Source organism: Colletes latitarsis, chromosome 14, assembly GCF_051014445.1.
Source record: "Colletes latitarsis isolate SP2378_abdomen chromosome 14, iyColLati1, whole genome shotgun sequence".
Lineage (NCBI taxonomy): Eukaryota > Metazoa > Arthropoda > Insecta > Hymenoptera > Colletidae > Colletes > Colletes latitarsis.
This window is the reverse complement of record NC_135147.1, coordinates 5,864,946-6,153,303: the sequence shown is the minus strand read 5'-3', so window position 1 is coordinate 6,153,303 and position 288,358 is coordinate 5,864,946.

Sequence of the window (288,358 nt, the reverse complement as noted above, 5' to 3'; positions counted from 1 at the left end):
GTGGTACTAGATTACTACGTGATACAAACCAGAAATATCCATCAATCTGGTCAACATGTTTGTTAAAAATGCCAAAGTATGAGCCAAATGAGGGCAAATCCCAGACCTAACCCAGACCTAGCATGCGTTATCGTCTACAATATTGATCGAAACCGGGTTTAATCGACTGTGCCAGTGTGGTACCACATTACTACATGTTCCAAACCAGAAAAAACCCAGGATCTGGCCAACAAGTGTGCGTAATATGCGAAAGTATGAGCCTGATGAGAGCAAATCCCTGACATAACCTAGACCTAACATGCGTCATCCGCTAAAATATTGATCGAAACCGGGTTTAAGCGACTGTTCCAGTGTGGGACCACATTACTACCTGATCCAAACCAGAAAAAACCCAGGATCTGGCCAAAAAGTGTGCGAAATATGCGAAAGTATGAGTCTGATGAGGGCAAATCCCAGACCTAACCCAGACCTAGCATGCGTTATCCTCTAAAATATTGATCGTGGCCAGGCTTAATTGACTGTTTCTGTGTGGTACCACAATACTACCTGATTCAAACCGGAAGAAGACCAGGATCTGGCCAACAAGGATTGCGAAATATGAGAAAGTATGAGCCAGATGAGTGCATATCCCAGACCTAACCTAGACCAAACATGCGTTATCCTCTAAAATATTGATCGAGACCAGGCTTAATTGACTGATTCTGTGTGGTACCACATTACTATGAGATCCAAACCAGAAAAAACCCATGATCTGGTCAACATGTTTGTCAAAAATGCGAAGGTATGAGCCAAATGGGGGCAAATCCCAGATCTAACCCAGACCTAGCATGCGTTATCCTCTAAAATATTGATCGAAACCGGGTTTAATCGACTGTTCCAGTGTGGTACCACATTACTGCCTGACCTAAACCAGAAAAAACCCAGGATCTGGCCAAAAAGTGTGCGAAATATGCGAAAGTATGAGCCTGTAGAGAGCAAATTCCAGACCTAACCTAGACCTAACATGCGTTATCCTATAAAATATTCATTGTGGCCAGGTTTTATTGTACTGTTTCAGTGTGGTACCACATTACTACGTGATTCAAACCAGAAGAAGGCCAGGATCTGTTTAACAAGTATGTGAAGAATGCGAAAGTATGATTCTGATGAGGGCAAATCCCAGACCTAACCTAGACCTAACATGCGTTATCCTCCAAGATATTGATCGGAACCATGTTTAATCGACTCTTTCAGTGTGGCACCACATTACTACGTGATACAATCCGGAGAAGGATCAGGATCTGGCCAACAAGAATGCGAAATATGCGATTGCATGAGCCTGATGAGGGCAAATCCCAGACCTAACCTAGACCTAGCATGCGTTATCCTCTTAAATATTGATCGAAACCAGGTTTAATCGACCCTTTCAGTGTGGTACCACAATACTACGTGATTCAAACCAGAAGAAGACCAGGATCTGGCCTACAAGAAAGTGAAATATGCGATTGTATGAGCCTGATGTGGGCAAATCCCAGATCTAACCTAGACCTAGCTTGCGTTATCCTCTAAAATATTGATCGAAACCAGGTTTAATCGACTCTTTCAGAGTGGTACCATATTACTACGTGATACAATCCAGAAAAGGACGAGGCCAACAAGTATGCGAAATATACGATTGCATGAGCCTGATGAGGGCAAATCCCAGACCTAGCCTAGACCTAACATGCGTTATCCTCTAAAATATTGATCGTGGCCAGGTTTAATTGACTGTCTCTGTGTGGTACCACAATACTACGTGGTTCAAACCAAAAGAAGACGAGGATCTGGCCAACAAGAATGCGAAATATGCGATTGTATGAGCCAGATGAGGGCAAATCCCAGAGCTAACCTAGACCTAACATGCGTTATCCTCTAAAATATTGAGCTAAACCAGGTTTAATCGTCTCTTTCAGTGTGGTACCACATTACTACGTGAACAATCCAGAAAGGGACCAGGATCTGGCCAACAAGTATGCGAAATATGCGATTGCATGAGCCTGATGAGGGCAAATCCCAGACCTAACCTAGACCTAACATGCGCTATCCTCTAAAATAATGATCGAAACCATGTTTAATCGCCTCTTTCAGTGTGGTACCACATTACTACGTGATACAATCCAGAAAAGGATCAGGATCTGGCCAACAAGAATGCGGAATATGCGATTGCATGAGCCAGGTGACGGCAAATCCCAGACCTAACCTAGGCCTAACATGCGGTATCCTCTAAAATATTGATCGTGGCCAGGCTTAATCGACTGTTACAGTGTGGTACCACATTACTGCGTGATCCAAACCATACAAAGCCCAGGATCTGGCCAACAAGTGTGCGAAATATACGAAAGTATGAGCCTGATGAGGGCAAGTCCCAGACCTAACCCAGACCTAGCATGCGTTATCCTCTAAAATATTGATCTTGGCCAGGTTTAATTGACTGTTTCTGTGTGGTACCACAATACTACGTGATTCAAACCAGAAGAACACCAGGGTCTGTTCAACAAGTATGTGAAGAATGCTAAAGTGTGAGTCTGATGTGGGCAAATCCCAGACCTAACCCGGACCAAGCATGCGTTATCCTCTAAAATATTGATCGTGGCCAGGTTTAATTGACAGTTTCTGTGTGGTACCACAATACTACGTGATTCAAACCAGAAGAAGACCAGGATCTGGTCAACAAGTGTGCGAAATATACGAAAGTATGAGCCTGATGAGAGCATATTCCAGACCTAACCTAGACCTCACATGCCGTATCCCCTAAAATATTGATCGAAACGGGATTTATCGACTGTTCCAGTGTGGTACCACATTACTACCTGATCCAAACCAGAAAACACCCAGGATCTGTTCAACAAGTATGTGAAGAATGCGAAAGTATGAGCCTGATGAGGGCAAGTCCCAGACCTAACCCAGACCTAGCATGCGTTATCCTCTAAAATATTGATCGTGGCCAGGTTTAATTGACTGTTTCTGTGTGGTACCACAATACTACGTGATTCAAACCAGATGAAGACCAGGATCTGGCCCACAAGAAAGTGAAATATGCGATTGTATGAGCCTGATGATGGCAAATCCCAGATCTAACCTAGACCTAGCTTGCGTTATCCTCTAAAATATTGATCGAAACCAGGTTTAATCGACTCTCTCAGACAGGCACCATATTACTACGTGATACAATCCAGAAAAGGACGAGGATCTGGCCAACAAGTATGCGAAATATACGATTGCATGAGCCTGATGAGGGCAAATCCCAGACCTAACCTAGACCTAACATGCCGTATCCCCTAAAATATTGATCGAAACCGGGTTTTATCGACTGTTGCAGTGTGGTTCCACATTACTACCTGATCCAAAGCAGAAAAAACCCAGGATCTGTTCAACGAGTATGTGAAGAATGCGAAAGTATGATCCTGATGAGGGCAAGACCCAGACCTAACCCGGGCCTAGCATGCGTTATCCTCTAAAATATTGATCGTGGCCAGGTTTAATTGACTGTTTCTGTGTGGTACCACAATACTACGTGAATCAAACCAGAAGAACACCAGGATCGGTTCAACAAGTATGTGAAGAATGCTAAAGTATGAGTCTGATGAGGGCAAATCCCAGACCTAACCCGGACCTAGAATGCGTTATCCTCTAAAATATTGATCGTGGCCAGGTTTAATTTACAGTTTCTGTGTGGTACCACAATACTACGTGATTCAAACCAGAGGAAGACCAGGATCTGGCCAACAAGAATCCGAAATATGCGATTGCATGAGCCAGATGACGGCAAATCCCAGACCTAACCTAGACCTAACATGCGGTATCCTCTAAAATAATGATCGTGGCCAGGCTTAATCGACTGTTTCAGTGTGGTACCACATTATTACGTGATTCAAACCAGAAGAACACCAGGATCGGTTCAACAAGTATGTGAAGAATGCTAAAGTATGAGTCTGATGAGGGCAAATCCCAGACCTAACCCGGACCTAGAATGCGTTATCCTCTAAAATATTGATCGTGGCCAGGTTTAATTGACTGTTTCAGTGTGGTACCACATTATTACGTGATTCAAACCAGAAGAACACCAGGATCGGTTCAACAAGTATGTGAAGAATGCTAAAGTATGAGTCTGATGAGGGCAAATCCCAGACCTAACCCGGACCTGGCATGCGTTATCCTCTAAAATATTGATCGTGGCCAGGTTTAATTGACTGTTTCTGTGTGGTACCACAATATTACGTGAATCAAACCAGAAGAACACCAGGATCGGTTCAACAAGTATGTGAAGAATGCTAAAGTATGAGTCTGATGAGGGCAAATCCCAGACCTAACCCGGACCTAGAATGCGTTATCCTCTAAAATATTGATCGTGGCCAGGTTTAATTGACTGTTTCTGTGTGGTACCACAATACTACGTGATTCAAACCAGAAGAACACCAGGATCGGTTCAACAAGTATGTGAAGAATGCTAAAGTATGAGTCTGATGAGGGCAAATCCCAGACCTAACCCGGACCTGGCATGCGTTATCCTCTAAAATATTGATCGTGGCCAGGTTTAATTTACAGTTTCTGTGTGGTACCACAATACTACGTGATACAAACCAGAGGAAGACCAGCATCTGGCCAACAAGAATGCGAAATATGCGATAGCATGAGCCAGATGACGGCAAATCCCAGACCTAACCTAGACCTAACATGCGGTATCCTCTAAAATATTGATCGTGGCCAGGCTTAATGGACTGTTTCAGTGTGGTACCACATTATTACGTGATACAATCCAGAAAAGGACCAGGATCTGGCCAACAAGTATGCGAAATATGCGATTGCATGAGCCTGATGATGGCAAATCCCAGACCTAACCTATACCTAACATGCGTTATCCTCTAAAATAATGATCGAAACCATGTTTAATCGCCTCTTTCAGTGTGGTACAACATTACTACGTGATACAATCCAGAAAAGGATCAGGATCTGGCCAACAAGAATGCGAAATATGCGATTGCATGAGCGAGATGACGGCAAATCCCAGACCTAACCTAGACCTAACATGCGGTATCCTCTAAAATATTGATCGTGGCCAGGCTTAATCGACTGTTTCTGTGTGGTACCACAATACTACGTGATTTAAACCAGAAGAAGACCAGGATCTGGCCAACAAGAATGTGAAATATGCGATTGTATGAGCCTGATGAGGGCAAATCCCAGAGCTAACCTAGACCTAACATGCGTTATCCTCTAAAATATTGAGCTAAACCAGGTTTAATCGTCTCTTTCAGTGTGGTACCACATTACTACGTGAACAATCCAGAAAGGGACCAGGATCTGGCCAACAAGTATGCGAAATATGCGATTGCATGAGCCTGATGAGGGCAAATCCCAGACCTAACCTAGACCTAACATGCGCTATCCTCTAAAATAATGATCGAAACCATGTTTAATCGCCTCTTTCAGTGTGGTACCACATTACTACGTGATACAATCCAGAAAAGGATCAGGATCTGGCCAACAAGAATGCGGAATATGCGATTGCATGAGCCAGGTGACGGCAAATCCCAGACCTAACCTAGACCTAACATGCGGTATCCTCTAAAATATTGATCGTGGCCAGGCTTAATCGACTGTTACAGTGTGGTACCACATTACTGCGTGATCCAAACCATACAAAGCCCAGGATCTGGCCAACAAGTATGCGAAATATGCGATTGCATGAGCCTGATGTGGGCAAATCCCAGACCTAACCTATACCTAACATGCGTTATCCTCTAAAATAATGATCGAAACCATGTTTAATCGCCTCTTTCAGTGTGGTACCACATTACTACGTGATACAATCCAGAAAAGGATCAGGATCTGGCCAACAAGAATGCGAAATATGCGATTGCATGAGCGAGATGACGGCAAATCCCAGACCTAACCTAGACCTAACATGCGGTATCCTCTAAAATATTGATCGTGGCCAGGCTTAATCGACTGTTTCTGTGTGGTACCACAATACTACGTGATTTAAACCAGAAGAAGACCAGGATCTGGCCAACAAGAATGTGAAATATGCGATTGTATGAGCCTGATGAGGGCAAGTCCCAGACCTAACCCAGACCTAGCATGCGTTATCCTCTAAAATATTGATCGTGGCCAGGTTTAATTGACTGTTTCTGTGTGGTACCACAATACTACGTGATTCAAACCAGAAGAACACCAGGGTCTGTTCAACAAGTATGTGAAGAATGCTAAAGTGTGAGTCTGATGTGGGCAAATCCCAGACCTAACCCGGACCTAGCATGCGTTATCCTCTAAAATATTGATCGTGGCCAGGTTTAATTGACAGTTTCTGTGTGGTACCACAATACTACGTGATTCAAACCAGAAAAGGACGAGGATCTGGCCAACAAGTATGCGAAATATGCGATTGCATGAGCCTGATGAGGGCAAATCCCAGACCTAACCTAGACCTAACATTCCCTATCCCCTAAAATATTGATCGAAACCGGGTTTTATCGACTGTTGCAGTGTGGTACCACATTACTACCTGATCCAAAGCAAAAAAAACCCAGGATCTGTTCAACAAGTATGTGGAGAATGCGAAAGTATGAGCCTGATGCGGGCAAGTCCCAGACCTAACCCGGACCTAGCATGCGTTATCCTCCAAAATATTGATCGTGGCCAGGTTTAATTGACTGTTTCTGTGTGGTACCACAATACTACGTGATTCAAACCAGAAGAAGACCAGGATCTGGTCAACAAGTGTGCGAAATATACGAAAGTATGAGCCTGATGAGAGCATATTCCAGACCTAACCTAGACCTCACATGCCGTATCCCCTAAAATATTGATCGAAACCGGGATTTATCGACTGTTCCAGTGTGGTACCACATTACTACCTGATCCAAACCAGAAAACACCCAGGATCTGTTCAACAAGTATGTGAAGAATGCGAAAGTATGAGCCTGATTAGGGCAAGTCCCAGACCTAACCCAGACCTAGCATGCGTTATCCTCTAAAATATTGATCGTGGCCAGGTTTAATTGACTGTTTCTGTGTGGTACCACAATACTACGTGATTTAAACCAGAAGAACACCAGGATCTGTTCAACAAGTATGTGAAGAATGCAAAAGTGTGAGTCTGATGTGGGCAAATCCCAGACCTAACCCGAACCTAGCAAGCGTTATCCTCTAAAATATTGATCGAAACCAGGTTTAATCGACTCTTTCAGTGTGGTACCACAATACTACGTGATTCAAACCAGATGAAGACCAGGATCTGGCCCACAAGAAAGTGAAATATGCGATTGTATGAGCCTGATGAGGGCAAATCCCAGATCTAACCTAGACCTAGCTTGCGTTATCCTCTAAAATATTGATCGAAACCAGGTTTAATCGACTCTCTCAGACAGGCACCATATTACTACGTGATACAATCCAGAAAAGGACGAGGATCTGGCCAACAAGTATGCGAAATATACGATTGCATGAGCCTGATGAGGGCAAATCCCAGACCTAACCCAGACCTAGCATGCGTTATCCTCTAAAATATTGATCGTGGCCAGGCTTAATTGACTGTTTCTGTGTGGTACCACAATACTACGTGATTTAAACCAGAAGAAGGCCAGGATCTGGCCAACAAGAATGTGAAATATGCGATTGTATGAGCCTGATGAGGGCAAATCCCAGAGCTAACCTAGACCTAACATGCGTTATCCTCTAAAATATTGAGCTAAACCAGGTTTAATCGTCTCTTTCAGTGTGGTACCACATTACTACGTGATACAATCCAGAAAAGGATCAGGATCTGGCCAACAAGAATGCGGAATATGCGATTGCATGAGCCAGGTGACGGCAAATCCCAGACCTAACCTAGACCTAACATGCGGTATCCTCTAAAATATTAATCGTGGCCAGGCTTAATCGACTGTTACAGTGTGGTACCACATTACTGCGTGATCCAAACCATACAAAACCCAGGATCTGTTCAACAAGTATGTGAAGAATGCGAAAGTATGATTCTGATGAGGGCAAATCCCAGACCTAACCTAGACCTAACATGCGTTATCCACTAAAATATTGATCGAAACCAGGTTTAATCGACTCTTTAGGTGTGGTACCACATCACTACAGGATACAATCCAGAAAAGGACCAGGAACTGGCCAACAAGAATGCGAAATATACGACTGCATGAGCCTGATGACGGCATATCCCAGACCTAACCTAGACCTAACATGCGTTATCCTCTAAAATATTGATCGTGGCCAGGTTTAATTGACTGTTTCTGTGTGGTACCACAATACTACGTGATTTAAACCAGACGAAGACCAGGATCTGGCCAACAAGAATGTGAAATATGCGATTGTATGAGCCTGATGAGGGCAAATCCCAGAGCTAACCTAGACCTAACATGCGTTATCCTCTAAGATATTGAGCTAAACCAGGTTTAATCGACTCTTTCAGTGTGGTACCACATTACTACGTAATAGAATCCGGAGAAGGATCAGGATCTGGCAAACAAGTATGCGAAATATGCGATTGCATGAGCCTGATGAGGGCAAATCCCAGACCTAACCTAGACCTAACATGCCGTATCCCCTAAAATATTGATCGAATCTGGGTTTTATCGACTGTTGCAGTGTGGTTCCACATTACTACCAGATCCATAGCAGAAAAAACCCAGGATCTGTTCAACAAGTGTGCGAAATATACAAAAGTATGAGCCTGATGAGAGCATATTCCAGACCTAACCTAGACTTAACATGCCGTATCCCCTAAAATATTGATCGAAACCGGGATTTATCGACTGTTCCAGTGTGGTTCCACATTACTACCAGATCCATAGCAGAAAAAACCCAGGATCTGTTCAACAAGTATGTGAAGAATGCGAAAGTATGAGCCTGATGAGTGCAAGTCCCAGACCTAACCCAGACCTAGCATGCGTTATCCTCTAAAATATTGATCGCGGCCAGGTTTAATTGACTGTTTCTGTGTGGTACCACAATACTACGTGATTCAAACCTGAAGAACACCAGGATCTGTTCAACAGGTATGTGAAGAATGCTAAAGTGTGAGTCTGATGAGGGCAAATCCCAGACCTAACCTAGACCTAACATGCGGTATCCTCTAAAATATTGATCGTGGCCAGGTTTTATGGACTGTTTCAGTGTGGTACCACATTACTACGTGATTCAAACCAGAAGAAGACCAGGATCTGTTTAACAAGTATGTGAAGTATGCGAAGGTATGATTCTGATGAGGGCAAATCCCAGACCTAACCTAGACCTAGCATGCGTTATCCTCTAAAATAATGATCGAAACCAGGTTTAATTGACTGTTTCTGTGTGGTACCACAATACTACGTGATTCAAACCAGAAGAACACCAGGATCGGTTCAACAAGTATGTGAAGAATGCTAAAGTATGAGTCTGATGAGGGCAAATCCCAGACCTAACCCGGACCTAGCATGCGTTATACTCTAAAATATTGATCGTGGCCAGGTTTAATTTACAGTTTCTGTGTGGTACCACAATACTACGTGATTCAAACCAGAGGAAGACCAGGATCTGGCCAACAAGAATGCGAAATATGCGATTGTATGAGCCTGATGAGGGCAAATCTCAGAGCTAACCTAGACCTAACATGCGTTATCCTCTAAAATATTGAGCTAAACCAGGTTTAATCGACTCTTTCAGTGTGGTACCACATTACTACGTAATAGAATCCGGAGAAGGATCAGGATCTGGCCAACAAGTATGCGAAATATGCGATTGCATGAGCCTGACGAGGGCAAATCCCAGAACTAACCTAGACCTAACATGCCGTATCCCCTAAAATATTGAACGAATCCGGGTTTTATCGACTGTTGCAGTGTGGTTCCACATTACTACCAGATCCATAGCAGAAAAAACCCAGGATCTGTTCAACAAGTATGTGAAGAATGCGAAAGTATGATCCTGATGAGGGCAAGTCCCAGACCTAACCCGGACCTAGCATGCGTTATCCTCTAAAATATTGATCGTGGCCCGGTTTAATTGACTGTTTCTGTGTGGTACCACAATACTACGTGATTCAAACCAGAAGAACACCAGGATCGGTTCAACAAGTATGTGAAGAATGCTAAAGTATGAGTCTGATGAGGGCAAATCCTAGACCTAACCCGGACCTAGCATGCGTTATCCTCTAAAATATTGATCGTGGCCAGGTTTAATTTACAGTTTCTGTGTGGTACCACAATACTACGTGATTCAAACCAGAGGAAGACCAGGATCTGGCCAACAAGAATGCGAAATATGCGATAGCATGAGCCAGATGACGGCAAATCCCAGACCTAACCTAGACCTAACATGCGGTATCCTCTAAAATATTGATCGTGGCCAGGCTTATTGGACTGTTTCAGTGTGGTACCTCATTATTACGTGATACAATCCAGAAAAGGACCAGGATCTGGCCAACAAGTATGCGAAATATGCGATTGCATGAGCCTGATGAGGGCAAATCCCAGACCTAACCTAGACCTAACATGCGGTATCCTCTAAAATATTGATCGTGGCCAGTCTTAATGGACTGTTTCAGTGTGGTACCTCATTATTACGTGATACAATCCAGAAAAGGATCAGGATCTGGCCAACAAGAATGCGAAATATGCGATTGCATGAGCGAGATGACGGCAAATCCCAGACCTAACCTAGACCTAACATGCGGTATCCTCAAAAATATTGATCGTGGCCAGGCTTAATCGACTGTTCCAGTGTGGTACCACATTACTACCTGCTCCAAACCAGAAAAAACCCAGGATCTGTTCAACAAGTATGTGAAGAATGCGAAAGTATGATTCTGATGAGGGCAAATCCCAGACCTAACCTAGACCTAACATGCGTTATCCACTAAAATATTGATCGAAACCAGGTTTAATCGACTCTTTAGGTGTGGTACCACATCACTACGTGATACAATCCAGAAAAGAACCAGGAACTGGCCAACAATAATGCGAAATATGCGATTGCATGAGCCTGATGGCGGCAAATCCCAGACCTAACATAGACCTAACATGCGTTATCCTCTAAAATATTGATCGTGGCCAGGTTTAATTGACTGTTTCTGTGTGGTACCACAATACTACGTGGTTCAAACCAGAAGAAGAGGAGGATCTGGCCAACAAGAATGCGAAATATGCGATTGTATGAGCCAGATGAGTGCAAGTCTCAGACCTAACCCAGACCTAGCATGCGTTATCCTCTAAAATATTGATCGTGGCCAGGCTTAATTGACTGTTTCTGTGTGGTACCACAATACTACGTGATTTAAACCAGACGAAGACCAGGATCTGGCCAACAAGAATGTGAAATATGCGATTGTATGAGCCTGATGAAGGCAAATCCCAGAGCTAACCTAGACCTAACATGCGTTATCCTCTAAAATATTGAGCTAAACCAGGTTTAATCGACTCTTTCAGTGTGGTACCACATTACTACGTGATACAATCCAGAAAAGGATCAGGATCTGGCCAACAAGAATGCGAAATATGCGATTGCATGAGTCAGATGACGGCAAATCCCAGACCTAACCTAGACCTAACATGCGGTATCCTCTAAAATATTGATCGCGGCCAGGTTTAATTGACTGTTTCTGTGTGGTACCACAATACTACGTGATTCAAACCAGAAGAACACCAGGATCTGTTCAACAAGTATGTGAAGAATACTAAAGTGTGAGTCTGATGAGGGCAAATCCCAGAGCTATCCCGGACCTAGCATGCGTTATCCTCTAAAATATTGATCGTGGCCAGGTCTAATTGACTGTTTTTGTGTGGTACCACAATACTACGTGATTCAAACCAGAAGAACACCAGGATCTGTTCAACAAGTATGTGAAGAATACTAAAGTGTGAGTCTGATGAGGGCAAATCCCAGACCTAACCCGTGCCTAACATGCGGTATCCTCTAAAATATTGATCGTGGCCAGGCTTAATCGACTGTTTCAGTGTGGTACCACATTACTACGTGAACAATCCAGAAAAGGACCAGGATCTGGCCAACAAGTATGCGAAATATGCGATTGCATGAGCCTGATGAGGGCAAATCCCAGACCTAACCTAGACCTAACATGCGTTATCCTATAATATATTGATCGTGGCCAGGTTTTATTGACTGTTTCAGTGTTGTACCACATTACTACGTGATCCAAACCAGAAAAAACCAACGTTCTGGTCAACAAGTGTGCGAAATATACAAAAGTATGAGCCTGATGAGAGCATATTCCAGACCTAACCTAGACTTAACATGCCGTATCCCCTAAAATATTGATCGAAACCGGGATTTATCGACTGTTCCAGTGTGGTACCACATTACTGCCTGATCCAAACCAGAAAAAACCCAGGATCTGGCCAACAAGCGTGCGAAATATGCGAAAGTATGAGCCTGATGAGGGCAAGTCCCAAACCTAACCCAGACCTAACATGCGCTATCCTCTAAAATATTGATCATGGCAAGGTTTAATTGACTGTTTTTGTGTGTTACCACAATACTACGTGACTCAATCCAGAAGAAGACCAGGATCTGGCCAACAAGAATGCGAAATATGCGATTATATGAACCTGATGAGGGCAAATCCCATACCTAAGCTAGACCTAACAGGCGTTGTCCCCTAAAATATTGATCCGAACCAGGTTTAATCGACTGTTTTAGTGTGGTACCCGATTACTACGCGATACAATCCAGAAAAAACCCAGGATCGGCTCAACAAGTATGTGAACATTGCGAAAGTATGAGTCAAATGCGGGCATAACCCAGACCTAACACAGACCAAACCGGTGTTATCCTCTAAAATATTGATCGAAACCAGGTTTAATTGACTGTTTCTGTGTGGTACCACATTACTACGTGATGCAATCCAGAAAAGGACCAGGATCTGGCCTACATGAATGCGAAATATGCGATTGCATGAGCCTGATGAGGGCAAATTCCGAACCTAACCTCGACCTAACATGCGCTATCCTCTAAAATATTGATCGCAACCAGGCTTAATCGACTGTTTCATTGTGGAACCGCATTACTACGTGATCCAAACCAGAAAAAACCCAGGATCTGGCCAACAAGTGTGCGAAATATGCGAAAGTATGAGCCTGATGAGGGCAAGTCCCAAACCTAACCCAGACCTAACATGCGTTATCCTCTAAAATATTGATCGAAAATAGGTTTAATTGACTGTTTCAGTGTGGTACCAGATTACTACGTGTTCCAAACCAGTTTAAACACACGATCTGGTCAAAATGTTTGTTAAAAATGCGAAAGTGTGAGCCAAATGAGGGCAAATCCCAGACCTAACCCAGACCTAGCATGCGTTATCCTCTAAAATATTGATCGAAGCCGGGTTTAATCGACTGTTCCAGTGTGGTACCATATAACTACCTGATCCAAACCAGAAAAAACTCAGGATCTGTTCAACAAGTATGTGAAGTATGCGAAAGTATGAGCCAAATGAGGGCAAATCCCAGACCTAACCCAGACCTAGCATGCGTTATCCTCTAAAATATGGATCGAAACCGGGTTTAATCGACTGTTCCAGTGTAGTACCCCATTACTGCCTGACACAAACCAGAAAAAACCCAGGATCTGGCCCACAAGTGTGCGAAATATGCGAAAGTATGAGCCTGATGAGGGCAAGTCCCAAACCTAACCCAGACCTAACATGCGTTATCCTCTAAAATATTGATCATGGCAAGGTTTAATTGACTGTTTCTGTGTGTTACCACAATACTACGTGACTCAATCCAGAAGAAGACCAGGATCTGGCCAACAAGAATGCGAAATATGCGATTATATGAGCCTGATGAGGGCAAATCCCAGACCTGACCTAGACCTAACATGCGTTATCCTCTAAAATATTCATCGAAACCAGGTTTAATCGAGTCTTTCATTCTGGTACCACATTACTACCTGATCCAAACCAGAAAAGAACCCAGGATCTGTTAAACAAGTATTTGAAGAAAGCGAAAGTATGAGTCGGATGAGGCCAAATCCCAGGCCTAACCCAGACCTAGCTCGCGTTATCCTCTAAAATATTGATCGTGGCCAGGTTTAATTGACAGTTTCTGTATGGTACCACAATACTACGTGATTCAAACCGGATAAGACCAGGATCTGGCCAACATGAATGCGAAATATGCGATTGTATGAGACTGGTGAGGGCAAATCCCAGACCTAACCTAGACCTAACATGCGTTATCCTGTAAAATATTGCTCGATACCGGGTTTAATCGACTCTTTCAGTGTGTTACCACATTACTCCGTGATCCAACCCAGGAAAAACCCAGGATCTGTTCAACAAGTATGTGAAGTATGCGAAAGTATGAGCCAAATGAGGGCAAATCCCAGACCTAACCCAGACCTAGCATGCGTTATCCTCTAAAATATGGATCGAAACCGGGTTTAATCGACTGTTCCAGTGTGGTACCCCATCACTGCCTGATCAAAACCAGAAAAAACCCGGGATCTGGCCTACAAGTGTGCGAAATATGCGAAAGTATGAGCCTGATGAGGGCAAGTCCCAAACCTAACCCAGACCTAACATGCGTTATCCTCTAAAATATTGATCATGGCAAGGTTTAATTGACTGTTTCAGTGTGGTACCACATTACTCCGTGATCCAACCCAGGAAAAACCCAGGATCTGTTCAACAAGTGTGTGAAGAATGCGAAAGTATGAATCTGATGAGGTCAAATCTCGGTCCTAACCCAGACCTAGCATGCGTTATCCTCAAAAAAATATGGATCGAAACCGGGTTTAATCGACTGTTCCAGTGTGGTACCCCATCACTGCCTGATCCAAACCAGAAAAAACCCGGGATCTGGCCTACAAGTGTGCGAAATATGCGAAAGTATGAGCCTGATGAGGGCAAGTCCCAAACCTAGAATGCGTTATCCTCTAAAATATTGATCGTGCCCAGGTTTAATTGACTGTTCCAGTGTGGTACCATATTACTACCTGGTCCAAACCAGAAAAAACCCAGGATATGACCAAAATGTGTGCGAAATATGCGAAAGTATGAGACTAATGAGTGCATATCCCAGACCTAACCTAGAACTAACATGCGTTATACTCTATAATATTGATCGAAACCAGGTTTAATTGACTGCTTCTGTGTGGTACCACATTACTACGTGATGCAATCCAGAAAAGGACCAGGATCTGGCCTACATGAATGCGAAATGTGCGATTGCATGAGCCTGATGAGGGCAAATCCCAAACCTAACCTCGACTTAACATGCGCTATCCTCTAAAATATTGATCGCAACCAGGCTTAATCGACTGTTTCATTGTGGTACCACATTACGACGTGATCCAAACCAGAAAAAACCCAGGATCTGGCCAACAAGTGTGCGAAATATGCGAAAGTATGAGCCTGATGAGGGCAAGTCCCAAACCTAACCCAGACCTAACATGCGTTATCCTCTAAAATATTGATCGAAAATAGGTTTAATTGACTGTTTCAGTGTGGTACCAGATTACTACGTGTTCCAAACCAGTTTAAACACACGATCTGGTCAAAATGTTTGTTAAAAATGCGAAAGTGTGAGCTAAATGGGGGCAAATCCCAGACCTAACCCAGACCTAGCATGCGTTATCCTCTAAAATATTGATCGAAACCGGGTTTAATCGACTGTTCCAGTGTGGGACCACATTACTACCTGATCCACAAGAGGAAAAACCCAGGATCTGTTCAACAAGTATGTGAAGAATGCGAAAGTATGAGGCTGATGTGGGCAAATCCCAGACCTAACCCAGACCTAGCATGCGTTATCATCTAAAATATTGATCGTGGCCAGGCTTAATTGACTGTTTCTGTGTGGTACCACAATACTACGTGATACAATCCCGAAAAAGACCAGGATCTGGCCAACAAGTGTGCGAAATATGCGAAAGTATGAGCCTGATGATAGTAAGTGCCAGACCTAACTTAGACCTAACAGGCGTTATCCTCTAAATTATTGATCGAAACCCGGTTTAATCGACTGTTCCAGTGTGGTACCATATTACTACCTGATCCAAACCGGAAAAAAACCCAGGATCTGTTAAACAAGTATTTTAAGAAAGCGAAAGTATGAGTCGGATGAGGCCAAATCCCAGGCCTAACCCAGACCTAGCACGCGTTATCTTCTAAAATATTGATCGTGGCCAGGCTTAATTGACTGTTTCTGTGTGGTACCACAATACTACGTGATTCAAACCAGAAGAAGGCCAGGATCTGGCCAACATGAATGCGAAATATGCGATTGTATGAGACTGGTGAGGGCAAATCCCAGACCTAACCTAGACCTAACATGCGTTATCCTCTAAAATATTCATCGAAACTAGGTTTAATTGACTGTTTCAGTGTGGTACCACATTACTACGTGATCCAACCCAGAAAAAACCCAGGATCTGTTCAACAAGTGTGTGAAGAATGCGAAAGTACGAATCTGATGAGGTCAGATCTCGGTCCTAACCCAGACCTAGCATGCGTTATCCTCCAAAATATGGACCGAAACCGGGTTTAATCGACTGTTCCAGTGTGGTACCCCATCACTGCCTGATCCAAACCAGAAAAAACCCGGGATCTGGCCTACAAGTGTGCGAAATATGCGAAAGTATGAGCCAGATGAGGTCATGTTCCAAACCTAGCATGCGTTATCCTCTAAAATATTGATCGAGCCCTGGTTTAATTGACTGTTGCAGTGTGGTACCATATTACTACTTGATGCAATCCAGAAAAGGACCAGGATCTGGCCTACATCAATGCGAAATATGCGATTGCATGAGCCTGATGAGGGCAAATCCCAAACCTAACCTCGACCTAACATGTGCTATCCTCTAAAATATTGATCGCAACCAGGCTTAATCGACTGTTTCATTGTGGTACCACATTACTACGTGATCCAAACCAGAAAAAACCCAGGATCTGGCCAGCAAGTGTGCGAAATATGCGAAAGTATGAGCCTGATGAGGGCAAGTCCCAAACCTAACCCAGACCTAACATGCGTTATCCTCTAAAATATTGATCGAAAATAGGTTTAATTGACTGTTTCAGTGTGGTACCAGATTACTACGTGTTCCAAACCAGTTTAAACACACGATCTGGTCAAAATGTTTGTTAAAAATGCGAAAGTGTGAGCCAAATGAGGGCAAATCCCAGACCTAACCCAGACCTAGCATGCGTTATCCCCTAAAATATTGATCGCAGCCGGGTTTAATCGACTGTTCCAGTGTGGTACCATATAACTACCTGATCCAAACCAGAAAAAACTCAGGATCTGTTCAACAAGTATGTGAAGTATGCGAAAGTATGAGCCAAATGAGGGCAAATCCCAGACCTAACCCAGACCTAGCATGCGTTATCCTCTAAAATATGGATCGAAACCGGGTTTAATCGACTGTTCCAGTGTGGTACCCCATTACTGCCTGATCCAAACCAGAAAAAACCCAGGATCTGGCCAGCAAGTGTGCGAAATATGCGAAAGTATGAGCCTGATGAGGGCAAGTCCCAAACCTAACCCAGACCTAACATGCGTTATCCTCTAAAATATTGATCGAAAATAGGTTTAATTGACTGTTTCAGTGTGGTACCAGATTACTACGTGTTCCAAACCAGTTTAAACACACGATCTGGTCAAAATGTTTGTTAAAAATGCGAAAGTGTGAGCCAAATGAGGGCAAATCCCAGACCTAACCCAGACCTAGCATGCGTTATCCCCTAAAATATTGATCGCAGCCGGGTTTAATCGACTGTTCCAGTGTGGTACCATATAACTACCTGATCCAAACCAGAAAAAACTCAGGATCTGTTCAACAAGTATGTGAAGTATGCGAAAGTATGAGCCAAATGAGGGCAAATCCCAGACCTAACCCAGACCTAGCATGCGTTATCCTCTAAAATATGGATCGAAACCGGGTTTAATCGACTGTTCCAGTGTGGTACCCCATTACTGCCTGATCCAAACCAGAAAAAACCCAGGATCTGGCCAACAAGTGTGCGAAATATGCGAAAGTATGAGCCTGATGAGGGCAAGTCCCAAACCTAAACCAGTCCTAACATGCGTTATCCTCTAATATATTGATCATGGCCAGGTTTAATTGACTGTTTCTGTGTGTTACCACAATACTACGTGACTCAATCCAGAAGAAGAGCAGGATCTGGCCAACAAGAATGCGAAATATGCGATTATATGAGCCTGATGAGGGCAAATCCCAGACGTGACCTAGACCTAACATGCGTTATCCTCTAAAATATTCATCGAAATCAGGTTTAATCGACTCTTTCATTCTGGTACCACATTACTACCTGATCCATACCAGACAAAAACCCAGGATCTGGCCAACAAGTGTGCGAAATATGCGAAAGTATGAGCCTGATGAGAGCAAATCCCAGACCTGACCTAGACCTAACATGCGTTATCCTGTAAAATATTGATCGCAAATAGGTTTAATTGACTGTTTCAGTGTGGTACCAGATTACTACGTGTTCCAAGCCAGTACAAACACACGATCTGGTCAACAGGAATGCGAAATATGCGAAAGTATGAGCCTGATGAGGGCAAATCCCAGACCTAACCCAGACCTAGCATGCGTTATCCTCTATAATATTCATCATGGCCAGGTTTAATTGACTGTTTCTGTGTGGTACCACAATACTACGTGACTCAATCCAGGAGAAGATCAGGATCTGGCCAACACGAATGCGAAATATGCGATTATATGAGCCTGATGAGGGCAAATCCCAGACCTGACCTAGACCTAACATGCGTTATCCTCTAAAATGTTCATCGAAACCAGGTTTAAACGACTCTTTCATTCTGGTACCACATTACTACCTGATCCAAACCAGAAAAAGCCCAGGATCTGGCCAACAAGTATGCGAATTATGCGAAAGTATGAGCCTGATGGGAGCAAATCCCATGCCTAACCCAGACCTAACATGCGTTATCCTCTGAAATATTGATCGAAAATAGGTTTAATTGACTGTTTCAATGTGGTACCAGATTACTACGTGTTCCGAACCAGCATAAACACACGATCTGGTCAACATGTGTGCGAAATATGCGAAAGTATGAGCCAAATGAGGGCAAATAACTGACCTAACCCAGACCTAGCATGGGTAATCCTCTAAAATATTGATCGAAACCGGGTTTAATCGACTGTTCCAGTGTGGTACCCCATTTCTGCCTGATCCAAACCAGAAAAAACCCACGATCTGGCCAACATGTGTCCGAAATATGCGAAAGTATGAGCCAAATGAGGGCAAATACCAGACCTAACCCAGACCTAGCATGGGTTATCCTCTAAAATATTGATCGAAACCGGGTTTAATCGACTGTTCCAGTGTGGTACCCCATTTCTGCCTGATCAAAACCAGAAAAAACCCACGATCTGGCCAACATGTGTGCGAAATATGCGAAAGTATGAGCCTGATGTGGGCAAGTCCCAAACCTAACCCAGACCTAGCATGCGTTATCCTCAAAAATATTGATCGTGGCCAGGTTTAGTTGACTGATTCTGTGTGGTACCATATTACAACGTGACACAATCCAGAAAAAACCCAGGATCTGTTCTTCAAGTATGCGAAGAATGCGAAAGTACGAATCTGATGAGGTCAAATCTCGGTCCTAACCCAAACCTAGCATGCGTTTGTTAAAAATGCGAAAGTATGAGCCAAATGATGGCAAATACCAGACCTAACCCAGACCTAGCGTGCATTATCCTCTAAAATATAGATCGAAGCAGGGTTTAATCGACTGTTCCAGTGTGGTACCACATTATAGCCCGATCCAAACCAGAAGAAACCCAGGATCTGGCCAAAAAGTGTGCGAAATATGCGAAAGTATGAGCCTGATGAGGGCAAGACCCAGACCTAACCTAGACCTAACATGCGCTATCCTCTAAAATATTGATCGCAACCGCGTTTAATCGACTGTTCCAGTGTGGTACCACATTACTGCCTGATCCAACCCAGAAAAAACCCAGGATCTGTTCAACAACTGTGTGAAGAATGCGAAGGTATGAGGCTGATATGGGCAAATCCTAGACCTAACCCAGACCTAGCAAGCATTATCATCTAAAATATTGATCGAAAATAGGTTTAATTGACTGGTTCAGTGTGGTACCACATTATTGCCTGATCCAAACCGGAAAAAACCCAGGATCTGGCCAACAAGTATGCGAAATATGCGAAAGTATGAGCCTGATGAGAGCAAATCCCAGACCTAACCTGGCCCTTACATGCGTTATCCTCTAAAATATTGATCGAAACCAGGTTTAATTGACTGTTTAAGTGTGGTACCACATTACTGCCTGATCGAAACCAGAAAAAAACCAGGATCTGACCAAAAAGTGTGCGAATTAGCGAAAGTATGAGCCTGCTGAGAGCAAACCCTAGACCTAACCTAGACCTAACATGCGTCATCCTCTAAAATATTGATCGAAACCGGGTTTAATCGACTGCTCCAGTGTGGTACTATATTATAGCCCGATCCAAACCAGAAGAAACCCAGGATCTGTTCAACAACTATGTGAAGAATGCGAAAGTATGAGGCTGATGTGGGCAAATCCTAGACCTGACCCAGACCTAGCATGCATTATCATCTAAAATATTGATCAAAACCGGGTTTAATCGACTGTTCCAGTGTGGTACCCCATTACTGCCTGATCCAAACCAGAAAAAACCCAGGATCTGTTCAACATGTTTGTTAAAAATGCGAAAGTATGAGCTAAATAAGGGCAAATCCCAGACCCAACCCAGACCTAGCATGCGTTATCCTCTATAATATTGATTGAAACCAGGTTTAATCGACTGTTTTATTGTGGTACCACATTACTACGTGATACAAACCAGAAAAAACCCAGGATCTGCTCAACAAGTATGTGAAGAATGCGAAAGTATGAGGCTGATGTGGGCAAATCCCAGACCTAACCTAGACCTAACATGCGTTGTCCTCTAAAATATTGATCGAAACCAAGTTTAATCGACTGTTTTATTGTGGTACCAGATTACTACGTGATACAAACCAGAAAGAGCCCAGGATCTGCTCATAAAGTATGTGAAGATTTCGAAAATACGAGTCTGATGCGGGCATAACCCAAGCCTAACCCAGACCTAGCATGCGTTATCCTCTAAAATATTGATCGTGGTCAGGCTTAATTGACTGTTACTGTGTGGTACCACATTACAACGTGGCACAATCCAGAAAGAGACCAGGATCTGGCCAACATGAATGCGAAATTTGCGATTGCATGAGCCTGATGAGGGCAAATCCCAGACCTAACCCAGACCTAGCATGGCTTATCCTCTAAAATATTGATCGAAACCGGGTTTAATCGACTGTTCCAGTGTGGTACCCCATTACTGCCTGATCCAAACCAGAAAAAACCCAGGATCTGAACAAAAAGTGTGCGAAATATGCGAAAGCATGAGCCTGCTGAGAGCAAACCCTAGACCTAACCTAGACCTAACATGCGTCATCCTCTAAAATATTGATCGAAACCGGGTTTAATCGACTGTTCCAGTGTGGGACCACATTACTACCTGATCCAAACCAGAAAAAACCCAGTATCTGTTCAACAAGTATCTGAAGAATGCGAAAGTATGAGTCTGATGCGGTTATAACCGAGAACTAACCCAGACCTAACCGGTGTTATCCTATAAAATATTGATCGAAACTAGGTTTCATTAACTGTTTCAGTGTGGTACCACATTACTACGTGATCCAAACCAGAAAAAACCCAAGATTTGGTCAACAAGTGTGCGAAATATGCGAAAGTATGAGCCTGATTAGGGCAAATCCCAGAGCTAACCTAGATCTAACATGCGTTATCCTCTAAAATATTGATCGAAACCGGGTTTAATCGATTGCTCCAGTGTGGGACCACATTACTACCTGATCCAAACCAGAAAAAACCCAGTATCTGATCAACAAGTATCTGAAGAATGCGAAAGTATGAGTCTGATGCGGTTATAACCGAGACCTAACCCAGACCGAACCGGTGTTATCCTATAAAATATTGATCGAAACTAGGTTTAATTAACTGTTTCAGTGTGGTACCACATTATTACGTGATCCAAACCAGAAAAGACCCATGATCTGGTCAACAAGTGTGCGAAATATGCGAAAGTATGAGCCTGATTAGGGCAAATCCCAGACCTAACCTAGATCTAACATGCGCTATCCTCTAAAATATTGATCGAAACCGGGTTTAATCGACTGCTCCAGTGTGGTACCATATTACTACCTGATCCAAACCAGAAGAGTCCCATGATCTGGTCAACAAGTGTGCGAAATATGCGAAAGTATGAGCCTGATGAGGGCAAATCCCAGACCTAACCTAGACCTAACATGCGCTATCCTTTAAAATATTGATCGCAACCGCGTTTAATCGACTGTTCCAGTGTGGTACCACATTACTGCCTGATCCAAACCAGAAAAAACCCAGGATCTGACCAAAAAGTGTGCGAATTAGCGAAAGTATGAGCCTGCTGAGAGCAAACCCTAGACCTAACCTAGACCTAACATGCGTCATCCTCTAAAATATTGATCGAAACCGGGTTTAATCGACTGCTCCAGTGTGGTACCATATTACTACCTGATCCAAACCAGAAAAAACCCAGGATCTGTTCAACAAGTATGTGAAGAATGCGAAAGTATGAGCCAAATGAGGGCAAATACCAGACCTAACCCAGACCTAGCATGGGTTATCCTCTAAGATATTGATCGAAACCGGGTTTAATCGACTGCTCCAGTGTGGTACCCCATTTCTGCCTGATCCAAACTAGAAAAAACCCACGATCTGGCCAACATGTGTGCGAAATATGCGAAAGTATGAGCCTGATGAGGGCAAGTCCCAAACCTAACCCAGACCTAACATGCGTTATCCTCTAAAATATTGTCCGAGACCAGGCTTAATCGACTGTTTCATTATGGTACCACATTACTACGTGATCCAACCCTGAAAAAACCTAGGATCTGTTCATCAAGTATGTGAAGAATGCGAATGTATGAATCTGATCAGGTCAAATCTCGGTCCTAACCCAGACCTAGCACGCGTTATCCTCAAAAATATTGATCGTGGCCAGGTTTAGTTGACTGATTCTGTGTGGTACCATATTACTACGTGACACAATCCAGAAAAAGACCAGGATCTGGCCAATATGAATGCGAAATATGCGATTGCATGAGCCTGATGATGGCAAATCCCAGACCTAACCCAGACATAACATGCGTTATCCTCAAAAATATTGATCGTGGCCAGGTTTAGTTGACTGATTCTGTGTGGTACCATATTACTACGTGACACAATCCAGAAAAAGACCAGGTTCTGGCCAACAAGAATGCGAAATATGCGAAGGTATGAGCCTGATGAGGGCAAATCCCAGACCTGACCTAGACCTAACATGCGTTATCCTCTAAAATATTCATCGAAACCAGGTTTAATCGACTCTATCAGTGCGGTACCACATTACTACCTGATCCAAACCAGAAAAAACCTAGGATCTGGCCAACAAGTATGCGAATTATGCGAAAGTATGAGCCTGATCGGTGAAAATCCCATGCCAAACCTTGACCTTACATGCGTTATCCTCTATAATATTGATCGAAACCAGGTTTAATCGACGGTTTTAGCGTGGTACCACATTGCTACGTCATCCAAACCTGAAAGATCTCCGGATCTGCTCAACAAGTATGTGAAGAATGCGAAAGTATGAGGCTGATGTGGGCAAATCCCAGCCCTAACCCAGACCTAGCATGCATTATCATCTAAAATATTGATCGTGGCCAGGCTTAATTGACTGTTTCTGCGTGGTACCGCATTACTACGTGATACAATCCAGAAAAAGACCAGGATTTGGCCAACAATAGTGCGAAAGATGCGATTGCATGAGCCTGTTGAGAGCAAATCCTAGACCTAACCTAGACATAACATGCGTCATCCTCTAAAATATTGATCGAAACCGGGTTTAATCGACGGTTTTATTGTGGTACCACATTGCTACGTGATCCAAACCAGAAAAAATCCAGGATCTGCTCAACAAGTATGTGAAGAATGCGAAAGTATGAGTCTGATGTGGGCAAACCCCAGTCCTAGCCCAGACCTAGCATGCATTATCATCTAAAATATTGATCGTGGCCAGGCTTAATTAACTGTTCCTGCGTGGTACCACATTACTACGTGATACAATCCAGAAAGAGACCAGGATCTGGGCAACAAGAATGCGAAATTTGCGATTGCATGAGCCTAATGAGGGCAAATCGTAGACCTAACAGAGACCTAACATGCGTTATCCTCAAAAATATTGATCGTGGCCAGGTTTAGTTGACTGATTCTGTGTGGTACCATATTACTACGTGACACAATCCAGAAAAAGACCAGGTTCTGGCCAACAAGAATGCGAAATATGCGAAGGTATGAGCCTGATGAGGGCAAATCCCAGACCTGACCTAGACCTAACATGCGTTATCCTCTAAAATATTCATCGAAACCAGGTTTAATCGACTCTTTCAGTGCGGTACCACATTACTACCTGATCCAAACCAGAAAAATCCCAGGATCTGGCCAACAAGTATGCGAATTATGCGAAAGTATGAGCCTGATCGGTGAAAATCCCATGCCAAACCTTGACCTTACATGCGTTATCCTCTATAATATTGATCGAAACCAGGTTTAATCGACGGTTTTAGCGTGGTACCACATTGCTACGTGATCCAAACCAGAAAGATCTCCGGATCTGCTCAACAAGTATGTGAAGAATGCGAAAGTATGAGGCTGATGTCGGCAAATCCCAGACCTAACCCAGACCTAGCATGCATTATCATCTAAAATATTGATCGTGGCCAGGCTTAATTGACTGTTTCTGCGTGGTACCACATTACTACGTGATACAATCCAGAAAAAGACCAGGATTTGGCCAACAATAGTGCGAAAGATGCGATTGCATGAGCCTGTTGGGAGCAAATCCTAGACCTAACCTATACATAACATGCGTCATCCTCTAAAATATTGATCGAAACCGGGTTTAATCGACGGTTTTATTGTGGTACCACATTGCTACGTGATCCAAACCAGAAAAAATCCAGGATCTGCTCAACAAGTATGTGAAGAATGCGAAAGTATGAGTCTGATGTGGGCAAATCCCAGACCTAGCCCAGACCTAGCATGCATTATCATCTAAAATATTGATCGTGGCCAGGCTTAATTAACTGTTCCTGCGTGGTACCACATTACTACGTGATACAATCCAGAAAGAGACCAGGATCTGGGGAACAAGAATGCGAAATTTGCGATTGCATGAGCCTAATGAGGGCAAATCGTAGACCTAACCGAGACCTAACATGCGTTGTCCTCTAAAATATTGATCGAAACGAGGTTTAATCGACTGTTTTATTGTGGTACCAGATTACTACGTGATACAAACCAGAAAAAACCCAGGATCTGCTCAAAGAGTATGTGAAGATTGCGAAAGTATGAGTCTGATGCGGGCATAACCCAGGCCTAACCCAGACCAAACCGGTGTTATCCTCTAAAATATTGATCGAAAATAAGTTTAATTGACTGTTTCTGTGTGGCACCACATTCGACGTGCTCCAAACCAGAAAAAACCCAAGATCTGGTCAACAAGTGTGCGAAATATGCGAAAGTATGAGCCTGATTAGGGCAAATCCCAGACCTAACCTAGATCTAACATGCGTTATCCCCTAAAATATTGATCGAAACCGGGTTTAATCGACTGTTCCAGTGTGGGACCACATTACTACCTGATACAAACCTGAAAAAACCCAGTATCTGTTCAACAAGTATGTGAGGAATGCGAAAGTATGAGCCAAATGAGGGCAAATACAAGACCTATCTCAGACCTAGCATGCGTTATCCTGTAAAATATTCATCGAAACCAGGTTTAATTGACTGTTTCTGTGTGGTACCAGATTACTACGTGACACAATCCAGAAAAAACCCAGGATCTGGCCAACAAGTGTGCGAAATATGCGAAAGTATGAGCCAAATGAGGGCAAATACCAGACCTAACCCAGACCTAACATGCGTTATCCTCTAAAATATTGATCGCAACCGAGTTTAATCGACTGTTCCAGTGTGGGACCACATTACTACTTGATCCAAAACAGAAAATACCCAGGATCTGTTCAACAAGTATGTGAGGAATGCGAAAGTATGAGCCAAATGAGGGCAAATACAAGACCTAACCCAGACCTAGCATGCGTTATCCTGTAAAATATTGATCGACACCAGGTTTAATTGACTGTTTCTGTGTGGTACCAGATTCCTACGTGATGCAATCCGGAAAAGGACCAGGATCTGGCCAACATGAATGCGAAATTTGCGATTGCATGAGCCTGATGAGGGCAAATCCCAGACCTAACCCAGACCTAGCATGGCTTATCCTCTAAAATATTGATCGAAACCGGGTTTAATCGACTGTTCCAGTGTGGTATCCCATTACTGCCTGATCCAAACCAGAAAAAACCCAGGATCTGTTCAACAAGTATGTGAAGAATGCGAAAGTATGAGCCAAATGAGGGCAAATACCAGACCTAACCCAGACCTAGCATGGGTTATCCTCTAAAATATTGATCGAAACCGGGTTTAATCGACTGTTCCAGTGTGGTACCCCATTACTGCCTGATCCAAACCAGAAAAAACCCAGGATCTGGCCAACAAGTGTGCGAAATATGCGAAAGTATGAGCCAAATGAGGGCAAATACCAGACCTAACCCAGACCTAACATGCGTTATCCTCTAAAATATTGATCGCAACCGAGTTTAATCGACTGTTCCAGTGTGGTACCCCATTACTGCCTGATCCAAACCAGAAAAAACCCAGGATCTGAACAAAAAGTTTGCGAAATATGCGAAAGTATGAGCCTGCTGAGAGCAAACCCTAGACCTAACCTAGACCTAACATGCGTCATCCTCTAAAATATTGATCGAAACCGGGTTTAATCGACTGTTCCAGTGTGGGACCACATTACTACCTGATCCAAACCAGAAAAAACCCAGTATCTGTCCAACAAGTATCTGAAGAATGCGAAAGTATGAGTCTGATGCGGTTATAACCGAGACCTAACCCAGACCAAACCGGTGTTATCCTATAAAATATTGATCGAAACTAGGTTTAATTAACTGTTTCAGTGTGGTACCACATTACTACGTGATCCAAACCAGAAAAAACCCAAGATTTGGTCAACAAGTGTGCGAAATATGCGAAAGTATGAGCCTGATTAGGGCAAATCCCAGACCTAACCTAGATCTAACATGCGTTATCCTCTAAAATATTGATCGAAACCGGGTTTAATCGACTGCTCCAGTGTGGGACCACATTACTACCTGATCCAAACCAGAAAAAACCCAGTATCTGATCAACAAGTATCTGAAGAATGCGAAAGTATGAGTCTGATGCGGTTATAACCGAGACCTAACCCAGACCGAACCGGTGTTATCCTATAAAATATTGATCGAAACTAGGTTTAACTAACTGTTTCAGTGTGGTACCACATTATTACGTGATCCAAACCAGAAAAGACCCATGATCTGGTCAACAAGTGTCCGAAATATGCGAAAGTATGAGCCTGATGAGGGCAAATCCCAGACCTAACCTAGACCTAACATGCGCTATCCTTTAAAATATTGATCGCAACCGCGTTTAATCGACTGTTCCAGTGTGGTACCACATTACTGCCTGATCCAAACCAGAAAAAACCCAGGATCTGACCAAAAAGTGTGCGAATTAGCGAAAGTATGAGCCTGCTGAGAGCAAACCCTAGACCTAACCTAGACCAAACATGCGTCATCCTCTAAAATATTGATCGAAACCGGGTTTAATCGACTGCTCCAGTGTGGTACCATATTACTACCTGATCCAAACCAGAAAAAACCCAGGATCTGTTCAACAAGTATGTGAAGAATGCGAAAGTATGAGCCAAATGAGGGCAAATACCAGACCTAACCCAGACCTAGCATGGGTTATCCTCTAAAATATTGATCGAAACCGGGTTTAATCGCCTGTTCCAGTGTGGTACCCCATTACTGCCTGATCCAAACCAGAAAAAACCCAGGATCTGTTCAACATGTTTGTTAAAAATGCGAAAGTATGAGCTAAATAAGGGCAAATCCCAGACCCAATCCAGACCTAGCATGCGTTATCCTCTATAATATTGATTGAAACCAGGTTTAATTGACTGTTTCTGTGTGGTACCACATTACTACGTGATCCAAACCAGAAAAAACCCATGATCTGGTCAACATGTTTGTTAAAAATGCGAAAGTATGAGCCAAATGAGGGCAAATACCAGACCTAACCCAGACCTAGCATGGGATATCCTCTAAGATATTGATCGAAACCGGGTTTAATCGACTGCTCCAGTGTGGTACCCCATTTCTGCCTGATCCAAACCAGAAAAAACCCACGATCTGGCCAACATGTGTGCGAAATATGCGAAAGTATGAGCCTGATGAGGGCAAGTCCCAAACCTAACCCAGACCTAACATGCGTTATCCTCCAAAATATTGTCCGAGACCAGGCTTAATCGACTGTTTCATTATGGTACCACATTACTACGTGATCCAACCCAGAAAAAACCTAGGATCTGTTCATCAAGTATGTGAAGAATGCGAATGTATGAATCTGATCAGGTCAAATCTCGGTCCTAACCCAGACCTAGCACGCGTTATCCTCAAAAATATTGATCGTGGCCAGGTTTAGTTGACTGATTCTGTGTGGTACCATATTACTACGTGACACAATTCAGAAAAAGACCAGGATCTGGCCAATATGAATGCGAAATATGCGATTGCATGAGCCTGATGATGGCAAATCCCAGACCTAACCCAGACATAACATGCGTTATCCTCAAAAATATTGATCGTGGCCAGGTTTAGTTGACTGATTCTGTGTGGTACCATATTACTACGTGACACAATCCAGAAAAAGGCCAGGTTCTGGCCAACAAAAATGCGAAATATGCGAAGGTATGAGCCTGATGAGGGCAAATCCCAGACCTGACCTAGACCTAACATGCGTTATCCTCTAAAATATTCATCGAAACCAGGTTTAATCGACTCTATCAGTGCGGTACCACATTACTACCTGATCCAAACCAGAAAAAACCTAGGATCTGGCCAACAAGTATGCGAATTATGCGAAAGTATGAGCCTGATCGGTGAAAATCCCATGCCAAACCTTGACCTTACATGCGTTATCCTCTATAATATTGATCGAAACCAGGTTTAATCGACGGTTTTAGCGTGGTACCACATTGCTACGTCATCCAAACCTGAAAGATCTCCGGATCTGCTCAACAAGTATGTGAAGAATGCGAAAGTATGAGGCTGATGTGGGCAAATCCCAGCCCTAACCCAGACCTAGCATGCATTATCATCTAAAATATTGATCGTGGCCAGGCTTAATTGACTGTTTCTGCGTGGTACCGCATTACTACGTGATACAATCCAGAAAAAGACCAGGATTTGGCCAACAATAGTGCGAAAGATGCGATTGCATGAGCCTGTTGAGAGCAAATCCTAGACCTAACCTAGACATAACATGCGTCATCCTCTAAAATATTGATCGAAACCGGGTTTAATCGACGGTTTTATTGTGGTACCACATTGCTACGTGTTCCAAACCAGAAAAAATCCAGGATCTGCTCAACAAGTATGTGAAGAATGCGAAAGTATGAGTCTGATGTGGGCAAACCCCAGTCCTAGCCCAGACCTAGCATGCATTATCATCTAAAATATTGATCGTGGCCAGGCTTAATTAACTGTTCCTGCGTGGTACCACATTACTACGTGATACAATCCAGAAAGAGACCAGGATCTGGGCAACAAGAATGCGAAATTTGCGATTGCATGAGCCTAATGAGGGCAAATCGTAGACCTAACCGAGACCTAACATGCGTTATCCTCAAAAATATTGATCGTGGCCAGGTTTAGTTGACTGATTCTGTGTGGTACCATATTACTACGTGACACAATCCAGAAAAAGACCAGGTTCTGGCCAACAAGAATGCGAAATATGCGAAGGTATGAGCCTGATGAGGGCAAATCCCAGACCTGACCTAGACCTAACATGCGTTATCCTCTAAAATATTCATCGAAACCAGGTTTAATCGACTGTTCCAGTGTGGGACCACATTACTACCTGATCCAAAACAGAAAAAACCCAGGATCTGTTCAACAAGTATGTGAGGAATGCGAAAGTATGAGCCAAATGAGGGCAAATACAAGACCTAACCCAGACCTAGCATGCGTTATCCTGTAAAATATTGATCGACACCAGGTTTAATTGACTGTTTCTGTGTGGTACCAGATTCCTACGTGATGCAATCCGGAAAAGGACCAGGATCTGGCCAACATGAATGCGAAATTTGCGATTGCATGAGCCTGATGAGGGCAAATCCCAGACCTAACCCAGACCTAGCATGGCTTATCATCTAAAATATTGATCGTGGCCGGGCTTAATTAACTGTTCCTGCGTGGTACCACATTACTACGTGATACAATCCAGAAAGAGACCAGGATCTGGGCAACAAGAATGCGAAATTTGCGATTGCATGAGCCTAATGAGGGCAAATCGTAGACCTAACCGAGACCTAACATGCGTTATCCTCAAAAATATTGATCGTGGCCAGGTTTAGTTGACTGATTCTGTGTGGTACCACATTACTACGTGATACAATCCAGAAAGAGACCAGGATCTGGGGAACAAGAATGCGAAATTTGCGATTGCATGAGCCTAATGAGGGCAAATCGTAGACCTAACCGAGACCTAACATGCGTTGTCCTCTAAAATATTGATCGAAACGAGGTTTAATCGACTGTTTTATTGTGGTACCAGATTACTACGTGATACAAACCAGAAAAAACCCAGGATCTGCTCAAAGAGTATGTGAAGATTGCGAAAGTATGAGTCTGATGCGGGCATAACCCAGGCCTAACCCAGACCAAACCGGTGTTATCCTCTAAAATATTGATCGAAAATAAGTTTAATTGACTGTTTCTGTGTGGCACCACATTCGACGTGCTCCAAACCAGAAAAAACCCAAGATCTGGTCAACAAGTGTGCGAAATATGCGAAAGTATGAGCCTGATTAGGGCAAATCCCAGACCTAACCTAGATCTAACATGCGTTATCCCCTAAAATATTGATCGAAACCGGGTTTAATCGACTGTTCCAGTGTGGTACCACATTACTACCTGATCCAAACCAGAAAAAGCCCAGGATATGGCCAAGAAGTATGCGATTTATGCGAAAGTATGAGGCTGATGTGGGCAAAACCCAGACCTAACCCAGGCCTAGCAAGCGTTATCATCTAAAATATTGATCGTGGCCAGGCTTAATTGACTGTTTCTGCGTGGTACCACATTACTACGTGATACAATCCTGAAAAAGACCAGGATCTGGTCAACATGTTTGTTAAAAATGCGAAAGTATGAGACAAATGAGGGCAAATACCAGACCTAACCCAGACCTAGCATGGGTTATCCTCTAAAATATTGATCGAAACCGGGTTTAATCGACTGTTCCAGTGTGGTACCCCATTACTGCCTGATCCAAACCAGAAAAAACCCAGGATCTGGCCAACAAGTGTGCGAAATATGCGAAAGTATGAGCCAAATGAGGGCAAATACCAGACCTAACCCAGACCTAACATGCGTTATCCTCTAAAATATTGATCGCAACCGAGTTTAATCGACTGTTCCAGTGTGGTACCCCATTACTGCCTGATCCAAACCAGAAAAAACCCAGGATCTGAACAAAAAGTGTGCGAAATATGCGAAAGTATGAGCCTGCTGAGAGCAAACCCTAGACCTAACCTAGACCTAACATGCGTCATCCTCTAAAATATTGATCGAAACCGGGTTTAATCGACTGTTCCAGTGTGGGACCACATTACTACCTGATCCAAACCAGAAAAAACCCAGTATCTGTCCAACAAGTATCTGAAGAATGCGAAAGTATGAGTCTGATGCGGTTATAACCGAGACCTAACCCAGACCAAACCGGTGTTATCCTATAAAATATTGATCGAAACTAGGTTTAATTAACTGTTTCAGTGTGGTACCACATTACTACGTGATCCAAACCAGAAAAAACCCAAGATTTGGTCAACAAGTGTGCGAATTAGCGAAAGTATGAGCCTGCTGAGAGCAAACCCTAGACCTAACCTAGACCAAACATGCGTCATCCTCTAAAATATTGATCGAAACCGGGTTTAATCGACTGCTCCAGTGTGGTACCATATTACTACCTGATCCAAACCAGAAAAAACCCAGGATCTGTTCAACAAGTATGTGAAGAATGCGAAAGTATGAGCCAAATGAGGGCAAATACCAGACCTAACCCAGACCTAGCATGGGTTATCCTCTAAAATATTGATCGAAACCGGGTTTAATCGACTGTTCCAGTGTGGTACCCCATTACTGCCTGATCCAAACCAGAAAAAACCCAGGATCTGTTCAACATGTTTGTTAAAAATGCGAAAGTATGAGCTAAATAAGGGCAAATCCCAGACCCAATCCAGACCTAGCATGCGTTATCCTCTATAATATTGATTGAAACCAGGTTTAATTGACTGTTTCTGTGTGGTACCACATTACTACGTGATCCAAACCAGAAAAAACCCATGATCTGGTCAACATGTTTGTTAAAAATGCGAAAGTATGAGCCAAATGAGGGCAAATACCAGACCTAACCCAGACCTAGCATGGGATATCCTCTAAGATATTGATCGAAACCGGGTTTAATCGACTGCTCCAGTGTGGTACCCCATTTCTGCCTGATCCAAACCAGAAAAAACCCACGATCTGGCCAACATGTGTGCGAAATATGCGAAAGTATGAGCCTGATGAGGGCAAGTCCCAAACCTAACCCAGACCTAACATGCGTTATCCTCTAAAATATTGTCCGAGACCAGGCTTAATCGACTGTTTCATTATGGTACCACATTACTACGTGATCCAACCCAGAAAAAACCTAGGATCTGTTCATCAAGTATGTGAAGAATGCGAATGTATGAATCTGATCAGGTCAAATCTCGGTCCTAACCCAGACCTAGCACGCGTTATCCTCAAAAATATTGATCGTGGCCAGGTTTAGTTGACTGATTCTGTGTGGTACCATATTACTACGTGACACAATTCAGAAAAAGACCAGGATCTGGCCAATATGAATGCGAAATATGCGATTGCATGAGCCTGATGATGGCAAATCCCAGACCTAACCCAGACATAACATGCGTTATCCTCAAAAATATTGATCGTGGCCAGGTTTAGTTGACTGATTCTGTGTGGTACCATATTACTACGTGACACAATCCAGAAAAAGACCAGGTTCTGGCCAACAAGAATGCGAAATATGCGAAGGTATGAGCCTGATGAGGGCAAATCCCAGACCTGACCTAGACCTAACATGCGTTATCCTCTAAAATATTCATCGAAACCAGGTTTAATCGACTCTATCAGTGCGGTACCACATTACTACCTGATCCAAACCAGAAAAAACCTAGGATCTGGCCAACAAGTATGCGAATTATGCGAAAGTATGAGCCTGATCGGTGAAAATCCCATGCCAAACCTTGACCTTACATGCGTTATCCTCTATAATATTGATCGAAACCAGGTTTAATCGACGGTTTTAGCGTGGTACCACATTGCTACGTCATCCAAACCTGAAAGATCTCCGGATCTGCTCAACAAGTATGTGAAGAATGCGAAAGTATGAGGCTGATGTGGGCAAATCCCAGCCCTAACCCAGACCTAGCATGCATTATCATCTAAAATATTGATCGTGGCCAGGCTTAATTGACTGTTTCTGCGTGGTACCACATTACTACGTGATACAATCCAGAAAAAGACCAGGATTTGGCCAACAATAGTGCGAAAGATGCGATTGCATGAGCCTGTTGGGAGCAAATCCTAGACCTAACCTAGACATAACATGCGTCATCCTCTAAAATATTGATCGAAACCGGGTTTAATCGACGGTTTTATTGTGGTACCACATTGCTACGTGTTCCAAACCAGAAAAAATCCAGGATCTGCTCAACAAGTATGTGAAGAATGCGAAAGTATGAGTCTGATGTGGGCAAACCCCAGTCCTAGCCCAGACCTAGCATGCATTATCATCTAAAATATTGATCGTGGCCAGGCTTAATTAACTGTTCCTGCGTGGTACCACATTACTACGTGATACAATCCAGAAAGAGACCAGGATCTGGGCAACAAGAATGCGAAATTTGCGATTGCATGAGCCTAATGAGGGCAAATCGTAGACCTAACCGAGACCTAACATGCGTTATCCTCAAAAATATTGATCGTGGCCAGGTTTAGTTGACTGATTCTGTGTGGTACCATATTACTACGTGACACAATCCAGAAAAAGACCAGGTTCTGGCCAACAAGAATGCGAAATATGCGAAGGTATGAGCCTGATGAGGGCAAATCCCAGACCTGACCTAGACCTAACATGCGTTATCCTCTAAAATATTCATCGAAACCAGGTTTAATCGACTCTTTCAGTGCGGTACCACATTACTACCTGATCCAAACCAGAAAAATCCCAGGATCTGGCCAACAAGTATGCGAATTATGCGAAAGTATGAGCCTGATCGGTGAAATTCCCATGCCAAACCTTGACCTTACATGCGTTATCCTCTATAATATTGATCGAAACCAGGTTTAATCGACGGTTTTAGCGTGGTACCACATTGCTACGTGATCCAAACCAGAAAGATCTCCGGATCTGCTCAACAAGTATGTGAAGAATGCGAAAGTATGAGGCTGATGTCGGCAAATCCCAGACCTAACCCAGACCTAGCATGCATTATCATCTAAAATATTGATCGTGGCCAGGCTTAATTGACTGTTTCTGCGTGGTACCACATTACTACGTGATACAATCCAGAAAAAGACCAGGATTTGGCCAACAATAGTGCGAAAGATGCGATTGCATGAGCCTGTTGGGAGCAAATCCTAGACCTAACCTAGATCTAACATGCGTTATCCCCTAAAATATTGATCGAAACCGGGTTTAATCGACTGTTCCAGTGTGGGACCACATTACTACCTGATACAAACCTGAAAAAACCCAGTATCTGTTCAACAAGTATGTGAGGAATGCGAAAGTATGAGCCAAATGAGGGCAAATACAAGACCTATCTCAGACCTAGCATGCGTTATCCTGTAAAATATTCATCGAAACCAGGTTTAATTGACTGTTTCTGTGTGGTACCAGATTACTACGTGACACAATCCAGAAAAAACCCAGGATCTGGGCAACAAGTGTGCGAAATATGCGAAAGTATGAGCCAAATGAGGGCAAATACCAGACCTAACCAAGACCTAACATGCGTTATCCTCTAAAATATTGATCGCAACCGAGTTTAATCGACTGTTCCAGTGTGGGACCACATTACTACCTGATCCAAAACAGAAAAAACCCAGGATCTGTTCAACAAGTATGTGAGGAATGCGAAAGTATGAGCCAAATGAGGGCAAATACAAGACCTAACCCAGACCTAGCATGCGTTATCCTGTAAAATATTGATCGACACCAGGTTTAATTGACTGTTTCTGTGTGGTACCAGATTCCTACGTGATGCAATCCGGAAAAGGACCAGGATCTGGCCAACATGAATGCGAAATTTGCGATTGCATGAGCCTGATGAGGGCAAATCCCAGACCTAACCCAGACCTAGCATGGCTTATCCTCTAAAATATTGATCGAAACCGGGTTTAATCGACTGTGCCAGTGTGGTATCCCATTACTGCCTGATCCAAACCAGAAAAAACCCAGGATCTGTTCAACAAGTATGTGAAGAATGCGAAAGTATGAGCCAAATGAGGGCAAATACCAGACCTAACCCAGACCTAGCATGGGTTATCCTCTAAAATATAGATCGAAACCGGGTTTAATCGACTGTTCCAGTGTGGTACCCCATTACTGCCTGATCCAAACCAGAAAAAACCCAGGATCTGAACAAAAAGTGTGCGAAATATGCGAAAGTATGAGCCTGCTGAGAGCAAACCCTAGACCTAACCTAGACCTAACATGCGTCATCCTCTAAAATATTGATCGAAACCGGGTTTAATCGACTGTTCCAGTGTGGGACCACATTACTACCTGATCCAAACCAGAAAAAACCCAGTATCTGTCCAACAAGAATCTGAAGAATGCGAAAGTATGAGTCTGATGCGGTTATAACCGAGACCTAACCCAGACCAAACCGGTGTTATCCTATAAAATATTGATCGAAACTAGGTTTAATTAACTGTTTCAGTGTGGTACCACATTACTACGTGATCCAAACCAGAAAAAACCCAAGATTTGGTCAACAAGTGTGCGAAATATGCGAAAGTATGAGCCTGATTAGGGCAAATCCCAGACCTAACCTAGATCTAACATGCGTTATCCTCTAAAATATTGATCGAAACCGGGTTTAATCGACTGCTCCAGTGTGGGACCACATTACTACCTGATCCAAACCAGAAAAAACCCAGTATCTGATCAACAAGTATCTGAAGAATGCGAAAGTATGAGTCTGATGCGGTTATAACCGAGACCTAACCCAGACCGAACCGGTGTTATCCTATAAAATATTGATCGAAACTAGGTTTAACTAACTGTTTCAGTGTGGTACCACATTATTACGTGATCCAAACCAGAAAAGACCCATGATCTGGTCAACAAGTGTCCGAAATATGCGAAAGTATGAGCCTGATGAGGGCAAATCCCAGACCTAACCTAGACCTAACATGCGCTATCCTTTAAAATATTGATCGCAACCGCGTTTAATCGACTGTTCCAGTGTGGTACCACATTACTGCCTGATCCAAACCAGAAAAAACCCAGGATCTGACCAAAAAGTGTGCGAATTAGCGAAAGTATGAGCCTGCTGAGAGCAAACCCTAGAACTAACCTAGACCAAACATGCGTCATCCTCTAAAATATTGATCGAAACCGGGTTTAATCGACTGCTCCAGTGTGGTACCATATTACTACCTGATCCAAACCAGAAAAAACCCAGGATCTGTTCAACAAGTATGTGAAGAATGCGAAAGTATGAGCCAAATGAGGGCAAATACCAGACCTAAGCCAGACCAAGCATGGGTTATCCTCTAAAATATTGATCGAAACCGGGTTTAATCGACTGTTCCAGTGTGGTACCCCATTACTGCCTGATCCAAACCAGAAAAAATCCAGGATCTGCTCAACAAGTATGTGAAGAATGCGAAAGTATGAGTCTGATGAGGGCAAGTCCCAAACCTAACCCAGACCTAACATGCGTTATCCTCTAAAATATTGACCGAGACCAGGCTTAATCGACTGTTTCATTGCGGTACCACATGACTACGTGATCCAACCCAGAAAAAACCCAGGATCTGTTCATCAAGTATGTGAAGAATGCGAAAGTATGAATCTCATGAGGTCAAATCTCGGTCCCAACCCAGACCTAGCATGCGTTATCCTCAAAAATATTGAACGTGGCCAGGTTTAGTTGACTGATTCTGTGTGGTACCCCATTACTACGTGACACTATCCAGAAAAAGACCAGGTTCTGGCCAACAAGAATGCGAAGTATGCGATTGCATGAGCTTGATGAGGGCAAATCCCAGACCTAACCTAGACCTAACATGCGTTATCCTGTAAAATATTGATCGAACCCAGGTTTAATTGACTGTTTCTGTGTGGTACCACATTACTACCTGATGCAATCGCGAAAAGGACCAGGATCTGGCCAACATGAATGCGAAATATGCGATTGCATCAGCCTGATGAGGGCGAATCCCAGACCTAACCAAGACCTAACATACGTTATCCTGTAAAATATGGATCGAAACCGGGTTTAATCGACTGTTCAAGTGTGGTACCACATTACTACCTGATCCAAACCAGAAAGAACCCAGGATCTGTTCAACAAGTATGTGAAGAATGCAAAAGTATGAGCCTGATGAGGTCAAGTCTCAGACCTAACCTAGACCTAACATGCGCTATCCTGTAAAATATTGATCGAAACCAGGTTTAATTGACTGTTTCTGTGTGGTACCACATTACTACGTGATCCAAACCAGAAAAAACGCAGGATCTGTTCAACAAGTATGTGAAGAATGCTAAAGTATGAGTCTGATGCGGTTATAACCTAGACCTAACCCAGACCTAACATGCGTTATCCTCAAAAATATTGATCGTGGCCAGGTTTAGTTGACTGATTCTGTGTGGTACCCCATTACTACGTGACACAATCCAGAAGAAGACCAGGATCTGGCCAACATGAATGCGAAATATGCGATTGCATGAGCCTGATGAGGGCAAATCCCAGACCTAACCCAGACCTAACATGCGTTATCCTCTAAAGTATTGATCGAGACCAGGCTTAATCGACACTTTCAGTGTGGTACCACATTACTACGTGATACAACACAGAAAAGGACCAGGATCTGGCCAACAGGAATGCGAAATATGCGATTGCATGAGCCTGATGAGGGCAAATCCCAGTCCTAACCCAGACCTAACATACGTTATCCTGTAAAATATGGATCGAAACCGGGTTTAATCGACTGTTCAAGTGTGGTACCACATTACTACCTGATCCAAACCAGAAAGAACCCAGGATCTGTTCAACAAGTATGTGAAGAATGCAAAAGTATGAGCCTGATGAGGTCAAGTCTCAGACCTAACCTAGACCTAACATGCGCTATCCTGTAAAATATTGATCGAAACCAGGTTTAATTGACTGTTTCTGAGTGGTACCACATTACTACGTGACACAATCCAGAAAAGGACCAGGTTCTGGTCAACAAGAATGCGAAATATGCGATTGCATGAGCCTGATGAGGGCGAATCCCAGACCTAACCAAGACCTAACATACGTTATCCTCTAAAATATGGATCGAAACCGGGTTTAATCGACTGTTCCAGTGTGGTACCACATTACTACCTGATCCAAACCAGAAAAAACCCAGGATCTGTTCAACAACTATGTGAATAATGCGAAAGTATGAGCCTGATGAGGGCCAGTCCCAGACCTAACCTAGACCTAACATGCGTTATCCTTTAAAATATCGATCGAACCCAGGTTTAATTGACTGTTTCTGTGTGGTACTACATTACTACGTGATGCTATCCCGAAAAGAACCAGGATCTGGCGAACATGAATGCGAAATATGCGATTGCATCAGCCTGATGAGGGCGAATCCCAGACCTATCCAAGACCTAACATACGTTATCCTGTAAAATATGGATCGAAACCGGGTTTAATCGACTGTTCAAGTGTGGTACCACATTACTACCTGATCCAAACCAGAAAGAACCCAGGATCTGTTCAACAAGTATGTGAAGAATGCAAAAGTATGAGCCTGATGAGGTCAAGTCTCAGACCTAACCTAGACCTAACATGCGCTATCCTGTAAAATATTGATCGAAACCAGGTTTAATTGACTGTTTCTGAGTGGTACCACATTACTACGTGATCCAAACCAGAAAAAACGCAGGATCTGTTCAACAAGTATGTGAAGAATGCTAAAGTATGAGTCTGATGCGGTTATAACCTAGACCTAACCCAGACCTAACATGCGTTATCCTCAAAAATATTGATCGTGGCCAGGTTTAGTTGACTGATTCTGTGTGGTACCCCATTACTACGTGACACAATCCAGAAAAAGACCAGGATCTGGCCAACATGAATGCGAAATATGCGATTGCATGAGCCTGATGAGGGCAAATCCCAGACCTAACCCAGACCTAACATGCGTTATCCTCTAAAGTATTGATCGAGACCAGGCTTAATCGACACTTTCAGTGTGGTACCACATTACTACGTGATACAACACAGAAAAGGACCAGGATCTGGCCAACAGGAATGCGAAATATGCGATTGCATGTGCCTGATGAGGGCAAATCCCAGTCCTAACCCAGACCTAGCATGCGTTATCCGCTAAAATATTGATTGAAGCCAGGTATAGTCGACTGTTTTGGTGTGGTACCATATTACTACCTGATCCAAACCAGAAAAAACCCAGGATCTGGCCAACAAGTGTGCGAAATATGCGAAAGTATAAGCCTGATGAGAGCAAATCCCAGACATTAACCTAGACCTGACATACGTCATCCTCTAAAATATTGACCGAGACCAGGCTTAATCGACAGTTTCATTGTGGTACCACATTACTACGTGATCTAACCCAGAAAAAACCCAGGATCTGTTCATCAAGTATGTGAAGAATGCGAAAGTATGAATCTGATGAGGTCAAATCGCGGTACTAACCCAGACCTAGCATGCGTTACCCTCAAAAATGTTAATCGCGGCCTGGTTTAGTTGATTGATTCTGTGTGGTACCATATTACTACGTGACACAATCCAGAAAAAGGCCAGGTTCTGGCCAACAAGAATGCTAAATATGCGATTGCATGAGCTTGACGAGGGCGAACTCCAGACCTAACCTAGACCTAACATGCGTTATCCTCTAAAATATGAATCGAAACCGGGTTTAATCGACTGTTCCAGTGTGGGACCCCATTACTACCTGATCCAAAACTGAAAAAACCCAGGATCTGGTCAACAAGTTTGTTAAAAATGCGAAAGTATGAGCCAAATGAGGGCAAATCCCAGACCTAACCCAGACCTAGCATGCGTTATCCTCTAAAATATTGACCGAGACCAGGCTTAATCGACTGTTTCATTGTGGTACCACATTTCTACGTGATCTAACCCAGGAAAAACCCAGGATCTGTACATCAAGTATCTGAAGAATGCGAAAGTATGAATCTGATGAGGACAAATCTCGGTCCTAACCCAGACCTAGCATGCGTTATCCTCAAAAATATTGATCGTGGCCAGATTTAGTTGACTGATTCTGTGTGGTACCATATTACTACGTGATACAATACAGAAAATACCAGGTTCTGGCCAACAAGTGTGCGAAATATGCGATTATATGAGCCTGCTGAGGGCAAATCCCAGACCTGACCTAGACCTAACATGCGTTATCCTCTAAAATATTCATCGAAACCAGGTTTAATCGACTGTTCCAGTGTGGTACCACATTACTATCTGATCCAAACCAGAAAAAGCCCAGGATCTGGCCAAGAAGTATGCGAATTATGCGATAGTATGAGCCAGATGGGAGCAAATCCCGTGCCTAACCTAGACCTTACATGCGTTATCCTCTATAATATTGATCGAAACCAGGTTTAATCGACTGTTTTAGTGTGGTACCACATTGCTACGTGATCCAAACCAGAAAAAACCCAGGATCTGCTCGAAAAGTATGTGATGATTGCGAAAGTATGAGCCAAATGAGGTCAAATCCCAGACCTAACCCAGACCTAGCATGCGTTATCCTCTAAAATATTGACCGAGACCAGGCTTAATCGACTGTTTCATTGTGGTACCACATTTCTACGTGATCTAACCCAGGAAAAACCCAGGATCTGCTCATCAAGTATCTGAAGAATGCGAAAGTATGAATCTGATGATGTCAAATCTCGGTCCTAACCCAGACCTAGCATGCGTTATCCTCAAAAATATTGATCGTGGCCAGATTTAGTTGACTGATTCTGTGTGGTACCATATTACTACGTGATACAATACAGAAAATACCAGGTTCTGGCCAACAAGTGTGCGAAATATGCGATTATATGAGCCTGCTGAGGGCAAATCCCAGACCTGACCTAGACCTAACATGCGTTATCCACTAAAATATTCATCGAAACCAGGTTTAATCGACTCTTTCAGTGTGGTACCACATTACTATCTGATCCAAACCAGAAAAAGCCCAGGATCTGGCCAAGAAGTATGCGAATTATGCGATAGTATGAGCCAGATGGGAGCAAATCCCGTGCCTAACCTAGACCTTACATGCGTTATCCTCTATAATATTAATCGAAACCAGGTTTAATCGACTGTTTTAGTGTGGTACCACATTGCTACGTGATCCAAACCAGAAAAAACCCAGGATCTGCTCGAAAAGTATGTGATGATTGCGAAAGTATGAGCGAAATGAGGGTAAATCCCAGGCCTAACCAAAACCTAGCATGCGTTATCCTCCAAAATATTGATCGAAACCGGGTTTAATCGACTGTTCCAGTGTGGTACCACATTACTACCTGATCCAAACCAGAAAAAGCCCAGGATATGGCCAAGAAGTATGCGATTTATGCGAAAGTATGAGGCTGATGTGGGCAAAACCCAGACCTAACCCAGGCCTAGCAAGCGTTATCATCTAAAATATTGATCGTGGCCAGGCTTAATTGACTGTTTCTGTGTGGCACCACATTACTACGTGATTCAAACCAGAAGAAGACCAGGATCTGGCCAACAAGAATGCCAAATATGCGATTGTATGAGCCAGATGAGGGCAAATTCCAGACCTAACCCAGACATAGCATGTGTTATCATCTAAAATATTGATCGTGGCCAGGCTTAATTGACTGTTTCTGCGTGGTACAACATTCCTACGTGATACAATCCAGAAAAAGACCAGGATCTGGCCAACAAGAAATCGAAATATGCGATTGCATGAGCCTGATGAGGGCAAATCCCAGACCTATCCCAAACCTAGCATGCGTCATCCTCTAAAATATTGATCGAAACCAGGTTTCAGTATGCTACCACATTACTACGTGATCCAAACCAGAAAAAGCCCAGGATCTGGCCAACAAGTGTGTGAAGAATGCGAAAGTATGAGCCTGATGAGGGCAAATACCAGACCTAACCCAGACCTAGCATGCGTTATCCTCTAAAATATTGATCGAGACCAGGCTTAATCGACTGTTTCAGTGTGGCACCACATTACTACGTGATTCAAACCAGAAGACCAGGATCTGGCCAACAAGAATGCGAAATATGCGATTGCATGAGCCTGATGAGGGCAAGTCCCAGACCTAACCCAGACCTAGCATGCGTTATCCTCTAAAATATTGATCGAGACCAGGCTTAATCTACTGTTTCAGTGTGGTGCAGATTACTACGTGATCCAAACCATACAATGCCCAAGATCTGGCCAACAAGTATACAAAAAATTCGAAATTATGAGCCAGAGGAGGGCAAATCCCAGAACTAACCCTGTCATAACCAGAATTAACCTCTAAAACATTGATCGAGACCAGGATTAATCCACTGTCTCAGTGTGGCACCACATTACCACGTGATCCAAACCGGAGAAAGCCCATGGATCTGGCCAACAAGTATGCGAAAACTGCGAATGTGTGAGCCAGAGGAGGGCAAATCCCAGGCCTAACCCAGACCTAGCCTGCGTTATCCTGTAAAATATTGATTGAAACCGGGTTTAATCGTCTGTGTCAATGTGCTACCAGATTACTACGTGATCCAAACCAGAAAAAGCGCAGGATCTGGCAAACAAGTATGCTAAAGGCGGAAGTGTGAGCCACATGAGGCCAAATCCCAGACCTAACCCAGACCTAGCCTGCGTTATCCTGTATAATATTGATCGAAACCAGGTTTAATCGTCTGTTTCAGTATGCTACCACATTACTACGTGATCCAAACCAGAAAAAGCCCAGGTTCTAGACAACAAGTATGCGAAAAATGCGGAAGTGTGAGCCAGATGAGGGCAAATCCCAGGCCTAACCCAGACCTAACCGGTGTTATCCTCTAAAATATTAATCGATGCCAGGTTTAATTGACTGTTCCTGTGCGGTACCACGTTACTACGTGGTCCACACCAGAAAAAACCCAGGATCTGGCCAACAAGCATGCTTAAAAACGCAAAAGCATGAGCCAGATGCGGTTATAACCCCGACCTAACCCCGACCAAACCGATGTTATCCTCTAAAATATTGATCGTGTCTAGGTTTAGTTGACTGTTCCAGTGTAGTACCACATTACCACGTGATCCATACCGGAGAAAGCCCATGGATCTGGCCAACAAGTTTGCGAAAACTGCGAAAGTGTGAGCCAGATGAGGGCAAATCCCAGACCTAACCCTGTCATAACCGGCATTATCCTCTAAAACATTGATCGAGACCAGGATTAATCCACTGTCTCAGTGTGGTACCACATTACCACGTGATCCAAACCGGAGAAAGCCCATGGATCTGGCCAACAAGTATGCGAAAACTGCGAAAGTGTGAGCCAGATGAGGGCAAATCCCAGACCTAACCCAGGCCTAGCCTGCGTTATCCTGCAAAATATTGACCGAAACCAGGTTTAATCGTCTGTGTCAATGTGCTACCAGATTACTACGTAATCCAAACCAGAAAAAGCCCAGGATATGGCCAAGAAGTATGCGATTTATGCGAAAGTATGAGGCTGATGTGGGCAAAACCCAGACCTAACCCAGGCCTAGCATGCGTTATCATCTAAAATATTGATCGTGGCCAGGCTTAATTGACTGTTTCTGCGTGGTACCACATTACTACGTGATACAATCCAGAAAAAGACCAGGATCTGGTCAACATGTTTGTTAAAAATGCGAAAGTATGAGACAAATGAGAGCAAATCCCAGACATAACCCGGACCTAGCATGCGTTATCCTCTAAAATATTGATCGTGGCCAGGCTTAATTGACTGTTTCTGGGTGGCACCACATTACTACGTGATTCAAACCAGAAGAAGACCAGGATCTGGCCAACAAGAATGCCAAATATGCGATTGTATGAGCCAGATGGGGGCAAATTCCAGACCTAACCCAGACCTAGCATGTGTTATCATCTAAAATATTGATCGTGGCCAGGCTTAATTGACTGTTTCTGCGTGGTACCACATTCCTACGTGATACAATCCAGAAAAAGACCAGGACCTGGCCAACAAGAAATCGAAATATGCGATTGCATGAGCCTGATGAAGGCAAATCGCAGACCTAACCTAGGCCTAGCATGCGTTGTCCTCTAAAATATTGATCGAAACCAGGTTTAATCGACTGTTTTAGTGTGTTACCACATTGCTACGTGATCCAAACCAGAAAAAACCCAGGATATGCTTAAAAAGGTATGTATTGATTGCCAAAGTATGGGCGAAATGAGGGTAAATCCCAGACCTATCCCAAACCTAGCATGCGTCATCCTCTAAAATATTGATCGAAACCAGGTTTCAGTATGCTACCACATTACTACGTGATCCAAACCAGAAAAAGCCCAGGATCTGGCCAACAAGTGTGTGAAGAATGCGAAAGTATGAGCCTGATGAGGGCAAATACCAGACCTAACCCAGACCTAACATGCGTTATCCTCTAAAATATTGATCGAGACCAGGCTTAATCGACTGTTTTAGTGAGGTACCACATTGCCACGTGATCCAAACCAGAAAAAACCCAGGATCTGCTCGAAAAGTATGTGATGATTGCGAAAGTATGAGCGAAATGAGGGTAAATCCCAGGCCTAACCCAAACCTAGCATGCGTTATCCTCTAAAATATTGATCGAAACCGGGTTTAATCGACTGTTCCAGTGTGGTACCACATTACTAGCTGATCCAAACCAGAAAAAGCCCAGGATATGGCCAAGAAGTATGCGATTTATGCGAAAGTATGAGGCTGATGTGGGCAAAACCCAGACCTAACCCAGGCCTAGCAAGCGTTATCATCTAAAATATTGATCGTGGCCAGGCTTAATTGACTGTTTCTGCGTGGTACCACATTCCTACGTGATACAATCCAGAAAAAGACCAGGACCTGGCCAACAAGAAATCGAAATATGCGATTGCATGAGCCTGATGAGGGCAAATCGCAGACCTAACCTAGGCCTAGCATGCGTTGTCCTCTAAAATATTGATCGAAACCAGGTTTAATCGACTGTTTTAGTGTGTTACCACATTGCTACGTGAACCAAACCAGAAAAAACCCAGGATATGCTTAAAAAGGTATGTATTGATTGCCAAAGTATGGGCGAAATGAGGGTAAATCCCAGACCTATCCCAAACCTAGCATGCGTCATCCTCTAAAATATTGATCGAAACCAGGTTTCAGTATGCTACCACATTACTACGTGATCCAAACCAGAAAAAGCCCAGGATCTGGCCAACAAGTGTGTGAAGAATGCGAAAGTATGAGACAAATGAGAGCAAATCCCAGACATAACCCGGACATAGCATGCGTTATCCTCTAAAATATTGATCGTGGCCAGGCTTAATTGACTGTTTCTGTGTGGCACCACATTACTACGTGATTCAAACCAGAAGAAGACCAGGATCTGGCCAACAAGAATGCCAAATATGCGATTGTATGAGCCAGATGAGGGCAAATTCCAGACCTAACCCAGACCTAGCATGTGTTATCATCTAAAATATTGATCGTGGCCAGGCCTAATTGACTGTTTCTGCGTGGTACCACATTCCTACGTGATACAATCCAGAAAAAGACCAGGATCTGGCCAACAAGAAATCGAAATATGCGATTGCATGAGCCTGATGAGGGCAAATCGCAGACCTAACCTAGGCCTAGCATGCGTTGTCCTCTAAAATATTGATCGAAACCAGGTATAATCGACTGTTTTAGTGTGTTACCACATTGCTACGTGATCCAAACCAGAAAAAACCCAGGATATGCTTAAAAAGGTATGTATTGATTGCGAAAGTATGGGCGAAATGAGGGTAAATCCCAGACCTATCCCAAACCTAGCATGCGTCATCCTCTAAAATATTGATCGAAACCAGGTTTCAGTATGCTACCACATTACTACGTGATCCAAACCAGAAAAAGCCCAGGATCTGGCCAACAAGTGTGAGAAGAATGCGAAAGTATGAGCCTGATGAGGGCAAATACCAGACCTAACCCAGACCTAGCATGCGTTATCCTCTAAAATATTGATCGAGACCAGGCTTAATCGACTGTTTCAGTGTGGCACCACATTACCACGTGGTCCAAACCGGAGAAAGCCCATGGATCTGGCCAACAAGTATGCGAAAACTGCGAATGTGTGAGCCAGAGGAGGGCAAATCCCAGACCGAACCCAGACCTAGCATGCGTTATCCTCTAAAATATTCATCGAAACCGGGTTTAATCGACTGTTCCAGTGTGGTACCACATTACTAGCTGATCCAAACCAGAAAAAGCCCAGGATATGGCCAAGAAGTATGCGATTTATGCGAAAGTATGAGGCTGATGTGGGCAAAACCCAGACCTAACCCAGGCCTAGCAAGCGTTATCATCTAAAATATTGATCGTGGCCAGGCTTAATTGACTGTTTCTGCGTGGTACCACATTACTACGTGATACAATCCAGAAAAAGACCAGGATCTGGTCAACATGTTTGTTAAAAATGCGAAAGTATGAGACAAATGAGAGCAAATCCCAGACATAACCCGGACCTAGCATGCGTTATCCTCTAAAATATTGATCGTGGCCAGGCTTAATTGACTGTTTCTGTGTGGCACCACATTACTACGTGATTCAAACCAGAAGAAGACCAGGATCTGGCCAACAAGAATGCCAAATAAGCGATTGTATGAGCCAGATGAGGGCAAATTCCAGACCTAACCCAGACCTAGCATGTGTTATCATCTAAAATATTGATCGTGGCCAGGCTTAATTGACTGTTTCTGCGTGGTACCACATTCCTACGTGATACAATCCAGAAAAAGACCAGGACCTGGCCAACAAGAAATCGAAATATGCGATTGCATGAGCCTGATGAGGGCAAATCGCAGACCTAACCTAGGCCTAGCCTGCGTTGTCCTCTAAAATATTGATCGAAACCAGGTTTAATCGACTGTTTTAGTGTGTTACCACATTGCTACGTGATCCAAACCAGAAAAAACCCAGGATATGCTTAAAAAGGTATGTATTGATTGCGAAAGTATGGGCGAAATGAGGGTAAATCCCAGACCTATCCCAAACCTAGCATGCGTCATCCTCTAAAATATTGATCGAAACCAGGTTTCAGTATGCTACCACATTACTACGTGATCCAAACCAGAAAAAGCCCAGGATCTGGCCAACAAGTGTGTGAAGAATGCGAAAGTATGAGCCTGATGAGGGCAAATACCAGACCTAACCCAGACCTAACATGCGTTATCCTCTAAAATATTGATCGAGACCAGGCTTAGTCGACTGTTTTAGTGTGGTACCACATTGCTACGTGATCCAAACCAGAAAAAACCCAGGATCTGCTCGAAAAGTATGTGATGATTGAGAAAGTATGAGCGAAATGAGGGTAAATCCCAGGCCTAACCCAAACCTAGCATGCGTTATCCTCTAAAATATTGATCGAAACCGGGTTTAATCGACTGTTCCAGTGTGGTACCACATTACTAGCTGATCCAAACCAGAAAAAGCCCAGGATATGGCCAAGAAGTATGCGATTTATGCGAATGTATGAGGCTGATGTGGGCAAAACCCAGACCTAACCCAGGCCTAGCAAGCGTTATCATCTAAAATATTGATCGTGGCCAGGCTTAATTGACTGTTTCTGCGTGGTACCACATTACTACGTGATACAATCCAGAAAAAGACCAGGATCTGGTCAACATGTTTGTTAAAAATGCGAAAGTATGAGACAAATGAGAGCAAATCCCAGACATAACCCGGACCTAGCATGCGTTATCCTCTAAAATATTGATCGTGGCCAGGCTTAATTGACTGTTTCTGTGTGGCACCACATTACTACGTGATTCAAACCAGAAGAAGACCAGGATCTGGCCAACAAGAATGCCAAATAAGCGATTGTATGAGCCAGATGAGGGCAAATTCCAGACCTAACCCAGACCTAGCATGTGTTATCATCTAAAATATTGATCGTGGCCAGGCTTAATTGACTGTTTCTGCGTGGTACCACATTCCTACGTGATACAATCCAGAAAAAGACCAGGACCTGGCCAACAAGAAATCGAAATATGCGATTGCATGAGCCTGATGAGGGCAAATCGCAGACCTAACCTAGGCCTAGCCTGCGTTGTCCTCTAAAATATTGATCGAAACCAGGTTTAATCGACTGTTTTAGTGTGTTACCACATTGCTACGTGATCCAAACCAGAAAAAACCCAGGATATGCTTAAAAAGGTATGTATTGATTGCGAAAGTATGGGCGAAATGAGGGTAAATCCCAGACCTATCCCAAACCTAGCATGCGTCATCCTCTAAAATATTGATCGAAACCAGGTTTCAGTATGCTACCACATTACTACGTGATCCAAACCAGAAAAAGCCCAGGATCTGGCCAACAAGTGTGTGAAGAATGCGAAAGTATGAGCCTGATGAGGGCAAATACCAGACCTAACCCAGACCTAACATGCGTTATCCTCTAAAATATTGATCGAGACCAGGCTTAATCGACTGTTTTAGTGTGGTACCACATTGCTACGTGATCCAAACCAGAAAAAACCCAGGATCTGCTCGAAAAGTATGTGATGATTGCGAAAGTATGAGCGAAATAAGGGTAAATCCCAGGCCTAACCCAAACCTAGCATGCGTTATCCTCTAAAATATTGATCGAAACCGGGTTTAATCGACTGTTCCAGTGTGGTACCACATTACTAGCTGATCCAAACCAGAAAAAGCCCAGGATATGGCCAAGAAGTATGCGATTTATGCGAAAGTATGAGGCTGATGTGGGCAAAACCCAGACCTAACCCAGGCCTAGCAAGCGTTATCATCTAAAATATTGATCGTGGCCAGGCTTAATTGACTGTTTCTGCGTGGTACCACATTACTACGTGATACAATCCAGAAAAAGACCAGGATCTGGTCAACATGTTTGTTAAAAATGCGAAAGTATGAGACAAATGAGAGCAAATCCCAGACATAACCCGGACCTAGCATGCGTTATCCTCTAAAATATTGATCGTGGCCAGGCTTAATTGACTGTTTCTGTGTGGCACCACATTACTACGTGATTCAAACCAGAAGAAGACCAGGATCTGGCCAACAAGAATGCCAAATATGCGATTGTATGAGCCAGATGAGGGCAAATTCCAGACCTAACCCAGACCTAGCATGTGTTATCATCTAAAATATTGATCGTGGCCAGGCTTAATTGACTGTTTCTGCGTGGTACCACATTCCTACGTGATACAATCCAGAAAAAGACCCGGATCTGGCCAACAAGAAATCGAAATATGTGATTGCATGAGCCTGATGAGGGCAAATCGCAGACCTAACCTAGGCCTAGCATGCGTTGTCCTCTAAAATATTGATCGAAACCAGGTTTAATCGACTGTTTTAGTGTGTTACCACATTGCTACGTGATCCAAACCAGAAAAAACCCAGGATATGCTTAAAAAGGTATGTATTGATTGCGAAAGTATGGGCGAAATGAGGGTAAATCCCAGACCTATCCCAAACCTAGCATGCGTCATCCTCTAAAATATTGATCGAAACCAGGTTTCAGTATGCTACCACATTACTACGTGATCCAAACCAGAAAAAGCCCAGGATCTGGCCAACAAGTGTGTGAAGAATGCGAAAGTATGAGCCTGATGAGGGCAAATACCAGACCTAACCCAGACCTAACATGCGTTATCCTCTAAAATATTGATCGAGACCAGGCTTAATCGACTGTTTTAGTGTGGTACCACATTGCTACGTGATCCAAACCAGAAAAAACCCAGGATCTGCTCGAAAAGTATGTGATGATTGCGAAAGTATGAGCGAAATGAGGGTAAATCCCAGGCCTAACCCAAACCTAGCATGCGTTATCCTCTAAAATATTCATCGAAACCGGGTTTAATCGACTGTTCCAGTGTGGTACCACATTACTAGCTGATCCAAACCAGAAAAAGCCCAGGATATGGCCAAGAAGTATGCGATTTATGCGAAAGTATGAGGCTGATGTGGGCAAAACCCAGACCTAACCCAGGCCTAGCAAGCGTTATCATCTAAAATATTGATCGTGGCCAGGCTTAATTGACTGTTTCTGCGTGGTACCACATTACTACGTGATACAATCCAGAAAAAGACCAGGATCTGGTCAACATGTTTGTTAAAAATGCGAAAGTATGAGACAAATGAGAGCAAATCCCAGACATAACCCGGACCTAGCATGCGTTATCCTCTAAAATATTGATCGTGGCCAGGCTTAATTGACTGTTTCTGTGTGGCACCACATTACTACGTGATTCAAACCAGAAGAAGACCAGGATCTGGCCAACAAGAATGCCAAATATGCGATTGTATGAGCCAGATGAGGGCAAATTCCAGACCTAACCCAGACCTAGCATGTGTTATCATCTAAAATATTGATCGTGGCCAGGCTTAATTGACTGTTTCTGCGTGGTACCACATTCCTACGTGATACAATCCAGAAAAAGACCAGGATCTGGCCAACAAGAAATCGAAATATGTGATTGCATGAGCCTGATGAGGGCAAATCGCAGACCTAACCTAGACCTAGCATGCGTTGTCCTCTAAAATATTGATCGAAACCAGGTTTAATCGACTGTTTTAGTGTGTTACCACATTGCTACGTGATCCAAACCAGAAAAAACCCAGGATATGCTTAAAAAGGTATGTATTGATTGCGAAAGTATGGGCGAAATGAGGGTAAATCCCAGACCTATCCCAAACCTAGCATGCGTCATCCTCTAAAATATTGATCGAAACCAGGTTTCAGTATGCTACCACATTACTACGTGATCCAAACCAGAAAAAGCCCAGGATCTGGCCAACAAGTGTGTGAAGAATGCGAAAGTATGAGCCTGATGAGGGCAAATACCAGACCTAACCCAGACCTAACATGCGTTATCCTCTAAAATATTGATCGAGACCAGGTTTAATCGACTGTTTTAGTGTGTTACCACATTGCTACGTGATCCAAACCAGAAAAAACCCAGGATATGCTTAAAAAGGTATGTATTGATTGCGAAAGTATGGGCGAAATGAGGGTAAATCCCAGACCTATCCCAAACCTAGCATGCGTCATCCTCTAAAATATTGATCGAAACCAGGTTTCAGTATGCTACCACATTACTACGTGATCCAAACCAGAAAAAGCCCAGGATCTGGCCAACAAGTGTGTGAAGAATGCGAAAGTATGAGCCTGATGAGGGCAAATACCAGACCTAACCCAGACCTAACATGCGTTATCCTCTAAAATATTGATCGAGACCAGGCTTAATCGACTGTTTTAGTGTGGTACCACATTGCTACGTGATCCAAACCAGAAAAAACCCAGGATCTGCTCGAAAAGTATGTGATGATTGCGAAAGTATGAGCGAAATGAGGGTAAATCCCAGGCCTAACCCAAACCTAGCATGCGTTATCCTCTAAAATATTCATCGAAACCGGGTTTAATCGACTGTTCCAGTGTGGTACCACATTACTAGCTGATCCAAACCAGAAAAAGCCCAGGATATGGCCAAGAAGTATGCGATTTATGCGAAAGTATGAGGCTGATGTGGGCAAAACCCAGACCTAACCCAGGCCTAGCAAGCGTTATCATCTAAAATATTGATCGTGGCCAGGCTTAATTGACTGTTTCTGCGTGGTACCACATTACTACGTGATACAATCCAGAAAAAGACCAGGATCTGGTCAACATGTTTGTTAAAAATGCGAAAGTATGAGACAAATGAGAGCAAATCCCAGACATAACCCGGACCTAGCATGCGTTATCCTCTAAAATATTGATCGTGGCCAGGCTTAATTGACTGTTTCTGTGTGGCACCACATTACTACGTGATTCAAACCAGAAGAAGACCAGGATCTGGCCAACAAGAATGCCAAATATGCGATTGTATGAGCCAGATGAGGGCAAATTCCAGACCTAACCCAGACCTAGCATGTGTTATCATCTAAAATATTGATCGTGGCCAGGCTTAATTGACTGTTTCTGCGTGGTACCACATTCCTACGTGATACAATCCAGAAAAAGACCAGGATCTGGCCAACAAGAAATCGAAATATGTGATTGCATGAGCCTGATGAGGGCAAATCGCAGACCTAACCTAGACCTAGCATGCGTTGTCCTCTAAAATATTGATCGAAACCAGGTTTAATCGACTGTTTTAGTGTGTTACCACATTGCTACGTGATCCAAACCAGAAAAAACCCAGGATATGCTTAAAAAGGTATGTATTGATTGCGAAAGTATGGGCGAAATGAGGGTAAATCCCAGACCTATCCCAAACCTAGCATGCGTCATCCTCTAAAATATTGATCGAAACCAGGTTTCAGTATGCTACCACATTACTACGTGATCCAAACCAGAAAAAGCCCAGGATCTGGCCAACAAGTGTGTGAAGAATGCGAAAGTATGAGCCTGATGAGGGCAAATACCAGACCTAACCCAGACCTAACATGCGTTATCCTCTAAAATATTGATCGAGACCAGGCTTAGTCGACTGTTTTAGTGTGGTACCACATTGCTACGTGATCCAAACCAGAAAAAACCCAGGATCTGCTCGAAAAGTATGTGATGATTGAGAAAGTATGAGCGAAATGAGGGTAAATCCCAGGCCTAACCCAAACCTAGCATGCGTTATCCTCTAAAATATTGATCGAAACCGGGTTTAATCGACTGTTCCAGTGTGGTACCACATTACTAGCTGATCCAAACCAGAAAAAGCCCAGGATATGGCCAAGAAGTATGCGATTTATGCGAATGTATGAGGCTGATGTGGGCAAAACCCAGACCTAACCCAGGCCTAGCAAGCGTTATCATCTAAAATATTGATCGTGGCCAGGCTTAATTGACTGTTTCTGCGTGGTACCACATTACTACGTGATACAATCCAGAGAAAGACCAGGATCTGGTCAACATGTTTGTTAAAAATGCGAAAGTATGAGACAAATGAGAGCAAATCCCAGACATAACCCGGACCTAGCATGCGTTATCCTCTAAAATATTGATCGTGGCCAGGCTTAATTGACTGTTTCTCTGTGGCACCACATTACTACGTGATTCAAACCAGAAGAAGACCAGGATCTGGCCAACAAGAATGCCAAATAAGCGATTGTATGAGCCAGATGAGGGCAAATTCCAGACCTAACCCAGACCTAGCATGTGTTATCATCTAAAATATTGATCGTGGCCAGGCTTAATTGACTGTTTCTGCGTGGTACCACATTCCTACGTGATACAATCCAGAAAAAGACCAGGACCTGGCCAACAAGAAATCGAAATATGCGATTGCATGAGCCTGATGAGGGCAAATCGCAGACCTAACCTAGGCCTAGCCTGCGTTGTCCTCTAAAATATTGATCGAAACCAGGTTTAATCGACTGTTTTAGTGTGTTACCACATTGCTACGTGATCCAAACCAGAAAAAACCCAGGATATGCTTAAAAAGGTATGTATTGATTGCGAAAGTATGGGCGAAATGAGGGTAAATCCCAGACCTATCCCAAACCTAGCATGCGTCATCCTCTAAAATATTGATCGAAACCAGGTTTCAGTATGCTACCACATTACTACGTGATCCAAACCAGAAAAAGCCCAGGATCTGGCCAACAAGAAATCGAAATATGTGATTGCATGAGCCTGATGAGGGCAAATACCAGACCTAACCCAGACCTAACATGCGTTATCCTCTAAAATATTGATCGAGACCAGGCTTAGTCGACTGTTTTAGTGTGGTACCACATTGCTACGTGATCCAAACCAGAAAAAACCCAGGATCTGCTCGAAAAGTATGTGATGATTGAGAAAGTATGAGCGAAATGAGGGTAAATCCCAGGCCTAACCCAAACCTAGCATGCGTTATCCTCTAAAATATTGATCGAAACCGGGTTTAATCGACTGTTCCAGTGTGGTACCACATTACTAGCTGATCCAAACCAGAAAAAGCCCAGGATATGGCCAAGAAGTATGCGATTTATGCGAAAGTATGAGGCTGATGTGGGCAAAACCCAGACCTAACCCAGGCCTAGCAAGCGTTATCATCTAAAATATTGATCGTGGCCAGGCTTAATTGACTGTTTCTGCGTGGTACCACATTACTACGTGGTACAATCCAGAGAAAGACCAGGATCTGGTCAACATGTTTGTTAAAAATGCGAAAGTATGAGACAAATGAGAGCAAATCCCAGACATAACCCGGACCTAGCATGCGTTATCCTCTAAAATATTGATCGTGGCCAGGCGTAATTGACTGTTTCTCTGTGGCATCACATTACTACGTGATTCAAACCAGAAGAAGACCAGGATCTGGCCAACAAGAATGCCAAATATGCGATTGTATGAGCCAGATGAGGGCAAATTCCAGACCTAACCCAGACCTAGCATGTGTTATCATCTAAAATATTGATCGTGGCCAGGCTTAATTGACTGTTTCTGCGTGGTACCACATTCCTACGTGATACAATCCAGAAAAAGACCAGGACCTGGCCAACAAGAAATCGAAATATGCGATTGCATGAGCCTGATGAGGGCAAATCGCAGACCTAACCTAGGCCTAGCCTGCGTTGTCCTCTAAAATATTGATCGAAACCAGGTTTAATCGACTGTTTTAGTGTGTTACCACATTGCTACGTGATCCAAACCAGAAAAAACCCAGGATATGCTTAAAAAGGTATGTATTGATTGCGAAAGTATGGGCGAAATGAGGGTAAATCCCAGACCTATCCCAAACCTAGCATGCGTCATCCTCTAAAATATTGATCGAAACCAGGTTTCAGTATGCTACCACATTACTACGTGATCCAAACCAGAAAAAGCCCAGGATCTGGCCAACAAGTGTGTGAAGAATGCGAAAGTATGAGCCTGATGAGTGCAGATCCCAGACCAAAGCTAGGCCTAACATGCGTTATCCTCTAAAATATTGATCGAAACCGGCATTAATCGACTGTTCCAGTGTGGTACCATATTACTACCTGATACCCACCAGGAAAAACCCAGGATCTGCTCAACAAGTATGTGAAGAATGCGAAAGTATGATCCCGATGAGGTCAAATCACAGACCTAGCACAGACCTAACATGCGTTATCCTCTAAAATATTGATCGTGGCCAGGATTAATTGACCATTTCTGTGTGGTACCACAACACTACATGATTCAAACCAGAAGAATACCAGGATCTGGCCAACAAGAATGCGAAATATGCGATTGTATGGGCCTGATGAGGGCAAATCCGAGACCTAACCTAGACCTAACATGCGTAATCTTCTAAAATATTAATCGAAACCAGGCTTAATCGACTCTTTCAGTGTGGTACCACATTACTACATGATACAAACCAGAGAAAACCTAGGATCTGCTCAACAAGTATGTGAAGAATGCGAAAGTATGAGTCTGATGTGGGCAAATCCCAGACCTAACCCAGACCTAGCATGCGTTATCCTCTAAAATATTGGTCGTGGCCAGGCTTAATCGACTGTTTCTCTGTGGTACCACATTACTATGTGATTCAAACCAGAACAATACCAGGATCTGTTCAACACGTATGTGAGGAATGCGATAGTATGAGCCAAATCAGGGCAAATCCCAGACCTAACCCAGACCTAGCATGCGTTATTCTCTAAAATATTGATCGAAGCCGGGTTTAATCGACTGTTTCAGTGTCGTACCACATTACTACGTGATCCAAACCAGAAAAAGCCCACGATCTGGCCAACAAGTATGTGAAGAATGCGAAAGTATGTGTCTGATGAGGGCAAATCCCAGACCTAACCCTCACCCAGCATGCGTTATCCTCTAAAATATTGATCATGGCCATGTTTAATTGACTGTTTCTGTGTGGTACCACAATTCTACGTTATCCAAACAAGAAAAAGCCCAGGCTCTGTTCAAGAAGTATGTGAAGAATGCTAAAGTATGAGTCTGATGAGGGCAAATCCCAGACCTAACCCAGACCTAGCATGCGTCAACCTCTAAAATATTGATCGAAGCCGGGTTTAATCGACTGTTTCAGTGTGGTACCGCATTACTGCGTGATCCAAACAAGAAAAAGCCCAGGATCTGTTCAACAAGTATCACAAGAATGCGAAAGTATGTGTCTGATGAGTGCAAATCCCAGACCTAACCTAGACCGATCATGCGTTATCCTCTAAAATATTGGTCGAAACCAGGTTTTTTCGACTGTTCCAGTGTGGTACCACATTACTACCTGATCCAAACGACAAAAAACCCAGGATCTGTTCAACAAGTATGTGAAGAATGCGAAAGTATGTGCCTGATGAGGGCATATCCCAGACCTAACCTAGACCGATCATGTCTTATCCTCTAAAATATTGGTCGAAACCAGGATTTTTCGACAGTTCCAGTGTGGTACCACATTACTACATGATCCAAACCACAAAAAACCCAGGATCTGTTCAACAAGTATGTGAAGAATGCGAAAGTATGAGCCCGATGAGGTCAAATCTAAGACCTAGCACAGACCTAACATGCGGTATCCTCTAAAATATTGATCGGGACCAGGTTTAAACGACTGTTTCAGTGTGGTACCGCATTACTACGTGATCCAAACCACAAAAAACCCAGGATCTGTTCAACAAGTATGTGAAGAATGCGAAAGTATGAGTCTGATGGGGGCAAATCCCAGACCTAATCCTGATCTAGCATGCGTTATCCTCTAAAATATTGATCGTGGCCAGGATTAATTGACTGTTTCTGTGTGGTACCACAATACTACGTGATTCAAACCAGAAGAAGACCAGGATCTGGCAAACAAGTATGTGAAGAATGCGAAAGTATCAGTCTGATGAGGGCACCTCCCAAACCTAACCCAGATCTAACATGCGTTATCCTCTAAAATATTGATCGAGACCAGGCTTAATCGACACTTTCAGTGTGGTACCACATTACTACGTGATACAACACAGAAATGGACCAGGATCTGGCCAACAGGAATGCGAAATATGCGATTGCATGAGCCTGATGAGGGCATATCCCAGACCTAACCCAGACTAGACCGGTGTTATCCTCTAAAATATTCATCGAAACTAGGTTTAATTGACTGTTTCAGTGTGGTGCCACATTACTACGTGATCCAAAGCAGGAAAATCCCACGATCTGATCAAAATGTTTGTTAAAAATGCAAAATGAGCCAAATGAGGGCAAATCCCAGACCTAACCCAGACCTAGCATGCGTAGTCCACTAAAATATTGATCGAAACCGGGGTTACTCGACTGCCCCAGTGTGGTACCACATTGCTGCCTGATCCAAACCAGAAAAAAACCAGGTTTTGGCCAACAAGTGCGAAATATGCGAAAGTATGAGCCTGATGAGAGCAAATCCCTGACCTATCCTAGACCTAACATGCGTTATCCCCTAAAATATTCATCGAAACCACGTTTAATCGACTCTTTCAGTGTGGTACCACATTACTACTTGATCCAAACCAGAAAAAACGCATGATCTGGTCAATATGTTTGTTAGAACTGCGAAAGTATGAGCCAAATGAGGGCAAATCCCATACCTAACCCAGACCTAGCATGCGTTGTCCTCTAAAATATTGATCGAAACCGGGTTTAATCGACGGTCCCAGTGTGGTACCACATTACTGCCTGATCCAAACCAGAAAAAAACCAGGATCTGGCCAACAAGTGTGCGAAATATGCGAAAGTATGTGCCTGATGAGAGCAAATCCCTGACCTAACCTAGACATAACATGCGTTATCCTCTAAAATATTGATCGAGACCAGGCTTCATCGACTGTTATAGTGTGGTACCACATTACTTCGTGATCTAAGCCATACAAAGCCCAGGATCTGGCCACCAGGTATGCGAGAAATGCGAAAGTATGAGCCTAATGAGGGCAAGTCCCAGACATATCCTAGCCCTTACATGCGTTATCCGCTAAAATATTAATCGTGGCCCGGTTTAATTGACTGTTTCTGTGTGGTACCACAATACTACGTGATCCAAAATAGACAAAACCCACCATCTGGTCAACATGTTTGTTAAAACTGCGAAAGTATGCGTCGAATGAGGGCAAATCCCAGACCTAACCCAGACCTTGCATGCGTAGTCCTCTAAAATATTGATCGAAACCGGGTTTAATCGACTGTCCCAGTGTGGTACCACATTACTGCCTGATCCAAACCAGAAAAAAACCAGGATCTGGCCAAGAAGTGTGCGAAATATGCGAAAGTATGAACCTGATGAGAGCAAATCCCAGACCAACCCTAGGCCTATCATGCGTTATCCTCTAAAATATTGATCGAAACCGGCTTTATTCGACTGTTCCAGTGTGGTACCATATTACTACCTGATCCAAACCACAAAAAACCCAGGATCTGTTCAACAAGTATGTGAAGAATGCGAAAGTATGAGCCTGATGAGGGCAAGTCCAAGACCTAACCCAGACAAGACCGGTGATATCCTCTAAAATATTGATCGAAACTAGGTTTAATTGACGTGACCCAAACCAGAAAAATCCCACGATCTGATCAAAATGTTTGTTAAAAATGCAAAAGTATGAGCCAAATGAGGGCAAATCCCAGACCTACCCCAGACCTAGCATGCGTAATCCTCTAAAATATTGATCGTGGCCAGGTTTAGTTGACTGTTTCAGTGTGGTACCACAATACTACGTGACCCAATCCAGAAGAAGACCAGGATCAGGCCAACAAGAATGCGAAATATGCGATTATATGAGCCTGATGAGGGCAAATCCCAGACCTGACCTAGACCTAACATGCGTTATCCCCTAAAATATTCATCGAAACCAGGTTTAATCGTCTGTTTTAGTGTGGTACCACATTACTACCTGCTCCAAGCCAGATAAACCCAGGATCTGTTCAACAAGCATGCAAAGAGTGCGAAAGTATGAGCCAAATGAGGTCAAATCCCAGACCTAACCCAGGCCTAGCATGCGTTATTCTCTAAAATATTGATCGAAACCGGGTTTAATCGACTGTTCCAGTGTGGGACCACATTACTACCTGATCCAAAACAGAAAAAACCCAGGATCTGTGCAACAGGTATGTGAAGAATGCGAAAGTATGACTCTGATGCGGTTATAACCCAGACCTAACCCAGACGAAACCGGTGTTATCCTCTAAAATATTGATCGAAACTAGGTTTAATCGCCTCTTTCAGTGTGGTACCACATTACTACGTGATGCATTCCCGAAAAGGGCCACGATCTGGTCAACAAGTGTGCGATATATGCGAAAGTATGAGACTGATTAGGGCAAATCCCAGACCTAGCATGCGTTATCCTCTAAAATATTGATCGAAACCGGGTTTAATCGACTGTTCCAGTGTGGGACCATATTACTACCTGGTCCAAACCAGAAAAAACCCAGGATCTGGCCAACAAGTGTGCGAAATATGCGAAAGTATGAGCCTGATGAGGGCAAGTCCCAAACCTAACCCAGACCTAACATGCGTTACCCTCTAAAATACTGTTCGAGACCAGGCTTAATCGACACTTTCAGTGTAGTACCACATTACTACGTGATACAACACAGAAAAGGAACAGGATCTGGCCAACAGGAATGCGAAATATGCGATTGCATGAGCCTGATGAGGGCAAATCCCAGAAATAACGCAGATCTAGCATGCGTTATCCTCTAAAATATTGATCATGGCCAGGTTTAGTTGACTGTTTCTGTGTGGTACCACAATACTACGTGACTCAATCCAGAAGAAGACCAGGATCTGGCCAACAAGAATGCGAAATATGCGATTATATGAGCCTGATGAGGGCAAATCCCAGACCTGACCTAGACCTAACATCCGTTATCCTCTAAAATATTCATCGAAACCAGGTTTAATCGACACTTTCATTCTGGTACCACATTACTACCTGATCCAAACCAGAAAAAAACCCAGGATCTGTTAAACAAGTATTTGAAGAAAGCGAAAGTATGAGTCGGATGAAGCCAAATCCCAGGCCTAACCCAGACCTAGCACGCGTTATCCTCTAAAATATTGATCGTGGCCAGGTTTAATTGACAGTTTCTGTGTGGTACCACAATACGACGTGATTCATACCAGAAGAAGACCAGGAACTGGCCAACATGAATGCGAAATATGCGATTGTATGAGACTGGTGAGGGCAATTCCCAGACCTAACCTGGACCTAACATGCGTTATCCTGTAAAATATTGCTCGAAACCGGGTTTAATCGACTCTTTCAGTGTGTTACCACATTACTACCTGATCCAAGCCAGAAAAACCCAGGATCTGTTGAACAAGTATGCGAAGAGTGCGAAAGTATGAGTCTGACGAGGTCAAATCTCGGTCCTAACCCAGAACTAGCATGCGTTATCCTCTAAAATATGGATCGAAACCGGGTTTAATCGACTGTTCCAGTGTGGTACCCCATCACTGCCTGATCCAAACCAGAAAAAACCCAGGATCTGGCCAACAGGTGTGCGAAATATGCGAAAGTATGAGCCTGATGAGGGCAAGTCCCAAACCTAACCCAGACCTAACGTGCGTTATCCTTTAAATATTGATCGAAAATAGGTTTAATTGACTGTTTCAGTGTGGTGCCAGATTACTACGTGTTCCAAACCAGTATAAACACACGATCTGGTCAACATGTTTGTTAAAAATGCGAAAGTGTGAGCCAAATGAGAGCAAACCCCAGACCTAACCCAGACCTTGCATACGTTATCCTCTAAAATATTGATCGTGGCCAGGTTTCATTGACTGATCCAGTGTGGTACCATATTACTACCTGGTCCAAACCAGAAAAAACCCAGGATCTGGCCAACAAGTGTGCGAAATATGCGAAAGTATGAGCCTGATGAGGGCAAGTCCCAAACCTAACCCAGACCTAACATGAGTTATCCTCTAAAATATTCATCGAAACCAGGTTTAATCGACTCTTTCATTCTCGTACCACATTACTACCTGATCCAAACCAGAAAAAACCCAGGATCTGTTAAACAAGTATTTGAAGAAAGCGAAAGTATGAGTCGGATGAGGCCAAATCCCAGGCCTAACCCAGACCTAGCACGCGTTATCCTCTAAAATATTGATCGTGGCCAGGTTTAATTGACAGCTTCTGTGTGGTACCACAATACTACGTGATTCAAACCAGAAGAAGACCAGGATCTGGCCAACATGAATGCGAAATATACGATTGTATGAGACTGGTGAGGACAAATCCCAGACCTAACCTAGACCTAACATGCGTTATCCTGTAAAATATTGCTCGAAACCGGGTTTAATCGACTCTTTCAGTGTGGTACCACAGTACTACCTGATCCAAGCCAGAAAAACCAAGGATCTGTTCAACAATTATGCGAAGAGTGCGAAAGTATGGGTCTGACGAGGTCAAATCCCAGACCTAACCCAGACCTAGCCTGCGTTATCCTGTAAAATATTGACCGTGGTCAGGCTTAATTGACTGTTACTGTGTGGTACCACATTACTACGTGACAGAATCCAGAAAAAGACCAGGATCTGTCCAACAAGAATGCGAAATATGCGATTGCATGAGCCTGATGAGGACAAATCCCAGACCTAACCTAGACCTATCAGGCGTTGTCCCCTAAAATATTGATCGCAACCAGGTTTAATCGACTGTTTTAGTGTGGTACCAGACTACTACGCGATACAAACCAGAAAAAAGCCAGAATCTGTTCAACAAGTATGTGAAGAATGCGAAAGTATGAGTCAGATGAGGGCATTACCCAGACCTAACACAGACCAAACCGGTGTTATCCTCTAAAATATTGATCGAAACTAGGCTTAATTGACTGTTTCAGTGTGGTACCACATTACTACGTGATCCAAACCAGACAAAAACCCAGGATCTGTTCAACAAGTATGCGAAGAATGCGAAAGTATGAGTCTGATGCGGTTATAACCCAGACCTAACCCAGACCAAACCGGTGTTATCCACTAAAATATTGATCGAAACTAGGTTTACTTGACTGTTTCAGTGTGGTACCACATTACTACGTGATGCAATCCTGAAAAGGACCACGATCTGGTCAACAAGTGTGTGATACATCCGAAAGTATGAGCCAGATTAGGGCAAATCCCAGACCTAACATGCGTTATCCCCTAAAATATTGATCGTGGCCAGGTTTAATTGACTGTTCCAGTGTGATACCATATTACTACCTGGTCCAAACCAGAAAAAAACCAGGATCTGGCCAACAAGTGTGCGAAATATGCGAAAGTATGAGCCTGATGAGGGCAAGTCCCAAACCTAACCCAGACCTAACATGCGTTATCCTCTAAAATATTGTTCGAGACCAGGCTTAATCGATACTTTCAGTGTAGTACCACATTAGTACGTGATACGACACAGAAAAGGAACAGGATCTGGCCAACAGGATTGCGAAATATGCGATTGCATGAGCCTGATGAGGGCAAATCCCAGACCTAACCCAGACCTAGCATGCGTTATCCTCTAATATATTGATCATGGCCAGGTTCTATTGACTGTTTCTGTGTGGTACCACAATACTACGTGATTCAAACCAGAAGAAGACCCGGATCTGGCCAACATGAATGCGAAATATGCGATTGTATGAGACTGGTGAGGGCAAATCCCAGACCTAACCTGGACCTAACATGCGTTACCCTCTAAAATATTGATCGAAACCGGTTTTAATCGACTGTTCCAGTGTGGGACCACATTACTACCTGATCCAAAAGAGAAAAAACCCAGGATCTGTTCAACAAGTATGCGAAGAGTGCGAAAGTATGAGTCTGGCAAGGTGAAATCCCAGACCTAACCCAGACATAGCCTGCGTTATCCTGTAAAATATTGACCGTGGTCAGGCTTAATTGACTGTTACTGTGTGGTACCACATTACTACGTGACAGAATCCAGTAAAAGACCAGGCTCTGTCCAACAAGAATGCGAAACATGCGATTGCATGAGCCTGATGAGGGCAAATCCCAGACCTAACCTAGACCTAACAGGCGTTGTCCCCTAAAATATTGATCGCAACCAGGTTTAATCGACTGTTTTAGTGTGGTACCAGATTACTACGCGATACAATCCAGAAAAAACCCAGGATCGGCTCAACAAGTATGTGAACATTGCGAAGGTATGAGTCAGATGCGGGCATAACCCAGACCTAACACAGACCAAACCGGTGTTATCCACTAAAATATTCATCGAAACTAGGTTTAATTGACTGTTTCAGTGTGGTACCACATTACTACGTGTTCCATACCATACAAAAACCCAGGATCTGGCCAACAAGTGTGCGAAATATGCGAAAGTATGAGCCTGATGAGAGCAAATCCCAGACCTAACCTAGACATCACGTGCATTACCCTCTAAAATATTGATCGAGACCAGGCTTAATCGACTGTTACATTGTGGTACCACATTACTACGCGATCCAACCCAGAAAATACCCAGGATCTGTTCAACAAGTATGTGAAGAATGCGAAAGTATGAATCTGATGAGGTCAAATTTCGGTCCTAACCCAGACCTAGCATGCGTTATCCTCTAAAATATTGATCGAAAATAGGTTTAATTGACTGTTCCAGTGTGGGACCACGTTACTACCTGATCCAAAACAGAAAAAACCCTGGATCTGTTCAACAAGTATGTGAAGAATGCGAAAGTATGAGTCTGATGTGGTTATAACCCAGACCTAACCCAGACCAAACCGGTGTTATCCTCTAAAATATTGATCGAAACTAGGTTTACTTGACTGTTTCAGTGTGGTACCACATTACTACGTGATGCAATCCCGAAAACGACCACGATCTGGTCAACAAGTGTGCGATATATGCGAAACTATGAGACTGATTAGGGCAAATCCCAGACCTAGCATGCGTTATCCTCTAAAATATTGATCGTGGCCAGGTTTAATTGACTGTTCCAGTGTGGTACCACATTACTACGTGATCCAACCCAGGAAAAACCCAGGATCTGTTCAACAAGTATGTGAAGAATGCGAAAGTATGAATCTGATGAGGTCAAATCTCGGTCCTAACCCAGACCTAGCATGCGTTGTCCTCTAAAATATGGATCGAAACCGGGTTTAATCGATTGTTCCAGTGTGGTACCCCATCAATGCCTGATCCAAACCAGAAAAAACCCGGGATCTGGCCAACAAGTGTGCGAAATATGCGAAAGTATGAGCCTGATGAGGGCAAATCCCAGACCTAACCTAGACCTAACATGCGTTATCCTGTAAAATATTGCTCGAAACCGGGTTTAATCGACTTTTTCAGTGTGTTACCACATTACTACCTGATCCAAGACAGAAAAACCCAGGATCTGTTCAACAAGTATGCGAAGAGTGCGAAAGTATGAGTCTGACAAGGTGAAATCCCAGACCTAACCCAGACATAGCCTGCGTTATCCTGTAAAATATTGACCGTGGTCAGGCTTAATTGACTGTTACTGTGTGGTACCACATTACTACGTGACAGAATCCAGTAAAAGACCAGGCTCTGTCCAACAAGAATGCGAAACATGCGATTGCATGAGCCTGATGAGGGCAAATCCCAGACCTAACCTAGACCTAACAGGCGTTGTCCCCTAAAATATTGATCGCAACCAGGTTTAATCGACTGTTTTAGTGTGGTACCAGATTACTACGCGATACAATCCAGAAAAAACCCAGGATCGGCTCAACAAGTATGTGAACATTGCGAAGGTATGAGTCAGATGCGGGCATAACCCAGACCTAACACAGACCAAACCGGTGTTATACTCTAAAACATTGATCGAGACCAGGCTAAATCGACTGTTTCATTGTGGTACCACATTACTACGTGATCCAACCCAGAAAATACCCAGGATCTATTCAACAAGTATGTGAAGAATGCGAAAGTATGAATCTGATGAGGTCAAATTTCGGTCCTAACCCAGACCTAGCATGCGTTATCCTCTAAAATATTGATCGTGGCCAGGTTTAATTGACTGTTCCAGTGTGGTACCATATTACTACCTGGTCCAAACCAGAAAAAACCCATGATATGGCCAAAATGTGTGCGAAATATGCGAAAGTATGAGCCTAATGAGTGCATATCCCAGACCTAACCTAGAACTAACATGCATTACCCTCTATAATATTGATCGAAACCAGGTTTAATTGACTGTTTCTGTGTGGTACCACATTATTACGTGATCCAATCCAGAAAAGGACCAGGATCTGGTCTACATGATTGCGAAATATACGTTTGCATGAGCCTGATGAGGGCAAATCCCAGACCTAACCTCGACCTAACATGCGCTATCCTCTAAAATATTGATCGCAACCGCGTTTAATCGACTGTTCCAGTGTGGTACCACATTACTGCCTGATCCAAACCAGAAAAAACCCAGGATCTGTTCAACAAGTATGTGAAGTATGCGTTAGTATGAGCCAAATGAGGGCAAATCCCAGACCTAACACAGACCTAGCATGCGTTATCCTCTAAAATATTGATCATGGCCAGGTTTAATTGACTGTTTCTATGTGGAACCGTAATACTACGTGACTCAATCCAGAAGAAGTCCAGGATCTGTCAAACAAGTATGTGAAGAATGCGAAAGTATCAGTCCGATGTGGGCAACTCCCAAACCTAACCCAGACCTAGCATGCGTTATCCTCGAAAATATTGATCGAAACCGGCTTTAATCGACAGTTCCAGTGCGGTACCATATTACTACGTGATCTAAACCAGAAAAAACACATGATCTGGTCAACATGTTTGTTAGAAATGCGAAAGTATGAGCCTGATGAGGGCAAATCCCAGACCTATCCCAGCCCTAGCATGCGTTATCCTCTAAAATATTGATCGTGGCCAGGCTTAATTGACTGTTTCTATGCGGTACCACAATACTACGCGATTCAAGCCAGAAGAAGACCAGGATCTGGCCAACAAGAATGCGAAATATGCGATTGCATGAGCCTGATGAGGGCATATCCCAGACCTAACCCAGACTAGACCGGTGTTATCCTCTAAAATATTGATCGAAACTAGGTTTAATTGACTGTTTCAGCGTGGTGCCACGTTACTACGTGATCCAAAGCAGAAAAATCCCACGATCTGATCAAAATGTTTGTTAAAAATGCAAAAGTATGAACCTGATGAGGGAAAATCCCAGACCTGACCTAGACCTAACATGCGTTATCCCCTATAATATTCATCGAAACCAGGTTTCATCGACTCTTTCAGTGTGGTACCACATTACTACCTGATCCAAACCAGAAAAAACCGAGGATATGCTAAAGAAGTATGTGATGATTGCGAAAGTATGAGCGAAATGAGGGTAAATCCCAAACCTAACCCAAACCTAGCATGCGTTATCCTCTAAAATATTGGTCGAGACAAGTATTCATCGACTGTTTTAGTGTGGTACCACATTACTACGTGATCCAAACCAGAAAAAACCTATGATCTGGTCAATATGTTTGTTATAACTGCGAAAGTATGAGCCAAATGAGGGCAAATCCCATACCTAACCCAGACCTAGCATGCGTTATCCTCTAAAATATTGATCGTGGCCAGGTTAAATTGACTGTTTCTGTGTGGTACCACATTACTACGTAATTCAAACCAGAAGAAGACCAGGATCTGTTCAACAAGTATGTGAAGAATCGGGGAGGATACCGGAAGAATGCTTCGAGCGATTCCCGGTATCCTCCCAAAGCGTGCCGAAGGGTCACCGTGGGGTTTTTAGTGGGTAGGTCCCGCGCCTGTCGTAGTACGGGCGCGGGGAATCCCACACACCCCTCCCACCTCTCCCCAAGGAGGTGGGAGGGAGTCTTTCGAAGATTTTCCCCACGACAAAAAAAAAAAAAAAAAAAAAAAAAAAAAAAAAAAAGTATGTGAAGAATGCGAAAGTATCAGTCTGATGAGGGCAAATCCCAGACCTAACTCAGACCTAGCATGCGTTATCCTCTAAAATATTGATCGTGGCCAGGTTAAATTGACTGTTTCTGTGTGGTACCACAATACTATGTGATTCAAACCAGAAGAAGACCAGGATCTGGCCAACAAGAATGCCAAATATGTGATTGTATGAGCCTGATGAGGGCAAATCCCAGACCTAACCCAGACCTAACATGCGTTATCCTCTAAAATATTGATCGAGACCAGGCTTCATCGACTGTTTTAGTGTGGTACCACATTACTACGTGATCTAAGCCATTCAAATACCAGGATCTGGCCACCAGGTATGCGAGAAAGGCGAAAGTATGAGCCTGATGAGGGCAAGTCCCAGACCTAACCTAGCCCTTACATGCGTTATCCGCTAAAATATTGATCGTGGCCCAGTTTAATTGACAGTTTCTGTGTGGTACCACATTACTGCCTGATCCAAACCAGAAAAAAACCAGGATCTGGCCATGAAGTGTGCGACATATGCGAAAGTATGAGCCTGATGAGAGCAAATCCCAGACCTAACCTAGACCTAACATGCGTTATCCTATAAAATATTGATCGAAACCAGGCTTAATCGACTGTTTGAGTATGGTACCACATTACCACGTGATACAAACCAGAAAAAACCCAGGATCTGCTCTACAAGTATGTGAAGAATGCGAAAGTATGAGTCTGATGTGGGCAAATCCCAGACCCAACCCAGCCATAGCATGCGTTATCCTCTAAAATATTGATCGTGGCCAGGCTTAATTAACTGTTTCTGTGCGGTACCACAATACTACGCCATTCATACCAGAAGAAGACCAGGATCTGTCCAACAAGAATGCGAAATATGCGATTGTATGAGCCTGATGAGGGCAAATCCGAGACCCAACCCAGACCAGGCATGCGTTATCCTCTAAAATATTGATCGCGGCCAGGTTTAATTGACTGTTTCTGTGTGGTACCACAATACTACGCGATTCAAACCAGAGAAAGACCAGGATCTGTCCAACAAGAATGCGAAATATGCGATTGCATGTGCCTGATGAGGGCAAATCCCAGACCTAACCCAGACCTAGCATGCGTTATCCTCGAAAATATTGATCGAAACCGGCTTTAATCGACTGTTCCAGTGTGGTACCATATTACTACCTGATCCAAAACAGAAAAAAGCCAGAATCTGTTCAACAGGTATGTGAAGAATGCGAAAGTTTGAGCCCGATGAGGTCAAATCTCAGACATAGCACAGACCTAACATGCGTTATCCTCTAAAATATTGGTCGAAACCAGGTTTTTCCGACTGTTCCAGAGTGGTACCACATTACTACCTGATTCAAACAACAAAAAACCCAGGATCTGTTCAACAAGTATGTGAAGAATGCGAAAGTATGAGCCTGATGAGGGCAAGTCCCAGACGTAACCCAGACTAGACCGGTGTCATCCTCTAAAATATTGATCGAAACTAGGTTTAATTGACTGTTTCAGTGTAGTGCCACATTACTACGTGACCCAAACCAGAAAATCCCACGATCTGATCAAAATGTTTGTTAAAAATGCAAAAGTATGAGCCAAATGAGGGCAAATCCCAGACCTACCCCAGACCTAGCATGCGTAATCCTCTAAGATATTGATCGTGGCCAGGTTTAATTGACTGTTTCTGTGTGGTACCACATTACTACGAGATGCAATCCCGAAAAGGACCAGGATCTGGCCAACATGAATGCGAAATATGCGATTGCATGAACCTGATGAGGGCAAATCACAGACCTAACCTAGGCCAAACATGCGTTGTCCTCTAATATATGGATCGAATTCGGGTTTAATCGACTGTTCCAGTGTGGGACCACATTACTACCTGATCCAAACCAGAAAAAAGCCAGGATCTCTTCAACAAGTATGTGAAGAATGCGAAAGTATGACTCTGATGAGGGCAAATCCCAGACCTACCCCAGACCTAGCATGCGTAATCCTCTAAAATATTGATCGTGGCCAGGTTTAGTTGACTGTTTCAGTGTGGTACCACAATACTACGTGACCCAATCCAGAAGAAGACCAGGATCAGGCCAACAAGAATGCGAAATATGCGATTATATGAGCCTGATGAGGGCAAATCCCAGACCTGACCTAGACCTAACATGCGTTATCCCCTAAAATATTCATCGAAACCAGGTTTAATCGTCTGTTTTAGTGTGGTACCACATTACTACCTGCTCCAAGCCAGATAAACCCAGGATCTGTTCAACAAGCATGCAAAGAGTGCGAAAGTATGAGCCAAATGAGGTCAAATCCCAGACCTAACCCAGGCCTAGCATGCGTTATTCTCTAAAATATTGATCGAAACCGGGTTTAATCGACTGTTCCAGTGTGGGACCACATTACTACCTGATCCAAAACAGAAAAAACCCAGGATCTGTGCAACAGGTATGTGAAGAATGCGAAAGTATGACTCTGATGCGGTTATAACCCAGACCTAACCCAGACGAAACCGGTGTTATCCTCTAAAATATTGATCGAAACTAGGTTTAATCGCCTCTTTCAGTGTGGTACCACATTACTACGTGATGCATTCCCGAAAAGGGCCACGATCTGGTCAACAAGTGTGCGATATATGCGAAAGTATGAGACTGATTAGGGCAAATCCCAGACCTAGCATGCGTTATCCTCTAAAATATTGATCGAAACCGGGTTTAATCGACTGTTCCAGTGTGGGACCATATTACTACCTGGTCCAAACCAGAAAAAACCCAGGATCTGGCCAACAAGTGTGCGAAATATGCGAAAGTATGAGCCTGATGAGGGCAAGTCCCAAACCTAACCCAGACCTAACATGCGTTACCCTCTAAAATACTGTTCGAGACCAGGCTTAATCGACACTTTCAGTGTAGTACCACATTACTACGTGATACAACACAGAAAAGGAACAGGATCTGGCCAACAGGAATGCGAAATATGCGATTGCATGAGCCTGATGAGGGCAAATCCCAGAAATAACGCAGATCTAGCATGCGTTATCCTCTAAAATATTGATCATGGCCAGGTTTAGTTGACTGTTTCTGTGTGGTACCACAATACTACGTGACTCAATCCAGAAGAAGACCAGGATCTGGCCAACAAGAATGCGAAATATGCGATTATATGAGCCTGATGAGGGCAAATCCCAGACCTGACCTAGACCTAACATCCGTTATCCTCTAAAATATTCATCGAAACCAGGTTTAATCGACACTTTCATTCTGGTACCACATTACTACCTGATCCAAACCAGAAAAAAACCCAGGATCTGTTAAACAAGTATTTGAAGAAAGCGAAAGTATGAGTCGGATGAAGCCAAATCCCAGGCCTAACCCAGACCTAGCACGCGTTATCCTCTAAAATATTGATCGTGGCCAGGTTTAATTGACAGTTTCTGTGTGGTACCACAATACGACGTGATTCATACCAGAAGAAGACCAGGAACTGGCCAACATGAATGCGAAATATGCGATTGTATGAGACTGGTGAGGGCAATTCCCAGACCTAACCTGGACCTAACATGCGTTATCCTGTAAAATATTGCTCGAAACCGGGTTTAATCGACTCTTTCAGTGTGTTACCACATTACTACCTGATCCAAGCCAGAAAAACCCAGGATCTGTTGAACAAGTATGCGAAGAGTGCGAAAGTATGAGTCTGACGAGGTCAAATCTCGGTCCTAACCCAGAACTAGCATGCGTTATCCTCTAAAATATGGATCGAAACCGGGTTTAATCGACTGTTCCAGTGTGGTACCCCATCACTGCCTGATCCAAACCAGAAAAAACCCAGGATCTGGCCAACAGGTGTGCGAAATATGCGAAAGTATGAGCCTGATGAGGGCAAGTCCCAAACCTAACCCAGACCTAACGTGCGTTATCCTTTAAATATTGATCGAAAATAGGTTTAATTGACTGTTTCAGTGTGGTGCCAGATTACTACGTGTTCCAAACCAGTATAAACACACGATCTGGTCAACATGTTTGTTAAAAATGCGAAAGTGTGAGCCAAATGAGAGCAAACCCCAGACCTAACCCAGACCTTGCATACGTTATCCTCTAAAATATTGATCGTGGCCAGGTTTCATTGACTGATCCAGTGTGGTACCATATTACTACCTGGTCCAAACCAGAAAAAACCCAGGATCTGGCCAACAAGTGTGCGAAATATGCGAAAGTATGAGCCTGATGAGGGCAAGTCCCAAACCTAACCCAGACCTAACATGAGTTATCCTCTAAAATATTCATCGAAACCAGGTTTAATCGACTCTTTCATTCTCGTACCACATTACTACCTGATCCAAACCAGAAAAACCAAGGATCTGTTCAACAATTATGCGAAGAGTGCGAAAGTATGGGTCTGACGAGGTCAAATCCCAGACCTAACCCAGACCTAGCCTGCGTTATCCTGTAAAATATTGACCGTGGTCAGGCTTAATTGACTGTTACTGTGTGGTACCACATTACTACGTGACAGAATCCAGAAAAAGACCAGGATCTGTCCAACAAGAATGCGAAATATGCGATTGCATGAGCCTGATGAGGACAAATCCCAGACCTAACCTAGACCTATCAGGCGTTGTCCCCTAAAATATTGATCGCAACCAGGTTTAATCGACTGTTTTAGTGTGGTACCAGACTACTACGCGATACAAACCAGAAAAAAGCCAGAATCTGTTCAACAAGTATGTGAAGAATGCGAAAGTATGAGTCAGATGAGGGCATTACCCAGACCTAACACAGACCAAACCGGTGTTATCCTCTAAAATATTGATCGAAACTAGGCTTAATTGACTGTTTCAGTGTGGTACCACATTACTACGTGATCCAAACCAGACAAAAACCCAGGATCTGTTCAACAAGTATGCGAAGAATGCGAAAGTATGAGTCTGATGCGGTTATAACCCAGACCTAACCCAGACCAAACCGGTGTTATCCACTAAAATATTGATCGAAACTAGGTTTACTTGACTGTTTCAGTGTGGTACCACATTACTACGTGATGCAATCCTGAAAAGGACCACGATCTGGTCAACAAGTGTGTGATACATCCGAAAGTATGAGCCAGATTAGGGCAAATCCCAGACCTAACATGCGTTATCCCCTAAAATATTGATCGTGGCCAGGTTTAATTGACTGTTCCAGTGTGATACCATATTACTACCTGGTCCAAACCAGAAAAAAACCAGGATCTGGCCAACAAGTGTGCGAAATATGCGAAAGTATGAGCCTGATGAGGGCAAGTCCCAAACCTAACCCAGACCTAACATGCGTTATCCTCTAAAATATTGTTCGAGACCAGGCTTAATCGATACTTTCAGTGTAGTACCACATTAGTACGTGATACGACACAGAAAAGGAACAGGATCTGGCCAACAGGATTGCGAAATATGCGATTGCATGAGCCTGATGAGGGCAAATCCCAGACCTAACCCAGACCTAGCATGCGTTATCCTCTAATATATTGATCATGGCCAGGTTCTATTGACTGTTTCTGTGTGGTACCACAATACTACGTGATTCAAACCAGAAGAAGACCCGGATCTGGCCAACATGAATGCGAAATATGCGATTGTATGAGACTGGTGAGGGCAAATCCCAGACCTAACCTGGACCTAACATGCGTTACCCTCTAAAATATTGATCGAAACCGGTTTTAATCGACTGTTCCAGTGTGGGACCACATTACTACCTGATCCAAAAGAGAAAAAACCCAGGATCTGTTCAACAAGTATGCGAAGAGTGCGAAAGTATGAGTCTGGCAAGGTGAAATCCCAGACCTAACCCAGACATAGCCTGCGTTATCCTGTAAAATATTGACCGTGGTCAGGCTTAATTGACTGTTACTGTGTGGTACCACATTACTACGTGACAGAATCCAGTAAAAGACCAGGCTCTGTCCAACAAGAATGCGAAACATGCGATTGCATGAGCCTGATGAGGGCAAATCCCAGACCTAACCTAGACCTAACAGGCGTTGTCCCCTAAAATATTGATCGCAACCAGGTTTAATCGACTGTTTTAGTGTGGTACCAGATTACTACGCGATACAATCCAGAAAAAACCCAGGATCGGCTCAACAAGTATGTGAACATTGCGAAGGTATGAGTCAGATGCGGGCATAACCCAGACCTAACACAGACCAAACCGGTGTTATCCACTAAAATATTCATCGAAACTAGGTTTAATTGACTGTTTCAGTGTGGTACCACATTACTACGTGTTCCATACCATACAAAAACCCAGGATCTGGCCAACAAGTGTGCGAAATATGCGAAAGTATGAGCCTGATGAGAGCAAATCCCAGACCTAACCTAGACATCACGTGCATTACCCTCTAAAATATTGATCGAGACCAGGCTTAATCGACTGTTACATTGTGGTACCACATTACTACGCGATCCAACCCAGAAAATACCCAGGATCTGTTCAACAAGTATGTGAAGAATGCGAAAGTATGAATCTGATGCGGGTATTTGCGACGCGGCGATGCCTCGGGTCGGGCGGGCTTCTCCTCGCCGGGCGGTGTACTGGTGGTCGGACGCGATCGCGGAGTTGCGAGTCGCGACTGTCCGCGCCCGACGCCAGTGCACCCGCGCGCGCCGTCGTCAACGTACAGGCGACGGCGTGGCGCGAGCGAGGGCAGCTGATGACCTGTATGGAGCATACCGCGTGGCGCGGGTTGCTCTGCAGGTCGCCATCAAACGGGCCAAGACCCAGGCATGGAAGGAGCTCCTCCAGACCCTTGATGACGATCCATGGGGGCGCCCATATAAGGTGGTGCTGAATAAGCTCCGCCCGTGGGCGCCCCCCGTCACCGAGGGTCTTGACCCCCGGCTGCTGGAGGACGTGGTCAATACACTCTTCCCAATTGGGGAGAGGGGACCGCGTCCTCCGGCGGCGGCGGCTGTCCCAGTGGAGTGGACGGCCGAGCTGGGGGTCACGCAGGAGGAGCTGGCAGCGGCCATCAGACGGCTCGGGGTTCGTAACACGGCCCCGGGTCCGGATGGTGTGCCCGGCCGGGTTTGGGTCTTGACCCAGGGCGTCCTTGGGGCCGACCTCAGGCGGTTGTTCGACCGCTGCCTGAGGGACGGGCGATTCCCCCCCAGTTGGAAGGTGGCGAGGATGGTCCTCCTCCGGAAGGAGGGTCGGCCCGCGGAGTCTCCCTCCGCATACCGGCCCATTTGTCTCCTCGACGAGGTGGGCAAGCTCTTCGAGCGTGTGATTGCTGCCCGCCTCGTCGGGCACCTGTCGCGGGGTGATCCCGGTCTGGCCGACTGCCAGTTCGGTTTCCGGGGGGGCCGATCGACTATCGACGCGATAGGTCGTGTGAGGGCCCTCTCGGAGGCGGCCGTCTCCCGGGGAGGGGTGGCATTGGCAATATCCTTGGATATTGCCAATGCCTTTAACACCCTCCCCTGGGAAGAGATAAGGAGGGGGCTCGAATATCATCGAGTCCCCCCTTGTCTCAGGGCGGTCGTCGGGGATTATCTCCGCGGCAGGTGGATCGAGTATCCGGGCCGGGATGGTGATATGCGGAGGGAGGTGTACTGCGGTGTTCCGCAGGGGTCGGTCCTCGGGCCACTCCTGTGGAACATCGCGTACGACTCGGTGTTGCGGGCCGGCCTCCCCGACGGCGTCAGCACGGTGTGTTATGCGGATGACACACTGGTGCTGGCCGTCGGGGCGCACTGGGGGAGGGCCATGCGTCGCGCGGAGGAGGGGTCGCAACGCGTCGTCGACCGGATCAGGGGGATGGGGATGACGGTGGCGGTCCATAAGACCGAGGTGATTGCGTTTCATTCACCTCGGCAGGATCCGCCACCCCCTCTGATTCGGGTGGGTGGGGCTGACATCGAGGTGAAGCCCCAGATCAGGTATCTGGGGCTGATCCTCGATAGCCACTGGCGTTTCGAGAAGCATTTCCGCTGCCTGGTCCCCCGGTTGGAAAGGATGGTTGCGGCTCTGGGCCGGATCCTGCCCAACCTGGGGGGCCCGGCGGGCCGAGTTCGTCGCCTCTATGTGGCAATGGTCCAGTCGGTGGCCCTATACGGGGCCCCCGTCTGGGCGGACGACCTGGCTGCCTCCCGGCGCAGCATGACTATGCTGCGTCGGGTGCAGAGGCGCATGGCGCTCAGGGTCGTCCGCGGGTATCGGACCATGTCACATGAGGCGGCGACGGTTCTAGCGGGGATGCCGCCCATGGACCTGCTCGCGCGGTCGCACGCGGTGATGTACCGGCACCGCGTCGACCGTCGCGCGGGGGTGGGGGCGGTCCCGGGCGGGCAGGAACCTGCTTGGGGCGATTTGAAGCGCCAGGCCCGGCAGTCCGTGTTGCTCGCGTGGCAGGAGCGGCTGGCTCTGCCAACCGCGGGGCACCGGACTGTCGGGGCTGTTCGGCCGCTCCTGAAGGAGTGGCTGGACAGAGGCCATGGCAGCCTCACCTACCGGCTGGCACAGGTATTTTCCGGGCATGGCAGCTTCGGAAGATACCTGTGCCGGATAGGGAAGGAGCCGACGGCGCGTTGCTGCCACTGCGACGCTGAGCAGGACACGGCGGATCATACCCTGGAGGTATGCCCCGCGTGGGAGGGGGAGCGCCGTGTCCTGGTCGGCGTTGTCGGGCGGGATGTCTCGCTGCCGGGCGTGGTGCGCGCCATGCTCGGCAGCGAGGAGAAGTGGAGGGCCGTGGCCTCCTTCTGCGAGAACGTAATGTTGCAGAAGGAGGCCGCGGGGAGGGAGCGCGAGCTTCAGCGGCGCGCTGAAGCTCGCGCTCGTGCGGTGGCCCGAGGTCGTCGCCCGGTCGCGAGGCGTCGCGGGCGGCCGCCTCGGCGTGGCGGATGACCTAGGCTGGGAGGGGGGTCCTGAGGGGACCCTCCTCCCGCCAGGCGGCGCCGGGTCGGACCGGTTGGGGGTAGGAGTGCCTCCCCCTACCGGTCCAACGCAAGGGGAGGCACCCTCGGCGGTCTGGTGCGGCGATGAACGCCCGGCCGCCGAGGGGTGGAAACGGGGTCGCGGGCGGTTGCGAGTTGGGGCTCGCAGCCGCCACTAAACGCGGCCCCGGGACGGATAGCGGCGGGATGGAGTGGCCCCGTCCCGCCGCTATGAGGCTGTGTGTCTACTGGGGGGACCGATTGTCCCCCCGGGGGATGGGCGCGAAAGCGCGGGCACGGGGAGGATACCGGAAGAATGCTTCGAGCGATTCCCGGTATCCTCCCAAAGCGTGCCGAAGGGTCACCGTGGGGTTTTTAGTGGGTAGGTCCCGCGCCTGTCGTTGTACGGGCGCGGGGAATCCCACACACCCCTCCCACCTCTCCCCAAGGAGGTGGGAGGGAGTCTTTCGAAGATTTTCCCCACGACAAAAAAAAAAAAAAAAAAAAAAAAAAGTATGAATCTGATGAGGTCAAATTTCGGTCCTAACCCAGACCTAGCATGCGTTATCCTCTAAAATATTGATCGAAAATAGGTTTAATTGACTGTTCCAGTGTGGGACCACGTTACTACCTGATCCAAAACAGAAAAAACCCTGGATCTGTTCAACAAGTATGTGAAGAATGCGAAAGTATGAGTCTGATGTGGTTATAACCCAGACCTAACCCAGACCAAACCGGTGTTATCCTCTAAAATATTGATCGAAACTAGGTTTACTTGACTGTTTCAGTGTGGTACCACATTACTACGTGATGCAATCCCGAAAACGACCACGATCTGGTCAACAAGTGTGCGATATATGCGAAACTATGAGACTGATTAGGGCAAATCCCAAACCTAGCATGCGTTATCCTCTAAAATATTGATCGTGGCCAGGTTTAATTGACTGTTCCAGTGTGGTACCACATTACTACGTGATCCAACCCAGGAAAAACCCAGGATCTGTTCAACAAGTATGTGAAGAATGCGAAAGTATGAATCTGATGAGGTCAAATCTCGGTCCTAACCCAGACCTAGCATGCGTTGTCCTCTAAAATATGGATCGAAACCGGGTTTAATCGATTGTTCCAGTGTGGTACCCCATCAATGCCTGATCCAAACCAGAAAAAACCCGGGATCTGGCCAACAAGTGTGCGAAATATGCGAAAGTATGAGCCTGATGAGGGCAAATCCCAGACCTAACCTAGACCTAACATGCGTTATCCTGTAAAATATTGCTCGAAACCGGGTTTAATCGACTTTTTCAGTGTGTTACCACATTACTACCTGATCCAAGACAGAAAAACCCAGGATCTGTTCAACAAGTATGCGAAGAGTGCGAAAGTATGAGTCTGACAAGGTGAAATCCCAGACCTAACCCAGACATAGCCTGCGTTATCCTGTAAAATATTGACCGTGGTCAGGCTTAATTGACTGTTACTGTGTGGTACCACATTACTACGTGACAGAATCCAGTAAAAGACCAGGCTCTGTCCAACAAGAATGCGAAACATGCGATTGCATGAGCCTGATGAGGGCAAATCCCAGACCTAACCTAGACCTAACAGGCGTTGTCCCCTAAAATATTGATCGCAACCAGGTTTAATCGACTGTTTTAGTGTGGTACCAGATTACTACGCGATACAATCCAGAAAAAACCCAGGATCGGCTCAACAAGTATGTGAACATTGCGAAGGTATGAGTCAGATGCGGGCATAACCCAGACCTAACACAGACCAAACCGGTGTTATACTCTAAAACATTGATCGAGACCAGGCTAAATCGACTGTTTCATTGTGGTACCACATTACTACGTGATCCAACCCAGAAAATACCCAGGATCTATTCAACAAGTATGTGAAGAATGCGAAAGTATGAATCTGATGAGGTCAAATTTCGGTCCTAACCCAGACCTAGCATGCGTTATCCTCTAAAATATTGATCGTGGCCAGGTTTAATTGACTGTTCCAGTGTGGTACCATATTACTACCTGGTCCAAACCAGAAAAAACCCATGATATGGCCAAAATGTGTGCGAAATATGCGAAAGTATGAGCCTAATGAGTGCATATCCCAGACCTAACCTAGAACTAACATGCATTACCCTCTATAATATTGATCGAAACCAGGTTTAATTGACTGTTTCTGTGTGGTACCACATTATTACGTGATCCAATCCAGAAAAGGACCAGGATCTGGTCTACATGATTGCGAAATATACGTTTGCATGAGCCTGATGAGGGCAAATCCCAGACCTAACCTCGACCTAACATGCGCTATCCTCTAAAATATTGATCGCAACCGCGTTTAATCGACTGTTCCAGTGTGGTACCACATTACTGCCTGATCCAAACCAGAAAAAACCCAGGATCTGTTCAACAAGTATGTGAAGTATGCGTTAGTATGAGCCAAATGAGGGCAAATCCCAGACCTAACACAGACCTAGCATGCGTTATCCTCTAAAATATTGATCATGGCCAGGTTTAATTGACTGTTTCTATGTGGAACCGTAATACTACGTGACTCAATCCAGAAGAAGTCCAGGATCTGTCAAACAAGTATGTGAAGAATGCGAAAGTATCAGTCCGATGTGGGCAACTCCCAAACCTAACCCAGACCTAGCATGCGTTATCCTCGAAAATATTGATCGAAACCGGCTTTAATCGACAGTTCCAGTGCGGTACCATATTACTACGTGATCTAAACCAGAAAAAACACATGATCTGGTCAACATGTTTGTTAGAAATGCGAAAGTATGAGCCTGATGAGGGCAAATCCCAGACCTATCCCAGCCCTAGCATGCGTTATCCTCTAAAATATTGATCGTGGCCAGGCTTAATTGACTGTTTCTATGCGGTACCACAATACTACGCGATTCAAGCCAGAAGAAGACCAGGATCTGGCCAACAAGAATGCGAAATATGCGATTGCATGAGCCTGATGAGGGCATATCCCAGACCTAACCCAGACTAGACCGGTGTTATCCTCTAAAATATTGATCGAAACTAGGTTTAATTGACTGTTTCAGCGTGGTGCCACGTTACTACGTGATCCAAAGCAGAAAAATCCCACGATCTGATCAAAATGTTTGTTAAAAATGCAAAAGTATGAACCTGATGAGGGAAAATCCCAGACCTGACCTAGACCTAACATGCGTTATCCCCTATAATATTCATCGAAACCAGGTTTCATCGACTCTTTCAGTGTGGTACCACATTACTACCTGATCCAAACCAGAAAAAACCGAGGATATGCTAAAGAAGTATGTGATGATTGCGAAAGTATGAGCGAAATGAGGGTAAATCCCAAACCTAACCCAAACCTAGCATGCGTTATCCTCTAAAATATTGGTCGAGACAAGTATTCATCGACTGTTTTAGTGTGGTACCACATTACTACGTGATCCAAACCAGAAAAAACCTATGATCTGGTCAATATGTTTGTTATAACTGCGAAAGTATGAGCCAAATGAGGGCAAATCCCATACCTAACCCAGACCTAGCATGCGTTATCCTCTAAAATATTGATCGTGGCCAGGTTAAATTGACTGTTTCTGTGTGGTACCACATTACTACGTAATTCAAACCAGAAGAAGACCAGGATCTGTTCAACAAGTATGTGAAGAATCGGGGAGGATACCGGAAGAATGCTTCGAGCGATTCCCGGTATCCTCCCAAAGCGTGCCGAAGGGTCACCGTGGGGTTTTTAGTGGGTAGGTCCCGCGCCTGTCGTAGTACGGGCGCGGGGAATCCCACACACCCCTCCCACCTCTCCCCAAGGAGGTGGGAGGGAGTCTTTCGAAGATTTTCCCCACGACAAAAAAAAAAAAAAAAAAAAAAAAAAAAAAAAAAAAGTATGTGAAGAATGCGAAAGTATCAGTCTGATGAGGGCAAATCCCAGACCTAACTCAGACCTAGCATGCGTTATCCTCTAAAATATTGATCGTGGCCAGGTTAAATTGACTGTTTCTGTGTGGTACCACAATACTATGTGATTCAAACCAGAAGAAGACCAGGATCTGGCCAACAAGAATGCCAAATATGTGATTGTATGAGCCTGATGAGGGCAAATCCCAGACCTAACCCAGACCTAACATGCGTTATCCTCTAAAATATTGATCGAGACCAGGCTTCATCGACTGTTTTAGTGTGGTACCACATTACTACGTGATCTAAGCCATTCAAATACCAGGATCTGGCCACCAGGTATGCGAGAAAGGCGAAAGTATGAGCCTGATGAGGGCAAGTCCCAGACCTAACCTAGCCCTTACATGCGTTATCCGCTAAAATATTGATCGTGGCCCAGTTTAATTGACAGTTTCTGTGTGGTACCACATTACTGCCTGATCCAAACCAGAAAAAAACCAGGATCTGGCCATGAAGTGTGCGACATATGCGAAAGTATGAGCCTGATGAGAGCAAATCCCAGACCTAACCTAGACCTAACATGCGTTATCCTATAAAATATTGATCGAAACCAGGCTTAATCGACTGTTTGAGTATGGTACCACATTACCACGTGATACAAACCAGAAAAAACCCAGGATCTGCTCTACAAGTATGTGAAGAATGCGAAAGTATGAGTCTGATGTGGGCAAATCCCAGACCCAACCCAGCCATAGCATGCGTTATCCTCTAAAATATTGATCGTGGCCAGGCTTAATTAACTGTTTCTGTGCGGTACCACAATACTACGCCATTCATACCAGAAGAAGACCAGGATCTGTCCAACAAGAATGCGAAATATGCGATTGTATGAGCCTGATGAGGGCAAATCCGAGACCCAACCCAGACCAGGCATGCGTTATCCTCTAAAATATTGATCGCGGCCAGGTTTAATTGACTGTTTCTGTGTGGTACCACAATACTACGCGATTCAAACCAGAGAAAGACCAGGATCTGTCCAACAAGAATGCGAAATATGCGATTGCATGTGCCTGATGAGGGCAAATCCCAGACCTAACCCAGACCTAGCATGCGTTATCCTCGAAAATATTGATCGAAACCGGCTTTAATCGACTGTTCCAGTGTGGTACCATATTACTACCTGATCCAAAACAGAAAAAAGCCAGAATCTGTTCAACAGGTATGTGAAGAATGCGAAAGTTTGAGCCCGATGAGGTCAAATCTCAGACATAGCACAGACCTAACATGCGTTATCCTCTAAAATATTGGTCGAAACCAGGTTTTTCCGACTGTTCCAGAGTGGTACCACATTACTACCTGATTCAAACAACAAAAAACCCAGGATCTGTTCAACAAGTATGTGAAGAATTGGAAAGTATGAGCCTGATGAGGGCAAGTCCCAGACGTAACCCAGACTAGACCGGTGTCATCCTCTAAAATATTGATCGAAACTAGGTTTAATTGACTGTTTCAGTGTAGTGCCACATTACTACGTGACCCAAACCAGAAAATCCCACGATCTGATCAAAATGTTTGTTAAAAATGCAAAAGTATGAGCCAAATGAGGGCAAATCCCAGACCTACCCCAGACCTAGCATGCGTAATCCTCTAAGATATTGATCGTGGCCAGGTTTAATTGACTGTTTCTGTGTGGTACCACATTACTACGAGATGCAATCCCGAAAAGGACCAGGATCTGGCCAACATGAATGCGAAATATGCGATTGCATGAACCTGATGAGGGCAAATCACAGACCTAACCTAGGCCAAACATGCGTTGTCCTCTAATATATGGATCGAATTCGGGTTTAATCGACTGTTCCAGTGTGGGACCACATTACTACCTGATCCAAACCAGAAAAAAGCCAGGATCTCTTCAACAAGTATGTGAAGAATGCGAAAGTATGACTCTGATGAGGGCAAATCCCAGACCTAACCCTGACCTAGCATACGTTATCCTCTAAAATATTGATCGTGGCCAGGTTTAATTGACTGTTTCTGTGTGGTACCACAATACTACGCGATTCAAACCAGAGGAAGACCAGGATCTGGCCAACAAGTATGCGAATTATGCGAAAGTATGAGCCTGATGGGAGCAAATCCCATACCTAACCTAGACCTTACATGCGTTATCCTCTATAATATTGATTGAAACCAGGTTTAATCGACTGTTTTAGTGTGGCACGACATTACTACGTGATACAAACCAGAAAAAACCCAGGATCTGCTCAACAAGTATGTGAAGAATGCGAAAGTATGAGTCTTATGTGGGCAAATCCCAGACCTAACCCAGACCTAGCATGCGTTATCCTCTAAAATATTGATCGTGGCCAGGCTTAATTGACTGTTTCTGTGTGGTACCACATTACTACGCGATACAATCCAGAAAAAGACGAGGATCTGGCCAACAAGAATGCGAAATATGCGATTGCATGTGCCTGATGAGGGCAAATCCCAGACCTAACCCAGACCTAGCATGCGTTATCCTCGAAAATATTGATCGAAACCGGCTTTAATGGACTGTTCCAGTGTGGTACCATATTACTACCTGATCCAAAACAGAAAAAAGCCAGAATCTGTTCAACAGGTATGTGAAGAATGCGAAAGTTTGAGCCCGATGAGGTCAAATCTCAGACGTAGCACAGACCTAACATGCGTTATCCTCTAAAATATTGGTCGAAGCCAGGTCCTTTCGACTGTTGCTGTGTGGTACCACATTACTACCTGATCCAAACGACAAAAAAGCCAGGATCTGTTCAACATGTATGTGAAGAATGCGAAAGTATGACCCTGATGAGGGCAAGTCCCAGACCTAACCCAGACTAGACCGGTGTTATCCTCTAAACTATTGATCGAAACAAGGTTTAATTGACTGTTTCAGTGTAGTGCCACATTACTACGTGACCCAAACCAGAAAATCCCACGATCTGATCAAAATGTTTGTTAAAAATGCAAAAGTATGAGCCAAATGAGGGCAAATCCCAGACCTACCCCAGACCTAGCATGCGTAATCCTCTAAAATATTGATCGTGGCCAGGTTTAATTGACTGTTTATGTGTGGTACCGCATTACTACGTGATGCAATCCCGAAAAGGACCAGGATCTGGCCAACATGAATGCGAAATATGCGATTGCATGAACCTGATGAGGGCAAATCACAGACCTAACCTAGGCCAAACATGCGTTGTCCTCTAAAATATGGATCGAATTCGGGTTTAATCGACTGTTCCAGTGTGGGACCACATTACTACCTGATCCAAACCAGAAAAAAGCCAGGCTCTGTCCAACAAGAATGCGAAACATGCGATTGCATGAGCCTGATGAGGGCAAATCCCAGACCTAACCTAGACCTAACAGGCGTTGTCCCCTAAAATATTGATCGCAACCAGGTTTAATCGACTGTTTTAGTGTGGTACCAGATTACTACGCGATACAATCCAGAAAAAACCCAGGATCGGCTCAACAAGTATGTGAACATTGCGAAGGTATGAGTCAGATGCGGGCATAACCCAGACCTAACACAGACCAAACCGGTGTTATACTCTAAAACATTGATCGAGACCAGGCTAAATCGACTGTTTCATTGTGGTACCACATTACTACGTGATCCAACCCAGAAAATACCCAGGATCTATTCAACAAGTATGTGAAGAATGCGAAAGTATGAATCTGATGAGGTCAAATTTCGGTCCTAACCCAGACCTAGCATGCGTTATCCTCTAAAATATTGATCGTGGCCAGGTTTAATTGACTGTTCCAGTGTGGTACCATATTACTACCTGGTCCAAACCAGAAAAAACCCATGATATGGCCAAAATGTGTGCGAAATATGCGAAAGTATGAGCCTAATGAGTGCATATCCCAGACCTAACCTAGAACTAACATGCATTACCCTCTATAATATTGATCGAAACCAGGTTTAATTGACTGTTTCTGTGTGGTACCACATTATTACGTGATCCAATCCAGAAAAGGACCAGGATCTGGTCTACATGATTGCGAAATATACGTTTGCATGAGCCTGATGAGGGCAAATCCCAGACCTAACCTCGACCTAACATGCGCTATCCTCTAAAATATTGATCGCAACCGCGTTTAATCGACTGTTCCAGTGTGGTACCACATTACTGCCTGATCCAAACCAGAAAAAACCCAGGATCTGTTCAACAAGTATGTGAAGTATGCGTTAGTATGAGCCAAATGAGGGCAAATCCCAGACCTAACACAGACCTAGCATGCGTTATCCTCTAAAATATTGATCATGGCCAGGTTTAATTGACTGTTTCTATGTGGAACCGTAATACTACGTGACTCAATCCAGAAGAAGTCCAGGATCTGTCAAACAAGTATGTGAAGAATGCGAAAGTATCAGTCCGATGTGGGCAACTCCCAAACCTAACCCAGACCTAGCATGCGTTATCCTCGAAAATATTGATCGAAACCGGCTTTAATCGACAGTTCCAGTGCGGTACCATATTACTACGTGATCTAAACCAGAAAAAACACATGATCTGGTCAACATGTTTGTTAGAAATGCGAAAGTATGAGCCTGATGAGGGCAAATCCCAGACCTATCCCAGCCCTAGCATGCGTTATCCTCTAAAATATTGATCGTGGCCAGGCTTAATTGACTGTTTCTATGCGGTACCACAATACTACGCGATTCAAGCCAGAAGAAGACCAGGATCTGGCCAACAAGAATGCGAAATATGCGATTGCATGAGCCTGATGAGGGCATATCCCAGACCTAACCCAGACTAGACCGGTGTTATCCTCTAAAATATTGATCGAAACTAGGTTTAATTGACTGTTTCAGCGTGGTGCCACGTTACTACGTGATCCAAAGCAGAAAAATCCCACGATCTGATCAAAATGTTTGTTAAAAATGCAAAAGTATGAACCTGATGAGGGAAAATCCCAGACCTGACCTAGACCTAACATGCGTTATCCCCTATAATATTCATCGAAACCAGGTTTCATCGACTCTTTCAGTGTGGTACCACATTACTACCTGATCCAAACCAGAAAAAACCGAGGATATGCTAAAGAAGTATGTGATGATTGCGAAAGTATGAGCGAAATGAGGGTAAATCCCAAACCTAACCCAAACCTAGCATGCGTTATCCTCTAAAATATTGGTCGAGACAAGTATTCATCGACTGTTTTAGTGTGGTACCACATTACTACGTGATCCAAACCAGAAAAAACCTATGATCTGGTCAATATGTTTGTTATAACTGCGAAAGTATGAGCCAAATGAGGGCAAATCCCATACCTAACCCAGACCTAGCATGCGTTATCCTCTAAAATATTGATCGTGGCCAGGTTAAATTGACTGTTTCTGTGTGGTACCACATTACTACGTAATTCAAACCAGAAGAAGACCAGGATCTGTTCAACAAGTATGTGAAGAATCGGGGAGGATACCGGAAGAATGCTTCGAGCGATTCCCGGTATCCTCCCAAAGCGTGCCGAAGGGTCACCGTGGGGTTTTTAGTGGGTAGGTCCCGCGCCTGTCGTAGTACGGGCGCGGGGAATCCCACACACCCCTCCCACCTCTCCCCAAGGAGGTGGGAGGGAGTCTTTCGAAGATTTTCCCCACGACAAAAAAAAAAAAAAAAAAAAAAAAAAAAAAAAAAAAGTATGTGAAGAATGCGAAAGTATCAGTCTGATGAGGGCAAATCCCAGACCTAACTCAGACCTAGCATGCGTTATCCTCTAAAATATTGATCGTGGCCAGGTTAAATTGACTGTTTCTGTGTGGTACCACAATACTATGTGATTCAAACCAGAAGAAGACCAGGATCTGGCCAACAAGAATGCCAAATATGTGATTGTATGAGCCTGATGAGGGCAAATCCCAGACCTAACCCAGACCTAACATGCGTTATCCTCTAAAATATTGATCGAGACCAGGCTTCATCGACTGTTTTAGTGTGGTACCACATTACTACGTGATCTAAGCCATTCAAATACCAGGATCTGGCCACCAGGTATGCGAGAAAGGCGAAAGTATGAGCCTGATGAGGGCAAGTCCCAGACCTAACCTAGCCCTTACATGCGTTATCCGCTAAAATATTGATCGTGGCCCAGTTTAATTGACAGTTTCTGTGTGGTACCACATTACTGCCTGATCCAAACCAGAAAAAAACCAGGATCTGGCCATGAAGTGTGCGACATATGCGAAAGTATGAGCCTGATGAGAGCAAATCCCAGACCTAACCTAGACCTAACATGCGTTATCCTATAAAATATTGATCGAAACCAGGCTTAATCGACTGTTTGAGTATGGTACCACATTACCACGTGATACAAACCAGAAAAAACCCAGGATCTGCTCTACAAGTATGTGAAGAATGCGAAAGTATGAGTCTGATGTGGGCAAATCCCAGACCCAACCCAGCCATAGCATGCGTTATCCTCTAAAATATTGATCGTGGCCAGGCTTAATTAACTGTTTCTGTGCGGTACCACAATACTACGCCATTCATACCAGAAGAAGACCAGGATCTGTCCAACAAGAATGCGAAATATGCGATTGTATGAGCCTGATGAGGGCAAATCCGAGACCCAACCCAGACCAGGCATGCGTTATCCTCTAAAATATTGATCGCGGCCAGGTTTAATTGACTGTTTCTGTGTGGTACCACAATACTACGCGATTCAAACCAGAGAAAGACCAGGATCTGTCCAACAAGAATGCGAAATATGCGATTGCATGTGCCTGATGAGGGCAAATCCCAGACCTAACCCAGACCTAGCATGCGTTATCCTCGAAAATATTGATCGAAACCGGCTTTAATCGACTGTTCCAGTGTGGTACCATATTACTACCTGATCCAAAACAGAAAAAAGCCAGAATCTGTTCAACAGGTATGTGAAGAATGCGAAAGTTTGAGCCCGATGAGGTCAAATCTCAGACATAGCACAGACCTAACATGCGTTATCCTCTAAAATATTGGTCGAAACCAGGTTTTTCCGACTGTTCCAGAGTGGTACCACATTACTACCTGATTCAAACAACAAAAAACCCAGGATCTGTTCAACAAGTATGTGAAGAATTGGAAAGTATGAGCCTGATGAGGGCAAGTCCCAGACGTAACCCAGACTAGACCGGTGTCATCCTCTAAAATATTGATCGAAACTAGGTTTAATTGACTGTTTCAGTGTAGTGCCACATTACTACGTGACCCAAACCAGAAAATCCCACGATCTGATCAAAATGTTTGTTAAAAATGCAAAAGTATGAGCCAAATGAGGGCAAATCCCAGACCTACCCCAGACCTAGCATGCGTAATCCTCTAAGATATTGATCGTGGCCAGGTTTAATTGACTGTTTCTGTGTGGTACCACATTACTACGAGATGCAATCCCGAAAAGGACCAGGATCTGGCCAACATGAATGCGAAATATGCGATTGCATGAACCTGATGAGGGCAAATCACAGACCTAACCTAGGCCAAACATGCGTTGTCCTCTAATATATGGATCGAATTCGGGTTTAATCGACTGTTCCAGTGTGGGACCACATTACTACCTGATCCAAACCAGAAAAAAGCCAGGATCTCTTCAACAAGTATGTGAAGAATGCGAAAGTATGACTCTGATGAGGGCAAATCCCAGACCTAACCCTGACCTAGCATACGTTATCCTCTAAAATATTGATCGTGGCCAGGTTTAATTGACTGTTTCTGTGTGGTACCACAATACTACGCGATTCAAACCAGAGGAAGACCAGGATCTGGCCAACAAGTATGCGAATTATGCGAAAGTATGAGCCTGATGGGAGCAAATCCCATACCTAACCTAGACCTTACATGCGTTATCCTCTATAATATTGATTGAAACCAGGTTTAATCGACTGTTTTAGTGTGGCACGACATTACTACGTGATACAAACCAGAAAAAACCCAGGATCTGCTCAACAAGTATGTGAAGAATGCGAAAGTATGAGTCTTATGTGGGCAAATCCCAGACCTAACCCAGACCTAGCATGCGTTATCCTCTAAAATATTGATCGTGGCCAGGCTTAATTGACTGTTTCTGTGTGGTACCACATTACTACGCGATACAATCCAGAAAAAGACGAGGATCTGGCCAACAAGAATGCGAAATATGCGATTGCATGTGCCTGATGAGGGCAAATCCCAGACCTAACCCAGACCTAGCATGCGTTATCCTCGAAAATATTGATCGAAACCGGCTTTAATGGACTGTTCCAGTGTGGTACCATATTACTACCTGATCCAAAACAGAAAAAAGCCAGAATCTGTTCAACAGGTATGTGAAGAATGCGAAAGTTTGAGCCCGATGAGGTCAAATCTCAGACGTAGCACAGACCTAACATGCGTTATCCTCTAAAATATTGGTCGAAGCCAGGTCCTTTCGACTGTTGCTGTGTGGTACCACATTACTACCTGATCCAAACGACAAAAAAGCCAGGATCTGTTCAACATGTATGTGAAGAATGCGAAAGTATGACCCTGATGAGGGCAAGTCCCAGACCTAACCCAGACTAGACCGGTGTTATCCTCTAAACTATTGATCGAAACAAGGTTTAATTGACTGTTTCAGTGTAGTGCCACATTACTACGTGACCCAAACCAGAAAATCCCACGATCTGATCAAAATGTTTGTTAAAAATGCAAAAGTATGAGCCAAATGAGGGCAAATCCCAGACCTACCCCAGACCTAGCATGCGTAATCCTCTAAAATATTGATCGTGGCCAGGTTTAATTGACTGTTTATGTGTGGTACCGCATTACTACGTGATGCAATCCCGAAAAGGACCAGGATCTGGCCAACATGAATGCGAAATATGCGATTGCATGAACCTGATGAGGGCAAATCACAGACCTAACCTAGGCCAAACATGCGTTGTCCTCTAAAATATGGATCGAATTCGGGTTTAATCGACTGTTCCAGTGTGGGACCACATTACTACCTGATCCAAACCAGAAAAAAGCCAGGATCTGTTCAACAAGTATGTGAAGAATGCGAAAGTATGACTCTGATGAGGGCAAATCCCAGACCTAACCCTGACCTAGCATGCGATATCCTCTAAAATATTGATCGCGGCCAAGCTTAATTGACTGTTTCTCTGTAGTACCACATTACTATGTGATTCAAACCAGAAGAAGACCAGGATCTGTTCAACAAGTATGTGAAGAATGCGAACGTATCAGTCTGATGAGTGCAAATCCCAGACCTAACCCAGACCTAGCATGCGTAATCCTCTAAAATATTGATCGCAACCAGGTTTAATCGACTGTTTTAGTGTGGTACCACATTACTACGTGATCCAACCCAGGAAAAACCCAGGATCTGTTCAACAAGTATGTGAAGAATGCGAAAGTATGAGTCAGATGCGGGCATAACCCAGACCTAACACAGACCAAACCGGTGTTATCCTCTAAAATATTGATCGAAACTAGGTTTAATTGACTGTTTCAGTGTGGTACCACGTTATTACGTGATCCAAACCAGAAAAAGCCCAGAATCTAGCCAACAAGTATGCGAATTATGCGAAAATGAGCCTGATGGGAGCAAATCCCATACCTAACCTAGACCTTACATGCGTTATCCTCTATAACATTGATCGAAACCAGGTTTAATCGACTATTTTAGTGTGGTACCACATTACAACGTGTTACAAACCAGAAAAAACCCATGGTCTGGTCAACATGTAAGTTAAAAATGCGAAAATATGAGCCAAATGAGGGCAAATCTCAGACCTAGCACAGACCTAGCATGCGTTATCCTCTAAAATATTGATCGTCGCCACGTTTAATTGACTGTTACTGTGTGGTAGCACAATACTACGCGATTCAAACCAGAAGAAGACCAGGATCTGGCCAACATGAATACGAAATATGCGATTGTATGAGGCTGATGAGGGTAAATCCTAGACCTAACCTAGACCTAACATGCGTTGTCCTCTAAAATATTGATCGAAACCAGGTTTAATCGACTTTTTCAGTGTGGTACCACATTACTACGTGATCCAAACCAGAAAAAGCCCACGATCTGGCCAACAAGTATGCGAATTATGCGAATGTATGAGCCTGATGGTAGCAAATCCCATACCTAACTTAGACCTTACATGCGTTATTCTCTATAATATTGATTGATACCAGGTTTAATCGACTGTTTTAGTGTGGTACGACATTACTACGTGATACAAACCAGAGAAAACCCAGGATCTGCTAAACAAGTATGTGAAGAATGCGAAAGTATGAGTCTGATGTGGGCAAATCCCAGACCTAACCCAGTCCTAGCATGCGTTATCCTCTAAAATATTGGTCGTGGCCAGGCTTAATCGACTGTTCCAGTGTGGTACCACATTACTACCTGATCCAAACCAGAAAAAAGCCAGAAACTGTTCAACAAGTATGTGAAGAATGCGAAAGTATGAGTCTGATGAGGGCAAATCCCAGACCTAACCTAGTCCTATCATGCGTTACCCTCTAAGTTATTGATAGTGGCCAGGTTTAATTGACTGTTTCTGTGTGGTACCACAATACTACGTGATTCAAACCAGAAGAAGACCAGGATGTGGCCAACAAGTGTGCGAAATATGCGAAAGTAAGAGCCTGAGGAGAGCAAATCCCTGACCTATCCTAGACCTTACATGCGTTATCTTCTAAAATATTAATCGAAACCAGGTTTAATCGACTCTTTCAGTGTGGTACCACATTACTACCTGATCCAAACCAGAAAAAACCCAGGATATGCTTAAAAAGTATGTGATGATTGCGAAAGTATGAGCGAAATGAGGGTAAATCCCAAACCTAACCCAAACCTAGTATGCGTTACCCTCTAATATATTGATGGAGACCAGGCTTAATCGGCTGTTTCATTGTGGTACCATATTACTACGTGATGCAACCCAGGAAATACCCAGGATCTGTTCAACAAGTATGTGAAGAATGCGAAAGTATGAATCTGGTGAGGTCAAATCTCGGTCCTAACCCAGACCTAGCATGCGTTATCCTCTAAAATATTGATCGCAACCAGGCTTAATCGACTCTTTCATTCTGGTACCACATTACTACCTGATCCAAACCAGAAAAGAACCCAGGATCTGTTAAACAAGTATTTGAAGAAAGCGAAAGTATGTGTCGGATGAGGCCAAATCCCAGGCCTAACCCAGACCTAGCACGCGTTATCCTCTAAAATATTGATCGTGGCCAGGTCTAATCGACTCTTTCAGTGTGTTACCACATTACTACCTGATCCAAGGCAGAAAAACCCAGGATCGGCTCAACAAGTATGTGAACATTGCGAAGGTATGAGTCAGATGCGGGCATAACCCAGACCTAACACAGACCAAACCGGTGTTATCCTCTAAAATATTCATCGAAACTAGGTTTAATTGACTGTTTCAGTGTGGTACCCCATTACTACGTCATCCATACCAGACAAAAACCCAGGATCTGGCCAACAAGTGTGCGAAATATGCGAAAGTATGAGCCTGATGAGAGCAAATCCCAGACCTAACCTAGACATAACATGCATTACCCTCTAAAATATTGATCGAGACCAGGCTTAATCGACTGTTTCATTGTGGTACCACATTACTACGTGATCCAACCCAGAAAAAACCCAGGATCTGTTCAACAAGTATGAGAAGAATGCGAAAGTATCAATCTGATGTGGTCGAATCTCGGTCCTAACCCAGACCTAGCATTCGTTATCCTCTAAAATATGGATCGAAACCGGGTTTAATCGACTGTTCCAGTGTGGTACCCCATCACTGCCTGATCCAAACCAGAAAAAACCCAGGATCTGGCCAACAAGTGTGCGAAATATGCGAAAGTATGAGCCTGATGCGGGCAAGTCCCAAACCTAACCCAGCCATGGCATGCGTTATCCTCTAAAACATTGATCGTGGCCAGGCTTAATTAACTGTTTCTGTGCGGTACCACAATACTACGCCATTCAAATCAGAAGAAGACCAGGATCTGTCCAACAAGAATGCGAAATATGCGATTGTATGAGCCTGATGAGGGCAAATCCGAGACCCAACCCAGACCTAGCATGCGTTATCCTCTAAAATATTGATCGTGGCCAGGTTTAATTGACTGTTTCTGTATGGTACCACAATACTACGCGATTCAAACCAGAGGAAGACCAGGATCTGGCCAACAAGTATGCGAATTATGCGAAAGTATGACCCTGATGGGAGCAAATCCCATGCCTAACCTAGACCTAACATGCGTTATCCCCTAAAATATTGATCTAAACCGGGTTTAATCGACTGTTCCCGTGTGGTACCATATTACTACCTGATCCAAACCAGGAAAAAACCCAGGATCTGTTAAACAAGTATTTGAAGAAAGCGAAAGAATGAGTCGGATTAGGCCAAATCCCAGGCCTAACCCAGACCTAGCACGCGTTATCCTCTAAAATATTGATCGTGGCCAGGTTTAATTGACTGTTTCTGTGTGGTACCAGAACACTACGTGATTCAAACCAGAAGAAGACCAGGATCTGTTAAACAAGTATGTGAAGAATGCGAAAGTATCAGTCCGATGTGGGCAACTCCCAAACCTAACCCAGACCTAGCATGCGTTATCCTCGAAAATATTGATCGAAACCGGCTTTAATCGACAGTTCCAGTGCGGTACCATATTACTACGTGATCTAAACCAGAAAAAACCCATGACCTGGTCAACATGTTTGTTAGAAATGCGAAAGTATGACCCTGATGAGGGCAAATCCCAGACCTAACCCAGACCTAGCATGCGTTATCCTCTAAAATATGGATCGAAACCGGGTTTAATCGACTGTTCCAGTGTGGTACCCCATTTCTGCCTGATCCAAACCAGAAAATACCCAGGATCTGGCCAACAAGTGTGCGAAATATGCGAAAGTATGAGCCTGATGAGGGCAAGTCCCAAACCTAACCCAGACCTAACATGCGTTATCCTCTAAAATATTGTTCGAGACCAGGCTTAATCGACACTTTCAGTGTAGTACCACATTACCACGTGGTACAACACAGAAAAGGAACAGGATCTGGCCAACAAGTATGCGAAATATGCGATTATATGAGCCTCATGAGGGCAAATCCCAGACCTGACCTAGACCTAACATGCGTTATCCTCTAAAATATTCATCGAAACCAGATTTAATCGACTCTTTCATTCTGGTACCACATTACTACCTGATACAAACCAGAAAAAGCCCAGGATCTGGCCAACAAGTATGCGAATTATGCGAAAGTATGAGCCTGATGGGAGCAAATCCCATGCCTAACCTAGACCTAACATGCGTTATCCCCTAAAATATTGATCGAAACCGGGTTTAATCGACTGTTTCCGTGTGGTACCATATTACTACCTGATCCAAAACAGAAAAAAACCCAGGATCTGTTAAACAAGTATTTGAAGAAAGCGAAAGAATGAGTCGGATGAGGCCAAATCCCAGGCCTAACCGAGACCTAGCACTCGTTATCCTCTAAAATATTGATCGTGGCCAGGTTTAGTTGACTGTTTCTGTGTGGTACCACAATACTACGTGATTCAAACCAGAAGAAGACCAGGATCTGTCAAACAGGTATGTGAAGAATGCGAAAGTATCAGTCCGATGTGGGCAACTCTCAAACCTAACCCAGACCTAGCATGCGTTATCCTCGAAAATATTGATCGAAACCGGCTTTAATCGACAGTTCCAGTGCGGTACCATATTACTACGTGATCTAAACCAGAAAAAACCCATGATCTGGTCAACATGTTTGTTAGAAATGCGAAAGTATGAGCCTGATGAGGGCAAATCCCGGACCTAACCCAGACCTAACATGCGTTATCCTCTAAAATATTGATCGAGACCAGGCTTCATCGACTGTTTCTGTGTGGTACCACAATACTACGTGATTCAAACCAGAAGAAGACCAGGATCTGGCCAACAAGAATGCCAAATATGTGATTGTATGAGCCTGATGAGGGCAAATCCCAGACCTAACCCAGACCTAACATGCGTTATCCTCTAAAATATTGATCGAGACCAGGCTTCATCGACTGTTTTAGTGTGGTACCACATTACTACGTGATCTAAGCCATACAAAGCCCAGGATCTGGCCACCAGGTATGCGAGAAATGCGAAAGTATGAGCCTGATGAGAGCGAATCCCTGACCTAACCTAGACATAACATGCGTTGTCCTCTAAGTTATTGATCGAAACCGGATTTAAACAACTGTTCCAGTGTGGTACCACATTACTACGTGATCCAAACCAGAAAAAACCCATGATCTGGTCAACATGTTTGATAGAAATGCGAAAGTATGAGCCAAATGGGGGCAAATCCCAGACCTAACCCAGACCTAGCATGCGTAGTCCTCTAAAATATTGATCGAAACCGGGTTTAATCGACTGTCCCAGTGCCCTGGATCTGAAAGTATGAGCCTGATGGGAGCAAATCCCATACCTAACCTTGACCTAACATGCGTTATCCTATAAAATATTGATCGAAACCAGGCTTAATCGACTGTTTGGGTATGGTACCACATTACTACGTCTTACAAACCAGAAAAAACCCAGGATCTGCTCTACAAGTATGTGAAGAATGCGAAAGTATGAGTCTGATGTGGGCAAATCCCAGACCTAACCCAGCCATAGCATGCGTTATCCTCTAAAACATTGATCGTGGCCAGGCTTAATTAACTGTTTCTGTGCGGTACCACAATACTACGCCATTCAAACCAGAAGAAGACCAGGATCTGGCCAACAAGTATGCGAATTATGCGAAAGTATGAGCCTGATGGGAGCAAATCCCATGCCTAACCTAGACCTAACATTCGTTATCCCCTAAAATATTGATCGAAACCGGGTTTAATCGACTGTTCCCGTGTGGTACCATATTACTACCTGATCCAAACCAGAAAATCCCCAGGACCTGGCCAACAAGTATGCGAAAAAAGCGGAAGTGTGAGCCAGATGAGGGCAAATCCCAAACCTAACGCAGACCTAACCGGTGATATCACCTAAAATATTGATCGAGGCCAGGTTTAATTGACTGCTCCTGTGTGGTTCCACGTTACTACGTGGTCCACACCCGAAAAAACCCAGGATCTGGCCAACAAGTATGCGAAAAATGCGAGAGTATGAGCCAGATGAGGGCAAATCCCAGACCTAACCCAGACCTAACATGCGTTATCCTCTAAAATATTGATCGAGACCAGGCTTCATCGACTGTTTTAGTGTGGTACCACATTACTACCTGATCCAAACCAGAAAAAACCCAGGATCTGCTCAACAAGTATGTGAAGAATGCGAAAGTATGAGTCTTATGTGGGCAAATCCCAGACCTAACCTAGACCTTACATGCGTTATCCTCTATAATATTGATTGAAACCAGGTTTAATCGACTGTTTTGTGTGGTACTACATTACTACGTGATACAAACCAGAAAAAACCCAGGATCTGCTCAACAAGTATGTGAAGAATGCGAAAGTATGAGGCTGATGTGGGCTAATCCCAGACCTATCCCAGACCTAGCATGCATTATCATCTAGAATATTGATCGTGACCAGGCTTAATTGACTGTTTCTGCGTGGTACCACATTACTACGTGATACAATCCAGAAAAAGACCAGGATCTGGCCAACAAGAATACGAAATATGCGATAGCATGAGCCTGATGAGGGCAAATCGCAGACCTGACCTAGACCTAACATGCGTTGTCCTCTAAAATATTGATCGAAACCAGGTTTAATCGACTGTTTTATTGTGGTACCAGATTACTACGTGATACAAACCAGAGAAAACCCAGGTTCTGCTCAAAAAGTACGTGAAGATTGAGAAAGTATGAGTCTGATGCGGGCATAACCCAGGCTTAACCCAGACCAAACCGGTGTTATCCTGTAAAATATTCATCGAAAATAGGTTCAATTGACTGTTTCTGTGTGGTACCACAATACTACGTGACTCAATTCAGAAGAAGACCAGGATCTGGCCAACAAGTATACGAAATATGCGATAGCATGAGCCTGATGAGGGCAAATCTCAGACCAGACCTAGACCTAACATGCGCTATCATCTAAAATATTCATCGAAACCAGGTTTAATCGACTCTTTCAGTGTGGTACCACATTACTACCTGATCCAAACCAGAAAATGCCCAGGATCTGGCCAAGAAGTATGCGAAATATGCGAAAGTATGAGCCTGATGAGGGCAAATCCCAGACCTAACCTCGACCTAACATGCGTTATCCTCTAAAATATTGATCGAAACCGGGTTTAATCGACTGTTCCAGTGTGGGACCACATTACTACCTGATCCAAACCAGAAAAAACCCAGTATCTGTTCAACGAGTATGTGAAGAATGCGAAAGTATGAGTCTGATGCGGTTATAACCGAGACCTAACCCAGACCAAACCGGTGTTATCCCTTAAAATATTGATCGAAACTAGGTTTAATTGACTGTATCAGTGTGGCACCACATTACTACGTGATCCAAACCAGAAAAAACCCATGATCTGGCCAACATGTTTGTTAAAAATGCGAAATTATGAGCCAAATGAGGGCAAATACCAGACCTAACCCAGAACTAGCATGGGTTATCCTCTAAAGTGTTGATCGAGACCAGGCTTAATTGACTGTATCAGTGTGGTACCACATTACTACGTGATCCAAACCAGAAAAAACCCATGATCTGGCCAACATGTTTGTTAAAAATGCGAAATTATGAGCCAAATGAGGGCAAATACCAGACCTAACCCAGACCTAGCATGGGTTATCCTCTAAAATATTGATCGAGACCAGGCTTAATCGACACTTTCAGTGTGGTACCACATTACTACGTGATACAACACAGAAAAGGACCAGGATCTGGCCAACAGGAATGCGAAATATGCGATTATATGAGCCTGATGAGGGCAAATCCCAGACCTGACCTAGACCTAACATGCGTTATCCTCTAAAATATTCATCGAAACCAGGTTTAATCGACTCTTTCATTCTGGTACCACATTACTACCTGATACAAACCAGAAAAAGCCCAGGATCTGGCCAACAAGTATGCGAATTATGCGAAAGTATGAGCCTGATGGGAGCAAATCCCATGCCTAACCTAGACCTAACATGCGTTATCCCCTAAAATATTGATCGAAACCGGGTTTAATCGACTGTTTCCGTGTGGTACCATATTACTACCTGATCCAAAACAGAAAAAAACCCAGGATCTGTTAAACAAGTATTTGAAGAAAGCGAAAGAATGAGTCGGATGAGGCCAAATCCCAGGCCTAACCGAGACCTAGCACTCGTTATCCTCTAAAATATTGATCGTGGCCAGGTTTAGTTGACTGTTTCTGTGTGGTACCACAATACTACGTGATTCAAACCAGAAGAAGACCAGGATCTGTCAAACAGGTATGTGAAGAATGCGAAAGTATCAGTCCGATGTGGGCAACTCACAAACCTAACCCAGACCTAGCATGCGTTATCCTCGAAAATATTGATCGAAACCGGCTTTAATCGACAGTTCCAGTGCGGTACCATATTACTACGTGATCTAAACCAGAAAAAACCCATGATCTGGACAACATGTTTGTTAGAAATGCGAAAGTATGAGCCTGATGAGGGCAAATCCCGGACCTAACCCAGACCTAACATGCGTTATCCTCTAAAATATTGATCGAGACCAGGCTTCATCGACTGTTTCTGTGTGGTACCACAATACTACGTGATTCAAACCAGAAGAAGACCAGGATCTGGCCAACAAGAATGCCAAATATGTGATTGTATGAGCCTGATGAGGGCAAATCCCAGACCTAACCCAGACCTAACATGCGTTATCCTCTAAAATATTGATCGAGACCAGGCTTCATCGACTGTTTTAGTGTGGTACCACATTACTACGTGATCTAAGCCATACAAAGCCCAGGATCTGGCCACCAGGTATGCGAGAAATGCGAAAGTATGAGCCTGATGAGAGCGAATCCCTGACCTAACCTAGACATAACATGCGTTGTCCTCTAAGTTATTGATCGAAACCGGATTTAAACAACTGTTCCAGTGTGGTACCACATTACTACGTGATCCAAACCAGAAAAAACCCATGATCTGGTCAACATGTTTGATAGAAATGCGAAAGTATGAGCCAAATGGGGGCAAATCCCAGACCTAACCCAGACCTAGCATGCGTAGTCCTCTAAAATATTGATCGAAACCGGGTTTAATCGACTGTCCCAGTGCCCTGGATCTGAAAGTATGAGCCTGATGGGAGCAAATCCCATACCTAACCTAGACCTAACATGCGTTATCCTATAAAATATTGATCGAAACCAGGCTTAATCGACTGTTTGGGTATGGTACCACATTACTACGTCTTACAAACCAGAAAAAACCCAGGATCTGCTCTACAAGTATGTGAAGAATGCGAAAGTATGAGTCTGATGTGGGCAAATCCCAGACCTAACCCAGCCATAGCATGCGTTATCCTCTAAAACATTGATCGTGGCCAGGCTTAATTAACTGTTTCTGTGCGGTACCACAATACTACGCCATTCAAACCAGAAGAAGACCAGGATCTGGCCAACAAGTATGCGAATTATGCGAAAGTATGAGCCTGATGGGAGCAAATCCCATGCCTAACCTAGACCTAACATTCGTTATCCCCTAAAATATTGATCGAAACCGGGTTTAATCGACTGTTCCCGTGTGGTACCATATTACTACCTGATCCAAACCAGAAAATCCCCAGGACCTGGCCAACAAGTATGCGAAAAAAGCGGAAGTGTGAGCCAGATGAGGGCAAATCCCAAACCTAACGCAGACCTAACCGGTGATATCACCTAAAATATTGATCGAGGCCAGGTTTAATTGACTGCTCCTGTGTGGTTCCACGTTACTACGTGGTCCACACCCGAAAAAACCCAGGATCTGGCCAACAAGTATGCGAAAAATGCGAGAGTATGAGCCAGATGAGGGCAAATCCCAGACCTAACCCAGACCTAACATGCGTTATCCTCTAAAATATTGATCGAGACCAGGCTTCATCGACTGTTTTAGTGTGGTACCACATTACTACCTGATCCAAACCAGAAAAAACCCAGGATCTGCTCAACAAGTATGTGAAGAATGCGAAAGTATGAGTCTTATGTGGGCAAATCCCAGACCTAACCTAGACCTTACATGCGTTATCCTCTATAATATTGATTGAAACCAGGTTTAATCGACTGTTTTGTGTGGTACTACATTACTACGTGATACAAACCAGAAAAAACCCAGGATCTGCTCAACAAGTATGTGAAGAATGCGAAAGTATGAGGCTGATGTGGGCTAATCCCAGACCTATCCCAGACCTAGCATGCATTATCATCTAGAATATTGATCGTGACCAGGCTTAATTGACTGTTTCTGCGTGGTACCACATTACTACGTGATACAATCCAGAAAAAGACCAGGATCTGGCCAACAAGAATACGAAATATGCGATAGCATGAGCCTGATGAGGGCAAATCGCAGACCTGACCTAGACCTAACATGCGTTGTCCTCTAAAATATTGATCGAAACCAGGTTTAATCGACTGTTTTATTGTGGTACCAGATTACTACGTGATACAAACCAGAGAAAACCCAGGTTCTGCTCAAAAAGTACGTGAAGATTGAGAAAGTATGAGTCTGATGCGGGCATAACCCAGGCTTAACCCAGACCAAACCGGTGTTATCCTGTAAAATATTCATCGAAAATAGGTTCAATTGACTGTTTCTGTGTGGTACCACAATACTACGTGACTCAATTCAGAAGAAGACCAGGATCTGGCCAACAAGTATACGAAATATGCGATAGCATGAGCCTGATGAGGGCAAATCTCAGACCAGACCTAGACCTAACATGCGCTATCCTCTAAAATATTCATCGAAACCAGGTTTAATCGACTCTTTCAGTGTGGTACCACATTACTACCTGATCCAAACCAGAAAATGCCCAGGATCTGGCCAACAAGTATGCGAAATATGCGAAAGTATGAGCCTGATGAGGGCAAATCCCAGACCTAACCTCGACCTAACATGCGTTATCCTCTAAAATATTGATCGAAACCGGGTTTAATCGACTGTTCCAGTGTGGGACCACATTACTACCTGATCCAAACCAGAAAAAACCCAGTATCTGTTCAACGAGTATGTGAAGAATGCGAAAGTATGAGTCTGATGCGGTTATAACCGAAACCTAACCCAGACCAAACCGGTGTTATCCTTTAAAATATTGATCGAAACTAGGTTTAATTGACTGTATCAGTGTGGCACCACATTACTACGTGATCCAAACCAGAAAAAACCCATGATCTGGCCAACATGTTTGTTAAAAATGCGAAATTATGAGCCAAATGAGGGCAAATACCAGACCTAACCCAGAACTAGCATGGGTTATCCTCTAAAGTGTTGATCGAGACCAGGCTTAATTGACTGTATCAGTGTGGTACCACATTACTACGTGATCCAAACCAGAAAAAACCCATGATCTGGCCAACATGTTTGTTAAAAATGCGAAATTATGAGCCAAATGAGGGCAAATACCAGACCTAACCCAGACCTAGCATGGGTTATCCTCTAAAATATTGATCGAGACCAGGCTTAATCGACACTTTCAGTGTGGTACCACATTACTACGTGATACAACACAGAAAAGGACCAGGATCTGGCCAACAGGAATGCGAAATATGCGATTATATGAGCCTGATGAGGGCAAATCCCAGACCTGACCTAGACCTAACATGCGTTATCCTCTAAAATATTCATCGAAACCAGGTTTAATCGACTCTTTCAGTGTGGTACCACATTACTACCTGATCCAAACCAGAAAATGCCCAGGATCTGGCCAACAAGTATGCGAATTATGCGAAAGTATGAGCCTGATGAGGGCAAATCCCAGACCTGACCTAGACCTAACATGCGTTATCCTCTAAAATATTAATCGAGACCAAGCTTAATCGACTGTTTCAGTGTGGTACCAGATTACTACGTGATCCAAACCAGAAATGGCCCAGGCTCAGGCCATCAAGTATGCAAGAAATACGGAAATATGAACCTGATGAGGGCAAATCCGAGAACTAACCAAGGCCTAACCGGCGTTATCCTCTAAACGATTGATCGTATCCAGGTTTAATTGACTGTTTCAGTGTGGTACCAGACTACTACGTGTTCCAAACCAGAAGAAACCCACGATCTGGTCAACAAGTATGTGAAAAATTCGAAAGTATGAGCCAGCTGGGTGCAAATCACAGACGAAACTCAGACCTAACCGGTGTTATCCTCTAAAATATTGATCGTATACAGGTTTAATTGACTGTTTCAATTTGGTACCACATTACTACGTGATGGATACCAGTAAAAGCCCAGGATCTGGCCATCAAGTATGCAAGAAATACGGAAATATGAACCTGATGAGGGCTAATCCCAGAACTAACCAAGGCCTAACCGGTGTTAACCTATAAAAGATTGATCGCATCCAAGTTTAATTGACTGTTTCAGTGTGCTACCACATTACTTCGTGATCCAAACCTTACAAAGCCCAGGATCTGGCCTACAAGTATGCGAAAAATGCGAAAGTGTGAGCCAGTTGAGGGCAAATCCCACACCTAACCCAGTCCAAACCGGCGTTATCCTCAAAAGAATTGATCGTATCCAGGGTTAATTGACTGTTTCAGTGTGGTACAAGATTACTACGTGATCCAAACCAGAAAATCCCCAGGACCTGGCCAACAAGTATGCGAAAAAAGCGGAAGTGTGAGCCAGATGAGGGCAAATCCCAAACCTAACGCAGACCTAACCGGTGATATCACCTAAAATATTGATCGAGGCCAGGTTTAATTGACTGCTCCTGTGTGGTTCCACGTTACTACGTGGTCCACACCAGAAAAAACCCAGGATCTGGCCAACAAGTATGCGAAAAATGCGAGAGTATGAGCCAGATGAGGGCAAATCCCAGACCTAGCGTAAACCTAGCATGCGTCATCCTCTAAAATACTGATCGTGGTCAGGGTTAATTGACTGTTCCTGTGTCGTACCACATTACTACGTAATTCAAACCAGAAGAAGACCAGGATCTGTTCAACAAGTATGTGAAGAATGCGAAAGTATCAGTCTGATGAGGGCAAATCCCAGACCTAACTCAGACCTAGCATGCGTTATCCTCTAAAATATTGATCGTGGCCAGGTTAAATTGACTGTTTCTGTGTGGTACCACAATACTATGTGATTCAAACCAGAAGAAGACCAGGATCTGGCCAACAAGAATGCCAAATATGTGATTGTAAGAGCCTGATGAGGGCAAATCCCAGACCTAACCCAGACCTAACATGCGTTATCCTCTAAAATATTGATCGAGACCAGGCTTCATCGACTGTTTTAGTGTGGTACCACATTACTACGTGATCTAAGCCATTCAAATACCAGGATCTGGCCACCAGGTATGCGAGAAAGGCGAAAGTATGAGCCTGATGAGGGCAAGTCCCAGACCTAACCTAGCCCTTACATGCGTTATCCGCTAAAATATTGATCGTGGCCCAGTTTAATTGACAGTTTCTGTGTGGTACCACATTACTGCCTGATCCAAACCAGAAAAAAACCAGGATCTGGCCATGAAGTGTGCGACATATGCGAAAGTATGAGCCTGATGAGAGCAAATCCCAGACCTAACCTAGACCTAACATGCGTTATCCTATAAAATATTGATCGAAACCAGGCTTAATCGACTGTTTGAGTATGGTACCACATTACCACGTGATACAAACCAGAAAAAACCCAGGATCTGCTCTACAAGTATGTGAAGAATGCGAAAGTATGAGTCTGATGTCGGCAAATCCCAGACCCAACCCAGCCATAGCATGCGTTATCCTCTAAAATATTGATCGTGGCCAGGCTTAATTAACTGTTTCTGTGCGGTACCACAATACTACGCCATTCATACCAGAAGAAGACCAGGATCTGTCCAACAAGAATGCGAAATATGCGATTGTATGAGCCTGATGAGGGCAAATCCGAGACCCAACCCAGACCAGGCATGCGTTATCCTCTAAAATATTGATCGTGGCCAGGTTTAATTGACTGTTTCTGTGTGGTACCACAATACTACGCGATTCAAACCAGAGAAAGACCAGGATCTGTCCAACAAGAATGCGAAATATGCGATTGCATGTGCCTGATGAGGGCAAATCCCAGACCTAACCCAGACCTAGCATGCGTTATCCTCGAAAATATTGATCGAAACCGGCTTTAATCGACTGTTCCAGTGTGGTACCATATTACTACCTGATCCAAAACAGAAAAAAGCCAGAATCTGTTCAACAGGTATGTGAAGAATGCGAAAGTTTGAGCCCGATGAGGTCAAATCTCAGACCTAGCACAGACCTAACATGCGTTATCCTCTAAAATATTGGTCGAAACCAGGTTTTTTCGACTGTTCCAGTGTGGTACCACATTACTACCTGATTCAAACAACAAAAAACCCAGGATCTGTTCAACAAGTATGTGAAGAATGCGAAAGTATGAGCCTGATGAGGGCAAGTCCCAGACGTAACCCAGACTAGACCGGTGTCATCCTCTAAAATATTGATCGAAACTAGGTTTAATTGACTGTTTCAGTGTAGTGCCACATTACTACGTGACCCAAACCAGAAAATCCCACGATCTGATCAAAATGTTTGTTAAAAATGCAAAAGTATGAGCCAAATGAGGGCAAATCCCAGACCTACCCCAGACCTAGCATGCGTAATCCTCTAAAATATTGATCGTGGCCAGGTTTAATTGACTGTTTCTGTGTGGTACCACATTACTACGAGATGCAATCCCGAAAAGGACCAGGATCTGGCCAACATGAATGCGAAATATGCGATTGCATGAACCTGATGAGGGCAAATCACAGACCTAACCTAGGCCAAACATGCGTTGTCCTCTAATATATGGATCGAATTCGGGTTTAATCGACTGTTCCAGTGTGGGACCACATTACTACCTGATCCAAACCAGAAAAAAGCCAGGATCTCTTCAACAAGTATGTGAAGAATGCGAAAGTATGACTCTGATGAGGGCAAATCCCAGACCTAACCCTGACCTAGCATACGTTATCCTCTAAAATATTGATCGTGGCCAGGTTTAATTGACTGTTTCTGTGTGGTACCACAATACTACGCGATTCAAACCAGAGGAAGACCAGGATCTGGCCAACAAGTATGCGAATTATGCGAAAGTATGAGCCTGATGGGAGCAAATCCCATACCTAACCTAGACCTTACATGCGTTATCCTCTATAATATTGATTGAAACCAGGTTTAATCGACTGTTTTAGTGTGGCACGACATTACTACGTGATACAAACCAGAAAAAACCCAGGATCTGCTCAACAAGTATGTGAAGAATGCGAAAGTATGAGTCTTATGTGGGCAAATCCCAGACCTAACCCAGACCTAGCATGCGTTATCCTCTAAAATATTGATCGTGGCCAGGCTTAATTGACTGTTTCTGTGTGGTACCACATTACTACGCGATACAATCCAGAAAAAGACGAGGATCTGGCCAACAAGAATGCGAAATATGCGATTGCATGTGCCTGATGAGGGCAAATCCCAGACCTAACCCAGACCTAGCATGCGTTATCCTCGAAAATATTGATCGAAACCGGCTTTAATGGACTGTTCCAGTGTGGTACCATATTACTACCTGATCCAAAACAGAAAAAAGCCAGAATCTGTTCAACAGGTATGTGAAGAATGCGAAAGTTTGAGCCCGATGAGGTCAAATCTCAGACGTAGCACAGACCTAACATGCGTTATCCTCTAAAATATTGGTCGAAGCCAGGTCCTTTCGACTGTTGCTGTGTGGTACCACATTACTACCTGATCCAAACGACAAAAAAGCCAGGATCTGTTCAACATGTATGTGAAGAATGCGAAAGTATGACCCTGATGAGGGCAAGTCCCAGACCTAACCCAGACTAGACCGGTGTTATCCTCTAAACTATTGATCGAAACAAGGTTTAATTGACTGTTTCAGTGTAGTGCCACATTACTACGTGACCCAAACCAGAAAATCCCACGATCTGATCAAAATGTTTGTTAAAAATGCAAAAGTATGAGCCAAATGAGGGCAAATCCCAGACCTACCCCAGACCTAGCATGCGTAATCCTCTAAAATATTGATCGTGGCCAGGTTTAATTGACTGTTTCTGTGTGGTACCGCATTACTACGTGATGCAATCCCGAAAAGGACCAGGATCTGGCCAACATGAATGCGAAATATGCGATTGCATGAACCTGATGAGGGCAAATCACAGACCTAACCTAGGCCAAACATGCGTTGTCCTCTAAAATATGGATCGAATTCGGGTTTAATCGACTGTTCCAGTGTGGGACCACATTACTACCTGATCCAAACCAGAAAAAAGCCAGGATCTGTTCAACAAGTATGTGAAGAATGCGAAAGTATGACTCTGATGAGGGCAAATCCCAGACCTAACCCTGACCTAGCATGCGTTATCCTCTAAAATATTGATCGCGGCCAAGCTTAATTGACTGTTTCTCTGTAGTACCACATTACTATGTGATTCAAACCAGAAGAAGACCAGGATCTGTTCAACAAGTATGTGAAGAATGCGAACGTATCAGTCTGATGAGTGCAAATCCCAGACCTAACCCAGACCTAGCATGCGTAATCCTCTAAAATATTGATCGCAACCAGGTTTAATCGACTGTTTTAGTGTGGTACCACATTACTACGTGATCCAACCCAGGAAAAACCCAGGATCTGTTCAACAAGTATGTGAAGAATGCGAAAGTATGAGTCAGATGCGGGCATAACCCAGACCTAACACAGACCAAACCGGTGTTATCCTCTAAAATATTGATCGAAACTAGGTTTAATTGACTGTTTCAGTGTGGTACCACGTTACTACGTGATCCAAACCAGAAAAAGCCCAGAATCTAGCCAACAAGTATGCGAATTATGCGAAAATGAGCCTGATGGGAGCAAATCCCATACCTAACCTAGACCTTACATGCGTTATCCTCTATAACATTGATCGAAACCAGGTTTAATCGACTATTTTAGTGTGGTACCACATTACAACGTGTTACAAACCAGAAAAAACCCATGGTCTGGTCAACATGTAAGTTAAAAATGCGAAAATATGAGCCAAATGAGGGCAAATCTCAGACCTAGCACAGACCTAGCATGCGTTATCCTCTAAAATATTGATCGTCGCCACGTTTAATTGACTGTTACTGTGTGGTAGCACAATACTACGCGATTCAAACCAGAAGAAGACCAGGATCTGGCCAACATGAATACGAAATATGCGATTGTATGAGGCTGATGAGGGTAAATCCTAGACCTAACCTAGACCTAACATGCGTTGTCCTCTAAAATATTGATCGAAACCAGGTTTAATCGACTTTTTCAGTGTGGTACCACATTACTACGTGATCCAAACCAGAAAAAGCCCACGATCTGGCCAACAAGTATGCGAATTATGCGAATGTATGAGCCTGATGATAGCAAATCCCATACCTAACTTAGACCTTACATGCGTTATTCTCTATAATATTGATTGATACCAGGTTTAATCGACTGTTTTAGTGTGGTACGACATTACTACGTGATACAAACCAGAGACAACCCAGGATCTGCTAAACAAGTATGTGAAGAATGCGAAAGTATGAGTCTGATGAGGGCAAATCCCAGACCTAACCTAGTCCTATCATGCGTTACCCTCTAAGTTATTGATAGTGGCCAGGTTTAATTGACTGTTTCTGTGTGGTACCACAATACTACGTGATTCAAACCAGAAGAAGACCAGGATGTGGCCAACAAGTGTGCGAAATATGCGAAAGTAAGAGCCTGAGGAGAGCAAATCCCTGACCTATCCTAGACCTTACATGCGTTATCTTCTAAAATATTAATCGAAACCAGGTTTAATCGACTCTTTCAGTGTGGTACCACATTACTACCTGATCCAAACCAGAAAAAACCCAGGATATGCTTAAAAAGTATGTGATGATTGCGAAAGTATGAGCGAAATGAGGGTAAATCCCAAACCTAACCCAAACCTAGTATGCGTTACCCTCTAATATATTGATGGAGACCAGGCTTAATCGGCTGTTTCATTGTGGTACCATATTACTACGTGATGCAACCCAGGAAATACCCAGGATCTGTTCAACAAGTATGTGAAGAATGCGAAAGTATGTGTCGGATGAGGCCAAATCCCAGGCCTAACCCAGACCTAGCACGCGTTATCCTCTAAAATATTGATCGTGGCCAGGTCTAATCGACTCTTTCAGTGTGTTACCACATTACTACCTGATCCAAGGCAGAAAAACCCAGGATCGGCTCAACAAGTATGTGAACATTGCGAAGGTATGAGTCAGATGCGGGCATAACCCAGACCTAACACAGACCAAACCGGTGTTATCCTCTAAAATATTCATCGAAACTAGGTTTAATTGACTGTTTCAGTGTGGTACCCCATTACTACGTCATCCATACCAGACAAAAACCCAGGATCTGGCCAACAAGTGTGCGAAATATGCGAAAGTATGAGCCTGATGAGAGCAAATCCCAGACCTAACCTAGACATAACATGCATTACCCTCTAAAATATTGATCGAGACCAGGCTTAATCGACTGTTTCATTGTGGTACCACATTACTACGTGATCCAACCCAGAAAAAACCCAGGATCTGTTCAACAAGTATGAGAAGAATGCGAAAGTATCAATCTCATGTGGTCGAATCTCGGTCCTAACCCAGACCTAGCATTCGTTATCCTCTAAAATATGGATCGAAACCGGGTTTAATCGACTGTTCCAGTGTGGTACCCCATCACTGCCTGATCCAAACCAGAAAAAACCCAGGATCTGGCCAACAAGTGTGCGAAATATGCGAAAGTATGAGCCTGATGCGGGCAAGTCCCAAACCTAACCCAGACCTAACATGCGTTATCCTCTAAAATATTGATCGAAAATAGGTTTAATTGACTGTTTCAGTGTGGTACCAGATTACTACGTGTTCCAAACCAGTATAAACACACGATCTGGTCAACATGTTTGTTAAAAATGCGAAAGTGTGGGCCAAACGAGGGCAAATCCCAGACCTAACCCAGACCTAACATGCGTTATCCTCTAAAATATTGATCGAGACCAAGCTTCATCGACTGTTTTAGTGTGGTACCACATTACTACGTGATCTAAGCCATACAAAGCCCAGGATCTGGCCACCAGGTATGCGAGAAATGCGAAAGTATGAGCCTGATGAGGGCAAGTCCCAGACCTAACCTAGCCCTTGCATGCGTTATCCGCTAAAATATTGATCGTGGCCCAGTTTAATTGACTGTTTCTGTGTGGTACCACATTACTGCCTGATCCAAACCAGAAAACAACCAGGATCTGGCCAAGAAGTGTGCGAAATATGCGAAAGTATGAGCCTGATGAGAGCGAATCCCAGACCTAACCTAGACATAACATGCGTTGTCCTCTAAGTTATTGATCGAAACCGGATTTAAACAACTGTTCCAGTGTGGTACCACATTACTACGTGATCCAAACCAGAAAAAACCCATGACCTGGTCAACATGTTTGTTAGAAATGCGAAGGTATGAGCCAAATGGGGGCAAATCCCAGACCTAACCCAGACCTAGCATGCGTAGTCCTCTAACATATTGATCGAAACCGGGTTTAATCGACTGTCCCAGTGCCCTGGATCTGAAAGTATGAGTCTGATGTGGGCAAATCCCAGACCTAACCCAGCCATGGCATGCGTTATCCTCTAAAACATTGATCGTGGCCAGGCTTAATTAACTGTTTCTGTGCGGTACCACAATACTACGCCATTCAAATCAGAAGAAGACCAGGATCTGTCCAACAAGAATGCGAAATATGCGATTGTATGAGCCTGATGAGGGCAAATCCGAGACCCAACCCAGACCTAGCATGCGTTATCCTCTAAAATATTGATCGTGGCCAGGTTTAATTGACTGTTTCTGTATGGTACCACAATACTACGCGATTCAAACCAGAGGAAGACCAGGATCTGGCCAACAAGTATGCGAATTATGCGAAAGTATGACCCTGATGGGAGCAAATCCCATGCCTAACCTAGACCTAACATGCGTTATCCCCTAAAATATTGATCGAAACCGGGTTTAATCGACTGTTCCCGTGTGGTACCATATTACTACCTGATCCAAACCAGGAAAAAACCCAGGATCTGTTAAACAAGTATTTGAAGAAAGCGAAAGAATGAGTCGGATTAGGCCAAATCCCAGGCCTAACCCAGACCTAGCACGCGTTATCCTCTAAAATATTGATCGTGGCCAGGTTTAATTGACTGTTTCTGTGTGGTACCAGAACACTACGTGATTCAAACCAGAAGAAGACCAGGATCTGTTAAACAAGTATGTGAAGAATGCGAAAGTATCAGTCCGATGTGGGCAACTCCCAAACCTAACCCAGACCTAGCATGCGTTATCCTCGAAAATATTGATCGAAACCGGCTTTAATCGACAGTTCCAGTGCGGTACCATATTACTACGTGATCTAAACCAGAAAAAACCCATGACCTGGTCAACATGTTTGTTAGAAATGCGAAAGTATGACCCTGATGAGGGCAAATCCCAGACCTAACCCAGACCTAGCATGCGTTATCCTCTAAAATATGGATCGAAACCGGGTTTAATCGACTGTTCCAGTGTGGTACCCCATTTCTGCCTGATCCAAACCAGAAAATACCCAGGATCTGGCCAACAAGTGTGCGAAATATGCGAAAGTATGAGCCTGATGAGGGCAAGTCCCAAACCTAACCCAGACCTAACATGCGTTATCCTCTAAAATATTGTTCGAGACCAGGCTTAATCGACACTTTCAGTGTAGTACCACATTACCACGTGGTACAACACAGAAAAGGAACAGGATCTGGCCAACAAGTATGCGAAATATGCGATTATATGAGCCTGATGAGGGCAAATCCCAGACCTGACCTAGACCTAACATGCGTTATCCTCTAAAATATTCATCGAAACCAGATTTAATCGACTCTTTCATTCTGGTACCACATTACTACCTGATACAAACCAGAAAAAGCCCAGGATCTGGCCAACAAGTATGCGAATTATGCGAAAGTATGAGCCTGATGGGAGCAAATCCCATGCCTAACCTAGACCTAACATGCGTTATCCCCTAAAATATTGATCGAAACCGGGTTTAATCGACTGTTTCCGTGTGGTACCATATTACTACCTGATCCAAAACAGAAAAAAACCCAGGATCTGTTAAACAAGTATTTGAAGAAAGCGAAAGAATGAGTCGGATGAGGCCAAATCCCAGGCCTAACCGAGACCTAGCACTCGTTATCCTCTAAAATATTGATCGTGGCCAGGTTTAGTTGACTGTTTCTGTGTGGTACCACAATACTACGTGATTCAAACCAGAAGAAGACCAGGATCTGTCAAACAGGTATGTGAAGAATGCGAAAGTATCAGTCCGATGTGGGCAACTCACAAACCTAACCCAGACCTAGCATGCGTTATCCTCGAAAATATTGATCGAAACCGGCTTTAATCGACAGTTCCAGTGCGGTACCATATTACTACGTGATCTAAACCAGAAAAAACCCATGATCTGGTCAACATGTTTGTTAGAAATGCGAAAGTATGAGCCTGATGAGGGCAAATCCCGGACCTAACCCAGACCTAACATGCGTTATCCTCTAAAATATTGATCGAGACCAGGCTTCATCGACTGTTTCTGTGTGGTACCACAATACTACGTGATTCAAACCAGAAGAAGACCAGGATCTGGCCAACAAGAATGCCAAATATGTGATTGTATGAGCCTGATGAGGGCAAATCCCAGACCTAACCCAGACCTAACATGCGTTATCCTCTAAAATATTGATCGAGTCCAGGCTTCATCGACTGTTTTAGTGTGGTACCACATTACTACGTGATCTAAGCCATACAAAGCCCAGGATCTGGCCACCAGGTATGCGAGAAATGCGAAAGTATGAGCCTGATGAGAGCGAATCCCTGACCTAACCTAGACATAACATGCGTTGTCTTTTAAGTTATTGATCGAAACCGGATTTAAACAACTGTTCCAGTGTGGTACCACATTACTACGTGATCCAAACCAGAAAAAACCCATGATCTGGTCAACATGTTTGATAGAAATGCGAAAGTATGAGCCAAATGGGGGCAAATCCCAGACCTAACCCAGACCTAGCATGCGTAGTCCTCTAAAATATTGATCGAAACCGGGTTTAATCGACTGTCCCAGTGCCCTGGATCTGAAAGTATGAGCCTGATGGGAGCAAATCCCATACCTAACCTAGACCTAACATGCGTTATCCTATAAAATATTGATCGAAACCAGGCTTAATCGACTGTTTGGGTATGGTACCACATTACTACGTCTTACAAACCAGAAAAAACCCAGGATCTGCTCTACAAGTATGTGAAGAATGCGAAAGTATGAGTCTGATGTGGGCAAATCCCAGACCTAACCCAGCCATAGCATGCGTTATCCTCTAAAACATTGATCGTGGCCAGGCTTAATTAACTGTTTCTGTGCGGTACCACAATACTACGCCATTCAAACCAGAAGAAGACCAGGATCTGGCCAACAAGTATGCGAATTATGCGAAAGTATGAGCCTGATGGGAGCAAATCCCATGTCTAACCTAGACCTAACATTCGTTATCCTCTAAAATATTGATCGAAACCGGGTTTAATCGACTGTTCCAGTGTGGGACCACATTACTACCTGATCCAAACCAGAAAAAACCCAGTATCTGTTCAACGAGTATGTGAAGAATGCGAAAGTATGAGTCTGATGCGGTTATAACCGAGACCTAACCCAGACCAAACCGGTGTTATCCTTTAAAATATTGATCGAAACTAGGTTTAATTGACTGTATCAGTGTGGCACCACATTACTACGTGATCCAAACCAGAAAAAACCCATGATCTGGCCAACATGTTTGTTAAAAATGCGAAATTATGAGCCAAATGAGGGCAAATACCAGACCTAACCCAGAACTAGCATGGGTTATCCTCTAAAGTGTTGATCGAGACCAGGCTTAATTGACTGTATCAGTGTGGTACCACATTACTACGTGATCCAAACCAGAAAAAACCCATGATCTGGCCAACATGTTTGTTAAAAATGCGAAATTATGAGCCAAATGAGGGCAAATACCAGACCTAACCCAGACCTAGCATGGGTTATCCTCTAAAATATTGATCGAGACCAGGCTTAATCGACACTTTCAGTGTGGTACCACATTACTACGTGATACAACACAGAAAAGGACCAGGATCTGGCCAACAGGAATGCGAAATATGCGATTATATGAGCCTGATGAGGGCAAATCCCAGACCTGACCTAGACCTAACATGCGTTATCCTCTAAAATATTCATCGAAACCAGGTTTAATCGACTCTTTCAGTGTGGTACCACATTACTACCTGATCCAAACCAGAAAATGCCCAGGATCTGGCCAACAAGTATGCGAATTATGCGAAAGTATGAGCCTGATGAGGGCAAATCCCAGACCTGACCTAGACCTAACATGCGTTATCCTCTAAAATATTAATCGAGACCAAGCTTAATCGACTGTTTCAGTGTGGTACCAGATTACTACGTGATCCAAACCAGAAATGGCCCAGGCTCAGGCCATCAAGTATGCAAGAAATACGGAAATATGAACCTGATGAGGGCAAATCCGAGAACTAACCAAGGCCTAACCGGCGTTATCCTCTAAACGATTGATCGTATCCAGGTTTAATTGACTGTTTCAGTGTGGTACCAGACTACTACGTGTTCCAAACCAGAAGAAACCCACGATCTGGTCAACAAGTATGTGAAAAATTCGAAAGTATGAGCCAGCTGGGTGCAAATCACAGACGAAACTCAGACCTAACCGGTGTTATCCTCTAAAATATTGATCGTATACAGGTTTAATTGACTGTTTCAATTTGGTACCACATTACTACGTGATGGATACCAGTAAAAGCCCAGGATCTGGCCATCAAGTATGCAAGAAATACGGAAATATGAACCTGATGAGGGCTAATCCCAGAACTAACCAAGGCCTAACCGGTGTTAACCTATAAAAGATTGATCGCATCCAAGTTTAATTGACTGTTTCAGTGTGCTACCACATTACTTCGTGATCCAAACCTTACAAAGCCCAGGATCTGGCCTACAAGTATGCGAAAAATGCGAAAGTGTGAGCCAGTTGAGGGCAAATCCCACACCTAACCCAGTCCAAACCGGCGTTATCCTCAAAAGAATTGATCGTATCCAGGGTTAATTGACTGTTTCAGTGTGGTACAAGATTACTACGTGATCCAAACCAGAAAATCCCCAGGACCTGGCCAACAAGTATGCGAAAAAAGCGGAAGTGTGAGCCAGATGAGGGCAAATCCCAAACCTAACGCAGACCTAACCGGTGATATCACCTAAAATATTGATCGAGGCCAGGTTTAATTGACTGCTCCTGTGTGGTTCCACGTTACTACGTGGTCCACACCAGAAAAAACCCAGGATCTGGCCAACAAGTATGCGAAAAATGCGAGAGTATGAGCCAGATGAGGGCAAATCCCAGACCAAGCCCAGTCCTAACCGGCGTTATCCTCTAAAATATAGATCGAGACCAGGATTCATCGACTGTTTTAGTGTGATACCACATTACTACGTGATCCAAACCAGAAGCAGACCAGGATCTGTTCAATAAGTATGTGAAGAATGCGAACGTATCAGTCTGATGAGGGCAATTCCCAGACCTAACTTAGACCTAACATGCGTTATCCTCTAAAATATTGATCGAAACCGGGTTTAATCGACTGTTCCAGTGTGGGACCACATTACTACCTGATCCAAACCAGAAAAAGCCCAGGATCTGGCCAACAAGTATGCGAATTATGCGGAAGTATGAGCCTGATGTGTGCAAATCCCATGCCTAACCTAGACCTTACATGCGTTATTCTCTATAATAGTGATCGAAACCAGGTTTAATCGACTGTTTTAGTGTGGTACCACATTGCTACGTGATCCAAACCAGAAAAAACCCAGGATCTGCTCAAAAAGTATGTGTAGAATGCGAAAGTATGAGTCTGATGCGGTTATAACCGAGACCTAACCCAGATCTACCTTGCGTTATCCTCTAAAATATTGATCATGGTCAGGTTTAATTGACTGTTTCTGTGTGGTACCACAATACTACGTGACTCAATCCAGGAAAAGCCCAGGATCTGGGGAACAAGTATGCGTATTATGCGAAAGTATGAGCCTGATGGGAGCAAATTCCATGCCTAACCTAGACCTTACATGCGTTGTCCTCTATAATATTGATCGAAACCAGGTTTAGTCGTCTGTTTTAGTGTGGTACCACATTGCTACGTGATCCAAACCAGAAAAAACCCAGGAAATGCTTAAAAAGTATGTGATGATTGCGAAAGTATGAGCGAAATGAGGGTAAATCCCCGACCTAACCCAAACCTAGCATGCGTTATCCTCTAAAATATTGGTCGAAACCAGGTTTAATCGACTGTTTCAGTGTGGTATCACATTACTACCTGATCCAAGCCAGAAAAAACCCAGGATCTGTTCAACAAGTATGTGAACAGTGCGAAAGTATGAGCCTGATGAGGGCAAGTCCCAGACCTAACCTAGACCTAACATGTGTAATCCTCTAATATATTGATCGTGGCCAGGTTTAATTGACTGTTTCAGTGTGGTACCACGCTACTACGTGTTCCAAACCAGAAAAAACCCACGATCTGGCCAACATGTTTGTTAGAAATGCGAAAGTATGAGACAAATGAGGGCAAATCCCAGACATAACCCGGCCCTAGCATGCGTTACCCTCTAAAATATTGATCGTGGCCAGGTTTAATTGACTGTTTCTGTGTGGTACCACAATACTACGTGATTCAAACCAGAGGAAGACCAGGATCTGGCCAACAAGAATGCGAAATATGCGATTATATGAGCCTGATGAGGGCAAATCTCTGACCTGACCTCGACCTAACATGCGTTATCCTCTAAAATATTGATCGAAACCGGGTTTAATCGACTGTTCCAGTGTGGGACCACATTACTACCTGATCCAAACCAGAAAAAACACAGTATCTGTTCAACAAGTATGTGAAGAATGCGAAAGTATGAGTGTGATGCGGTTATAACCGAGACCTAACCCAGACCAAACCGGTGTTATCCTCTAAAATATTGATCGAAACTAGGTTTAATTGACTGTATCAGTGTGGTACCACATTACTACGTGATCCAAACCAGAAAAAACCCATGATCTGGCCAACATGTTTGTTGAAAATGCGAAATTATGAGCCAAATGAGGGCAAATACCAGACCTAACCCAGACCTAGCATGGGTTATCCTCTAAAATATTGATCGAGACCAGGCTTAATCGACACTTTCAGTGTGGTACCACATTACTACGTGATACAACACAGAAAAGGACCAGGATCTGGCCAACAGGAATGCGAAATATGCGATTGCATGAGCCTGATGAAGGCAAATCCCATGCCTAACCTAGACCTTACATGCGTTATCCTCTATAATATTGATCGAAACCAGGTTTAATCGACTGTTTTAGTGTGGTACCACAATACTACGTGACTCAATCCAGAGGAAGACCAGGATCTGGCCAACAAGAATGCGAGATATGCGATTATATGAGCCTGATGGGGGCAAATCCCAGATCTGGCCTGGACCTAACATGCGTTATCCTCTAAAATATTCATCGAAACTAGGTTTAATCGACTGTTTCAGCGAGGTACCACATTACTACGTGATTCAAACCAGAAAAAGCCCAGGATCTGGCCAACAAGAATGCGAAATATGCGATTATATGAGCCTGGTGAGGGCAAATCCCAGACCTGACCTAGGTCTTAATCCACTGTCTCAGTGTGGAACCACATTACCACGTGATCCAAACTGGAGAAAGCCCATGGATCTGGCCAACCAGTATGCGAAAAATGCGAAAGTATGAGCCAGATGGGGGCAAATCACAGACCTAACTCAGACCTAACCGGTGTTATCCTCTAAAATATTGATCGTATATAGGATTAATTGACTTTTTCAGTGTGGTACCACATTACTACGTGATGGATACCAGTAAAAGCCCAGGATCTGGCCATCAAGTATGTGAAAAATGCAGAAGTATGAACCTGATGAGGGCAAATCCCTGAACTAACCAATGCCTAACCGGTGTTAACCTCTAAAAGATTGATCGAGACAAGGTTTAATCCACTGTCTCAGTGTGGAACCACATTACCACGTGATCCAAACCATACAAAGCCCAGGATCTGGCCTACAAGTATGCGAAAAATGCGAAAGTGTGAGCCAGATGAGGGCAAATCCCACACCTAACCCAGACCAAACCGACGTTATCCTCAAAAGTATTGATCGTATCCAGGTTTAATTGACTGTTTCAGTGTGGTACCAGACTACTACGTGATCCAAACCAGAAGAAACCCACGATCTGGTCAACAAGTATGTGAAAAATTGCCAGATGAGGGCAAATCCCAGAACTAACTAAGGCCTAACCGGCGTTATCCTCTAAACGATTGATCGTGTCCAGGTTTCATTGATTGTTTCAGTGTGGTACCTCGTTACTTCGTGATCCAAACCATACAAAACCCAGGATCTGGCCAACAAGTATGCGAAAAATGCGAAAGTATGAGCCAGATGAGGGCAAATCCCAGACGTAACCCAGACCTAACCAGCGTTATCCTTTAAAATATTGATCGACACCAGGTTTAGTCGTCTGTTTCAGTGTGGAACCACATTGCCACGTGATCCAAACCAGACAAAACCCATGGATCCGGCCAACAAGTATGCGAAAAAAGCGGAAGTGTGAACCAGATGAGGGAAAATCCCAGACCTAACTCAGACCTAACCGGTGTTATCCTCTAAAATATCGATCGAGACCAGGATTGATCGACAGTTTTAGTGTGGTACCACATTACTACGTGATCCAAACCAGAAATAGCCCAGGATCTGGCCAACAAGTATGCCAAAAATGCGAAAGTGTGAGACTGATGAGGGCAAATACCAGACGTAACCCAGACCTAACCGGTGTAATCCTCTAAAATATTGATCGCGTCCAGGTTTAACTGACTGTTTCAGTGTGATACCACATTACTACGTGATCCAAACCAGAAAAGGCACAGGCTCTGGCCATCAAGTATGCAAAAAATTCGAAAGTATGAGCCAGATGAGGGCAAATGCCAAACACAACCCAGATCTAACCGGCGTTATCCCCTAAAATATTGATCGTATCCAGGTTTAATTGACTGTTTCAGTGTGGTACCACATTACTACGTGATGGAAACCAGAAAAAGCCCAGGATCTGGCCATCAAGTATGCAAAAAATTCGAAAGTATGAGCCAGATGAGGGCAAATCCCAGACCTAACCCAGACCTAACCGGCATTATCCTCTAAAATATTGATCGAGACCAGGATTAATCCACTGTCTCAGTGTGGTACCACATTACCACGTGATCCAAACCGGAGAAAGCCCATAGATCTGGCCAACAAGTATGCGAAAAATGCGAAAGTATGAGCCAGATGGGGGCAAATCACAGACGTAACCCAGACCAAACCGGTGTTATCCTCTAAAATATTGATCGAAACTAGGTTTAATTGACTGTATCAGTGTGGTACCACATTACTACGTGATCCAAACCAGAAAAAACCCATGATCTGGCCAACATGTTTGTTGAAAATGCGAAATTATGAGCCAAATGAGGGCAAATACCAGACCTAACCCAGACCTAGCATGGGTTATCCTCTAAAATATTGATCGAGACCAGGCTTAATCGACACTTTCAGTGTGGTACCACATTACTACGTGATACAACACAGAAAAGGACCAGGATCTGGCCAACAGGAATGCGAAATATGCGATTGCATGAGCCTGATGAAGGCAAATCCCATGCCTAACCTAGACCTTACATGCGTTATCCTCTATAATATTGATCGAAACCAGGTTTAATCGACTGTTTTAGTGTGGTACCACAATACTACGTGACTCAATCCAGAGGAAGACCAGGATCTGGCCAACAAGAATGCGAGATATGCGATTATATGAGCCTGATGGGGGCAAATCCCAGATCTGGCCTGGACCTAACATGCGTTATCCTCTAAAATATTCATCGAAACTAGGTTTAATCGACTGTTTCAGCGAGGTACCACATTACTACGTGATTCAAACCAGAAAAAGCCCAGGATCTGGCCAACAAGAATGCGAAATATGCGATTATATGAGCCTGGTGAGGGCAAATCCCAGACCTGACCTAGGTCTTAATCCACTGTCTCAGTGTGGAACCACATTACCACGTGATCCAAACTGGAGAAAGCCCATGGATCTGGCCAACCAGTATGCGAAAAATGCGAAAGTATGAGCCAGATGGGGGCAAATCACAGACCTAACTCAGACCTAACCGGTGTTATCCTCTAAAATATTGATCGTATATAGGATTAATTGACTTTTTCAGTGTGGTACCACATTACTACGTGATGGATACCAGTAAAAGCCCAGGATCTGGCCATCAAGTATGTGAAAAATGCAGAAGTATGAACCTGATGAGGGCAAATCCCTGAACTAACCAATGCCTAACCGGTGTTAACCTCTAAAAGATTGATCGAGACAAGGTTTAATCCACTGTCTCAGTGTGGAACCACATTACCACGTGATCCAAACCATACAAAGCCCAGGATCTGGCCTACAAGTATGCGAAAAATGCGAAAGTGTGAGCCAGATGAGGGCAAATCCCACACCTAACCCAGACCAAACCGACGTTATCCTCAAAAGTATTGATCGTATCCAGGTTTAATTGACTGTTTCAGTGTGGTACCAGACTACTACGTGATCCAAACCAGAAGAAACCCACGATCTGGTCAACAAGTATGTGAAAAATTGCCAGATGAGGGCAAATCCCAGAACTAACTAAGGCCTAACCGGCGTTATCCTCTAAACGATTGATCGTGTCCAGGTTTCATTGATTGTTTCAGTGTGGTACCTCGTTACTTCGTGATCCAAACCATACAAAACCCAGGATCTGGCCAACAAGTATGCGAAAAATGCGAAAGTATGAGCCAGATGAGGGCAAATCCCAGACGTAACCCAGACCTAACCAGCGTTATCCTTTAAAATATTGATCGACACCAGGTTTAGTCGTCTGTTTCAGTGTGGAACCACATTGCCACGTGATCCAAACCAGACAAAACCCATGGATCCGGCCAACAAGTATGCGAAAAAAGCGGAAGTGTGAACCAGATGAGGGAAAATCCCAGACCTAACTCAGACCTAACCGGTGTTATCCTCTAAAATATCGATCGAGACCAGGATTGATCGACAGTTTTAGTGTGGTACCACATTACTACGTGATCCAAACCAGAAATAGCCCAGGATCTGGCCAACAAGTATGCCAAAAATGCGAAAGTGTGAGACTGATGAGGGCAAATACCAGACGTAACCCAGACCTAACCGGTGTAATCCTCTAAAATATTGATCGCGTCCAGGTTTAACTGACTGTTTCAGTGTGATACCACATTACTACGTGATCCAAACCAGAAAAGGCACAGGCTCTGGCCATCAAGTATGCAAAAAATTCGAAAGTATGAGCCAGATGAGGGCAAATGCCAAACACAACCCAGATCTAACCGGCGTTATCCCCTAAAATATTGATCGTATCCAGGTTTAATTGACTGTTTCAGTGTGGTACCACATTACTACGTGATGGAAACCAGAAAAAGCCCAGGATCTGGCCATCAAGTATGCAAAAAATTCGAAAGTATGAGCCAGATGAGGGCAAATCCCAGACCTAACCCAGACCTAACCGGCATTATCCTCTAAAATATTGATCGAGACCAGGATTAATCCACTGTCTCAGTGTGGTACCACATTACCACGTGATCCAAACCGGAGAAAGCCCATAGATCTGGCCAACAAGTATGCGAAAAATGCGAAAGTATGAGCCAGATGGGGGCAAATCACAGACGTAACCCAGACCTAACCGGTGTTATCCTCTAAAATATTGATCGTATCCAGGTTTAATTGACTGTTTCAGTGTGGTGCCACATTACATCGTGATCCAAACCATACAGAGCCAGGGATCTAGCCAAGAAGTATGCAAAAATTCGAAAGTATTAGCCAGATGAGTGCAAATCCCACACCTAACCCAGACCTAACAAGCGTTATCCTCTAAAATATTGATCGAAACTAGGTTTAATTGACTGTATCAGTGTGGTACCACATTACTACGTGATCCAAACCAGAAAAAACCCATGATCTGGCCAACATGTTTGTTAGAAATGCGAAATTGTGAGCCAAATGAGGGCAAATACCAGACCTAACGCAGACCTAGCATGGGTTATCCTCTAAAATATTGTTCGAGACCAGGCTTAATCAACACTTTCAGTGTGGTACCACATTACTACGTGATACAACACAGAAAAGGACCAGGATCTGGCCAACAGGAATGCGAAATATGCGATTGTATGAGCCTGATGAGGGCAAATCCCAGACCTAACCCAGACCTACCATGCGTTATCCTCTAAAATATTGATCATGGCCAGGTTTAATTGACTGTTTCTGTGTGGTACCACAATACTACGTGACTCAATCCAGAAGAAGACCAGGATCTGGCCAACAAGAATGCGAAATATGCGATTATATGAGCCTGATGGGGGGGGAAATCCCAGACCTGACCTAGACCTGACATGCGTTATCCCCTAAAAAATTCATCGAAACCAGGTTTAATCGACACTTTCAGTGTGGTACCACATTACTACCTGATCCAAACCAGAAAATGCCCAGGATCTGGCCGACAAGTATGCGAATTATGCGAAAGTATGAGCCTGATGGGTGCAAATCCCATGCCTAACCTAGACCTTACATGCGTTATCCTCTATAATATTGAACGAAACCAGGTTTAATCGACTGTTTTAGTGTGGTACCACAATACTACGTTACTCAATCCAGAAGAAAACCAGGATCTGGCCAACAAGAATGCGAAATATGCGATTATATGATCCTGATGAGGGCAAATCCCAGACCTGGCCTAGACCTAACATGCGTTATCCTCTAAAATATTCATCGAAACCAGGTTTAATCGACTCTTTCAGTGTGGTACCACATTACTACCAGATCCAAACCAGAAAAAGCCCAGGATCTGGCCAACAAGTATGCGAATTATGCGAAAGTATGAGCCTGATGGGTGAAAATCCCATGCCTAACATAAACCTTACATGCGTTATCCTCTATAATATTTATCGAAACCAGGTTTAATCGACTGTTTTAGTGTGGTAGCACATTGCTAAGTGATCCAATCCAGAAAAAACCCAGGATCTGCTCAAAAAGTATGTGATGATTGCGAAAGTATGAGCGAAATGAGGGTAAATCCCAGACCTAACCCAAACCTAGCATCCGTTATCCTCTAAAATATTGATCGAGACCAGGATTCATCGACTGTTTTAGGGTGGTACCAGATTACTACGTGATACAAACCAGAAAAAACCCAGGATCTGTGCAACAAGTATGCGAAGAATGCGAAAGTATGAGCCCGATGAGGTCAAATCTCAGACCTAGGTCAGACCTAACATGCGTTATCCTCTAAAATATTGATCGGGACCAGGTTTAAACGACTGTTTCATTGTGGTACCGCAATACTACGTGACTCAATCCAGAAGAAGACCAGGATCTGGCCAACAAGAATGCGAAATATGCGATTATATGAGCCTGATGAGGGCAAATCCCAGACCTGATCTAGACCTAACATGCGTTATCCTCTAAAATATTCATCGAAACCAGGTTTAATCGACTGTTTCAGCGAGATACCACATTACTACGTGATCCATACCAGAGAAAGACCAGAATCTGGCCAACAAGTATGCGAAATATGCGATTATATGAGCCTGATGAGGGCAAATCCCAGACCTGACCTAGACCTAGCATGCGTTATCCTCTAAAATATTGATCGTGGTCAGGCTTAATTGACTGTTTCTGTGTGGTACCACATTACTACGTGATCCAAACCAGAAAAAACCCATGATCTGGCCAACATGTTTGTTAAAAATGCGAAACTATGAGCCAAATGAGGGCAAATACCAGACCTAACGCAGACCTAGCATGGGTTATCCTCTAAAATATTGATCGAGACAAGGCTTAATCGACACTTTCAGTGTGGTACCACATTACTACGTGATACAACACAGAAAAGGACCAGGATCTGGCCAACAGGAATGCGAAATATGCGATTGCATGAGCCTGATGAGGGCAAATCCCAGACCTAACACAGACCTACCATGCGTTATCCTCTAAAATATTGATCATGGCCAGGTTTAATTGACTGTTTCTGTGTGGTACCACAATACTACGTGACTCAATCCAGAAGAAGACCAGGATCTGGCAAACAAGAATGCGGAATATGCGATTATATGAGCCTGATGAGGGCAAATCCCAGACCTGACCTAGACCTAACATGCGTTATCCTCTAAAATATTCATCGAAACCAGGTTTAATCGACTCTTTCAGTGTGGTACCACATTACTACCTGATCCAAACCAGAAAATGCCCAGGATCTGGCCGACAAGTATGCGAATTATGCGAAAGTATGAGCCTGATGGGTGCAAATCCCATGCCTAACCTAGACCTTACATGCGTTATCCGCTATAATATTGAACGAAACCAGGTTTAATCGACTGTTTTAGTGTGGTACCACAATAGTACGTGATCCAAACCAGAAAAAACCCATGATCTGGCCAACATGTTTATTAAAAATGCGAAATTATGAGCCAAATGAGGGCAAATACCAGACCTAACGCAGACCTAGCATGGGTTATCCTCTAAAATATTGATCGAGACCAGGCTTAATCGACACTTTCAGTGTGGTACCACATTACTACGTGATACAACACAGAAAAGGACCAGGATCTGGCCAACAGGAATGCGAAATATGCGATTGCATGAGCCTGATGAGGGCAAATCCCAGACCTAACACAGACCTACCATGCGTTATCCTCTAAAATATTGATCATGGCCAGGTTTAATTGACTGTTTCTGTGTGGTACCACAATACTACGTTACTCAATCCAGAAGAAGACCAGGATCTGGCCAACAAGAATGCGAAATATGCGATTATATGAGCCTGATGGGGGGGGAAATCCCAGACCTGACCTAGACCTGACATGCGTTATCCCCTAAAAAATTCATCGAAACCAGGTTTAATCGACACTTTCAGTGTGGTACCACATTACTACCTGATCCAAACCAGAAAATGCCCAGGATCTGGCCGACAAGTATGCGAATTATGCGAAAGTATGAGCCTGATGGGTGCAAATCCCATGCCTAACCTAGACCTTACATGCGTTATCCTCTAAAATATTCATCGAAACCAGGTTTAATTGACTGTGTCAGCGAGGTACCACATTACTACGTGATTCAAACCAGAAAAAGCCCAGGATCTGGCCAACAAGAATGCGAAATATGCGATTATATGAGTCTGATGAGGGCAAATCCCTGACCTGACCTAGACCTAACATGCGTTATCCTCTAAAATATTCACCGAAACCAGGTTTAATCGACGGTGTCAGCGAGGTACCACATTACTACGTGATTCAAACCAGAAAAAGCCCAGGATCTGGCCAACAAGAATGCGAAATATGCGATTATATGAGCCTGATGAGGGCAAATCCCTGACCTGACCTAGACCTAACATGCGTTATCCTCTAAAATATTCATCGAAACCAGGTTTAATCGACTCTTTCAGTGTGGTACCACATTACTACCTGATCCAAACCAGAAAATGCCCAGGATCTGGCCAACAAGTATGCGAATTATGCGAAAGTATGAGCCTGATGGGTGCAAATCCCATGCCTAACCTAGACCTTACATGCGGTATCCTCTATAATATTGATCGAAACCAGGTTTAATCGACAGTTTCTGTGTGGTACCACAATACTACGTGACTCAATCCAGAAGAAGACCAGGATCTGGCCAACAAGAATGCGAAATATGCGATTATATGAGCCTGATGAGGGCAAATCCCAGACCTGACCTAAACCTCACATGCGTTATCCTCTAAAAAATTGATCGAAACTAGGTTTAATTGACTGTATCAGTGTGGTACCACATTATTACGTGATCCAAACCAGAAAAAACCCATGATCTGGCCAACATGTTTGTTAAAAATGCGAAATTATGAGCCAAATGAGGGCAAATACCAGACCTAACCCAGACCTAGCATGGATTATCCTCTAAAATATTGATCGAGACCAGGCTTAATCGACGCTTTCAGTGTGGTACCACATTACTACGTTATACAACACAGAAAAGTACCAGGATCTGGCCAACAGGAATGCGAAAAATGCGATTGCATGAGCCTGATGAGGGCAAATCCCAGACCTAACCCAGACCTATCATGCGTTATCTTCTAGAATATTGATCATGGCCAGGTTTAATTGACTGTTTCTGTGTGGTACCACAATACTACGTGACTCAATCCAGAAGAAGACCAGGATCTGGCCAACAAGTATGCGAATTATGCGAAAGTATGAGCCTGATGGGTGAAAATCCCATGCCTAACCTAGACCTAACATGCGTTATCCTCTTAAATATTCATCGAAACCAGGTTTAATCGACTCTTTCAGTGTGGTACCACATTCCTACGTGATGCAAACCAGAAAAAACCCAGGATCTGCTCAAAAAGTATGTGATGATTTTTTTTTTTTTTTTTTTTTTTTTTTTTTGTCGTGGGGAAAATCTTCGAAAGACTCCCTCCCACCTCCTTGGGGAGAGGGGGGAGGGGTGTGTGGGATTCCCCGCGCCCGTACAACGACAGGCGCGGGACCTACCCACTAAAAACCCCACGGTGACCCTTCGGCACGCTTTGGGAGGATACCGGGAATCGCTCGAAGCATTCTTCCGTTATCCTCCCCGTGCCCGCGCTTTCGCGCCCATCCCCCGGGGGGACAATCGGTCCCCCCAGTAGACACACTGCCTCATAGCGGCGGGACGGGGCCACTCCATCCCGCCGCTATCCGTCCCGGGGCCGCGTTTAGTGGCGGCTGCGAGCCCCAACTCGCAACCGCCCGCGACCCCGTTTCCACCCCTCGGCGGCCGGGCGTTCATGGCCGCACCAGACCGCCGAGGGTGCCTCCCCTTGCGTCGGACCGGTAGGGGGAGGCACTTCTACCCCCAACCGGTCCGGCCCGGCGCCGCCTGGCGGGAGGAGGGTCCCCTCAGGACCCCCCTCCCAGCCTAGGTCATCCGCCACGCCGGGGCGGCCGCCCGCGACGCCTCGCGACCGGGCGACGACCTCGGGCCACCGCACGAGCGCGAGCTTCAGCGGCGCGCTGAAGCTCGCGCTCCCTCCCCGCGGCCTCCTTCTGCAACATTACGTTCTCGCAGAAGGAGGCCACGGCCCTCCACTTCTCCTCGCTGCAGAGCATGGCGCGCACCAGGCCCGGCAGCGAGACATCCCGCCCGACGACGCCGACCAGGACACGGCGCTCCCCCTCCCACGCGGGGCATACCTCCAGGGTATGATCCGCCGTGTCCTGCTCAGCGTCGCAGTGGCAGCAACGCGCCGTCGGCTCCTTCCCTATCCGGCACAGGTATCTTCCGAAGCTGCCATGCCCGGAAAATACCTGTGCCATCCGGTAGGTGAGGCTGCCATGGCCTCTGTCCAGCCACTCCTTCAGGAGTGGCCGAACCGCCCCGACAGTCCGGTGGCCCGCGGTTGGCAGAGCCAGCCGCTCCTGCCACGCGAGCAACACGGACTGCCGGGCCTGGCGCTTCAAATCGCCCCAAGCAGGTTCCTGCCCGCCCGGGACCGCCCCCACCCCCGCGCGACGGTCGACGCGGTGCCGGTACATCACCGCGTGCGACCGCGCGAGCAGGTCCATGGGCGGCATCCCCGCTAGAACCGTCGCCGCCTCATGTGACATGGTCCGATACCCGCGGACGACCCTGAGCGCCATGCGCCTCTGCACCCGACGCAGCATAGTCATGCTGCGCCGGGAGGCAGCCAGGTCGTCCGCCCAGACGGGGGCCCCGTATAGGGCCACCGACTGGACCATTGCCACATAGAGGCGACGAACTCGGCCCGCCGGGCCCCCCAGGTTGGGCAGGATCCGGCCCAGAGCCGCAACCATCCTTTCCAACCGGGGGACCAGGCAGCGGAAATGCTCCTCGAAACGCCAGTGGCTATCGAGGATCAGCCCTAGATACCTGATCTGGGGCTTCACCTCGATGTCAGCCCCACCCACCCGGATCAGAGGGGGTGGCGGATCCTGCCGATGTGAATGAAACGCAATCACCTCGGTCTTATGGACCGCTACCGTCATCCCCATCCCCCTGATCCGGTCGACGACGCGTTGCGACCCCTCCTCCGCGCGACGCATGGTCCTCCCCCAGTGCGCCCCGACGGCCAGCACCAGTGTGTCATCCGCATAACACACCGTGCTGACGGCGTCGGGGAGGCCGGCCCGCAACACCGAGTCGTACGCGATGTTCCACAGGAGTGGCCCGAGGACCGACCCCTGCGGAACACCGCAGTACACCTCCCTCCGCATATCACCATCCCGGCCCGGATACTCGATCCACCTGCCGCGGAGATAATCCCCGACGACCGCCCTGAGACAAGGGGGGACCCGATGATATTCGAGTCCCCTCCTTATCTCTTCCCAGGGGAGGGTGTTAAAGGCATTGGCAATATCCAAGGATATTGCCAATGCCACCCCTCCCCGGGAGACGGCCGCCCCCGAGAGGGCCCTCACACGACCTATCGCGTCGATAGTCGATCGGCCCCCCCCGGAAACCGAACTGGCAGTCGGCCAGACCGGGATCACCCCGCGACAGGTGCTCGACGAGGCGGGCAGCAATCACCCGCTCGAAGAGCTTGCCCACCTCGTCGAGGAGACAAATGGGCCGGTATGCGGAGGGAGACTCCGCGGGCCGACCCTCCTTCCGGAGGAGGACCATCCTCGCCACCTTCCAACTGGGGGGGAATCGCCCGTCCCTCAGGCAGCGGTCGAACAACCGCCTGAGGTCGGCCCCAAGGACGCCCTGGGTCAAGACCCAAACCCGGCCGGGCACACCATCCGGACCCGGGGCCGTGTTACGAACCCCGAGCCGTCTGATGGCCGCTGCCAGCTCCTCCTGCGTGACCCCCAGCTCGGCCGTCCACTCCACTGGGACAGCCGCCGCCGCCGGAGGACGCGGTCCCCTCTCCCCAATTGGGAAGAGTGTATTGACCACGTCCTCCAGCAGCCGGGGGTCAAGACCCTCGGTGACGGGGGGCGCCCACGGGCGGAGCTTATTCAGCACCACCTTATATGGGCGCCCCCATGGATCGTCATCAAGGGTCTGGAGGAGCTCCTTCCATGCCCGGGTCTTGGCCCGTTTGATGGCGACCTGCAGAGCAACCCGCGCCACGCGGTATGCTCCATACGGTTATCAGCTGCCCTCGCTCGCGCCACGCCGTCGCCTGTACGTTGACGACGGCGCGCGCGGGTGTACTGGCGTCGGGCGCGGACAGTCGCGACTCGCAACTTCGCGATCGCGTCCGACCACCAGTACACCGCCCGGCGAGGAGAAGCCCGCCCGACCCGAGGCACCGCCGCGTCGCAAATACCCGCGACCAATGCTCCGAGCCGGGCGACCTCCTCCTCTATGCTCGGCAACTCGGCCGCTCCCTGCGGCCAAGTTGCAGCGAGGGCAGCTGCCATCAGGGCGTCCTTGTCCAGGCGCCGAAGCGCCCAGCGGCGTGGTGGGGTGCCACGCAGGCGGCCGTGTCGGGATGCACCCGCGGCGGCAGAGACCTCCATCCGGATGTACCGGTGATCGGAGAGTGTCTCTGCCCCCGCGACCACGTGCCAACCCGACACCATGCGCACGGCGTTGGGGGTCGCGAATCCAACATCCACGATGGACCCCCCATATCGCCGCACGCATGTGTGCTCCGACCCCCGGTTCAATACCCGGAGGTCGAGCCCCGCCGCCCAATCGCCCAGGATCCCGCCGCGAACGGAGGTCCTGGGGGATCCCCAAGCCACCGACTTGGCATTAAAATCCCCCAGGACCAGCACCGGCCGGGCCGCGTAGCGCTGCACGCATGCCGCGACCTCGGCCAAGTACAGCTCGAACGCAGCGTGACCGCTACGGGGCGAAATGTAGCACCCCACCACAGCGACTCCCCCCCAGTCCACGGCGACGAATCCCCGACCGCGCTCCAACAAGAAGAACGGTGGGGACCCGTCGCCCCCTCCCCATACCGTCGCCACCAAGCCGTCCGCGTCGCCCACCCAATGAGGGTGATCAGGGACGCGGTACGGCTCGGCGGCGACCGCCAGGCCAACCCCCCACTCCGCGAGGACTTGGGACATCAAGTCCTGTGCCGCGCGGCAGTGGTTGAGGTTGGCCTGGAGGAGGAGGCGGGGCGGCATTAATTAATGGCCGCGCCAGCCTCCTCCCGGCCGTCCGTCCCCGTAGCACCGTCCACCTCCATGGAGGACGATGCCACCGCCCTCGGCACCGGAGCCGGTGCAGCCCGCCTCTTCCACTCCTTCCGGGAGGGGGGGGAGCACTTCTTGCTCCCCACCCTGTGATCGGCTGGCCTCCCCATGTCCGCACACAGCGGGCAGTGGGGGGCCGCCGAGCACTGGCTCGCACGGTGCTCTTTGGCACCGCAGCGGTAACACTGACCGCTGCGGTCCACCGGCGAGATGCACCACTGCCTCACGTGCCCCAATTCGAGGCAGCGGTGACACTGGAGCGGGCGCGGCGCGAGGATTTCCACTCGCGCCGAAACCCACCCCACCAACACCCTCCCGGATTCCGCCACCTTACGGGCGGCGGAGAGGGGGCACCGGGCCCACACCGACCCGAGGCCGGAGGGCGACCTGCGGATCTCTCCGATCCGCAGGTCCTCCACAGGACAGTCCCCCGCCCTCGCAAGGGCACGGGACACATCCTGTGCGCTGACCGAGTCGTCCAGCCCACAAACGCGCATCTCCGTGCGCTTCGTGGGCCGGGCGACCCGGACACCTCGCTCGCCCAGCTGCTCCCGGAGCCTCTGGGCGAGACGATCCGCCTTCGCGCCGCCTTCTGCACCGGGGATCTCCAGCAAGAGACCCCCGGTCTCGGCCCTCTTCGCCCTCACGGAGGCGATGCCCAGCTCTTCCAGGGAGATATTCTCCCTGGCGAGCCGCATCGCCTCCGCGAGGGTCAGGTCGCCCCCCTGCGCAACGGTCAGCGTCACCGCTGCCGTTTTTGGGGGACGACCTGGTCGTGCCTTCCCGACCTTCGCGGCCTTTACCTTGGCCGCCGGCGGCGGAGGCGGAGGCTGCGGTTGCGAGGCCTTCCTCGCCGCCCGCTTCGCCTTCCGCCCCACCACCTCACTCCACGCCACCCCCCCTTGGGAGGGTGCTGTGGAGGACGCGACCACCGCGACCACGGGTACACCACCCCCCTTGGGGGTCGCGACCCGGGGCCCTGGTGCCGCAACGCTGGGCGGAGCCTTCACTCCGCCCTTCTTTACCTTCCCCGACTGTACCGGAACAGGTCGGGGAGGCACCGCCTTCCTGCTGACCGCTCTTCCGGCGAGGAGCTCCTCCCGGAAGGCGGCCAGCTTGCCATCAATCATGTCCCCAATCCTCCTCAGAAGATCGTCTTCTGAGGAGGACGGGGACTTCTTCACGGGCGGAGTGCGGGTGGAGGGGCCCGCGGTGCCCCGCACCACTGCCGCCGCACTCCGCTTATTTACCTCCGCCGAGGGACGCGGCGGTGGAGGAGGAGGGAGGATGGGAGGGAGGGCCGCGCTGTTCCACAGCGCCTCTGCCCTCCTCCTCCCCTGTCGCTCCTCCTCCAACAGGAGCTGCAGACGGGCGTTCCGCCCTCTGAGCTCCCGCGCCGCCTCCCTCATTTCCTCCGCCGCGGCCTTCAGGGCCTCCGCGCCACCGCTTTTCTGCCCCTTAAAGGCGCAGGCAGCGGCGACTTTCTCCACCCGCCTCAGGAACGAGGAGATCCTCTCCGATATCTCCTCGGTCACCTCGTCCCTGAGGCAACTCAGCCTCACCGACGGGCTCATCGCCCCGCCCACCTCGACGACGGCCTGCCCCGCCCTCTTCCTCTTAGAGCCTATGAGGCTCCTGGTGGAGGAGAAGGACGAGACTGACGCAGTCTCGTCGTCCTCCTCCACCTTCCACGAAGCCGGGCCAGGCGCTGGAGGCGGCGCGAGCGCCGTCACTCCAGTCCCAACACCGCCTTCGTCCTCCCCCTCTGACTTACCCCGTCCCAACCCCGTTTTAATATTGAACTCCATAATATTCCCACGAGCAGGTCGGAAGAAAAGGTCCGCCCGGGCAGAGCCGCCTTACCCGGGTAAGCCTATATACTCCGGGGGTTCGGCAGGTTCCCCGGAGGTGGTCGCTTGGGATTGGGCCTTCTCCCCCAACCATGCATCCCATCGCCGCGCACCATAGCTTAGGATTGGAGGGCGATTTTATAGAGCCGCCATACTCGTGGCCCAGGCGGTTAAGCCAAGACACCCGTTCCTCCTGCCGTCACGTACCATTCACAAAACCAATAGGGAATTGTGAATGGGTCGTTGTGACGACCAACAGGAGGCTTACGGTGTGTGTATGACTCGGGTACCCCGGGTTCGTTAAGCCCGTACTGCAGCTGAAAGGCTGGCAGCCCCTGAGGGTAAGTATGTGATGATTGCGAAAGTATGAGCGAAATGAGGGTAAATCCCAGACCTAACCCACACCTAGCATGCGTTATCCTCTAAAATATTGATCGAGACCAGGATTCATCGACTGTTTTAGTGTTGTACCACATTACTACGTGATCCAAACCAGAAAAAGCCCAGGATCTGTTCAACAAGTATGTGAAGAGTGCGAAAGTATGAGTCTGATGAGGGCAAATCCCAGACCTAACCCAGACCTAGCATGCGTTATCCTCTAAAATATTGATCGTGGTCTGGCTTAATTGACTGTTACTGTGTGTTACCACATTACTACGTGACACAATCCAGAAAAAGACCAGGATCTGGCCAACAAGAATGCGAAATATGCGATTGCATGAGCCTGATGAGGGCAATTCACAGACCTAACCTAGACCTAACATGCGTTGTCCTCTAAAATATTGATCGAAACCGGGTTTGATCGACTGTTTCAGTGTGGTACCACATTACTATGTGATCCAAGCCAGAAAAAGCTCAGGATCTGTTCAGCAAGTATGTGAACATTGCGAAAGTATGAGCCAGATGAGGGAAAATCCCAGACCTAACGCAGACCTAACATGCGTTACCCTCTAAAATATTGATCGAAAATAGGTTTAATTGACTGTTTCTGTGTGGTACCACATTACTACGTGATGCAATCCAGAAAAGGACCAGGATCTGGCCAACATGAATGCGAAATATGCGATTGCATGAGCCTGATGAGGGCAAATGCCAGACCTAACCTAGACCTAACATGCGCTATCCTCTAAAATATTGATCGCAACCGCGTTTAATCGACTGTTCCAGTGTGGTACCACATTACTGCCTGATCCAAACCCGAAAAAACCCAGGATATGGCCAGAACGTGTGCGAAATATGCGAACGTATGAGCCTGTTGAAAACAAATCCTAGACCTAACCTAGACCTAACATGCGTCATCCTCTAAAATATTGATCGAAACCGCGTTTAATCGACTGTTCCAGTGTGGTACCACATTACTGCCTGATCCGAACCAGAAAAAACCCAGCATCTGGCCAAAAAGTGTGCGAAATATGCGAAAGTATGAACCTGTTGAGAACAAATCCTAGACCTAACCTAGACCTAACATGCGACATCCTCTAAAATATTGATCGAAACCAGGTTTAATCGACTGTTTCAGTGTGGTACCACATTACTACGTGATCCAAACCATACCAAGCTCAGGGTCTGGCCAACAAGTATGGGAGAAATGCGAAAGCATGGACCTGATGATGGCAAATACCAGACTTAACCCAGACCTAACATGCGTTATCCTCTAAAATATTGATCGAAACCAGGTTTAATCGACTCTTTCAGTGTGGTTCCACATTACTACGTGGTGGATACCAGTAAAAGCCCAGGATATGGCCATCAAGTATGCGAAAAATGCAGTAGTATGAACCTGATGAGGGCAAATCCCTGAACTAACCAAGGCCTAACCGGTGTTAACCTCTAAAAGATTGATCGAGACAAGGTTTAATCCACTGTCTCAGTGTGGAACCACATTACCACGTGATCCAAACCATACAAAGCCCAGGATCTGGCCTACAAGTATGCGAAAAATGCGAAAGTGTGAGCCAGATGAGGGCAAATCCCACACCTAACCCAGTCCAAACCGGCGTTATCCTCAACAGTATTGATCGTATCCAGGGTTAATTAACTGTTTCAGTGTGGTACCAGATTACTACGTGATCCAAACCAGAAAATGCCCAGGACCTGGCCAACAAGTATGCGAAAAAAGCGGAAGTGTGAGCCAGATGAGGGCAAATCCCAAACCTAACGCAGACCTAACCGGTGATATCACCTAAAATATTGATCGAGGCCAGGTTTAATTGACTGCTCCTGTGTGGTTCCACGTTACTACGTGGTCCACACCAGAAAAAAGCCAGGATCTTGCCAACAAGTATGCGAAAAATGCGAGAGTATGAGCCAGATGGGGGCAAATCCCAGACCAAACCCAGTCCTAACCGGCGTTATCCTCTGAAATATAGATCGAGACCAGGATTAATCCACTGTCTCAGTGTGGAACCACATTACCACGTGATCCAAACCGGAGAAAGCCCATTGATCTGGCGAACAAGTATGCGAAAAAAGCGAAAGTATGAGCCAGATGGGGGCAAATCACAGACGTAACTCAAACCTAACCGGCTTATCCTCTAAACAATTGATCGTGTCCAGGTTTAATTGACTGTTTCACTGTGGTACCAGATTACTGCGTGATCCAAACCATACAAAGCCCGGGATCTGGCCAACAAGTATGCGAAAAATGCGAAAGTATGAGCCAGATGAGGGCAAATCCCAGACGTAACCCAGACCTAACCAGCGTTATCCTTTAAAATATTGATCGCAACCAGGTTTAGTCGTCTGTTTCAGTGTGGAACCACATTGCCACGTGATCCAAACCAGACAAAACCCAGGATCTGGCCAACCAGTATGCGAAAAATGCGAAAGTATGAGCCTGAAGAGGGCAAATCCCAGACCTAACCCAGACCTAACATGCGTTATTCTCTAAAATATTGATTGAGATCAGAATTAATTGACTGTTTCAGTGTGGTACCACATTACTACGTGGTGGATACCAGTAAAAGCCCAGGATATGGCCATCAAGTATGCGAAAAATGCAGTAGCATGAACCTGATGAGGGCAAATCCCTGAACTAACCAAGGCCTAACCGGTGTTAACCTCTAAAAGATTGATCGAGACAAGGTTTAATCCACTGTCTCAGTGTGGAACCACATTACCACGTGACCCAAACTGGAGAAAGCCCATGGATCTGGCCAACCAGTATGCGAAAAATGCGAAAGTATGAGCCAGATGGGGGCAAATCACAGACCTAACTCAGACCTAACCGGTGTTATCCTCTAAAATATTGATCGTATATAGGATTAATTGACTTTTTCAGTGTGGTACCACATTACTACGTGATGGATACCAGTAAAAGCCCAGGATCTGGCCTACAAGTATGCGAAAAATGCGAAAGTATGAGCCAGATGAGGGCAGATCCCAGACGTAACCCAGACCTAACCAGCGTTATCCTTTAAAATATTGATCGAAACCAGGTTTAGTCGTCTGTTTCAGTGTGCTACCACATTACTACGTGATCCAAACCATACAAAGCCCAGGATCTGGCCAACAAGTATGCGAAAAATGCGAAAGTATGAGCCAGATGAGGGCAAGTCCCAGAGCTAACCCAGTCCTAACCAGCGTTGTCCTCTAAAATATTGATCGAAACCAGGTTTAGTCGTCTGTTTCAGTGTGCTACCACCTTACTACGTGATCCAAACCAGAAAAACCCTAGGACCTGGCCAACAAGTATGCGAAAAAATACGAAAGTATGAGCAAGATGAAGGCAAATACAAGACATAACCCAGACATAACCGGCGTTATCCCCTAAAATATTGAGCTTATCCAGGCTTAATTGACTGTCTCAGTGTGGTACCACATTACTACGTGATCCAAGCCATACAAAGCCCAGGATCTGGCCAACACGTATACGAAAAATGCAGAAGTATGAACCTGATGGCGGCAAATCCCTGAACTAACCAAGGCCTAACCGGCGTTATTCTCTAAAATATCGATCGAGACCAGGATTGATCGACTGTTTTAGTGTGGTACCACATGACTACGTGATCCAAACCAGAAATAGCCCAGGATCTGGCCAACAAGTATGCCAAAAATGCGAAAGTGTGAGCCTGATGAGGGCAAATACCAGACGTAACCCAGACCTAACCGGTGTAATCCTCTAAAATATTGATCGTGCCCAGGTTTAACTGACTGTTTCAGAATGATACCACATTACTACGTGATCCAAACCAGAAAAGGCACAGGCTCTGGCCATCAAGTATGCAAAAAATTCGAAAGTATGAGCCAGATGAGGGCAAATGCCAGACACAACCCAGATCTAACCGGCGTTATCCCCTAAAATATTCATCGTATCCAGGTTTAATTGACTGTTTCAGTGTGGTACCACATTACTACGTGATGGAAACCAGAAAAAGCCGAGGATCTGGCCAACAAGTATGCGAAAAATGCGAAAGTATGAGCCAGATGAGGGCAAATCCCAGACGTAACCCAGACCTAACCAGCGTTATCCTTTAAAATATTGATCGAAACCAGGTTTAGTCGTCTGTTTCAGTGTGCTACCACATTACTACGTGATCCAAACCATACAAAGCCCAGGATATGGCCAACAAGTATGCGAAAAATGCGAAAGTCTGAGCCAGATGAGGGCAAATCCCAGACGTAACCCAGACCTAACCAGCGTTATCCTTTAAAATATTGATCGCAACCAGGTTTAGTCGTCTGTTTCAGTGTGGAACCACATTGCCACGTGATCCAAACCAGACAAAACCCATGGATCTGGCCAACAAGTATGCGAAAAAAGCGGAAGTGTGAACCAGATGAGGGAAAATCCCAGACGTAACCCAGACCTAACCAGCGTTATCCTTTAAAATATTGATCGAAACCAGGTTTAGTCGTCTGTTTCAGTGTGCTACCACCTTACTACGTGATCCAAACCAGAAAAACCCCAGGACCTGGCCAACAAGTATGCGAAAAAATACGAAAGTGTGAGCCAGATGAAGGCAAATACAAGACATAACCCAGACATAACCGGCGTTATCCCTGTTACGAGCCAGGGCCGTGCAGCGCGCGTGGCCTGCGAGTGCGAGAGAGAGTATGGAATATGGTATCAATTTGTTAGTTAGGTACACGGACGAACCCGATGCGAAATCGGGGAGCCGCTAGGATAGTTGATAGCGAGGACGAACCTGATGCGAAATCAGGGAGCCTCTGGGATGGAGTCACGTACGGACGAACCTGGTGCGAAACCAGGGAGCCGTAGGAGGGTGAAACGTCGTGAACGAACCCGATGCGAAATCGGGGAGTCACTAGGATTGTTGATAACGACGCAGACGAACCCAATGCGAAATCGGGGAGCTGCTAGGAGGTTGGAAGAAACGCAGACGAACTCAATGCGAAATCGAGGAGCTGCTGGGAGGTTGGATAAATCACAGACGAACCTGATGCGAAATCAGGGAGCTGTAGGATGCGGACGAACCTGATGCGAAATCAGGGAGCCGCTAGGATGGTAATAGATTGCGTGGACGAACTCGATGCGTAATCGAGGAGCCACTAGGTTGTAAGAGGTTGTATTTGGATTTGGGGATGTGTTAATTGAACTCGTAACTGTGAATTATTAAATATAATATAACCCGAGCGGTAAGGTTATATTATTATGGGAACGTTTAACTAATAATAATCGCTTTATATAATTGTGGGTTAAAGAAGTTGGGTAACTCTGATTTGATAATAAAAGTAGATATATTCTTAAATCAACAAATAAAATACAATTGTTTCGTGTATCTTATGTCGCGATCAAAGAATGATTATATTTACCTAAAATGACCTTGCACGGTGTTGACGCACTGGCGATGCGGGGGTATGTCAGTTGGAAATAAAGGCCGCAATAGAATTTATGCCGGTTCACGGATTCTATATGGTTTGATACTAAAGGGTACGGTAGCCCGATCTCGCAAGATACAACTGACTATCAAATCGTATACGCGTGACAAGAGACGTGACGTTGACTCTAACGTGACGGTACGATTATGATCCCCCGAGTAATGAAATCACAGGGTTTATATACCAAAAAATCTGTGTGGGGCGGATTCAAAAGTACGTTAGAAATCACCGTGTGCACTATTCTCCGAATTGTATTAATTAACGGGCTGCTCTATTCTCCGAATTGTATTAATTAACGGGCTGCTGCATCGCGACGGAAGTGACCCCCATTTCAAAGGTTAGATAAGTAGCAGGGCGATTTCATAATGCACGCAAGTGACAAGAAAAATTTGAGGAACGAAACGTTCGACATACGTAACATCTCCCCCCCCAAGATGAAACATCGCGTTATGCGTGATGCTTTCATATTAGACGGAAAGCGCCCTGTTACTTATTTACAAAAGAAAATAATAAAAGTCGCGAAAAGTAGAATAATTGAAAGCTAAATGTGTCGGGGTGTGTAGTATCATGTTGTGGTGTGTACTTATCGATACTGGTGCGTTGTGTTCTGGATTTAAACCTTGGGCACGACGTAGCCCACCTCCAACCAGTGCTCGGCTACGTTCACAGGTGGCTGCCCCTGTAGTCGGTCCAGGTGGAGATCGGCAACGACTCCGTCTTCCGCGTTACCGATCCGGGATATTCGGCCTCTTCGATTGCTCAATGCGAGGACTGCAATCCTCGTCCTTGCGTTGAGCGGGGTTATGTTTCTGGGTTGGACCCCCCTCAGCTGGATCCTCACCGCCATCCATAGAGTTTTCCGGTAATGGGGCGGCAGGGATCTGATTTCTGTTGCCGGTACATCTACAGTTTGTCCGTAATCCCCAAGGAAGACTTCGCACCCATGCAAAGTGGTTTGTTTTAGTTGGCCCCTTCGCCACATGCCCTTGTGACGTACGGCCACCAGCCGCTCTGGCGTCAGGGCGTCTAGCGGCATTGCGTACATTTCTCCTTGGCATTGCATGCGGTGGTGAAGTTCATACCCCATGGTCCGGAGGTTCGGCAGGTCCCTTTCTAACACCACCCATACCGTCGTCATGCCTTCCACGTGGGTAGTCACGATTCTGGCCTCGGTTCCCAGGGTTCCGGTTGAGATGGTTTCCATTGTGTAGCGTTCTTCTTAATTGGTTCCCGGTGTAAAGAGGCGAATGTTCTTGTCCGTTATGATTTTAAGACCGGTCCAGTCTTTTGAAGGTTGCGGTGGTTGACGCCTTTTCCTGGTTTGAGTAGCGCGGCCTTTACACACTGGTCCGGCCGAACAGAGTTGGTATTTCCTGGCAGATAGGGGTGTTCCTTGTTCCGGGTAAGACGTTGTTTGTGTTCCAATGGTTTTCGATTGCATCTGTGACTGATACTGATTTCGATACGGTCCAGCATCTTGCTTTTAAAGGCCCCAAACCCCACTCCAACTTCCCTGCGTGTAGGTGGAGGGGAGTCGCTAAGGGTGCAGGCGTCTCTAGAAAATTGTTGCGCTCGGCCTTTCGATTTTTTTATCTGTTTCCAGGGTATTAGGTATATTTATTGTAATTTTATTCGGTTCCTTTGGAGGATTTGTATTTTTGGATAGTTTGTTGACCCAGATTTTTCCAATTATTATTATGCCTACCACAGTTAATGTTATGAATACGGTTCCGATGAACGTGAAATTAATGATATTCTGGTTGCGAGAACTGGTTCGATGATTTGATAGTTCTCTTGCTCGTTGTTCTATTTCGGTAAGTGTCACTGCTGCAGGTAGCTTATCCCAGGTAGAAGTAGTATGGTTTGCGTCAAAGGTGTCTCTCTCCAAAACTTCTAGGTGATGCGTTGCGGGTTCTGGTAATATTATTGACAAATTATACACGTTTGAAGGGTAGTAAATGATGTTCTCAGTTGTTTTCATTGTTTCTACGGCTTCGAATTGTATGGAATTAATCGTTGCACGGCATCCAGGTTTGAGTTCAAAAATTCCTGTGTTTGACATATTTTTGATTACTCCTTTGTCTCCCTGGCAGTAGATCCGCGCCTTTTGTTGTTCGGGCATGAAGTACAACCATGTAGACGGTCTGTTTAGAGTTTGCCAATATGGTTTTATAGAAGAGGTTATTCTTATGTCGCAGGTCGACCATTTTATTGCAGAAGGGTTCAGTAACGCCGTAGATTCGCAGATAGCGTGGCGGTCCGTTTGGTATATTGGTAGTGTTGATGGTCCCACAAATTGTCCGCGATGGAAATGACAGTGGTTCAGGTAGTCCTCAGTTGGAATAATATATTGTTGTTCGTCTGATGATACAGCAAGGAATTGAATTTTTGATTTGATGTATGAAACTACAGATTTTTTCCCAATTTTATGTATGGATGGGCAAGGATATATCTTATATAAACTGTAGGCTCTTGTTTCAAGTAAGGGTATCGAGAGTTCAAAAAGTATTCTTCCCCTTTTAAAAATGACGTTTAACTTCGTAATTCTTTCAATTTGCTCCGTAAGTAGTTCTTCCGGCGTCAGAGGAAATTCATGCTTCGATGTTTGTTTGATTCTCTGGGCAGATCGTAATAACTGCTGCAGTGAAAAAATTGCCGGATGCAGAATTCCCTGTTTTGCCAAAAGTATGGAATCTATTAATAATAACAGATTGGCATTGTAGTCATCCAGTCCTTTTTCAATCTCAAATACCGCGTCCCTTGCTGCTGCTTCGAAACGTAATTTACTTATGTTGGATTCTGTTTCACGGAACATTAACGAGTGTTCAGCCATAGTTTTCATTAATTGAGTAGTGAATTTTGTTAGGTTAACAATTCTGTCATGAGTGGAAGAAAATTCGGCTCTAATTATATGGGTTTGTTTTTCTATGATCTCTGTTATTTCATGTTGGTCATTATAAATTTTATTTAACTCTTGATTATAATATTCCGCATCTTCTTGTGTCAAGGTTCCAAATAATGTTTTGCTTAGGCTGCCGATGAATCCAAACGGTACACTGCGACGCGATGATTTAGTAATTGGAATATCACCCATTGCAGTTTTTATTAACTTGATGTACTGGAACGTGTTTTCTTCTTTCTTGATAAATCGGGGTCCCCATTCTTTGCTGATGCAATGAAGAGAATCGTGACGGTCACAGAGTTGATTGATAGCTTTGATAAATTCCTTTACAGGTGGAGCATGATTGAGGTATCGGTTAACGTCTAATGATGTGACTAAGCGCCATTGTGTGCGGAAAATCCTAATTTCTGGCAGTCTCTCGTAGAACAATCCGGCATCGTTCACCAGCGGCGTTATTGTTGAACCGTTCTTAGTTATTTCCTGGCCAGTGGTCAGTGGTATCAGAAGCATCCAGATGAACATCATGATCCACTGAGTGATTTGATTCCACTGAAGATGGGAAATAAGCAGGTTTTAATTTGTCTTGGTGCTTTGTAATTATTTTACTGTCGGTTTGAATGACAACGTTGTTTCGGTCTGTTACGTCTAGAATTTTGTATGGTCCAATGTAGTGTGGGTCGAATTTATTTATACGAGGTTCGAGGAGTACGTAAACAAAATCGCCTACGTTGAAATTTACTGGGTTTGACCGTCTATCGTAATAATCTTTTGAACGAATTTTCGCTTTATTTAAATTCTCTGAAGTAATGTTACGGATTTTAGTTATGTGTGAAATCAAGTCCTGTAAATAATCTCCATATGATTTTAATTTCTCTTTATCTGGGAAGGAACTGGGTTCTCGAGCTACTTTTCCAAAAATTAACTCGTATGGTGTGAAATTTGTTGCTTCGTGAACGGATGTGTTATATGAGAACATTGCAAAAGGAATTAATAAATCCCAATCTTCGTAATTATCCATGTAATGTTTGAGGTATTCAGTGAGCACGATGTGACTTCTTTCCAATGATCCATTAGTTTGTGGTCTGTATCCGGAAGTTGTTATTTGTTTGATTTTAAATATTTCTGCCAAATTCGTCATTAAATTTCCAATGAAACTAGTTCCTTTATCTGTTAATATTGCGCGAAGTGTACCGTAGATTGCGATAAAGTGTCGTGCGAAGGCATCTGCAATGGTCGCGGCTCGAATATTAGGTATTGCAACTGCCACGCAGTATTTCGTCAGATTGTCCTGTATGGTAAGAATATGTCTATTTCCATTAGGCGTGATTGGAAGAGGTCCCACGGTGTCCAATGATATTTTGTCAAATGCATCCAGCGGTGTGTCGGTGATCAACATGGGTTGGCGAGTCTTTGCTCGAACTAATTTTTGTTCTTGGCAACTTTGGCATGTCCTGATGTACTCTTGAATTTCGTTGCGCATTTTTGGCCAATGGAATTTTGATCGAATGCGTTTGTACGTTTTTGTTATCCCTTTATGCCCTCCAATTAAACTATCATGGGCTTCGCGAATTATATCCAATCTATCCGATTCAGACGGTGTGGTGATAGCACAGCTGCATAGAGTAATTTGTTGATCTGTTTCGGTAAAAACTTCTTCTAATATTTTGTAAAATTTGTTAGCTGGTAATTTGTGTAAATCTCCTGTTACAGATATTCGGAAGGAATTTATTTGATTTTGGTCCAGGGTATGTCTGAGAGTCTTTAACCCATGGGATACATCTTTTGCCGTAATATTGTCGTAAAAATTGTCAGAAATTACTATACTGAAGGTTTTAAACAATCCATTGTCTGAAGTCAATACGTGTCCCTTTTTCGGTTGCGCTGCCAAAAGATCCGGTTTATTAATTATTTCGGTGTCCAGTAATACTTTTCCTACGGTGGATATTAGGTTGCAATCTGCTGATATGAAGTGCGCGTAATGTCCGTTTTCCGCAGCGAGGGTGTTCGAAGAAACAGTTATTTTATAAGATTGTTTTGACGCAGTGTATCGGTGCTCGTTTTCGTCGGTTAAAACATCTGTGTCGAATGCGTATGGTAGGTAAGGGTCAGGCGTGTGGTCAAAGGCGTCAGGTAGCCGTTCTGCACTTGCTTCGGTTGCAACCCTTGCAGGTGGATGAATTATGGCTGGTTGTAAAATTTCGTCTGTAACATGCGGTGTTACCTGTGGAGTACTGAATACATTTTTACGAGGATTTTCCATAATTGTATTTTCATTATTGGTAATATCAAGTGGTTCTTCAAAGGACATTAGGTCATCGGGTAAATTGTTATCTTCCTCCGGTAGTGTGTTCCTTGTGGAGTTTGCTGCTGGCAGTAAGTTGTTTATGATTTCCTGAGATTCGTCTGGCAATGTTACTTCGTGCGATAAGCTGGGTAGAGTTCGGTGTCTAGCTATTATCGGCGAGTGTTGAATTTTTCCATAAGAGGGGCCTTGTTCTTCGTCCGAGCTACTACTAGCCTCCCGGTATTTGGGTCGGTTTTCCCTATCTCGACGTAACTGTTGTATACGGTGACCTATGAATTGCTTATCGGTAGTCGGTGGTACTTGAGCCCGGAAGTCGGGATCGTCCTTTGACTCCCGCGGAATGAGCGGTAGACAGACTGATGGAGGGTTGCGCGATAACGCGTCCGCGTTCATGTTCGTTTTTCCACACTTGTGGATAACCTGGTACTCGTATTCCGAAAGTCGTAATTTCCATTTTATTAGCCTGGAGGTCGGGTCCTTAACTGAATGTAGCCAGACTAAGGGACGGTGATCTGTGACAAGGGTGAATTTTGTTCCATAAATATAGGGTCGGAAATACTTTACTGCGTAAACCATTGCGAGACATTCCTTCTCTGTTGCCGAATAATTCTTTTCAGGTTTATTAAGGCTTCGAGATGCATATGCTATCGGTAAATCCTTTCCTATTTCCCCCTGGCTAAGTACAGCTCCTATGGCGTATTCGGATGCGTCTGTAGTCACGATGAAGGGTTTGGTGAAATCCGGATACTGCAATATAGGTTGTTGACAAAGTTCTTTACGTAATTGATTAAAACTTTGATCTTGTTCTTCTGTCCATTTAAATTTAATGCCCTTTCCTAGTAAATTGATCAATGGTTTTGACTTCACGGTGAAATCTGGTATAAATCTTCTGTAATATCCTGCTAAGCCCAAGAATTGTTGAATATTCTTCTGCGTTTTCGGTGTGGGAAAGTCTTGCACAGCTTTTAATTTTCTTGGATCCGGTCTTACCCCCTTTTCGGAAATTATATGTCCTAAATATGCAACTTCTTTGCGTAGAAATTCGCATTTGTCAGTTTGAAGGGTTAAGCCCTGTTCCCGAAGGCGGTTCAATAATTTTTTAACTTTGATATTATGTTCTTGCAATGATGAAGCGTAAACGACAATGTCGTCCAGGTAAACGAAGAGGTCTGTTCCTTGTAATCCGGTGAGAACTTGATCCATGAGGCGTTGAAATGTAGGTGGAGCGTTCTTTAAGCCAAAAGGCATTCTTGAAAATTCGTAATGTCCATGCGGTGTGGTGAATGCTGTTTTTTGCTTATCCCTTGGATTCATTTCTATCTGGTGAAATCCACTGGCGAGATCAAAAACGGAAAAATATTTTGCTCCTCCTAATCGGTCCAAAATTTCTGTGATTTGTGGTAATGGATATTTGTCGGAGATTGTCTTTTCGTTTAATGCGCGAAAGTCTATTACCATGCGCCAACGTTTGTTTCCCTGTGAGTCAGCTTTCTTCGGTACGATCCATAAAGGTGAGTTGTAGGGTGATTTTGACGGAGTAATTATGCCTTGTGATAATAATGCGCTAACCTGTTTTTGTATTTCGTCCTGATGCACAGGCGGATATCGATATTGTCTTGTGTTTACTGGTATTTCGTCTATGGTGTGAATCGAATGATTAAAATCGGCTGCTTTTCCTAATTTGTCTCCAAGCAGAAAAAATCGGTCTGGAAATTCTTTTATTAAATCAGTGACGGATGCTCGTTCTTCCCTGTTTAAATGATTGGTATTTAGTGTATTTACGAGTTTTTCTATCCTATCTTCGGTGGTCCTGAATTTTGTTGGCTGTTCTGCATATGAGCAAAGGTCTTCGTCCGATGTGCTTAGAAAATCGTACGGTTCTATTATCTGTGGTTCTATCTCTACGTCGAGGTCTTCGCTGCTGGTGTTCGTTGCTAAGACGTGACATTTTCCGTTGTTATTTGTTACAGCTGCTTCCCCTACGTACAGTTGATCGTGAGTTTTAATACGTGGTAAATATCCTTCCTTTACTGTCGGGTTTGCTATTTTTACCGCGATTTGTTGTATCGTACGAGCTTCGAGCCTGTGTTTAGTCGGAGTTTGCGAGTTTAAAGATGAAAACAAATCATTGCGGTTTGAAAAACGTAATGGTCTAATAGGTTTGTCCCTTAATACCATGGTCCCATGATAATAAGAAATTTCGGCACCCTCTTGCATTAAAAATGGGCTTCCTATGAGTCCATCAGCGTCTATTGCAAGAGTTCTTACTATATAGAAAAATGCGGGTGTATCGTGAATATGGAGAATTGTGGTTCCTAACGTGTAAATTGGAGTTGTGGTTAATCCTGTTATTTCTATTTCTTCGCGAGAATTTATTATTGCTTTTGTTCCTAAAACATCGAGACGTACTAAGTTGATGGCTGCACCGCAATCGATTAAAAATGTTCCCTTTCCTAATTCCAGTTCTGGGACTTTGGTTTCGAGACGTGGGGCAGGTGTTTCTTTGATAAGGAGTCGTTTTCGAAGTGTACTGTTCTTTGACGACGGGTTTCGTTGCCGCTCATCGTGTCGCCGGTACGGTGAGCGCGATTGAAGTTTAAAGACCCGTTCGATTCGGCTGACGAGTCCCGCGAGTCGCGTCGGTTTTTTGGATTACGCGGATTTTTTCTACAGGATTTATTGTCGTGTCCCGTAGTTTCACAATACCAACAATATAATTTCGGTTCGCGATATCTTTCGGAATTTTTTAATATGGAATAATGATTTCCTTCATCCTTAGGAAAATCGTAAGAACGCCTCGAAGGGGAAATCGAGGGGCTCCTTTGTCGCACGGGCCATGCCGACGCATGTGGTTGTTCCTCTCGATCCTCTTGACCTTCGTATGTTCTAGCATGCCGCCCTCGGTCATAACGACTCGGCGAGCCAGGGTACGACACTTGATTGTCGCGGTGGCGATAATCTTCGGTTCCACGATCCTTTCGTGACCACCGTGCAGGTGATTCGTTCCGGGGCATTTGTCTTCGATTCCTTAGTTTCCTGTCTATATGCAGCACGGCGTCGTAAGCATCTTCAAGAGTCCGTATGTCTCTAAATTGTGCCGACACCTTCCAAGAAATACGATCCGGTAAGCCTTCGATGAAATTTTCCAAAACATCTCGTTCCATCTCCTTGATGAAATCTTCGGCGTTGTCCCGGTATCTTTCTCGAATGGCTCCGCGCGCGCAATAAACCAGGTGACTAGTCCTGTCGACGTACTGTCGCAAACTTTCACCCTCGCGAATACGTAAACTCGCGATGTCTACTTGGAAATACGACAAACTTTTTCCCGGCGCGAATCTCTTTTTTAAATGTTTAATCAATTCGCTAACACTCACGAATTTATGCTCTAAGGTGCACCTTCGTGCGGGACCTATGAGTTTAGTCAGAACAATCGCCAGATAATCGGCTTCCGAACCCTCAGGTATCAATGTTAACCCATCCTCCACACTTTGTGCAAAACGCGATAAAGATGGAGTTTCTCCGTCGAAAGTCGGTATCGTCGATGTAACGTTTTGTATGCATGTCTTTTGTGTCAAAAGTGACATTGAATTTGCAAGCGATAATGTCAAGTTCATAATATCGTTCGACGAAATATTTGCTTGTGAACTTGTCATTTTTAATAATTTATTTTAATTCAACTAGAGAAAACTAGTATATTTAAATCCAATTAACAATGTGTATTAACTAGCGAAAACTAGTATATCGTCTAAATTCAAGAAGAGAAATTTCAACTTCTCAAGAAACCCAAAAATTACGTAGCGATTCTAAAATAGTTAAATCCCACCGCTGTCACCAGTTTCTGTTACGAGCCAGGGCCGTGCAGCGCGCGTGGCCTGCGAGTGCGAGAGAGAGTATGGAATATGGTATCAATTTGTTAGTTAGGTACACGGACGAACCCGATGCGAAATCGGGGAGCCGCTAGGATAGTTGATAGCGAGGACGAACCTGATGCGAAATCAGGGAGCCTCTGGGATGGAGTCACGTACGGACGAACCTGGTGCGAAACCAGGGAGCCGTAGGAGGGTGAAACGTCGTGAACGAACCCGATGCGAAATCGGGGAGTCACTAGGATTGTTGATAACGACGCAGACGAACCCAATGCGAAATCGGGGAGCTGCTAGGAGGTTGGAAGAAACGCAGACGAACTCAATGCGAAATCGAGGAGCTGCTGGGAGGTTGGATAAATCACAGACGAACCTGATGCGAAATCAGGGAGCTGTAGGATGCGGACGAACCTGATGCGAAATCAGGGAGCCGCTAGGATGGTAATAGATTGCGTGGACGAACTCGATGCGTAATCGAGGAGCCACTAGGTTGTAAGAGGTTGTATTTGGATTTGGGGATGTGTTAATTGAACTCGTAACTGTGAATTATTAAATATAATATAACCCGAGCGGTAAGGTTATATTATTATGGGAACGTTTAACTAATAATAATCGCTTTATATAATTGTGGGTTAAAGAAGTTGGGTAACTCTGATTTGATAATAAAAGTAGATATATTCTTAAATCAACAAATAAAATACAATTGTTTCGTGTATCTTATGTCGCGATCAAAGAATGATTATATTTACCTAAAATGACCTTGCACGGTGTTGACGCACTGGCGATGCGGGGGTATGTCAGTTGGAAATAAAGGCCGCAATAGAATTTATGCCGGTTCACGGATTCTATATGGTTTGATACTAAAGGGTACGGTAGCCCGATCTCGCAAGATACAACTGACTATCAAATCGTATACGCGTGACAAGAGACGTGACGTTGACTCTAACGTGACGGTACGATTATGATCCCCCGAGTAATGAAATCACAGGGTTTATATACCAAAAAATCTGTGTGGGGCGGATTCAAAAGTACGTTAGAAATCACCGTGTGCACTATTCTCCGAATTGTATTAATTAACGGGCTGCTCTATTCTCCGAATTGTATTAATTAACGGGCTGCTGCATCGCGACGGAAGTGACCCCCATTTCAAAGGTTAGATAAGTAGCAGGGCGATTTCATAATGCACGCAAGTGACAAGAAAAATTTGAGGAACGAAACGTTCGACATACGTAACATCCCCTAAAATATTGAGCTTATCCAGGCTTAATTGACTGTCTCAGTGTGGTACCACATTACTACGTGATCCAAGCCATACAAAGCCCAGGATCTGGCCAACACGTATACGAAAAATGCAGAAGTATGAACCTGATGGCGGCAAATCCCTGAACTAACCAAGGCCTAACCGGCGTTATTCTCTAAAATATCGATCGAGACCAGGATTGATCGACTGTTTTAGTGTGGTACCACATGACTACGTGATCCAAACCAGAAATAGCCCAGGATCTGGCCAACAAGTATGCCAAAAATGCGAAAGTGTGAGCCTGATGAGGGCAAATACCAGACGTAACCCAGACCTAACCGGTGTAATCCTCTAAAATATTGATCGTGCCCAGGTTTAACTGACTGTTTCAGAATGATACCACATTACTACGTGATCCAAACCAGAAAAGGCACAGGCTCTGGCCATCAAGAATGCAAAAAATTCGAAAGTATGAGCCAGATGAGGGCAAATGCCAGACACAACCCAGATCTAACCGGCGTTATCCCCTAAAATATTCAGCGTATCCAGGTTTAATTGACTGTTTCAGTGTGGTACCACATTACTACGTGATGGAAACCAGAAAAAGCCCAGGATCTGGCCAACAAGTATGCGAAAAATGCGAAAGTATGAGCCAGATGAGGGCAAATCCCAGACGTAACCCAGACCTAACCAGCGTTATCCTTTAAAATATTGATCGAAACCAGGTTTAGTCGTCTGTTTCAGTGTGCTACCACATTACTACGTGATCCAAACCATACAAAGCCCAGGATCTGGCCAACAAGTATGCGAAAAATGCGAAAGTATGAGCCAGATGAGGGCAAATCCCAGACGTAACCCAGACCTAACCAGCGTTATCCTTTAAAATATTGATCGCAACCAGGTTTAGTCGTCTGTTTCAGAGTGGAACCACATTGCCACGTGATCCAAACCAGACAAAACCCATGGATCTGGCCAACAAGTATGCGAAAAAAGCGGATGTGTGAACCAGATGAGGGAAAATCCCAGACCTAACTCAGGTCTAACCGGTGTTATCCTCTAAAATCTCGATCGAGTCCAGGATTAATCGATTGTTTTAGTGTGGCACCACATTACTACGTGATGCAAACCAGAAAAAACCCAGGATCTGGCCAACAAGTATGCGAAAAAAGCGGAAGTGTGAGCCAGATGAGGGCAAATCCCAAACCTAACGCAGACCTAACCGGTGATATCACCTAAAATATTGATCGAGGCCGGGTTTAATTGACTGCCCCTGTGCGGTTCCACGTTACTACGTGGTCCACACCAGAAAAAACCCAGGATCTGGCCAACAAGTATGCGAAAAATGCGAAAGTATGAGCCAGATGTGGGCAAATCGCAGACCTAACCCAGACCTAACCGGTGTTATTCTCTAAAATATTGATCGTGTCCAGATTTAATTGACTGTATCAGTGTGGTACCACATTACTACGTGATCCAAACCAGAAAAAACCCATGATCTGGCCAACATGTTTGTTAAAAATGCGAAATTATGAGCCAAATGAGGGCAAATACCAGACCTAACCCAGACCTAGCATGGGTTATCCTTTAAAATATTGATCGAAACCTGGTTTAGTCGTGTGTTTCAGTGTGCTACCACATTACTACGTGATCCAAACCATACAAAGCCCAGGATCTGGCCAACAAGTATGCGAAAAATGCGAAAGTATGAGCCAGATGAGGGCAAATCCCAGACGTAACCCAGACCTAACCAGCGTTATCCTTTAAAATATTGATCGAAACCAGGTTTAGTCGTCTGTTTCAGTGTGCTACCACATTACTACGTGATCCAAACCAGAAAAGGCACAGGCTCTGGCCATCAAGTATGCAAAAAATTCGAAAGTATGAGCCAGATGAAGGCAAATACAAGACATAACCCAGACATAACCGGCGTTATCCCCTAAAATATTGATCTTATCCAGGCTTAATTGACTGTCTCAGTGTGGTACCACATTACTACGTGATCCAAGCCATACAAAGCCCAGGATCTGGCCAACACGTATACGAAAAATGCTGAAGTATGAACCTGATGGCGGCAAATCCCTGAACTAACCAAGGCCTAACCGGCGTTATTCTCTAAAATATCGATCGAGACCAGGATTGATCGACTGTTTTAGTGTGGTACCACATGACTACGTGATCCAAACCAGAAATAGCCCAGGATCTGGCCAACAAGTATGCCAAAAATGCGAAAGTGTGAGCCTGATGAGGGCAAATACCAGACGTAACCCAGACCTAACCGGTGTAATCCTCTAAAATATTGATCGTGTCCAGGTTTAACTGACTGTTTCAGTGTGATACCACATTACTACGTGATCCAAACCAGAAAAGGCACAGGCTCTGGCCATCAAGTATGCAAAAAATTCGAAAGTATGAGCCAGATGAGGGCAAATGCCAGACACAACCCAGATCTAACCGGCGTTATCCCCTAACATATTCATCGTATCCAGGTTTAATTGACTGTTTCAGTGTGGTACCACATTACTACGTGATGGAAACCAGAAAAAGCCCAGGATCTGGCCAACAAGTATGCGAAAAATGCGAAAGTATGAGCCAGATGAGGGCAAATCCCAGACGTAACCCAGACCTAACCAGCGTTATCCTTTAAAATATTGATCGAAACCAGGTTTAGTCGTCTGTTTCAGTGTGCTACCACATTACTACGTGATCCAAACCATACAAAGCCCAGGATCTGGCCAACAAGTATGCGAAAAATGCGAAAGTATGAGCCAGATGAGGGCAAATCCCAGACGTAACCCAGACCTAACCAGCGTTATCCTTTAAAATATTGATCGCAACCAGGTTTAGTCGTCTGTTTCAGAGTGGAACCACATTGCCACGTGATCCAAACCAGACAAAACCCATGGATCTGGCCAACAAGTATGCGAAAAAAGCGGATGTGTGAACCAGATGAGGGAAAATCCCAGACCTAACTCAGGTCTAACCGGTGTTATCCTCTAAAATATCGATCGAGTCCAGGATTAATCGATTGTTTTAGTGTGGCACCACATTACTACGTGATGCAAACCAGAAAAAACCCAGGATCTGGCCAACAAGTATGCGAAAAAAGGGGAAGTGTGAGCCAGATGAGGGCAAATCCCAAACCTAACGCAGACCTAACCGGTGATATCACCTAAAATATTGATCGAGGCCGGGTTTAATTGACTGCCCCTGTGCGGTTCCACGTTACTACGTGGTCCACACCAGAAAAAACCCAGGATCTGGCCAACAAGTATGCGAAAAATGCGAATGTATGAGCCAGATGTGGGCAAATCGCAGACCTAACCCAGACCTAACCGGTGTTATTCTCTAAAATATTGATCGTGTCCAGATTTAATTGACTGTATCAGTGTGGTACCACATTACTACGTGATCCAAACCAGAAAAAACCCATGATCTGGCCAACATGTTTGTTAAAAATGCGAAATTATGAGCCAAATGAGGGCAAATACCAGACCTAACCCAGACCTAGCATGGGTTATCCTTTAAAATATTGATCGAAACCAGGTTTAGTCGTGTGTTTCAGTGTGCTACCACATTACTACGTGATCCAAATCATACAAAGCCCAGGATCTGGCCAACAAGTATGCGAAAAATGCGAAAGTATGAGCCAGATGAGGGCAAATCCCAGACGTAACCCAGACCTAACCAGCGTTATCCTTTAAAATATTGATCGAAACCAGGTTTAGTCGTCTGTTTCAGTGTGCTACCACATTACTACGTGATCCAAACCAGAAAAGGCACAGGCTCTGGCCATCAAGTATGCAAAAAATTCGAAAGTATGAGCCAGATGAAGGCAAATACAAGACATAACCCAGACATAACCGGCGTTATCCCCTAAAATATTGATCTTATCCAGGCTTAATTGACTGTCTCAGTGTGGTACCACATTACTACGTGATCCAAGCCATACAAAGCCCAGGATCTGGCCAACACGTATACGAAAAATGCTGAAGTATGAACCTGATGGCGGCAAATCCCTGAACTAACCAAGGCCTAACCGGCGTTATTCTCTAAAATATCGATCGAGACCAGGATTGATCGACTCTTTTAGTGTGGTACCACATGACTACGTGATCCAAACCAGAAATAGCCCAGGATCTGGCCAACAAGTATGCCAAAAATGCGAAAGTGTGAGCCTGATGAGGGCAAATACCAGACGTAACCCAGACCTAACCGGTGTAATCCTCTAAAATATTGATCGTGTCCAGGTTTAACTGACTGTTTCAGTGTGATACCACATTACTACGTGATCCAAACCAGAAAAGGCACAGGCTCTGGCCATCAAGTATGCAAAAAATTCGAAATTATGAGCCAGATGAGGGCAAATGCCAGACACAACCCAGATCTAACCGGCGTTATCCCCTAAAATATTCATCGTATCCAGGTTTAATTGACTGTTTCAGTGTGGTACCACATTACTACGTGATGGAAACCAGAAAAAGCCCAGGATCTGGCCAACAAGTATGCAAAAAATGCGAAAGTATGAGCCAGATGAGGGCAAATCCCAGACGTAACCCAGACCTAACCAGCCTTATCCTTTAAAATATTGATCGCAACCAGGTTTAGTCGTCTGTTTCAGTGTGGAACCACATTGCCACGTGATCCAAACCAGACAAAACCCATGGATCTGGCCAACAAGTATGCGAAAAAAGCGGAAGTGTGAACCAGATGAGGGAAAATCCCAGACGTAACCCAGACCTAACCAGCGTTATCCTTTAAAATATTGATCGAAACCAGGTTTAGTCGTCTGTTTCAGTGTGCTACCATATTACTACGTGATCCAAACCATACAAAGCCCAGGATCTGGCCAACAAGTATGCGAAAAATGCGAAAGTATGAGCCAGATGAGGGCAAGTCCCAGAGCTAACCCAGTCCTAACCAGCGTTATCCTCTAAAATATTGATCGAAACCAGGTTTAGTCGTCTGTTTCAGTGTGCTACCACCTTACTACGTGATCCAAACCAGAAAAACCCCAGGACCTGGCCAACAAGTATGCGAAAAAATACGAAAGTGTGAGCCAGATGAAGGCAAATACAAGACATAACCCAGACATAACCGGCGTTATCCCCTAAAATATTGAGCTTATCCAGGCTTAATTGACTGTCTCAGTGTGGTACCACATTACTACGTGATCCAAGCCATACAAAGCCCAGGATCTGGCCAACACGTATACGAAAAATGCAGAAGTATGAACCTGATGGCGGCAAATCCCTGAACTAACCAAGGCCTAACCGGCGTTATTCTCTAAAATATCGATCGAGACCAGGATTGATCGACTGTTTTAGTGTGGTACCACATTACTACGTGACACAATCCAGAAAAAGACCAGGATCTGGCCAACAAGAATGCGAAATATGCGAAAGTATGAGCCAGATGAGGGCAAATCCCAGACGTAACCCAGACCTAACCAGCGTTATCCTTTAAAATATTGATCGCAACCAGGTTTAGTCGTCTGTTTCAGTGTGGAACCACATTGCCACGTGATCCAAACCAGACAAAACCCATGGATCTGGCCAACAAGTATGCGAAAAAAGCGGAAGTGTGAACCACATGAGGGAAAATCCCAGACCTAACTCAGACCTAACCGGTGTTATCCTCTAAAATATCGATCGAGTCCAGGATTAATCGATTGTTTTAGTGTGGCACCACATTACTACGTGATGCAAACCAGAAAAAACCCAGGATCTGGCCAACAAGTATGCGAAAAATGCGGAAGTGTGAGCCAGATGAGGGCAAATCCCAAACCTAACGCAGACCTAACCGGTGATATCACCTAAAATATTGATCGAGGCCGGGTTTAATTGACTGCCCCTGTGCGGTTCCACGTTACTACGTGGTCCACACCAGAAAAAACCCAGGATCTGGCCAACAAGTATGCGAAAAATGCGAAAGTATGAGCCAGATTGGGGCAAATCGCAGACCTAACCCAGACCTAACCGGTGTTATTCTCTAAAATATTGATCGTGTCCAGATTTAATTGACTGTATCAGTGTGGTACCACATTACTACGTGATCCAAACCAGAAGAAACCCATGATCTGGCCAACATGTTTGTTAAAAATGCGAAATTATGAGCCAAATGAGGGCAAATACCAGACCTAACCCAGACCTAGCATGGGTTATCCTCTAAAATATTGATCGAGACCAGGCTTAATCGACACTTTCAGTGTGGTACCACATTACTACGTGATACAACACAGAAAAGGACCAGGATCTGGCCAACAGGAATGCGAAATATGCGATTGTATGAGCCTGATGAGGGCAATTCCCAGACCTATCCCAGACCTACCATGCGTTATCCTCTAAAATATTGATCATGGCCAGGTTTAGTTGACTGTTTCTGTGTGGTACCACAATACTACGTGACTCAATCCAGAAGAAGACCAGGATCTGGCCAGCAAGAATGCGAAATATGCGATTATATGAGCCTGATGAGGGGGGAAATCCCAGACCTGGCCTAGACCTAACATGCGTTATCCTCTAAAATATTCATCGAAACCAGGTTTAATCGACTGTTTTAGTGTGGTACCACATTGCTACGTGATCCAAACCAGAATAAACCCAGGATCTGCTCAAAAAGTATGTGATGATTGCGAAAGTATGAGCGAAATGAGGGTAAATCCCAGACCTAACCCAAGCCTAGCATGCGTTATCCTCTAAAATATTGATCGAGACCAGGATTCATCGACTGTTTTAGTGTGGTACCAGATTACTACGTGATACAAACCAGAAAAAACCCAGGATCTGTGCAACAAGTATGCGAAATATGCGATTGCATGAGCCTGATGAGGGCAAATCACACACCTAACCTAGACCTAACATGCGTTATCCTCTTAAATATTCATCGAAACCAGGTTTAATCGACTCTTTCAGTGTGGTACCACATTCCTACGTGATCCAAACCAGAATAAACCCAGGATCTGCTCAAAAAGTATGTGATGATTGCGAAAGTATGAGCGAAATGAGGGTAAATCCCAGACCTAACCCAAGCCTAGCATGCGTTATCCTCTAAAATATTGATCGAGACCAGGATTCATCGACTGTTTTAGTGTTGTACCACATTACTACGTGATCCAAACCAGAAAAAGCCCAGGATCTGTGCAACAAGTATGTGAAGAGTGCGAAAGTATGAGTCTGATGAGGGCAAATCCCAGACCTAACCCAGACCTAGCATGCGTTATCCTCTAAAATATTGATCGTGGTCAGGCTTAATTGACTGTTTCTGTGTGGAACCACATTACTACGTGACACAATCCAGAAAAAGACCAGGATCTGGCCAACAAGAATGCGAAATATGCGATTGCATGAGCCTGATGAGGGCAAATCACAGACCTGCCCTAGACCTAGCATGCGTTATCCTCTAAAATATTGATCGTGGTCAGGCTTAATTGACTGTTACTGTGTGGTACCACATTACTACGTGACACAATCCAGAAAAAGACCAGGATCTGGCCAACAAGATTGCGAAATATGCGATTATATGTGCCTGATGAGGGCAAATCCCAGACCTGCCCTAGGCCTAACATGCGTTGTCCTCTAAAATATTGATCGAAACCAGGTTTAATCGACTGTTTCAGTGTGGTACCACATTACTACCTGATCCAAGCCAGAAGAAACTCAGGATCTGTTCAGCAAGTATGTGAACATTGCGAAAGTATGAGCCTCATGAGGGCAAGTCCCAGACCTAACCTAGACCTAACATGCGTCATCCTCTAAAATATTGATCGATACCGGGTTTGATCGACTGTTTCAGTGTGGTACCACATTCCTACGTGATCCAAACCAGAAAAAACCCAGGCTCTGGCCAACAAGTATGCGAAAAATTCGAATGCATGGGCCAGATGAGGGAAAATCCCAGACCTAACGCAGACCTAACATGCGTTACCCTCTAAAGTATTGATCGAAAATAGGTTTAATTGTCTGTTTCTGTGTGGTGCCACGTTACTACGTGATGCAATCCAGAAAAGGACCAGGATCTGGCCAACATGAATGCGAAATATGCGATTGCATGAGCCTGATGAGGGCAAATGCCAGACCTAACCTAGACCTAACATGCGCTATCCTCTAAAATATTGATCGCAACCGCGTTTAATCGACTGTTCCAGTGTGGTACCACATTACTGCCTGATCCAAACCCGAAAAAACCCAGGATATGGCCAAAACGTGTGCGAAATATGCGAACGTATGAGCCTGTTGAGAACAAATCCTAGACCTAACCTAGACCTAACATGCGTCATCCTCTAAAATATTGATCGAAACCGCGTTTAATCGACTGTTCCAGTGTGGTACCACATTACTGCCTGATCCGAACCGGAAAAAACCCAGCATCTGGCCAAGAAGTGTGCGAAATATGCGAAAGTATGAACCTGTTGAGAACAAATCCTAGACCTAACCTAGACCTAACATGCGACATCCTCTAAAATATTGATCGAAACCAGGTTTAATCGTCTGTTTCAGTGTGGTACCACATTACTACGTGATGGAAACCAGAAAAAGCCCAGGATCTGGCCATCAAGTATGCAAAAAATTCGAAAGTATGAGCCAGATGAGGGCAAATCCCGGACCTAACCCAGACCTGACCGGCATTATCCTCTAAAATATTGATCGAGACCAGGATTAATCCACCGTCTCAGTGTGGTACCACATTACCACGTGATCCAAACCGGTGAAAGCCCATAGATCTGGCCAACAAGTATGCGAAAAATGCGAAAGTATGAGCCGGATGAGGGCAAATCCCAGACCTAACCCAGACCTAACCGGTGATATCCTCTAAAATATTGATGGAGGCCAGGTTTAATTGACTGTTCCTGTGCGGTTCCATGTTACTACGTGGTCCACACCAGAAAAAACCCAGGATCTGGCCAACAAGTATGCATAAAAACGCAAAAGTATGAGCCAGATGCGATTATAACCCTGACCGAACCCAGACCAAACCGGCGTTAACCTCTAAAAGATAGATCGTATCCAGGTTTAATTGACTGTCTCAGTGTGGTACCACATTACTACGTGATGGATACCGGTAAAAGCCCAGGATCTGGCCATCAAGTATGCAATAAATTCGAAAGTGTGAGCCAGATGAGGGCAAATCCCAGACCTAACCCAGATCTAACCGGCGTTATCCCGTAAAATATTGATCGTATCCAGGTTTAAATGACTGTTTCATTGTGGTACCACATTACTTCGTGAACCAAACCATACAAAGCCCAGGATCTGGCCAACACGTATACGAAAAATGCAGAAGTATGAACCTGATGGCGGCAAATACCTGACCTAACCCAGACCTAACCGGCATTATCCTCTAAAATATTGATCGAGACCAGGATTAATTGACTGTTCCAGTGTGGTACCACACTACTACGTGATCCAAACCAGAAGAATCCCACGATATGGTCAACAAGTATGTGAAATATGCGAAAGTATGAGCCTAAAGAGGGAAAATCCCAGACTTACCCCAGACCTACCTTACGTTATCCTCTAAAATATTGAACGAGACAAGGTTTAATCGACCATTTCAGTGTGGTACCACATTACTACGTGATCCAAACCAGAAAAGGCACAGGCTCTGGCCATCAAGTATGCAAAAAATTCGAAAGTATGAGCCAGATGAGGGCAAATCCCAGACCTAACCGGCGTTATCCTCTAAAATATTGATCGTATCCAGGTTCAGTTGACTGTTCCAGTGTGGTACCAGATTACTACGAGATCCAAACTATACAAAGCCCAGGATCTGGCCAACAAGTATGCGAAAAATTCGAAAGTATCAGCCAGGCACGGTTATAACCCAGACCTAACCAGTGCCATTCGCTAAAATATCATACGAGACCAGGTTAATTGACTGTCACAGTGTGGTACCACATTACTACGTGATCCAAACCAGAAAAGGCCCAGGATCTGGTACACAAGTATGAGAAAAATGCGAAAGTATGGGCCAGATGAGGGCAAATCCCAGACCTAACCCAGACCTAACCGGCGTTATCCCCTAAAATATTGATCGTATCCAGGTTTAATTGACTGTTTCAGTGTGGTACCACATTACTTCGTGATCCTAACCAGAAAAAACCCTGGGTCTGGTCAACTAGTATGCGAAAAATGCGTTAGTGTGAACCTGATGAGGGCAAATCCCAGAACTAACCATGGCCTAACCGGCGTTATCCTCTAAAGGATTGAACATGTCCAGGTTTAATTGACTGTTTCAGTGTGGTACCACATTACTACGTGATGGAAACCAGAATAACGCCAGGATTTGGCCATCAAGTATGCAAAAAATTCGAAAGTATGAGCCAGATGAGGGCAAATCGCAGACATAACCCAGACCTAACCGGCGTTATCCCCTAAAATATTGATCGTATCCTGGTTTAATTGACTGTTTCAGTGTGATACCAGATTACTACGTGATCCAAACCATACAAAGCCCAGGATCTGGCCAACAAGTATGCGAAAAGTGCGAAAGTATGAACCAGATGAGGGCAAATCCCAGACATAACCCACACCTAACCGGTGTTATCCTCTAAAATATTGATCGAAACCAGGTTTAATTGACTGTTTCGGTGTGATACCACATTCCTACGTCTTCCAAACCAGAAAAATCCCAGGATCTGGCAAACAAGTATGCGAAAAATGCGAAAGTGTGAGCCAGAAGGGGGCAAATCGCAGACCTAACCCAGACCTAACATGCGTTATTCTCTAAAATATTGATCGAGACCAGAATTAATCGACTGTTTTGGTGTGGTACCACATTACCACGTGATCCAAACCTGAGAAAGCCCATGGATCTGGCCAACAAGTATGCGAAAACTGCGAAAGTGTGAGCCAGATGGGGGCAAATCCCAGACATAACCCACACCTAACCTGCGTTATCCCCTAAAATATTGATCGTACCCAGGTTTAATTGACTGTTTCAGTGCGGTACCACATTACTTCGTGATCCAAACTGGAGCAAGCCTATGGATCTGGCCAAAAAGTATGCGAAAAATGCGAAAGTATGAGCCAGCTGAGGGCAAATCCCAGACCTAACCCAGACCTACCCGGCGTTATCCTCTAAAATATTGATCGAGACCAGAATTAATGGACTGTTTTAGTCTAGTACCACATTACCACGTGATCCAAACCATACAAAGCCCAGGATCTGGCCAACACGTATGCGAAAAATGCAAAAGTGTGAGCCATATGAGGGCAAATCCCAGACCTAACCCAGACCTAACATGCGTTATTCTCTAAAATATTGATCGAGACCAGAATTAATCGACTGTTTTAGTGTGGTACCACATTACTACGTGATCCAAACCAGAAAAATCCCAGGATCTGGTCCACAAGTATGTGAAAAATGCGAAAGTATGAGCCAGATGAGAGCGAATCCCAGACCTAACCCAGACCTAACCGGTGCTATCCTCTAAAATATTGATCGCATCCAGGTTTAATTGACTGCTCCAGTGTGGTACCAGATTACTACGTGATCCAAGCCATACAAAGACAGGATCTGGCCAACACGTATGCGAAAACTGCGAAATTATGAGCCAGATGGGGGCAAATCCCAGACATAACCCACACCTAACCTGCGTTATCCCCTAAAATATTCATCGTACCCAGGATTAATTGACTGTTTCAGTGCGGTACCACATTACTTCGTGATCCGAACTGGAGATAGCCTATGGATCTGGCCAACAAGTATGCGAAAAATGTGAAAGTATGAGCCAGATGAGGGCAAATCCCAGACCTAACCCAGACCTAACCGGCGTTATCCTCTAAAATATTGATCGAGACCAGGATTAATACACTGTCTCAGTGTGGTTCCCCATTACTACGTGATCCAAACCAGAAAAATCCCAGGATCTGGCAAACAAGTACGCGAAAAATGCGAAAGCATGTGCCAGATGAGGGCAAATCCCTGTCCTAACCGGCGTTATCCTCTAAAATATTGATCGCATCCATGTTTAATTGACTGTTCCAGTGTCGTACCAGATTACTACGTGATCCAAACCATACAAAGCCCAGTATCTGGCCAACATGTATGCTTAAAATGCGAAAGTATGAGCCATATGGGGGCAAATCACAGAACAAACCCAGTCCTAACCGGCGTTATCCTCTAAAATATTGATGGTATCCAGGTTTAATTGACTGTTCCAGTGTGGTACCACATTACTTCGTGATCCTAACCAGAAAAAACCCTGAGTCTGGTCAACTAGTATGCGAAAAATGCGGTAGTATGATCCTGATGGGGGCAAATCCCAGGACGAAGCATGGCCTAACCGGCGTTATCCTCTAAAAGATTGATCGTGTCCAGGTTTAATTGACTGTTTCAGTGTGGTACCACATTACTACGTGATGGAAGCCAGAAAAACGCCAGGATCTGGCCATCAAGTATGCAAAAAATTCGAAAGTATGTGCCAGATGAGGGCAAATCGCAGACATAACCCAGACCTAACCGGCGTTATCCTCTAAAATATTGATCGTATCCAGGTTTAATTGACTGTTTCAGAGTGGTACCACATTACTACGTGATCCAAACCAGAAAAAACCCTGTGTCTGGTCAACAAGTATGCGAAAAAAGCGAAAGTATGAGCCAGATGCGGCTATAACCCAGACTAACCCAGACCTAACCGGTGTTATCCTCTAAAAGATTGCTCGTGTCCAGGTTTAATTGACTGTTTCAGTGTGGTACCACATTACTACGTTATCCAAACCAGAAAAAATCCAGGATGTGGCCTACAAGAATGAGAAAACCGCGAAAGTATGAGCCAGATGAAGGCAAATCCCAGACACAACCCAGACCTAACCTGTGTTATCCGCTAAAATATTGATCCAGACCAGGATTAATACACTGTCTCAGTGTGGTTCCACATTACTACGTGATCCAAACCAGAAAAATCCCAGGATCTGGCAAACAAGTATGCGAAAAATGCGAAAGCATGAGCCAGATGTGGACAAATCCCTGTCCTAACCGGTGTTATCCTCTAAAATATTGATCGCATCCATGTTTAATTGACTGTTCCAGAGTCGTACCAGATTACTACGTGATCCAAACCATACAAAGCCCAGTATCTGGCCAACATGTATGCTTAAAATGCGAAAGTATGAGCCAGATGGGGGCAAATCACAGAACAAACACAGTCCTAACCGGCGTTATCCTATAAAATATTGATCGAGACCAGGATTGATCCACTGTATCAGTGTGGAACCACATTACCACGTGATCCAATCCTGAGAAAGCCCATGGATCTGGCCAACAAGTATGCGAAAACTGACTAAGTATGAGCCAGATGGGGGCAAATCACAGACCTAACCCAGACCTAACCGGTGTTATCCTCTAAAATATTGATGGTATCCAGGTTTAATTGACTGTTCCAGAGTCGTACCAGATTACTACGTGATCCAAACCATACAAAGCCCAGTATCTGGCCAACATGTATGCTTAAAATGCGAATGTATGAGCCAGATGGGGGCAAATCACAGAACAAACACAGTCCTAACCGGCGTTATCCTCTAAAATATTGATCGAGACCAGGATTAATCCACTGTCTCAGTGTGGAACCACATTACCACGTGATCCAATCCTGAGAAAGCCCATGGATCTGGCCAACAAGTATGCGAGAACCGCGAAAGTATGAGCCAGATGAAGGCAAATCCCAGACACAACCCAGACCTAACCTGTGTTATCCGCTAAAATATCAACCGAAACTAGGTTAAATTGACTGTCACTGTGTGGTACCACATTACTACGTTATCCAAACCAGAAAAAACCCAGGATGTGGCCTACAAGAATGAGAAAAACGCTAAAGCGTGAGCCAGATGAGGGCAAATCCCAAACCTAACCCAGACCTAACCGGCGTTATCCCCTAAAATATTGATCGTATCCAGGTTTAATTGACTGTTTCAGTGTGGTACCACATTAATTCGTGATCCAAACCAGAAAAAACCCTGGGTCTGCTCAACAAGTATGCGAAAAATGCGAAAGTATGAGCCAGATGAGGGCAAATCCCAGACATAACCCAGACCTAACCGGTGTTATCCTCTAAAACATTGATCGCTTCCAGGTTTAATTGACTGTACCAGTGTGGTACCAGATTACTACGTTATCCAAACCAGAAAAAACCCAGGATGTGGTCTACAAGAATGAGAAAAACGCTAAAGCGTGAGCCAGATGAGGGCAAATCCCAGACCTAACCCAGACCTAACCGGCGTTATCCTCTAAAATATTGATCGTATCCAGGTTTAATTGACTGTTTCAGTGTGGCACCACATTAATTCGTGATCCAAACCAGAAAAAACCCTGGGTCTGCTCAACAAGTATGCGAAAAATGCGAAAGTATGAGCCAGATGAGGGCAAATCCCAGACATAACCCAGACCTAACCGGCGTTATCCCCTAAAATATTGAGCCTATCCAGGTTTAATTGACTGTTTCAGTGTGGTACCACATATCTTCGTGATCCTAACCAGAAAAAACCCAGGGTTTGGTCAACTAGTATGCGAAAAATGCGAAAGTATGAGCCAGATGAGGGCAAATCCCAGACATAACCCAGACCTAACCGGTGTTATCCTCTAAAATATTGATCGCTTCCAGGTTTAATTGACTGTACCAGTGTGGTACCAGATTACTACGTGATTCAAAGCATACAAAGCCCAGTATCTGGCCAACGCGTATGCGAAAAACGCGAAAGTGTGAGCCAGATGACGGCAAATCCCAGACCTAACCCAGACCTAACCAGCGATATCCTCTAAAATACAGTTCGAGACCAGGATTAATCCACTGTATTAGTGAGGAACCACATTACCACGTGATCCAAACCGGTGAAAGCCCATGGATCTGGCCAACAAGTATGCGAAAAATGCGAAAGTATAAACCTGATGAGGGCAAATCCCAGACCAAACCCAGACCTACCCGGTGTTATCCTCTAAAATATTGATCGTGTCCAGGTCTGATTGACAGTTTCAGTGTGATACCAAATTACTACGTGTTCCAAACCATAAAAAGCCCAGGATCTGACCAACAAGTACGTGAAAAATGCGAAAGTGTGAGCCTGATGAGGACAAATCCCAGACAATACCCAGACCTAACCGGCGTTATCCCCTAAGATATTGATCCTATCCAGGTTTAGTTGACTGTTCCAGTGTGGTGCCAGATTACTACGTGATCCAAACCATACAAAGCCCAGGATCTCGCCAACAAATATGCGAAAAATGCGAAAGTGTGAGCCAGATGAGGGCAAGTCCCAGACCTAACCCAGACCTAACCGGCGGTATCCCCTAAAATATTGATCGTATCCAGGTTTAATTGACTGTTTCAGTGTGGTACCACATTAATACGTGATCCAAACCAGACAAAACCCTGGGTCTGTTCAACAAGTATGCGAAAAATGCGAAAGTATGAGCCAGATGAGGGCAAATCCCAGACATAACCCAGGCCTAACCGACGTTATCCCCTAAAATATTGATCGTATCCAGGTTTAGTTGACTCTTTCAGTGTGGTGCCAGATTACTACGTGATCCAAACCATACAAAGCCCAGGATCTCGCCAACAAGTATGCAAAAAATTCGAAAGTATGAGCCAGATGAGTGCAAATCCCAGACCTAACCCAGACCTAACCGGCGTTATCCTATAAAATATTGATCAAGACCTGGATTAATCCACTGTCTCAGTGTGGTACCACATTACCACGTGGACCAAACCGGAGTTTGCCGATGGATCTGGCCAACAAGTATGCGAAAAATGCGAAAGTATGAGCAGGATGCGGTTATAACCCTGACCTAACCCAGACCAAACCGGTGTTATCGTCTAAAATATTCATCGAAACCAGGTTTAATTGCCCGTTTCAGTGTGGTACCACATTAATTCGTGATCCAAACCAGAAAAAACCCTGGGTCTGTTCAACAAGTATGCGAAAAATGCGAAAGTATGAGCCAGATGAGGGCAAATCCCAGACATAACCCAGACCTAACCGGCGTTATCCCCTAGAATATTGATCGTATCCAGGTTTAATTGACTATTTCAGTGTTGTACCACATTACTACGTGATGGAAACCAGAAAAAGCCCATGGATCTGGCCAACAAGTACGCGAGAAATGCGAAAGTATGTGCCTGATGTGGGCAAATCCCAGACATAACCCAGGTCTAACCGACGTTATCCCCTAAAATATTGATCGTATCCAGGTTTAGTTGACTCTTTCAGTGTGGTACCACAATACTTCGTGATCCAAACCAGAGAAAACCCTGGGTCTGGTCCATAAGGATGAGAAAAATGCGAAAGTATGAGCCAGATGAGGGCAAATCCCAGGCATAACCCACACCTAACCGGCGTTATCCCCTAAGATATGGATCGTATCCAGGATTAATTGACTGTTTCAGTGTGGTACCACATTACTTCGTGATTTAAACCATACAAAGCCCAGGATCTCGCCAACAAATATGCGAAAAATGCGAAAGTGTGAGCCAGATGAGGGCAAGTCCCAGACCTAACCCAGACCTAACCGGCGGTATCCCCTAAAATATTGATCGTATCCAGGTTTAATTGACTGTTTCAGTGTGGTACCACATTAATACGTGATCCAAACCAGACAAAACCCTGGGTCTGCTCAACAAGTATGCGAAAAATGCTAAAGTATGAGCCAAATGAGGGCAAATCCCAGACATAACCCAGACCTAACCGATGTTATCCTCTCAAATATTGATCGCTTCCAGGTTTAATTGACTGTACCAGTGTGGTACCAGATTACTACGTGATCCAAACCATACAAAGCCCAGTATCTGGCCAACACGTATGCGAAAAACGCGAAAGTGTGAGCCAGATGATGGCAAATCCCAGACCTAACCGAGACCTAACCAGCGTAATCCTCTAAAATATAGTTCGAGACCAGGATTAATCCACTGTATCAGTGAGGAACCACATTACCACGTGATCCAAATCGGAGAAAGCCCATTGATCTGGCCAACAAGTGTGCGAAAAATGCGAAAGTATGAGCAAGATGGGTGCAAATCACAGGCCTGAACCAGACCTAACCGGTGTTATCCTCTAAAATATTGATCGTGTCCAGGTTTAATTGACTGTTTCAGTCTGGTACCACATTACTACGTGATGGAAACCAGAAGAAGCCCAGGATCGGGCCATCAAGTTTGCAAAAAATTCGAAAGTATGAACCTGATGAGGGCAAATCCCAGACCAAACCCAGACCTAACCGGGGTTATCCTCTAAAATATTGATCGTGTCCAGGTCTGATTGACAGTTTCAGTGTGATACCAAATTACTACGTGTTCCCAACCAGAAGAAACCCACGATCTGGCAAACAAGTAGGCGAAAAATGCGAAAGTATGAGCCAGATGCGGGTATAATCCAGACCTAACTCATACCTAACCGGTGTTATCCTCTAAAATATTGATCGCTTCCAGGTTTAATTGACTGTTCCAGTGTGGTACCAGATTACTACGTGATCCAAACCATACAAAGCCCAGCATCTGGCCAACACGTATGTGAAAAATGCGAAAGTATGAGCCTGATGAGGGCAAATCCCAGATCTAACCCAGACCTAACATGCGTTATTCTTTAAAATATCGATCGAGACCAAGTTAATCGTCTGTTTCAGTGTAGTACCACTTTACTTCGTGATCCAAACCAGAAAAAACCCTGGGTCTGGTCAACAAGTATGCGAAAAATGCGAAAGTATGAGCCAGATGCGGGTATAATCCAGACCTAACTCATACCTAACCGGTGTTATCCTCTAAAATATTGATCGCATCCAGGTTTAATTGACTGTTTCAGAGTGGTACCAGATTACTACGTGATCCAAACCATACAAAGCCGAGTATCTGACCAACACGTATGCGAAAAATTCGATAGTATCAGCCAGGCACGGATATAACCTAGACCTAAGCAGTGTTATTCGCTAAAATATCAACCGAAACCAGGTTAAATTGACTGTCACAGTGCTGTACTACATTTCTACGTGATCCAAACCAGAAAAAAACCCAGGATCTGGCCTACAAGAATGCGAAAAACGCGAAAGTATGAGCCTGATGAGGGCAAATCCCAGATCTAAACCAGACCTAACAAGCGTTATCCTCTATAATATCGATCGAGACCGGGATTGATCGGCTGTTTTAGTGTGGTACCACATTACTACGTGATCGAAACCAGAAAAAGCCCAGGATCTGGCCAACAAGTATGCGAAAATTGCGAAAGCGTGAGCCAGATGAGGGCAAATCCCAGACCTAACCCAGACATAACCTGCGTTATCCTCTAAAATATTGATCGAAACCAGGTTTAGTTGACTGTTTCCGTGTGGTACCGCATTACTTCGTGATCCAAACCATACAAATCCCATGATCTGGCCAACAAGTATGCGAAAAATGCGAAAGCATGAGCCACATGAGGGCAAATCCCAGGCCTAACAGGTGTTATCCTCTAAAATATTGATCGAGTCCAGGTTTAAATGAGTGTTCCTGTGCAGTACCACATTGCTACGTGATCCAAACCAGAAAAACCCTGGATCTGGCCAGCAAGTACGCGAAAAATGCGAAAGTGTGTGCCAGATGAGGGCAAATCCCAGACCTAACCCAGACCTAACCGGTGTTATCCTCTAAAATATTGATCGAGGCCAGCTTTAAATGAGTGTTCCTGTGCGGTACCACGTTACTACGTGGTCCACACCAGAAAAAACCCAGGATCTGGCCAACAAGTATGCATAAAAACGCAAAAATATGAGCCAGATGCGGTTATAACCCTGACCTAACCCAGACCAAACCGGTGTTATCCTCTAAAATATTGACCGAAACCAGGTTTAATTGACCGTCTCAGTGTGGTACCACGCTACTACGTGATCGACACCAGAAGAAACCGACGATCTGGTCAACAAGTATGTGAAAAATGCGAAAGTATGAGCTTGAAGAGGGCACATCCCAGACTTACCCCAGACCTAACTAACGTTATCCTCTAAGATATAGATCGAGACAAGGTTTAATCGTCTGTTTCAGTGTGGTACCACATTACTTCGTGATCCAAACCAGAAAAAACCCTGGGTCTGGTCAACAAGTATGCGAAAAATGCGAAAGTATGAGCCAGATGCGGGTATAACCCAGACCTAACCCATACCTAACCGGTGTTATCCTCTAAAATATTGATCGTATCCAGGTTTAATTGACTGTCTCAGAGTGGTACCACATTACTACGTGATCCAAACCATACAAAGCCCAGCATCTGGCCAACAAGTATGCAAAAAATTCGAAAGTATGAGGCAGATGAGGGCAAATCCCACACATAACCCAGACCTAACCGGCGTTATCCTCTAAGATATTGATCGTATCCAGGTTTAATTGACTGTTTCAGTGTGGTACCACATTACTACGTGATCCATACCAGATAAAACCCATGATGTGGTCAACATGCATGTTTTAAAATGCGAACCAACTTGGCCTTTTTCTGGATTGTGTCACGTAGTAATATGGTACCACACAGAATCAGTCAACTAAACCTTGCCACGATCAATATTTTAGAGGATAAGGCATGCTAGGTCTGGGTTAGGACCGAGATTTGGCCTCATCAGATTCATACTTTCGCATTCTTCACATACTTGTTGAACAGATCCTTGGTTTTCATCTGGTTTGGATCAGGCAGTAATATGGTACCACACTGGAACAGTCGATTAAACGCGGTTGCGATCAATATTTTAGAGGATAGTGCATGTTAGGTCTAGGTTAGGTCTGGGATTTGCCCTCATCAGGCCCATGCAATCGCATATTTCGCATTCATGTTGGCCAGATCCTGGTCCTTTTCGGGACTGCATCACGTAGTAATGTGGTACCACACAGAAACAGTCAATTAAACCTGGTTTCGATCAATATTTTAGATGATTACGCATGCTAGGTCTGGGTTAGGTCTGGGATTTGCCCACATCAGCCTCATACATTCGCTTTCTTCACACACTTTTTGAGCAGATCATGGTTTTTTTCTGGTTTGTATCACGTAGTAATCTGGTACCACACTAAAACAGTAGATTAAACCTGGCCACGATCAATATTTTAGAGGATAACTCATGTTAGGTCTAGGTTAGGTCTGGGATTTGCCCTCATCAGGCTCATGGAATCGCATATTTCGCATTCCTGTTGGCCAGATCCTGGTCTTTTTCTGGACCGAAAATATTAAAAGATTGATCGAAACCAGGTTTAATCGACAGTTTTATTGTGGTACCAGATTACTACGCGATACAAACCAGAAAAAACCCAGGATCTTCTCAAAAAGTATGTGAACATTGCGAAAGTATGAGTCAGATGCGGGCATAACCCAGACCTAACACAGACCAAACCGGTGTTATCCTCTAAAATATTGATCGTATCCAGGATTAATTGACTGTTTCAGTGTGGTACCACATAACTTCGTGATACAAACCATGCAAAGCCCAGGATCTGGCCAACAAGTATGCGAAAAATGCGAAAGTGTCAGCCTGATGAGGGCAAATCCCAGACCTAAGCCAGACCTAACATGCATTAGGCTCAAAAATATCGATCGAGACCAGAATTAATCGAACGTTTTAGTGTGGTATCACATTAGAACCTGATCCAAACCAGAAAAATCCCAGAATCTGGCCAACAAGTATGCGAAAAATGCGAAAGCGTGAGCTAGATGAGGGCAAATCCCAGACATAACCCAGACCTAACCGGCGTTATCCTCTAAAAGATTGATCGTGTCCAGGTTTACTTGACTGTTTCAGTGTTACCACATTACTACGTGATGGATACCAGTAAAAGCCCTGGATCTGGCCATCAAGTATGCAAAAAATTCGAAAGTATGAACCAGATGAGTGCAATTCCCAGACCTAACCCAGACCTAACCTGCGTTATCCTGTAAAATATTGATCGAAACTAGGTTTAATTGACTGTTTCATCCGGCTCATACTTTCCAATTTTTTGTATACTTGTTGGCCAGATCCTGGGCTTTTACTGGTCTGTATCACGTAGTAATGCGGTACCACAATGAAACAGTTGTTTAAACCTGGTCCCGATCAATGTCTTAGAGGATAACGCATGTTACGTCTGGGTGAAGTCTGGTGTTTGCCATCATCAGGTTCATACTTTCGCATTTCTCCCATACATGTTGGCCAGACCCTAGGCTTTGTATGGTTTGGATCACGTAGTAACGTGGTATCACCCTGAAACAGTCAATTAAACCTGGATACGATCAATATTTTAGAGGAAAACGCATGCTAGGTCTGGGTTAGGTCTGGTATTTGCCATCATCAGGTTCATACTTTCGCATTTCTCCCATAATTGTTGGCCAGACCCTGGGCTTTGTATGGTTTGGATCACGTAGTAATCTGGTACCACACCGAAACAGTCGATTAAGCCTGGTCTCGATCAATATTTTAGAGGACAACGCCGGTTAGGTCTGGGTTAGATCTGGGATTTGCCCTCATCTGGCTCATACTTTCGAATTTTTTGCATACTTGATGGCCAGAGCGTGGGCCTTTTCTTATTTGGATCACGTAGTAATGTGGTACCACACTGAGACTGTCAATTAAACCTGGATACGATCAATCTTTTAGAGGATAACGCCGGTTAGGTCTGGGTTAGTTCTCGGATTTGCCCTAAACTGGCTCACGTTTTCGCTTTTTTCACATACTTGTTGGCCAGATCCTGGGCTTCTTCTGTTTTCCATCACGTATTGATGTAATACCACACTGAAACAGTCAATTAAACCTGGTTTCGGTTGATGTTTTAGCGTATAACACTGGTTAGGGCTGGGTTATAACCGTGCCTGGCTGATACTATCGAATTTTTCGCATACGTGTTGGCCAGATCCTGGGCTTTGTATGGTTGGGATCACGTAGTAGTGTGGCATCACACCGAACCTGTCAATTAAACCTGGACACGATCAATATTTTAGAGGATAACACCGGTTAGGTCTGGGTTTGGTCTGGGATTTGCCCTCATCTGGCTCACGCTTTCGCATATTTCGCATGCTTATGGCCAGATCCCCTGGGCTTTTTCTGGTTTGGATCACGTAGTAATGTGGCACCACACTAAAACAGTCGATTAATCCTGGTGTCGATCGATATTTAAGAGAACAACGCATGTTTGGTCTGGGTTAGGTCTGGTATTTTCCCTCATCTGGCTCATGCATTCGAATTTTTCGCATACTTGTTGGCCAGAGCCTGGGTTTTTTCTTGCTTCGATCACGTAGTAATGCGGTACCACACTGAAGCAGTCGTTTAAACCTGGTCGCGATCAATGTCTTAGAGGATAACGCATGTTACGTCTGGGTGAAGTCTGGTGTTTGCCATCATCAGGTTCATACTTTCGCATTTCTCCCATACATGTTGGCCAGACCCTAGGCTTTGTATGGTTTGGATCACGTAGTAACGTGGTATCACCCTGAAACAGTCAATTAAACCTGGATACGATCAATATTTTAGAGGAAAACGCATGCTAGGTCTGGGTTAGGTCTGGGATTTGCACTCAACAGACTCATACTATCGCATTCTTCACATACTTGTTGAACAGATCCTGGGTTTTTTCTGGCTTGGATCGGGTAGTGATGTGGTACCACACTGGCACAGTCGATTAAAACTTGTTTCGATCAATAATATAGATGATAACGCATGTTAGGTCCGGGTTAAGTCTGGTATTTGCCATCATCAGGTTCATACTTTCGCATTTCTCCCATAATTGTTGGCCAGACCCTGGGCTTTGTATGGTTTGGATCACGTAGTAATCTGGTACCACACTGAAACAGTCGATTAAGCCTGGTCTCGATCAATATTTTAGAGGACAACGCCGGTTAGGTCTGGGTTAGGTCTGGGAATTGCCCTCATCAGACTCATACTTTCGCATTGTTCACAAACTTGTAGAACAGATCATGGGTTTTTTCTGGCTTGGATCAGGTAGTAATGTGGTACCACACTGAAAGAGTCGATTAAACCTGGTTTTGATGATTATTTCAGAGGATAACGCATGTTAGGTCTGGGTTAGGTCTGGGATTTGCCCTCAACAGACTCATACTATCGCAATCTTCACATACTTGTTGAACAGATCCTGGGTTTTTTCTGGCTTGGATCAGGTAGTAATGTGGTACCACACTGGCACCGTCGATTAAAACTTGTTTCGATCAATATTATAGATGATAACGCATGTAAGGTCTAGGTTAGGTATGGGATTTGCTCCCATCAGGGTCATACTTTCGCATATTTCGCATTCTTGTTGGCCAGATCCTGGGCTTTTTCTGGTTTGGATCACGTAGTAATGTGGTACCTCGCTGAAACAGTCGATTGAACCTGGTCTCGATCAATATTTTAGAGGGTAACGCATGTTAGGTCTGCGTTAGGTCTGGGATTTTCCCTCACCTGGCTCATGCATTCGAGTTTTTCGCATACTTGTTGGCCAGAGCCTCGGCTTTTTCTTGTTTGGATCACGTAGTAATGCGGTACCACAATGAAACAGTTGTTTAAACCTGGTCCCGATCAATATTTTAGAGGATAACGCATGTTAGGTCTGTGCTAGGTCTGAGATTTGGCATCATCGGGCTCATACTTTCGCATTCTTCACATACTCGTTGAACAGGTCCTGGCTTTTTTCTGGTTTGGATCAGGTAGTATTATGGTACCACACTGGAACGGTCGATTAAACCCGGCTTGGATCAATATTTTAGAGGATAACGCATGATAGGTCTAGGTTAGCTCTGGGATTTGCACTCATCAGGCTCCTACTTTCGCATATTCCGCACACTTTTTGGCCATATCCTGGGTTTTCTCTGGTTTGGATGAGGTAGTTATGTGGTACCCCACTGGAATAGTCGATTAAACCCGTTATCGATCAATATTTTAGAGGATAACGCATGCTAGGTCTGGGTTAGGTATGGGATTTGCTCCCATCAGGCTCATGCTTTCGCATATTTCGCATAATTGTTGGCCAGATCCTGGTCTTCTTCTGGTTTGAATCACGTAGTATTGTGGTACCACACAGAAACAGTCAATTAAACCTGGCCACGGTCAATATTTTAGAGGATAACACCGGTTAGTTCTGGGTTAGTTCTGGGATTTGCCCTCATCAGGTTCATACTTCTGCATTTTTCGCATACTTGATGGCCAGATCCTGGGCTTTTACTGGTATCCATCACGTAGTAATGTGGTACCACACTGAAACAGTCAACTATACCTGGATACGATCAATATTTTAGAGGATATCACCGGTTAGGTCTGGCTTAGGTCTGTGATTTGCCCCCATCTGGCTCATACTTTCGCATTTTTCGCATACTTGTTGGCAAGATCCATGGGCTTTCTCCGGTTTGGATCACGTGGTAATGTGATTCCACACTGAGACAGTGGATTAAACCTTGTCTCGATCAATCTTTTAGAGGTTAACGCCGGTTGGGCCTTGGTTAGTTCAGGGATTTGTCCTCATCAGGTTCATACTTTCGCATTTTTCGCATACTTGTTGGCCAGATCCAGGGTTTTTTCTGGTTTGGATCACGTAGTAATGTGGTACCGCACAGGAACACTCATTTAAACCTGGCCTCGATCAATACTTTAGAGGATATCAAAGGTTAGGACTGGGATTTGCCCTTATCTGGCTCATACTCTCGCATTTTTCGCATACTTGTTGGCCAGATCCTGGGATTTTTCTGGTTTGGATCACGTAGTAATGCGGTACCGCATGGGAACACTCATTTAAACCTGGCCTCGATCTACATTTTAGAGTATAACACCGGTTAGCTCTGGGATTTGCCCTTTTCTGGCTCATGCTTCCACATTTTTTGCATACTTGATGGCCAAAGCGTGGGCGTTTTCTGGTTTGGATCATGTAGTAATGTGTTACCACACTGATGCAGGCAATTAAACCTGGATACGATCAATATTTTAGGGGATAACGCCGGTTGGGTCTGGGTTATGTCTGGGATTTGCCCTCATAAGGTTCATACTTCCACATTTTTTGCATACTTGATGGCCAGAGCCTGGTCCTTTTCTGGTTTGGATCACGTAGTAATGTGTTACCACACTGAAGCAGTCAATTAAACCTGGATACGATCAATATTTTAGGGGATAACGCTGGTTAGGTCTGGGTTATGTCTGGGATTTGCCCTTGTCTGGCTCATACTTTCGCATTTTTCGCATACTTGTCGACCAGAGCCAGGGTTTTTTCTGGTTTGGATCACGAAGTAATGTGGTAACACATTGAAACAGTCAACTAATCCTGGTTTCGTTCGATATCTTAGGGGATAACGCCGGTTAGGTCTGTGTTAGGTCTGGGATTTGCCCACATCTGGGTCATACTTTCGAATTATTTGCATACTTGATGGCCAGTTCCTGGGCTTTTACTGGTATCCACCACGTAGTAATGTTGCACCACACTGAAACAGTCAGTTAAACCCGGATGCGGTCAATATTTTAGAGGATAACACCGGTTAGGTGTGGGTTATGTCTGGGATTTGCCCTCATCTGGCTCATACTTTCAAATTTTTTGCATACTTGATGGCCAGATCCTGGGCTTTTTCTGGTTTCCATTATGTAGTAATGTGGTACCACACTGAAACAGTCAATTAAACCTGGACACGATCAATATTTTAGAGGATAACACCGGTTAGGTGTGGGTTATGTCTGGGATTTGCCCTCATCTGGCTCATACTTCCGAATTTTTTGCATACTTGATGATCAGATCCTGGGTTTTTTCTGGTTTCCATTAGGTAGTAATGTGGTAGCACACTGGATCAGTCAATTAAACCTGGATACGATCAATATTTTGGGGAATAACGCCGGTTAGGTCTGGGTTATGTCTGGGACTTGCCCTCATCTGGCTCATACTTTCGAATTTTTTGCATACTTGATGGCCAGATCCTGGGCTTTTTCTGGTTTCCATTATGTAGTAATGTGGTACCACAATGGAACAGTCAATTAAACCTGGACACGATCAATATTTTAGGGGATAACACCGGTTAGGTCTGGGTTAGGTCTGGGATTTGCCCTCATCTGGCTCACACTTCCGCTTTTATGGCATACTTGTTGGCCAGATCCTGGGCTATTTCTGGTTTGGATCACGTAGTAATGTGGTACCACACTAAAACAGTCGACTAAACCAGGTTTCGATCAATATTTTAGAGGATAACACCGGTTAGGTCTGGGTTAGGTCTGGATTTTGCCCTCATCAGGCTCATGCTTTCGCATTTTTCGCATACTTGTTGGCCAGATCCAGGGTTTTTTCTGGTTTGGATCACGTAGTGATGTGGTACTGCAGTGGAACACTCATTTAAATCTGGCCTCGATCAATATTTTGGAGGATAACACCGGTTAGGCCGGGGTTTGCCCACATCTGTCTCATGCTTTCGCATTTTTCGCATACTTGTTGGCCAGATCCTGGGAATTTGCTGGATTGGATCACATAGTAGTGTGGTACCACACTAAAACAGTCGATAAATTCTGGTCTCGATCAATATTTTAGATAATAACGCATGTTAGGTCTGGGGTTTGTCCTCATCAGGCTCATACTTTCCCATTTTTCACGTACTTGTTGGCCAGATCCTGGGCTTTTTATGGTTTGGAACACGTAGTAATGAGGTATCACACTGAAACTGTCAATTAAACCTGGACACGATCAATATTTTGAAGGATATCACCGGTTAGGTCTGGGTTAGGTCTGGGATTTGCCCTCATCTGGCTCATACTTTCGCATTTTTCGCATACTTGTTGGCCAGATCATGGGCTTTGTATTGTTTGGATCACGAAGTAATGCGGTGCCACACTGAAACAGTCAATTAAACCTGTATACGATCAATATTTTAGAGGATGACGCATGTTAGGTCTGGGTTAGGTCGGGGATTTGCACTCATCTGGTTCATACTTTCGCATATTTTGCATACTTGATGGCCAGATCCTGGGCTTTTACTGGTATCCACCACGTAGTAATGTGGTACCACACTGAAACAGTCAATTAAACCTGGATACGATCAATATTTTAGGGGATAACGCCGGTTAGGTGTGGGTGATGCCTGGGATTTGCCCTCATCTGGCTCATACTTTCGCATTTTTCTCATACGTGTTGGCCATATCCTGGGCCATTACTGGTTTGGATCACATAGTAATATGGTGCCACACTAAAGCTGTCGATAAATTCTGGTCTCGATCAATATTTTAGAGAATAACGCATGTTAGGTCTGGGATTTGTCCTCATCAGGCTCACACTTTCCCATTTTTCACGTACTTGTTGACAAGATCCTGGGCTTTTTATGGTTTGGAACACGTAGTAATGTGGTATCACACTGAAACTGTCAACTAAACCTGGACACGATCAATATTTTGGAGGATAACACCGGTTAGGCCGGGATTTGCCCACATCTGGCTCACACTTTCGCACTTTTCGCATACTTGTTGGCCAGATCCTGGGCTTTGTATGGTTTGGATCACGAAGTAATGTGGTACCACACTGAAATAGTCAATTGTACCTGAACACTATCAATATTTTAGGGGATAACGCCGGTTAGGTCTGGGTTATGTCTGGGACTTGCCCTCATCTGGCTCATACTTTCGAATTTTTTGCATACTTGATGGCCAGATCTTGGGCTTTTTCTGGTTTCCATTATGTAGTAATGCGGTACCGCACTGAAACAGACAATTAAACCTGGATACGATCAATATTTTATGGGATAACGCCGGTTAGGTGTGGGTTATGTCTGGGATTTGCCCTCGTCTGGCTCATACTTTCGCATTTTTCTCATACTTGTGGACCAGACCCAGGGTTTTCTCTGGATTGAATCACGAAGAATTGTGGTACCACACTGAAACAGCAATTAAACCTGGGTACGACCAATATTTTAGGGGATAGCGCCGGTTAGGTCTGGGTTATGTCTGGGATTTGCCCTCATCTGGCTCATACTTTCGAATTTTTTGCATACTTGATGGCCAGATCCTGGGCTCTTTCTGGTTTCCATTATGTAGTAATGTGGTACCACACTGAAACAGTCAATTAAACCTGGATACGGTCAATATTTTAGGGGATAACGCCGGTTTGGTCTGGGTTATGTCTGGGACTTGCCCTCATCTGGCTCATACTTTCGAATTTTTTGCATACTTGATGGCCAGATCCTGGGCTTTTTCTGGTTTCCATTATGTAGTAATGTGGTACCACAATGAAACAGTCAATTAAACCTGGACACGACCAATATTTTAGGGGATAACGCCGGTTAGGTCTGGGCTATGTCTGGGATTTGCCCTCATCTGGCTCATACTTTCGAATTTTTTGCATACTTGTTGGACAGATCCTGGGCATTCTGGTTTCCATTACGTAGTAATGTGGTACCACACTGAACCAGTCAATTAAACCTGGATACGATCAATATTTTTGAGGATAATGCCGGTTAGGTCTGGGTTAGGCCGGGATTTGCCCACATCTGGCACATACTTTCGCATTTTTCGCATACTTGTTGACCAGACCCAGGGTTTTTTCTGGCTTGGATCACGAAGTAATGTGGTACCACACTGAAACAATCAATTAAACCTGGATACGATCCATATTTCAGGGGATAACGCCGGTTAAGTCTGGGTTATGTCTGGGATTTGCCATCATGTGGCTCATACTTTCGAATTTTTTGCATACTTGATGGCCAGATCCTGGGCTTATTCTGGTTTCAATCACGTAGTATTGTGGTACCACACTGAATCAGTCAATTAAACCTGGATACGATCAATATTTTAGGGGATAACGCCGGTTAGGTGTGGGTTATGTCTGGGATTTGCCCTCGTCTGGCTCATACTTTCGCATTTTTCTCATACTTGTGGACCAGACCCAGGGTTTTCTCTGGATTGGATCACGAAGAATTGTGGTACCACACTGGAACAGTCAATTAAACCTGGATACGATCAATATTTTAGAGGATGACGCATGTTAGGTCTGGGTTAGGACGGGGATTTGCACTCATCTGGTTCATACTTTCGAATACTTTACATACTTGATGACCAGATCCTGGGCTTTTACTGGTATCCACCACGTAGTAATGTGGTACCACACTGCAACAGTCAATTAAACCAGGATACGATCAATACTTTTGAGGATAACGCCGGTTAGGTCTGGGTTAGGTCTGGGATTTGCCCTAATCTGGCTCACACTTACGCATTTTTCGCATACTTGTTGGCCAGATCCTGGGCTTTGTATGGTTTGGATCACGAAGTACTGTGGTACCATACTGAAGCAGTCAATTAAACCTGGATACGATCAATAGTTTAGGGGATAACGCCGGTTAGGTGTGGGTTATGTCTGGGATTTGCCCTCATCTGGCTCATACTTTCGAATTTTTTGCATAGTTGATGGCCAGATCCTGGGCTTTTTCTAGTTTCCATCATGTAGTAATGTGGTACCACACTAAAACAGTCAATTAAACCTGAACACGATCAATATTTTAGAGGATAGCACCGGTTAGGTGTGGGTTATGTATGGGATTTGCCCTCATCTGGCTCATACTTTCGCATTTTTCTCATACTTGTGGACCAGTCCCAGGGTTTTTTCTGGTTTGGATCACGAGGTAATGTGGTACCACACTGAATCAGTCAACTAAACCTGGGTACGATCAATATTTTAGAGGATAACACCGGTTAGGTCTGGGTTAGGTCTGGGATTTGCCCTCATCTGGCTCACACTTCCGCTTTTATCGCATACTTGTTCGCCAGATCCTGGGCTTTTTCTGGTTTGGATCACGTAGTAATGTGGTACCACACTAAAACAGCCGATTAATCCTGGTCTCGGTCGATATTTTAGAGAACAGCGCATGATAGGTCTGGGTTAGATCTGGGATTTGCCCTCATCAGGATCATTCCTTCGCGTTTTTCGCATAGTTGTTGGCCAGATGCTGGGATTTTTTTGGTTTAGATCACGTAGTAATGTGGTACCACTCTGGAACAGTAAATTGAACGTGGATACGATCAATATTTTTTTGGATAACACAGGTTATGTCTGGGTTAGGTCCGGGTTATACCCGCATCTTGCTCACACCTTTGCGTTTTTATGCATACTTGTTGGCCAGACCCTAGGCCTTTACTGGTTTGGATCACGCAGTAATGTGGTACCACACTGAAACAGTCGACTAAACCTGGTTTCGATCAATATTTTAGAGGATGACGCATGTTAGGACTGGGTTAGGTCTGCGATTTGCCCTCACCAGGCTCATGCTTTCGCATTTTTCGCATACTTGTTGGACAGATACAGGGTTTTTAATGTAATGTGGTACTGCACAAGAACACTCATTTAAACCTGGCCTCGATCAATATTTTAGAGAATAACGCATGTTAGGTCTGGGATATGTCCTGATCAGGCTCATGCTTTCGCATTTTTCGCATACTTGTTGGCCAGATCCTGGGGTTTTGCTGGTTTGGATCACATAGTAATGTGGTACCACACTAAAACAGTCGATAAATTCTGGTCTTGATCAATATTTTAGAGAATAACGCATGTTAGGTCTGCGATTTGCCCTCACCAGGCTCATGCTTTCGCATTTTTCGCATACTTGTTGGACAGATACAGGGTTTTTAATGTAATGTGGTACTGCACAGGAACACTCATTTAAACCAGGCCTCGATCAATATTTTAGAGGATAACACCGGTTAGGCCTGGGATTTGCCCTCATCTGGCTCATGCTTTCGCATTTTTCGCATACTTGTTGGCCAGATCCTGGGGTTTTGCTGGTTTGGATCGCATAGTAATGTGGTACCACACTAAAACAGTCGATAAATTCTGGTCTCGATCAATATTTTAGAGAATAACGCATGTTAGGACTGGGATTTGTCCTGATCAGGCTCACACTTTCCCATTTTTCACGTACTTGTTGGCCAGATCCTGGGCTTTTTATGGTTTGGAACACGTAGTAATGTGGTATCACACTGATTCAGTCAATTAAACCTGGACACGATCAATATTTTAGGGGATAACGCCGGTTAGGTGTGGGTTATGTCTGGGATTTGCCCTCGTCTGGCTCATACTTTCGCATTTTTCCCATACTTCTGGACCAGTCCCAGGGTTTTTTCTTGTTTGGATCACGAAATAATGTGGTACCACACTGAATCAGTCAATTAAACCTGGATACGATCAATATTTTATGGGATAACGCCGGTTAGGTGTGGGTTATGTCTGGGATTTGCCCTCGTCTGGCTCACACTTTCGCATTTTTCCCATACTTCTGGACCAGTCCCAGGGTTTTTTCTGGTTTGGATCACGACATAATGTGGTACCACACTGAATCAGTCAATTAAACCTGGATACGATCAATATTTTATGGGATAACGTCGGTTAGGTCTGGGTTATGTCTGGGATTTGCCCTAATCTGGCTCATACTTTCGAATTTTTTGCATACTTGATGGCCAGATCCTGGGCTTGTTCTGGTTTCCATTATGCAGTAATGTGGTACCACACAGAAACAGTCAATTAAACCTGGATACGAACAATATTTTAGGAGATAGCGCCGGTTAAGTCTGGGTTATGTCTGGGATTTGCCCTCATCTGGCTCACAATTTCGAATTTTTTGCATACTTGATGGCCAGATCCTGGGCTTATTCTGGTTTCAATCACGTAGTAATGTGGTACCACACTGAAACTGTCAACTAAACCTGGACACGATCAATATTTTAGAGGAAAACGCCGGTTAGGCCTTGGTTAGTTCTGGGATTTGCCCGCATCATGTTCATACTTGCACATTTTTTGCATACTTGATGGCCAGATCCTGGGCTTTTTCTAGTTTCCATCACGTAGTAATGCGGTACCACACTGAAACAGTCAATTAAACCTGCATACGATCAATATTTTAGGGGATAACGCCGGTTAGGTGTGGGTTATGTCTGGGATTTGCCCTCGTCTGGCTCATACTTTCGCATTTTTCCCATACTTGTGGACCAGTCCCAGGGTTTTTTCTGGTTTGGATCACGAGATAATGTGGTACCACACTGAATCAGTCAATTAAACCTGGATACGATCAATATTTTAGGGGATAACGCCGGTTAGGTCTGGGTTATGTCTGGGATTTGCCCTCATCTGGCTCATACTTTCGAATTTTTTGCATACTTGATGGCCAGATCCTGGGCTTTTTCTGGTTCCCATTATGTAGTAATGTGGTACCACACTGAAACAGTCAATTAAACCTGGACACGATCAATATTTTAGAGGATAACACCGGTTAGGTGTGGGTTATGTCTGGGATTTGCCCTCATCTGGCTCATACTTTCGAATTTTTTGCATACTTGATGGCCAGATCCTGGGCTTTTTCTGGTTTCCATTATGTAGTAATGTGGTACCACAATGGAACAGTCAATTAAACCTGGACACGATCAATATTTTAGGGGATAACACCGGTTAGGTCTGGGTTAGGTCTGGGATTTGCCCTCATCTGGCTCACACTTCCGCTTTTATCGCATACTTGTTGGCCAGATCCTGGGCTATTTCTGGTTTGGATCACGTAGTAATGTGGTACCACACTAAAACAGTCGACTAAACCAGGTTTCGATCAATATTTTAGAGGATAACACCGGTTAGGTCTGTGTTAGGTCTGGAATTTGCCCTCATCGGGCTCATGCTTTCGCATTTTTCGCATACTTGTTGGCCAGATCCAGGGTTTTTTCTGGTTTGGATCACGTAGTGATGTGGTACTGCAGTGGAACACTCATTTAAATCTGGCCTCGATCAATATTTTGGAGGATAACACCGGTTAGGCCGGGGTTTGCCCACATCTGTCTCATGCTTTCGCATTTTTCGCATACTTGTTGTCCAGATCCTGGGAATTTGCTGGATTGGATCACATAGTAGTGTGGTACCACACTAAAACAGTCGATAAATTCTGGTCTCGATCAATAATTTAGATAATAACGCATGTTAGGTCTGGGGTTTGTACTCATCAGGCTCATACTTTCCCATTTTTCACGTACTTGTTGGCCAGATCCTGGGCTTTTTATGGTTTGGAACACGTAGTAATGAGGTATCCCACTGAAACTGTCAATTAAACCTGGACACGATCAATATTTTGAAGGATATCACCGGTTAGGTCTGGGTTAGGTCTGGGATTTGCCCTCATCTGGCTCATACTTTCGCATTTTTCGCATACTTGTTGGCCAGATCATGGGCTTTGTATTGTCTGGATCACGAAGTAATGCGGTGCCACACTGAAACAGTCAATTAAACCTGTATACGATCAATATTTTAGAGGATGACGCATGTTAGGTCTGGGTTAGGTCGGGGATTTGCACTCATCTGGTTCATACTTTCGCATATTTTGCATACTTGATGGCCAGATCCTGGGCTTTTACTGGTATCCACCACGTAGTAATGTGGTACCACACTGAAACAGTCAATTAAACCTGGATACGATCAATATTTTAGGGGATAACGCCGGTTAGGTGTGGGTGATGCCTGGGATTTGCCCTCATCTGGCTCATACTTTCGCATTTTTCTCATACTTGTTGGCCATATCCTGGGCCATTACTGGTTTGGATCACATAGTAATATGGTGCCACACTAAAGCTGTCGATAAATTCTGGTCTCGATCAATATTTTAGAGAATAACGCATGTTAGGTCTGGGATTTGTCCTCATCAGGCTCACACTTTCCCATTTTTCACGTACTTGTTGACCAGATCCTGGGCTATTTCTGGTTTGGATCACGTAGTAATGTGGTACCACACTAAAACAGTCGACTAAACCAGGTTTCGATCAATATTTTAGAGGATAACACCGGTTAGATCTGGGTTAGGTCTGGAATTTGCCCTCATCAGGCTCATGCTTTCGCATTTTTCGCATACTTGTTGGCCAGATCCAGGGTTTTTTCTGGTTTGGATCACGTAGTGATGTGGTACTGCTGTGGAACACTCATTTAAATCTGGCCTCGATCAATATTTTGGAGGATAACACCGGTTAGGCCGGGGTTTGCCCACGTCTGTCTCATGCTTTCGCATTTTTCGCATACTTGTTGGCCAGATCCTGGGAATTTGCTGGATTGGATCACATAGTAGTGTGGTACCACACTAAAACAGTCGATAAATTCTGGTCTCGATCAATATTTTAGATAATAACGCATGTTAGGTCTGGGGTTTGTCCTCATCAGGCTCATACTTTCCCATTTTTCACGTACTTTTTGGCCAGATCCTGGGCTTTTTATGGTTTGGAACACGTAGTAATGAGGTATCACACTGAAACTGTCAATTAAACCTGAACACGATCAATATTTTGAAGGATATCACCGGTTAGGTCTGGGTTAGGTCTGGGATTTGCCCTCATCTGGCTCATACTTTCGCATTTTTCGCATACTTGTTGGCCAGATCATGGGCTTTGTATTGTTTGGATCACGAAGTAATGCGGTGCCACACTGAAACAGTCAATTAAACCTGGATACGATCAATATTTTAGGGGATAACGCCGGTTAGGTGTGGCCTGGGTGATGCCTGGGATTTGCCCTCATCTGGCTCATACTTTCGCATTTTTCTCATACGTGTTGGCCATATCCTGGGCCATTACTGGTTTGGATCACATAGTAATATGGTGCCACACTGAAACAGTCAATTAAACCTGGATACGATCAATATTTTAGGGGATAACGCCGGTTAGGTGTGGGAGATGCCTGGGATTTGCCCTCATCTGGCTCATACTTTCGCATTTTTCTCATAGGTGTTGGCCATATCCTGGGCCATTACTGGTTTGGATCACATAGTAATATGGTGCCACACTAAAGCTGTCGATAAATTCTGGTCTCGATCAATATTTTAGAGAATAACGCATGTTAGGTCTGGGATTTGTCCTCATCAGGCTCACACTTTCCCATTTTTCACGTACTTGTTGACCAGATCCTGGGCTTTTTATGGTTTGGAACACGTAGAAATGTGGTATCACACTGAAACTGTCAACTAAACCTGGACACGATCAATATTTTGGAGGATAACACCGGTTAGGCCGGGATTTGCCCACATCTGGCTCACACTTTCGCACTTTTCGCATACTTGTTGGCCAGATCCTGGGCTTTGTATGGTTTGGATCACGAAGTAATGTGGTACCACACTGAAATAGTCAATTGTACCTGAACACTATCAATATTTTAGGGGATAACGCCGGTTAGGTCTGGGTTATGTCTGGGACTTGCCCTCATCTGGCTCATACTTTCGAATTTTTTGCATACTTGATGGCCAGATCCTGGCCTCTTTCTGGTTTCCATTATGTAGTAATGTGGTACCACACTGAAACAGTCAATTAAACCTGGACACGATCAATATTTTAGAGGATAACACCGGTTAGGTGTGGGTTATGTCTGGGATTTGCCCTCATCTGGCTCATACTTTCGAATTTTTTGCATACTTGATGGCCAGATCCTGGGTTTTTTCTGGTTCCCATTATGTAGTAATGTGGTACCACACTGAAACAGTCAATTAAACCTGGATACGATCAATATTTTAGGGGATAACGCCGGTTAGGTCTGGGTTATGTCTGGGACTTGCCCTCATCTGGCTCATACTTTCGAATTTTTTGCATACTTGATGGCCAGATCCTGGGCTTTTTCTGGTTTCCATTATGTAGTAATGTGGTACCACAATGAAACAGTCAATTAAACCTGGACACGACCAATATTTTAGGGGATAACGCCGGTTAGGTCTGGGCTATGTCTGGGATTTGCCCTCATCTGGCTCATACTTTCGAATTTTTTGCATACTTGTTGGCCAGATCCTGGGCATTCTGGTTTCCATTACGTAGTAATGTGGTACCACACTGAATCAGTCAATTAAACCTGGATACGATCAATATTGTTGAGGATAATGCCGGTTAGGTCTGGGTTAGGCCGGGATTTGCCCACATCTGGCACATACTTTCGCATTTTTCGCATACTTGTTGACCAGACCCAGGGTTTTTTCTGGCTTGGATCACGAAGTAATGTGGTACCACACTGAAACAATCAATTAAACCTGGATACGATCCATATTTTAGGGGATAACGCCGGTTAAGTCTGGGTTATGTCTGGGATTTGCCATCATGTGGCTCATACTTTCGAATTTTTTGCATACTTGATGGCCAGATCCTGGGCTTTGTATGGTTTGGATCACGAAGTACTGTGGTACCATACTGCAACAGTCAATTAAACCTGTATACGATCAATATTTTAGAGGATGACGCATGTTAGGTCTGGGTTAGGTCGGGGATTTGCACTCATCTGGTTCATACTTTCGCATATTTTGCATACTTGATGGCCAGATCCTGGGCTTTTACTGGTATCCACCATGTAGTAATGTGGTACCACACTGAATCAGTCAATTAAACCTGGATACGATCAATATTTTAGGGGATAACGCCGGTTAGGTGTGGGTTATGTCTGGGATTTGCCCTCGTCTGGCTCATACTTTCGCATTTTTCTCATACTTGTGGACCAGACCCAGGGTTTTCTCTGGATTGGATCACGAAGAATTGTGGTACCACACTGGAACAGTCAATTAAACCTGGATACGATCAATATTTTAGAGGATGACGCATGTTAGGTCTGGGTTAGGACGGGGATTTGCACTCATCTGGTTCATACTTTCGAATATTTTACATACTTGATGACCAGATCCTGGGCTTTTACTGGTATCCACCACGTAGTAATGTGGTACCACACTGCAACAGTCAATTAAACCAGGATACGATCAATACTTTTGAGGATAACGCCGGTTAGGTCTGGGTTAGGTCTGGATTTTGCCCTCATCAGGCTCATGCTTTCGCATTTTTCGCATACTTGTTGGACAGATACAGGGTTTTTAATGTAATGTGGTACTGCACAGGAACACTCATTTAAACCTGGCCTCGATCAATATTTTAGAGAATAACGCATATTAGGTCTGGGATATGTCCTGATCAGGCTCACACTTTCCCATTTTTCACGTACTTGTTGGCCAGATCATGGGCTTTGTATTGTTTGGATCACGAAGTAATGCGGTACCACATTGAAACAGTCAATTAAACCTGGATACGATCAATATTTTAGGGGATAACGCCGGTTAGGTGTGGTTTATGTCTGGGATTTGCCCTCATCTGGCTCATACTATCGAATTTTTTGCATACTTGATGGCCAGATCCTGGGCTTCTTCTAGTTTCCATCATGTAGTAATGTGGTACCACACTAAAACAGTCAATTAAACCTGAACACGATCAATATTTTAGAGGATAGCACCGGTTAGGTGTGGGTTATGTATGGGTTATACCCGCATCTTGCTCACACCTTTGCGTTTTTATGCATACTTGTTGGCCAGACCCTAGGCCTTTACTGGTTTGGATCACGCAGTAATGTGGTACCACACTGAAACAGTCGACTAAACCTGGTTTCGATCAATATTTTAGAGGATGACGCATGTTAGGACTGGGTTAGGTCTGCGATTTGCCCTCATCAGGCTCATGCTTGCGCATTTTTCGCATACACGTTGGACAGATACAGGGTTTTTAATGTAATGTGGTACTGCACAGGAACACTCATTTAAACCTGGCCTCGATCAATATTTTGGAGAATAACGCATGTTAGGTCTGGGATATGTCCTGATCAGGCTCACACTTTCCCATTTTTCACGTACTTGTTGGCCAGATCATGGGCTTTGTATTGTTTGGATCACGAAGTAATGCGGTACCACATTGAAACAGTCAATTAAACCTGGATACGATCAATATTTTAGGGGATAACGCTGGTTAGGTGTGGGTTATGTCCGGGATTTGCCCTCGTCTGGCTCATACTTTCGCATTTTTCTCATACTTATGGACCAGACCCAGGGTTTTCTCTGGTTTGGATCACGTAGTAATGTGGTACTGCACAGGAACACTCATTTAAACCAGGCCTCGATCAATATTTTAGAGGATAACACCGGTTAGGCCTGGGATTTGCCCTCATCTGGCTCATGCTTTCGCATTTTTCGCATACTTGTTGGCCAGATCCTGGGGTTTTGCTGGTCTGGATCACATAGTAATGTGGTACCACACTAAAACAGTCGATAAATTCTGGTCTCGATCAATATTTTAGAGAATAACGCATGTTAGTTCTGGGATTTGTCCTGATCAGGCTCACACTTTCCCATTTTTCACGTACTTGTTGGCCAGATCCTGGGCTTTTTATGGTATGGAACACGTAGTAATGTGGTATCACACTGATTCAGTCAATTAAACCTGGACACGATCAATATTTTAGGGGATAACGCCGGTTAGGTGTGGGTTATGTCTGGGATTTGCCCTCGTCTGGCTCATACTTTCGCATTTTTCCCATACTTCTGGACCAGTCCCAGGGTTTTTTCTGGTTTGGATCACGACATAATGTGGTACCATACTGAATCAGTCAATTAAACCTGGATACGATCAATATTTTATGGGATAACGCCGGTTAGGTCTGGGTTATGTCTGGGATTTGCCCTAATCTGGCTCATACTTTCGAATTTTTTGCATACTTGATGGCCAGATCCTGGGCTTTTTCTGGTTTCCATTATGCAGTAATGTGGTACCACACTGAAACAGTCAATTAAATCTGGACACGATCAATATTTTAGAGGATAACACCGGTTAGGTGTGGGTTATGTCTGGGATTTGCCCTCATCTGGCTCATACTTTCGAATTTTTTGCATACTTGATGGCCAGATCCTGGGCTTATTCTGGTTTCAATCACGTAGTAATGTGGTACCACACTGAAACTGTCAATTAAACCTGGATACGATCAATACGTTTGAGGATAACGCCGGTTAGGTCTGGGTTAGGTCTGGGATTTGCCCTCATCTGGCACATACTTTCGCATATTTCGCACACTTGTTGAACAGATCCTGGGTTTTTTCTGGCTTGGATCAGGTAGTAATGTGGGACGACACTGAAACAGTCGATTAAGCCTGGTCTCGATCAATATATTAGAGGATAACGCATGTTAGGTCTGGGTTAAATCTGGTATTTGCCATCATCAGGTTCATACGTTCGCATTTCTCCCATACTTGTTGGTCAGGCCTTGGACTTTGTATGGTTTGGATCACGTAGTAATGTGGTACCACACTGAAACAGTCGATTAAGCCTGGTTTCGATGAATATTTTAGAGGATAACGCATGTTAGGTCTAGGTTAGGTCTGGGATTTGCCCTCATCAGGCTCATGCAATCGAATATTTCGCATTCCTGTTGGCCAGATCCTGGTCTTTTTATGGTTTGGAACACGTAGTAATGTGGTATCACACTGATTCAGTCAATTAAACCTGGACACGATAAATATTTTAGAGGATAACACCGGTTAGGTGTGGGTTATGTCTGGGATTTGCCCTCATCTGGCTCATACTTTCGAATTTTTTGCATTCCTGTTGGCCAGATCCTGGTCTTTTTCTGGATTGTATCACGTAGTAATGTGGTACCGCACAGTAACAGACGATTAAGCCTGACCACGATCAATATTTTACAGGATAACGCATGCTAGGTCTGGGTTAGGTCTGGGATTTGCCATCATCAGACTCATACTTTCGCACTCTTCACATACTTGTTGAACAGATCCTGTGTTTTTTCTGGCTTGGATCAGGTAGTAATGTGGGACGACACAGAAAGAGACGATTAAACCTGGTTTCGATCAATATTTTAAAGGATAACGCATGTTATGTCTAGGTTAGGTCTGGGATTTGCCTTCAGCAGTCTCCTACAATCGCATATTTCGCATTCTTGTTGGCAAGATCCTGCTCTTCCTCTGGTCTGATTCACGGAGTATTGTGGTACCACACAGGAACAGTCAATTAAACCTGGCCACGATCAATATTTTGGAGGATAACGCATGCTAGGTCTGGGTTAGGTCTGGGATATGACCTCATCAGACTCATACTTTCGCATTCGTCAAATGCTTGTTGAACATATCCTGGGGTTTTTCTGGGTTGGATCACGTAGTACTGTGGTACCACACTGAATCTGTCGATTAAGACTGGTCTCGATCCATATTATAGAGGATAACGCACGTTAGGTCTGGGTTAGGTCTAGGACTTGCTCTCATCAGGTTCAAACTTTCGCATTCTTCACATACTTGTTCAACAGATCCTGGGTTTTTTTTGGTTTGGTTCAGGTAGTAATATGTTACCACACTGGAACAGTCGATTAAACCCGGTTTGGATCAATATTTTAGAGGATAACGCATGTTAGGTCTAGGTTTGGTCTGGGATTTGCGCTCATCAGGCTCATACTTTCGCATATTTCGCACACTTGTTGGCCAGATCCTGTGTTTTTTCTGGTTTGTATCACGTAGAAATCTGGTACCACACTAAAACAGTCGATTAAACCTGGTTTCGATCAATATTTTAGAGGACAACGCATGCTAGGTCTGGGTTAGGTCTGGGATTTGCCCTCATCTCGCTCATACTTTCGCATTTTTCTCATACTTGTTGGCCAGATCCTGGGCTCTTTATGGTTTGGAACACGTAGTGATGTGGTATCAGACTGAAACTGTCAATTAAACCTGGACACGATCAATATTTTAGAAGATAACACCGGTTAAGTCTGGGTTATGTCTGGGATTTGCCCCCATCTGGCTCACACTTTCGCATTTTTCGAATACTTGTTGGCCAGATCCCGGGCTTTTTCTGGTTTGGATCATGTAGTAATGTGGTACCACACTGGAACAGTCGATTGAACCCAGTATCGATCAATATTTTAGTGGATAACGCATGTTAGGTCTAGGTTAGGTCTGGGATTTGCTCTCATCAGGCTCATACTTTCGCATATTTCGCACACTTGTTGGCCAGATCCAGGGTTTTTTCAGGTTTGGATCAGGCAGTATTGTGGTACCACAAAGGAACAGTCACTTAAGCCTGACCACGATCAATATTTTGGAGGATAACGCATGCTAGGTCTGGGTTAGGTCTGGGATTTGCTCTCATCCGACTCATACTTTCGCACTCTTCACATACTTGTTGAACAGATCCTGGGTTTTTTCTGGCTTGGATCAGGTCGTAATGTGGTACCACAATGAAAGAGTCGATTAAACATGATTTCGATCAATATTTTAGAGGATATCGCATGTTAGGTCTAGGTTAGTTCTGGGATTTGCTCTCATCAGGCTCATACTTTCGCATATTTCGCACTGTTGTTGGCCAGATCCTGGATTTTTTCTGGTTTGGATCAGGCGGAAATGTGGTACCACACTGGAACAGTCGATCAAACCCGGTTTCGATCAATATTTTACAGGATAACGCATGCTAGGTCTTGGTTAGGTCTGGGATTTGCCCTCATTTGGCTCATACTTTCACATTTTTAACAAACATGTTGACCAGATCATGGGTTTTCTCTGGTTTGGATCACGTAGTAATGTGGTACCACACTGACACAGTCAATTAAACCTAGTTCCGATCAATATCTTACAGGATAACACCGGTTTGGTCTGTGTTAGGTCTGGGATATAACCGCATCAGACTCATACTTTCGCAATCGTCACATACTTTTTGAGCAGATCCTGGGTTTTTTCTGGTTTGAATCACGTAGTAATGTGGTACCACACTGGAACAGTCGATTGAACCCAGTATCGATCAATATTTTAGAGGATAACGCATGTTAGGTCTAGGTTAGGTCTGGGATTTGGTCTCATCAGGCTCATACTTTCGCATATTTCGCACACTTGTTGGCCAGATCCAGGGTTTTTTCAGGTTTGGATCAGGCAGTAATGTGGTACCACAAAGGAACAGTCGATCAAACCCGGTTTCGATCAATATTTTGCAGGATAACGCATGCTAGGTCTGGGTTAGGTCTGGGATTTGCCCTCATTTGGCTCATAGTTTCGCATATTTCGCATTCTTGTTGGCCAGATCCCGGTCTTTTTCTGGATTGTGTCACGTAGTAATGTGGTACAACACTGGAACAGTCGATTAAACCCGGTTTCGATCAATATTTTAGAGGATAAGGCATGCTAGGTCTGGGTTAGGTCTGGGATTTGCCATCATTTGGCTCATACTTTCGAATGATTAACAAACATGTTGACCAGATCATGGGTTTTTTCTGGTTCGGATCACGTAGTAATGTGGTACCACACAGAAACAGTCAATTAAACCTAGTTCCGATCAATATTTTACAGTATAACACCGGTTTGGTCTGGGTTAGGTCTGGGTTATAACCGCATCAGACTCATACTTTCGCACTCTTCACATACTTGTTGAACAGATCCTGGGTTTTTTCTGGCTTGGATTAGGTAGTAATGTGGTACCACACAGAAACAGTCAATTAAGCCTGGCCACGATCAATATTATAGAGAGATAACGCATGCTAGGTCTGGGTTAGGTCTGGGATGTGACCCCATCAGACTCATACTTTCGCATTCTTCAAATGCTTGTTGAACTGATCCTGGGTTTTTTCTGGGTTGGATCACGTAGTAATGTGGTACCACACTGAAACAGTCGATTAAGCCTGGTCTCGATCAATATTTTAGAGGATAACGCATGTTTGGTCTAGGTTAGGTCTGGGATATGCACTCATCAGGCTCATACTTTCGCATATTTCACATCCTTGTTGGCCAGATCCTGGTCTTCTTCTGGTTCGATCCACGTAGTATTGTGGTACCACACAGAAACAGTCAATTAAGCCTGGCCACGATCAATATTTTAGAGGATAACGCAAGCTAGGTCTGGGTTAGGTCTGGGAGGTGACCTCATCAGACTCATACTTTCGCATTCTTCAAATACTTGTTGAGCAGATCCTGGGTTTTTTCTGGTTTGTATCACGTAGTAATGTGGTACCACACTAAAACAGCCGATTAAACCTGGTATCGATCAATATTATACAGGATAACGCATGTAACGTCTTGGTTAGATATGGTATTTGCTCCCATCAAGGCTCATACTTTCGCATAATTCGCATACTTGTTGCCCAGATCCTGGGCTTTTTCTGGTTTGGATCACGTAGTAATGTGATACCACACTGAAGGAGTCGATTAAACCTGGTTTCGATCAATATTTTAGAGGCTATCGCATGTTAGGTCTAGGTTAGTTCTGGGATATGCACTCATCAGGCTCATACTTTCGCATATTTCGCATCCTTGTTGGCCAGATCCTGGTCTTCTTGTGGTTTGAATCACATAGTATTGTGGTACCACACAGAAACAGTCAATTAAGCCTGGCCACGATCAAAATGTTACAGGATAACGCATGCTAGGTCTGGGTTAGGACTGAGATTTGCCCACATCAGACTCATACTTTCGCATTCTTCACATACTTGTTGAGCAGATCCTGGGTTTTCTTCTGGTTTGTATCACGTAGTAATGTGGTACCACAATAAAACAGTCGATTAAACCTGGTATCGATCAATATTATAGAGGATAACGCATGTAACGTCTTGGTTAGGTATGGTATTTGCTCCCATCAAGGCTCATACTTTCGCATAATTCGCATACTTGTTGCCCAGATCCTGGGCTTTTACTGGTTTGGATCACGTAGTAATGTGGTACCACACAGTAACTGTTAATTAAGCCTGACCACGATCAATATTTTACAGGATAACGCAGGCTAGGTCTGGGTTGGTTCTGGGATTTGCCCTCATCAGACTCATACTTTCGCACTCTTCACATACTTGTTGAACAGATCCTGGGTTTTTTCTGGCTTGGATCAGGTAGTAATGTGGTACCACACTGAATGCGTTGATTAAACCTAGTTTCGACCAATATATTAGAGGATAACGAATGTTAGGTCTAGGTTACGTCTTGGATTTGCCCTCACCAGTCTCATACGATCGCATATTTCGCATTCTAGTTGGCCAGATCCATGGTCTTCCTCTGGTTTGAATCACGTAGTATTGTGGTACCACACAGAAACAGTCGATTAAACCTGGCCACCATCAATATTTTACAGGATAACGCATGTTTGGTCTAGGTTAGGTCTGGGATATGCACTCATCAGGCTCATACTTTCGCATATTTCACATCCTTGTTGGCCAGATCCTGGTCTTCTTCTTGTTCGAATCACGTAGTATTGTGGTACCACACAGAAACAGTCATTTAAACATGGCCACGATAAATATTTTAGAGGATAACGCATGCTAGGTCTGGGTTAGGTCTGGGATTTGCCCTCATCAGGCTCATGCAATCGCATATTTCGCATTCTTGTTGGCCAGATCCTGGTCTTCCTCTTGTTCGAATCAAGTAGTAATGTGGTCCCACACTGGAACAGTCGATTAAACCCGGTTTCGATCAATATTTTAGAGGATAACGCATGCTAGGTCTGGGTTAGGTCTGGGATGTGACCCCTCAGGGGCTGTGTCCCCTCAGGGGCTGTGTCCGGCCAGGTGTCCGGCGCAGTACGGGGCGTAGCGACCCCGAGGTACCTGATGCTAATCACACCGTAAACCTCCTGTTGGTCGTCGCAACGACCCATTCACAACTCCATTTTTAGTTTTGTGAATGGTACGTGACGGCAGGAGGAACGGGGGTCTTGGCTTAACCGCCTGGGCCACGAGTATGGCGACTCTATAAAATCGCCCTCCAATCGTAAGCTATGGTGCGCGGCGATGGGATGCATGGTTGGGGGAGAAGGCCCAATCCCAAGCGACCACCTCCGGGGAACCTGCCGAACCCCCGGAGTATTAGGCTTACCCGGGTAAGGCGGCTCTGCCCGGGTGGACCTTTATTTCCGACCATCTCGTGGGATTGTTATGGACACAGAAAATAAAATGGGGATGGGGCGGGTTTTGTCGGTTGGGGAGGACGGAGACGGGGTTGGGGTTAGGGTGGCGGCGCCCGCGCCCCACTCAGCGCCAGGTCCGGCTTCGTGGAGGGTGGAGGAGGACGACGAGACGGCGTCGGTCTCGTCCTTCTCCTCCAGCACGAGCCACATAGGCTCTAAGAGGAAGAGGACGGGGCAGGCCGTCGTCGAGGTGGGCGGGGCGATGAGCCCGTCGGTGAGGCTGAGTTGCCTCAGGGACGAGGTGACCGAGGAGATATCGGAGAGGATCTCCTCGTCTCTGAGGCGGGTGGAGAAAGTCGCCGCTGCCTGCGCCTTTAAGGGGCAGAAAAGCGGTGGCGCGGAGGCCCTGAAGGCCGCGGCGGAGGAAATGAGGGAGGCGGCGCGGGAGCTCAGAGGGCGGAACGCCCGTCTGCAGCTCCTGTTGGAGGAGGAGCGACAGGGGTGGAGGAGGGCAGAGGCGCTGTGGAACAGCGCGGCCCTCCCTCCCATCCTCCCTCCTCCTCCACCGCCGCGTCCCTCGGCGGAGGTAAATAAGCGGAGTGCGGCGGCAGTGGTGCGGGGCACCGCGGGCCCCTCCACCCGCACTCCGCCCGTGAAGAAGTCCCCGTCCTCCTCAGAAGACGATCTTCTGAGGAGAATTGGGGACATGATTGATGGCAAGCTGGCCGCCTTCCGGGAGGAGCTCCTCGCCGGAAGAGCGGTCAGCAGGAAGGCGGTGCCTCCCCGACCTGTTCCGGTACAGTCGGGGAAGGCAAAGAAGGGCGGAGTGAAGGCTCCGCCCAGCGTTGCGGCACCAGGGCCCCGGGTCGCGACCCCCAAGGGGGGTGGTGTACCCGTGGTCGCGGTGGTCGCGTCCTCCACAGCACCCTCCCAAGGCGGGGTGACGTGGAGTGAGGTGGTGGGGCGGAAGGCGAAGCGGGCGGCGAGGAAGGCCTCGCAACCGCAGCCTCCGCCTCCGCCGCCGGCGGCCAAGGTAAAGGCCGCGAAGGTCGGGAAGGCACGACCAGGTCGTCCCCCAAAAACGGCAGCGGTGACGCTGACCGTTGCGCAGGGGGGCGACCTGACCCTCGCGGAGGCGATGCGGCTCGCCAGGGAGAATATCTCCCTGGAAGAGCTGGGCATCGCCTCCGTGAGGGCGAAGAGGGCCGTGACCGGGGGTCTCTTGCTGGAGATCCCCGGTGCAGAAAGCGGCGCGAAGGCGGATCGTCTCGCCCGGAGGCTCCGGGAGCAGCTGGGCGAGCGAGGTGTCCGGGTCGCCCGGCCCACGAAGCGCACGGAGATGCGCGTTTGTGGGCTAGACGACTCGGTCAGCGCACAGGATGTGTCCCGTGCCCTTGCGAGGGCGGGGGACTGTCCTGTGGAGGACCTGCGGATCGGAGAGATCCGTAGGTCGCCCTCCGGCCTCGGGTCGGTGTGGGCCCGGTGCCCCCTCTCCGCCGCCCGTAAGGTGGCGGAATCCGGGAGGGTGTTGGTGGGGTGGGTTTCGGCGCGAGTGGAAATCCTCGCGCCGCGCCCGCTCCAGTGTCACCGCTGCCTCGAATTGGGGCACGTGAGGCAGTGGTGCACCTCGCCGGTGGACCGCAGCGGTCAGTGTTACCGCTGCGGTGCCAAAGAGCACCGTGCGAGCCAGTGCTCGGCGGCCCCCCACTGCCCGCTGTGTGCGGACATGGGGAGGCCAGCCGATCACAGGGTGGGGAGCAAGAAGTGCTCCCCCCCCTCCCGGAAGGAGAGGAAGAGGCGGGCTGCACCGGCTCCGGTGCCGAGGGCGGTGGCATCGTCCTCCATGGAGGTGGACGGTGCTACGGGGACGGACGGCCGGGAGGAGGCTGGCGCGGCCATTAATTAATGCCGCCCCGCCTCCTCCTCCAGGCCAACCTCAACCACTGCCGCGCGGCACAGGACTTGATGTCCCAAGTCCTCGCGGAGTGGGGGGTTGGCCTGGCGGTCGCCGCCGAGCCGTACCGCGTCCCTGATCACCCTCATTGGGTGGGCGACGCGGACGGCTTGGTGGCGACGGTATGGGGAGGGGGCGACGGGTCCCCCCCGTTCTCCTTGTTGGAGCGCGGTCGGGGATTCGTCGCCGTGGACTGGGGGGGAGTCGCTGTGGTGGGGTGCTACATTTCGCCCCGTAGCGGTCACGCTGCGTTCGAGCTGTACTTGGCCGAGGTCGCGGCATGCGTGCAGCGCTACGCGGCCCGGCCGGTGCTGGTCCTGGGGGATTTTAATGCCAAGTCGGTGGCTTGGGGATCCCCCAGGACCTCCGTTCGCGGCGGGATCCTGGGCGATTGGGCGGCGGGGCTCGACCTCCGGGTATTGAACCGGGGGTCGGAGCACACATGCGTGCGGCGATATGGGGGGTCCATCGTGGATGTTGGATTCGCGACCCCCAACGCCGTGCGCATGGTGTCGGGTTGGCACGTGGTCGCGGGGGCAGAGACACTCTCCGATCACCGGTACATCCGGATGGAGGTCTCTGCCGCCGCGAGTGCATCCCGACACGGCCGCCTGCGTGGCACCCCACCACGCCGCTGGGCGCTTCGGCGCCTGGACAAGGACGCCCTGATGGCAGCTGCCCTCGCTGCAACTTGGCCGCAGGGAGCGACCGAGTTGCCGAGCATAGAGGACGAGGTCGCCCGGCTCGGAGCATTGGTCGCGGGTATTTGCGACGCGGCGATGCCTCGGGTCGGGCGGGCTTCTCCTCGTCGGGCGGTGTACTGGTGGTCGGACGCGATCGCGGAGTTGCGAGTCGCGACTGTCCGCGCCCGACGCCAGTACACCCGCGCGCGCCGTCGTCAACGTACAGGCGACGGCGTGGCGCGAGCGAGGGCAGCTGATGACCTGTATGGAGCATACCGCGTGGCGCGGGTTGCTCTGCAGGTCGCCATCAAACGGGCCAAGACCCAGGCATGGAAGGAGCTCCTCCAGACCCTTGATGACGATCCATGGGGGCGCCCATATAAGGTGGTGCTGAATAAGCTCCGCCCGTGGGCGCCCCCCGTCACCGAGGGTCTTGACCCCCGGCTGCTGGAGGGCGTGGTCAATACACTCTTCCCAATTGGGGAGAGGGGACCGCGTCCTCCGGCGGCGGCGGCTGTCCCAGTGGAGTGGACGGCCGAGCTGGGGGTCACGCAGGAGGAGCTGGCAGCGGCCATCAGACGGCTCGGGGTTCGTAACACGGCCCCGGGTCCGGATGGTGTGCCCGGCCGGGTTTGGGTCTTGACCCAGGGCGTCCTTGGGGCCGACCTCAGGCGGTTGTTCGACCGCTGCCTGAGGGACGGGCGATTCCCCCCCAGTTGGAAGGTGGCGAGGATGGTCCTCCTCCGGAAGGAGGGTCGGCCCGCGGAGTCTCCCTCCGCATACCGGCCCATTTGTCTCCTCGACGAGGTGGGCAAGCTCTTCGAGCGTGTGATTGCTGCCCGCCTCGTCGAGCACCTGTCGCGGGGTGATCCCGGTCTGGCCGACTGCCAGTTCGGTTTCCGGGGGGGCCGATCGACTATCGACGCGATAGGTCGTGTGAGGGCCCTCTCGGAGGCGGCCGTCTCCCGGGGAGGGGTGGCATTGGCAATATCCTTGGATATTGCCAATGCCTTTAACACCCTCCCCTGGGAAGAGATAAGGAGGGGACTCGAATATCATCGAGTCCACCCTTGTCTCAGGGCGGTCGTCGGGGATTATCTCCGCGGCAGGTGGATCGAGTATCCGGGCCGGGATGGTGATATGCGGAGGGAGGTGTACTGCGGTGTTCCGCAGGGGTCGGTCCTCGGGCCACTCCTGTGGAACATCGCGTACGACTCGGTGTTGCGGGCCGGCCTCCCCGACGGCGTCAGCACGGTGTGTTATGCGGATGACACACTGGTGCTGGCCGTCGGGGCGCACTGGGGGAGCGCCATGCGTCGCGCGGAGGAGGGGTCGCAACGCGTCGTCGACCGGATCAGGGGGATGGGGATGACGGTGGCGGTCCATAAGACCGAGGTGATTGCGTTTCATTCACCTCGGCAGGATCCGCCACCCCCTCTGATTCGGGTGGGTGGGGCTGACATCGAGGTGAAGCCCCAGATCAGGTATCTAGGGCTGATCCTCGATAGCCACTGGCGTTTCGAGAAGCATTTCCGCTGCCTGGTCCCCCGGTTGGAAAGGATGGTTGCGGCTCTGGGCCGGATCCTGCCCAACCTGGGGGGCCCGGCGGGCCGAGTTCGTCGCCTCTATGTGGCAATGGTCCAGTCGGTGGCCCTATACGGGGCCCCCGTCTGGGCGGACGACCTGGCTGCCTCCCGGCGCAGCATGACTATGCTGCGTCGGGTGCAGAGGCGCATGGCGCTCAGGGTCGTCCGCGGGTATCGGACCATGTCACATGAGGCGGCGACGGTTCTAGCGGGGATGCCGCCCATGGACCTGCTCGCGCGGTCGCACGCGGTGATGTACCGGCACCGCGTCGACCGTCGCGCGGGGGTGGGGGCGGTCCCGGGCCGGCAGGAACCTGCTTGGGGCGATTTGAAGCGCCAGGCCCGGCAGTCCGTGTTGCTCGCGTGGCAGGAGCGGCTGGCTCTGCCAACCGCGGGGCACCGGACTGTCGGGGCGGTTCGGCCACTCCTGAAGGAGTGGCTGGACAGAGGCCATGGCAGCCTCACCTACCGGATGGCACAGGTATTTTCCGGGCATGGCAGCTTCGGAAGATACCTGTGCCGGATAGGGAAGGAGCCGACGGCGCGTTGCTGCCACTGCGACGCTGAGCAGGACACGGCGGATCATACCCTGGAGGTATGCCCCGCGTGGGAGGGGGAGCGCCGTGTCCTGGTCGGCGTCGTCGGGCGGGATGTCTCGCTGCCGGGCGTGGTGCGCGCCATGCTCGGCAGCGAGGAGAAGTGGAGGGCCGTGGCCTCCTTCTGCGAGAACGTAATGTTGCAGAAGGAGGCCGCGGGGAGGGAGCGCGAGCTTCAGCGGCGCGCTGAAGCTCGCGCTCGTGCGGTGGCCCGAGGTCGTCGCCCGGTCGCGAGGCGTCGCGGGCGGCCGCCTCGGCGTGGCGGATGACCTAGGCTGGGAGGGGGGTCCTGAGGGGACCCTCCTCCCGCCAGGCGGCGCCGGGTCGGACCGGTTGGGGGTAGGAGTGCCTCCCCCTACCGGTCCGACGCAATGGGAGGCACCCTCGGCGGTCTGGTGCGGCCATGAACGCCCGGCCGCCGAGGGGTGGAAACGGGGTCGCGGGCGGTTGCGAGTTGGGGCTCGCAGCCGCCACTAAACGCGGCCCCGGGACGGATAGCGGCGGGATGGAGTGGCCCCGTCCCGCCGCTATGAGGCAGTGTGTCTACTGGGGGGACCGATTGTCCCCCCGGGGGATGGGCGCGAAAGCGCGGGCACGGGGAGGATACCGGAAGAATGCTTCGAGCGATTCCCGGTATCCTCCCAAAGCGTGCCGAAGGGTCACCGTGGGGTTTTTAGTGGGTAGGTCCCGCGCCTGTCGTTGTACGGGCGCGGGGAATCCCACACACCCCTCCCACCTCTCCCCAAGGAGGTGGGAGGGAGTCTTTCGAAGATTTTCCCCACGACAAAAAAAAAAAAAAAAAAAAAAAAGTTTGAACCTGATGAGGGCAAGTCCCAGACCTAACCCAGACCTAATCGTTGTTATCCTCTAAAATAATGAAAGACGCCAGAAAAAGCCCAGGATCTGGCCAACAAGTATGCGAAAACTGCGAAAGTGCGAGCCAGATGAGTGCACACCCCAAACCTAACCCAACCCTAACCGGCGTCATTATCTAAAATATTGATCGAGACCAGGATTAATCGACTGTTTCTGTGTGGTACAACATTACTACGTGATCCAAACCATACAAAGCGCAGGATCTGGCAAACACGTATGCGAAAAAAGCGAAAGTATGAGCCAGATGGGGGCAAATCACAGACGTAACTCAAACCTAACCGGCTTTTCCTCTAAACAATTGATCGTGTCCAGGTTTAATTGACTGTTTCACTGTGGTACCAGATTACTACGTGGTGGATACCAGTAAAAGCCCAGGATATGGCCATCAAGTATGCGAAAAATGCAGTAGCATGAACCTGATGAGGGCAAATCCCTGAACTAACCAAGGCCTAACCGGTGTTAACCTCTAAAAGATTGATCGAGACAAGGTTTAATCCACTGTCTCAGTGTGGAACCACATTACCACGTGACCCAAACTGGAGAAATCCCATGGGTCTGGCCAACCAGTATGCGAAAAATGCGAAAGTATGAGCCAGATGGGGGCAAATCACAGACCTAACTCAGACCTAACCGGTGTTATCCTCTAAAATATTGATCGTATATAGGATTAATTGACTTTTTCAGTGTGGTGCCACATTACTACGTGATGGATACCAGTAAAAGCCCAGGATCTGGCCTACAAGTATGCGAAAAATGCGAAAGTGTGAGCCAGATGAGGGCAAATCCCACACCTAACCCAGACCTAACCGACGTTATCCTCAAAAGAATTGATCGTATCCAGGTTTAATTGACTGTTTCAGTGTGGTACCAGACTACTACGTGATCCAAACCAGAAGAAACCCACGATCTGGTCAACAAGTATGTGAAAAATTGCCAGATGAGGGCAAATCCCAGAACTAACTAAGGCCTAACCGGCGTTATCCTCTAAACGATTGATCGTGTCCAGGTTTCATTGATTGTTTCAGTGTGGTACCACGTTACTTCGTGATCCAAACCATACAAATCCCAGGATCTGGCCAACAAGTATGCGAACAATGCGAAAGTATGAGCCAGATGAGGGCAAATCCCAGACGTAACCCAGACCTAACCAGCGTTATCCTTTAAAATATTGATCGAAACCAGGTTTAGTCGTCTGTTTCAGTGTGCTACCACATTACTACGTGATCCAAACCATACAAAGCCCAGGATCTGGCCAACAAGTATGCGAAAAATGCGAAAGTATGAGCCAGATGAGGGCAAATCCCAGACGTAACCCAGACCTAACCAGCGTTATCCTTTAAAATATTGATCGAAACCAGGTTTAATTGTCTGTTTCAGTGTGCTACCACCTTACTACGTGATCCAAACCAGAAAAACCCCAGGACCTGGCCAACAAGTATGCGAAAAAATACGAAAGTATGAGCCAGATGAAGGCAAATACAAGACATAACCCAGACATAACCGGCGTTATCCCCTAAAATATTGAGCTTATCCAGGCTTAATTGACTGTCTCAGTGTGGTACCACATTACTACGTGATCCAAGCCATACAAAGCCCAGGATCTGGCCAACACGTATACGAAAAATGCAGAAGTATGAACCTGATGGCGGCAAATCCCTGAACTAACCAAGGCCTAACCGGCGTTATTCTCTAAAATATCGATCGAGACCAGGATTGATCGACTGTTTTAGTGTGGTACCACATGACTACGTGATCCAAACCAGAAATAGCCCAGGATCTGGCCAACAAGTATGCCAAAAATGCGAAAGTGTGAGCCTGATGAGGGCAAATACCAGACGTAACCCAGACCTAACCGGTGTAATCCTCTAAAATATTGATCGTGCCCAGGTTTAACTGACTGTTTCAGTGTGATACCACATTACTACGTCATCCAAACCAGAAAAGGCACAGGCTCTGGCCATCAAGTATGCAAAAAATTCGAAAGTATGAGCCAGATGAGGGCAAATGCCAGACACAACCCAGATCTAACCGGCGTTATCCCCTAAAATATTCATCGTATCCAGGTTTAATTGACTGTTTCAGTGTGGTACCACATTACTACGTGATGGAAACCAGAAAAAGCCCAGGATCTGGCCAACAAGTATGCGAAAAATGCGAAAGTATGAGCCAGATGAGGGCAAATCCCAGACGTAACCCAGACCTAACCAGCGTTATCCTTTAAAATATTGATCGAAACCAGGTTTAGTCGTCTGTTTCAGTGTGCTACCACATTACTACGTGATCCAAACCATACAAAGCCCAGGATCTGGCCAACAAGTATGCGAAAAATGCGAAAGTATGAGCCAGATGAGGGCAAATCCCAGACGTAACCCAGACCTAACCAGCGTTATCCTTTAAAATATTGATCGAAACCAGGTTTAGTCGTCTGTTTCAGTGTGCTACCACATTACTACGTGATCCAAACCATACAAAGCCCAGGATCTGGCCAACAAGTATGCGAAAAATGCGAAAGTATGAGCCATATGAGGGCAAATCCCAGACGTAACCCAGACCTAACCAGCGTTATCCTTTAAAATATTGATCGCAACCAGGTTTAGTCGTCTGTTTCAGTGTGGAACCACATTGCCACGTGATCCAAACCAGACAAAACCCATGGATCTGGCCAACAAGTATGCGAAAAAAGCGAAAGTGTGAGCTAGATGGGGGCAAATCACAGACCTAACCCAGACCTAACCGGTGTTCTCCTCTAAAATATTGATCGCATCCAGGTTTAATTGACTGCTCCAGTGTGGTACAAGATTACTACGTGATCCAAGCCATACAAAGACCAGGATCTGGCCAACACGTTTGCGAAAGACGAAAGTGTTATCCTCTAAGATATTGACCGAGACCAGGATTAATCCACTGTCTCAGTGTGAAACCACATTACCACGTGATCCGAACCTGAGAAAGCCCATGGATCTGGCCAACAAGTATGCGAAAACTGCGAAATTATGAGCCAGATGGGGGCAAATCACAGACCTATCCCAGATCTAACCGGTGTTATCCTCTAAAATATTGATCGTATCCAGGTTTAATTGACTGTTTCAGTGTGGTACCAGATTACTACGTGATCCAAACCATACAAAGCCCAGGATCTGGCCAACACGTATGCGAAAAATACAAAGGGTGAGCCAGATGAGGGCAAATCCCAGACCTAACCCAGACCTAACCGGCGTTATCCCCTAAAATATTGATCGTATCCAGGTTTGATTGACTGTTTCAATGTGATACCACAATTATTCGTGATCGAAACCAGAAAAAACCCTGGGTTTGGGCAACAAGTATGCGAAAAATGCGAAAGTGTGAGCCAGATGAGGGCAAATCCCAGACCTAACCCAGACCTAACATGCGTTATTCTCTAAAATATTGATCGAGACCAGAATTAATCGACTGTTTTAGTGTGGTACCACATTACCACGTGATCCAAACCAGACAAATCCCAGGATCTGGTCCACAAGTATGTGAAAAATGCGAAAGTATGAGCCAGATGAGAGCGAATCCCAGACCTAACCCAGACCTAACTGGTGTTATCCTCTAAAATATTGATCGCATACAGGTTTAATTGACTGCTCCAGTGTGGTACCAGATTACTACGTGATCCAAGCCATACAAAGACAGGATCTGGCCAGCACGTATGCGAAAAAATCGAAAGTGTGAGGCAGATGGGGGCATATCATACACCAAACCCAGTCCTAACCGGCGTTATCCTCTAAGATATTGACCGAGACCAGGGTTAATCCACTGTCTCAGTGTGGAACCACATTACCACGTGATCCAAACCTGAGAAAGCCCATGGATCTGGCCAACAAGTATGCGAAAACTGCGAAATTATGGGCCAGATGGGGGCAAATCCCAGACATAACCCACACCTAACCTGCGTTATCCCCTAAAATATTGATCGTACCCTGGTTTAATTGACTGTTTCAGTGCGGTACCACATTACTTCGTGATCCAAACTGGAGAAAGCCTATGGATCTGGCCAACAAGTATGCGAAAAATGCGAAAGTATGAGCCAGATGAGGGCAAATCCCAGACCTAACCCAGACCTAACATGCGTTATTCTCTAAAATATTGATCGAGACCAGAAATAATCGACTGTTTTAGTGTGGTACCACATTACCACGTGATCCAAACCTGAGAAAGCCCATGGATCTGGCCAACAAGTATGCGAAAACTGCGAAAGTATGAGCCAGATGAGAGCAAATCCGAGACCTAACCCAGACCTAACCGGTGTTATCCTCTAAAATATTGATCGCATCCAGGTTTAATTGACTGCTCCAGTGTGGTACAAGATTACTACGTGATCCAAGCCATACAAAGACCAGGATCTGGCCAACACGTATGCGAAAAAAGCGTAAGTGTGAGCCAGGTGGGGGCAAATCACAGACCAAACCCAGTCCTAACCGGCGTTATCCTCTAAGATATTGACCGCGACCAGGATTAATCCACTGTCTCAGTGTGAAACCACATTACCACGTGATCCAAACCTGAGAAAGCCCATGGAACTGGCCAACAAGTATGCGAAAACTGCGAAATTATGAGCCAGATGGGGGCAAATCACAGACCTATCCCAGATCTAACCGGTGTTATCCTCTAAAATATTGATCGTATCCATGTTTAATTGACTGTTTCAGTGTGGTACCACATTACTTCGTGATCCAAACCATACAAAGCCCAGGATCTGGCCAACACGTATGCGAAAAATGCGAAAGTGTGAGCCAGATGGGGGCAAATCACAGACCTAACCCAGACCTAACCGGTGTTCTCCTCTAAAATATTGATCGCATCCAGGTTTAATTGACTGCTCCAGTGTGGCACCAGATTACTACGTGATCCAAGCCATACAAAGACAGTATCTGGCCAACACGTATGCGAAAAAAGCGAAAGTGTGAGGCAGATGGGTGCATATCATACACCAAACCAAGTCCTAACCGGCGTTATCCTCTAAGATATTGACCGAGACCAGAATAAATCGACTGTTTTAGTCTAGTACCACATTACCACGTGATCCAAACCATACAAAGCCCAGGATCTGGCCAACACGTATGCGAAAAATGCGAAAGTGTGAGCCAGATGGGGGCAAATCCCAGACATAACCCACACCTAACCTGCGTTATCCCCTAAAATATTGATCGTACCCAGGTTTAATTGACTGTTTCAGTGCGGTACCACATTACTTCGTGATCCAAACTGGAGCAAGCCTATGGATCTGGCCAAAAAGTAAGCGAAAAATGCGAAAGTATGAGCCAGCTGAGGGCAAATCCCAGACCTAACCCAGACCTACCCGGCGTTATCCTCTAAAATATTGATCGAGACCAGAATTAATGGACTGTTTTAGTCTAGTACCACATTACCACGTGATCCAAACCATACAAAGCCCAGGATCTGGCCAACACGTATGCGAAAAATTCAAAAGTGTGAGCCATATGAGGGCAAATCCCAGACCTAACCCAGACCTAACATGCGTTATTCTCTAAAATATTGATCGAGACCAGAATTAATCGACTGTTTTAGTGTGGTACCACATTACTGCGTGATCCAAACCAGAAAAATCCCAGGATCTGGTCCACAAGTATGTGAAAAATGCGAAAGTATGAGCCAGATGAGAGCGAATCCCAGACCTAACCCAGACCTAACCGGTGCTATCCTCTAAAATATTGATCGCATCCAGGTTTAATTGACTGCTCCAGTGTGGTACCAGATTGCTACGTGATCCAAGCCATACAAAGACAGGATCTGGCCAACACGTATGCGAAAAAAGCGAAAGTGTGAGGCAGATGGGGGCATATCATACACCAAACCCAGTCCTAACCGGCGTTATCCTGTAAGATATTGACCGAGACCAGGATTAATCCACTGTCTCAGTGTGGAACCACATTACCACGTGATCCAAACCTGAGAAAGCCCATGGATCTGGCCAACAAGTATGCGAAAACTGCGAAATTATGAGCCAGATGGGGGCAAATCCCAGACATAACCCACACCTAACCTGCGTTATCCCCTAAAATATTCATCGTACCCAGGTTTAATTGACTGTTTCAGTGCGGTACCACATTACTTCGTGATCCAAACTGGAGATAGCCTATGGATCTGGCCAACAAGTATGCGAAAAATGTGAAAGCATGAGCCAGATGAGGGCAAATCCCAGACCTAACCCAGACCTAACCGGCGTTATCCTCTAAAATATTGATCGAGACCAGGATTAATACACTGTCTCAGTGTGGTTCCCCATTACTACGTGATCCAAACCAGAAAAATCCCAGGATCTGGCAAACAAGTACGCGAAAAATGCGAAAGCATGTGCCAGATGAGGGCAAATCCCTGTCCTAACCGGTGTTATCCTCTAAAATATTGATCGCATCCATGTTTAATTGACTGTTCCAGTGTCGTACCAGATTACTACGTGATCCAAACCATACAAAGCCCAGTATCTGGCCAACATGTATGCTTAAAATGCGAAAGTATGAGCCATATGGGGGCAAATCACAGAACAAACCCAGTCCTAACCGGCGTTATCCTCTAAAATATTGATGGTATCCAGGGTTAATTGACTGTTCCAGTGTGGTACCACATTACTTCGTGATCCTAACCAGAAAAAACCCTGAGTCTGGTCAACTAGTATGCGAAAAATGCGGTAGTATGATCCTGATGGGGGCAAATCCCAGGACGAAGCATGGCCTAACCGGCGTTATCCTCTAAAAGATTGATCGTGTCCAGGTTTAATTGACTGTTTCAGTGTGGTACCACATTACTACGTGATGGAAGCCAGAAAAACGCCAGGATCTGGCCATCAAGTATGCAAAAAATTCGAAAGTATGTGCCACATGAGGGCAAATCGCAGACATAACCCAGACCTAACCGGCGTTATCCTCTAAAATATTGATCGTATCCAGGTTTAATTGACTGTTTCAGAGTGGTACCACATTACTACGTGATCCAAACCAGAAAAAACCCTGTGTCTGGTCAACAAGTATGCGAAAAAAGCGAAAGTATGAGCCAGATGCGGCTATAACCCAGACTAACCCAGACCTAACCGGCGTTATCCTCTAAAAGATTGCTCGTGTCCAGGTTTAATTGACTGTTTCAGTGTGGTACCACATTACTACGTTATCCAAACCAGAAAAAATCCAGGATGTGGCCTACAAGAATGAGAAAACCGCGAAAGTATGAGCCAGATGAAGGCAAATCCCAGACACAACCCAGACCTAACCTGTGTTATCCGCTAAAATATTGATCCAGACCAGGATTAATACACTGTCTCAGTGTGGTTCCACATTACTACGTGATCCAAACCAGAAAAATCCCAGGATCTGGCAAACAAGTATGCGAAAAATGCGAAAGCATGAGCCAGATGAGGACAAATCCCTGTCCTAACCGGTGTTATCCTCTAAAATATTGATCGCATCCATGTTTAATTGACTGTTCCAGAGTCGTACCAGATTACTACGTGATCCAAACCATACAAAGCCCAGTATCTGGCCAACATGTATGCTTAAAATGCGAAAGTATGAGCCAGATGGGGGCAAATCACAGAACAAACACAGTCCTAACCGGCGTTATCCTATAAAATATTGATCGAGACCAGGATTGATCCACTGTCTCAGTGTGGAACCACATTACCACGTGATCCAATCCTGAGAAAGCCCATGGATCTGGCCAACAAGTATGCGAAAACTGACTAAGTATGAGCCAGATGGGGGCAAATCACAGACCTAACCCAGACCTAACCGGTGTTATCCTCTAAAATATTGATGGTATCCAGGTTTAATTGACTGTTCCAGAGTCGTACCAGATTACTACGTGATCCAAACTATACAAAGCCCAGTATCTGGCCAACATGTATGCTTAAAATGCGAATGTATGAGCCAGATGGGGGCAAATCACAGAACAAACACAGTCCTAACCGGCGTTATCCTCTAAAATATTGATCGAGACCAGGATTAATCCACTGTCTCAGTGTGGAACCACATTACCACGTGATCCAATCCTGAGAAAGCCCATGGATCTGGCCAACAAGTATGCGAGAACCGCGAAAGTATGAGCCAGATGAAGGCAAATCCCAGACACAAGCCAGACCTAACCTGTGTTATCCGCTAAAATATCAACCGAAACTAGGTTAAATTGACTCTCACTGTGTGGTACCACATTACTACGTTATCCAAACCAGAAAAAACCCAGGATGTGGCCTACAAGAATGAGAAAAACGCTAAAGCGTGAGCCAGATGAGGGCAAATCCCAGACCTAACCCAGACCTAACCGGCGTTATCCCCTAAAATATTGATCGTATCCAGGTTTAATTGACTGTTTCAGTGTGGTACCACATTAATTCGTGATCCAAACCAGAAAAAACCCTGGGTCTGCTCAACAAGTATGCGAAAAATGCGAAAGTATGAGCCAGATGAGGGCAAATCCCAGACATAACCCAGACCTAACCGGTGTTATCCTCTAAAATATTGATCGCTTCCAGGTTTAATTGACTGTACCAGTGTGGTACCAGATTACTACGTTATCCAAACCAGAAAAAACCCAGGATGTGGCCTACAAGAATGAGAAAAACGCTAAAGCGTGAGCCAGATGAGGGCAAATCCCAGACCTAACCCAGACCTAACCGGCGTTATCCTCTAAAATATTGATCGTATCCAGGTTTAATTGACTGTTTCAGTGTGGCACCACATTAATTCGTGATCCAAACCAGAAAAAACCCTGGGTCTGCTCAACAAGTATGCGAAAAATGCGAAAGTATGAGCCAGATGAGGGCAAATCCCAGACATAACCCAGACCTAACCGGCGTTATCCCCTAAAATATTGAGCCTATCCAGGTTTAATTGACTGTTTCAGTGTGGTACCACATATCTTCGTGATCCTAACCAGAAAAAACCCAGGGTTTGGTCAACTAGTATGCGAAAAATGCGAAAGTATGAGCCAGATGAGGGCAAATCCCAGACATAACCCAGACCTAACCGGTGTTATCCTCTAAAATATTGATCGCTTCCAGGTTTAATTGACTGTACCAGTGTGGTACCAGATTACTACGTGATTCAGAGCATACAAAGCCCAGTATCTGGCCAACGCGTATGCGAAAAACGCGAAAGTGTGAGCCAGATGACGGCAAATCCCAGACCTAACCCAGACCTAACCAGCGATATCCTCTAAAATACAGTTCGAGACCAGGATTAATCCACTGTATTAGTGAGGAACCACATTACCACGTGATCCAAACCGGTGAAAGCCCATGGATCTGGCCAACAAGTATGCGAAAAATGCGAAAGTATGAGCAGGATGCGGTTATAACCCTGACCTAACCCAGACCAAACCGGTGTTATCGTCTAAAATATTCATCGAAACCAGGTTTAATTGCCCGTTTCAGTGTGGTAGCACATTACTTCGTGATCCAAACCAGAAAAAACCCTGGGTCTGGTCAACACGTATGTGAAAAATGCGAAAGTATGAGCCAGATGAGGGCAAATCCCATGCATAACCCACACCTAACCGGTCTTATCCGCTAAAATATCAACCGAAACCAGGTTAAATTGACTGTCACAGTATGGTACCACATTACTACGTGATCCAGACCAGTAAAAGCCCAGGCTCTGGCCAACAAGTATGCGAAAAATGCGAAAGTATGAGCCAGACGGGGGCGAATCCCTGACCTAACCCAGACCTAACCGGCGTTATCCTCTAAAATATTGATCGAGACAAGGTTTAATCCACTGTCTCAGTGTGGAGCCACATTACCACGTGACCCAAACCGGAGAAAGCCCATGGATCTGGCCAAGAAGTATGCGGCAAGTGCGAAAGTATGTGCCTGATGAGGGCAAATCCCAGACCCAACCCAGACCTAACCGGCGTTATCCCCTAAAATATTGTTCGCACCCAGGTTTAATTGACAGTTTCAGTGTGGTACCACATTACTTCGTGATCCAAACCAGAAAAAACCCTGGGTCTGTTCAACAAGTATGCGAAAAATGCGAAAGTATGAGCCAGATGAGGGCAAATCCCAGACATAACCCAGACCTAACCGGCGTTATCCCCTAGAATATTGATCGTATCCAGGTTTAATTGACTATTTCAGTGTTGTACCACATTACTACGTGATGGAAACCAGAAAAAGCCCATGGATCTGGCCAACAAGTACGCGAAAAATGCGAAAGTATGTGCCTGATGTGGGCAAATCCCAGACATAACCCAGGCCTAACCGACGTTATCCCCTAAAATATTGATCGTATCCAGGTTTAGTTGACTCTTTCAGTGTGGTACCACAATACTTCGTGATCCAAACCAGAGAAAACCCTGGGTCTGGTCCATAAGGATGAGAAAAATGCGAAAGTATGAGCCAGATGAGGGCAAATCCCAGGCATAACCCACACCTAACCGGCGTTATCCCCTAAGATATGGATCGTATCCAGGATTAATTGACTGTTTCAGTGTGGTACCACATTAATACGTGATCCAAACCAGACAAAACCCTGGGTCTGCTCAACAAGTATGCGAAAAATGCTAAAGTATGAGCCAAATGAGGGCAAATCCCAGACATAACCCAGACCTAACCGGTGTTATCCTCTCAAATATTGATCGCTTCCAGGTTTAATTGACTGTACCAGTGTGGTACCAGATTACTACGTGATCCAAACCATACAAAGCCCAGTATCTGGCCAACACGTATGCGAAAAACGCGAAAGTGTGAGCCAGATGATGGCAAATCCCAGACCTAACCGAGACCTAACCAGCGTAATCCTCTAAAATATAGTTCGAGACCAGGATTAATCCACTGTATCAGTGAGGAACCACATTACCACGTGATCCAAATCGGAGAAAGCCCATTGATCTGGCCAACAAGTGTGCGAAAAATGCGAAAGTATGAGCCAGATGGGTGCAAATCACAGGCCTGAACCAGACCTAACCGGTGTTATCCTCTAAAATATTGATCGTGTCCAGGTTTAATTGACTGTTTCAGTCTGGTACCACATTACTACGTGATGGAAACCAGAAGAAGCCCAGGATCGGGCCATCAAGTTTGCAAAAAATTCGAAAGTATGAACCTGATGAGGGCAAATCCCAGACCAAACCCAGACCTAACCGGGGTTATCCTCTAAAATATTGATCGTGTCCAGGTCTGACTGACAGTTTCAGTGTGATACCAAATTACTACGTGTTCCCAACCAGAAGAAACCCACGATCTGGCAAACAAGTAGGCGAAAAATGCGAAAGTATGAACCAGATGCGGGTATAATCCAGACCTAACCCAGACCTAACCGGTGTTATCCTCTAAAATATTGATCGAGGCCAGCTTTAAATGAGTGTTCCTGTGCGGTACCACGTTACTACGTGGTCCACACCAGAAAAAACCCAGGATCTGGCCAACAAGTATGCATAAAAACGCAAAAATATGAGCCAGATGCGGTTATAACCCTGACCTAACCCAGACCAAACCGGTGTTATCCTCTAAAATATTGACCGAAACCAGGTTTAATTGACCGTCTCAGTGTGGTACCACGCTACTACGTGATCGACACCAGAAGAAACCGACGATCTGGTCAACAAGTATGTGAAAAATGCGAAAGTATGAGCTTGAAGAGGGCACATCCCAGACTTACCCCAGACCTAACTAACGTTATCCTCTAAGATATAGATCGAGACAAGGTTTAATCGTCTGTTTCAGTGTGGTACCACATTACTTCGTGATCCAAACCAGAAAAAACCCTGGGTCTGGTCAACAAGTATGCGAAAAATGCGAAAGTATGAGCCAGATGCGGGTATAACCCAGACCTAACCCATACCTAACCGGTGTTATCCTCTAAAATATTGATCGTATCCAGGTTTAATTGACTGTCTCAGAGTGGTACCACATTACTACGTGATCCAAACCATACAAAGCCCAGCATCTGGCCAACAAGTATGCAAAAAATTCGAAAGTATGAGGCAGATGAGGGCAAATCCCACACATAACCCAGACCTAACCGGCGTTATCCTCTAAAATATTGATCGTATCCAGGTTTAATTGACTGTTTCAGTGTGGTACCACATTACTACGTGATCCATACCAGATAAAACCCATGATGTGGTCAACATGCATGTTTTAAAATGCGAACCAACTTGGTCTTTTTCTGGATTGTGTCACGTAGTAATATGGTACCACACAGAATCAGTCAACTAAACCTTGCCACGATCAATATTTTAGAGGATAAGGCATGCTAGGTCTGGGTTAGGACCGAGATTTGACCTCATCAGATTCATACTTTCGCATTCTTCACATACTTGTTGAACAGATCCTTGGTTTTCATCTGGTTTGGATCAGGCAGTAATATGGTACCACACTGGAACAGTCGATTAAACGCGGTTGCGATCAATATTTTAGAGGATAGTGCATGTTAGGTCTAGGTTAGGTCTGGGATTTGCCCTCATCAGGCCCATGCAATCGCATATTTCGCATTCATGTTGGCCAGATCCTGGTCCTTTTCGGGACTGCATCACGTAGTAATGTGGTACCACACAGAAACAGTCAATTAAACCTGGTTTCGATCAATATTTTAGATGATTACGCATGCTAGGTCTGGGTTAGGTCTGGGATTTGCCCACATCAGCCTCATACATTCGCTTTCTTCACACACTTTTTGAGCAGATCATGGTTTTTTTCTGGTTTGTATCACGTAGTAATCTGGTACAACACTAAAACAGTAGATTAAACCTGGCCACGATCAATATTTTAGAGGATAACTCATGTTAGGTCTAGGTTAGGTCTGGGATTTGCCCTCATCAGGCTCATGGAATCGCATATTTCGCATTCCTGTTGGCCAGATCCTGGTCTTTTTCTGGACCGAAAATATTAAAAGATTGATCGAAACCAGGTTTAATCGACTGTTTTATTGTGGTACCAGATTACTACGCGATACAAACCAGAAAAAAACCCAGGATCTTCTCAAAAAGTATGTGAACATTGCGAAAGTATGAGTCAGATGCGGGCATAACCCAGACCTAACACAGACCAAACCGGTGTTATCCTCTAAAATATTGATCGTATCCAGGATTAATTGACTGTTTCAGTGTGGTACCACATAACTTCGTGATACAAACCATGCAAAGCCCAGGATCTGGCCAACAAGTATGCGAAAAATGCGAAAGTGTCAGCCTGATGAGGGCAAATCCCAGACCTAAGCCAGACCTAACATGCATTAGGCTCAAAAATATCGATCGAGACCAGAATTAATCGAACGTTTTAGTGTGGTATCACATTACAACCTGATCCAAACCAGAAAAATCCCAGAATCTGGCCAACAAGTATGCGAAAAATGCGAAAGCGTGAGCTAGATGAGGGCAAATCCCAGACATAACCGAGACCTAACCGGCGTTATCCTCTAAAAGATTGATCGTGTCCAGGTTTACTTGACTGTTTCAGTGTTACCACATTACTACGTGATGGATACCAGTAAAAGCCCTGGATCTGGCCATCAAGTATGCAAAAAATTCGAAAGTATGAACCAGATGAGTGCAATTCCCAGACCTAACCCAGACCTAACCTGCGTTATCCTCTAAAATATTGATCGAAACTAGGTTTAATTGACTGTTTCATCCGGCTCATACTTTCCAATTTTTTGTATACTTGTTGGCCAGATCCTGGGCTTTTACTGGTCTGGATCACGTAGTAATGTGGTATCACACTGATCCTGTCAATTAAACCTGGACACGATCAATATTTTAGAGGACAACGCCGGTTAGGTCTGGGTTAGGTCTGGGATTCGCCCTCATCTGGCTCATACTTTCGCATTTTTGGCATACTTGTTGGCCAGAGCCTGGGCTTTTTCTAGTTCGGATCACGTAGTAATGTGGTACCACAATAAAACTGTCGATAAATCCTGGTCTCGATCGATATTTTAGGGAATAACGCATGTTAGGTCTGGGTTAGATCTGGGATTTGCCCTCATCTGGCTCATACTTTCGAATTTTTTGCATACTTGATGGCCAGAGCGTGGGCCTTTTCTTATTTGGATCACGTAGTAATGTGGTACCACACTGTGACTGTCAATTAAACCTGGATACGATCAATCTTTTAGAGGATAACGCCGGTTAGGTCTGGGTTAGTTCTCGGATTTGCCCTAAACTGGCTCACGTTTTCGCTTTTTTCACATACTTGTTGGCCAGATCCAGGGCTTCTTCTGTTTTCCATCACGTATTGATGTAATACCACACTGAAACAGTCAATTAAACCTGGTTTCGGTTGATGTTTTAGCGTATAACACTGGTTAGGGCTGGGTTATAACCGTGCCTGGCTGATACTATCGAATTTTTCGCATACGTGTTGGCCAGATCCTGGGCTTTGTATGGTTGGGATCACGTAGTAGTGTGGCATCACACCGAACCTGTCAATTAAACCTGGACACGATCAATATTTTAGAGGATAACACCGGTTAGGTCTGGGTTTGGTCTGGGATTTGCCCTCATCTGGCTCACGCTTTCGCATATTTCGCATGCTTATGGCCAGAACCCCTGGGCTTTTTCTGGTTTGGATCACGTAGTAATGTGGCACCACACTAAAACAGTCGATTAATCCTGGTGTCGATCGATATTTAAGAGAACAACGCATGTTTGGTCTGGGTTAGGTCTGGTATTTTCCCTCATCTGGCTCATGCATTCGAATTTTTCGCATACTTGTTGGCCAGAGCCTGGGTTTTTTCTTGCTTCGATCACGTAGTAATGCGGTACCACACTGAAGCAGTCGTTTAAACCTGGTCGCGATCAATGTTTTAGAGGATAACGCATGTTACGTCTGGGTGAAGTCTGGTATTTGCCATCATCAGGTTCATACTTTCGCATTTCTCCCATACATGTTGGCCAGACCCTAGGCTTTGTATGGTTTGGATCACGTAGTAACGTGGTATCACCCTGAAACAGTCAATTAAACCTGGATACGATCAATATTTTAGAGGATAACGCATGCTAGGTCTGGGTTAGGTCTGGGATTTGCACTCAACAGACTCATACTATCGCATTCTTCACATACTTGTTGAACAGATCCTGGGTTTTTTCTGGCTTGGATCGGGTAGTGATGTGGTACCACACTGGCACAGTCGATTAAAACTTGTTTCGATCAATAATATAGATGATAACGCATGTTAGGTCCGGGTTAAGTCTGGTATTTGCCATCATCAGGTTCATACTTTCGCATTTCTCCCATAATTGTTGGCCAGACCCTGGGCTTTGTATGGTTTGGATCACGTAGTAATCTGGTACCACACTGAAACAGTCGATTAAGCCTGGTCTCGATCAATATTTTAGAGGACAACGCCGGTTAGGTCTGGGTTGGGTCTGGGAATTGCCCTCATCAGACTCATACTTTCGCATTGTTCACAAACTTGTAGAACAGATCATGGGTTTTTTCTGGCTTGGATCAGGTAGTAATGTGGTACCACACTGAAAGAGTCGATTAAACCTGGTTTTGATGATTATTTCAGAGGATAACGCATGTTAGGTCTGGGTTAGGTCTGGGATTTGCCCTCAACAGACTCATACTATCGCAATCTTCACATACTTGTTGAACAGATCCTGGGTTTTTTCTGGCTTGGATCAGGTAGTAATGTGGTACCACACTGGCACCGTCGATTAAAACTTGTTTCGATCAATATTATAGATGATAACGCATGTAAGGTCTAGGTTAGGTATGGGATTTGCTCCCATCAGGGTCATACTTTCGCATATTTCGCATTCTTGTTGGCCAGATCCTGGGCTTTTTCTGGTTTGGATCACGTAGTAATGTGGTACCTCGCTGAAACAGTCGATTGAACCTGGTCTCGATCAATATTTTAGAGGGTAACGCATGTTAGGTCTGCGTTAGGTCTGGGATTTTCCCTCACCTGGCTCATGCATTCGAGTTTTTCGCATACTTGTTGGCCAGAGCCTCGGCTTTTTCTTGTTTGGATCACGTAGTAATGCGGTACCACATTGAAACAGTCGTTTAAACCTGGTCCCGATCAATATTTTAGAGGATAACGCATGTTAGGTCTGTGCTAGGTCTGAGATTTGGCATCATCGGGCTCATACTTTCGCATTCTTCACATACTCGTTGAACAGGTCCTGGCTTTTTTCTGGTTTGGATCAGGTAGTATTATGGTACCACACTGGAACGGTCGATTAAACCCGGCTTGGATCAATATTTTAGAGGATAACGCATGATAGGTCTAGGTTAGCTCTGGGATTTGCACTCATCAGGCTCCTACTTTCGCATATTCCGCACACTTTTTGGCCATATCCTGGGTTTTCTCTGGTTTGGATGAGGTAGTTATGTGGTACCCCACTGGAATAGTCGATTAAACCCGTTATCGATCAATATTTTAGAGGATAACGCATGCTAGGTCTGGGTTAGGTATGGGATTTGCTCCCATCAGGCTCATGCTTTCGCATATTTCGCATAATTGTTGGCCAGATCCTGGTCTTCTTCTGGTTTGAATCACGTAGTATTGTGGTACCACACAGAAACAGTCAATTAAACCTGGCCACGGTCAATATTTTAGAGGATAACACCGGTTAGGTCTGGGTTAGTTCTGGGATTTGCCCTCATCAGGTTCATACTTCTGCATTTTTCGCATACTTGATGGCCAGATCCTGGGCTTTTACTGGTATCCATCACGTAGTAATGTGGTACCACACTGAAACAGTCAACTATACCTGGATACGATCAATATTTTAGAGGATATCACCGGTTAGGTCTGGCTTAGGTCTGTGATTTGCCCCCATCTGGCTCATACTTTCGCATTTTTCGCATACTTGTTGGCAAGATCCATGGGCTTTCTCCGGTTTGGATCACGTGGTAATGTGATTCCACACTGAGACAGTGGATTAAACCTTGTCTCGATCAATCTTTTAGAGGTTAACGCCGGTTGGGCCTTGGTTAGTTCAGGGATTTGTCCTCATCAGGTTCATACTTTCGCATTTTTCGCATACTTGTTGGCCAGATCCAGGGTTTTTTCTGGTTTGGATCACGTAGTAATGTGGTACCGCACAGGAACACTCATTTAAACCTGGCCTCGATCAATACTTTAGAGGATATCAAAGGTTAGGACTGGGATTTGCCCTTATCTGGCTCATACTCTCGCATTTTTCGCATACTTGTTGGCCAGATCCTGGGATTTTTCTGGTTTGGATCACGTAGTAATGTGGTACCGCATGGGAACACTCATTTAAACCTGGCCTCGATCTACATTTTAGAGTATAACACCGGTTAGCTCTGGGATTTGCCCTTTTCTGGCTCATGGTTCCACATTTTTTGCATACTTGATGGCCAAAGCGTGGGCGTTTTCTGGTTTGGATCATGTAGTAATGTGTTACCACACTGATGCAGACAATTAAACCTGGATACGATCAATATTTTAGGGGATAACGCCGGTTGGGTCTGGGTTATGTCTGGGATTTGCCCTCATAAGGTTCATACTTCCACATTTTTTGCATACTTGATGGCCAGAGCCTGGTCGTTTTCTGGTTTGGATCACGTAGTAATGTGTTACCACACTGAAGCAGTCAATTAAACCTGGATACGATCAATATTTTAGGGGATAACGCTGGTTAGGTCTGGGTTATGTCTGGGATTTGCCCTTGTCTGGCTCATACTTTCGCATTTTTCGCATACTTGTCGACCAGAGCCAGGGTTTTTTCTGGTTTGGATCACGAAGTAATGTGGTAACACATAGAAACAGTCAACTAATCCTGGTTTCGTTCGATATCTTAGGGGATAACGCCGGTTAGGTCTGTGTTAGGTCTGGGATTTGCCCACATCTGGGTCATACTTTCGAATTATTTGCATACTTGATGGCCAGATCCTGGGCTTTTACTGGTATCCACCACGTAGTAATGTGGCACCACACTGAAACAGTCAGTTAAACCCGGATGCGGTCAATATTTTAGAGGATAACACCGGTTAGGTGTGGGTTATGTCTGGGATTTGCCATCATCTGGCTCATACTTTCAAATTTTTCTCTTACTTGTTGGCCTGATCCTGGGATTTTTTTGGTTTGGATCACGTAGTAATGTGGTACCACTCTGCAACAGTCAATTAAAGCCGGATACGATCAATATTTTTTTGGATAACACCGGTTAGGTCTGGTTTAGGTCTGGGTTATACCCGCATCTGGCTCACACCTTTGCGTTTTTATGCATACTTGTTGGCCAGAGCCTGGGCCTTTACCGGTTTGGATCACATAGTAATGTGGTACCACACTAAAACAGTCGATAAATTCTGGTCTCGATCAATATTTAAGAGAATAACGCATGTTAGGTTTGTGATTTGTCCTCATCAGGCTCACACTGTCCCATTTGTCGCATACGTGTTGGCCAGATCCTGGGCTTTGTATGGTTTGGATCACGTACTAGTCTGGTACCACACTGGAACAGTCAATTAAACCAGGATACGATCATTAGTTTTGAGGATAACGCCGGTTAGGTCTGGGTTAGGACGGGGATTTGTACTCATCTGGCTCATACTTTCGAATTTTTTGCATACTTGATGGCCAGATCCTGGGCTTTTACTGGTATCCACCGCGTAGTTATGTGGTACCACACTGAAACAGTCAATTAAACCCGGATGCGATCAATATTTTAGAGGATAACACCGGTTAGGTCTGGGTTATGTCTGGGATTTGCCCTCATCTGGCTCATACTTTCGTATTTTTCTCATACTTGTTGGCCAGATCCTGGGCTTTTTCTGGTTTGGATCACGTAGTAATGTGGTACCACACTAAAACAGCCGATTAATCCTGGACTCGGTCGATATTTTAGAGAATAACGCATGTTAGGTCTGGGTTTGATCTGGGACTTGCCCTCATCAGTATCATTCTTTCGCGTTTTTAGCATAGTTGTTGGCCAGACCCAGGATTTTTTCTCGTTTGGATCGCGAAGTAATGTGGTACCACACTGAAACAGTCAATTAAACCTGGATACGATCAATATTTTAGGAGATAGCGCCGGTTAAGTCTGGGTTATGTCTGGGATTTGCCCTCATCTGGCTCACAATTTCGAATTTTTTGCATACTTTATGGCCAAAGCGTGGGCGTTTTCTGGTTTGGATCATGTAGTAATGTGTTACCACACTGATGCAGACAATTAAACCTGGATACGATCAATATTTTAGAGGAAAACGCCGGTTAGGCCTTGGTTAGTTCTGGGATTTGCCCGCATCAGGCTCACAATTTCGAATTTTTTGCATACTTGATGGCCAGATCCTGGGCTTATTCTGGTTTCAATCACGTAGTAATGTGGTACCACACTGAAACTGTCAACTAAACCTGGACACGATCAATATTTTAGAGGAAAACGCCGGTTAGGCCTTGGTTAGTTCTGGGATTTGCCCGCATCATGTTCATACTTGCACATTTTTTGCATACTTGATGGCCAGAGCCTGGGCGTTTTTTGGTTTGGATCATGTAGTAATGTGTTACCACACTGATGCAGACAATTAAACCTGGATACGATCAATATTTTAGAGGAAAACGCCGGTTAGGCCTTGGTTAGTTCTGGGATTTGCCCGCATCAGGCTCACAATTTCGAATTTTTTGCATACTTGATGGCCAGATCCTGGGCTTTTACTGGTATCCACCGCGTAGTTATGTGGTACCACACTGAAACAGTCAATCAAACCCGGATGCGATCAATATTTTAGAGGATAACACCGGTTAGGTCTGGGTTATGTCTGGGATTTGCCCTCATCTGGCTCATACTTTCGTATTTTTCTCATACTTGTTGGCCAGATCCTGGGCTATTTCTGGTTTGGATCACGTAGTAATGTGGTACCACACTAAAACAGTCGACTAAACCAGGTTTCGATCAATATTTTAGAGGATAACACCGGTTAGGTCTGGGTTAGGTCTGGATTTTGCCCACATCTGTCTCATGCTTTCGCATTTTTCGCATACTTGTTGGCCAGATCCTGGGAATTTGCTGGATTGGATCACATAGTAGTGTGGTACCACACTAAAACAGTCGATAAATTCTGGTCTCGATCAATATTTTAGAGAATAACGCATGTTAGGTCTGGGATTTGTCCTCATCAGGCTCACACTTTCCCATTTTTCACGTACTTGTTGACAAGATCCTGGGCTTTTTATGGTTTGGAACACGTAGTAATGTGGTATCACACTGAAACTGTCAACTAAACCTGGACACGATCAATATTTTGGAGGATAACACCGGTTAGGCCGGGATTTGCCCACATCTGGCTCAGACTTTCGCACTTTTCGCATACTTGTTGGCCAGATCCTGGGCTTTGTATGGTTTGGATCACGAAGTAATGTGGTACCACACTGAAATAGTCAATTGTACCTGAACACTATCAATATTTTAGGGGATAACGCCGGTTAGGTCTGGGTTATGTCTGGGACTTGCCCTCATCTGGCTCATACTTTCGAATTTTTTGCATACTTGATGGCCAGATCTTGGGCTTTTTCTGGTTTCCATTATGTAGTAATGCGGTACCGCACTGAAACAGACAATTAAACCTGGATACGATCAATATTTTATGGGATAACGCCGGTTAGGTGTGGGTTATGTCTGGGATTTGCCCTCGTCTGGCTCATACTTTCGCATTTTTCTCATACTTGTGGACCAGACCCAGGGTTTTCTCTGGATTGAATCACGGAGAATTGTGGTACCACACTGAAACAGCAATTAAACCTGGGTACGACCAATATTTTAGGGGATAGCGCCGGTTAGGTCTGGGTTATGTCTGGGATTTGCCCTCATCTGGCTCATACTTTCGAATTTTTTGCATACTTGATGGCCAGATCCTGGGCTCTTTCTGGTTTCCATTATGTAGTAATGTGGTACCACACTGAAACAGTCAATTAAACCTGGACACGATCAATATTTTACAGGATAACACCGGTTAGGTGTGGGTTATGTCTGGGATTTGCCCTCATCTGGCTCATTCTTTCGAATTTTTTGCATAGTTGATGGCCAGATCCTGGGTTTTTTCTGGTTCCCATTATGTAGTAATGTGGTACCACACTGAAACAGTCAATTAAACCTGGATACGATCAATATTTTAGGGGATAACGCCGGTTTGGTCTGGGTTATGTCTGGGACTTGCCCTCATCTGGCTCATACTTTCGAATTTTTTGCATACTTGATGGCCAGATCCTGGAATTTTTCTGGTTTCCATTATGTAGTAATGTGGTACCACAATGAAACAGTCAATTAAACCTGGACACGACCAATATTTTAGGGGATAACGCCGGTTAGGTCTGGGCTATGTCTGGGATTTGCCCTCATCTGGCTCATACTTTCGAATTTTTTGCATACTTGTTCGCCAGATCCTGGGCATTCTGGTTTCCATTACGTAGTAATGTGGTACCACACTGAATCAGTCAATTAAACCTGGATACGATCAATATTTTTGAGGATAATGCCGGTTAGGTCTGGGTTAGGCCGGGATTTGCCCACATCTGGCACATACTTTCGCATTTTTCGCATACTTGTTGACCAGACCCAGGGTTTTTTCTGGCTTGGATCACGAAGTAATGTGGTACCACACTGAAACAATCAATTAAACCTGGATACGATCCATATTTCAGGGGATAACGCCGGTTAAGTCTGGGTTATGTCTGGGATTTGCCATCATGTGGCTCATACTTTCGAATTTTTTGCATACTTGATGGCCAGATCCTGGGCTTTTTCTGGTTTCAATCACGTAGTATTGTGGTACCACACTGAATCAGTCAATTAAACCTGGATACGATCAATATTTTAGGGGATAACGCCGGTTAGGTGTGGGTTATGTCTGGGATTTGCCCTCGTCTGGCTCATACTTTCGCTTTTTTCTCATACTTGTGGACCAGACCCAGGGTTTTCTCTGGATTGGATCACGAAGAATTGTGGTACCACACTGGAACAGTCAATTAAACCTGGATACGATCAATATTTTAGAGGATGACGCATGTTAGGTCTGGGTTAGGACGGGGATTTGCACTCATCTGGCTCATACTTTCGAATTTTTTGCATACTTGATGGCCAGATCCTGGGCTTTTTCTGGTTTCCATTATGTAGTAATGTGGTACCACAATGAAACAGTCAATTAAACCTGGACACGACCAATATTTTAGGGGATAACGCCGGTTAGGTCTGGGCTATGTCTGGGATTTGCCCTCATCTGGCTCATACTTTCGAATTTTTTGCATACTTGTTGGCCAGATCCTGGGCATTCTGGTTTCCATTACGTAGTAATGTGGTACCACACTGAATCAGTCAATTAAACCTGGATACGATCAATATTTTTGAGGATAATGCCGGTTAGGTCTGGGTTAGGCCGGGATTTGCCCACATCTGGCACATACTTTCGCATTTTTCGCATACTTGTTGACCAGACCCAGGGTTTTTTCTGGCTTGGATCACGAAGTAATGTGGTACCACACTGAAACAATCAATTAAACCTGGATACGATCCATATTTTAGGGGATAACGCCGGTTAAGTCTGGGTTATGTCTGGGATTTGCCATCATGTGGCTCATACTTTCGAATTTTTTGCATACTTGATGGCCAGATCCTGGGCTTTGTATGGTTTGGATCACGAAGTACTGTGGTACCATACTGCAACAGTCAATTAAACCTGTATACGATCAATATTTTAGAGGATGACGCATGTTAGGTCTGGGTTAGGTCGGGGATTTGCACTCATCTGGTTCATACTTTCGCATATTTTGCATACTTGATGGCCAGATCCTGGGCTTTTACTGGTATCCACCATGTAGTAATGTGGTACCACACTGAATCAGTCAATTAAACCTGGATACGATCAATATTTTAGGGGATAACGCCGGTTAGGTGTGGGTTATGTCTGGGATTTGCCCTCGTCTGGCTCATACTTTCGCATTTTTCTCATACTTGTGGACCAGACCCAGGGTTTTCTCTGGATTGGATCACGAAGAATTGTGGTACCACACTGGAACAGTCAATTAAACCTGGATACGATCAATATTTTAGAGGATGACGCATGTTAGGTCTGGGTTAGGACGGGGATTTGCACTCATCTGGGTCATACTTTCGAATATTTTACATACTTGATGACCAGATCCTGGGCTTTTACTGGTATCCACCACGTAGTAATGTGGTACCACACTGCAACAGTCAATTAAACCAGGATACGATCAATACTTTTGAGGATAACGCCGGTTAGGTCTGGGTTAGGTCTGGATTTTGCCCTCATCAGGCTCATGCTTTCGCATTTTTCGCATACTTGTTGGACAGATACAGGGTTTTTAATGTAATGTGGTACTGCACAGGAACACTCATTTAAACCTGGCCTCGATCAATATTTTAGAGAATAACGCATATTAGGTCTGGGATATGTCCTGATCAGGCTCACACTTTCCCATTTTTCACGTACTTGTTGGCCAGATCATGGGCTTTGTATTGTTTGGATCACGAAGTAATGCGGTACCACATTGAAACAGTCAATTAAACCTGGATACGATCAATATTTTAGGGGATAACGCCGGTTAGGTGTGGTTTATGTCTGGGATTTGCCCTCATCTGGCTCATACTATCGAATTTTTTGCATACTTGATGGCCAGATCCTGGGCTTCTTCTAGTTTCCATCATGTAGTAATGTGGTACCACACTAAAACAGTCAATTAAACCTGAACACGATCAATATTTTAGAGGATAGCACCGGTTAGGTGTGGGTTATGTATGGGATTTGCCCTCATCTGGCTCATACTATCGAATTTTTTGCATACTTGATGGCCAGATCCTGGGCTTCTTCTAGTTTCCATCATGTAGTAATGTGGTACCACACTAAAACAGTCAATTAAACCTGAACACGATCAATATTTTAGAGGATAGCACCGGTTAGGTGTGGGTTATGTATGGGATTTGCCCTCATCTGGCTCACACTTCCGCTTTTATCGCATACTTGTTCGCCAGATCCTGGGCTTTTTCTGGTTTGGATCACGTAGTAATGTGGTACCACACTAAAACAGCCGATTAATCCTGGTCTCGGTCGATATTTTAGAGAACAACGCATGATAGGTCTGGGTTAAATCTGGGATTTGCCCTCATCAGGATCATTCCTTCGCGTTTTTCGCATAGTTGTTGGCCAGATGCTGGGATTTTTTTGGTTTAGATCACGTAGTAATGTGGTACCACTCTGGAACAGTCAATTGAACGTGGATAGGATCAATATTGTTTTGGATAACACAGGTTATGTCTGGGTTAGGTCTGGGTTATACCCGCATCTTGCTCACACCTTTGCGTTTTTATGCATACTTGTTGGCCAGACCCTAGGCCTTTACTGGTTTGGATCACGCAGTAATGTGGTACCACACTGAAACAGTCGACTAAACCTGGTTTCGATCAATATTTTAGAGGATGACGCATGTTAGGACTGGGTTAGGTCTGCGATTTGCCCTCATCAGGCTCATGCTTTCGCATTTTTCGCATACACGTTGGACAGATACAGGGTTTTTAATGTAATGTGGTACTGCACAGGAACACTCATTTAAACCTGGCCTCGATCAATATTTTAGAGAATAACGCATGTTAGGTCTGGGATATGTCCTGATCAGGCTCACACTTTCCCATTTTTCACGTACTTGTTGGCCAGATCATGGGCTTTGTATTGTTTGGATCACGAAGTAATGCGGTACCACATTGAAACAGTCAATTAAACCTGGATACGATCAATATTTTAGGGGATAACGCTGGTTAGGTGTGGGTTATGTCCGGGATTTGCCCTCGTCTGGCTCATACTTTCGCATTTTTCTCATACTTGTGGACCAGACCCAGGGTTTTCTCTGGTTTGGATCACGTAGTAATGTGGTACTGCACAGGAACACTCATTTAAACCAGGCCTCGATCAATATTTTAGAGGATAACACCGGTTAGGCCTGGGATTTGCCCTCATCTGGCTCATGCTTTCGCATTTTTCGCATACTTGTTGGCCAGATCCTGGGGTTTTGCTGGTTTGGATCACATAGTAATGTGGTACCACACTAAAACAGTCGATAAATTCTGGTCTCGATCAATATTTTAGAGAATAACGCATGTTAGGTCTGGGATTTGTCCTGATCAGGCTCACACTTTCCCATTTTTCACGTACTTGTTGGCCAGATCCTGGGCTTTTTATGGTATGGAACACGTAGTAATGTGGTATCACACTGATTCAGTCAATTAAACCTGGACACGATCAATATTTTAGGGGATAACGCCGGTTAGGTGTGGGTTATGTCTGGGATTTGCCCTCGTCTGGCTCATACTTTCGCATTTTTCCCATACTTCTGGACCAGTCCCAGGGTTTTTTCTGGTTTGGATCACGAAATAATGTGGTACCACACTGAATCAGTCAATTAAACCTGGATACGATCAATATTTTATGGGATAACGCCGGTTAGGTGTGGGTTATGTCTGGGATTTGCCCTCGTCTGGCTCATACTTTCGCATTTTTCCCATACTTCTGGACCAGTCCCAGGGTTTTTTCTGGTTTGGATCACGACATAATGTGGTACCACACTGAATCAGTCAATTAAACCTGGATACGATCAATATTTTATGGGATAACGCCGGTTAGGTCTGGGTTATGTCTGGGATTTGCCCTAATCTGGCTCATACTTTCGAATTTTTTGCATACTTGATGGCCAGATCCTGGGCTTTTTCTGGTTTCCATTATGCAGTAATGTGGTACCACACTGAAACAGTCAATTAAATCTGGACACGATCAATATTTTAGAGGATAACACCGGTTAGGTGTGGGTTATGTCTGGGATTTGCCCTCATCTGGCTCATACTTTCGAATTTTTTGCATACTTGATGGCCAGATCCTGGGCTTATTCTGGTTTCAATCACGTAGTAATGTGGTACCACACTGAAACTGTCAATTAAACCTGGATACGATCAATACGTTTGAGGATAACGCCGGTTAGGTCTGGGTTAGGTCTGGGATTTGCCCTCATCTGGCACATACTTTCGCATATTTCGCACACTTGTTGAACAGATCCTGGGTTTTTTCTGGCTTGGATCAGGTAGTAATGTGGGACGACACTGAAACAGTCGATTAAGCCTGGTCTCGATCAATATATTAGAGGATAACGCATGTTAGGTCTGGGTTAAATCTGGTATTTGCCATCATCAGGTTCATACGTTCGCATTTCTCCCATACTTGTTGGTCAGGCCTTGGACTTTGTATGGTTTGGATCACGTAGTAATGTGGTACCACACTGAAACAGTCGATTAAGCCTGGTTTCGATGAATATTTTAGAGGATAACGCATGTTAGGTCTAGGTAAGGTCTGGGATTTGCCCTCATCAGGCTCATGCAATCGAATATTTCGCATTCCTGTTGGCCAGATCCTGGTCTTTTTATGGTTTGGAACACGTAGTAATGTGGTATCACACTGATTCAGTCAATTAAACCTGGACACGATAAATATTTTAGAGGATAACACCGGTTAGGTGTGGGTTATGTCTGGGATTTGCCCTCATCTGGCTCATACTTTCGAATTTTTTGCATTCCTGTTGGCCAGATCCTGGTCTTTTTCTGGATTGTATCACGTAGTAATGTGGTACCGCACAGTAACAGACGATTAAGCCTGACCACGATCAATATTTTACAGGATAACGCATGCTAGGTCTGGGTTAGGTCTGGGATTTGCCATCATCAGACTCATACTTTCGCACTCTTCACATACTTGTTGAACAGATCCTGTGTTTTTTCTGGCTTGGATCAGGTAGTAATGTGGGACGACACAGAAAGAGACGATTAAACCTGGTTTCGATCAATATTTTAAAGGATAACGCATGTTATGTCTAGGTTAGGTCTGGGATTTGCCTTCAGCAGTCTCCTACAATCGCATATTTCGCATTCTTGTTGGCAAGATCCTGCTCTTCCTCTGGTCTGATTCACGGAGTATTGTGGTACCACACAGGAACAGTCAATTAAACCTGGCCACGATCAATATTTTGGAGGATAACGCATGCTAGGTCTGGGTTAGGTCTGAGATATGACCTCATCAGACTCATACTTTCGCATTCTTCAAATGCTTGTTGAACATATCCTGGGGTTTTTCTGGGTTGGATCACGTAGTACTGTGGTACCACACTGAATCTGTCGATTAAGACTGGTCTCGATCAATATTATAGAGGATAACGCACGTTAGGTCTGGGTTAGGTCTAGGACTTGTTCTCATCAGGTTCAAACTTTCGCATTCTTCACATACTTGTTCAACAGATCCTGGGTTTTTTTTGGTTTGGTTCAGGTAGTAATATGTTACCACACTGGAACAGTCGATTAAACCCGGTTTGGATCAATATTTTAGAGGATAACGCATGTTAGGTCTAGGTTTGGTCTGGGATTTGCGCTCATCAGGCTCATACTTTCGCATATTTCGCACACTTGTTGGCCAGATCCTGTGTTTTTTCTGGTTTGTATCACGTAGAAATCTGGTACCACACTAAAACAGTCGATTAAACCTGGTTTCGATCAATATTTTAGAGGACAACGCATGCTAGGTCTGGGTTAGGTCTGGGATTTGCCCTCATCTCGCTCATACTTTCGCATTTTTCTCATACTTGTTGGCCAGATCCTGGGCTCTTTATGGTTTGGAACACGTAGTGATGTGGTATCAGACTGAAACTGTCAATTAAACCTGGACACGATCAATATTTTAGAAGATAACACCGGTTAAGTCTGGGTTATGTCTGGGATTTGCCCTCATCTGGCTCACACTTTCGCATTTTTCGAATACTTGTTAGCCAGATCCCGGGCTTTTTCTGGTTTGGATCATGTAGTAATGTGGTACCACACTGGAACAGTCGATTGAACCCAGTATCGATCAATATTTTAGTGGATAACGCATGTTAGGTCTAGGTTAGGTCTGGGATTTGCTCTCATCAGGCTCATACTTTCGCATATTTCGCACACTTGTTGGCCAGATCCAGGGTTTTTTCAGGTTTGGATCAGGCAGTATTGTGGTACCACAAAGGAACAGTCACTTAAGCCTGACCACGATCAATATTTTACAGGATAACGCATGCTAGGTCTGGGTTAGGTCTGGGATTTGCTCTCATCCGACTCATACTTTCGCACTCTTCACATACTTGTTGAACAGATACTGGGTTTTTTCTGGCTTGGATCAGGTCGTAATGTGGTACCACAATGAAAGAGTCGATTAAACATGATTTCGATCAATATTTTAGAGGATATCGCATGTTAGGTCTAGGTTAGTTCTGGGATTTGCTCTCATCAGGCTCATACTTTCGCATATTTCGCACTGTTGTTGGCCAGATCCTGGATTTTTTCTGGTTTGGATCAGGCGGAAATGTGGTACCACACTGGAACAGTCGATCAAACCCGGTTTCGATCAATATTTTACAGGATAACGCATGCTAGGTCTTGGTTAGGTCTGGGATTTGCCCTCATTTGGCTCATACTTTCACATTTTTAACAAACATGTTGACCAGATCATGGGTTTTCTCTGGTTTGGATCACGTAGTAATGTGGTACCACACTGACACAGTCAATTAAACCTAGTTCCGATCAATATCTTACAGGATAACACCGGTTTGGTCTGTGTTAGGTCTGGGATATAACCGCATCAGACTCATACTTTTTTTTTTTTTTTTTTTTTTTTTTTTTCGTGGGGAAAATCTTCGAAAGACTCCCTCCCACCTCCTTGGGGAGAGGTGGGAGGGGTGTGTGGGATTCCCCGCGCCCGTACAACGACAGGCGCGGGACCTACCCACTAAAAACCCCACGGTGACCCTTCGGCACGCTTTGGGAGGATACCGGGAATCGCTCGAAGCATTCTTCCGGTATCCTCCCCGTGCCCGCGCTTTCGCGCCCATCCCCCGGGGGGACAATCGGTCCCCCCAGTAGACACACTGCCTCATAGCGGCGGGACGGGGCCACTCCATCCCGCCGCTATCCGTCCCGGGGCCGCGTTTAGTGGCGGCTGCGAGCCCCAACTCGCAACCGCCCGCGACCCCGTTTCCACCCCTCGGCGGCCGGGCGTTCATGGCCGCACCAGACCGCCGAGGGTGCCTCCCCTTGCGTCGGACCGGTAGGGGGAGGCACTTATACCCCCAACCGGTCCGACCCGGCGCCGCCTGGCGGGAGGAGGGTCCCCTCAGGACCCCCCTCCCAGCCTAGGTCATCCGCCACGCCGAGGCGGCCGCCCGCGACGCCTCGCGACCGGGCGACGACCTCGGGCCACCGCACGAGCGCGAGCTTCAGCGCGCCGCTGAAGCTCGCGCTCCCTCCCCGCGGCCTCCTTCTGCAACATTACGTTCTCGCAGAAGGAGGCCACGGCCCTCCACTTCTCCTCGCTGCCGAGCATGGCGCGCACCACGCCCGGCAGCGAGACATCCCGCCCGACGACGCCGACCAGGACACGGCGCTCCCCCTCCCACGCGGGGCATACCTCCAGGGTATGATCCGCCGTGTCCTACTCAGCGTCGCAGTGGCAGCAACCCGCCGTCGGCTCCTTCCCTATCCGGCACAGGTATCTTCCGAAGCTGCCATGCCCGGAAAATACCTGTGCCATCCGGTAGGTGAGGCTGCCATGGCCTCTGTCCAGCCACTCCTTCAGGAGTGGCCGAACCGCCCCGACAGTCCGGTGCCCCGCGGTTGGCAGAGCCAGCCGCTCCTGCCACGCGAGCAACACGGACTGCCGGGCCTGGCGCTTCAAATCGCCCCAAGCAGGTTCCTGCCCGCCCGGGACCGCCCCCACCCCCGCGCGACGGTCGACGCGGTGCCGGTACATCACCGCGTGCGACCGCGCGAGCAGGTCCATGGGCGGCATCCCCGCTAGAACCGTCGCCGCCTCATGTGACATGGTCCGATACCCGCGGACGACCCTGAGCGCCATGCGCCTCTGCACCCGACGCAGCATAGTCATGCTGCGCCGGGAGGCAGCCAGGTCGTCCGCCCAGACGGGGGCCCCGTATAGGGCCACCGACTGGACCATTGCCACATAGAGGCGACGAACTCGGCCCGCCGGGCCCCCCAGGTTGGGCAGGATTCGGCCCAGAGCCGCAACCATCCTTTCCAACCGGGGGACCAGGAAGCGGAAATGCTTCTCGAAACGCCAGTGGCTATCGAGGATCAGCCCCAGATACCTGATCTGGGGCTTCACCTCGATGTCAGCCCCACCCACCCGAATCAGAGGGGGTGGCGGATCCTGCCGAGGTGAATGAAACGCAATCACCTCGGTCTTATGGACCGCCACCGTCATCCCCATCCCCCTGATCCGGTCGACGACGCGTTGCGACCCCTCCTCCGCGCGACGCATGGCCCTCCCCCAGTGCGCCCCGACGGCCAGCACCAGTGTGTCATCCGCATAACACACCGTGCTGACGCCGTCGGGGAGGCCGGCCCGCAACACCGAGTCGTACGCGATGCTCCACAGGAGTGGCCCGAGGACCGACCCCTGCGGAACACCGCAGTACACCTCCCTCCGCATATCACCATCCCGGCCCGGATACTCGATCCACCTGCCGCGGAGATAATCCCCGACGACCGCCCTGAGACAAGGGGGGACCCGATGATATTCGAGTCCCCTCCTTATCTCTTCCCAGGGGAGGGTGTTAAAGGCATTGGCAATATCCAAGGATATTGCCAATGCCACCCCTCCCCGGGAGACGGCCGCCCCCGAGAGGGCCCTCACACGACCTATCGCGTCGATAGTCGATCGGCCCCCCCGGAAACCGAACTGGCAGTCGGCCAGACCGGGATCACCCCGCGACAGGTGCTCGACGAGGCGGGCAGCAATCCCACGCTCGAAGAGCTTGCCCACCTCGTCGAGGAGACAAATGGGCCGGTATGCGGAGGGAGACTCCGCGGGCCGACCCTCCTTCCGGAGGAGGACCATCCTCGCCACCTTCCAACTGGGGGGGAATCGCCCGTCCCTCAGGCAGCGGTCGAACAACCGCCTGAGGTCGGCCCCAAGGACGCCCTGGGTCAAGACCCAAACCCGGCCGGGCACACCATCCGGTCCCGGGGCCGTGTTACGAACCCCGAGCCGTCTGATGGCCGCTGCCAGCTCCTCCTGCGTGACCCCCAGCTCGGCCGTCCACTCCACTGGGACAGCCGCCGCCGCCGGAGGACGCGGTCCCCTCTCCCCAATTGGGAAGAGTGTATTGACCACGTCCTCCAGCAGCCGGGGGTCAAGACCCTCGGTGACGGGGGGCGCCCACGGGCGGAGCTTATTCAGCACCACCTTATATGGGCGCCCCCATGGATCGTCATCAAGGGTCTGGAGGAGCTCCTTCCATGCCCGGGTCTTGGCCCGTTTGATGGCGACCTGCAGAGCAACCCGCGCCACGCGGTATGCTCCATACAGGTCATCAGCTGCCCTCGCCCGCGCCACGCCGTCGCCTGTACGTTGACGACGGCGCGCGCGGGTGTACTGGCGTCGGGCGCGGACAGTCGCGACTCGCAACTCCGCGATCGCGTCCGACCACCAGTACACCGCCCGGCGAGGAGAAGCCCGCCCGACCCGAGGCATCGCCGCGTCGCAAATACCCGCGACCAATGCTCCGAGCCGGGCGACCTCCTCCTCTATGCTCGGCAACTCGGCCGCTCCCTGCGGCCAAGTTGCAGCGAGGGCAGCTGCCATCAGGGCGTCCTTGTCCAGGCGCCGAAGCGCCCAGCGGCGTGGTGGGGTGCCACGCAGGCGGCCGTGTCGGGATGCACTCGCGGCGGCAGAGACCTCCATCCGGATGTACCGGTGATCGGAGAGTGTCTCTGCCCCCGCGACCACGTGCCAACCCGACACCATGCGCACGGCGTTGGGGGTCGCGAATCCAACATCCACGATGGACCCCCCATATCGCCGCACGCATGTGTGCTCCGACCCCCGGTTCAATACCCGGAGGTCGAGCCCCGCCGCCCAATCGCCCAGGATCCCGCCGCGAACGGAGGTCCTGGGGGATCCCCAAGCCACCGACTTGGCATTAAAATCCCCCAGGACCAGCACCGGCCGGACCGCGTAGCGCTGCACGCATGCCGCGACCTCGGCCAAGTACAGCTCGAACGCAGCGTGACCGCTACGGGGCGAAATGTAGCACCCCACCACAGCGACTCCCCCCCAGTCCACGGCGACGAATCCCCGACCGCGCTCCAACAAGGAGAACGGTGGGGACCCGTCGCCCCCTCCCCATACCGTCGCCACCAAGCCGTCCGCGTCGCCCACCCAATGAGGGTGATCAGGGACACGGTACGGCTCGGCGGCGACCGCCAGGCCAACCCCCCACTCCGCGAGGACTTGGGACATCAAGTCCTGTGCCGCGCGGCAGTGGTTGAGGTTGGCCTGGAGGAGGAGGCGGGGCGGCATTAATTAATGGCCGCGCCAGCCTCCTCCCGGCCGTCCGTCCCCGTAGCACCGTCCACCTCCATGGAGGACGATGCCACCGCCCTCGGCACCGGAGCCGGTGCAGCCCGCCTCTTCCTCTCCTTCCGGGAGGGGGGGGAGCACTTCTTGCTCCCCACCCTGTGATCGGCTGGCCTCCCCATGTCCGCACACAGCGGGCAGTGGGGGGCCGCCGAGCACTGGCTCGCACGGTGCTCTTTGGCACCGCAGCGGTAACACTGACCGCTGCGGTCCACCGGCGAGGTGCACCACTGCCTCACGTGCCCCAATTCGAGGCAGCGGTGACACTGGAGCGGGCGCGGCGCGAGGATTTCCACTCGCGCCGAAACCCACCCCACCAACACCCTCCCGGATTCCGCCACCTTACGGGCGGCGGAGAGGGGGCACCGGGCCCACACCGACCCGAGGCCGGAGGGCGACCTGCGGATCTCTCCGATCCGCAGGTCCTCCACAGGACAGTCCCCCGCCCTCGCAAGGGCACGGGACACATCCTGTGCGCTGACCGAGTCGTCCAGCCCACAAACGCGCATCTCCGTGCGCTTCGTGGGCCGGGCGACCCGGACACCTCGCTCGCCCAGCTGCTCCCGGAGCCTCTGGGCGAGACGATCCGCCTTCGCGCCGCCTTCTGCACCGGGGATCTCCAGCAAGAGACCCCCGGTCACGGCCCTCTTCGCCCTCACGGAGGCGATGCCCAGCTCTTCCAGGGAGATATTCTCCCTGGCGAGCCGCATCGCCTCCGCGAGGGTCAGGTCGCCCCCCTGCGCAACGGTCAGCGTCACCGCTGCCGTTTTTGGGGGACGACCTGGTCGTGCCTTCCCGACCTTCGCGGCCTTTACCTTGGCCGCCGGCGGCGGAGGCGGAGGCTGCGGTTGCGAGGCCTTCCTCGCCGCCCGCTTCGCCTTCCGCCCCACCACCTCACTCCACGTCACCCCGCCTTGGGAGGGTGCCGTGGAGGACGCGACCACCGCGACCACGGGTACACCACCCCCCTTGGGGGTCGCGACCCGGGGCCCTGGTGCCGCAACGCTGGGCGGAGCCTTCACTCCGCCCTTCTTTGCCTTCCCCGACTGTACCGGAACAGGTCGGGGAGGCACCGCCTTCCTGCTGACCGCTCTTCCGGCGAGGAGCTCCTCCCGGAAGGCGGCCAGCTTGCCATCAATCATGTCCCCAATCCTCCTCAGAAGATCGTCTTCTGAGGAGGACGGGGACTTCTTCACGGGCGGAGTGCGGGTGGAGGGGCCCGCGGTGCCCCGCACCACTGCCGCCGCACTCCGCTTATTTACCTCCGCCGAGGGACGCGGCGGTGGAGGAGGAGGGAGGATGGGAGGGAGGGCCGCGCTGTTCCACAGCGCCTCTGCCCTCCTCCTCCCCTGTCGCTCCTCCACCAACAGGAGCTGCAGACGGGCGTTCCGCCCTCTGAGCTCCCGCGCCGCCTCCCTCATTTCCTCCGCCGCGGCCTTCAGGGCCTCCGCGCCACCGCTTTTCTGCCCCTTAAAGGCGCAGGCAGCGGCGACTTTCTCCACCCGCCTCAGGGACGAGGAGATCCTCTCCGATATCTCCTCGGTCACCTCGTCCCTGAGGCAACTCAGCCTCACCGACGGGCTCATCGCCCCGCCCACCTCGACGACGGCCTGCCCCGCCCTCTTCCTCTTAGAGCCTATGAGGTTCCTGGTGGAGGAGAAGGACGAGACTGACGCAGTCTCGTCGTCCTCCTCCACCTTCCACGAAGCCGGGCCAGGCGCTGGAGGCGGCGCGACCGCCGTCACTCCAGTCCCAACACCGCCTTCGTCCTCCCCCTCTGACTTACCCCGTCCCATCCCCGTTTTAATATTGAACTCCATAATATTCCCACGAGCAGGTCGGAAGAAAAGGTCCGCCCGGGCAGAGCCGCCTTACCCGGGTAAGCCTATATACTCCGGGGGTTCGGCAGGTTCCCCGGAGGTGGTCGCTTGGGATTGGGCCTTCTCCCCCAACCATGCATCCCATCGCCGCGCACCATAGCTTAGGATTGGAGGGCGATTTTATAGAGTCGCCATACTCGTGGCCCAGGCGGTTAAGCCAAGACCCCCGTTCCTCCTGCCGTCACGTACCATTCACAAAACCAATAGGGAATTGTGAATGGGTCGTTGTGACGACCAACAGGAGGCTTACGGTGTGTGTATGACTCGGGTACCCCGGGTTCGTTAAGCCCGTACTGCAGCTGAAAGGCTGGCAGCCCCTGAGGGGATCAGACTCATACTTTCGCAATCGTCACATACTTTTTGAGCAGATCCTGGGTTTTTTCTGGTTTGAATCACGTAGTAATGTGGTACCACACTGGAACAGTCGATTGAACCCAGTATCGATCAATATTTTAGAGGATAACGCATGTTAGGTCTAGGTTAGGTCTGGGATTTGGTCTCATCAGGCTCATACTTTCGCATATTTCGCACACTTGTTGGCCAGATCCAGGGTTTTTTCAGGTTTGGATTAGGCAGTAATGTGGTACCACAAAGGAACAGTCGATCAAACCCGGTTTCGATCAATATTTTGCAGGATAACGCATGCTAGGTCTGGGTTAGGTCTGGGATTTGCCCTCATTTGGCTCATAGTTTCGCATATTTCGCATTCTTGTTGGCCAGATCCCGGTCTTTTTCTGGATTGTGTCACGTAGTAATGTGGTACAACACTGGAACAGTCGATTAAACCCGGTTTCGATCAATATTTTAGAGGATAAGGCATGCTAGGTCTGGGTTAGGTCTGGGATTTGCCATCATTTGGCTCATACTTTCGAATGTTTAACAAACTTGTTGACCAGATCATGGGTTTTTTCTGGTTCGGATCACGTAGTAATGTGGTACCACACAGAAACAGTCAATTAAATCTAGTTCCGATCAATATTTTACAGTATAACACCGGTTTGGTCTGGGTTAGGTCTGGGTTATAACCGCATCAGACTCATACTTTCGCACTCTTCACATACTTGTTGAACAGATCCTGGGTTTTTTCTGGCTTGGATTAGGTAGTAATGTGGTACCACACAGAAACAGTCAATTAAGCCTGGCCACGATCAATATTATAGAGAGATAACGCATGCTAGGTCTTTTTTTTTTTTTTTTTTTTTTGTCGTGGGGAAAATCTTCGAAAGACTCCCTCCCACCTCCTTGGGGAGAGGCGGGAGGGGTGTGTGGGATTCCCCGCGCCCGTACAACGACAGGCGCGGGACCTACCCACTAAAAACCCCACGGTGACCCTTCGGCACGCTTTGGGAGGATACCGGGAATCGCTCGAAGCAGTCTTCCGGTATCCTCCCCGTGCCCGCGCTTTCGCGCCCATCCCCCGGGGGGACAATCGGTCCCCCCAGTAGACACACAGCCTCATAGCGGCGGGACGGGGCCACTCCATCCCGCCGCTATCCGTCCCGGGGCCGCGTGTAGTGGCGGCTGCGAGCCCCAACTCGCAACCGCCCGCGACCCCGTTTCCACCCCTCGGCGGCCGGGCGTTCATGGCCGCACCAGACCGCCGAGGGTGCCTCCCCTTGCGTTGGACCGGTAGGGGGAGGCACTCCTACCCCCAACCGGTCCGACCCGGCGCCGCCTGGCGGGAGGAGGGTCCCCTCAGGACCCCCCTCCCAGCCTAGGTCATCCGCCACGCCGAGGCGGCCGCCCGCGACGCCTCGCGACCGGGCGACGACCTCGGGCCACCGCACGAGCGCGAGCTTCAGCGCGCCGCTGAAGCTCGCGCTCCCTCCCCGCGGCCTCCTTCTGCAACATTACGTTCTCGCAGAAGGAGGCCACGGCCCTCCACTTCTCCTCGCTGCCGAGCATGGCGCGCACCACGCCCGGCAGCGAGACATCCCGCCCGACAACGCCGACCAGGACACGGCGCTCCCCCTCCCACGCGGGGCATACCTCCAGGGTATGATCCGCCGTGTCCTGCTCAGCGTCGCAGTGGCAGCAACGCGCCGTCGGCTCCTTCCCTATCCGGCACAGGTATCTTCCGAAGCTGCCATGCCCGGAAAATACCTGTGCCAGCCGGTAGGTGAGGCTGCCATGGCCTCTGTCCAGCCACTCCTTCAGGAGCGGCCGAACAGCCCCGACAGTCCGGTGCCCCGCGGTTGGCAGAGCCAGCCGCTCCTGCCACGCGAGCAACACGGACTGCCGGGCCTGGCGCTTCAAATCGCCCCAAGCAGGTTCCTGCCCGCCCGGGACCGCCCCCACCCCCGCGCGACGGTCGACGCGGTGCCGGTACATCACCGCGTGCGACCGCGCGAGCAGGTCCATGGGCGGCATCCCCGCTAGAACCGTCGCCGCCTCATGTGACATGGTCCGATACCCGCGGACGACCCTGAGCGCCATGCGCCTCTGCACCCGACGCAGCATAGTCATGCTGCGCCGGGAGGCAGCCAGGTCGTCCGCCCAGACGGGGGCCCCGTATAGGGCCACCGACTGGACCATTGCCACATAGAGGCGACGAACTCGGCCCGCCGGGCCCCCCAGGTTGGGCAGGATCCGGCCCAGAGCCGCAACCATCCTTTCCAACCGGGGGACCAGGCAGCGGAAATGCTTCTCGAAACGCCAGTGGCTATCGAGGATCAGCCCCAGATACCTGATCTGGGGCTTCACCTCGATGTCAGCCCCACCCACCCGAATCAGAGGGGGTGGCGGATCCTGCCGAGGTGAATGAAACGCAATCACCTCGGTCTTATGGACCGCCACCGTCATCCCCATCCCCCTGATCCGGTCGACGACGCGTTGCGACCCCTCCTCCGCGCGACGCATGGCCCTCCCCCAGTGCGCCCCGACGGCCAGCACCAGTGTGTCATCCGCATAACACACCGTGCTGACGCCGTCGGGGAGGCCGGCCCGCAACACCGAGTCGTACGCGATGTTCCACAGGAGTGGCCCGAGGACCGACCCCTGCGGAACACCGCAGTACACCTCCCTCCGCATATCACCATCCCGGCCCGGATACTCGATCCACCTGCCGCGGAGATAATCCCCGACGACCGCCCTGAGACAAGGGGGGACTCGATGATATTCGAGCCCCCTCCTTATCTCTTCCCAGGGGAGGGTGTTAAAGGCATTGGCAATATCCAAGGATATTGCCAATGCCACCCCTCCCCGGGAGACGGCCGCCTCCGAGAGGGCCCTCACACGACCTATCGCGTCGATAGTCGATCGGCCCCCCCGGAAACCGAACTGGCAGTCGGCCAGACCGGGATCACCCCGCGACAGGTGCTCGACGAGGCGGGCAGCAATCACACGCTCGAAGAGCTTGCCCACCTCGTCGAGGAGACAAATGGGCCGGTATGCGGAGGGAGACTCCGCGGGCCGACCCTCCTTCCGGAGGAGGACCATCCTCGCCACCTTCCAACTGGGGGGGAATCGCCCGTCCCTCAGGCAGCGGTCGAACAACCGCCTGAGGTCGGCCCCAAGGACGCCCTGGGTCAAGACCCAAACCCGGCCGGGCACACCATCCGGACCCGGGGCCGTGTTACGAACCCCGAGCCGTCTGATGGCCGCTGCCAGCTCCTCCTGCGTGACCCCCAGCTCGGCCGTCCACTCCACTGGGACAGCCGCCGCCGCCGGAGGACGCGGTCCCCTCTCCCCAATTGGGAAGAGTGTATTGACCACGTCCTCCAGCAGCCGGGGGTCAAGACCCTCGGTGACGGGGGGCGCCCACGGGCGGAGCTTATTCAGCACCACCTTATATGGGCGCCCCCATGGATCGTCATCAAGGGTCTGGAGGAGCTCCTTCCATGCCTGGGTCTTGGCCCGTTTGATGGCGACCTGCAGAGCAACCCGCGCCACGCGGTATGCTCCATACAGGTCATCAGCTGCCCTCGCTCGCGCCACGCCGTCGCCTGTACGTTGACGACGGCGCGCGCGGGTGTACTGGCGTCGGGCGCGGACAGTCGCGACTCGCAACTCCGCGATCGCGTCCGACCACCAGTACACCGCCCGACGAGGAGAAGCCCGCCCGACCCGAGGCATCGCCGCGTCGCAAATACCCGCGACCAATGCTCCGAGCCGGGCGACCTCGTCCTCTATGCTCGGCAACTCGGTCGCTCCCTGCGGCCAAGTTGCAGCGAGGGCAGCTGCCATCAGGGCGTCCTTGTCCAGGCGCCGAAGCGCCCAGCGGCGTGGTGGGGTGCCACGCAGGCGGCCGTGTCGGGATGCACTCGCGGCGGCAGAGACCTCCATCCGGATGTACCGGTGATCGGAGAGTGTCTCTGCCCCCGCGACCACGTGCCAACCCGACACCATGCGCACGGCGTTGGGGGTCGCGAATCCAACATCCACGATGGACCCCCCATATCGCCGCACGCATGTGTGCTCCGACCCCCGGTTCAATACCCGGAGGTCGAGCCCCGCCGCCCAATCGCCCAGGATCCCGCCGCGAACGGAGGTCCTGGGGGATCCCCAAGCCACCGACTTGGCATTAAAATCCCCCAGGACCAGCACCGGCCGGGCCGCGTAGCGCTGCACGCATGCCGCGACCTCGGCCAAGTACAGCTCGAACGCAGCGTGACCGCTACGGGGCGAAATGTAGCACCCCACCACAGCGACTCCCCCCCAGTCCACGGCGACGAATCCCCGACCGCGCTCCAACAAGGAGAACGGTGGGGACCCGTCGCCCCCTCCCCATACCGTCGCCACCAAGCCGTCCGCGTCGCCCACCCAATGAGGGTGATCAGGGACGCGGTACGGCTCGGCGGCGACCGCCAGGCCAACCCCCCACTCCGCGAGGACTTGGGACATCAAGTCCTGTGCCGCGCGGCAGTGGTTGAGGTTGGCCTGGAGGAGGAGGCGGGGCGGCATTAATTAATGGCCGCGCCAGCCTCCTCCCGGCCGTCCGTCCCCGTAGCACCGTCCACCTCCATGGAGGACGATGCCACCGCCCTCGGCACCGGAGCCGGTGCAGCCCGCCTCTTCCTCTCCTTCCGGGAGGGGGGGGAGCACTTCTTGCTCCCCACCCTGTGATCGGCTGGCCTCCCCATGTCCGCACACAGCGGGCAGTGGGGGGCCGCCGAGCACTGGCTCGCACGGTGCTCTTTGGCACCGCAGCGGTAACACTGACCGCTGCGGTCCACCGGCGAGGTGCACCACTGCCTCACGTGCCCCAATTCGAGGCAGCGGTGACACTGGAGCGGGCGCGGCGCGAGGATTTCCACTCGCGCCGAAACCCACCCCACCAACACCCTCCCGGATTCCGCCACCTTACGGGCGGCGGAGAGGGGGCACCGGGCCCACACCGACCCGAGGCCGGAGGGTGACCTGCGGATCTCTCCGATCCGCAGGTCCTCCACAGGACAGTCCCCCGCCCTCGCAAGGGCACGGGACACATCCTGTGCGCTGACCGAGTCGTCCAGCCCACAAACGCGCATCTCCGTGCGCTTCGTGGGCCGGGCGACCCGGACACCTCGCTCGCCCAGCTGCTCCCGAAGCCTCTGGGCGAGAAGATCCGCCTTCGCGCCGCCTTCTGCACCGGGGATCTCCAGCAAGAGACCCCCGGTCACGGCCCTCTTCGCCCTCACGGAGGCGATGCCCAGCTCTTCCAGGGAGATATTCTCCCTGGCGAGCCGCATCGCCTCCGCGAGGGTCAGGTCGCCCCCCTGCGCAACGGTCAGCGTCACCGCTGCCGTTTTTGGGGGACGACCTGGTCGTGCCTTCCCGACCTTCGCGGCCTTTACCTTGGCCGCCGGCGGCGGAGGCGGAGGCTGCGGTTGCAAGGCCTTCCTCGCCGCCCGCTTCGCCTTCCGCCCCACCACCTCACTCCACGCCACCCCCCCTTGGGAGGGTGCCGTGGAGGACGCGACCACCGCGACCACGGGTACACCACCCCCCTTGGGGGTCGCGACCCGGGGCCCTGGTGCCGCAACGCTGGGCGGAGCCTTCACTCCGCCCTTCTTTGCCTTCCCCGACTGTACCGGAACAGGTCGGGGAGGCACCGCCTTCCTGCTGACCGCTCTTCCGGCGAGGAGCTCCTCCCGGAAGGCGGCCAGCTTGCCATCAATCATGTCCCCAATCCTCCTCAGAAGATCGTCTTCTGAGGAGGACGGGGACTTCTTCACGGGCGGAGTGCGGGTGGAGGGGCCCGCGGTGCCCCGCACCACTGCCGCCGCACTCCGCTTATTTACCTCCGCCGAGGGACGCGGCGGTGGAGGAGGAGGGAGGATGGGAGGGAGAGCCGCGCTGTTCCACAGCGCCTCTGCCCTCCTCCTCCCCTGTCGCTCCTCCTCCAACAGGAGCTGCAGACGGGCGTTCCGCCCTCTGAGCTCCCGCGCCGCCTCCCTCATTTCCGCCGCCGCGGCCTTCAGGGCCTCCGCGCCACCGCTTTTCTGCCCCTTAAAGGCGCAGGCAGCGGCGACTTTCTCCACCCGCCTCAGGGACGAGGAGATCCTCTCCGATATCTCCTCGGTCACCTCGTCCCTGAGGCAACTCAGCCTCACCGACGGGCTCATCGCCCCGCCCACCTCGACGACGGCCTGCCCCGTCCTCTTCCTCTTAGAGCCTATGTGGCTCGTGCTGGAGGAGAAGGACGAGACCGACGCCGTCTCGTCGTCCTCCTCCACCCTCCACGAAGCCGGACCTGGCGCTGAGTGGGGCGCGAGCGCCGCCACCCTAACCCCAACCCCGTCTCCGTCCTCCCCAACCGACAAAACCCGCCCCATCCCCATTTTATTTTCTGAGTCCATAAGAATCCCACGAGATGGTCGGAAATAAAGGTCCACCCGGGCAGAGCCGCCTTACCCGGGTAAGCCTAATACTCCGGGGGTTCGGCAGGTTCCCCGGAGGTGGTCGCTTGGGATTGGGCCTTCTCCCCCAACCATGCATCCCATCGCCGCGCACCATAGCTTAGGATTGGAGGGCGATTTTATAGAGTCGCCATACTCGTGGCCCAGGCGGTTAAGCCAAGACCCCCGTTCCTCCTGCCGTCACGTACCATTCACAAAACCAATAGGGAATTGTGAATGGGTCGTTGTGACGACCAACAGGAGGCTTACGGTGTGTGTATGACTCGGGTACCCCGGGTTCGTTAAGCCCGTACTGCAGCTGAAAGGCTGGCAGCCCCTGAGGGAATGCTAGGTCTGGGTTAGGTCTGGGATGTGACCCCATCAGACTCATACTTTCGCATTCTTCAAATGCTTGTTGAACTGATCCTGGGTTTTTTCTGGGTTGGATCACGTAGTAATGTGGTACCACACTGAAACAGTCGATTAAGCCTGGTCTCGATCAATATTTTAGAGGATAACGCATGTTTGGTCTAGGTTAGGTCTGGGATATGCACTCATCAGGCTCATACTTTCGCATATTTCACATCCTTGTTGGCCAGATCCTGGTCTTCTTCTGGTTCGATCCACGTAGTATTGTGGTACCACACAGAAACAGTCAATTAAGCCTGGCCACGATCAATATTTTAGAGGATAACGCAAGCTAGGTCTGGGTTAGGTCTGGGAGGTGACCTCATCAGACTCATACTTTCGCATTCTTCAAATACTTGTTGAGCAAATCCTGGGTTTTTTCTGGTTTGTATCACGTAGTAATGTGGTACCACACTAAAACAGCCGATTAAACCTGGTATCGATCAATATTATACAGGATAACGCATGTAACGTCTTGGTTAGGTATGGTATTTGCTCCCATCAAGGCTCATACTTTCGCATAATTCGCATACTTGTTGCCCAGATCCTGGGCTTTTTCTGGTTTGGATCACGTAGTAATGTGATACCACACTGAAGGAGTCGATTAAACCTGGTTTCGATCAATATTTTATAGGATAACACCGGTTTGGTCTGTGTTAGGTCTGGGATATAACCGCATCAGACTCATACTTTCGCATTCTTCACATACTTTTTGCGCAGATCCTGGGTTTTCTTCTGGTTTGTATCACGTAGAAATCTGGTACCACACTAAAACAGTAGATTAAACCTGGTTTCGATCAATATTTTAGAGGCTATCGCATGTTAGGTCTAGGTTAGGTCTGGGATTTGCCCTCATCAGGCTCATGCAATCGCATATTTCGCATTCTTGTTGGCCAGATCCTCGTCTGTTTCTGGATTGTGTCACGTAGTAATGTGGTACCACACAGTAACAGTTAATTAAGCCTGACCACGATCAATATTTTACAGGATAACGCATGCTAGGTCTGGGTTGGGTCTGGGATTTGCCCTCATCAGACTCATACTTTCGCACTCTTCACATAATTGTTGAACAGATCCTGGGTTTTTTCTGGCTTGGATCAGGTAGTAATGTGGTACCACACTGAATGCGTTGAATAAACCTAGTTTCGACCAATATATTAGAGGATAACGCATGTTTGGTCTAGGTTAGGTCTGGGATATGCACTCATCAGGCTCATACTTTCGCATATTTCACATCCTTGTTGGCCAGATCCATGGTCTTCCTCTGGTTTGAATCACGTAGTATTGTGGTACCACACAGAAACAGTCGATTAAACCTGGCCACGATCAATATTTTACAGGATAACGCATGCTAGGTCTGGGTTAGGCCTGGGATTAGATCTCATCAGACACATACTTTCGCATTCTTCAAATGCTTGTTGGCCAGATCCTGGTCCTCCTCTTGTTCGAATCAAGTAGTAATGTAGTCCCACACTGGAACAGTCGATTAAACCCGGTTTCGATCAATATTTTAGAGGGTAACGCATGTTAGGTCTAGGTTAGTTCTGGGATATGCACTCATGAGGCTCATACTTTCGCATATTTCGCATCCTTGTTGGCCAGATCCTGGTCTTCTTGTGGTTTGAATCACATAGTATTGTGGTACCACACAGAAACAGTCAATTAAGCCTGGCCACGATCAAAATGTTACAGGATAACGCATGCTAGGTCTGGGTTAGGACTGAGATTTGCCCACATCAGACTCATACTTTCGCATTCTTCACATACTTGTTGAGCAGATCCTGGGGTTTTTCTGGTTTGTATCACGTAGTAATGTGGTACCACAATAAAACAGTCGATTAAACCTGGTATCGATCAATATTATAGAGGATAACGCATGTAACGTCTTGGTTAGGTATGGTATTTGCTCCCATCAAGGCTCATACTTTCGCATAATTCGCATACTTGTTGCCCAGATCCTGGGCTTTTACTGGTTTGGATCACGTAGTAATGTGGTACCACACAGTAACAGTTAATTAAGCCTGACCACGATCAATATTTTACAGGATAACGCAGGCTAGGTCTGGGTTGGTTCTGGGATTTGCCCTCATCAGACTCATACTTTCGCACTCTTCACATACTTGTTGAACAGATCCTGGGTTTTTTCTGGCTTGGATCAGGTAGTAATGTGGTACCACACTGAATGCGTTGATTAAACCTAGTTTCGACCAATATATTAGAGGATAACGAATGTTAGGTCTAGGTTACGTCTTGGATTTGCCCTCACCAGTCTCATACGATCGCATATTTCGCATTCTAGTTGGCCAGATCCATGGTCTTCCTCTGGTTTGAATCACGTAGTATTGTGGTACCACACAGAAACAGTCGATTAAACCTGGCCACCATCAATATTTTACAGGATAACGCATGTTTGGTCTAGGTTAGGTCTGGGATATGCACTCATCAGGCTCATACTTTCGCATATTTCACATCCTTGTTGGCCAGATCCTGGTCTTCTTCTTGTTCGAATCACGTAGTATTGTGGTACCACACAGAAACAGTCATTTAAACATGGCCACGATAAATATTTTAGAGGATAACGCATGCTAGGTCTGGGTTAGGTCTGGGATTTGCCCTCATCAGGCTCATGCAATCGCATATTTCGCATTCTTGTTGGCCAGATCCTGGTCTTCCTCTTGTTCGAATCAAGTAGTAATGTGGTCCCACACTGGAACAGTCGATTAAACCCGGTTTCGATCAATATTTTAGAGGATAACGCATGCTAGGTCTGGGTTAGGTCTGGGATGTGACCCCTCAGGGGCTGTGTCCCCTCAGGGGCTGTGTCCGGCCAGGTGTCCGGCGCAGTACGGGGCGTAGCGACCCCGAGGTACCTGATGCTAATCACACCGTAAACCTCCTGTTGGTCGTCGCAACGACCCATTCACAACTCCATTTTTAGTTTTGTGAATGGTACGTGACGGCAGGAGGAACGGGGGCCTTGGCTTAACCGCCTGGGCCGCGAGGATGGTAACTCTATAAATTACCCTCTAATCCTAAGTTATGGTGCGCGGCGATGGGATGCATGGTTGGGATAGAAGGCCCAATCCCTAGCGACCACCTCCGGGGGCACCTGCCGAACCCCCGGAGTATTAGGCTTCCCCACGCAAGGCGGCTCTGCCTGGGGTGACCTGTTTTCCGACCACACTCGTGGGATTAATAATGGATCTTAACTCTCAAACACAAACAAACTGGACTGGAAACACAGAGAACGGACAGGCAAGCATATCGGCAAATGAGAAGGATTTTATCGGCAATGGGATTGATGGACCACTCCCTGGTGGGGTTAAACCCACGGTCAGGGTTGTGGACGTGGTTAATCCTCCGCTGGGGATCCACCTTGGGGGGCAGGATGACCATCAGAGGTACAGTCCCGTCCCCGTAGTTAGCCTGGAGCGGCTAAATGCCACGGAGTGGCGTAAGGCGGGGAAAGATTCTCCTCCTCGGAAGAGGCATGGTGCCGCGGGACCGCAGCTCTCGCTGAGCGTCGCGGTCCAGGGCAAAGACGTGGCTACGTCGTGCGTCGGGGAGTCCATTACCCTCATCGACGACGGCTCTATGGACGAAGCTGAATGGGCGCCAAACCGATCTACCGCCAACGAAAGTGAGAGCGTCGACTCAGGCGAAGAGGATTATGGGCCCCGGAAAAGGAAAAGGAAGGGCCCCGGGGCTGGCAGGCCTAGGGGTATCTTTGCGGACCCAAAAAAGTTGGGTCCAGGGATGAAGGCCCTGCCAAAGCAGGGAGACCTCCGCAATATAGCGGAGGTCATGAAATTGGACGAGCTCCTGGGCCGGCTTAAGGAGCAATTGGAGTCCGTCGTCAAGGTGGCAGACACCGCAAGCCACCTCAAGACGACGGACATCCGCGGACTCCGTTTGGCAGCTCGGGTGGCAATGGTCAGCGCCGAGGAACTGCACGGCAGAGCTGACCGTGCCGAAAATCCCAACAGGCCGGCCCGGGAGGTAGTTATTCGCCAAGGCGAATGGGAGCGGAGGGCCAAGGCCCTCGAGAAGAGACTGGAGGTGGCGGATAAAACCGCCACCACCCTGTCCGAGACCGTGAGGGTCAAGGACAGGGAGTTGGAGCACCTTAGGCGGGAAGTGGGCCGCCTAAGGTCCAAAGAGGAGCAGCGGAGGCTGTTGAAAGTGGGAGAGGAGGTGGCTGGCGATACGCCACTGGACCACGCGCTTCCCTGTGTCCCTCGACCGCGCCGGAGGGGCCTCCTTCCATCCACGTTTGACGGGGGGGACTCCGGAATGGATGTCGAGGCGGCGGTCCCTGGACCGTCGTCTGCACTTCGGCCGGTCCCGTGCGAGGAGGAGAGTCCCGCCTCCGGAAATCCTTTGGTGGTCATGATGACCGAAGTCGTGCAAAGGGTTTCCGAGATGGCGGGGCACTTATCGGCCGTGGAGGGCCGGATAGATGCCCGCTTTGAAGCGGTTTGGCGGGCTGTGTCCCGCCCGCCACTCGGGAGAGGTCAACTGGCCCCAGCTGCATCCGTGGGAGCGGCCCCGGCCCCGGCGAGCTCATCGAAATGTGCTAAGCCGGCGGAGACAGTTACGGTAAAAGGGAAGACGAAGGGAGCCGCAGTGGCAAAACATGGGGGCGCGTCAGCCCCCGTGAAAGCGCCCGGGGCACCCGCAAAGCCAACCCCGGCGAGGAGTGGTGCTGGTAATTGCCCCGCATCCGCCCCGAAATCGAAGGCGCCAACGAAGGCCGCGCAAAGTCCCCCTCAGCCACCTCCCAGGGCGGATAGCGGCAAGTCCGCCCGACCCGCGAAGGACACCGCGCCACAGCCCGTCCCTGCCCCCACCAGTGGTGTGTTGGGCTCCTGGGCTGAGGTGGTTAGGAGGGGTAAAGGCAAAGGCGGTGATAGGGGTTCGACTCCTACCGCAGCCTCCGCGAAAAGCGGGAAACTACCCGCAGCCAACCGGCCAGCCGCAAATACTGCAGCTGCCAGTAAGAGGAAGGTTGGTGCCCAGCCCGCGGCGGTCAAGGTACCGAGGCTGCCGAAAAATGCGGCTGTCTCGGTGACCGCCGCCGCTGGGCGCGAAAAGGATTTGGGCCCCTTACTTACAAGGGTGATGCCCGGGATCTGCAAAGATCTCGGGATCACAGGGATGCGTCCAACCAGGGCGGTCACCGGGGCGCTGCTTCTAGCGATCCCCGGCGAAAAGGGAAAGGAGAAGGCGACAGCCCTGAGGGCGCGTCTCGAGGGGGCCCTTCAGGTCGAGGGTGTTCGGGTGGCTTGCCCCCAAAAACAGGCCGAGTTAAGGGTGTCCGGCCTGTCGGAGGCAGCCACCCAGCAGGCTGTCAGGGAGGCCCTTGCCACAGCCGGGGGTTGCGGCGAAGCGGAGGTCAACGTTGGTGACCTCCGTCGGGACAGCTCGGGCATGTTTACTGCCTGGGCCCGCTGTCCCCTTCGCGCTGCAACCAAGCTCGCGAAGTCCGGCCGACTTATGGTCGGCTTCTTCGAGGCCCGGCTGGCAGTCCTCGCAGCGAGGCCGCTGCAGTGTCACCGCTGCCTAGAGTTCGGCCATGTCCGGCAGCGGTGCACCAGCACCGTTGATCGCAGCGGCCTCTGCTACCGCTGCGGAGGGGCCTCTCACACTGCGCGGGAGTGCACGGCCGCCCCTAAATGCCCCCTTTGTGTGGGCTTGGGGCGGCCAGCGGATCACCGAATGGGTGGGGCGGCGTGCCGTCCCCCCAAACGGAAGGGGAAGAAGACAAGGGGTGCGGTTGTGCCCCCATCCACGGTGCCGGCTGGTGTTGAGCCGGCACCGCTGTCCGTCGCGATGGATGTTCAGGGGGCGGCTTGTTCCCAGCCGTCCCCTGCTGTGGCGTCGGGGTTTACTCCCGCCCCAGCACCTGTCGCGGCGGCAGTGAAGGTGGTAGGGTGTGCACCCGCACCCCCGCCGATGACGGAGATGATGGAGGTGGATGTGGCGCCTAACGACTCAGCGCCCTCCACCTCCACGAAATCGGAAGGCGTGCTGTCTGGTGGGGGTGCTGCAGAGCCCCCACCACAAGCGGCAGCACAGTCGCCGTGCGGGTCAGAGCCCCTTAGTCGTGGGGTGATGGCCTCGTACGGCGGCAAAGATCCGGGGCGCGCAGAGGCGCCCCTAAACGTTGGAAGGGGAGGCCTGGAGGAGGCCGCGGGTGAGACCCGATAATGTCTCAACGCCTCCTCCAGGTCAATTTGAACCACTGCCGGGGGGCCCAGGATCTCATGCTTCAAACCCTCCGGCAGTGGAACATTGGGATGGCCGTGATCGCCGAGCCCTACCGTGTCCCCAAACACCCAGCTTGGGTAGGGGACCTTAACGGTGTCTCGGCGATCACTTGGCAGTACGGACGCGGCACGCTGCCGTGCTCTGTCGTGGGGAGGGGCCACGGTTTTGTGGCGGTGAAGTGGGGGGAACTGGTGGTTGCCGGGTGTTACGCGTCGCCCGCTATGGGCCTCAGCGAATTTGAGGCGTACCTCGACGAGGTGGGGAGACGCATCTCCCCACATCTCGCCAGTGGGGTACTCGTCCTGGGTGATTTCAACGCCCACGCTGCAGCGTGGGGCTGCCCCAGGACGACCGTGAAGGGCGACGCGATGCTCGAATGGGCGGCGGGTCACGGCCTCGTAGTTTTGAATGAAGGGGCCGTGAGCACGTGCGTGCACGCGCGGGGCGAGTCGATCGTCGACATTTCGTTGGCGAGCCCCGCCATAGCGCGCCGTGTGTCCGACTGGAGGGTTGCGGAAGAGGTGGCCACGTTAAGCGACCACCTCTATATAACGTTTACCGTATCCGCGACCCCCGGCGTAAATGGACCCCGCCAACCGGGCAGGGAAGTACACCTGGCGCCACGCTGGTCCGCCAAGAGGCTGGACCCGGACGCCCTAGCGATGGCAGCCTCCGTTGTGGCATGGCAGGAGATGCCACGCCGGACCCTCGGCAATCCTTCTGCTGGGGCGCGTTGGTTCCGCGAGACTATGACGTCCTTATGCGACGCAGTCATGCCGCGGGCCACCGCCCCGAGCCGAGGGGGGTCCGTGTACTGGTGGTCGGGCGAGATCGAGGACTTACGCACTCGGTGTGTCCGCGCTCGACGCCAGTACACCCGCGCCAGGAGACGGCGCGGGGCGACGGAGGCAGAGGTGGTGAGGTTGCGCGGAGAATTTTCCCTGGCGCGAAGGACCCTCCGCCGGGCCATCGCAACCGCGAAAGCCCAGGCATGAACGGAGCTCCTCGGCTCTCTGGATGCAAATCCATGGGGGCGCCCGTATCATATGGTCGCAGGGAAGATGCGATCATGGGCGCCCCCGATCACAGAGAGTCTCGACCCCCAGCTGCTCGGGGAAACTATGCGCGTCCTCTTCCCCGTTGGGGGAGAGGCGTTCCTGCATCCCCCCGAGCCACAGCCGGAACACCCGCCTTGGTGGTCCGACGAACTGGGGGTCTCCGAGGAGGAGCTGGCCAGGGCCGTCCGGAGAATGGCTGCCAAGAAGACGGCGCCAGGACCGGACAGCATACCTGGCAGGGCCTGGGCAGTAGCGGTGGGCGTTCTGGGGGCCGGGCTGATTAGCGTCTTTGACGCGTGCCTGCGGACCGGTCAGTTCCCCCCCATGTGGAAGGTAGCGAGGTTGGTCCTCCTTCACAAGCCTGGGAAGCCCGCGGACTCTCCATCCGCGTTCCGCCCGATATGCTTGCTGGACGAGGCTGGGAAGCTCCTCGAGCGGGTCATTGTATCCCGTCTCGAGGGGCACCTGTCCCGCGTCGGCCCCGATCTGGCCGACCGACAGTTCGGCTTTCGCCGGGGCCGCTCCACAGTCGACGCCATAGCGACAGTGCGGACCCTGGCGGAATCGGCAATCTCCCAGGGGGGTGTGGCGTTGGCAGTATCATTAGACATTGCCAACGCCTTCAATACCGTCTCCTGGGGGGCGATAGGTCGGGCACTCCAGTACCACCGGGTGCCCGCCTATCTATGCCGACTGATCGGGGATTATCTTCGGGGCAGGGTAGTCCAATATTCGGGTCGGAACGGGATGGAGCAGAGAGCGGTGCACCGCGGGGTTCCACAGGGGTCGGTCCTAGGGCCGCTCTTGTGGAACTTGGCCTACGATGCGGTGCTGCGGGCAGAACTCCCCGTCGGCGTGTCGTTGATTTGTTATGCCGACGACACCCTGGTGATAGCCGACGGGGACACGTGGAGGAGGGCCGTGGCCCTCGCGGAGGAAGGGACGGCACGAGTCGTTGCCGAAGTGGAGCGTCTGGGGTTGCGCGTGGCACCCCAGAAGACCGAGGCCATCTGGCTGTGTAACGTCAGTGGTCGCGGGGTGCCGCGCCAGGCGTCTCTACGGGTGGGCGGAGCCCAAGTCGCGGTGGGGCGCCGGATGAAGTATCTGGGCCTCACCCACGACAGCTACTGGCGGTTCGGGCATCATTTGGAAGGGTTGGGTCCCCGTATCGAGAGGGCAGTGGCCGCGTTAGGCCGCATAATGCCTAATCTCGGGGGACCCAACATGGCGGCACGGCGGCTGTATTTGGGAGTCGTCCGGTCCATGGCTCTTTATGGCGCGCCGATATGGGCCGGCGGTCTGATGGCCAATCGGCGGGGTGCATTTGTACTCCGTCGGTTACAGAGGTTGGTCGCCATCAGAGTCGTGCGGGGTTATCGCACGATCTCCTACACAGCCGCCACCTTGCTAGCGGGTTCCGCACCGTTTCACCTGCTGGCGAAAATGGACGCAGAGGTGTATCAAAGCCTCTGCAACCTTCGCCAGCGGGGCGTGGACCCGCATGGCGAGGAGGCCGCCAGGGCCCGGAGCCAGGCGCGGCGACGCGTCTATAGTCGGTGGCTGGTCTGGTTATCGAAGCCAGACCAGCAGGATGATCGCGTCGCCGCGGCGGTCCGCCCAGTGTTTTATGCCTGGGTGGGCCGTAGCTGGGGTACGCCCACCTACCGCCTGACACAGGTACTGACCGGACACGGTTGCTTCGGTCGGTACCTGCATCGGATAGGGCGGGAGGCGACGGCTGCGTGCCATCATTGCAGGGGAAGGGAGGACACCGCGCAGCACACGTTGGAAATTTGTCCGGCGTGGGCAGCTCAGCGCGGTGTCCTCGTTAGAGCGATTGGAGCGGACCTCTCGCTGCCGGCCGTCATACGGGCAATGGTCGGCAGCGAGGAGGCGTGGGCGGCCATGGCCTTGTTTTGTGAAGAGGTCATGGCCGCCAAGGAAGACGCCGAGAGGGCGCGTGAGGAGGTGGGGGGCAGGCGGCGACGCCGACCGTAAGACCTTCCACCGCTCCCCGTGGCAGGGGGAGCGCGAAGGGGTCGGTGATGGTGTTTGTGGTGCGAGGTGAGGGACTTTATTCCCTCATTCCCTCTCGCACCCAGCCCATCACCGGACCGGGGGCCCGTCACAGGGGCCCCATTTAGCGGGGGCGGCAGTGTTAGCCGGCCCCGCAGCCGTGGTCGCGATCGGGTGGGGGCCCGGTCGCGGCTAGTAGCAACGGCACGAGTGGGGCGACGTCGCGTGTGACCGCGCGGCGTCGCCGGGGGGCAATCAATCATGGTTGCCCCCCATCGGGGGAGGAGGATCACATCTCCTCCCCCGGGAAGGGCCCGTAGTAGGGCGTTGCGCCAACGGGGAGAGTCACGGTAGTATCGCTAGTTTGGTTCCCGTGACTCTCCCCACATAAAGGGCGCAGGCGGTCACCGTGGTGTTTTAGCCGGTAAGAGTCCGGCACTACCCCGGCCTCCCCCCCAGGGAGCCGGGGTGTCCATGAGGATTTCACCACGATAAAAAAAAAAAAAAAAAAAAAGGTCTGGGATGTGACCCCATCAGACTCATACTTTCACATTCTTCAAATGCTTGTTGAACAGGTCCTGGGTTTTTTTCTGGTTTGTATCACGTAGTAATGTGGTGCCACAATAAAACAGTCGATTAAACCTGGTATCGATCAATATTATAGAGGATGACGCATGTTTGGTCTAGGTTCGGTCTCGGATATGCACTCATCAGGCTCATACTTTCGCATATTTCACATCCTTGTTGGCCAGATCCTGGTCTTCTTCTAGTTCGAATCACGTAGTATTGTGGTACCACACAGAAACAGTCAATTAAACCTGGTTTCGATCAATATTTTAGAGGCTAACGCATGTTAGGTCAAGGTTAGGTCTGGGATTTGCCCTCATCAGGCTCATGCAATCGCATATTTCGCATTCCTGTTGGCCAGATTCTGGTCTTTTGCTAGACTGTGTCACGTAGTAATGTGGTACCACACAGAATCAGTAAATTAAGCCTGGCCACGATCAATATTTTAGAGGATAACGCATGCTAGGTCTGTGTTAGGTCTGGGAGGTGACCTCATCAGTCTCATACTTTCGCATTCTTCAAATACTTGTTGAACTGATCCTGGGTTTTTTCTGTTTTGTATCACGTAGTAATGTGGCACCTCACTCAAACAGTCGATTAAATCTGGCTTCGATCAATATTATAGAGGATAACGCATGCTAGGTCTGGGTTAGGTCTGGGATGTGACCCCATCAGACTCATACTTTTTTTTTTTTTTTTTTTTTTTTTTTTTTCGTGGGGAAAATCTTCGAAAGACTCCCTCCCACCTCCTTGAGGAGAGGTGGGAGGGGTGTGTGGGATTCCCCGCGCCCGTACAACGACAGGCGCGGGACCTACCCACTAAAAACCCCACGGTGACCCTTCGGCACGCTTTGGGAGGATACCGGGAATCGCTCAAAGCATTCTTCCGGTATCCTCCCCGTGCCCGCGCTTTCGCGCCCATCCCCCGGGGGGACAATCGGTCCCCCCAGTAGACACACTGCCTCATAGCGGCGGGACGGGGCCACTCCATCCCGCCGCTATCCGTCCCGGGGCCGCGTTTAGTGGCGGCTGCGAGCCCCAACTCGCAACCGCCCGCGACCCCGTTTCCACCCCTCGGCGGCCGGGCGTTCATGGCCGCACCAGACCGCCGAGGGTGCCTCCCCTTGCGTCGGACCGGTAGGGGGAGGCACTCCTACCCCCAACCGGTCCGAGCCGGCGCCGCCTGGCGGGAGGAGGGTCCCCTCAGAACCCCCCTCCCAGCCTAGGTCATCCGCCACGCCGAGGCGGCCGCCCGCGACGCCTCGCGACCGGGCGACGACCTCGGGCCACCGCACGAGCGCGAGCTTCAGTGCGCCGCTGAAGCTCGCGCTCCCTCCCCGCGGCCTCCTTCTGCAACATTACGTTCTCGCAGAAGGAGGCCACGGCCCTCCACTTCTCCTCGCTGCCGAGCATGGCGCGCACCACGCCCGGCAGCGAGACATCCCGCCCGACGACGCCGACCAGGACACGGCGCTCCCCCTCCCACGCGGGGCATACCTCCAGGGTATGATCCGCCGTGTCCTGCTCAGCGTCGCAGTGGCAGCAACGCGCCGTCGGCTCCTTCCCTATCCGGCACAGGTATCTTCCGAAGCTGCCATGCCCGGAAAATACCTGTGCCAGCCGGTAGGTGAGGCTGCCATGGCCTCTGTCCAGCCACTCCTTCAGGAGTGGCCGAACAGCCCCGACAGTCCGGTGCCCCGCGGTTGGCAGAGCCAGCCGCTCCTGCCACGCGAGCAACACGGACTGCCGGGCCTGGCGCTTCAAATCGCCCCAAGCAGGTTCCTGCCCGCCCGGGACCGCCCCCACTCTTCGCGCCGCCTTCTGCACCGGGGATCTCCAGCAAGAGACCCCCGGTCACGGCCCTCTTCGCCCTCACGGAGGCGATGCCCAGCTCTTCCAGGGAGATATTCTCCCTGGCGAGCCGCATCGCCTCCGCGAGGGTCAGGTCGCCCCCCTGCGCAACGGTCAGCGTCACCGCTGCCGTTTTTGGGGGACGACCTGGTCGTGCCTTCCCGACCTTCGCGGCCTTTACCTTGGCCGCCGGCGGCGGAGGCGGAGGCTGCGGTTGCGAGGCCTTCCTCGCCGCCCGCTTCGCCTTCCGAGGACGCGACCACCGCGACCACGGGTACACCACCCCCCTTGGGGGTCGCGACCCGGGGCCCTGGTGCCGCAACGCTGGGCGGAGCCTTCACTCCGCCCTTCTTTACCTTCCCCGACTGTACCGGAACAGGTCGGGGAGGCACCGCCTTCCTGCTGACCGCTCTTCCGGCGAGGAGCTCCTCCCGGAAGGCGGCCAGCTTGCCATCAATCATGTCCCCAATCCTCCTCAGAAGATCGTCTTCTGAGGAGGACGGGGACTTCTTCACGGGCGGAGTGCGGGTGGAGGGGCCCGCGGTGCCCCGCACCACTGCCGCCGCACTCCGCTTATTTACCTCCGCCGAGGGACGCGGCGGTGGAGGAGGAGGGAGGATGGGAGGGAGGGCCGCGCTGTTCCACAGCGCCTCTGCCCTCCTCCTCCCCTGTCGCTCCTCCTCCAACAGGAGCTGCAGACGGGCGTTCCGCCCTCTGAGCTCCCGCGCCGCCTCCCTCATTTCCTCCGCCGCGGCCTTCAGGGCCTCCGCGCCACCGCTTTTCTGCCCCTTAAAGGCGCAGGCAGCGGCGACTTTCTCCACCCGCCTCAGGGACGAGGAGATCCTCTCCGATATCTCCTCGGTCACCTCGTCCCTGAGGCAACTCAGCCTCACCGACGGGCTCATCGCCCCGCCCACCTCGACGACGGCCTGCCCCGCCCTCTTCCTCTTAGAGCCTATGAGGCTCCTGGTGGAGGAGAAGGACGAGACTAACGCAGTCTCGTCGTCCTCCTCCACCTTCCACGAAGCCGGGCCAGGCGCTGGAGGCGGCGCGAGCGCCGTCACTCCAGTCCCAACACCGCCTTCGTCCTCCCCCTCTGACTTACCCCGTCCCAACCCCGTTTTAATATTGAACTCCATAATATTCCCACGAGCAGGTCGGAAGAAAAGGTCCGCCCGGGCTGAGCCGCCTTACCCGGGTAAGCCTATATACTCCGGGGGTTCGGCAGGTTCCCCGGAGGTGGTCGCTTGGGATTGGGCCTTCTCCCCCAACCATGCATCCCATCGCCGCGCACCATAGCTTAGGATTGGAGGGCGATTTTATAGAGCCGCCATACTCGTGGCCCAGGCGGTTAAGCCAAGACCCCCGTTCCTCCTGCCGTCACGTACCATTCACAAAACCAATAGGGAATTGTGAATGGGTCGTTGTGACGACCAACAGGAGGCTTACGGTGTGTGTATGACTCGGGTACCCCGGGTTCGTTAAGCCCGTACTGCAGCTGAAAGGCTGGCAGCCCCTGAGGGTAAGTATGTGATGATTGCGAAAGTATGAGCGAAATGAGGGTAAATCCCAGACCTAACCCAAACCTAGCATGCGTTATCATCTAAAATATTGATCGAGGCCAGGATTCATCGACTGTTTTAGTGTTGTACCACATTACTACGTGATCCAAACCAGAAAAAGCCCAGGATCTGTTCAACAAGTATGTGAAGAGTGCGAAAGTATGAGTCTGATGAGGGCAAATCCCAGACCTAACCCAGACCTAGCATGCGTTATCCTCTAAAATATTGATCGTGGTCAGGCTTAATTGACTGTTACTGTGTGTTACCACATTACTACGTGACACAATCCAGAAAAAGACCAGGATCTGGCCAACAAGAATGCGAAATATGCGATTGCATGAGCCTGATGAGGGCAAATCACAGACCTAACCTAGACCTAACATGCGTTGTCCTCTAAAATATTGATCGAAACCGGGTTTGATCGACTGTTTCAGTGTGGTACCACATTACTATGTGATCCAAGCCAGAAAAAGCTCAGGATCTGTTCAGCAAGTATGTGAACATTGCGAAAGTATGAGCCAGATGAGGGAAAATCCCAGACCTAACGCAGACCTAACATGCGTTACCCTCTAAAATATTGATCGAAAATAGGTTTAATTGACTGTTTCTGTGTGGTACCACATTACTACGTGATGCAATCCAGAAAAGGACCAGGATCTGGCCAACATGAATGCGAAATATGCGATTGCATGAGCCTGATGAGGGCAAATGCCAGACCTAACCTAGACCTAACATGCGCTATCCTCTAAAATATTGATCGCAACCGCGTTTAATCGACTGTTCCAGTGTGGTACCACATTACTGCCTGATCCAAACCCGAAAAAACCCAGGATATGGCCAGAACGTGTGCGAAATATGCGAACGTATGAGCCTGTTGAGAACAAATCCTAGACTTAACCTAGACCTAACATGCGTCATCCTCTAAAATATTGATCGAAACCGCGTTTAATCGACTGTTCCAGTGTTGTACCACATTACTGCCTGATCCGAACCAGAAAAAACCCAGCATCTGGCCAAAAAGTGTGCGAAATATGCGAAAGTATGAACCTGTTGAGAACAAATCCTAGACCTAACCTAGACCTAACATGCGACATCCTCTAAAATATTGATCGAAACCAGGTTTAATCGACTGTTTCAGTGTGGTACCACATTACTACGTGATCCAAACCATACCAAGCTCAGGGTCTGGACAACAAGTATGGGAGAAATGCGAAAGCATGGACCTGATGATGGCAAATACCAGACTTAACCCAGACCTAACATGCGTTATCCTCTAAAATATTGATCGAAACCAGGTTTAATCGACTCTTTCAGTGTGGTTCCACATTACTACGTGGTGGATACCAGTAAAAGCCCAGGATATGGCCATCAAGTATGCGAAAAATGCAGTAGTATGAACCTGATGAGGGCAAATCCCTGAACTAACCAAGGCCTAACCGGTGTTAACCTCTAAAAGATTGATCGAGACAAGGTTTAATTCACTGTCTCAGTGTGGAACCACATTACCACGTGATCCAAACCATACAAAGCCCAGGATCTGGCCTACAAGTATGCGAAAAATGCGAAAGTGTGAGCCAGATGAGGGCAAATCCCACACCTAACCCAGTCCAAACCGGCGTTATCCTCAAAAGTATTGATCGTATCAAGGGTTAATTAACTGTTTCACTGTGGTACCAGATTACTACGTGATCCAAACCAGAAAATGCCCAGGACCTGGCCAACAAGTATGCGAAAAAAGCGGAAGTGTGAGCCAGATGAGGGCAAATCCCAAACCTAACGCAGACCTAACCGGTGATATCACCTAAAATATTGATCGAGGCCAGGTTTAATTGACTGCTCCTGTGTGGTTCCACGTTACTACGTGGTCCACACCAGAAAAAAGCCAGGATCTTGCCAACAAGTATGCGAAAAATGCGAGAGTATGAGCCAGATGGGGGCAAATCCCAGCCCAAACCCAGTCCAAACCGGCGTTATCCTCTAAAATATAGATCGAGACCAGGATTAATCCACTGTCTCAGTGTGGAACCACATTACCACGTGATCCAAACCGGAGAAAGCCCATGGATCTGGCGAACAAGTAAGCGAAAAAAGCGAAAGTATGAGCCAGATGGGGGCAAATCACAGACGTAACTCAAACCTAACCGGCTTATCCTCTAAACAATTGATCGTGTCCAGGTTTAATTGACTGTTTCACTGTGGTACCAGATTACTACGTGGTGGATACCAGTAAAAGCCCAGGATATGGCCATCAAGTATGCGAAAAATGCAGTAGCATGAACCTGATGAGGGCAAATCCCTGAACTAACCAAGGCCTAACCGGTGTTAACCTCTAAAAGATTGATCGAGACAAGGTTTAATCCACTGTCTCAGTGTGGAACCACATTACCACGTGACCCAAACTGGAGAAAGCCCATGGGTCTGGCCAACCAGTATGCGAAAAATGCGAAAGTATGAGCCAGATGGGGGCAAATCACAGACCTAACTCAGACCTAACCGGTGTTATCCTCTAAAATATTGATCGTATATAGGATTAATTGACTTTTTCAGTGTGGTGCCACATTACTACGTGATGGATACCAGTAAAAGCCCAGGATCTGGCCTACAAGTATGCGAAAAATGCGAAAGTGTGAGCCAGATGAGGGCAAATCCCACACCTAACCCAGACCAAACCGACGTTATCCTCAAAAGAATTGATAGTATCCAGGTTTAATTGACTGTTTCAGTGTGGTACCAGACTACTACGTGATCCAAACCAGAAGAAACCCACGATCTGGTCAACAAGTATGTGAAAAATTGCCAGATGAGGGCAAATCCCAGAACTAACTAAGGCCTAACCGGCGTTATCCTCTAAACGATTGATCGTGTCCAGGTTTCATTGATTGTTTCAGTGTGGTACCACGTTACTTCGTGATCCAAACCATACAAATCCCAGGATCTGGCCAACAAGTATGCGAAAAATGCGAAAGTATGAGCCAGATGAGGGCAAATCCCAGACGTAACCCAGACCTAACCGGCGTTATCCCCTAAAATATTGAGCTTATCCAGGCTTAATTGACTGTCTCAGTGTGGTACCACATTACTACGTGATCCAAGCCATACAAAGCCCAGGATCTGGCCAACACGTATACGAAAAATGCAGAAGTATGAACCTGATGGCGGCAAATCCCTGAACTAACCAAGGCCTAACCGGCGTTATTCTCTAAAATATCGATCGAGACCAGGATTGATCGACTGTTTTAGTGTGGTACCACATGACTACGTGATCCAAAGCAGAAATAGCCCAGGATCTGGCCAACAAGTATGCCAAAAATGCGAAAGTGTGAGCCTGATGAGGGCAAATACCAGACGTAACCCAGACCTAACCGGTGTAATCCTCTAAAATATTGATCGTGCCCAGGTTTAACTGACTGTTTCAGAATGATACCACATTACTACGTGATCCAAACCAGAAAAGGCACAGGCTCCAGCCATCAAGTATGCAAAAAATTCGAAAGTATGAGCCAGATGAGGGGAAATGCCAGACACAACCCAGATCTAACCGGCGTTATCCCCTAAAATATTCATCGTATCCAGGTTTAATTGACTGTTTCAGTGTGGTACCACATTACTACGTGATGGAAACCAGAAAAAGCCCAGGATCTGGCCAACAAGTATGCGAAAAATGCGAAAGTATGAGCCAGATGAGGGCAAATCCCAGACGTAACCCAGACCTAACCAGCGTTATCCTTTAAAATATTGATCGAAACCAGGTTTAGTCGTCTGTTTCAGTGTGCTACCACATTACTACGTGATCCAAACCATACAAAGCCCAGGATCTGGCCAACAAGTATGCGAAAAATGCGAAAGTATGAGCCAGATGAGGGCAAATCCCAGACGTAACCCAGACCTAACCAGCGTTATCCTTTAAAATATTGATCGAAACCAGGTTTAGTCGTCTGTTTCAGTGTGCTACCACATTACTACGTGATCCAAACCATACAAAGCCCAGGATCTGGCCAACAAGTATGCGAAAAATGCGAAAGTGTGAACCAGATGAGGGAAAATCCCAGACGTAACCCAGACCTAACCAGCGTTATCCTTTAAAATATTGATCGAAACCAGGTTTAGTCGTCTGTTTCAGTGTGCTACCATATTACTACGTGATCCAAACCATACAAAGCCCAGGATCTGGCCAACAAGTATGCGAAAAATGCGAAAGTATGAGCCAGATGAGGGCAAATCCCAGACGTAACCCAGACCTAACCAGCGTTATCCTTTAAAATATTGATCGAAACCAGGTTTAATCGTCTGTTTCAGTGTGCTACCACCTTACTACGTGATCCAAACCAGAAAAACCCCAGGACCTGGCCAACAAGTATGCGAAAAAATACGAAAGTATGAGCCAGATGAAGGCAAATACAAGACATAACCCAGACATAACCGGCGTTATCCCCTAAAATATTGAGCTTATCCAGGCTTAATTGACTGTCTCAGTGTGGTACCACATTACTACGTGATCCAAGCCATACAAAGCCCAGGATCTGGCCAACACGTATACGAAAAATGCAGAAGTATGAACCTGATGGCGGCAAATCCCTGAACTAACCAAGGCCTAACCGGCGTTATTCTCTAAAATATCGATCGAGACCAGGATTGATCGACTGTTTTAGTGTGGTACCACATGACTACGTGATCCAAACCAGAAATAGCCCAGGATCTGGCCAACAAGTATGCCAAAAATGCGAAAGTGTGAGCCTGATGAGGGCAAATACCAGACGTAACCCAGACCTAACCGGTGTAATCCTCTAAAATATTGATCGTGCCCAGGTTTAACTGACTGTTTCAGTGTGATACCACATTACTACGTCATCCAAACCAGAAAAGTCACAGGCTCTGGCCATCAAGTATGCAAAAAATTCGAAAGTATGAGCCAGATGAGGGCAAATGCCAGACACAACCCAGATCTAACCGGCGTTATCCCCTAAAATATTCATCGTATCCAGGTTTAATTGACTGTTTCAGTGTGGTACCACATTACTACGTGATGGAATCCAGAAAAAGCCCAGGATCTGGCCAACAAGTATGCGAAAAATGCGAAAGTATGAGCCAGATGAGGGCAAATCCCAGACGTAACCCAGACCTAACCAGCGTTATCCTTTAAAATATTGATCGAAACCAGGTTTAGTCGTCTGTTTCAGTGTGCTACCACATTACTACGTGATCCAAACCATACAAAGCCCAGGATCTGGCCAACAAGTATGCGAAAAATGCGAAAGTATGAGCCAGATGAGGGCAAATCCCAGACGTAACCCAGACCTAACCAGCGTTATCCTTTAAAATATTGATCGAAACCAGGTTTAGTCGTCTGTTTCAGTGTGCTACCACATTACTACGTGATCCAAACCATACAAAGCCCAGGATCTGGCCAACAAGTATGCGAAAAATGCGAAAGTATGAGCCAGATGAGGGCAAATCCCAGACGTAACCCAGACCTAACCAGCGTTATCCTTTAAAATATTGATCGCAACCAGGTTTAGTCGTCTGTTTCAGTGTGGAACCACATTGCCACGTGATCCAAACCAGACAAAACCCATGGATCTGGCCAACAAGTATGCGAAAAAAGCGGAAGTGTGAACCAGATGAGGGAAAATCCCAGACGTAACCCAGACCTAACCAGCGTTATCCTTTAAAATATTGATCGAAACCAGGTTTAGTCGTCTGTTTCAGTGTGCTACCATATTACTACGTGATCCAAACCATACAAAGCCCAGGATCTGACCAACAAGTATGCGAAAAATGCGAAAGTATGAGCCAGATGAGGGCAAGTCCCAGAGCTAACCCAGTCCTAACCAGCGTTGTCCTCTAAAATATTGATCGAAACCAGGTTTAGTCGTCTGTTTCAGTGTGCTACCTCCTTACTACGTGATCCAAACCAGAAAAACCCCAGGACCTGGCCAACAAGTATGCGAAAAAATACGAAAGTATGAGCCAGATGAAGGCAAATACAAGACATAACCCAGACATAACCGGCGTTATCCCCTAAAATATTGAGCTTATCCAGGCTTAATTGACTGTCTCAGTGTGGTACCACATTACTACGTGATCCAAGCCATACAAAGCCCAGGATCTGGCCAACACGTATACGAAAAATGCAGAAGTATGAACCTGATGGCGGCAAATCCCTGAACTAACCAAGGCCTAACCGGCGTTATTCTCTAAAATATCGATCGAGACCAGGATTGATTGCCTGTTTTAGTGTGGTACCACATGACTACGTGATCCAAACCAGAAATAGCCCAGGATCTGGCCAACAAGTATGCCAAAAATGCGGAAGTGTGAGCCTGATGAGGGCAAATACCAGACGTAACCCAGACCTAACCGGTGTAATCCTCTAAAATATTGATCGTGCCCAGGTTTAACTGACTGTTTCAGTGTGATACCACATTACTACGTCATCCAAACCAGAAAAGGCACAGGCTCTGGCCATCAAGTATGCAAAAAATTCGAAAGTATGAGCCAGATTCCCCGACGGCGTCAGCACGGTGTGTTATGCGGATGACACACTGGTGCTGGCCGTCGGGGCGCACTGGGGGAGGGCCATGCGTCGCGCGGAGGAGGGGTCGCAACGCGTCGTCGACCGGATCAGGGGAATGGGGATGACGGTGGCGGTCCATAAGACCGAGGTGATTGCGTTTCATTCACCTCGGCAGGATCCGCCACCCCCTCTGATCCGGGTGGGTGGGGCTGACATCGAGGTGAAGCCCCAGATCAGGTATCTGGGGCTGATCCTCGATAGCCACTGGCGTTTCGTGGAGCATTTCCGCTGCCTGGTCCCCCGGTTGGAAAGGATAGTTGCGGCTCTGGGCCGGATCCTGCCCAACCTGGGGGGCCCGGCGGGCCGAGTTCGTCGCCTCTATGTGGCAATGGTCCAGTCGGTGGCCCTATACGGGGCCCCCGTCTGGGCGGACGACCTGGCTGCCTCCCGGCGCAGCATGACTATTCTGCGTCGTGTGCAGAGGCGCATGGCGCTCAGGGTCGTCCGCGGGTATCGGACCATGTCACATGAGGCGGCGACGGTTCTAGCGGGGATGCCGCCCATGGACCTGCTCGCGCGGTCGCACGCGGTGATGTACCGGCACCGCGTCGACCGTCGCGCGGGGGTGGGGGCGGTCCCGGGCGGGCAGGAACCTGCTTGGGGCGATTTGAAGCGCCAGGCCCGGCAGTCCGTGTTGCTCGCGTGGCAGGAGCGGCTGGCTCTGCCAACCGCGGGGCACCGGACTGTCGGGGCGGTTCGGCCACTCCTGAAGGAGTGGCTGGACAGAGGCCATGGCGGCCTCACCTACCGGATGGCACAGGTATTTTCCGGCCATGGCAGCTTCGGAAGATACCTGTGCCGGATAGGGAAGGAGCCGACGGCGCGTTGCTGCCACTGCGACGCTGAGCAGGACACGGCGGATCATACCCTGGAGGTATGCCCCGCGTGGGAGGGGGAGCGCCGTGTCCTGGTCGGCGTCGTCGGGCGGGATGTCTCGCTGCCGGGCGTGGTGCGCGCCATGCTCGGCAGCGAGGAGAAGTGGAGGGCCGTGGCCTCCTTCTGCGAGAACGTAATGCTGCAGAAGGAGGCCGCGGGGAGGGAACGCGAGCTTCAGCGGCGCGCTGAAGCTCGCGCTCGTGCGGTGGCCCGAGGTCGTCGCCCGGTCGCGAGGCGTCGCGGGCGGCCGCCACGGCGTGGCGGATGACCTAGGCTGGGAGGGGGGTCCTGAGGGGACCCTCCTCCCGCCAGGCGGCGCCGGGTCGGACCGGTTGGGGGTAGGAGTGCCTCCCCCTACCGGTCCGACGCAAGGGGAGGCACCTTCGGCGGTCTGGTGCGGCCGTGAACGCCCGGCCGCCGAGGGGTGGAAACGGGGTCGCGGGCGGTTGCGAGTTGGGGCTCGCAGCCGCCACTAAACGCGGCCCCGGGACGGATAGCGGCGGGATGGAGTGGCCCCGTCCCGCCGCTATGAGGCAGTGTGTCTACTGGGGGGACCGATTGTCCCCCCGGGGGATGGGCGCGAAAGCGCGGGCACGGGGAGGATACCGGAAGAATGCTTCGAGCGATTCCCGGTATCCTCCCAAAGCGTGCCGAAGGGTCACCGTGGGGTTTTTAGTGGGTAGGTCCCGCGCCTGTCGTTGTACGGGCGCGGGGAATCCCACACACCCCTCCCACCTCTCCCCAAGGAGGTGGGAGGGAGTCTTTCGAAGATTTTCCCCACGACAAAAAAAAAAAAAAAAAAAAAAAAAAAAAAAAAAAAAAAAAAGTATGAGCCAGATGAGGGCAAATGCCAGACACAACCCAGATCTAACCGGCGTTATCCCCTAAAATATTCATCGTATCCAGGTTTAATTGACTGTTTCAGTGTGGTACCACATTACTACGTGATGGAAACCAGAAAAAGCCCAGGATCTGGCCAACAAGTATGCGAAAAATGCGAAAGTATGAGCCAGATGAGGGCAAATCCCAGACGTAACCCAGACCTAACCAGCGTTATCCTTTAAAATATTGATCGAAACCAGGTTTAGTCGTCTGTTTCAGTGTGCTACCACATTACTACGTGATCCAAACCATACAAAGCCCAGGATCTGGCCAACAAGTATGCGAAAAATGCGAAAGTATGAGCCAGATGAGGGCAAATCCCAGACGTAACCCAGACCTAACCAGCGTTATCCTTTAAAATATTGATCGAAACCAGGTTTAGTCGTCTGTTTCAGTGTGCTACCACATTACTACGTGATCCAAACCATACAAAGCCCAGGATCTGGCCAACAAGTATGCGAAAAATGCGAAAGTATGAGCCAGATGAGGGCAAATCCCAGACGTAACCCAGACCTAACCAGCGTTATCCTTTAAAATATTGATCGCAACCAGGTTTAGTCGTCTGTTTCAGTGTGGAACCACATTGCCACGTGATCCAAACCAGACAAAACCCATGGATCTGGCCAACAAGTATGCGAAAAAAGCGGAAGTGTGAACCAGATGAGGGAAAATCCCAGACGTAACCCAGACCTAACCAGCGTTATCCTTTAAAATATTGATCGAAACCAGGTTTAGTCGTCTGTTTCAGTGTGCTACCATATTACTACGTGATCCAAACCATACAAAGCCCAGGATCTGACCAACAAGTATGCGAAAAATGCGAAAGTATGAGCCAGATGAGGGCAAGTCCCAGAGCTAACCCAGACCTAACCAGCGTTATCCTTTAAAATATTGATCGAAACCAGGTTTAGTCGTCTGTTTCAGTGTGCTACCACATTACTACGTGATCCAAACCATACAAAGCCCAGGATCTGGCCAACAAGTATGCGAAAAATGCGAAAGTATGAGCCAGATGAGGGCAAATCCCTGACGTAACCCAGACCTAACCAGCGTTATCCTTTAAAATATTGATCGCAACCAGGTTTAGTCGTCTGTTTCAGTGTGGAACCACATTGCCACGTGATCCAAACCAGACAAAACCCAGGATCTGGCCAACCAGTATGCGAAAAATGCGAAAGTATGAGCCAGATGAGGGCAAATCCCAGACGTAACCCAGACCTAACCAGCGTTATCCTTTAAAATATTGATCGAAACCAGGTTTAGTCGTCTGTTTCAGTGTGCTACCACATTACTACGTGATCCAAACCATACAAAGCCCAGGATCTGGCCAACAAGTATGCGAAAAATGCGAAAGTATGAGCCAGATGAGGGCAAGTCCCAGAGCTAACCCAGTCCTAACCAGCGTTGTCCTCTAAAATATTGATCGAAACCAGGTTTAGTCGTCTGTTTCAGTGTGCTACCACCTTACTACGTGATCCAAACCAGAAAAACCCCAGGACCTGGCCAACAAGTATGCGAAAAAATACGAAAGTATGAGCCAGATGAAGGCAAATACAAGACATAACCCAGACATAACCGGCGTTATCCCCTAAAATATTGAGCTTATCCAGGCTTAATTGACTGTCTCAGTGTGGTACCACATTACTACGTGATCCAAGCCATACAAAGCCCAGGATCTGGCCAACACGTATACGAAAAATGCAGAAGTATGAACCTGATGGCGGCAAATCCCTGAACTAACCAAGGCCTAACCGGCGTTATTCTCTAAAATATCGATCGAGACCAGGATTGATCGACTGTTTTAGTGTGGTACCACATGACTACGTGATCCAAAGCAGAAATAGCCCAGGATCTGGCCAACAAGTATGCCAAAAATGCGAAAGTGTGAGCCTGATGAGGGCAAATACCAGACGTAACCCAGACCTAACCGGTGTAATCCTCTAAAATATTGATCGTGCCCAGGTTTAACTGACTGTTTCAGAATGATACCACATTACTACGTGATCCAAACCAGAAAAGGCACAGGCTCCAGCCATCAAGTATGCAAAAAATTCGAAAGTATGAGCCAGATGAGGGGAAATGCCAGACACAACCCAGATCTAACTGGCGTTATCCCCTAAAATATTCATCGTATCCAGGTTTAATTGACTGTTTCAGTGTGGTACCACATTACTACGTGATGGAAACCAGAAAAAGCCCAGGATCTGGCCAACAAGTATGCGAAAAATGCGAAAGTATGAGCCAGATGAGGGCAAATCCCAGACGTAACCCAGACCTAACCAGCGTTATCCTTTAAAATATTGATCGAAACCAGGTTTAGTCGTCTGTTTCAGTGTGCTACCACATTACTACGTGATCCAAACCATACAAAGCCCAGGATCTGGCCAACAAGTATGCGAAAAATGCGAAAGTGTGAACCAGATGAGGGAAAATCCCAGACGTAACCCAGACCTAACCAGCGTTATCCTTTAAAATATTGATCGAAACCAGGTTTAGTCGTCTGTTTCAGTGTGCTACCATATTACTACGTGATCCAAACCATACAAAGCCCAGGATCTGGCCAACAAGTATGCGAAAAATGCGAAAGTATGAGCCAGATGAGGGCAAGTCCCAGAGCTAACCCAGTCCTAACCAGCGTTATCCTCTAAAATATTGATCGAAACCAGGTTTAGTCGTCTGTTTCAGTGTGCTACCACCTTACTACGTGATCCAAACCAGAAAAACCCCAGGACCTGGCCAACAAGTATGCGAAAAAATACGAAAGTATGAGCCAGATGAAGGCAAATACAAGACATAACCCAGACATAACCGGCGTTATCCCCTAAAATATTGAGCTTATCCAGGCTTAATTGGCTGTCTCAGTGTGGTACCACATTACTACGTGATCCAAGCCATACAAAGCCCAGGATCTGGCCAACAAGTATGCGAAAAATGCGAAAGTATGAGCCAGATGAGGGCAAATCCCAGACGTAACCCAGACCTAACCAGCGTTATCCTTTAAAATATTGATCGAAACCAGGTTTAGTCGTCTGTTTCAGTGTGCTACCACATTACTACGTAATCCAAACCATACAAAGCCCAGGATCTGGCCAACAAGTATGCGAAAAATGCGAAAGTATGAGCCAGATGAGGACAAATCCCAGACGTAACCCAGACCTAACCAGCGTTATCCTTTAAAATATTGATCGAAACCAGGTTTAGTCGTCTGTTTCAGTGTGCTACCACATTACTACGTGATCCAAACAATACAAAGCCCAGGATCTGGCCAACAAGTATGCGAAAAATGCGAAAGTATGAGCCAGATGAGGGCAAATCCCAGACGTAACCCAGACCTAACCAGCGTTATCCTTTAAAATATTGATCGCAACCAGGTTTAGTCGTCTGTTTCAGTGTGGAACCACATTGCCACGTGATCCAAACCAGACAAAACCCATGGATCTGGCCAACAAGTATGCGAAAAAAGCGGAAGTGTGAACCAGATGAGGGAAAATCCCAGACCTAACTCAGATCTAACCGGTGTTATCCTCTAAAATATCGATCGAGTCCAGGATTAATCGATTGTTTTAGTGTGGCACCACATTACTACGTGATGCAAACCAGAAAAAACCCAGGATCTGGCCAACAAGTATGCGAAAAAAGCGGAAGTGTGAGCCAGATGAGGGCAAATCCCAAACCTAACGCAGACCTAACCGGTGATATCACCTAAAATATTGATCGAGGCCGGGTTTAATTGACTGCCCCTGTGCGGTTCCACGTTACTACGTGGTCCACACCAGAAAAAACCCAGGATCTGGCCAACAAGTATGCGAAAAATGCGAAAGTATGAGCCAGATGTGGGCAAATCGCAGACCTAACCCAGACCTAACCGGTGTTATTCTCTAAAATATTGATCGTGTCCATATTTAATTGACTGTATCAGTGTGGTACCACATTACTACGTGATCCAAACCAGAAAAAACCCATGATCTGGCCAACATGTTTGTTAAAAATGCGAAATTATGAGCCAAATGAGGGCAAATACCAGACCTAACCCAGACCTAGCATGGGTTATCCTTTAAAATATTGATCGAAACCAGGTTTAGTCGTCTGTTTCAGTGTGCTACCACATTACTACGTGATCCAAACCATACAAAGCCCAGGATCTGGCCAACAAGTATGCGAAAAATGCGAAAGTATGAGCCAGATGAGGGCAAATCCCTGACGTAACCCAGACCTAACCAGCGTTATCCTTTAAAATATTGATCGCAACCAGGTTTAGTCGTCTGTTTCAGTGTGGAACCACATTGCCACGTGATCCAAACCAGACAAAACCCAGGATCTGGCCAACCAGTATGCGAAAAATGCGAAAGTATGAGCCAGATGAGGGCAAATCCCAGACGTAACCCAGACCTAACCAGCGTTATCCTTTAAAATATTGATCGAAACCAGGTTTAGTCGTCTGTTTCAGTGTGCTACCACATTACTACGTGATCCAAACCATACAAAGCCCAGGATCTGGCCAACAAGTATGCGAAAAATGCGAAAGTATGAGCCAGATGAGGGCAAATCCCAGACGTAACCCAGACCTAACCAGCGTTATCCTTTAAAATATTGATCGAAACCAGGTTTAGTCGTCTGTTTCAGTGTGCTACCACATTACTACGTGATCCAAACCAGAAAAGGCACAGGCTCTGGCCATCAAGTATGCAAAAAATTCGAATGTATGAGCCAGATGAAGGCAAATACAAAACATAACCCAGACATAACCGGCGTTATACCCTAAAATATTGAGCTTATCCAGGCTTAATTGACTGTCTCAGTGTGGTACCACATTACTACGTGATCCAAGCCATACAAAGCCCAGGATCTGGCCAACACGTATACGAAAAATGCAGAAGTATGAACCTGATGGCGGCAAATCCCTGAACTAACCAAGGCCTAACCGGCGTTATTCTCTAAAATATCGATCGAGACCAGGATTGATCGACTGTTTTAGTGTGGTACCACATGACTACGTGATCCAAACCAGAAATAGCCCAGGATCTGGCCAACAAGTATGCCAAAAATGCGAAAGTGTGAGCCTGATGAGGGCAAATACCAGACGTAACCCAGACCTAACCGGTGTAATCCTCTAAAATATTGATCGTGCCCAGGTTTAACTGACTGTTTCAGAATGATACCACATTACTACGTGATCCAAACCAGAAAAGGCACAGGCTCTGGCCATCAAGTATGCAAAAAATTCGAAAGTATGAGCCAGATGAGGGCAAATGCCAGACACAACCCAGATCTAACCGGCGTTATCCCCTAAAATATTCATCGTATCCAGGTTTAATTGACTGTTTCAGTGTGGTACCACATTACTACGTGTTGGAAACCAGAAAAAGCCCAGGATCTGGCCAACAAGTATGCGAAAAATGCGAAAGTATGAGCCAGATGAGGGCAAATCCCAGACGTAACCCAGACCTAACCAGCGTTATCCTTTAAAATATTGATCGAAACCAGGTTTAGTCGTCTGTTTCAGTGTGCTACCACATTACTACGTGATCCAAACCATACAAAGCCCAGGATCTGGCCAACAAGTATGCGAAAAATGCGAAAGTGTGAACCAGATGAGGGAAAATCCCAGACGTAACCCAGACCTAACCAGCGTTATCCTTTAAAATATTGATCGAAACCAGGTTTAGTCGTCTGTTTCAGTGTGCTACCATATTACTACGTGATCCAAACCATACAAAGCCCAGGATCTGGCCAACAAGTATGCGAAAAATGCGAAAGTATGAGCCAGATGAGGGCAAGTCCCAGAGCTAACCCAGTCCTAACCAGCGTTATCCTCTAAAATATTGATCGAAACCAGGTTTAGTCGTCTGTTTCAGTGTGCTACCACCTTACTACGTGATCCTAACCAGAAAAACCCCAGGACCTGGCCAACAAGTATGCGAAAAAATACGAAAGTATGAGCCAGATGAAGGCAAATACAAGACATAACCCAGACATAACCGGCGTTATCCCCTAAAATATTGAGCTTATCCAGGCTTAATTGGCTGTCTCAGTGTGGTACCACATTACTACGTGATCCAAGCCATACAAAGCCCAGGATCTGGCCAACACGTGTACGAAAAATGCAGAAGTATGAACCTGATGGCGGCAAATCCCTGAACTAACCAAGGCCTAACCGGCGTTATTCTCTAAAATATCGATCGAGACCAGGATTGATCGACTGTTTTAGTGTGGTACCACATGACTACGTGATCCAAACCAGAAATAGCCCAGGATCTGGCCAACAAGTATGCCAAAAATGCGAAAGTGTGAGCCTGATGAGGGCAAATACCAGACGTAACCCAGACCTAACCGGTGTTATCCTCTAAAATATTGATCGTGCCCAGGTTTAACTGACTGTTTCAGAATGATACCACATTACTACGTGATCCAAACCAGAAAAGGCACAGGCTCTGGCCATCAAGTATGCAAAAAATTCGAAAGTATGAGCCAGATGAGGGCAAATGCCAGACACAACCCAGATCTAACCGGCGTTATCCCCTAAAATATTCATCGTATCCAGGTTTAATTGACTGTTTCAGTGTGGTACCACATTACTACGTGATGGAAACCAGAAAAAGCCCAGGATCTGGCCAACAAGTATGCGAAAAATGCGAAAGTATGAGCCAGATGAGGGCAAATCCCAGACGTAACCCAGACCTAACCAGCGTTATCCTTTAAAATATTGATCGAAACCAGGTTTAGTCGTCTGTTTCAGTGTGCTACCACATTACTACGTAATCCAAACCATACAAAGCCCAGGATCTGGCCAACAAGTATGCGAAAAATGCGAAAGTATGAGCCAGATGAGGGCAAATCCCAGACGTAACCCAGACCTAACCAGCGTTATCCTTTAAAATATTGATCGAAACCAGGTTTAGTCGTCTGTTTCAGTGTGCTACCACATTACTACGTGATCCAAACCATACAAAGCCCAGGATCTGGCCAACAAGTATGCGAAAAATGCGAAAGTATGAGCCAGATGAGGGCAAATCCCAGACGTAACCCAGACCGAACCAGCGTTATCCTTTAAAATATTGATCGCAACCAGGTTTAGTCGTCTGTTTCAGTGTGGAACCACATTGACACGTGATCCAAACCAGACAAAACCCATGGATCTGGCCCACAAGTATGCGAAAAAAGCGGAAGTGTGAACCAGATGAGGGAAAATCCCAGACCTAACTCAGATCTAACCGGGGTTATCCTCTAAAATATCGATCGAGTCCAGGATTAATCGATTGTTTTAGTGTGGCACCACATTACTACGTGATGCAAACCAGAAAAAACACAGGATCTGGCCAACAAGTATGCGAAAAAAGCGGAAGTGTGAGCCAGATGAGGGCAAATCCCAAACCTAACGCAGACCTAACCGGTGATATCACCTAAAATATTGATCGAGGCCGGGTTTAATTGACTGCCCCTGTGCGGTTCCACGTTACTACGTGGTCCACACCAGAAAAAACCCAGGATCTGGCCAACAAGTATGCGAAAAATGCGAAAGTATGAGCCAGATGTGGGAAAGTCGCAGACCTAACCCAGACCTAACCGGTGTTATTCTCTAAAATATTGATCGTGTCCATATTTAATTGACTGTATCAGTGTGGTACCACATTACTACGTGATCCAAACCAGAAAAAACCCATGATCTGGCCAACATGTTTGTTAAAAATGCGAAATTATGAGCCAAATGAGGGCAAATACCAGACCTAACCCAGACCTAGCATGGGTTATCCTTTAAAATATTGATCGAAACCAGGTTTAGTCGTCTGTTTCAGTGTGCTACCACATTACTACGTGATCCAAACCATACAAAGCCCAGGATCTGGCCAACAAGTATGCGAAAAATGCGAAAGTATGAGCCAGATGAGGGCAAATCCCTGACGTAACCCAGACCTAACCAGCGTTATCCTTTAAAATATTGATCGCAACCAGGTTTAGTCGTCTGTTTCAGTGTGGAACCACATTGCCACGTGATCCAAACCAGACAAAACCCAGGATCTGGCCAACCAGTATGCGAAAAATGCGAAAGTATGAGCCAGATGAGGGCAAATCCCAGACGTAACCCAGACCTAACCAGCGTTATCCTTTAAAATATTCATCGAAACCAGGTTTAGTCGTCCGTTTCAGTGTGCTACCACATTACTACGTGATCCAAACCATACAAAGCCCAGGATCTGGCCAACAAGTATGCGAAAAATGCGAAAGTATGAGCCAGATGAGGGCAAATCCCAGACGTAACCCAGACCTAACCAGCGTTATCCTTTAAAATATTGATCGAAACCAGGTTTAGTCGTCTGTTTCAGTGTGCTACCACATTACTACGTGATCCAAACCAGAAAAGGCACAGGCTCTGGCCATCAAGTATGCAAAAAATTCGAAAGTATGAGCCAGATGAAGGCAAATACAAGACATAACCCAGACATAACCGGCGATATACCCTAAAATATTGAGCTTATCCAGGCTTAATTGACTGTCTCAGTGTGGTACCACATTACTACGTGATCCAAGCCATACAAAGCCCAGGATCTGGCCAACACGTATACGAAAAATGCAGAAGTATGAACCTGATGGCGGCAAATCCCTGAACTAACCAAGGCCTAACCGGCGTTATTCTCTAAAATATCGATCGAGACCAGGATTGATCGACTGTTTTAGTGTGGTACCACATGACTACGTGATCCAAACCAGAAATAGCCCAGGATCTGGCCAACAAGTATGCCAAAAATGCGAAAGTGTGAGCCTGATGAGGGCAAATACCAGACGTAACCCAGACCTAACCGGTGTAATCCTCTAAAATATTGATCGTGCCCAGGTTTAACTGACTGTTTCAGAATGATACCACATTACTACGTGATCCAAACCAGAAAAGGCACAGGCTCTGGCCATCAAGTATGCAAAAAATTCGAAAGCATGAGCCAGATGAGGGCAAATGCCAGACACAACCCAGATCTAACCGGCGTTATCCCCTAAAATATTCATCGTATCCAGGTTTAATTGACTGTTTCAGTGTGGTACCACATTACTACGTGTTGGAAACCAGAAAAAGCCCAGGATCTGGCCAACAAGTATGCGAAAAATGCGAAAGTATGAGCCAGATGAGGGCAAATCCCAGACGTAACCCAGACCTAACCAGCGTTATCCTTTAAAATATTGATCGAAACCAGGTTTAGTCGTCTGTTTCAGTGTGCTACCACATTACTACGTGATCCAAACCATACAAAGCCCAGGATCTGGCCAACAAGTATGCGAAAAATGCGAAAGTGTGAACCAGATGCCCTCAGGGGCTGCCAGCCTTTCAGCTGCAGTACGGGCTTAACGAACCCGGGGTACCCGAGTCATACACACACCGTAAGCCTCCTGTTGGTCGTCACAACGACCCATTCACAATTCCCTATTGGTTTTGTGAATGGTACGTGACGGCAGGAGGAACGGGGGTCTTGGCTTAACCGCCTGGGCCACGAGTATGGCGACTCTATAAAATCGCCCTCCAATCCTAAGCTATGGTGCGCGGCGATGGGATGCATGGTTGGGGGAGAAGGCCCAATCCCAAGCGACCACCTCCGGGGAACCTGCCGAACCCCCGGAGTATTAGGCTTACCCGGGTAAGGCGGCTCTGCCCGGGTGGACCTTTATTTCCGACCATCTCGTGGGACTATTATGGACACAGAAAATAAAATGGGGATGGGGCGGGTTTTGTCGGTTGGGGAGGACGGAGACGGGGTTGGGGTTAGGGTGGCGGCGCTCGCGCCCCACTCAGCGCCAGGTCCGGCTTCGTGGAGGGTGGAGGAGGACGACGAGACGGCGTCGGTCTCGTCCTTCTCCTCCAGCACGAGCCACATAGGCTCTAAGAGGAAGAGGACGGGGCAGGCCGTCGTCGAGGTGGGCGGGGCGATGAGCCCGTCGGTGAGGCTGAGTTGCCTCAGGGACGAGGTGACCGAGGAGATATCGGAGAGGATCTCCTCGTCCCTGAGGCGGGTGGAGAAAGTCGCCGCTGCCTGCGCCTTTAAGGGGCAGAAAAGCGGTGGCGCGGAGGCCCTGAAGGCCGCGGCGGAGGAAATGAGGGAGGCGGCGCGGGAGCTCAGAGGGCGGAACGCCCGTCTGCAGCTCCTGTTGGAGGAGGAGCGACAGGGGAGGAGGAGGGCAGAGGCGCTGTGGAACAGCGCGGCCCTCCCTCCCATCCTCCCTCCTCCTCCACCGCCGCGTCCCTCGGCGGAGGTAAATAAGCGGAGTGCGGCGGCAGTGGTGCGGGGCACCGCGGGCCCCTCCACCCGCACTCCACCCGTGAAGAAGTCCCCGTCCTCCTCAGAAGACGATCTTCTGAGGAGGATTGGGGACATGATTGATGGCAAGCTGGCCGCCTTCCGGGAGGAGCTCCTCGCCGGAAGAGCGGTCAGCAGGAAGGCGGTGCCTCCCCGACCTGTTCCGGTACAGTCGGGGAAGGCAAAGAAGGGCGGAGTGAAGGCTCCGCCCAGCGTTGCGGCACCAGGGCCCCGGGTCGCGACCCCCAAGGGGGGTAGTGTACCCGTGGTCGCGGTGGTCGCGTCCTCCACAGCACCCTCCCAAGGGGGGGTGGCGTGGAGTGAGGTGGTGGGGCGGAAGGCGAAGCGGGCGGCGAGGAAGGCCTCGCAACCGCAGCCTCCGCCTCCGCCGCCGGCGGCCAAGGTAAAGGCCGCGAAGGTCGGGAAGGCACGACCAGGTCGTCCCCCAAAAACGGCAGCTGTGACGCTGACCGTTGCGCAGGGGGGCGACCTGACCCTCGCGGAGGCGATGCGGCTCGCCAGGGAGAATATCTCCCTGGAAGAGCTGGGCATCGCCTCCGTGAGGGCGAAGAGGGCCGTGACCGGGGGTCTCTTGCTGGAGATCCCCGGTGCAGAAGGCGGCGCGAAGGCGGATCGTCTCGCCCGGAGGCTCCGGGAGCAGCTGGGCGAGCGAGGTGTCCGGGTCGCTCGGCCCACGAAGCGCACGGAGATGCGCGTTTGTGGGCTGGACGACTCGGTCAGCGCACAGGATGTGTCCCGTGCCCTTGCGAGGGCGGGGGACTGTCCTGTGGAGGACCTGCGGATCGGAGAGATCCGCAGGTCGCCCTCCGGCCTCGGGTCGGTGTGGGCCCGGTGCCCCCTCTCCGCCGCCCGTAAGGTGGCGGAATCCGGGAGGGTGTTGGTGGGGTGGGTTTCGGCGCGAGTGGAAATCCTCGCGCCGCGCCCGCTCCAGTGTCACCGCTGCCTCGAATTGGGGCACGTGAGGCAGTGGTGCACCTCGCCGGTGGACCGCAGCGGTCAGTGTTACCGCTGCGGTGCCAAAGAGCACCGTGCGAGCCAGTGCTCGGCGGCCCCCCACTGCCCGCTGTGTGCGGACATGGGGAGGCCAGCCGATCACAGGGTGGGGAGCAAGAAGTGCTCCCCCCCCTCCCGGAAGGAGAGGAAGAGGCGGGCTGCACCGGCTACGGTGCCGAGGGCGGTGGCATCGTCCTCCATGGAGGTGGACGGTGCTACGGGGACGGACGGCCGGGAGGAGGCTGGCGCGGCCATTAATTAATGCCGCCCCGCCTCCTCCTCCAGGCCAACCTCAACCACTGCCGCGCGGCACAGGACTTGATGTCCCAAGTCCTCGCGGAGTGGGGGGTTGGCCTGGCGGTCGCCGCCGAGCCGTACCGCGTCCCTGATCACCCTCATTGGGTGGGCGACGCGGACGGCTTGGTGGCGACGGTATGGGGAGGGGGCGACGGGTCCCCACCGTTCTCCTTGTTGGAGCGCGGTCGGGGATTCGTCGCCGTGGACTGGGGGGGAGTCGCTGTGGTGGGGTGCTACATTTCGCCCCGTAGCGGTCACGCTGCGTTCGAGCTGTACTTGGCCGAGGTCGCGGCATGCGTGCAGCGCTACGCGGCCCGGCCGGTGCTGGTCCTGGGGGATTTTAATGCCAAGTCGGTGGCTTGGGGATCCCCCAGGACCTCCGTTCGCGGCGGGATCCTGGGCGATTGGGCGGCGGGGCTCGACCTCCGGGTATTGAACCGGGGGTCGGAGAACACATGCGTGCGGCGATATGGGGGGTCCATCGTGGATGTTGGATTCGCGACCCCCAACGCCGTGCGCATGGTGTCGGGTTGGCACGTGGTCGCGGGGGCAGAGACACTCTCCGATCACCGGTACATCCGGATGGAGGTCTCTGCCGCCGCGAGTGCATCCCGACACGGCCGCCTGCGTGGCACCCCACCACGCCGCTGGGCGCTTCGGCGCCTGGACAAGGACGCCCTGATGGCAGCTGCCCTCGCTGCAACTTGGCCGCAGGGAGCGGCCGAGTTGCCGAGCATAGAGGAGGAGGTCGCCCGGCTCGGAGCATTGGTCGCGGGTATTTGCGACGCGGCGATGCCTCGGGTCGGGCGGGCTTCTCCTCGCCGGGCGGTGTACTGGTGGTCGGACGCGATCGCGGAGTTGCGAGTCGCAACTGTCCGCGCCCGACGCCAGTACACCCGCGCGCGCCGTCGTCAACGTACAGGCGACGGCGTGGCGCGAGCGAGGGCAGCTGATGACCTGTATGGAGCATACCGCGTGGCGCGGGTTGCTCTGCAGGTCGCCATCAAACGGGCCAAGACCCAGGCATGGAAGGAGCTCCTCCAGACCCTTGATGACGATCCATGGGGGCGCCCATATAAGGTGGTGCTGAATAAGCTCCGCCCGTGGGCGCCCCCCGTCACCGAGGGTCTTGACCCCCGGCTGCTGGAGGACGTGGTCAATACACTCTTCCCAATTGGGGAGAGGGGACCGCGTCCTCCGGCGGCGACGGCTGTCCCAGTGGAGTGGACGGCCGAGCTGGGGGTCACGCAGGAGGAGCTGGCAGCGGCCATCAGACGGCTCGGGGTTCGTAACACGGCCCCGGGTCCGGATGGTGTGCCCGGCCGGGTTTGGGTCTTGACCCAGGGCGTCCTTGGGGCCGACCTCAGGCGGTTGTTCGACCGCTGCCTGAGGGACGGGCGATTCCCCCCCAGTTGGAAGGTGGCGAGGATGGTCCTCCTCCGGAAGGAGGGTCGGCCCGCGGAGTCTCCCTCCGCATACCGGCCCATTTGTCTCCTCGACGAGGTGGGCAAGCTCTTCGAGCGTGTGATTGCTGCCCGCCTCGTCGAGCACCTGTCGCGGGGTGATCCCGGTCTGGCCGACTGCCAGTTCGGTTTCCGGGGGGGCCGATCGACTATCGACGCGATAGGTCGTATGAGGGCCCTCTCGGAGGCGGCCGTCTCCCGGGGAGGGGTGGCATTGGCAATATCCTTGGATATTGCCAATGCCTTTAACACCCTCCCCTGGGAAGGGATAAGGAGGGGACTCGAATATCATCGAGTCCCCCCTTGTCTCAGGGCGGTCGTCGGGGATTATCTCCGCGGCAGGTGGATCGAGTATCCGGGCCGGGATGGTGATATGCGGAGGGAGGTGTACTGCGGTGTTCCGCAGGGGTCGGTCCTCGGGCCACTCCTGTGGAACATCGCGTACGACTCGGTGTTGCGGGCCGGCCTCCCCGACGGCGTCAGCACGGTGTGTTATGCGGATGACACACTGGTGCTGGCCGTCGGGGCGCACTGGGGGAGGGCCATGCGTCGCGCGGAGGAGGGGTCGCAACGCGTCGTCGACCGGATCAGGGGGATGGGGATGACGGTGGCGGTCCATAAGACCGAGGTGATTGCGTTTCATTCACCTCGGCAGGATCCGCCACCCCCTCTGATTCGGGTGGGTGGGGCTGACATCGAGGTGAAGCCCCAGATCAGGTATCTGGGGCTGATCCTCGATAGCCACTGGCGTTTCGAGAAGCATTTCCGCTGCCTGGTCCCCCGGTTGGAAAGGATGGTTGCGGCTCTGGGCCGGATCCTGCCCAACCTGGGGGGCCCGGCGGGCCGAGTTCGTCGCCTCTATGTGGCAATGGTCCAGTCGGTGGCCCTATACGGGGCCCCCGTCTGGGCGGACGACCTGGCTGCCTCCCGGCGCAGCATGACTATGCTGCGTCGGGTGCAGAGGCGCATGGCGCTCAGGGTCGTCCGCGGGTATCGGACCATGTCACATGAGGCGGCGACGGTTCTAGCGGGGATGCCGCCCATGGACCTGCTCGCGCGGTCGCACGCGGTGATGTACCGGCACCGCGTCGACCGTCGCGCGGGGGTGGGGGCGGTCCCGGGCGGGCAGGAACCTGCTTGGGGCGATTTGAAGCGCCAGGCCCGGCAGTCCGTGTTGCTCGCGTGGCAGGAGCGGCTGGCTCTGCCAACCGCGGGGCACCGGACTGTCGGGGCTGTTCGGCCACTCCTGAAGGAGTGGCTGGACAGAGGCCATGGCAGCCTCACCTACCGGCTGGCACAGGTATTTTCCGGGCATGGCAGCTTCGGAAGATACCTGTGCCGGATAGGGAAGGAGCCGACGGCGCGTTGCTGCCACTGCGACGCTGAGCAGGACACGGCGGATCATACCCTGGAGGTATGCCCCGCGTGGGAGGGGGAGCGCCGTGTCCTGGTTGGCGTCGTCGGGCGGGATGTCTCGCTGCCGGGCGTGGTGCGCGCCATGCTCGGCAGCGAGGAGAAGTGGAGGGCCGTGGCCTCCTTCTGCGAGAACGTAATGTTGCAGAAGGAGGCCGCGGGGAGGGAGCGCGAGCTTCAGCGGCGTGCTGAAGCGCGCGCTCGTGCGGTGGCCCGAGGTCGTCGCCCGGTCGCGAGGCGTCGCGGGCGGCCGCCTCGGCGTGGCGGATGACCTAGGCTGGGAGGGGGGTCCTGAGGGGACCCTCCTCCCGCCAGGCGGCGCCGGGTCGGACCGGTTGGGGGTAGGAGTGCCTTCCCCTACCGGTCCGACGCAAGGGGAGGCACCCTCGGCGGTCTGGTGCGGCCATGAACGCCCGGCCGCAGAGGGATGGAAACGGGGTCGCGGGCGGTTCCGAGTTGGGGCTCGCAGCCGCCACTAAACGCGGCCCCGGGACGGATAGCGGCGGGATGGAGTGGCCCCGTCCCGCCGCTATGAGGCAGTGTGTCTACTGGGGGGACCGATTGTCCCCCCGGGGGATGGGCGCGAAAGCGCGGGCACGGGGAGGATACCGGAAGAATGCTTCGAGCGATTCCCGGTATCCTCCCAAAGCGTGCCGAAGGGTCACCGTGGGGTTTTTAGTGGGTAGGTCCCGCGCCTGTCGTTGTACGGGCGCGGGGAATCCCACACACGCCTCCCACCTCTCCCCAAGGAGGTGGGAGGGAGTCTTTCGAAGATTTTCCCCACGACAAAAAAAAAAAAAAAAAAAAAAGTGTGAACCAGATGAGGGAAAATCCCAGACGTAACCCAGACCTAACCAGCGTTATCCTTTAAAATATTGATCGAAACCAGGTTTAGTCGTCTGTTTCAGTGTGCTACCATATTACTACGTGATCCAAACCATACAAAGCCCAGGATCTGGCCAACAAGTATGCGAAAAATGCGAAAGTATGAGCCAGATGAGGGCAAGTCCCAGAGCTAACCCAGTCCTAACCAGCGTTATCCTCTAAAATATTGATCGAAACCAGGTTTAGTCGTCTGTTTCAGTGTGCTACCACCTTACTACGTGATCCAAACCAGAAAAACCCCAGGACCTGGCCAACAAGTATGCGAAAAAATACGAAAGTATGAGCCAGATGAAGGCAAATACAAGACATAACCCAGACATAACCGGCGATATACCCTAAAATATTGAGCTTATCCAGGCTTAATTGGCTGTCTCAGTGTGGTACCACATTACTACGTGATCCAAGCCATACAAAGCCCAGGATCTGGCCAACACGTATACGAAAAATGCAGAAGTATGAACCTGATGGCGGCAAATCCCTGAACTAACCAAGGCCTAACCGGCGTTATTCTCTAAAATATCGATCGAGACCAGGATTGATCGACTGTTTTAGTGTGGTACCACATGACTACGTGATCCAAACCAGAAATAGCCCAGGATCTGGCCAACAAGTATGCCAAAAATGCGAAAGTGTGAGCCTGATGAGGGCAAATACCAGACGTAACCCAGACCTAACCGGTGTAATCCTCTAAAATATTGATCGTGCCCAGGTTTAACTGACTGTTTCAGAATGATACCACATTACTACGTGATCCAAACCAGAAAAGGCACAGGCTCTGGCCATCAAGTATGCAAAAAATTCGAAAGTATGAGCCAGATGAGGGCAAATGCCAGACACAACCCAGATCTAACCGGCGTTATCCCCTAAAATATTCATCGTATCCAGGTTTAATTGACTGTTTCAGTGTGGTACCACATTACTACGTGATGGAAACCAGAAAAAGCCCAGGATCTGGCCAACAAGTATGCGAAAAATGCGAAAGTATGAGCCAGATGAGGGCAAATCCCAGACGTAACCCAGACCTAACCAGCGTTATCCTTTAAAATATTGATCGAAACCAGGTTTAGTCGTCTGATTCAGTGTGCTACCACATTACTACGTAATCCAAACCATACAAAGCCCAGGATCTGGCCAACAAGTATGCGAAAAATGCGAAAGTATGAGCCAGATGAGGGCAAATCCCAGACGTAACCCAGACCTAAGCAGCGTTATCCTTTAAAATATTGATCGCAACCAGGTTTAGTCGTCTGTTTCAGTGTGAAACCACATTGCCACGTGATCCAAACCAGACAAAACCCATGGATCTGGCCAACAAGTATGCGAAGAAAGCGGAAGTGTGAACCAGATGAGGGAAAATCCCAGACCTAACTCAGATCTAACCGGTGTTATCCTCTAAAATATCGATCGAGTCCAGGATTAATCGATTGTTTTAGTGTGGCACCACATTACTACGTGATGCAAACCAGAAAAAACCCAGGATCTGGCCAACAAGTATGCGAAAAAAGCGGAAGTGTGAGCCAGATGAGGGCAAATCCCAAACCTAACGCAGACCTAACCGGTGATATCACCTAAAATATTGATCGAGGCCGGGTTTAATTGACTGCCCCTGTGCGGTTCCACGTTACTACGTGGTCCACACCAGAAAAAACCCAGGATCTGGCCAACAAGTATGCGAAAAATGCGAAAGTATGAGCCTGATTGGGGCAAATCGCAGACCTAACCCAGACCTAACCGGTGTTATTCTCTAAAATATTGATCGTGTCCAGATTTAATTGACTGTATCAGTGTGGTACCACATTACTACGTGATACAACACAGAAAAGGACCAGGATCTGGCCAACAGGAATGCGAAATATGCGATTGTATGAGCCTGATGAGGGGGGAAATCCCAGACCTGGCCTAGACCTAACATGCGTTATCCTCTAAAATATTCATCGAAACCAGGTTTAATCGACTGTTTTAGTGTGGTACCACATTGCTACGTGATCCAAACCAGAAAAAACCCGGGATCTGCTCAAAAAGTATGTGATGATTGCGAAAGTATGAGCGAAATGAGGGTAAATCCCAGACCTAACCCAAACCTAGCATCCGTTATCCTCTAAAATATTGATCGAGACCAGGATTCATCGACTGTTTTAGTGTGGTACCAGATTACTACGTGATACAAACCAGAAAAAACCCAGGATCTGTGCAACAAGTATGCGAAAAATGCGATTGCATGAGCCTGATGAGGGCAAATCACAGACCTAACCTAGACCTAACATGCGTTATCCTCTTAAATATTCATCGAAACCAGGTTTAATCGACTCTTTCAGTGTGGTACCACATTCCTACATGATCCAAACCAGAATAAACCCAGGATCTGCTCAAAAAGTATGTGATGATTGCGAAAGTATGAGCGAAATGAGGGTAAATCCCAGACCTAACCCAAGCCTAGCATGCGTTATCCTCTAAAATATTGATCGAGACCAGGATTCATCGACTGTTTTAGTGTTGTACCACATTACTACGTGTTCCAAACCAGAAAAAGCCCAGGATCTGTTCAACAAGTATGTGAAGAGTGCGAAAGTATGAGTCTGATGAGGGCAAATCCCAGACCTAACCCAGACCTAGCATGCGTTATCCTCTAAAATATTGATCGTGGTCAGGCTTAATTGACTGTTTCTGTGTGGTACCACATTACTACGTGACACAATCCAGAAAAAGACCAGGATCTGGCCAACAAGAATGCGAAATATGCGATTGCATGAGCCTGATGAGGGCAAATCACAGACCTAACCTAGACCTAACATGCGTTGTCCTCTAAAATATTGATCGGAACCAGGTTTAATCGACTGTTTCAGTGTGGTACCACATTACTACCTGATCCAAGCCAGAAAAAACCCAGGATCTGTTCAGCAAGTATGTGAACAGTGCGAAAGTATGAGCCTGATGAGGGCAAGTCCCAGACCTAACCTAGACCTAACATGCGTCATCCTCTAAAATATTGATCGAAACCGGGTTTGATCGATTGTTTCAGTGTGGTACCACATTCCTACGTGATCCAAACCAGAAAAGGACCAGGATCTGGCCAACATGAATGCGAAATATGCGATTGCATGAGACTGATGAGGGCAAATGCCAGATCTAACCTAGACCTAACATGCGCTATCCTCTAAAATATTGATCGCAACCGCGTTTAATCGACTGTTCCAGTGTGGTACCACATTACTGCCTGATCCAAACCAGAAAAAACCCAGGATATGGCCAAAAAGTGTGCGAAATATGCGAACGTATGAGCCTGTTGAGAACAAATCCTAGACCTAACCTAGACCTAACATGCGTCATCCTCTAAAATATTGATCGAAACCGCGTTTAATCGACTGTTCCAGTGTGGTACCACATTACTGCCTGATCCAAACCAGAAAAAACCCAGCATCCGGCCAAAAAGTGTGCGAAATATTCGAAAGTATGAGCTTATTGAGAACAAATCCTAGACCTAACCTAGACCTAACATGCGTCATCCTCTAAAATATTGTTCGAAACCGGGTTTAATCGACTGTTCCAGTGTGGTACCATATTACTACCTGATCCAAACCAGTATAAACACATGATCTGGTCAACGTGTTTGATAAAAATGCGAAAGTATGAGCCAAATGAGGGCAAATCCCAGACCTAACCCAGACCTAGCATGCGTTATCCTCTAAAATATTGATCGTATCCAGGTTTAATAGACTGTTTCAGTATGGTGCCACATTACCTCGTGATCCAAACCATACAAAGCCCAGGATCTGGCTAACTAGTATGCGAAAAATGCGAAAGTGTGAGCCAGATGAGGGCAAATACCAGACCTAACCCAGACCTAACGGGCGTTATCCTCAAAAGTATTGATCGTATCCAGGTTTAGTTGACTGTTCCAGTGTGGTACCAGATTACTACGTGATCCAAACCAGAAAAAACCCATGATCTGGCCAACATGTTTGTTAAAAATGCGAAATTATGAGCCAAATGAGGGCAAATACCAGACCTAACGCAGACCTAGCATGGGTTATCCTCTAAAATATTGATCGAGACCAGGCTTAATCGACACTTTCAGTGTGGTACCACATTACTACGTGATACAACACAGAAAAGGACCAGGATCTGGCCAACAGGAATGCGAAATATGCGATTGCATGAGCCTGATGAGGGCAAATCCCAGACCTAACACAGACCTACCATGCGTTATCCTCTAAAATAATGATCATGGCCAGGTTTTATTGACTGTTTCTGTGTGGTACCACAATACTACGTTACTCAATCCAGAAGAAGACCAGGATCTGGCCAACAAGAATGCGAAATATGCGATTATATGATCCTGCTGAGGGCAAATCCCAGACCTGGCCTAGACCTAACATGCGTTATCTTCTAAAATATTCATCGAAACCAGGTTTAATCGACTGTTTCAGCGAGGTACCACATTACTATGTGATTCAAACCAGAAAAAGCCCAGGATCTGGCCAACAAGAATGCGAAATATGCGATTATATGAGCCTGATGAGGGCAAATTCCAGACCTGACCTAGACCTAACATGCGTTATCCTCTAAAATATTCATCGAAACCAGGTTTAATCGACTCTTTCAGTGTGGTACCACATTACTACCTGATCCAAACCAGAAAATGCCCAGGATCTGGCCAACAAGTATGCGAAATATGCGAAAGTATGAGCCTGATGAGGGCAAATCCCAGACCTCACCTCGACCTAACATGCGTTATCCTCTAAAATATTGATCGAAACCGGGTTTAACCGACTGTTCCAGTGTGGGACCTCATTACTGCCTGATCCAAACCAGAAAAAACCCAGTATCTGTTCAACAAGTATGTGAAGAATGCGAATGTATGAGTCTGATGCGGTTATAACCAAGACCTAACCCAGACCAAACCGGTGTTATCCTCTAAAATATTGATCGAAACTAGGTTTAATTGACTGTATCAGTGTGGTACCACATTACTACGTGATCCAAACCAGAAAAAACCCATGATCTGGCCAACATGTTTGTTAAAAATGCGAAATTATGAGCCAAATGAGGGCAAATACCAGACCTAACCTATACCTAACATGCGTCATCCTGTAAAATATTGATCGAAACCGGGTTTGATCGACTGTTTCAGTGTGGTACCACATTCCTACGTGATGCAATCCGGAAAAGGACCAGGATCTGGCCAACATGAATGCGAAATATGCGATTGCATGAGACTGATGAGGGCAAATGCCAGACCTAACCTAGACCTAACATGCGCTATCCTGTAAAATATTGATCGCAACCGCGTTTAATCGACTGTTCCAGTGTGGTACCACATTACTGCCTGATCCAAACCAGAAAAAACTCAGGATATGGCCAAAAAGTGTGCGAAATATGCGAACGTATGAGCCTGTTGAGAACAAATCCTAGACCTAACCTAGACCTAACATGCGTCATCCTCTAAACTATTGATCGAAACCGCGTTTAATCGACTGTTCCAGTGTGGTACCACATTACTGCCTGATCCAAACCAGAAAAAACCCAGCATCTGGCCAAAAAGTGTGCGAAATATGCGAAAGTATGAGCCTGATGGGTGAAAATCCCATGCCTAACCTAGACCTTACATGCGTGATCCTCTATAATATTTATCGAAACCAGGTTTAATCGACTCTTTCAGTGTGGTACCACATTCCTACGTGATGCAAACCAGAAAAAACCCAGGATCTGCTCAAAAAGTATGTGATGATTGCGAAAGTATGAGCGAAATGAGGGTAAATCCCAGACCTAACCCAAACCTAGCATGCGTTATCCTCTAAAATATTGATCGAGACCAGGATTCATCGACTGTTTTAGTGTTGTACCACATTACTACGTGATCCAAACCAGAAAAAGCCCAGGATCTGTTCAACAAGTATGTGAAGAGTGCGAAAGTATGAGTCTGATGAGGGCAAATCCCAGACCTAACCCAGACCTAGCATGCGTTATCCTCTAAAATATTGATCGTGGTCAGGCTTAATTGACTGTTACTGTGTGGTACCACATTACTACGTGACACAATCCAGAAAAAGACCAGGATCTGGCCAACAAGAATGCGAAATATGCGATTATATGTGCCTGATGAGGGCAAATCCCAGACCTGCCCTAGACCTAGCATGCGTTATCCTCTAAAATATTGATCATGGCCAGGTTTAATTGACTGTTTCTATGTGGTACCACAATACTACGTGACTCAATCCAGAAGAAGACCAGGATCTGGCCAACAAGAATGCGAAATATGCGATTGCATGAGCCTGATGAGGGCAAATGCCAGACCTAACCTAGACCTAACATGCGCTATCCTCTAAAATATTGATCGCAACCGCGTTTAATCGACTGTTCCAGTGTGGTACCACATTACTGCCTGATCCAAACCCGAAAAAACCCAGGATATGGCCAAAACGTGTGCGAAATATGCGAACGTATGAGCCTGTTGAGAACAAATCCTAGACCTAACCTAGACCTAACATGCGTCATCCTCTAAAATATTGATCGAACCCGCGTTTAATCGACTGTTCCAGTGTGGTACCACATTACTGCCTGATCCGAACCAAAAAAAACCCAGCATCTGGCCAAAAAGTGTGCGAAATATGCGAATGTATGAACCTGTTGAGAACAAATCCTAGACCTAACCTAGACCTAACATGCGACATCCTCTAAAATATTGATCGAAACCAGGTTTAATCGACTGTTTCAGTGTGGTACCACATTTCTACGTGATCCAAACCATACCAAGCTCAGGGTCTGGCCAACAAGTATGGGAGAAATGCGAAAGCATGAACCTGATGATGGCAAATACCAGACTTAACCCAGACCTAACATGCGTTATCCTCTAAAATATTGATCGAAACCAGGTTTAATCGACTCTTTCAGTGTGGTTCCACATTACTACCCGATCCAAGCCAGAAAAAACCCAGGATCTGTTCAACAAGTATCCGAAGAGTGCGAAAGTATGGGCCTGATGACAGCAAATCCCAGACATAACCTAGACCTAACATGCGTCATCCTCTCAAATATTGATCGAAACCGGGTTTAATCGACTGTTCCAGTGGGGTACCACATTACTACCTGATCCAAACCAGAAAAAACCCAGGATCTGTTCAACAAGTATGTGAAGAATGCGATAGTATGAGTCTGTTGAGGGCAAATCCCAGACCTAACCCAGACCTAGCATGCGTTATCCTCTAAAATATTAATCGAAACCGGGTTTAATCGACTGTTCCAGTGTGGTACCACATTATTACGTGATGGAAACCAGAAAAAGCCCAGGATCGGGCCATCAAGTATGCTGTTTAAGGATTTGCATAATGCCGAGCGATTGTCCTCGGCCGCGATTACCGTTAATCTTGTTAACGTACAATTCGAAGGAAATTATCTCTAATAGGATTTGTGCAGCAAACAGTGATAGAAAAACGTGTGTATTACTAGTTTTTCTGGCATCGGTAACGGCTCACTACCTTCGATTCGAGTGTGCTAACGGTGTTGATGACGTCAGTACCGTGAGAGAGTAGTGCGCTAAGAATCAGACGGAGAAAGTCTACCGAAATTTAGACAGCGCCGCGTAACGACTAATTAGAGTAACGCGGCCGCGGGTTCGGCTGTCAATCCTTGCAGTCCTACGTAGACTTCCAACTATAGCGGATCGGCTCCCGATTGCACTCGAACGGAAAGATTTACAAAAGGAAAGTTCGAATTGTTTGATATTCAGAACGATTCTGCCTGTAGTTAAAGGGTGTAAAGAGTAGATGTTCAGTCTGGTGCGGGTCCACTGATTGACCTCGCACAGCTGTGAATTCGATAAAACTCGAGAAAAGTGTGGAAATAATCCGCCTTTTCCTTGACAAACGGATCGGTTTAGATTCGGTCAAGTACGCCCCGGAATCTTGTATGGGATTTCCCAAATCGAGATTCCACGAAATCAGTCCTGCGACGGGATATCGAGAAAATACACCAGCAAGGTGTTCGATATCCTGTGGAGTGATCGAGAATATACACCAGTGAGGTGTTCGATCCCTCCGTGCAGAATTGTGCGGTCGTCTCGATCGTATAAACGATCGAGGCATAAGAAAGTTGGCAAAAATTACGCTTCAATTTTCTTGTGATTACCGCCAGGCTGAGGAGACACCAAAGGAAGGCACCTACGTGGTGAACCATCCAGGTGGGTCCATTGTAGTCGAGTCGACGTCCACAAAGGACGTCTGACTTTTCCGGTCTGCGAGTCCTTACTCCTACAGATCCCGCCGGTGTAACGTTTAGAGGAGCACCTGTGCGGAGGAGTAACGGAGACGTGGGTCAGGCCCCCACGTGGTTCGAATGCTGCTAAGTGCAACGAATAGATGTGCAACGTGCAGTGAACCACGTGCAGTCGGGCTCCGTAGTGCAACCCCTGACCAATAAGTCGTCTGTTGAAACAGCCAAGAGCAGCCACAGTTCGACGGTTGGGCTGCTGCACTGCACTGCGTTTCGGCGCATAGACTCAGTGGACAGACTCACGGGAAAAGTGCATTTGGAGCCTTACAACCTCCACTTGCAATCCCGTCCACAAGGTAATCGACTGCAAACGGCGTAGATAAGGAATTTATTCTTTATCAAAAGCCACAATTATAAATACAGTCCACTAGCGAGCTCGTATATTACGAGCGAGCGTAATTCTCCGCTCCTATACATTCGATTCCCGAAGCCAGGAGCGTGAGGACACAAACACGGCATAGATACGTATAACGTGTTTACGTGTGTCTAACACATAGCCGTGTTTTTCTGATTATAGGAACCTTGGCCTACCTCAACCCGGCGAGTTCGGCGTCCGGCAGAGACGAGGCAGGCAACGTCCCAGCACGAATATAGACAATCCTAATTTATTCTTTGGTTTCCGATCGTTATTTTTATTACAATTTTACGTTTGTAATAAAAGGTCGGCGTAGAAGGCCGACGAAAAGAAAACCAGACGTTCGTAATAATTTTCCCTGAAAACTCCTATACCTCTATCCGGAACTCGTCGTTAAAAGTATCAGCTTTTTCACATATGCAAAAAAAAAAAGTATGAACCTGATGAGCGCAAATTCCAGACCAAACCCAGACCTAACCGGTGTTATCCTCTAAAATATTGATCGTGTCCAGGTTTAATTGACAGGTTCATTGTGATACCACACGAACGTGTTCCACACCATAAAAAGCCCAGGATCTGGTCAACAAGTATGTGAAAAATTCGAAAGTATGAGCCAGATGAGGGCAAATCCCATAACTAACTAAGGCCTAACCGGCGTTATCCTCTAAACGGTTGATCGTGTCCAGGATTAATTGAATGTATTAATGTGGTACCACATTACTACGTGATCCAGACCAGTAATAGCCCAGGATCTGGCCAACAAGTGTGCGAAAAACGCGAAAGCGTAAGCCAGATGAGGGTAAATCCCAGACCTAACCCAGACCTGATCTGCGTTATACTCTAAAATATTGATCGAGACAAGGTTTAATCGACTGTTTCAGTGTGGTACCAGATTACTACCTGATCCAAACCATACAAAGCCCAGGATCTGGCCAACAAGTATGCGAAAAATGCGAAAGTATGAGCCTGATGAGGGCAAATCCCAACCTCATCCAGACCTAACCGGCGTTATCACCTAAAATATTGGTCGTATCCAGGTTTAATTGACTGTTTCTGTGTGGTACCACAATACTTCATGATCCAAACCAGAGAAAACCCTGGGTCTGGTCCACAAGTATGCGAAAAATGCGAAAGTATGAGCCTAATGAGGGCAAATCCCAGACCTAACATACGTTATTCTCTAAAATATTGATCGAGACCAGAATTAATCGACTGTTTTGTTGTGGTACCACATTACTACGTGATCCAAACCAGAAAAATCCCAGGCTCAGGCCATCAAGTAAGCAAGAAATGCGGAAATATGAACCAGATGAGGGCAAATCCCAGACCTAACCCAGACCTAACATGCGTTATTCTCTAAAATATTGATTGAGACCAGAATTAATCGACTGTTTCAGTGTGGTACCACATTACTACGTGATGGATACCAGTAAAAGCCCAGGATCTGGCCATCAAGTATGCGAAAAATGCAGAAGTATGAACCTGATGAGGGCAAATCCCTGGACTAACCAAGACCTAACATGCGTTATCCTCTAAAATATTGATCCTATCCAAGTTTAATTGACTGTTTCAGTGTGGTACCACATTACTTCGTGATCGAAACCATAGAAAGCCCAGGATCTGGCCTACAAGTATGCGAAAAATGCGAAAGTATGAGCCTGATGAGGGCAAGTCTCAGACCTAATCCAGACCTAACCGGCGTTATCCCCTAAAATATTGATCGTATCCTGGTTTAATTGACTGTTTCAGTGTGGTACCACAATACTTCGTGATCCAAACCAGAGAGAACCCTGGGTCCGGTCCACAAGTATGAGAATAATGCGAAAGTATGAGCCTAATGAGTGCAAATCCCAGTCCTAACCCAGACCTGACATGCGTTATTCTCTAAAATATTGATCGAGACCAGAATTAATCGACTGTTTTAGTGTGGTACCTCATTACTACGTGATCCAAACCAGAAAAAGCCCAGGATCTGGCCAACAATTATGCGAAAAATGCGAGAGTATGAGCCAGACGAGGGCAAATCACAGACGTAACTCAATCCTAACCGGCATTATCCTCTAAACGATTGATCGTGTCCGGGTTAAATTGACTGTTTCACTGTGGTACCAGATTACTGCGTGATCCAAACTATACAAAGCCCAGGATCTGGCCTACAAGTATGCGAAAAATGCGAAAGTGTGAGCCAGATGAGGGCAAATCCCACACATAACCCAGACCAAACCGACGTTATCCTCAAAAGTATTGATCGTGTCCGGGTTAAATTGACTGTTTCACTGTGGTACCAGACTGCTACGTGATCCAAACCAGAAGAAACCCACGATCTGGTCAACAAGTATGTGAAAAATAGCCAGATGAGGGCAAATCCCAGAACTAACTAAGGCCTAACCGGCGTTATCCTCTAAACGATTGATCGTGTCCAGGTTTAATTGATTGTTTCAGTGTGGTACCACATTACTTCGTGATCCAAACCATACAAAACCCAGGATGTGGCCAACAAGTATTCATAAAATTCGAAAGTATGAGCCACATGAGGGTAAATCCCAGACCTAACCCAGACCTAATCTGCGTTATACTCTAAAATATTGATCGAGACAAGGTTTAATTGACTGTTCCAGTGTTGTACCACATTACCACGTGATCCAAACCAGACAAAACCCATGGATCTGGCCAACACGTATGCGAAAAATGCGAAAGTATGAGTCAGATGGGGGCAAATCACAGACCTAACCCAGACCTAACTAGTGTTATCCTCTAAAATATTGACCGTATCCAGGTTTAATTGACTGTTCCAGTGTGGTTCCAGATTAATACGTGATCCAAACTATACATAGCCCAGGATCTGGCCAACACGTATGCGAAAAATGCGAAAGTGTGAGCCAGATGAGAGCAAATCCCAGACCTAACCCAGACCAAACGGTCGTTATCCTCAAAAGTATTGATCGTATCCAGGTTTAATTGACTGTTCCAGTGTTGTACCAGATTACTACGTGATCCAAACCAGAAACAGCCCAGGATCTGACCAACAAGTATGCCAAAAATGCGAAAGCGTGTGCCAGATGAGGGCAAATCCCAGACGTAACCCAGACCTAACCAGCGTTATCCTCTAAAATATTGATCGAAACCAGGTTTAATCGTCTGTTTCAGTGTGGTACCACATTACTACGTGATGGAAACCAGAAAAAGCCCAGGATCTGGCCATCAAGTATGCAAAAAATTCGAAAGTATGAGCCAGATGTCCGCGGGTATCGGACCATGTCACATGAGGCGGCGACGGTTCTAGCGGGGATGCCGCCCATGGACCTGCTCGCGCGGTCGCACGCGGTGATGTACCGGCACCGCGTCGACCGACGCGCGGGGGTGGGGGCGGTCCCGGGCGGGCAGGAACCTGCTTGGGGCGATTTGAAGCGCCAGGCCCGGCAGTCCGTGTTGCTCGCGTGGCAGGAGCGGCTGGCTCTGCCAACCGCGGGGCACCGGACTGTCGGGGCTGTTCGGCCACTCCTGAAGGAGTGGCTGGACAGAGGCCATGGCAGCCTCACCTACCGGCTGGCACAGGTATTTTCCGGGCATGGCAGCTTCGGAAGATACCTGTGCCGGATAGGGAAGGAGCCGACGGCGCGTTGCTGCCACTGCGACGCTGAGCAGGACACGGCGGATCATACCCTGGAGGTATGCCCCGCGTGGGAGGGGGAGCGCCGTGTCCTGGTCGGCGTCGTCGGGCGGGATGTCTCGCTGCCGGGCGTGGTGCGCGCCATGCTCGGCAGCGAGGAGAAGTGGAGGGCCGTGGCCTCCTTCTGCGAGAACGTAATGTTGCAGAAGGAGGCCGCGGGGAGGGAGCGCGAGCTTCAGCGGCGCAATGAAGCTCGCGCTCGTGCGGTGGCCCGAGGTCGTCGCCCGGTCGCGAGGCGTCGCGGGCGGCCGCCTCGGCGTGGCGGATGACCTAGGCTGGGAGGGGGGTCCTGAGGGGACCCTCCTCCCGCCAGGCGGCGCCGGGTCGGACCGGTTGGGGGTAGGAGTGCCTCCCCCCACCGGTC